The sequence below is a fragment of the Doryrhamphus excisus genome, linkage group LG4 (assembly GCF_037039965.1).
Source record: "Doryrhamphus excisus strain RoL-2023G ecotype Guam linkage group LG4, RoL_Dexc_Guam_v1.1, whole genome shotgun sequence".
NCBI lineage: Eukaryota > Metazoa > Chordata > Actinopteri > Syngnathiformes > Syngnathidae > Doryrhamphus > Doryrhamphus excisus.
The window spans coordinates 1379999-1597129 of record NC_136360.1 but is presented as its reverse complement, the minus strand read 5'-3'; the positions used below and the strand labels follow the sequence as shown (position 1 = coordinate 1597129).

Sequence of the window (217131 nt, the reverse complement as noted above, 5' to 3'; positions counted from 1 at the left end):
GTGTACTTCTTAAGACAGAGCTGTTCTACTTGAATGTCCAAAAATAGCCCACAAAAGGATTGTACTCAACTTCAAGTAGAAGTAAACCAGACTGAAGAAAAAAAGTAAATGATTAAAGCCTACATGTGTATATTGCTTTGGAACATATAGTATTATACATGTACATATATCATCCCATTGTGGGAACAATCACCAATCTTTTTTTTTTAATTATAATATTTGGACTTTATTGTTGTACTGTTATGATATTTTCCCCAACCTAATAGCACACAGGGGTGGGCAAACTTTTTGACTCGCGGGCCGCATTGATATGACAAAATTTACGTGTGGGGGGGGCAGACTATATATTTTACACGTAACAGTCCACCTGGTATTATTGTATCTGTAAAATTGTCATGCAATCTGCTATTATTATTTATTATTTTATATTTATATTTAAATATTTTAAAAATAATAAAATATTATAATAATTACAATAAATTAAAATAATAATTATTATATTATTATTATGTAAAATATGCAAATATAACAATAATATTATATATAATTAATATAATAATTAGCATTAATGTAATAATTATAATAATCATAATAGTTCTAATAATAATTATAATAATCTAATAATAATTATAATAATAATAATAATAACAATAATAATAATAATAACTATAATAATAATTATTAATAATAATAATAATAATAATAATAATAATAATAATAATAATAATAATAATAATAATAATAACAATAATAATAATAATAATTATTATTATTATTATCATTATTATTATTATTATTATTATTATTATTATTATTATTATCATTATTATTATTATTATTATTATTAATAATAATAATAATTCAAACACTTGGCAGGCCTGACGTGGCCCCCGGGCCGTAGTTTGCCCACCCCTGTAATAGCACATATACTTTGTTTTTTTTTTCCTCATGATAGTATAGTACAAATTTCCCCACTGAGGGACGAATAAAGGCATATCTTAATCTTAATCTTAGTATGACTTTTGGAAAAAAACAAACCCTCATTATTATGACTTTTTTCTTGAAAGATGAGCATCTCTTATTACTTAACTTACATTTCCTAATATGTTTACGTTATTCTCATAAAATCACTGCTACTACTAATAATAAAATATTTTGCAATGTTTTTTCATGAAAAATCTTACAAGAAAAAAAACACATTTCCCCCAAACTTTATTTTGTTTAGTTTGTTACATGTTACAATATTTTTTAAAATTCCCAATTTTTTTTTTTTAATTACATTTTTGGTTTATTCTCATAAAATTTAGACTTTTTTTCTTGTTTTTCTCTGAATATTTTGACTTTATTTTCATAATTTTTTTTCTCTGAAGTTTTTTTAAAATGTTCCAACTGTTTCTATCATTGTAATTTTTCTTTACGTATTTTCATAACATTATAATTTTTTCCGCAATCTAATTTTAAGACAATTACAACTTTATTCATCGTTTTCTTTTCTTTTCTTATAATACCAACACTTTTTTTCTTTAATATTTTTATCTTTGTAGTTCCTAGTACGACTTTATTCTCCTAAAACAACAACTTTTTCTCTTAATATTTTGACTTTTCCATTTTTGCTGTTGTTTTTTGTAATATTAGATGTTTAAAAAAAACAGCTGTGGGCCACACTTTCAACATCACTGTAAAAATGTCATTGTTCCATTCATGTGTGTGAGTCAGATGATGATTTTAATCCAGGTTAACACCTTTATGAATGCATCCAGTGCATTAAATTAATGGAAGCTTAATGAAGATAACATGCATGTGTTTTTTTTTACAGTGGGAGGAAGTAAAGGGAGAACATGGGAACTTTGCACACAATGGATTTATCCTGGGACGACTGTGTTCCTAATTTGAATTTTCCAGGAATCCAAGGTATCACTGCCAATTTTTATGACGTTTTAACCTTCCCTTTTTTATAAATTGTTGCCAAAATAATTATCATCCTATTAGTATATTAAATGACAGCTCTTGAGGGTATGAAACCCAAACAAGAGCACAGTGGATCCCCACACTTTCACACAAATTTGCAGATTTTGGGTCCAAAATATATGATCATATAATATTAATAATATTAATATATAAGTCAGTATTAATTTGTAAATATCTGATAATACAGGTAAAATGTACAGCATACACATACCACTGTTTTTATTATTTACATTTTACTGATAATGTTTTTTCATCAAGCATTGAGACCTTGAATGCACCACAGTTGTGTGCTGCGTTTGAGTGCAACTTGACTCCAATTCCATCTGTTCATCAATCATCTTACATATTTTATTTTTTTGTGAGGCATATTTAGGGGCTTAAACCTATCATGAGTAAACAATGGCAATTGAAGAGAGAAATGTAAACCTTTAGTCGCCTAAATAGTCAAGATACAATCTGTAGCTTGTACAAAAAAACCAACAGCCTACCTACTGCACCAAGTGGGCATACAAGAAAATACCGCAAGGCATGCTGGGTAGCATGTGATACTCTTAACATTTTGGACTTTTGCTAGATTGCACAGTATGTTGAGAAGTAAACATACTCTTAATGTGCGATGTTTTATTCATTCATAGTTCATATTGTTGTTGCAGCTGGACTACCCAGCATGCCTTGCGGGTGTTTGGAAATAACAATTTTTTTGTTATGTGTTATATTGATTCATGTGATGCGTTAACCTGCTGTGGATGTGTTGTGATTTGATTTAATTGTGTGGACTTTTTGTTTTCTAACTCAAACTAAACGCTTTGAATGGCTTGGTGATGCACGCTCATGCTCGTCCTATCAGAGTACAGTAAATGCGGCGTCACTGTTGTATTTCACCGTTCCTAAAAGTGAACACAAAATGTGCGCGTAGAGATACCGTATCAAGGTCGTCAGGAAAACTGGAAGTCAGACGCTGTTTTTCTTTCTCTCATTGTGCATTCCAAGTAGATCATAACATTGCTGAAGGGAACAGCGTCAGACAAACTAAAACAGACCGCATTTGTTTTTCCTCCTTCAGAGTCATATCACAGTGTTGTTTTGGAAGATTTCACAAGGCTTTTTATACACTTTTTTTTGGCGGCAATGCAAAGAGACTATTGGATGGATATCTACGCCCACATCAGTTTTAATGCTGTACTTTATTGTGTACTTGTTGTCTTTGTACTCTTTGTACTGAATACAGGTGGCCTTTGACAATGACATGTGATTAATCGAGACTTTGCAATAACTACAATGAGTGTCTGGCGGCGTTGTGGAGGAATTTCGGTCCACTCATTTTTACGGAATTGTTGCAATTCAGCAACACAGACATAGACTTTCTTTATTGTCATTGCACAATAACACTGCAGTGAAATTGCCAACAAAATGTCTTTGCCTGGCTCCCGTGTAATAAAAAATAAAAAATAAAAAATAAAAAATAAAAAATAAAAAATAAAAAATAAAAAATAAAAAATAAAAAATAAAAAATAAAAAATAAAAAATAAAAAATAAAAAATAAAAAATAAAAAATAAATAATAAATAATAAATAATAAATAATAAATAATAAATAATAAATAATAAATAATAAATAATAAATAATAAATAATATAATGTGGAGAATAAATATATTACATCAAATATGAACAATGTACAGCGTAAACAGTAATTTCTACAAATAATTTAAATAATTTAGAATAAATAATAATTTAAAGTTTTGGTTGTGCGTGTGGGCAGGTAGAGGGGCTTATTTGGCATTGAGCAGTCTGATGGCCAGGGGGAAGTAGCTGTCTCTAAACCTGGTTGTTCTACAGCGTAAACAGTAATTTGTACAAATAATTTAGAATAAATAACAATAATTTAAAGTTTTGGCTGTGCGTGTGGGCAGGTAGAGGGGCTTATTTGGCATTGAGCAGTCTGACTTACATATTCTTTGGGTTTTTTTTTTCTTCTCATGACTTTTGGAAAAAAAACAAACCCTCATTATAATGACTTTTTTCTTGAAAGATGACCATCTCTTACTACTTAACTTACATTTACATTTATAGTTATTCTCATAAAATCACTGCTACTACTACTAATAAACTATTTTAGAATGTTTTTTCATGACAAGAATTTTCATACAAGAATCTTACAAGAAAAAAACACATTTCCCCCCAAACTTTATTTTGTTTAGTTTGTTGTACATGTTATAATATTTTTAAATTTTTTTCTTCAATTTTTCTTTTAAAATGACATTTTTTGTTGACATAAAATTGAGACTTTTTTTTTCTTGTTTTTCTCCAAATATTTTGACTTTATTTTCGTAATTTTTTTCTTTGAAGTTTTTTTTTTAAATGTTCCAACTGTTTCTATCATTGTAAATTTTCTTTATGTATTTTCATAACATTATAACTGATGGCCAGGGGGAAGTAGCTATCGCTAAACCTGGTTGTTCTACAGCGGATGCTGCAGAGCCTTCTCCCCCCGACGCCAGGCGAGAAAACTTTCCATGCTGGGGGTGTGTGAAAAAAACAGCAAAACATCCCCAGACCATCACACTACCGCCACCATATTTTACTGTTGGTATGATGTTATTTTTCTGAAATGCAGCATTACGTCACATTACCTTTACCAAAAAGTTCAACTTATTTCTAGCATTTTCCCAAAGGTCTTGGTGATCATCAAGAGGTTTTCTAGCAAAATTGAAACAAACCTTAATTTTTCATCTTGGAACCATACATGTTGTTTTTGCCCGGTGTCTTTCTTATAATGGAGCCATGAACACTGACCTTAACTGAGTTAATTGAGGCCTGCAGCTTCTTGGATGTTGTTGTGGGGTCTTTTGTGACCTATTGAGTCATCGCTGGGCTTTTGGGGTCATTTTGGTCGGCCGGCCATTCCTGAGAAGATTCACCACTGTTCCATGTTTTCCCCATTTGTGGATAATGGCTCTCACTGTGGTTGGCTGGAGCCCCAAAGCTTTAAAAATTGCTTTATAATCTCTGACCTTAAATGAGTTAATTGAGGCCTGCAGCTCTTTGGATGTTGTTGTGGGGTCTTTTGTGACCTATTGGATGAGTCGTTGCTGGGCTTTTGGGGTCATTTTGGTCGGCCGGCCATTCCTGAGAAGATTCACCACTATTCCATGTTTTCCCCATTTGTGGATAATGGCTCTCACTGTGGTTGGCTAGAGCCCCAAAGCTTTAGAAATTGCTTTATAATCTCTGACCTTAATTGAGTTAATTGAGGCCTGCAGCTCTTTGGATGTTGTTGTGGGGTCTTTTGTGACCTATTGGATGAGTCGTTGCTGGGCTTTTGGGGTCATTTTGGTCTGCCGGCCATTCCTGAGAAGATTCACCACTGTTCCATGTTTTGCCCATTTGTGGATAATGGCTCTCACTGTGGTTGGCTGGAGCCCCAAAGCTTTAAAAATTGCTTTATAATCGAACATATGTTGTATTTTGTTCAATATACAGTACAATAGTATCAGTGTTGTCAGAGGTGACATGAAACATATTAGAGCTTATGTGGGATGTTTTTACACTCTTGTGCTTGTCGATGAAAGTACAAAGAGGCACTTTGTTCACATCTCAGTAAAAATATTCAACTCTACACTGGAAGTCTTGGAGTGTCTGCTCAGTATGTGCTGAATAGAAAATGTATGAGTGCCTGCTATGAATTATTCTCTTGATGTGGAGGCCAAGAAGATGATCTGACCAATAAAAGGTCTCTATGTTGACGCCCACATCCCACTGCAGCCTGTCTGCATGCAGGCGCTGTGATGTCACAACTTGTTGACTCCAAAGAGACGTGGAGATCAGCTTGCACTTCCCCTCCTCTTTTCAAGACTTCGTGGAAATCGGTGTAACTTCAGAGGGGTCACAGAGAAGATGTGCCGTGCCTCCCGCCACAGCAGAGATCTGCATGCAAAGGATATTCTGGAAGAGGGGGGAAAAATAAATATAGGAACAAACAACACCGCCGATGAGCTTGAAAAAAAGAGTAGTCTTGTTTATGTTCATTCTTGGTTTCACAAAATGTACTTGCGCTGTCTCACTTTGTTTGAGAACTCACTTTGTTTAGGAGTCCATGATCTCCATGATGGGATCCTAAAGGTTTTACACACTCCGGTTTGGGACCGTCTATGGACGTCCATGTACCTCAGTCCACATGTATTCCTTATGTATGAGGCATCTTCTGTCATTTTGTGCCATGACAGATATAAAAGTGCTGATTCCAAACATACTTACAGGATGTTACCCTCAGTACAGTTATCCCTCGTTTATCGCGGTTAACAGGTCCCAGATCTGACAGTGATAAGTGAATTTCTGCAAAGTAGGATGTCTTCTTTAGAGATGGAATATTTTTTTAAACATCATTAGAGCCCTCAAGACACTAAAGACATAAATAACATCCCTACATCACGGTTAATGGGTTCCAGACCAGACAGTGATAAGTGAATTTCTGCAAAGTAGGATGTCGTCTTTAGAAAATGAATATTTTCATAGTTTTGGCATAAAATTACAATCTTGTAAATATGTTTTTTTTAACATCATTAGAGCCCTCAAGACACTAAAGACATAAATAACACCCCTACATCACAGTTAATGGGATCCAGACCTGACAGTGATAAGTGAATTTCTGCAAAGTAGGACGTCTTCTTTAGAAATTGAATATTTTCATAGTTTTGGCATAAAATTACAATCTTGTAAATATGTTTTTTTTAACATCATTAGAGCCCTCAAGACACTAAAGACATAAATAACACCCCTAAATCACGGTTAATGGGATCCCGACCTGACAGTGATAAGTGAATTTCTGCAAAGTAGGATGTCTTCTTTAGAAAATGAATATTTTTGTAGTTTTGGCATAAAATTACAATCTTGTAAATATGTTTTTTTTAAACATCATTAGAGCCCTCACTAAAGCCATAAATAACACCCATACATCACGGTTAATGGGTTCCAGATCTGACAGTGATAAGTGAATTTCTGCAAAGTAGGATGTCTTCTTTAGAAATTGAATATTTCTGTAGTTTTGGCATAAAATTACAGTCATATAAATATGTTTTTTAAACATCATTAGAGCCCTCAAGACACTAAATAACACCCCTACATCACAGTTAATGGGTTCCTGACCCTGATAAGTGAATTTCTGCAAAGTAGGACGTCTTCTTTAGAAATTGAATATTTTCATAGTTTTGGCATAAAACTACAATCTTGTAAATATGCTTTTTTAACATCATTAGAGCCCTCAAGACACTAAAGACATAAATAACACCCCTACATCACAGTTAATGGGTTCCTGACCCTGATAAGTGAATTTCTGCAAAGTAGGATGTCTTCTTTAGAAAATGAATATTTTTGTAGTTTTGGCATAAAATTACAATCTTGTAAATATGTTTTTTTTTAACATCATTAGAGCCCTCAAGACACTAAAGACATAAATAACACCCCTACATCACGATTAATGGGTTCCAGATCTGACAGTGATAAGTGAATTTCTGCAAAGTAGGATGTCTTCTTTAGAAATTGAATATTTTTGTAGTTTTGGCATAAAATTACAATCTTGTAAATATGTTTTTTTAACATCATTAGAGCCCTCACTAAAGCTATAAATAACACCTCTACATCACGGTTAATGGGTTCCAGATCTGACAGTGATAAGTGAATTTCTGCAAAGTAGGATGTCTTCTTTATAAATTGAATATTTCCGTAGTTTTGGCATAAAATTACAATCTTATAAATGTTTTTTTTTTATAGACAAGATAGAAAGATGGAACTTCAAATATATTTTATATTCTGACTTCCTGTATGACACATCTCAGAGGCATTTATGAAGCCGTAGTAAAATCGCTCAGCAGTGGAAAATGTATTCACTGCCAGTTATTTGCGTAAAAAGCATAATATAGCACATATTATTCCCCCTCCTTTGCACGTGGAGGGGATATTTGGATAGGGCAGCTGGCGGCCTGCCATGTCTGGAAGGAGAAACTCTCTCCATAATGTGACAACCATGAAAGCAGCACGGAGGAATGTATTTTTCTTGGAAAGGCCACAAGATTAGCACGTAGTCCTCAGGCAGCGTCGGAAGAAAACAATAGTGGAGGTAAGCTGATGAGACGAGTACATTTTGACTTGAATGTATTGCTCAATCGCGCTGTTTACCAGAGCAGAAAGAACACTATGTGCCAAAAAGAAAGAAAAAAGGGGGGTGTGTCAATGTAAAACGCCGAGGAGGAGGTTGAAGTCATTTCAACGACTCCTAATATATACTTCCAGGAAAAAAAACATCACTTTACAGAAAACGGGGCAAGTACAGCAGAAAACAAAAGTTCTTAAAGGACTCCAACTTCTGCTTATTCAAGGTCCATAACATACAATATATCTATGTCTTGTATCTCTATACAGTATTAAAGTCCTGTATCGAACAAATACAACAAAGTTCCAGTAATCACAATCCCTTGAGATGAATTTCACCTCTCAGACCTCATCCACTTTATGATGTTCCCTAAGGAAACAGGGCTGGATTATGACGTCAGATTTTATGGGTAAGTAAACAAAGACTAACTGAGGGAAGAGCCCTCATGTAAACAGAGCTGTTTTCTGCAGAGAAAAACAGGACCCACGGTCAAGTTATTTCTTGGTCACGATAAACAAATTAAAAAGCAAAATGACAAAGTCATTCGAGGATGTTGAAAAAAATTGGTATCATGTGTCTGATTCGGGTTTTTTTTTAAATAAAAAGCGAACATCCCGTACTAGCTGGTGTTGCTGAGTACTGCTACAACGTGAAAGGAAATACTGAACATTGATTAGCTTTCACTTGTGTGCACTGCTTGGACTGTAAGTAAACATTCATTCATTCATTTTCTACCGCTTTTTCCTCACGAGGGTCGCGGTGGCTGCTGGAGCCTATCCCAGCTGTCTTTGAGCGAGAGACGCGGGGTACACCCCGGACACAATCACGGGGCACATATAGACAAACAACCATTCACACTCACATTCATACCTATGGACAATTTGGAGTCGCCAATTAACCTAGCATGTTTTTGGAATGTGGGAGGAAACCGGAATACCCGGAGAAAACCCACGCATGCACAGGGAGAACATGCAAACTCCACACAGAGATGGCCGAGGGTGGAATTGAACACTGGTCTCCTAGCTGTGAGGTCTGTGCGCTAACCACTCAACCGCCGTGCCGCCTATAAGTAAACACTGTTGTGTAATTTGGATATGACAAATGATAAGAGTGAAAAGAAGTTCTCCTCCCATTCTGTGTGGAAGTGGTAAGCTCAAACATCAACTACGAGCTTGTGCTTCTACCTGCTAAATGTATATTCATTCATTCATTCATTCATTTTCTACCGCTTTTTCCTCACGAGGGTGCTGGAGCCTATCCCAGCTGTCTTCAGGTGAGAGGCGGGGTACACCCTGGACTGGTCGCCAGCCAATCACAGGGCACATATACTAGACAAACAACCATTCACACTCACATTCATACCTATGGACAATTTGGAGTACCTGGAAAAAACCCACACATGCACAGGGAGAACATGCAAACTCCACACAGAGATGGCCGAGGGTGGAATTGAACCCTGGTCTCCTAGCTGTGAGGTCTGCGCGCTAACCACTCAACCGCCGTGCCGCCTATAAGTAAACACTGTTGTGTAATTTGGGTATGACAAATGATAAGAGTGAAAAGAAGTTCTCCTCCCATTTTGTGTGGAAGTGGTAAGCTCAAACATCAACTACGAGCTTGTGCTTCTACCTGCTAAATGTATATTCATTCATTCATTCATTTTCTACCGCTTTTTCCTCACGAGGGTGCTGGAGCCTATCCCAGCTGTCTTTAGGTGAGAGGCGGGGTACACCCTGGACTGGTCGCCAGCCAATCACAGGGCACATATACTAGACAAACAACCATTCACACTCACATTCATACCTATGGACAATTTGGAGTACCCAGAAAAAACCCACGCATGCACGGGGAGAACATGCAAACTCCACACATAGATGGCCGAGGGTGGAATTGAACCCTGGTCTCCTAGCTGTGAGGTCTGCGCGCTAACCACTTGACCGCCGTGCCGCCTATAAGTAAACACTGTTGTGTAATTTGGGTATGACAAATGATAAGAGTGAAAAGAAGTTCTCCTCCCATTCTGTGTGGAAGTGGTAAGCTCAAACAACAGCTACTAGCTTGTGCTTCTACCTGCTATATGTATATTCATTCATTCATTCATTTTCTACCGCTTTTTCCTCACGAGGGTGCTGGAGCCTATCCCAGCTGTCTTTAGGTGAGAGGCGGGGTACACCCTGGACTGGTCGCCAGCCAATCACAGGGTACATATAGACAAACAACCATTCACACTCACATTCATACCTATGGATAATTTGGAGTACCCGGAAAAAACCCACGCATGCACAGGGAGAACATGCAAACTCCACACAGAGATGGCCGAGGGTGGAATTGAACACTGGTCTCCTAGCTGTGAGGTCTGTGCGCTAACCACTCAACCGCCGTGCCGCCTATAAGTAAACACTGTTGTGTAATTTGGGTATGACAAATGATAAGAGTGAAAAGAAGTTCTCCTCCCATTCTGTGTGGAAGTGGTAAGCTCAAACATCAGCTACGACCTTGTGCTTCTACCTGCTAAATGTATATTCATTCATTCATTCATTTTCTACCGCTTTTTCCTCACGAGGGTGCTGGAGCCTATCCCAGCTGTCTTTAGGTGAGAGGCGGGGTACACCCTGGACTGGTCGCCAGCCAATCACAGGGTACATATAGACAAACAACCATTCACACTCACATTCATACCTATGGATAATTTGGAGTACCCGGAAAAAACCCACGCATGCACGGGGAGAACATGCAAACTCCACACATAGATGGCCGAGGGTGGAATTGAACCCTGGTCTCCTCGCTGTGAGGTCTGCGCGCTAACCACTCGACCGCCGTGCCGCCTATAAGTAAACACTGTTGTGTAATTTGGATATGACAAATGATAAGAGTGAAAAGAAGTTCTCCTCCCATTCTGTGTGGAAGTGGTAAGCTCAAACATCAGCTACTAGCTTGTGCTACTACCTGTTAAATGTATATTATCTAAAATAATTCCTGATTAAAATGTTTCCATTGAGGCTGCATGGCGACCGAGTGGGTAGTCAAATGATGGAAAATGTAATTGTAATTACCAAGCTGTCATTTCGGTGGTAGGATTTCGCAACACCTTCTTCTTCCGAAACAGCTTCCTGTTTACCATGTGTCTAACTAGCCTCTCTCTAGGAAGTCAACATCTCCCTCGACCACACAGGCAACCATGGCATGCGTGGAAACCAGAGAAAGCAGCGCACAAGAGTGTTTACGCCTCTTCTGCCGCCTCATGTGGAGTCAAGCAGTGGAGGTGGGAGCTTCCCTCACTCATGACTCAGTTGTTTAGAGTGCACGTGGAGCTGTGCACGTGGAGCAGAGGTCCAGTCCAGTCAGCTTTACAGTGTCACTGTGAAGTTCAAGGGATGCTGGGCAGGTTCTGCTAACATATAGGTAATGTTGTGGGTTGAATGTTTGTCTGAATGTCAACAATCCGTGTTGTTGACACGTGACGCCGGACTATATAGGCAGAAAACCCAGTGCAGTGTTTATGATATTTACGTATTGGGATTTTTGTAATATACCTTGGTTAGCGTCATTAATCCGTTTCAGAAGGTCCGACTCGAACCAAAACATACTCTAACCGAAAATGTTTTCCCAATGTAACATAATATAAATCTGAAATTTTTAGGAAAAAAGTCCTAAATAAATAAAGTTGTAAATTTATGAGAATAAAGTTAAATAAAGTAAATAAAAAAGTATTGAATTTATGCCAGTTCCATAAATTTACTTATCCGTAAATAAGTTTTAAAACATTGTAATATTTTGACGATAAAGTTGTAAATTTATTTTTATTTTCTTTATGTCAGACAAAAATCATAAGAATAAAGTTATACATTTTTTAAATTTTTTACATTTTAAATTTGTTAAATTTTTACATTTTTTAATTTTTTTGACATTTTTATTTTTTTAAAACTTTTTTTTAACATTTTTTTTACATTTTTTACATGTTTACATTTTTTAAAATTTTTACATTTTTTACATTTTTTACAATGTTTTAAATTTTTTTCATTTTTTACATTTTTACTCATTTTTTACATTTTTTACATTTTTTTACATTTCTTACATTTCTTACATTTCTTACATTTCTTACATTTCTTACATTTTTTAAATTTTTTACATTTTTTACATTTTTTTTTTACATTTTTAACATTTTTTTTACATTTCTTACATTTTTTCCAGTTTTTTACATTTTTCAATTTTTTAAACTTTATAAATTTATAAATTTACAACTTTATTCTCATAATATTGCAACTTTTTTCCCACAAAAAAATCACATTTTTATTCCTGTCAATTTACGAGAAAAAAATATTATAAATTTAAAAACAATAAAAAAAAATCTTAATAAATATAGTATACATTATCTTTAAAACATGCATACAATGACTTCCTGTTCAGTGCAAAATAAGCTTCAAAATTAAAGCATTGCAGTTTAACATGTTTTTTGTGGAAATATTTCATGCATGCATGAAAATCTTATTCAAGACATAATAATTTATCATCCAAATCTCTGCAACGGCTTTGCGTGTGTGCTGATCACATGTGTTGACGACTTTGGTGTATTAAACCAGAGTTTACCATTTCAATATTTAAAGAGCATTTATATGATCACTGTGTCCCGATACTGGTCTGAAATCCATGAAGTCAAATTTACTCAGTGTGGTTTTACAGTGTGTGCCGAGTCGCCGTGGTTGTAAAGCCGACTGGTGTGTGAAATTCAAAGAAGATAGAAGAAGACTGACATGGAGCCTCGAGCACACTTCCACATCTGAATTCAAATAACGTCATTTATCACATTGGAGATATCGAGAGTGGCTTTAAAAATCAGACAAATCAGAGGCTACCGGATTTGCGTGTAGTAGTCTCAGTTTGAAGCAACAAAATGTGACTTAAGTCAATATCAAGTGTGCTGTTGTTAAGTTTGACTTGCTGATGTAAGTTGCTGATGTAAGTGGAAACAGCCTGTGGTTGTTTTGACTGGCAACATACTGCAACACCAAGCAATGGGCTGATATGCTATTTCACCTTCATTTCATAATGCTTTTGCAACAACAGTCTGTATCGCCAATACAGAAGACTACACAGTAAAGACACAAGCGGCCATTTTCTTACCACTAGTCAGGAAGTGGCTGTATGCAGTTTCAGTGTTGTTTGTTCTTTCATTCTTTTGGTATCCTACGTCTTGTCATTAATGTGATGGGTGAGCTGGAGCCTATCCCACATAATAAGTAACCATTCACCCTCACATTCACAAAATTTAGTAAAGTAGGCAGTTTCAATGTTGCTAATGTGACTATGATACAAATAATGTCATTCTATGGTCATATCATCTTGTACTTCGGTATGGGACAAAAAAAATAAAAAAATTAAATAAAAAAAAACAACCCAAAAACCAGTTAACCACAATTAATGAGGGCTAACTGTAATGCCTAAGATGTTTTTCCCCCGTGGGCACGTGCAGACTTGTTGATTCCACCATCAGACCTTTGGCGAGTGGATGTGATTTGGTGGAATCGTGAGTCTCACATCCATCCCAGGCCTCCACCCACCGACTCACAGCACAGTGCTACTTCAGAGGAGCTCCCGCCGCTTCCATGTCAGAGGGTAATAAAACAGGCTTTCCCCTCAGCTGCTGATCCTTCTCTGCATCTCATGCTCTCTCTCCGAAGAGGGGAAGCCGAAACCTGATGGATGTGTTTTTCTCCGTCTCTTGGCCAAGTGCCTGCCTGTAAAGGCCAACTGGGAGTCCTCTTTCAGAAAAACACAAGGAGCACGATTAGATGTTTTCATCTTTCAAACCGGTTTGAGGAAGCTACTTGTTTAAAAGACACAAACACATTCTACTCTGATGACTCCATTTGTTCGTCTGCTGTTGCTTTCAACACAAAGCTATTTATTTGCATTGAAAACAAATACCCCTCTCCCAAGAAGGCATATATCTGTCAAATATTGTTCTTTTATTATTGCACAAATGTGACTTGGGTTGGCCACAATAAAAGGCCACTCAGCGGTAAAATGCTTATATCTATAAAAAATAAAGGGAATTATGTGATGGCTTTCCTTGGAAACGTCCGTTTCTGAAACTGACTGAAACTGACCTTTCTGAAACTATAATAATAATAATAATAATTATTATTATTATTATTATTATTAAACTATTATTATTATAACTAAATTATTATTCATTAATTCATTCATTTTCTACCGCTTTTTTACCGCCTATCCCAGCTGTTTTTGGGTGAGAGGCCGTGTATACCCTGGACTGGTCGCCAGCCAATCACAGGGCACATATAGACAAACAACCATTCACACTCACATTCATACCTATGGACAATTTGGAGTCGCCAATTAACCTAGCATGTTTTTGGAATGTGGGAGGAAACCGGAGTACCCGGAGAAAACCCACGGGGAGAACATGCAAACTCCACACAGAGATGGCAGAGGGTGGAATTGAACCCTGGTCTCCTAGCTGTGCTAGGTCCTAGCTCATTATTATTATTATTATTATTATTATTATTATTATTATTATTATTATTATTATTATTATTATTATTATTATTATTATTATTATTATTATTATTATTATTATTATTATTTATACAGGAGCCAGGCAACGACATTTCATTGGCAATTTTACTGCTGTGTTATTGTGCACTGACAATAAAGGAAGTCTATGTCTATGTCTGACTTGCCATTTACACAACTATCGAGGAATTATAAGATTAATGTTGACATTATTACCGACAGTAATTTGCTAGCAACAAAACAACGATGCAGCCTACCACCACAGATTCAAAACGATCAGAAGCCCAAACCCGCAATGATGACATTTTTTTTAGTATGATCAGAAAGTGTGGAATTCCTGGCATGAGATCAGTATCAGCTGGACTGACAGCTTTTTTGGGAAAAAAAAATTGACCCACCATGGTCCCAAGGGAGACCCCAGGGCGCCCCCCTTTTCTCTTCTCTCTGACTCAATAGCCCAGCTGCAGAAGTCAGAAGGTCACCCAGCTGATTTAATCCCACGTCCAGTCACATAAACACACGCCATTAGGACGGGCCAAATGGAATGGAATGGCCTTTATTGTCATTATACAAGATGTACAACGAGATTGGAGAGCTTCTTGCAGTAGTCAAGTTAAAAAAAAGTATACAAAAAGTCGAAAAATTTAACAAGATATATACAAGATATCCAAAATATACACATAATATTGCACAGGAGCATATGCAGGAGCAGACATATTGCAGATATATTAAATTTTAGTGCAATGATGAATGGGTCTTAGCGCAAATAATGACTGGTGTATACAAATGAGTAAAACCAAAATGGTGTTGGTGTGGATGCAGCGTTGCATCTATGTTGCATTATACATTATACACCTCTGCCACTTATGAGTCAAGTGTACAGAAAAACATATGAAACAGAAAGCGGCCCTGAAAGATTACATAAGACGCTTGAGGTCACGCAACAGTGTAACTTGAGAGAAGCAATGGGGAGATAGTTTGGATGAAGACCAAAGAGTGAGTTATTATGAAACCTATAGCTAACCTAAAGCAAAAACAACCTTGGTATGGCAGGCACCATAGATCCATGTTTAACAAGTAAAAATAACAAGAGAGAATCTGAAGCTGGACCACATTTTGTTTTGTAATTATTGTCAATAAATCACAACAAGGATGTTTTATACCTGAAAGCAGCCCAGGAATGACTCCACCTGCACAGGAGGCCCATTGTGGACTCGAACAAAGCAGGCAAGCAAATTAGACGCTGGCGGTGAGATGGACACATGGAGAAAAGAGGACTAAAACACAATGTTGAAAATATGGGAAATATCAATATTGTTGATATCGAGATTCTGATATCGGCAGCAGCTCTTCTCTCAAACTAATGTCATACACTGTGATGACAAGGGGTGTCTGATGATTATCGGCCAGATATCAGCATAAAGATGCAATATCGGATAATATCGGTATTGGATTTTTTGCCGATCACGAAAAACGATATTTAAAAAATGCTGTATATAACATGTATATGTACACAAAGATCTAAAACTTTGTCTACGTACACAAAATACTGTGTAAAACAAATATTGTTGAAAAATCTGTTAGTCAGCATTCATAATTCATACTCTATCCACCTCACAGGTGTGCTGACTATTGTTCCCAGAGTAATCTCTCAAAGGTATACTATTAAAATTATTTGTACAAATTACTGTTTATGCTGTACATTGTTCATATTTGATGTCATCTATTTATTCTCCACATTATTATTTATTATTATATGGGAGCCAGGCAACGACATTTCGTTGGCCATTTCACTGCTGTGTTATTGTGCAATGATAATAAAGTCTATCTATTTATCTTGAGAGCGAATGGAGAAACTTACACTTTGTACTAATAGTATTGTTTTTCAGATTTACATTGTGTATAGTACAACATACATAGTATGGCAAGCAAGTGTGAACAGCTTTTAAATACCAGACAAGTATTACTTGACTTCCCCCTTTCCTGGTACATATGTACACAGGGGCCGATTTAGCATTTTGCAAACACGGGCAATTGCCTGAGGTCCTAATATTTTCAGGGACCTCCAAGCATCTCCGAAAAACTGATTATTGATTTTTTTCTTTCATTTAAAGTTAATTTTTACTGTTTTAGTCTTAATACGGGTGATTAAAACAACATCAAATGCGAAATCCATTATGATCTTGATGATCCGCCCCCTTCCTTTCTCATGCAGTGGACTAATCCGTATTACTGCGCATGTGCAGATTGATTCAGGAAGACGGACATGAAACAAACATGTCGGCGCGGTTTGGTGGACACAGAGACGGTGTTGACAGGAGCACAGTGGAGGAGAACGCAGTAGAGTTAGGGATGAAGTTGAGCGTAACTGTTTTTATCACATAAATATGTGTATGGAAGCGCATATTAAGTATATATTAATGTTCTTAACTATGGCAATGTAAGTAGCTTAAAGTGACAGGTAACCAACAGATTTCATGAGTATGGAAAAAAGTGGCCTAAATGACATACTCACCTTCTGTAAAAATGAAAATTTACATAAATGATCAAAGTTTTGTCAGTGCAGAACAACAAGGATGTGGAGGACCCCAATGACTGGGTTTGCCTTTGGCCCCCGAATGACTAAGTACGCCCCTGTATGTATACACACACACACACACACACACCACAGACTTCCTTTGTGTAGCTCCAGCTGTGCCAAGGCCCTAGAATTTAAGTGTAATAACATATGCAGGATGTGCGTGCCACTGTGTGTGTGTGTGTGTGTGTTTGACTTAGTGTAAGACTCACAATATTTACAATATTTTTTCTATTTGTCATTGCAGGCATGTATAATTTGATATAATGACAAAGAGAACAAGGACAAACAAGAGTGATATTGGTCTGATAAAGCATAAATGATCAATTATAAATAATGAAGGAAACACAAAGAGACACAATACACACCTTAGTACAGGGGTGGGCAAATATTTTGACTCGTGGGCCGCATTGAGTTAACAAAATTGTCCAGGGGGCCAGAACATGTATTTAACACACACATTTTCCTTGAATGATTTGTCTAATTGTAGCTGTATGTTCTCATGTGGCTTTTTTCAGGAGCACTTTAAACATCAAACTATGTCACTAAATTTTACATTTAAAAAAAAATGACTAAATAAGACATGTTGGCAGTTTGTATGTTAAAAGTTGAAATACTGAAAAAGCAACTGGCGGGCCGGATTCAAACACTTGGTGGGCCGCATGTGGCCCCCGGGCCGTAGTTTGCCCACCCCTGCCTTAGTAGTTTAGATTGTGTAGGTTTTTCTTGGTTGTGTGCATTTGTGCAAACATTCTTTAACAAATAGTGCAAAACAGTAGTTTACTGTCGTACTTTACTTCTAATCTATGTTGTTTTTCTGCTGAAATGTTCTTTTTCAGACTCAAACAACAAAGGGGAAATGAAAGCAAAAACGTGTTTGGCGTGTGTGTGCACGTCTGCTGTGAGACAGCTGGGGAACGTCGACTTTGCTCTCATTGGCTGAGCTGTCGTCAAGCAAAGTTTGAGGACGGACCGGGAAATTTCCCCCTGGCTGCATGCGGGGGTGACGTCACGCTGGGTTTTTTTTAAACAACAGGTAGGAAGGAGACAAAAGCACCACATAAAACACACTTGACTACTTGACAGTTGACCTACTTGCAGGCTTTAGAAAAACATAACAATTAGACTGCGTAACAATCAACCCCTCCAGCCTGTTTGTCTCCCTCTATGTATATTATCTGATTTATAAAAATGTTCGGAAATTTCCATTAGCATTACCTTTTCTTCCAGCGTATAATTATTCACCATTACTACACATTTTCTATGCCTTTCTTCCCCATTACAAAACTGTGATAATATGTCAACATGTAAGTTATTATAAATGTCAAACACAGTCTGATTCTTCCTACTGTTCCTACATGTTAAATTTGTGCATAAAAATTATGTGATTAACTTGTTAAACCATGAAAATGACCACAAAAGTGTAGAGGTAGAGGTTTGTGTATGTCCTTGCAGGAGGGAAATGGTGAGAACTGGGTGAGAGGTCACATCCAAGTAGGTGACTGATCACTACAACAAAGTCTGCAACTTGTTGATGCTTATATTCATATTAATATTCTAATATTGCCTTTGTGGTCTATGTACTGTGAAGTATGTATTTTAGGTTGTGCTTTCTGCAATGATTTACAGCCACACCCATGTGGGAGACAGGCACAGCTTCACCCAGGTTTGATTATCTTTTGTATCTGATAACATTCAGTAACATATCTGACTGTTAGATGCATTGAGCTGTGGTCAAATACGTGCACAAATGGTGATAAAAATCAGTATGGGTATCAAAGTATGGCTTCTTGGTGGATGCTTCTTCATCGCTCATGTTTATCTGCATGGAAAAATGCCTTTTAGCTTTGCCCCACAAAGACACAGAATCAGTCACAATCAGTTTTGGCTAACTTAGTGAAGCGTTAACTAAAAGTTAATTAGCTGCGATGGAAAGTTAATGCTAATGTCCGCTCACACCGTATAGAGTGAATGAAGGCTACCATTTGACATGCTTACAGTGTACGTTTGGTTTGGTGCTGTTCCACTGTTGGTCCTGTAGATGGCAGCAAGGATGCAAATAGACATTATTTTCCAAGTCGAATAATCTGAAGCTGTTTGTTTTCGATGAATAGAGTCATCGGTTAGCCACTAGAACGTGTAAAAAGTGAGGCCTGGGGGCCATTTTTGGTCTGCAGCTTGCTTTTTATTGGCTCGCGGCACATTGTAGAAATACAATTACACTTTAAAAAAAACACTAAAAATGAGAAGAATAGTGCAAAAAGGATAAAATGTTGATACTAATAACTAATATTAAAACACAGCGTTGTCTTTAAATAAATACATTTTTGTAGCCATTTTACAAAATAAAAAATACATAAAATTATTAAAGTATAATATTCAAGTATTAAAATTGTTTAGAATTATTTAAGTAAATTATTATTATTCAAATTATAAAAGTTATTAAAATATTTAATAAAATTATTAAATTAATTATAAAATATGAAAAATGATTAATCGAATAACAAAATCATTGTTGATTAATTGGATAATCGATTAATCATCAATTTATTATTATAGCTTTATTTCAAAGGGTTCCCAAAGGGTTGTTTCATATGAAATGGCACCTTAATTAACTTGATTAATTAAATTCTATATAATTCTCTAACCGAAACAGACATTAATTGAATCAAATGGTCCCATAAGAAGAAAAAAACAAGGTTGCACTGTATGTGTGACGTGTGGTATTGCCACTTCCTCATTATTACCAAGCAAATGAAATACTGTCTAGGTACACAGCATTAAAACATGCACAGTTCAGTGCAAAATAAGCTTTAAGCTTACAAAATTGCTCATAAATTGGTATAAATTGTCAGTTATCATTAAGAACCGGCGAGGAACAATGGTATTATATCTCTCGGCTGCATTGCACATGTGCCTGCAATTGTGCTGTACTTGGGTCCTCTACTTCCAACCGTGCAAAAGGACAGTAAGTGTACCCCACATGGGTGCGAATCTGAACTCTCACACGAGTCAAACACACCGAACTTGAGGTTCGATTCAGAGGTAAAATTCAGAGGAACTGCACAGCAGGCAGGCCATGTTTTATTACACAAAGGCTCCTATTGTACAGTAAGAGGAATGACAAGCAACAAATATCAGGGTCCAAGTCAATGCGTGACCAACACAGGCCTGAAAACCTGACCTAGTAATGAAATATGATGAAACCACATTATCTCTATCAGAAAAGGCAATAAAATGATATGCTTTGTGTCTGGAGAAGTAGTGTGACCGTTTCTGTAATCAGGAACATCAGTTTAACTGGACAAAGAGCTCCCTAGTCAGAAAGACAGTTGTTGAATTGATGCTCTGACATTAGAGCAAATACACACACAATAGCGGGCTCTCATAAGCACGTGCATGTGTGCACATATGGGAGGAAGAAGTAATAGGAAGGAGGAGGCGGCAGGGGCGATGATGTAGCTGCCAGCACTGGCTCACTCCGGTTTATGCTGCTTCTCACTAGCCTGGCCCTGAAGTGAGGGTGCGAGGTTAGAAGGAGGGTACAAGGATTTAGGGCCCAACTGTCCTATGAAGATTAAAGAGCCTTAGCTGGGGCATCACTACCTTAATCGTTGTCCAAATACAGACAGACCATGAGGTCATGGTCCAAAGCCTCTGTCCTAGTAGAAAAACCTTGACCAACCCAACAAAAGTCATCCCAAAGCTTACGATCTGTTTCTCCCAATCATGGCTCCCCTGGTCTCACTGTTGCTACCAATGTTAGTCTTGAGGTTTCCCAGCAGAACAAAGGAATCCTCAAGGGGAGCATTTTCCAGAATCCAACAGGGGGGGTGGTCAGAAGTAAGTCCTGGTGACCGGCATCTGGACGATAGAAAACTAGGTACTGTTCATTTTTGTCTCACTCTCACTTCTTCTTTTTGCATTTTGAAGCTCTACTTTGAAGCTCCTTAACACCCATCAGGGTAAAATGTCAATTCTTGCCATTTTTCAACTGGTCTTAATATTTTCTGACCAAAGTTTGACCAATGCCCCCATGGTCCATCCATGCTCTTATAGCCTTCAGGGATGTAGGAGACCTCCAAGCTCAGCCAAATCTGCCAGGCCAGGCCAACATGAGACAGCAAGGATGGGATTTTTTTGTCAAACACTCTAGCGTGCAGTTACTTCGATTGATTGATCAGTCAGTTGACAAGCTGATGTGGAAGGGGAATTGTCGAGGAACCAAATGCACTGGAGTGACTCGCCCTGGGGATGTTCTCTAATGCCCCAATTCAAATACTCAACAAAAGGATATCAACAAATGGTCTTGAATCTATGGTCTATGATCACGCCTCTTCAATCAACAATCAATCACAGTTGACTGTCCATCTTACCAAGGCATTTTGGACAATTGCATTCCTCCAATTTTGTAGGAACAGATTGGGAATGTCATTGATGTGGAAGAACTTGCACAGGACGACCATCAGTAACATCTAATCTCACAAATGTTCCTTTGGATAATTGGACAAAATACCCTACAGAAAGTCTTCCAAAGTAGAACCGTGGTATTCTACCACTTATCCTATTCAGAATCCTTGGGGGTCTGTGGGGTCTATAGGGTCTAAAGGTGGTGACATTACGGATCGGATCGGTCAGAAGTCAGACTTCCCAAAACTCTGTCATGATTTTGTTTAAAAAGTTCTTGACCAGCAAATTGTCAGCATTTCTGACACTGCCAGGCGTGACAGTATTTTGCATTCATCAGTCAGAGGAAGTCACGTCACCGTTTACGACCATATCCTGACTGCAGTATGAACGATCCAAGACAAATACAACACAGGTGTCTACAAGTCTCGAGTCTTTCAAGGTTCGACGGCAGAAAAACATTTTCTGCTTGACGAGGAGCCAACATACAGTACAACACGAACAGCCATTCATCGTAAAGCAAACGGACGAGGTGTCAGAATGGTTTTCACCCTGATGATGAATTATTCAAATGCAGCAATGGAAAAGTGACTTTTTAAAAAAAACGGACTTTTAACCATGGTAATGGGAGGGACTTTGCCAAAAAAATCATGACTTGGATTAGGAGCTGAGGCGGATTTGGATTAGGAAGAAGGCGCATTCAGGACTTGATAGTCATGACCATTCATCAAGCCAGTCATGTGAGCGTGTTCATATCCATGCACATTTTCTGGTTGAAAAGCGACTAGTTTTTCGCATTGCACAGTTTGGTTAGAAATGTATGTGTTTATCAAGTAATGGACTACTAATTTGGAACATATTACAAATTAAATTACAATCATATTATAATATCTGCAGGGATGAGATTCTCTGAGGAAATGGACTGCACAGTCCCAAAACATGCATGTCAGCTTCAATGGAGACTAAAAATGGTCCAAAAACAATGGTTGGTTGTTTAAATATGTGTTGTGGTTGACCAGTCAAGGTCAACGTCCCGTGCCTTTCACCCAATCTCAGTTGAGGTAGGCTCCAGGTTACCTATTACCCTGAACAGAATATGAAAATGATAGAAAATGTAGAAAGTAAACCAATGAATGTCAAACGCCTATTAAATATCATATTCCATTTATAAATAAGGAATTCTACTTCACCAAGATTCACATCCAGATGTCAGCTCATTTGCACATATACTTCCTCTATTAACTTTTAGTTACATTGTGTGCTGACTATGCTGTTTAGTAAGTAGGATTCATTTTTAATAAATGGAAATTTTACATACTTAAAGCATAAACAGCCTGTAAACATTATAACACCCCTATAGTCCCGTTTAACACTCTCCCCCAGTAGCCAAGTCCAATGACATGCTTTGCTGGGACAAAATACATGATGGGAAGCTGAAAATTTGAGTTTGAGTGGCCTCATAGCTAGGAGACCCGAGTTCAATTCCACCCTTGGCCATCTTTGTGTGGAGTTTGCATGTTCTCCCCATGCATGCTAGGTTAATTGGCGACTCCAAATTGTCCATAGGTATGAATGTGAGTGTGAATGGTTGTTTGTCTATATGTGCCCTGTGATTGGCTGCCGGTCAGTCCAGAGTGAGACAGCTGGGATAGGCTCCAGCACCCCCTGCGACCCTTGTGAGGATAAGCGGTAGAAAATGAATGAATTAAATTTGAACTTGAATTGGTACTTGTATTGTATATTTCTTAGCTACCGTTTCAGTGTTAAGTTGCTGTATGATGAATTTAGTGTTCTTTAGTGTTAAATTGACTTAAGATTGTGTTTGTGTTTATTCAATGTGTTTTGTAGTATATTTTCTTATGGCTTTAGCTTCAAATCTCCTTGATGTGACGGCACTTTCGGGAAAATCACCCGTAACGCTATATTTATACCTTTTGTGTTTGTTCCACCAGCAGGTTCATTAGGCTGGAAGAAGTACAGCCCAACCTGTTGACAGGAACTTACTGTCACCTCTGCTTGCTGTCATGATGAAGATGACTGGAGCCGTAAAACATATTATTAATAGTCGGATCTTGGCGAGAAGTAGAAGAAGGGTTAGTATGAAAATAAGTTTAGGATCTGGCAGCAGGCTGAGTCCACTAATAGCATCATTTCTCATGATGTCTGGGAACAGCAGCCAGCACTAAATGCCCTGGCCAACCTGCTGCTGTTGCCGTTTATTACGTCTCACTGCTCACCACCATCAGCAGCACCCTAAATGGATAATACTGGAATCTCCATCTTTGTGTGGTGTATGAATTGAAATATCCGTGCTTACATTACATTGTTATTATAAGTTTTACGTGGAAGATTCTGTTGATTTATGTAAGTATAGTAAGTAAGCACACTGTCCTGGGTATAATGTGTACTGGGTAATCGATATTTATTAATGAGTACTCTTCCTTATGACACCTTCCCATCACTTCATTTTTTTTTTGAGGGAGGCTGAAAAACGTTTTTTTTTTTTTGCAAACAACTCCTCCTCCTAGCCACACCGTTCGAGCTAGCTTGACATGTTTTGGTAGAAATGTAGGAATTTTAGTCTCTTTTCCAAAAATGTCACTTTTATAGCTGAGAGATGAGCGGATTGCCTTCTGTGGCCCCTTGACGGAACAAATGTCTGAAAATTCTCAGATTCACTCTCATGTTAAAGACGGTGTTGCCTTTTCTTCAATATCTTAAATTTGATATGTTTTTCTACTCGTCCTCATTTCTCAACCGATTTGCAAAACGAGCAGATGTATGCGTAGCCCCAACAACCCTCGGGCCGCTCACGATTGTGTTGTGGTGTCAATATCACAAATCGTTTGGCCATAAGAAGCTTTTGTTCAACGTGAAGTCTTCAGACTTTGATTGTGCGATTCATTCTCTTTTTTTTTTTTTTTTTTGAGTACACCTCCTTATGACACCTTCCCATATCACTTCAAGCCTTTCATAGTCCGGACATACGCCCCCTCCTTCTCCCCCCCCGGCTTTCCCACTTGTTGGAAATGCGTATCCAGATTGTTCCTGGTGACCATCAGCGCATGACGCCGCACTTGAGGAGGAGGAGGCGGCGGGGGCGGGGTGGGGTAGGGGGGACGTAGCCCATGCCGGATCAGACCGGTTCTGCTACCACGAAACCCCCACACCCCCGCACCCCACTCCTCCTCCTCTTTCTTTTCCCTTGTTTATCCTCCTCTTCCTTGTTTCCTGTCTTCATCTCATTGTCTTGGAAGCCAAAGATCAGGAAGTGTTTAGCTATAACTGTTGATATTTCACCTAATCTACAAAGTTTGTTCACACTGAGAAGACACTTAAAAAGTTTTTCCCACCCAGTCAGGCTAGAAGTCAACATTCACGCTAAACAACAAATGTGCATATCAACATTTTGCACATTAACAGGAAGCACCCAAAAAGGGAACTTTCCTCACACTATATCTAAGTGTCGACACTCGGAAATGGATTATGACTCTTTTCTATTCTCACTGCAAGCAGATTCGATCCAAATGCTTTTCCTGGACGTTATTTGTGGGTCCAGGTCGCGTGCACAAACAGGCAGCTCTGGTGTCAGCAGGACATGAAATAGCGCCGCTTTCTAATTAAGGCTTGTTTACAGTCCATGAGAGATAGTGGGCACATTGTGGTGACCAGGAAACACACCTTAGCACAGGGGTCTCAAACATGTGGCCCGCGGGCCAAATGTGGCCCACAGGACACTAGTTTGAGGCCCCCGCCTTGATATGAAAGTTTAATGTCAGTGCGGCCCGCGCAAGTTTGATATGGATGCTGTATGGTATCATGTACCCAGAAAAAATTATTACGTTTGATTAATGTTCATGTTAAAGGTTAAATAACTGTTAATAGTTATCCTCCCTATCCGTGTGGAAGTGGTAAGTTTTTGGCTATTTAAGTTGAAAGGAAATAACTTGAAGGCTACCGTTTAGGTCGCTCGGTCTCTAGTTTGCGAGTTAGCATGTGTCTCAAGACCCTGCAGTTGCGCAATATGTTGTAAATAAAAAGTATAAATGTATAAAAGTATAAATGTGACTATAATCGTGTTTTGTCATGTCTACAGGGCTCTAATAATGCTTTGTTCATTTTAATCTGAAAAAAATAATTTGTCTACCCACCAGCCCAGCCGGCCCAGTCTCACCCAGACCCGAGCTCCAGTGGCCCCCAAGTAAATTGAGTTCGAGACCCCTGCTGTAGCATCTCATTAGTCACTTTTTCATGCAGTCAAACTATCTGCTATTTACTCTTTGCTGTTTCTGTGTTTTAATTGTCAGTAAAAGTGTATCTATTTTTCTCTGCTTCCTCAAGGTCGTAGAAAGTAACTATGCAGTTGGAAGAAGATCTGACTGCAACCAATGCAGCCTGGATGCACGGCTGCCACTGAGCCTCGCACTGCGCAGGATCCAGTTACTGTTGTAAAATGGATCATCCCGCCTGACAGGCAGAACCATGCAAATTATGCGCAGCAGCAGAAGCGCACAGACGGTCATCAAAACATCTCGAGTATCAGCAGGGCAGCGAGAGAAGACACTCGTTGACCTTGTCGGCACAAACGTGTTCACCAAGTGCAACGTAGAAAGGTCACGCATGCACAGTCACGGTGCAACCGGATCACTCTTTTCGTGATAAACAAGCGAGGCTTCAGCAGACTCGCTAAGTCACCATAACTCACATTCTTACCCCTGCAGAGTGGAATGGCAACCATCACACAGCAGCATTTATCTATGCTATACAGTATACAGTATGTGTCTAAACATGGCCGCACTGCGAACATGATCACAGGCCCGGAACATCATGTCCTGATTATACTGCAACAGCCACAAACACACAACACTACAAATGCGGCAATTTGGGAGAAAAGTGGTCCTGAAGAAGCAAAACAGTCCCAGACCATTACACTACCACCACCACATTTTACTGTTGGTATGATGTTCTTTTTCTGGCATTACTTCCACACCAGATGCAATTAACATGAGCCTTAATGTTCACTTATAAAATGTGTATATATAGTTCATTAATAACTGGCAGGAAGTTATATGCACTATACAATACTATAATAATAATATATAATAATAATAATATGTATGTAATAATAATATGTAGGGTTGGGTATTGAGTCTCAAACATCGATGGGAACCGGGACTGACATTGCGATTCCCCCGGATTGTTTATATTTAAAGTTTTGAGTTTCGATGTTTTGAGTTTCACTTTATAATAACATCGACAAAAACACAGTAATTACTGAGGAACTAATTAACAACTTTTTTCTAATTAACAACGAGTGGTTAGCGCGCAGACCTCACAGCTAGGAGACCAGGGTTCAATTCCACCGTCGGCCATCTCTGTGTGGAGTTTGCATGTTCTTCCCGTGCATGCGTGGGTTTTCTCCGGGTACTCCGGTTTCCTCCCACATTCCAAAAACATGCTAGGTTAATTAGCGACTCCAAATTATCCATAGGTATGAATGTGAGTGTGAATGGTTGTTTGTCTATATGTGCCCTGTGATTGGCTGGCCACCAGTCCAGGGTGTACCCCGCCTCTCGCAAAAAGACAGCTGGGATAGGCTCCAGCCCCCCCCTCGCGACCCTTGTGAGGAAAAGCGGTAGAAAATGAATGAATGAATGAATTTGAATTGGTACTTGTATTGTATATTCTTAGCTACCGTTTCAGCGTTAAGTTGCTGTATGATGAATTTAGTGTTCTTTAGTGTTAAATTGACTTATTAGTCAATTTAGTGCGCCCCCCCTCCCTGCGACCCTTGTGAGGAAAAGCGGTAGAAAATGAATGAATGAATGACGAAGGCACATCAATTTAGAGTAGTTATTGAGGAACTAATGAAAAACTGAGTAGGGGTTAAGGTTAGGTTGTCTTGTTCCTCATTAACTACTGTAATTGTGTGTACTTTATACTAGTATAAAGTGTTACCGGTGTCATAAAAAATACCTTACACCATTTTAAATCATGCACATTTACACATCATTTAAATCATGCAAAGTGTTCAGACCCTAAGACGATCAGTCATCGTTTCCACAGACATCGATATTTTCAATTTTAGACAGTATCAAAAGTATCAATATTTTAGCATCGATCCACACATTCCTATCACAAGCACTGGATGGGCTTTTGCTTGCACATGGATCATCTAACACACTGTAGTTTTTAAGTAAATATCATAACTCAGACCAAATAACGGGGCTGAAAACGATACCGAGGGGCGTGGGGTGGGGTGTGGGGGGGGATTCCTCCTTAAACATGGTGACTGCGCGTGGTGGATCTTTGTAATGCATGACTCAGCTGACTCTCTGCTGATGGATGTGCAAACATACCAAAGTCACCAGCCTCAGCAGAGGAGCTGCCGTGTGGATGTGAACTATGACACACAAACAAGTGGGGAGGGGCGGGGACGGGACTGTGAGATGCACAATGCATGGGTAGCGCAGATACTTAATGGGAAGTAATCAGCTGATAGCTGACTTGAAGTGAACATTTCAAACGATTGAAAAGATACTACTAGAAACGTAAAATGTACTATTTTGAGGGTACCGTATGCATATAAATGTCACACAGCGGCAGTGATGAAAGTAGGTCATCAACCATGACTAGATACTTTTTAACTTGACTTCCAATAAGTTTTGGTTAACTCTTAACACATCTTTATGACACAGGAGTGTGTTGACATTTAATCACATTTTGCAGTCCGTGCAAAGAAAAACACTTTTGTCTCTAATATGTTCAATTGCGTGTCAGGACATTCACACACTTCCACTTAAGTAGGAAGTTTGGGATTTTCCAGTTGTGGATCATGAGGTGTTCCAATTGACTTGCTAACTAGTGCAAGTCTTTGTAGGTAAACACGACTCTATGGCTCCCTCTAGTGGTGGTAACACGCAAATGCTCCAATACAGTACTGTACGTCAGTGTTTTTCATTCATTCAATTCATTCATTTTCTACCGCTTTTTCCTCACGAGGGTCGCGGGGGGGATGCTGGAGCCTATTTCAACCTTTTTTTTATTTAAATCACGCGGCACAGCCACTAACCAAAAATGTTACAAAATGTCACCACGACCTGTCACGTGCATCACTAAGTCTATTGGAGGAACGAGGCAATCAGGTACGTGTTGCCACCCGGACCAATAATTACATTGCTCCGCCAGTCTTTACATCACGGACACTCGACAATAACATAATATTTTCAGAAAATTATTAATAAATGTTAATTATAAAAGTGATACGGTTCACGTGACGATATTTACTTTATGATTTATGATGCAAAGAAACAAGAAAGAAAGAAAACAAATCCCAGGGACCGTCTACAAATGTAGTCATTTTCGGTGTTATTACATTAATTCAATGTTTTGATCATTAACATAATATTTGCAGAAAATTATTATTCATTCATTCATTCATTTTCTACCGATTTTTCCTCACGAGGGTCGCGGGAGAAAATGATTAATGAATGTTAATTATAAAAATGATACGGTACACGTGACGATGTTTACTTTATAATTTATGATGCAAACAAACAAGGAGAAAGAAAACAAATCCCAGGGACCGTCCACAAATGTAGTCATTTTCGGTGTTATTACATTAATTCAATGTTTTGATCATTAAATACACATTTCTATTGCTTTGGTTGATTGCTATTAATGCTATTAATTATTTATTTTTGAAAGTGGGGGGAAAAAAATGCTATTACATATATCCACCACAAGAGTGTGTACCACAGTGAGAAATGTAAATGTGAGCCATAATCAACTGTGCTAATTCCAAAAAGTTCTCATACGATGGGAGAACTTTCCGAAATAAAATACTTAAGTTATTTAATTTTGAGTAAATTATAAAAAAAAATTTGAATTAACAATCACGTTTATTTAAAGTTCAAAACTAAACTTGTTTTGTCTCTGCTACACGTTATACGTTTTTTCCTGCAGCATTTAACATCGTATGCAAATGACATGATGACGTCATCTAAGACAGTGATTGCACCCCTAAAGAGACTCAAACCTTCAAAGATGTAGGAGCCATCTTTCCATTTGCAATGGTTTGGAGACAGAGTTCATGTTATTAAATATATATAAAAAAAAAAGTGCACACATGAACAGAATGGCTGACGTTTATTAATGCAGGTCAGACGGTGACTTTCACAGCAAAGTCGCTCGTCGTCTTGCAGGTGTGACAACTAAAGTGAGCAAGACAGTTTTTGTCAAAGTGGACGACAAACTAGCAGCTGCAACAATAATCATCCGTTAAAAAAACAATCGACGCTCTGTGCTTCCTAAAACTGTTAAACCAACCGCTGACATAGTGTTTATCGTTAGTGCGGGTACTGATCGGGGGTACCGGTGGGCGGGTTACGACGCAGAAGGAATGTTGCGGAAATGACACTCGTCGGCTTATCGGCATCGCTTATCTTCCCTCTGGTGTGTGCATTTTGGTCAGATTAAGCTGCATGATGGCCGCCAGCTATAAAGAGACGCTGTGTGCACTAAGGATACTAACAACTGCCGAGTCAGGATCCAACCGGTGATCAGCCAACAGTTCCAGTCGTCAACAAAATGGCAGCCAATTGAAACAATTCAACATATGCACAGTGCAAAAAACACACACACACACACACATGCACACAAACATGGCTTGGTTAGAGTCCAAAGGCTGATACCAGCCTGGATAAAACCGACTTGTTGGCACATCAACTGCAGTAATTGGCCTGCTTACATCCAACAGGCATAATAAAGAAATGCAAATTCAAAAACGAATCAGAACAAATAAAGTTCTTTTTAAATATTTCTTAATAAAAGTTCTTTTATAAAACTTCTTTCGAGACATTTTCCTCTACCTCGACAATAAAAAGATTTATATTGCAATAAACAGCACATAAGGTATATTGGCGGTTCTTCCAAATGTTGGCATGTGAATGGATGACATAATAAAGCTATTTAATATTTCAAACTCAACAGCTTAATATGTAGCGTATATATTTCAGCATCAAACGTGTATCACTGAGATATATTCATTCTGTGATATGAAGGAAAAAGTGTTTCATATCGGATCTACGGACATCAAAAACAACATAAAATACTCGGGAGGCACCAACTGGAAAGATGGCTAACGGATGAAACAAAGAGGGCAAAAGTTCCACGGATTATAATCATAAAGGGTCTGTGTTTCACATTGTTTTGGCTAGTCAGCGTTTGGACTCGACCAGAACAATCACACACTAGATATCAATCATCAATCACCTCTTTAAGAACTGTACAAGGTTATTAAAAAAAAAAACAATAATTAGTTTGTTAGGACATTTTTTAAGTCATAGTTCTATAAAGAAACACAAATGTTGTGTTGTTTTTGGGTTGCAATGCAGTATTCCTTTGCTGCACTCAAAAAATGATCATCACTGATAACAACGTTAAAAATGGGCGATATCCACACGGAAACGTTTTTCAGGTCAAAAACCCAAGTCATCGACTCGTTGCTGTCACATGACCAAAAAGTCAAGCCAACATAATACCTGAATATCATGACTTGTGTATTATTACCCAGTCATTCATTCATTCATTTTCTACCGCTTTTCCTCATGAGGATCGCGGGGGGGGGTGCTGGAGCCTATCCCAGCTGTCTTCAGGCGTGAGGCGGGGTACACCCCGGACTGGTCGCCAGCCAATCACAGGGCACATATAGACAAACAACCATTCACACTCATATTCATACCTATGGACAATTTGGAGTCGCTAATTAACCTAGCATGTTTTTGGAATGTGGGAGGAAACCGGAGTACCCGGAGAAAACCCACGCATGCACTGGGAAGAACATGTAAACTCCACACAGAGATGGCCGAGGGTGGAATTGAACCCTGGTCTCCTAGCTGTGAGGTCTGCGCGCTAACCACTCGACCGCTGTTGCAATTATTTACTAATCAAAAACCCCCATCCCAAAAACGTTCCCGTGTGGACGGGGCCTAAACTTCGAACGATCCGTGTGACTTAAAAACACAAAATTCAATCATTTGAATTCTGCAGTAACAACATTTGGCCACAAGGTTAACGCCATTCAGGTTCTCAGCCTTCATTTCCGTAGTCTTACACAGTCCGGGTGTCCAGAAAAGGAACACTGCATTTCTCCACCTGCTTGTTCCTTTGACTCCTTTTCCTCAACGAGGACTCAAACTCTTAAGCCGGGCCTTCCTTTGGAGAGCACGGTGTTTGCGATGAGGAGTTGGACGATGATGAGGCGGAGCTCTTCAGGGAGCCCAAAGTCTTGCTGAACCAGGAGTTCTTGGCTGCTTGGATCTCGTTCATGAGAACTCCTCGTTGGTGCTCGAGCTCCTGCAGCACCACAAGAAGCAGCTCAGTGTGTTAAGCTAGCCTTTGCCACAGCAGCCATGATGCTAACGTGTGTATACGTATATATTGATGTGTGACTTAGTAAAACGTTCATTCATTTTCTACCGCTTATCCTCACCAGGGTCGCAGGGGGTGCTGGAGCCTATCCCAGCTGTCGAGAGGCGGGGTTCACCCTGAACTGGTGGCCAGCCAATCACAGGGCACATATAGACAAACAACCATTCACACTCACATTTATACCTATGGATAATTTGGAGTCGCTAATTAACCTAGCATGTTTTTGGAATGTGGGAGGAAACCGGAGTACCGGGAGAAAACCCACGCATGCACGGGAAGAACATGCTAACGCCACACAGAGATGGCCGAGAGTGGAATTGAACTCAGGTCTCCTAGCTGTGAGGCCTGCGTGCTAACCACTTGAACACCGTGCAACCAGCAATCCCTAATTTATTGCATGAATTAGTTCCTAACCGGATCATAATAAGTAAGAAGTAGGATTCCTTTTTTATAAATGGAATATTTTCACCGTTATGTCATAGAAAATCAGTTTCATGCAAACTCCACACAGAGATGGCCGAGGGTGGAATTGAACTCGGATCTCCTACATGCTAACCACAGCCTCAATGGAAATAAAAATGAATATGAACATCTAGCGGGCTGCACGGCGGTCGAGTGGTTAGTGCGCAGACCTCACAGCTAGGAGACCCGAGTTCAATGACCAGTCCAGGGTGTACCCCACCTCCCGCCGGAAGACAGCTGGGATAGGCTCCAGCAACCCCCCGCGACCCTGTGAGGATCAGCGGTAGAAAATGAATGAATAACATTTAGCAGGTGAACTTACCACTTCCACACAGAATGGGAAGATGTCATGAAGTGTGCTTTATATTTAACTAACGTGGTAAATAAGTTTTATGGCTTCTATACCTTTGCCTTTTATAAGTAATATATGTATGTATGTTTATGTGTATATGTATAATGTATAAGTATAAAAAACCGTCACTGATGGTGCCGACTTCCTGCTGCTTAACTTCCTGCTGCTCACCTGGATGCGACACTTGGCCTCCACCAGCTGTAGTTTAGTCTGTGCCAGTTCCAGTTCCATCTGCCTGAGCTGTTCCTTCAGTCCATCCTTCTCCTCGTCCAACGGCTCAGAGGACGAATTGCTGCGGCCGGGCGATGACACCTGGAGGGACCCCATGGTGCTGAACAGGTCTCGGCAGTTCTCGCAGCCTGTTACTTTACTCTGGGTGGAAACACACAGATGAGAGGGTGTACTGTAGGTACTGTAGGTACTGCAGGGGGGTGGAAACTACACAGTTATTTCAAGAAATACTAGTACATTGATCCCTGGTTTGTTGTGGTTAATTGGTTTCAGACCTGGCCGTGATTAGGAGGGCTCCTTTTCTATGAATTGAATATTTTTTGTAAACGTTCTAAATATGGTTTTTAACATAATTCCGCCACCTTGACATGAAATAGCACTCCTATATTTAAGCTGGTATGACCCGATGTCGTAGATATAACAAGAGAAAATAAGCCATATAAGACATATAAATAAGACTTGTGCTTATGTGTGTTGCTATAAATGTGTTCCCTAAAGGAAATGACTTGTGGAGCAAACAGGAAGTGATGTATATTTGAGAGAAGTGATGGAATTCAAACTGTGCAGTAGCGATGGAGAACTGTATCTCTCAGGTACTTCAAATAATCAAATTATTCTACGATAGTACGAAAAAGTATCTTGTTAATGGAAAATCAATATCGACTTTTGTGGCCTGTGATTGGCTGGCGACCAGTCCAGGGTGTATCCCCGCCTCTTGCCTGAAGACAGCTGGGATAGGCTCCAGCACCCCTTGTGACCCTCGTGAGGATAAGCAGTAGAAAATGAATGAATGAATGAATGAACTTTGATTTCACTCCATTAATATTGCTTGGATTGGAGATTTTGCAGTGTAGTGCTCCATCCATCCATCCATCCATCCATCCATCCATCCATCCATCCATAGATCCATCCATAGATCCATCCATCCAAAGATCGATCCATCCATCCATAGATCCATCCATACATCCATCCATCCATCCATAGATCCATCCATCCATCCATCCATAGATCCATCCATCCATCCATCCATCCAAAGATCCATCCATCCATCCATAGATCCATCCATCCATCCATAGATCCATCCATCCATCCATCCATCCATAGATCCATCCATCCATCCATCCATCCATCCAAAGATCAATCCATCCATCCATAGATCCATCCATCCATCCATCCATAGATCCATCCATTCATCCATAGATCCATCCATCCATCCAAAGATCCATCGATCCATCCATAGATCCATCCATCCATCCATAGATCTATCCATCCATTCATTCATCCATCCATCCATAGATCCATCCATCCATAGATCCATCCATAGATCCATCCATCCATCCATTCATTCATCCATCCATCCATCCATAGATCCATCCATCCAAATATCCATCCATCCATAGATCCATCCATCCATCCAAAGATCCATCCATAGATCCATCCATCCATCCATAGATCCATCCATCCATAGATCCATCCATCCATCGATCCATCCATAGATCCATAGATCCATCCATCCATCCATCCATAGATCCATCCATCCATAGATCCATCCATCCATCCATCCATAGATCCATCCATCCATAGATCCATCCATCCATCGATCCATCCATAGATCCATAGATCCATCCATCCATCCATCCATAGATCCATCGATCCATCCATAGATCCATCCATCCATCCATCCATCCATCCATCCATCCATAGATCCATCCATCCATCCATAGATCCATCCATCCATCGATCCATCCATAGATCCATAGATCCATCCATAGATCCATCCATCCATAGATCCATCCATCCATCCATCCTCACGAGGGTGTCGTGTTGTTCATATGGGCAGGTCCACCATGTCCTAACGTCCTGGACAAACATCAGATAACTTGCATCTGCTTCCTGATGAATGAATAAAACCTCACCCTCACAATGTCCAGCTCCTCTTTTGTTGCCGCTTGCTGCTTTTCCAGCCTGGTGCTGAGCTGAGAACAGATCTGAAACATCAGACCATGCTGCTTAGATAACATTTCAACTGTAAGATGAAGTGAAGTTCAACGATGGTACTAACGATGGTAATGATGTTTGGTTAAAATGTGTCAAATGTTGTGTTTTTCCCACGTTTTCAGCTGATATAAACATATTCTGACCTGTTTGTACTCGGCTATGATCGCTGTGGTTTTCTTGATCTCCAACTCGGCTTTCTCCAGTTCCCTCCTGAAGACTTCCTTGAGCTGGGAGAGTCAAAAAAAGGATGCTAAGTGACGACCCAAAGTAACAATGCATCTCCTCCTAAAGTTTCACTTTGGCATGTAAGAACTCCACAGTACACTCCATTGACCATTGTCTCTGGGGACACATGAAGACCTCCATTACGCTACAGCGGAACATCAACATTCATTGGCAACAACATTGGCTTGAATGAATGACCTCAGTCAAGCTAAAGGAGGTCACATGTTACCTGAGCGGTTTCCTCCTCCTGTCGTCTCTTGTCCTCTTCCGTCTCCACCAGACGTTGCTTAGTGCTGAGCAGCTCTTTGTTCAAAACGTCAGCCTTGTCTTCCGCCTAAGTGAACGTAAACATTCCCACAATGCATCTTGGAACCCCAACGTATAGAAATAGCAGCCACTAAAGATGAAGTACTGACTTTATACTACATGATTATTACCTGGTCCAGGTCGTTCCGAAGGGCAATCTTACTGGTGACCAGCTCATGGGCCAAGTCGTCATTCTCTTGTTCTAGCCGCATACTGGCTTCTTGAAGACGTCGGTTTTCCCTCTAAAAACACATACACAATTATAATAGTCTAATAGTTCCATAATAATTATTCATTCATTCATTCATTTGGGTCACAGGGGGTGCTGGGGCCTATCCCAGCTGTCTTTGGGCGAGAGGCGGGGTACACACTGGACTGGTGGCCAGCCAATCACAGGGCACATATAGACAAACAACCATTCACACTCACATTCATACCTATGGAAAATTTGGAGTCGCCAATTAACCTAGCATGTTTTTGGAATGTGGGAGGAAACCGGAGTACCCGGAGAAAACCCACGCATGCACGGAGAGAACATGCAAACTACACACAGAGATGCGCGCTAACCACTCGACCGCCGTGCCGCCACCCATAATAATGATTTCAATAATAATTCCATTATTGCAAATGCTGATTCAACATCGGAGGACAATGTCAACATCGAGCTGGCAGAAAGTTTTAGAGGGACAAACACAAGCCGTGAGTGGATTGAGACAAGCTTAAATCATTTATTGAGGTTCATAATATCTTATCAAGCAACCAATCTGGTTTCCGCAAACAACACAGTACATTAACTGCTGCTGTTAAAGTTGTTAAAGCCTTTGACATCTTTTTAAACCAGCTTCCTAACATCTGATACTGCTGTTGGTTGGTTTTAGAACTATTTATCAGGTAGAAATCAGTGTATAAACGTTGCTGGTCGGTCTTCCTCCTTTCTTCCAATAACTAAAGGAGTACCCCAAGGCTCTGTTTTAGGTCCATTGCTGTTGGTTGGTTTTATAACTATTTATCAGGTAGAAATCAGTGTATAAACGTTGCTGGTCGGTCTTTCTCCTTTCTTCCAATAACTAAAGGAATACCCCAAGGCTCTGTTTTAGGTCCATTGCTGTTTTCTATTTATGTGATTGGCTGGAGAGTCAGTTTACCGTTCCTTTTGCAGGGCGGGGCTATCTGCGTGCTGGGGTTAGCTGACTGAAAGACCGAGGCCGAGAGATTGACCGACACTGTCGGTGACCTCGTTCATTCCGTTCACAAAAAAGAACTAGTTCTTTTGACCCGTTCGTTCATGACCGACACACCACTAGTTATCACGTGTTGTGCTGTTGAGTCGGAACGAACGTGAACATGAGTGAACGCACTGACTCGACACGGCTGACCGGGTCTATACACAGGGGGGAGATCACAGCCTAACGACCAATTGACTGAAATTAACGAAATAAATGAAATGAATGGATCTTTTTACTGAATGAACCGGAATGATCCGGTTCACTGAAATGAACGGTTTCAGCCACCACTAGCTAATGTGTGCTGGTACAATATGTATTAAACATAATTAAAGCCCACAATTAATGTACTGAGTCATTTTTTGGTTTCAGGCAGGCCATTGTTGCCCATCATTGGCGTCTCATGACTGGCCATGTTTTCTCACATGACGGCGTTGCCTTAATGAACCAAGACAGTCATCACAGTTAAACAAAGTCACCTGACATCAATAACTTGTCTTCAGCCTCTAATTTACGACTTCCACCTTAACATACTCACACACGCTGACATACGGTTTATTTAATAAACAGTTTCAACAAAATTACAGTGCACTATCTACTAAGACCATCAGTAACAGTTACAGTCTCACTCTTGTGCTACAATTTGCCACTTCCTGTCAACATAAGTTGTCTATTTCAGGCAACCACAGAGAGCGCCACTTAGGTAGGTAGATTCCACTGCTACTGCTGGCCCGCACGATGTTTTTTTTTTATCTTGTCCTCCACAATAGCGTCATATCCCGAGTTAATATCCAACCACAAAGATATGTAATAATATACTTATTAATCTTCTTGTAATGAAATGTGAGAGGGAGCAGAAGCAGCTTACCACGTTTTGCAATCCAGAGTCACAATGTCCTTCTGTCAAGGCTGCCGCGGCACAAACTAAAGTTTAACACATGATCTTGACAGCAGTTTCCCCTCTCACTTGAATACTTAACCCCCCCCCCCCCCCGTATCTCTCTCTCTCTCCTCTCTGTCTCATCCTCATTTTAGTTGCTCTTATGAATCAAGATAAGATGTATGATAAAATGTATGAAGAAAAACAATACAAATTTTGCACAACAGAAATAATCTAAAGTTCTGGTAAAAGTAATGCAAGTCGATACATGAACCCCCCCCCCCCCCCCCCCCAAGAAACACGGTGTATACACAAAAGAACATGTCCTTTCTTCTAGGTCTTAAAAAAACCCCTCTATTGAAGGAAGAGGAAATGACTCTGCTACTACATCTTATCAACAGCAAACACTTCCTGCCTTCTTGGCAGAAGCAGAAGGATATACTGTAGTTTGTACTGTACTTATAGTCATATATTCAACATACACTATGTAAAATGGTTGAATATTTATTATGGGCTTGCTCAGTAATGCAAGCCCATAGACTGCTGCAAAGCAGCCAAGAAGGCAGGAAATGTTTGCTGTTGATAAGATGTGGTAGCAGAGTCATTTCCTCTTCCTTCAATAGAGGGTTTTTTTCAGTGCTAGCATTACAACTGTTAGCATGCTAGCATTTTAGCTAATTTACTCATGTCTAAAGGCAAATACACACATGGCATCATGTAGGGATGTTACAGGACAACCTTGGCACTTTCTAACCTTGAGGGTCTCTAGCTGGGTGCTAGCCTGATGACTGTTAGCATGTTAGCATTTTAGCTAATTTACTCATGTCTAAAGGCAAATACACACATGGCATCATGTAGGGATGTTACAGGACAACCTTGGCACTTTCTAACCTTGAGGGTCTCTAGCTGGGTGCTAGCATGACGACTGTTAGCATGTTAGCATTTTAGCTAATTTACTCATGTCTAAAGGCAAATACACACATGGCATCATGTAGGGATGTTACAGGACAACCTTGGCACTTTCTAACCTTGAGGGTCTCTAGCTGGGTGCTAGCATGATGACTGTTAGCATGTTAGCATTTTAGCTAATTTACTCATGTCTAAAGGCAAATACACACATGGCATCATGTAGGGATGTTACAGGACAACCTTGGCACTTTCTAACCTTGAGGGTCTCTAGCTGGGTGCTAGCAGGATGACTGTTAGCATGTTAGCATTTTAGCTAATTTACTCATGTCTAAAGGCAAATACACACATGGCATCATGTAGGGATGTTACAGGACAACCTTGGCACTTTCTAACCTTAAGGGTCTCTAGCTGGGTGCTAGCATGATGACTGTTAGCATGTTAGCATTTTAGCTAATTTACTCATGTCTAAAGGCAAATACACACATGGCATCATGTAGGGATGTTACAGGACAACCTTGGCACTGTCTAACCTTGAGGGTCTCTAGCTGGGTGCTAGCATGATGACTGTTAGCATGTTAGCATTTTAGCTAATTTACTCATGTCTAAAGGCAAATACACACATGGCATCATGTAGGGATGTTACAGGACAACCTTGGCACTTTCTAACCTTGAGGGTCTCTAGCTGGGTGCTAGCAGGATGACTGTTAGCATGTTAGCATTTTAGCTAATTTACTCATGTCTAAAGGCAAATACATACATGGCATCATGTAGGGATGTTACAGGACAACCTTGGCACTTTCTAACCTTGAGGGTCTCTAGCTGGGTGCTAGCATGATGACTGTTAGCATGTTAGCATTTTAGCTAATTTACTCATGTCTAAAGGCAAACACATGGAATAATGTGGGGACACTATCGGACTGCCTGGACACTTTTGGGACTTGAGGCTGTCTTGCTAGGTGCTAGCATGATGACTATTAGCATGTTAGCATTCTAGCTAATTTACGCATGTCTAAAGGCAAATACACACGTGGCATGATGTGGGGACACTGTGGGACTGCCCCAAACTTTTCGGGACCTGAGGCTGTCTTTCTAGGTGCTAGCATGGTAGCCGTTAGCATGTTAGCATTTAGGCTAATTTACTCACGTCTAAAGGAAAACAGACACATGGCATGATGTGGGGACACTATGGGACTGCATCAACCTTTTCGGTCCTTGAGGCTTTCTTGCTAGGTGCTAGCGCGGTAGCCGTCGGCACACCGGGCCCGAGGTCCACAGCACAGGTGGCAAGCCCATCAAAATTTCCGCGGGAATTTTCTAGTTCCTTTTAAAGTTGATAATACTGTTTAAATGTGTGTTTAAGAAAGCTGAATCCTTCTGTGTTCAGTGTTTACATTTAAATAAATATTTGTTTAAACTTGATACCTGTAATATTTGTTATCATTGTCATGTTTTCATGTAAATTGAGGCAGCAAAAGCAGTATCGGCCACAAATATCGGCCCGAGCAAAATTGGCAATCGGCTAAGGGTGATGGGAAAAAATCGGTATCGGCATCGTCCCAAAAAAAAAACATATTGGTCGATCCCTACTTAGGATGACCAAAATTATATGATTTCAGATGAAAAAATGTTTCTTTTTTCATATAATATCCAAACATTAGTGTTACATGTAAGCACAATTAAGCTACATTTACTAAGTCATGTAAGATTGAGTACAACCGAGTAGCTCAGGTACTGCACAGTTTGAATCTGTAAATAACTCCTGCAGAGGAGTTCTGACAGTACCAAGAATAGACATGATAGTTTAAAAGTGATAAAAGATGGGAGTAGAATTTGAGGGCAGAATAATGTCATAATGTGTACTCAAATATTTCTAATCTTAGCAACAATTCTAATTATAACTTTGAAAAGTAGTGAGGGGGAGGTTTTTTGACTTAATCACTCAATCAGATGACTACAATGGAACAAATAGAAGATATCCGGAACACTCCTAAAAGTATGTATGTTGTACCTGGTATCGGTCAATGGGATCTTCTTGCTGCAGCTGGCTCTCTCTCAGCGTCTGGTACTCTTTCTCAAACTTCTTTAGCTTCTTGGTTGGAACCTACAAGCACAGATGCAGAATTTATCGATAACATTCATTCAAAGTGATCTACTATACAGTTTGCGTACTTTTTCCAGTAAGTGTACAAAATAGCTTGTGTCTTATTGTGTTATTAATACACTGTATGGTTCCAGATGTGTTTTTTTTTTATCCCAAAAACGTCCTTGTCTAGTCTATAAGCTAATAAACCACAACCAGAAGCCAGCTTTGTCGGCCGTCTACAAATTCATCAGAGGTCGACTCTTTGCTGACAAACACAGTTACAAAAAATATATATGTTTTTGTTTGTCTAAATTAAGCATTTTCTAACATAAAAAGTTTAAATGATCTCACAACAGGCACAGTAATAATGATAAAAAACGATAATTCTAATGAGAATAATAACAGGCTACTGTTGTGGACATCACCCAGATAAAACCTAACTCTCAACCACCAATGTCACTTCCTGTTCTCCGCACATCAGCCACATTTACTGCAACATACATATAAGCACAAGTCCTATATATGTCTTAAATGACTTATTAACTCGTATTATGTCTTCTATATTGGTTAATACAAGTGCAAAGGTGAGTATTTGTGTTTAAAAATGTTTTCTATGCAATAAATTTTCTATGCCATAATGGTGAAAATACTCCATTTATAAAGAAGGAATCCTACTTCATGGAAATTCACTTATCATGGTCCGGTTAGGAACTAATTCATGCAATAAATTAGGGATTACTGACTGCACAGTGGAATAGTGGTTAGCACACATGCCTCACAGCTAGGAGACCTGAGTTCAATTCCACTCTCGACACATCTCTATGTGGAGTTTGCATGTTCTCCCCGTGCATGCGTGGGTTTTCTCCGGGTACTCCGGTTTCCTCCCACATTCCAAAAACATGCTAGGTTAATTAGCGACTCCAAATTGTCCATAGGTATGAATGTGAGTGTGAATGGTTGTTTGTCTATATGTGCCCTGTGATTGGCTGGCGACCAGTCCAGAGTGTACCCCGCCTCTCGCCTGAAGACAGCTGGGATAGGCTCCAGCACCCACTTGACCCTTGTGAGGAAAATGAATGAATGAACGAAATGAGGGATTACTGTGACTTTTAAGCTTATTGTCTTAACATTTTGGGCTCACTGCAAAGGACTAAATGGATTTACATGATTTCTTATGGGAAAAAAATAATTTGGTTAGAGTATGTTGTCCATTACAGTACAAGTAGCAATAGTGTGTTAATGCATATATAGCAACACATACGTGAATTTTGGGGAAAAAAGAACTGTTGCTTCAGACAACTCTGTGGTATTGTGGTTTATGCAGCACAGTTTCGAGTCTTCACTCTTGCAAAATTGAGTGCAACATCAATTCAACTAGAGCACGCAAAATGAAACATAACCTAATCTTGATATTTTAATATTATTATTTTATTTCTATTTATATTATTTTGTTTCTTTCTCTAACAAAGTATATAAAAAAGTGATACATTAGGTATTGAGCTCTGCCTGGAAGAAATGAGACAACCCGAAAGACTGACGGATACAGAGCTGTTTCTATGTATATATCTGGTAATTTGATCTCCCCTGTGTGGAAACAACATCACCACAGCAGCGACCGTTACTTCTGGGGATTCCGGTCATGTGATATTTCTCTAAGATGCCAAGTGTGTGCATCTTCTTGATGTTATCCTACATCACTGCAACCTTCAACCCCAAAAAGTGTGGTTAATTAAATAAAACTGTATAATAAGGGATATGGTTGACCAATTCTAGCATACTTTTACTGTCGGTGCAATCACATTGTTCATAAGAACTATTTTCTGAATATTTCAGTATGTAATAGACGTAAGGTTATAGGCTTCGGTTAAGAACGAGTTCTGTTCCAGAAATAAAAACAGGCATAAATCATCGACCATAGACATCTGCCATTTGACGCCCCTGCACAAGCTGAAGCTCTATTGTTCCGCTGAAAGAAAAAACACCCCAGATCATGATGACATCCCTTCCCCTCCACACTTTCTTCTACTTTTCGATGTCCCATGTTTGATTCTTCAAATACATTTTCTCGTCTAATGATTACTAAACTGCACTCCCCAGCAACAACCTTGCTTTGGGCTAAACTATGATCTCGTGTCTTGACAGACAGCCAATCACAAAACTACATTTTTTTTTGCATCGAGTACTTCACTTTTTTTTGTTCCATAACACTCAGGATCTTTCAAACTCTGACTGTTTTACTGCGTTCGACCTCAACGGCAATGATACGCCGCAAAAAGCTTTGCTAATGCTGCTCCACAACCCGACTGCATTCAAAGAAAGGACGCCTTTTTGCCTTTACAATTAAGGGATCACGACAGTGTGAATAGCCATTATAATTGTTTAAGCCAAATAAGTAGTGTCCTATAGCCCCGAATTCATGGTAATATGAATGTGGCACACACTTATAGTTGCCTTATATTTGTATTTTTTTTTTATCATTAAGCCATTGTGATGCTTGCAAATGCTGAATTTAGGCAAAAAATATGTAAAGGGGTGCACAGCGGGATGAGTGGTTAGCACGCAGGCCTAACAGCTAAGAGACCCGAGTTCAATTCCTCCCTCTTGCCATCTCTGTGTGGAGTTTGCATGCGTGGGTTTTCTCCGGGTACTCCGGTTTCCTCCCACATACCAAAAACATGCTAGGTTAATTAGCGACTCCAAATTGTCCATAGGTATGAATGTGAGTGTGAATGGTTGTTTGTCTATATGTGTCATGTGATTGGCTGGCCACCAGTCCAGGGTGTACCCAGACTCTTGCTCGAAGACAGGTGGGATAGGCTCCAGCACCCCTGCAACCCTCCTGAGGATAAGCGGTAGAAAATGAATGAATGAATGAATGAGTTCTCCTCCTATTTTGTGTGGAAGTGGTAACTTTTTGGCTTCTTATTTTGTCTTTCCCCACCCTCGGCCATCTCTGTGTGGAGTTTGCATGTTCTCCCCGTGCATGCGTGGGTTTTCTCCGGGTACTCTATTTTCCTCCCACATTACAAAAACATGCTAGGTTAATTAGCGACTCCAAATTGTCCATAGGTATGAATGTGAGTGTGAATGGTTGTTTGTCTATATGTGTCATGTGATTGGCTGGCCACCAGTCCAGGGTGTACCCAGCCTCTCGCTCGAAGACAGCTGGGATAGGCTCCAGCACCCCTGCAACCCTCCTGAGGATAAGCGGTAGAAAATGAATGAATGAATGAATGAGTTCTCCTCCTATTTTGTGTGGAAGTGGTAACTTTTTGGCTTCTTATTTTGTCTTTCCCCACCCTCGGCCATCTCTGTGTGGAGTTTGCATGTTCTCCCCGTGCATGCGTGGGTTTTCTCCGGGTACTCTATTTTCCTCCCACATTACAAAAACATGCTAGGTTAATTAGCAACTCCAAATTGTCCATCGGTATGAATGTGAGTGTGAATGGTTGTTTGTCTATATGTGTCCTGTGATTGGCTGGACCAGTCCAGGGTGTACCGCTGGACCCTGAAGACAGCTGGAATAGGCTCCAGCAACCCCATGCAACCTTTTTAGAGGATAAGCGGTAGAAAATGAATGAATATGTAACAGCTTAAATTTCCATATGTTTTGACTAATAATAGGCTGTATTCAACCACAAAACAACATTATTTATTAATGTATTTCGGAAAAATTGTGATAGAGTGAAGCAAGTGACTATAACTACTAAAGGTGACTTTACCATGACATTGTAATTTATCCAACACACATTGTCCGAGAAGATAAGAGAATTAAGAGCCTATTCTGTTGTTATCTTTGGGGGAACAAAAGGCAGTTTAGGGCAGGCCAAAAATCATGTCATACATTGTTACCCAGCATGTACCATTATACTGAAATACATGTTGAAAAGCACCAATATATGGCAAAAATGATTTCTCCTTTTTTTTTTTTTTTTCATTCGAATGCATAAAAAGGAGCTGGAGGACATGAATTGCTTCCCATTAATCTTAGTGGCTACAGTAATAAAACCTATTCCGAAAAATATATCATATATAAGTACTTCACCTGGCAGTAAAAGTAATTTTGGAGCTGTGGAAAAACAATTAAACCCATATTAATGCACCTAATCTCTTTTGTGGGATAAATAAGATGGACTTATTTTATGGCTCATGTTTCATAAACGCACTAAGACTCCAGCAGCTTTTTGCATATTTGCCCAACTTGCTGTGGTTTTGTTCAATTAGTTAACACAAACAGGTTTAGTGAGCATGTACAACACAACGATAATAACAAAGGAACGCATAATGTATAATGCATAATGTGTCAGATCAATCTACAGTCAACTCATTGTATGTTAACATTTTATAAACTTCCACATTTTTTTTTTTCTAATTATGACTTTCGGACTTAAAACTCTGCTCTGTTAAGGGCGGCCAACTTGCCTGTCATTCTCTTCTAAAACAATAGCGCCAACATTTCAATAAACCACCCTGCAATTACAGATACTGGTTAGGCATATTTTAAAAGCTGCGAGTTTTTAATGGGATAGGTTGACGGAATATTTTCACTAGTTGTTAGACTGTAAGAATGTCCTCCCATTTCTGTGTTTAACTACACTGTTTATGATTTCGGGCTTACATTTGACTCTTTTTCATGAGTTTCACTTAGGTTTCTGTTGGGTGTTGCCATGCATGGTCTGCTTGTGGTCGCATTGGTGACGTCATAGCATGTGTTTTGGTCGACGTTCACACTTGCCTCACTGCTGGCAGGCGAACCAAGACCCATCTCTCAGGCGGTATCGGTCCACCTGTTTGGTTTAGTCAATTTGGGTCTTGACTAAGCAAACAGACTCTAGTCCGTTTCATCCATCCATCCTCTAGACCAGGGGTCGGCAACCTTTACTATGAAAAGAGCCATTTTACCCAATGCCCACTGAAGAAAAATAGCCTGGAGCCGCAAAACATATAGTATGTTTAAAACAACATTGGAGGGAATTTGGGGGTATCAAAGTAGTTCAGATAAGAAAAGACGAGTTGGAGTACTCTTGCTAGTATTGGAGATAAACTTACATAAATGGATGTGTAAACTACTGTAAACGTAAAAACAAGTTCCCATGCCGCTGTTTTTAAATTATCTCGAATTTATTTTTTAGATTTGTAGGTAAGTATTACTTGTTTTTCTTCATGTACTGAACTGGATAGCAGTCAGAACTCACTCAGGATGCATTCATGGTCTCAGACAAAGTTGGATTTTTTAAAACTCATTACAAAAGACGTGCATTTTCCCCACTCGGGTGTTAAAAATATTCAAGCATCGCAAAGGGAGCCACAATAAAGAGTCTGAAGAGCCACATGCGGCTCTGGAGCCGCAGGTTGCTGACCCCTGCTCTAGACCACTTATCCTCACTCGGGTCTCGAGCATGCTGGAGCCTATCCCAGCTGTCTTTAGGCGAGAGGCAGGGTACACCCTGTACTGGTTGTAGTCTGTTTTTTAATTGCTTGAAATTATATCCCACAATTACAACCCCAGATACATCTAGACACTTCCCACAAATTACTCGATGGTTGTTATATCACATCTCAAACGTCAATCAGGAATATTCTTACAGACCCCAGAAAGCATGCACAGTGTTGCTAAAAACAAATATAATTCCGATTCAAAGCAGCCAATAAATGAAGAGCTTGCAACCAAAAGGCGCTAAATCCATTTTGACTGATTTCGAGAAATCAATTAATTACGCACAAAATCTATTTGGTCATCAAGTCTATATTGCAAATGAAAGAGCTATCAATATAGGTCATAAAAATGCATGCTATAAAAATCCTGCACACACCATGTATTTTATATTTTTTTTTAATATTTTTTTTTTCGAAGTCACCTTTAACTTCTTCAATGGCATTGTTGTAAAATAATGTAAGGTGCTTTAATGTGCTATGCTAATAAAATAATTACAACACAGAAGCCATTCTCAACATACAATACACCCCCCCACCCACACACACACACACACACACACACACACACACACACATGCACTCGTTCACCTTCACACATTACAGAAAAAAATGTTATACCCTACCACTAGTACACTGTTACTGATAAAATTTTGTTAAGATATTAAAGTAAAGTTGGAGGTGTCAAGGTAGAGACATGCCTTTTATGGTGTAAAAAAAACTTCAATGTTACAGAATACTGTAAAAACACAATTTGTGTTCTCCTGAATTGCATAACATACTGTAACTATCATACGTGTACTTAATGTACACAAACAAAACAGGGTGCGCACTGATACTGGCTTTCTGTATGTGCAGTGCCAATTGTATTCTTCTCTCTGATTGGTCAGATTATCAATAGATGGGAAACTTGGGCCAATCAGAATAATGAAAGGGATTTAGCGCCTTTTGATTGAAATCTGAAATGGAAATAGCGCCTTTTGGTTGAAAGCATAAATTTTATATCACTTTTTTTCATATTTTTTAAAATGATTTCAAGACCAAAATATGTGATTTGGATACACATGACAGAGGTCTATTAAACTCATGAAAAACATGCAACTTGGTGAAAATTGGATTTAGCGCCTTTTGGTTGCAAGCTCTTCAAATACACTATGTGCTATATGTATCACTATATTGACACTATATTGACACTATATTGACACTATATTGACTCGTACTTCGGTACGAGGTGCAATGAAAAAAAAAATTAACCTTAAAATGTATTATGGAAAGCAGGAAGTGAACAAATGTAACAGTTACTGATTGTAAAAGTACCAGATGGAGGGTTAGGATTTAATAAGCTTTGCTTCTCCCTACTCCTTTTGGACATGTGGAACTGTGAACTGATTATGTGATGCATTCAATTGTAATCTGATGCATGTTCAAATGAAATAAAACCATTACCATTACCATTACCATTAGTATCAAGACTCGTTCTTGCATTACACAACATTTTCATTTGGTGCTGCAGGAGATGGTACCCGGCAATAACAAACCCCCAGGTGATCACATGCTCTTGTACCATCGTGGGTATTTGTGCACGCACATGCTCGTGTGTACATGGGGATGCGTGATGAGGCCCCGGCGCCATGGTAGTCCACAAGAGTTTGAATATTGAAATAAGGACAAAGGCAACTGGACATCCCAGGAAAACTAGGCCATGGAATTCAATTAGCCACGTGAGGCAAACAAAACCAGCTCCCCACACGCACAAGGTCTCCATTGATTCCAAATTAATATCGGTAATTGAAACAAGCCGACAGCTACGACCTCAGTTTGGAAATGCATCGACTGAACAGCTTTGCCATCACAAAACATCTGATACACTTTCGGTTGGAAAACAAGACACACCTACACATACACAAGAGCTTACAACAACGCTGGGCGGCGTCTCTGTACAAGACTTTAAAAATTAAAAATAAAACTAATTGTCAACTACTAGTTAGAAATGCATAACACGAAATACGACCACAACTGAAGAGACCTACCACGGGTCTAGGAGCTCTGAGAGGTCTGGAGTGTGCGACCAAACGGGCCAGGGTGTCCTCTTCACCTGGCCGCTCAACTACATGGGCATCATATGCCACCATGATGGACACTTCCTGCATCATCTTGACCTGCCACTCACTTATAAGCAGCAACACCGAAGGAGGAAGAGGAGGAGAAACAAACGAAGATGACGAAGAAAGAGTGACCGAGACAGAGAGGATATAGGAGTGCAGCTGACAGCAAACGCTCCTCTCTGATAGGAGAGGAGGAGACCGGCTGCTTTCAACAGTCTCTCAGGAGTTTAGTCCCGCCCACTAAGAAGAAGGGAGGGTGGGGGAAGTGAGCGAACAGTACAACACACCTGTTTGTTTCTCAACCCCCCCCCCCCCCCCCTCTCATGTAACACTAGCAGTGCATGAGAAACGAGGATGATGACTTTGCTTTTTTTCCAAGTCATTTTTTTCTAAATATTTATTTTCTGCATTCACTGCTATACAAAACAGTATTGACAATACTTGCTTACAATACTATACCAATACTACCGGTACATAGCAGGGAAGTTGTCAAGTGCAATCACTTTTTGTTCCTTACTGCACTTTATGTCAACAGTAAAAATGAAGGAAGTGATGCATCATTGCAGTCGGACATGATGCCAAAACAACCTGCTCTCAGAGGAGAAGCCAGCATGCTCCTCCCCCTTTGGCTGATGCACATGAGCGACCTGAGAACAGGTACTGGTATCCATGGCAATGCCTCACCTCATTCCGCTGTTTAAATGATATGATTACATAATGCATAAAAACTTAAAGCATACAGTATCTACACCAAAACTCATAGTCCCCTTAATGCAAACAGGAAATAAAATGTATAAATACACAATAAAATTAACTCTGACCTCATATTTAATGCAGTATATACAATTTAAACTACCCTGAACACTGAAAAATAGCATCCCCCATTCCTAAAATTAGACTTTACTATGAAATATAATTAAAATTCTTCTAAATATTTGTGTTACTCCTTATCCAAATTCATTCATTCATTCATTTTCTACCGCTTATCCTCACATTCTCGAGCCTATCCCAGCTGCCTTCAAGCGAGAGGCGGGGTACACCCTGGACTGGTCGCGAGCCAATCACAGGGCACATATAGACAAACAACCATTCACACTCACATTCATACCTATGGATAATTTGGAGTCGCTAATTAACCTAGCATGTTTTTGGAATGTGGGAGGAAACCGGAGTACACGGAGAAAACCCATGCATGCAAACTCCACACAGAGATGGCCGAGGGTGGAATTGAACTCTGGTCTCCTAGCTGTGTGGCCTGCACGCTAACCCTCGGCCTATAGTAAACATGATAACAGAAAACAACACATTTATTAGTAGAGCCTTCTAGTCATGATCTAACACCCCTACAGTCACGTTTATACTTGTATTACCTGATATAGTAAAAACATTCATTCATTCATTTTCTACCGCTTATCCTCACGAGGGTTGCGGACGTGCTGGAGCCTATCCCAGCTGTATTCGGGCGAGAGGCGGGGTACACCCTGGACTGGTCGCCAGCCAATCACAGGGCACATATAGACAAACAACCATTCACACTCACATTCATACCTATGGACAATTTGGAGTGGCTAATTAACCTAGCATGTTTTTGGAATGTGGGAGGAAACCGGAGTACCCGGAGAAAACCCACGCACGCACGGGGAGAACATGCAAATTCCACACAGAGATGGCCGAGGGTGGGAAAAGACAAAATAAGAAGCCAAAAAGTTACCACTTCCACACAAAATAGGAAGAGAACTCATTCATTCATTCATCCATTTTCTACTGCTTATCCTCACAAGGGTCGCGGGGGGTGCTGGAGCCTATCCCAGCTGACTTCAGGCGAGAGTCGGGGTACACCCTGGACTGGTCGCCAGCCAATCACAGGGCACATATAGACAAACAACCATTCACACTCACATTCATACCTATGGACAATTTGGAGTCGCCAATTAACCTAGCATGTTTTTGGAATGGGGGAGGAAACCGGAGTACCCGGAGAAATCCCACGCATGGGAAGAACATGCTAATTCCACACCGAGATAGCTGAGGGTGGAATCGAACTCGGGTCTGAACGCAGTGCAGCCTATATGGCAAATTTATTTTCTTAAAAAAAACAACCAAAACAACAATTTAGTTAATATTAACACTGTAATCGTGTCCCTGGGTTTTCACTCAGTCCTGTTACCCTAACACACCCCCCTCTCTGAAATAGAATAGTCTATAGTCACATGGTCCACAGGAAGCTGAATTATTCAGATCCTCTGTCGGCCATGGAACAGCCAAAACTAAGTTCATTCATTTATATTTCTGTATATTCAATTATATTTCAACTATGACGTTAATGTGCTATTAGCGTCAATGCCTTTTGACTATATTTCATGTATTTGCTAAGGAAAAAATGTAATGAAGTTGCCCGAGATGACCCAATACACATTGTGAGTAGTTCAATATATGGATTAGCTAATTTAGAGTTGAAAAAAATTACAATCATTCATTTCCAAGAGTACAATAACAAGCAAATGGCACCCATTCAATAGAATGACCCTTTATCTTATTTCTGCCCATATTTGTACACGGCACTGTTGACCAAAAGCACATCCAAACATCAACTTCCTTCTAACTCTAGATGGAATTTGCTTGCGTCAAGACATGGTATGAAAAGGTTAGAAGGTTATGAAAGAAAAGCAGTATCTCAAGTTTGAATTCTTAAGTCCTTTTGCCCCCTCACTCTTTACGAGTAGCCTGGGTCCACAGGATACCTAAGAGGCCGAGAAATTCAAATTCTTCACATAATTCCCAGAAAGACTAAGCCACCCTACTACTAGTGCTTATCAAGCCAAGGTGCCGGGGAATTCTTTCGCTGTTTTAAGCAGCTTACGGAGTTCAGTTGATCCGATTTATACGTTGACTGAGGAAAACATGTATAAGGGGTGGAGAGTGATAAGAGAACAAAATTGCTTGTGAGTGAAATTATTTCCAGGATTGTTCCGACAAAAAGTACACTGAAAACTGTAAAGTCAAACACAATCTGTCTGACACGAGTTAACCATTTTCTGCATATGCAACGAAACTTGAAATAATCCATTCCATTCATCCATTCTATGCCGTTTATTCTCACAAGGGTCGAGGGTGTGCAGGAGCTTATCCCAGCTGTCTTCGTGCGAAAGGTGGGGTACACCCTGGACTAATAATGCAAAACACATTGAATAAACACAAACACAATCTTAAGTCAATTTAACACTAAAGAACACTAAACTCATCATACAGCAACTTAACGCTGAAACAGTAGCTAAGAAATATACCAAAAGTACCAATTCAAGTTCAAATTTCATTAATTCATTTTCTACCGCTTATCCTCACAAGGGTCGCAGGGGGTGCTGGAGCTTATCCCAGCTGTCTTTGTGCGAAAGGTGGGGTACACCCTGGACTAATAATGCAAAACACATTGAATAAACACAAACACAATCTTAAGTCAATTTAACACTAAACTCATCATACAGCAACTTAACGCTGAAACAGTAGCTAATAAATATACCAAAAGTACCAATTCAAGTTCAAATTTCATTCATTCATTTTCTACTGCTTATCCTCACAAGGGTCGCAGGGGGTGCTGGAGCCTATCCCAGCTGTCTCACTCTGGACTGGTCGCCAGCCAATCACAGGGCACATAGGTATAGACAAACAACCATTCACACTCACATTCATACCTATGGACAATTTGGAGTCACCGACTCCAAAAAGCAAACATGTTTTTGGAACGTGGGAGGAAACCAGAGCTGATTTTTCGTCATCCTCTCAATCTGAAAAAAGTTGCTCCATATAACATTGCCCACAAGGAATATTCTATTTTAAAAGTAGAGTGGAGTGAGTTGTCTAAAAGTAGACAGAAGAAGAAAGATGTCCCAAGATGACTGACGCTTGAGAGAATGCAATCCACACAGCAGTATGTTTCATGCGCCAGTCATATTGTCTCAGATATGATGAACGGCCTCCAACATTTTACATTGAATCTAGCAATGTTGGCCTTGGCACACATACCAGCACATTTATGATGGTGTACATCAGGGGTCTCAAACTCAATTTACCTGAGGGCCACCGGAGCTAGGTTCTGGGCCGCATCAGGTTTTCAAAAAAACAAAAAAAACAAAACACATTTATTAAAAACTGGGAAAAAAATCAATAAAAATGCTTCAATGCTTTTTCTTCTGCTATACCCTACACTTTTTCAGTACTTTGGTTCCGGTTTTCCACACCAAAATATTTGATAAAACATTCCACTTTTCTCAAATATCTTAATTTGTATTTTTCTATACACAAAATAAGATAAAAATAAATGAATAAACAAATTAAGAATAAAGACAATAAATCAATCAATCAGTAATAAATAAGTCAAATAATAATAAAACAGCAAATAAGAAAAAACGTAAGAAACCACATACAGTTGGTAGAGAAATTATTTATTTAACAGTTATTTAACCTTTAACATGAACATTAATGAAACTTAATAATTTTTAACCAATTAGCAAGTTAGCATCGTACTCAGTTCCATCTGGGAGCAGCGTCGTAACTTTAACAACATGTTTTTAATGAGATGCTTTATCTTGACGTGTATTTTACGTTTTATTCCAAATCATTTCCTGCATTTATTTGTACGCAGCGTCATATAAGCCTTTAGCTTCATTGCTAATCCAAAGCTAAAACAGAGCAGGGTAACAGGGTAGGGTAACAGTATGGGCGGGGCAAAATTATGTTAATTGTGTCCGGTATGCACACAGCTTTATAAGCTGTCATTTCAACATTAAACTTTGGTATCAAGGTGGGGGCCTCAAACTAGTGTCGCCAAATGCGGCTCGTGGGCCGCGAGTTTGAGACCCCTGGTGTACATAAAGACTAATAATAAAGAAGAAAGAATTAAAGGTTTTTGACATACACAGGTATAAACTAGTATGGTTAAAGTGTATTTTGTTTATCCACTTACTGTGTACATATTTGTCGGGGAGCTGCTTGGGGCCCCAGCCCAGTTGGGGTCCCCTGAGGGCTTAGAACAGGGGTGGGCAAACTACGGCCCGAGGGCCACATCCGGCCCGCCAAGTGTTTGAATACGGCCCGCCCAATCTTTCCAAAGTATTTCATTTAAACTCAACATACAACCTGGCATCATGGCCTGAGCCAACCTTTTGATGGTTTTATCAATTTCCTTTTTTGACATGGTCTGTTGTTTACAAAGTGCTCCTGAAAAAAGGGACACAAGCACATAATAATAATAATAATTACTATTATTATTAGATTATTAGATTATTATAATGATTATTAGAACTATTCTGATTATTATAATTATTATATTAATGCTAATTATTATATTAATTATATATAATATTATTGTTATATTTGCATATTTTACATAGTAATAATATAATAATTATTATTTTAATTTTATTGTAATTATTATAATATTTTATTATTTTTAAAATATTTAAATAAAAATATAAAATAATAAATAATAATAGCAGATTGCATGACAATTTTACAGATACAATAATACCAGGTGGACTGTTACGTGTAAAATATATAGTCTGCCACCCCCCCCCCCCCCTGTAAATTTTGTCATATCAATGCGGCCCGCGAGTCAAAAAGTTTGCCCACCCCTGGCTTAGAATCTTTTATTAAAGCTGATTCAAGGGGGCACCCCAAACTAAACACCCACTCTAAACTTGCCTCTGCATACTGAATGAATGACATAACACACATATAGTCACTCATTCATTAATTTTCTACCGCTTATCCTCACAAGGGCCGCACGGCGTGCTGGAGCCTATCCCAACTGTCTTCAGGTGAGAGGCGGGGTACACCCTGGACTGGTCGCCAGCCAATCACAGGGCACATATAGACAAACAACCATTCACACTCACATTCATACCTATGGACAATTTGGAGTCGCCAATTAACCTAGCATGTTTTTGGAATGTGGGAGGAAACCGGAGTACTCTGAGAAAATCCACTCATGCCGGGGAGAACCTATAGTCACTCAGAACGGGAGTTCAGAGTTTTCAGGCTTCAGGCTGCAACAGTAGGAGTAGTGTTATTATTCTGATTATTACGTTATTATTATTGTGCCAGTTGTGAGATAATTCAAGCCTGCAATAAAAGCCTGTTGTTCGGGCGATCAAGTCTGACACTTGTATGTTTCACCCACTGACACCTGGTGACCAGTGTATATTTCATATCACAATTAGAATGCATCTATTTAGTGCAAATTAATGCTAATTTCCTATTTCAGTACCAATTTTAAGCTTGAAAATGCTTAATTCAGGCAAAAAAATATGTATTATTTCTTCAATATTCATACCTTTTTTCCGCTAACAGGCCGTATTCAACCACAAAACAGCATGATTAATATATATAGTCTTTCCCGACTATAAATGTCAAATATTAACTTCGGAGAAGAGATCTAAAAATCTAAAAAAAGTCTTGTTGAGGAAAAACCAAATTATCTATTCCATCTTTTTCTCCAAAGTCCTTCCTTCCTTTAAAACACACACACACACACACACACACATTCTAGTTTGGGTCTCTGGTGACCTCAGTAAATTCCCTAAATGCCAGCAACCTCATTAAAGTCAACAGAAGGATGATAACGTGTTTGTGTGTGGGCATGTATGGGAATTTCAAATCAACAGCCTGTACCAAAATTGTAACCACCATCCGTGGAAGCCACACTTTATCTGATAAAACTGGAATGAGGTCTACAACAATGAACCGCATTGCACGAAAAAAATAAAAAATAAAAGCCAAAATGAAAAAGTGTGATAATAAATGTTATTGCATTGAGCAGCAGGCAACTAAACGAGTTTTCAAATTGAGTTTTCATGTTAAACTTTCAAAGTGTTAGTGCAAAAGGCGCTGTTGTGAACACTGTCCACATTCAAATCAATACATTCCTATGAAGACGAGTGAATGAAGCGTTAATAGAGGTCCAGACCTTTATGTTGCAGGCCTGTTCCATCAGCCGTCGGGCGTTCTCTGCAGCTCTGTAGCGCTTGGGGAGCTGAACTCTGAAGAATTTGAGAGCTCCTTCAAAGTCTGCTTGCAAGAGATCCTCTTTGGAAGTCTGGAGGACGTAGAAGAAAGGGCACATATTACATTATATAGACACCACAATTTAACAACAACATTGACATTGAGATTATTAATATGTCACATTTTATACAGTATGTGTGAGAGCACGGGTGATTTTTGGAGCAAGGGGTGATAGCGGCAATGTGCTAAATGAAACATCAATACCACCATCTTGTGGGAGAAGGATTTACTGACACAGGAAGTAATGAAAGACTACATGAAATTAACATAGTCACCTTACTTCACGATGTAAGAGCGTCAAAACAATACAGAAATATCATCCGGTATCAACTCCATAAAGACGGACTATCCCAAGTCCGCACTCTCACCGCTAGCAACTTGGGGACAAAGAGTCGATGTCCCATCCCTAGGAGACCCATCACTTTGCAGAAGGAGTCCGCTGAGGCCTGACTGCTTTGGGCCTTTTCCTCTGCCGTTTCCTCTCCATCCTCCACAGCCCTTCGCACTGCTGGAAGTTGCAGAGGAGGTGTCAGGGCCGGCAGAGGAGGAGGAGGAGACGGCAAAGGGGAAGGCGAAGGAGACAATGGTGAGGTAGGAGCAGGCAAAGGAGAAGGGAGATCCCGCTTTGGGGGTAGAGCGGTGTATGACTCCAGCTTGACGACAAAAATGTCCCACTTGGTTCGCCTGGGTTGGAGGACGAGTGGACTCTGGGCAAAGATGTTATCCCCCAGAGGAGTCCAACTGATGGAGTTGCGGTGGAGGAAGAACACCGCGCTACAAGGGCAGAAGATGGCTTGACCACATCCACAGGCAAAGCCAGACAGAAGTCTTCATCTTATAACCGCCGTCAGAGCTCGGAGGTCACCATCACTTTCACCAAAAGTTACAGTCAAATAATCAGAAATGGCTGCTGTTGGTTTCATAACGCTGTCTTCCACCTGCCGGACTGACTTTGACATCCAGTCACTTGATCCACTTGCTGCACCAAACTCTCTGTTGCTAGGTAACAAAGCTGCTCAACACGTGGGCTGCCGCTCCGGTTAAAAAAAAGCAGCAATGGATAGGAACTCCGCCTTTTTCTTATTTTTTACCTTCGTTATTAGACTTCAAAAAGAACCTCGTCAGTAATCATCGCAGAGGATTAAATGCTCATGTGACACACACCAAGGCGGTCAGTGATAACAGTATGAATCCTTTCATCGGAACCTCTGTTGGCAGTATGGCACTTGTTTTTCTACAGGAAAAATTGTAAGCAACGCTGTATGACAAAAAAAAAGAGAGTAGGCAGAACGTCATAAAACTCCCATGTCAGTACGGTTGCTGTAAATAGGTCCAGAAAATGGTCCGGTCCGAGTAACAGATGACCACTCGCAGCAGTAACAGATCCTTTCAATTGAAGACAGCTCCTTCAGACTGAAAGTGACTGTGCCTATCGACAAAAGAGACTCAATGCTTGCATGTTTGAGTCAGTCAGTCGGCTTGTGTCATCGGGAGCAATTGTTCTGGTCAGCAGCTGGGGCGAGGCGAAACAGAAAAAAAAGAAAGAAAACACAGTTTCCAGACCACAGCCCTCCTCGCCATCACTCTCTCTTTGTGATGCTAACTGCTAACAGCTAGCCGTGCAAAAAATAAATATCTAGCAGATGACTAAAAATCGGGAGCGATAGGCTCTGTGTGAAAGCATGGACGCAGAAAAGAAAACTGCAAAGATATGTTCCACGTACGCATCCAGGGTATGTAAATGATGTGAAAAATCAAAATAAAAAAATCCTTTACTTCTTTATGTCCAGATAGAACGCTACACCTTATGTTCCGGTAGTGAAGAGTGATGTCGCTGATGACTGTAAAGCAGGAAAGGGAGGGGGGCTGGGCACAGATGGAGGGAGGAGGATGAGAACCGAGAGGAGCGCATGATGATGGTGGGAGGAGGGGGCCCCGGGGATAGAATGTCGTCATGGCTGGCCAATAGGAGGCTGGTAGTGGAATCCTATTCTACCCACCTCACATGCTGATTCCTTCCCTATCCTCGGTGTTGCATCCACCACGTCCCACTTTTGGGCAAAGAATACATTACTACGAAAATATTGAGCGCTGAAATATTTTTAAAGATAATGAAAAATTTTTTTAGAAAAAAATTGGTTTAGTATTATTACAAAGCCAATTCACAGAGTTGATTATATAATTAGTTTTATCATGCTTTTAAACTGCATGGGTATTTTATGGTACATTTTATTTTTTACACGTTATCTCAAAAATAGCTTAAACCAACGGTTAATACAAATGCATTGCTCAGGAAGAACGGGGAAAATATCATTTAAGGGCAGCAGAAGCTGTGCACGGTGCTCGAGTGGTTTGTGCCCGGCGACCTCACAGCTAGGAAACCGGGGTTCAATTCCAGCAAAATGAATGAATGGTTGAAATGTATTATTAGTTGTAGTATATTTTCGATAAACACTGGACAGGTGGAAATTCATTCATTCATTCATTTTCTACCGCTTATGCTCACGAGGGTCACTCTGGACTGGTCGCCAGCCAATCACAGAGGCACATATAGACAAACAACCATTCACACTCACATTCATACCTATTTTCATTCATTCACTCATTTTCTATGCCGCTTATCCTCATGAGAGTCACAGGGGTGCTGGAGCCTATCCCAGCTGTCTTCGGGCGGGAGGCGGGGTACACCCTGGACTGGTCGCCAGCCAATCACAGAGGCACATATAGACAAACAACCATTCACACTCACAATTTGGAGTCGCCAATTAACCTAGCATGTTTTTGGAATGTGGGAGGAAACCGGAGTACCCGGAGAAAACCCACGCATGCACGGGAAGAACATGCAAACTCCACACAGAGATGGCCGAGGGTGGAATTGAACTCACCTAGTCACCTAGTCACCTAGTCACCTATATATAATATTATTGTTATATTTGCATATTTTACATAATAATAATATAATAATTATTATTTTAATTTTATTGTAATTATTATAATATTTTATTATTTTTAAAATATTTAAATATAAATATAAAATAATAAATAATAATAGCAGATTGCATGACAATTTTACAGATACAATAATACCAGGTGGACTAAAATATATAGTCTGCCCCCCCCGGCCCCCCGTAAAATTTTGTCATATCAATGCGGCCGGCGAGTCAAAAAGTTTGCCCACCCCTGGTATAATGCGTACTTTTAAAAAGTCCTGCCACACATCAATAAAGATAGCAAATGAAGCGTCAATATGCAATATGGCAAAAAGCGCTACAGCGCAAATCGATGCAACCAACCACAAAGAGATCTGGTAACACAACAGACAGGAATTCCATACCACTCTACTTAAACAGCAACACCATAAAGTGGTTGAGAAAATGAGAAAAAACTTTAGATTGTCTTGAAAATTATTTTTTTGGTTTCCTTAAAAGTGTCAGTCAGTCAAAGTTTTGCAACCTGCCAGAGAACCTCAGGACTGCAGAGACTGTTGATATTTTATTAAAAAGATTAAAAAGACACATCTTTTTAATCAGGCTTTTAAATAATATTTTTAAACTTTTCTTATGTTTTTATCTTTTTAGTCCTATTTTATGCTCTTAATCTTCAGCTTTTAACTCCAGTGTTATGTTTTTTATCTTTTTAGTCCTATTTTATGCTCTTAGTCTTCAGCTTTTAACTCCAGAGTTATGTTTTTTATCTTTTTAGTCCTATTTTATGCTCTTAGTCTTCAGCTTTTAACTCCAGAGTTATGTTTTTTATCTTTTTAGTCCTATTTTATGCTCTTAGTCTTCAGCTTTTAACTCCAGAGTTATGTTTTTTATCTTTTTAGTCCTGTTTTATGCTCTTAGTCTTCAGCTTTTAACTCCAGAGTTATGTTTTTTATCTTTTTAGTCATATTTTATGCTCTTAGTCTTCAGCTTTTAACTCCAGAGTTATGTTTTTTTATCTTTTTAGTTCTATTTTATGCTCTTAGTCTTCAGCTTTTAACTCCAGTGTTTTGTTTTTATCTTTTTAGTCCTATTTTATGCTCTTAGTCTTCAGTGTTTCCTCAGGGGGGGTCCTCCACACTGGGGGCTGTGTCGGGTCTGCTGAGGGGGTGCCATCCTTGGGTCCCTTCGACCCGGCCAGCTGGGGGTTCCTCCCTTTAATGTGGGGGTCCGCCCGTCTGTTGGAGTCGGGGGGCCCGGGTGCTGGTCCCCCGATGGCACGGCCTGCAGCTCCTCCCAGTGTGGACGGCCCCCAAAGGTGGCGTTTCCTTGAGATTGTGTGTGTGTGTGTGATTGTGTGATTGTGTGTGTGTGTGTGTGTGTGGGTCTAGTATGGAGGGTGGGAAGGAGGGGCTTTCTTTTGTTTCTTTGTTTTTTCCTTTTAATTGTGGTAATTGTTTTAATTCTGTAAAGCACTTTGTGTTGCATGTCTTTGCAGGAAAAGTGCTATACAAATAAAGTTGATTTGATTTGATATACCGGGGGCAAGGGAGAGTGTCGTCGGTTGCCCTCAACAAGAAACTGATCCCGGTGTCCACCAAATGTAATGTGCCTGTTACATGATGGTGGCGCTCCAACGACATCCGAGATCCTTGGTTGGATAGGGATATTGGAATTGGGATACTGGCCTCATATATAGTCATGTATCAAATATATCACAGTGGAAAATACCAAATGATTTTTGTTCAGGGGTGTCCAAATTTTTTCACCTGAGGGCGGCATACTGAAAAGTCAAAGAGTGCAGTGGAACTTGTTCATTTCCTAAACTAACGTATGTATATATGCAGAGGCATTTTTTCATATTTAAGATAAAAAAAAAACAGTCTGCGTCTCAGCTTTTGTTGTCAAGTGTCGACTATCAATATCGAAGTCAACGGTAAAAACGTCATGTGATCAAGATTTAGTCAAACCATTCTGACTAAATAAGGTGTTGCTGAGCATACATTATTAAAAAGATTGGTTTTGTATTTGTTATAAATAGCCTACTTTGATGCACGGCGGTCGTGTGGTTAGCGCAGAGAACTCACAGCTAGGAGACCTGGGTTCAAATTCCACCCTCGGCCATCTTTGTGTGGAGTTTGCATGTTCTCCCTCGTGCATGCGTGGGTTTTCTTCGGGTACTCCGGTTTCCTCCCACATTCCAAAAACATGCTAGGTTAATTAGCGACTCCAAATTGTCCATAGGTATGAATGTGAGTGTGAATGGTTGTTTGTCTATATGTGCCCTGTGATTGGATGGCGACAGCCTGAAGACAGCTGGGATAGGCTCCAGCACCCACTGCAACCCTCTTGAGGATAAGCGGAAGAAAATGAATGAATGAATGAGCCTATTTTGATACAAAAAAATGCTTGTGTGTTTAACAGAAGACCTCCTTACCCCGCATTAATAAAATCACTAAGTAACTTTTAAAGCCACGGCGTTCCTATTTGATGTCAACTTTTCTGATGTGGTTAGTCCATCTGGCTTTTATTGTCACTAAATAAATGACGATACTGTTATTGGACACCTACTATGTTTATTTGTTCATCTGAGTATTTTCAGCCTGTTTCTTTGAGGTGGAAAAAGTCAAAAATGAGATCTGCTTACGTACATTCAATTAGACCCAGACACACGTATTGGAGCTTGATTAAAAACGGAAGATGTTTGAATAATTGATTTGAGCTACTGACCTTGAGCAGGGCCAGGGCGACGTTGAAGATGATGTTCAGACCCTGGAACACAGAAGAAGGTTTATATACTTGACGTGCATACATACTTATGAGAATACACGTTGCCTCAGTTTAGCAAGGAAAAAAAAAAACATTTTAACAATTCAGTTTATTAAAGTCATAAACTGACCCCGGGCTCACACTGGATTAGTCGTGGCAACCGGAAACATTCCGTAATATTGAAATGGCTGTTGTAGGCTCACACCAGCTCTGTCCGGTGCAGCTCCAGGCAGTTTTTTACTTTTATTCACAGACGCCGGAGTACTCTCCGGTCAATTTAATAACAATAAACATCAAGAAAAGATATGTTTTCGGTACTTACTCATTGTATGAAGTCAAACGCATAAAAAAAACAACAACAAAATCTACGACATAGCGGCTGTGCAGGCAAATACGTCTATTGTTTATAAGAATTCCGTGTATTCAAGGCTAGTTATTATGTCAATGTCTGAAAAGTGATGGACCGAATGCAGCATATTGCTGTATTTGTGCACGGTGACTGTATATAATGCTCAAACGTCCAGTTTGTATATTCAGGTGACACACCAAACTGACACTGACCGGACGCTCGTCCGCAGTGTCTACCGGTTTCAGTGTGGGTGGCACTTTGGCGCAAGACGGATTGGATCAGGATCCAGTGTGAGCCCTGGGTGTCAACACAGCCAGACGCGCTGGAGGACAATGTAATAAAAACAACAACCATACCCACGTGTCATCTCAATAAATTAGAAAATATAATTTCTTTCAGAGAATTCACCACTAGAGAATGACTTTCTGATGAATGTTGATGACGATAACTTAGAATGAATTAGAACCCTGAATTTAGTATTTTATAAATTTGAAAAATCTGCAAAAACCTTTTATTGCCAGTGTCCATCTGTTTGTGTTCAAGATAACTGGAAAAGCTCTGAATGGATTTTCAAGAATATTGATTACATTTTGGGGGTGATCCTGATCACTGTGTGGATCCAGAATTATTATTATTTTTTAAGTATTTTGAGATAGGACCATTTTTGGCATTTGTCTAATACTGAAGATTATTATTTTAGTATGAATGACATTATGATGGGAAAACTATGGCGCTTGGCGGAGGTCTGCTTTGCTAATCTGAGCTGAACTCCTGAAATCTAATAACTTTTGCTAATTTATTTAACAGAAATGTGTCATATCTAAAAAAAAAAATTGCACTGTACACAGACCTACGGCATATTAGAAACCACTTCTAATTCAAATTTGCTGCCACATTGCGAATACAATAATCAAATTCAAAGCAAATTTGATTATGATGTAAATGACTGTTTGTCATGTGATTTTCATTTGTTGATACACAGCATCATGATGCATGTGATTTCAGCAAACAAAGAAAATGTTGAGTTGATGCCAGGGCTGCACAGGAACACCCACCGTCCCCCTTGTTCTCTGGGATGTGTCCACATGGCAACACAGGGCTAAAAATATCCAGGCGGCACTAAAAATAAGGAGGTGTGTGTGTGTGTGTGTGTGTGTGTGTGTGTTGTCTTCACACACTACATAGGCCTCAAGATGGCGCTGCAGTGCTGAGTCAGGATCCAAGAGTTTAATGTTCAGAGAATGTGTGTGAGAGTGAAATGGATTTTTATATGGACAGGGAGGATCCATATAGAGAAAGCGATGTTGTGATTACAGACTGGGAAAGTGGAGGAATAGTACAGTATAGTAATAGTATAGTAATAGTATAATAAGTACAGACTACTCACAAACCTAAAATGTGCCATAACCTTTACAGGTGGCCTTCTCTAAACACACAAACCGTTCAATTTCACTACTTTTTGGACTACTTGCTGGTTGTCAAACAGGGAGGTAAACATTAAAAATCACAACAGGTCATTAAAAATAAAAAAATCACATAAAAGGTATCTCCCAACTTTGCTAATTTTCTGTGGTTGAATGTGGCCTATTATTAGAAATATGTGTTATAATTATATTAAAAAATATGCACATTGAAGCAAATTTTACAGATGTTTTTGCCTAAATTGAGCATTTTCAAGCTAAATGAATACAAATCAAAGGCATTCTGAAGATGCATTCAAAGGCTACGTTGCCAAATTGGGATTAAAAAAATTTTTTTTTTGTTAAAATCTAATTTTTTTGTGGTCGTTCACATTACCAAAAACTGTCCCTCTTGCTGTCTGACATTTTTTTTTATAATTTTGACAGATTTTTCAAGGCACATACAATATTGTGTTCTTGGGATACATAGAGATGGTATATACCAAAAGAAAGATTAGACTATCATCTTTCATCAGAAAACAACTCTTTTTAACTTTTTCTGTTCTTTAGTAATCAGCAGTAGAACACAGGTGAGTTTCAGCAACATATGACAAGAAGAACTTGAGTACTTTTATCCAAGCCTTGCAAGGTCAATATCTGATGTATAGGTCAGATATATGCAAATATGTATATATATATATGCAGCAGTAGCATCGGCTACATATCGGATTTATATTTACATATAAACAAGAAGGCCTGTGTTGCATTTGAAAAAATCGGAAAACACTGACATAAAAAAAAAAAAATTCTGATACAGATCACAAACAACAAACAAACAACAAATCAGAATTGACCTGAGGTTGGAGTCAATGTAATGCATATTTTGACATTTCCACATTCAATAAACTGCTATGTATGGAACGTCGTTTTACAGCCTGGAACGTCGAATGTCCAGCTGAAGCATTTTTCAATGAACATCAGCCAGGTCCTTCAGGTAGCTTAGTTGCTTCCGTATGATGTAACTATAATAAACAAAGGATCATGTGGCTTGACATTGCTGGAAAAGGCAGGGAATTGTCCCGCAATCCTTCTGCAGTACGTCTTCACAAATGCGTGAGGTAGTACTGTCTTACAATACTCGACTGTTACGTCCAGTAGTGTCTTGGATGCTTTAAAACACCCCTTAGGTCCTACAATTTTCAGGTACAGACTTCTCCAAAGTCACACCAAAATTCAAAGTTTAAATATCCCTATAGTTTATGTCTCTAAATTAGAGTTATATGACACTGAACAATGTTAAAAATTTTACTTAAAAGACCGGCCATGCACTTAAAACATATTTTCTGCTGGGAACAAAGTGACCCGAGAAAGAATTATTTCTACTATACAGTCGGAATTGAGCACTGAGAAAGCACAGAAACAGCAAAATTAGAAGTGAAATGAAGAAATGAAGCATGAGGAAAACAGCTGTCAAGAGTAGCAGGAGATGAGAATGAAGGTTTAACGAGCAGATTCTTATCATGCGGCTCATTGGTTGAGAAAAACCTGGGAAGCTTCTTATTGTTCTGCTGGAGGCCAGTGGGAGAGCAGAAAATAGGAAGGACCAGAAGTAGAATAAATGACAATATATAGGAAGGTAGACTGGAAGAACATTTCGGGCAGGCAAGGGAATTGCATGGGCATGTTTCATTTTGGATACTATTGGATCGTGCTTGTTTTATATGTCAGAAAGACCGCCATGTCAAAGTGCTACCTAACAAAGAGGGGGTGCAACCTTTGTTCTTAGTAAGAACAGGTGGGATTCTTGGGATATTCTTGGGATGATACTTTTTAATGAGTGGGATAAGGTGTCTCACTGGAGAATCTAAATCCCCTTTGATAACTCTATGAATAATTTTTAGGCATTAGATGCAATATTAAGGAGCTGTTGAGAATCAGGAGTGATTGGAAGAGTTTGTTTTGATCCCCTAACGCTGATGAGACTGATGAGACACTTTCTGTGTCTGCGAAAATGTTCAGCATGACCGAGTTCATGTTTTTGAAAAGAGCATTGAGTGAAAACGCATTCACGGAAATTTCCTTGAATGGCACATTTTTTTTGTTTTTTTTGACGTGCAATTAATGTGCGCACATCCTGTTTTTAACCATCGGTCCATGTGGATGTCGAGCCACAAGTGGGAACAAATATTGACAGTAAGTGGTGAAAAAAAATGGTATTTTAAATGGTCAGTTTAGCTCCGGTCAGTTTACCGTAGAGAAGTGAGAATGTACAAGAGCACTGCAGGATTTTTTTTTTATTGTCATTTATACAGTGGTACCTTGGCATAGTGTCCCAACTAAAAAGTATATCTGACTTTTTGCTTTGAACTGCGAGCTGCTAGTTACTAGCAGCCATAGCCAAGGAGGCTTGTGTCAATATGATTATGACTATGATTATGATTATGCATGTTAATAGCATTAGCAGCACACTAGCTCGTCACCAGGAAAGATTTCCAACACATCACCAAAACATATGTACATTACAGTCATATAATTGTACTTATATATTGTGTATTGTGTCAAACTAGGACAGGAACAATATAAAATGAAACACGCTAAACGAATACAGAGCCACCATCCACCAGTATGAGCCTGGGGCTTGTGCACCATGCAAATATGCACATTAGCATTTGGGACCAAAGAGCTAATATGGTAATAATAAAGAAAAATAGTAATACAAAAATATGCGTTCTAGTTGTACATCAAATTATTTATACCACAAAGAGATTTTCCTTACTTAATATAGATAAAAACTTATTTTCCATCTGTGATTAAATGTGATTAATTGCAAGTTAACTATGGACAAAATGTGATTAATTGCGAGTTAACTACAGACAAAAAAAATGTGATTAATTTGCAAGTTAACTACAGACAAAAAATGCGATTAATCACGATCAAATATTGCAATCGATTGACGGCCCTAATTTTTTAACAAAACGCTCTGTAATAAACAATTGACTTTCACAGAGCAAATCTTTGTCAAAATGTATTTCAGAACAAGAGTATAAAACGCTAATATATTTAAATCTACAATGTTATCAACCTAAAAGCCTGATAGTTGCATCTTTAACGATTAGACAGCACGGGCAGATCAAATGAAAGTGCAAAGTGCATCCAATATGGATTAGCGCCGACAGTGGTAGAGCTGGGCTTCCTACTGCTTTCTAGCTGGCCACTGACACCTACTGAGCATCATCCGACCAACTCCATCCCTCCTGTCCTTTTTCCTCATATTCATTCCAAACAACTGCACACACTAAGCTCTAACTAACCTCTGCCCATTCTGCCTTAACCTTTCTTGAAACTCTTCTCTCTTTTTCCCCTTACTGTTCACCTTTAGAGAAGAATGACCCTTCCCTTGAACCTCTCCCAGGACTTTCATTATAATATAGTGCAACGCTTTCAACTGTACCTCACAGAGCAGCAGGTCGGTGATGTGGAAAACCATGCAAAGGGGGAACTTGGCCGTGAAGAGGGTGAGGAACCACTGGGAGGCATACATGTGTGCCTCCAGGTTCAGTTCCTGGAAATGGGACCATAGATCGGGTAGCTGTTCCTATAGAAAGTATAAAGACAAAAAAAAAAATAAAAAAAATAGGGTTTTAGTTTTGTATAACTGCTATGATGGCTGAAAATAATATTTTACTTTAAAAAAAAAAAAACAGTTGTTTTAATATCTGCCAAAGCTTGTACTCGAGCTAATAAAAGATTCAATTGGCCAAAGAGCGAAAACAAGCACTGATAACGCTGATCAATAGCTGCAACCTAAACACTATCAATTCGCTGTCAATGCTAACATGTGTACATCCAGGGGAAAAAAAACGACAAAAAAGATAACATTGAATGATTGAAAAAAAATTGAATAATTTTAAATTGTGTGCAAAAACAAACAATAGCTCATTCAGGTGTTCCTGCTTATGAACCTAATTAGGCTAATCAAACGGTAACATGGGTGTCAAAAATATAGAGAAAAATATTACACTTAATGGTAATGGTTTTATTTCATTTGAACATGCATCAGATTACAATTGAATGCATCACATAATCAGTTCACAGTTCCACATGTCCAAAAGGAGTAGGAAGAAGCAAAGCTTATTAAATCCTACCCCTCCATCTGGTACTTTTACAATCAGTAACTGTTACATTTGTTCACTTCCTGCTTTCCATAATACAGTTTAAGTTTTTTTTGTTATTGTTTTGAATAATGTACCACGTACCGAAATACGAGGTGATATGAGCATCCAATGACATAATGGGTACCATAGTAAGTGTCAATATAGTGATATATATAGCACATCATGACTGGTTCAAGACTCTTCATCCTTGTATTTAGCTAATTTATTTTATTTATTAATTTATTTTATTAATTTTTATTAATTTTTTAGGTGTTTTTAAACATTTTTACATTTTTTTTATTTTTTATCCCGTACCAAAGTACTCGGTGATATGAGCATCCAACGCCATAATGTGTACCATAGTAAGTGTCAATATAGTGATATATATAGCACATCATGACTGGTTCAAGACTCTTCATCCTTGTATTTAGCTAATTTATTTTATTTATTAATTTATTTTATTAATTTTTATTAATTTTTTGGGTGTTTTTAAACATTTTTTAAATTTTTTTATTTTTTATCCCGTACAAGACTCCCCCAAGACTCTTCATCCTTGTATTTAGCAAACATCAACTGCTTGTATTGTTTCTTGAATTGGCTCATCGTTGTGCATTGTTTGATTTCCTTACTCAATCCATTCCATAGTTTGATTCCACATACTGAAATGCTATGGCTAGCATAACGTAGTCCTAGCATAGAAGTGTTTCAAATGTACTTCTTCCCTGAGATCATATTTCTCCTCTCTTGTAGAGAAGTATTGGATGACATTTTTAGCTAATTGGTTATTTTTAGCCTTATGTATTATTTTAGCTGTTTGAAGATGAACTATATCAGCAAGTTGAAGTATTAGTGATTTTAGAAATAAGGAGTTAGTATGTTCTCTGTAGGCGGCATTATGAATTATCCTTACTGACCTTTTTTTTTGCAGTACATTTAGCGAGTGAAGATTGCTTTTATAGTTATTAGCCCATATTTCCACACAATAAGTAAGATATGGTAGAACCAGAGAGCAATAAAGAGTGTGGAGTGATTTCTGATTGAGAACAAATTTTGCTTTGTTTAATAATGAAATATTTCTGGCCACCTTAATGTATTTCAAAGAAAAAACAAAAGCAGAGAAGGCATACATCGCCGGAAACTCGTGAAGAATTACGCCACTGTTCTCCAGTGTTTAAGGAATGAGTCCGGCCAGCTCATAAATCACAGGTTAGTCTAGTAAGACGAGTGATTTACCAGGAACACGAGTCATCTAGCCACACGTAACATTCTCCTGAGTTTAGGTTTTCTAGCATCTTGATTGATTATTGGCACATGGGTTGCTAGCCCTTGTACTGAAAGTTGCACAGCACAGTTGAGCAGGGCGGTGGAGGTACATATACATGACCTAGTCTGAAATCAGCATATACATCTCTATTATTATTAAATTATATTATTATAGATGATTAATACGGGCTACCCATTTGAACATATTTGAAAAAAAAAACATATTGCAAACCTGTATGAGTCTCTCAAGCTGATAGAACTTGCAGTGAAGGTCCTCAAAGTTGTTCTTGTACAGAGCTCTGAGGCCGTACTCAAACATGATTTTCACCAACACACAAAAGGCCTGTTCCTCCGGCATCTGAAACAGGAAATAATAGCAATTTTAGAACAAAATAATTCATTTGTCACCCATGGTTTCATTCATTCATTCATTTTCTACCGCTTTTTCCTCACGAGAGCCAATCACAGGGCACATATAGACAAACAACCATTCACACTCACATTCATACCTATGGACATTTTGGAGTTGCTAATTAACCTAGCATGTTTTTTGGAATGTGGGAGGAAAGTGGAGAAAACCCACTCATGCATGGGGAGGACATGCAAACTCCACACAAAGATGGGCGAGGGTGGAATCGAACTCGGGCATATCATCATGCAAAAAGTATTATTACAACAATGGTGATGGTTAAATGCATTAAAATAGTACTTAGTCGCTAATTAACCTAGCATGTTTTTGGAATGTGGGAGGAAACCGGAGTACCCGGAGAAAACCCACGCATGCACGGGGAGAACATGCAAACTCCACACAGAGATAGCCGAGGGTGGAATTGAACCCTGGTCTCCTAGCTGCGGGGTCTGCGCGCTAACCACTCCACCGCCGTCTAAACAAGTATGTGAAAGCCAAACTTGATGTGTCCATGTTGCTTGGATGAAGGTGCAAGTTGTGGGGAGTGTTTATGTGCTATCAAGGTTGGTTTCTCCTCACTCCTGCTAATACACACACATACACACACACACACACACGCATGCGCACACACACATGGACCATGAGGTGGCATTTAATCAGTGACAGTGTGTTTGGGGCTGAATGTGCTCCTGCAGGTGAACCTGAGCTCCAATTAATATTCCTGACATCTCCTCCACAACCTCTCCCTTCTGCTTCTTCCTTCATTTTAACCTGCGTGCCTCCCCCATTCTACAAAACCTCCCTCCTAACTGACGACGTTTGTCTGTATCAGCATTGTTCCCCTTTAGTTGCCCGTTTCGTATAACCTCACATTTTACTGCTCATCTCAATTTTTGTATTGCTTTCATTGCCAGTATGCTTTCAAGGGGGTGTGCTGGAGCCTATCCCAGCTGACTTTGGGCGAGAGGCAGAGTACACCCTGGACTTGTCTCCACCCAATCGCATGGCAGTGATGACTTTATTTCGTCATATTTTGACTTTTTCCGCAACCTAATTTTGCAAAAAATTACAACTGTTTTGTTTTTGTCTCATAATACTGCACCTTCAAAAAACATTATTTAAAATTTCAACTTCATGCAACTTGAATAATGTTATTTTTTCCTCATACTATGACATTATTCTTGTAAATTTTGACTTTTTCTTTTAATATTTTGACTTCATATTTTGACTGTTTCCGCAACCAAATTTTGCAAAAATTACAACTGTTTTGTTTTTGTCTCATAATACTGCATCTTCAAAAAACATTATTTAAAATTTCAACTTCATGCAACTTGAATAATGTTATTTTTTTTCTTATACTATGACATTATTCTCGTAAATTTTGACTTTTTCTTTTAATATTTTGACTTCATATTTTGACTGTTTCCGCAACCTAATTTTGCAAAAATTACAACTGTTTTGTTTTTGTCTCATAATACTGCATCTTCAAAAAACATTATTTAAAATTTCAACTTCATGCAACTTGAATATTATTTTTTCTCATACTATGACATTATTCTCGTAAATTTTGACTTTTTCTTTTAATATTTTGACTTCATATTTTGACTTTTTCCGCAACCTAATTTTGCAAAAATTACAACTGTTTTGTTTTTGTCTCATAATACTGCATCTTCAAAAAACATTATTTAAAATTTCAACTTCATGCAACTTGAATAATGTTATTTTTTTTCTTATACTATGACATTATTCTTGTAAATTTGGACTTTTTCTTTTAATATTTTGACTCTATTTTTAGAACGCGCTGTGGGCCAATAAAAAAAAAAACAACAACCATGAGCCACAAGTGGCCCCTGGGCCACACTTTGCACACCCCGATCTTGAAGCTAATCGATCATTCATTCATTCATTTTCTACCGCATATCCTCACGAGGGTCGCAGGAGGTGCTGGAGCCTATCCCAGCTGTCTTCGAGCTAGAAGCGGGGTACACTCTGGACTGGTGACCAGCCAATCACAGGGCACATATAGACAAACAACCATTCACACTCACATTCATACCTATGGACAATTTGGAGTCGCTAATTAACCTAGCATGTTTTTGGAATGTAGGAGGAAACCGGAGTACCCGGAGAAAACCCACGCGGGGAGAACATGCAAACTCCACACAAAGATGGGCGAGGGTGGAATCGAACTCGGGCATATCATCATGCAAAAGTATTATTACAACACTGGTGATGGTTAAATACATTAAAATAGTACTTACATGCAGCAGCAGAACAGCTGCAAGGAACGACTGACCCTGGCAATAACCAATTTCCTCATCATAGACGGAATAGGCCTTGGAGAGAAACAAAGAGATATACATTTATGAATAACAATTAACATCAAATTATAACATCGGGATAACTCAAAACTTATCCCATGATGATGATCTGCAGAGTAATTGGCTGTATTAGGAGTCAAATATCTTTTCATTAAAGGGGCCAATTCCATTTTTCATGACATTATGAGAAATTAATGTGGACCTCCAGAAGTCCACTCCTGATCATTTTGGCTAATGTGGGGTTTGATGTGAAGGTAATGGAGAGGTCTTGTGGAGCTGTCTGAAGTATAATATCCATGCTGACATGCTTGATTGAGTGTGGTATTCACACATCCCCAACTCAGCGAGGAGACGTGTAGGCTGACAGATGGGTGAGGGAGGTCCTGGTGGGAGAAATCTAAATTTGTTAGAGTGAGCACATAACAGGCTTAGAGGGGTCAAATATTACGGTAGACCTATTTCATTACAATCTTGACACAAAACTGTTTGCACCATGTATTCTACTCCTCCCCTATTCTACTTTTATTTTTTTTTAAAATAACTATACTAATAATACTAGGGATGCTTCGGTCGATCGACTATCGGTCAGTGTCGGACGATTTACATGAAAAAGAAGGTGCCTTCCAATACCTCTCATTATGAGTGATAAATATTCTATTTAAAAAGTAGAACTGGAGGTAGCAGAGATGAGGATGCTGAGGTTCTCACTGAGAGTGACCAGGATGGATAGGATCAGGAGTCTCATTCTCTCATCATGCGTGATAAATATTCTATTTAAAAAGTAGAACTGGAGGTAGCAGAGATGAGGATGCTGAGGTTCTCACTGAGAGTGACCAGGATGGATAGGATCAGGAGTCTCATTCTCTCATCATGCGTGATAAATATTCTATTTAAAAAGTAGAACTGGAGGTAGCAGAGATGAGGATGCTGAGGTTCTCACTGAGAGTGACCAGGATGGATAGGATCAGGAGTCTCATTCTCTCATCATGAGTGATAAATATTCTATTTAAAAAGTAGAACTGGAGGTAGCAGAGATTAGGATGCTGAGGTTCTCACTGAGAGTGACCAGGATGGATAGGATCAGGAGTCTCATTCTCTCATCATGAGTGATAAATATTCTATTTAAAAAGTAAAACTGGAGGTAGCAGAGATGAGGATGCTGAGGTTCTCACTGAGAGTGACCAGGATGGATAGGATCAGGAGCGAGTACATCAGAGGGACATTACATGTGAGATAGAGTATGTGCCCTGTGATTGGTTGGCAACCAGTCCAGGGTGTACCCCGCCTCTTGCCCAAAGACAGCTGGGATAGGCTCCAGCACCCCCCACGACCGTTGTGAAAGTAAATTATACGTGCATTTTCGGCCTGAAATAAGTATTTTGACAAATGTCTCGCTGGTGTAGCATGTTAAAAAAAAAAGCTTTACTTTACAAACAGACCTCAATCAGAAAATGTACTTGGACATGAAAAAATCTCCTTAAAAAACGTGTCTCATCCTCTCATCATGAGTGATAAATATTCTATTTAAAAAGTAAAACTGGAGGTAGCAGAGATGAGGATGCTGAGGTTCTCACTGAGAGTGACCAGGATGGATAGGATCAGGAGCGAGTACATCAGAGGGAAATTACATGTTAGAGACCTATAGAAATACAGTCAGCGAGGCCAGGTTGAGATGGTTCGGACACGTCCAGAAGAGAGATAGTGAATATATTGGTAGAAGGATGCTGCTAGTTGGTGTGAGAGAGAGAGATAGATGCAGAAGACGGGTTTGGATGTGGCGACCCCCCCGAAGGGAATTGCCGAAAGAGAAAGAAGAAGGTGGTAGTTGTAAGTTGTCAGGGGAGGGCGTGAACAGACCTGCCAGCACGTATGAATTTGTTGTACCCGGCATGCAATTTCACTCTTTTTTTATATGCTTGTCAGGGGTCGCTGCTATACATTTTGTTCGATTTTGCTGGTTTCAGTTCTGAGTTCAGTCTGTACAGCGGGGACAGGACATAAAATAATTGAGGAACATCTGACTGCAACTCTATGTGCTCTGTGATTGGATGGTTTTACTTCTTAAAGTCAAAGTTTTGCTTCGGTTTTAAAGGCGTAAGCAGAAGTTTTCACTGTATTTTCATGCAGAAATCAGGTAGGAAAATGAGTGAACAAGTGTGTGTAATTAGGAGTTAATGTATTCCCTCAGTGATCACTTAGACATGCAACATTTGCTTGGTTGATGAGGCACATCTTTTTCCTTACCACTATCGTGATGTTCTGTTTCCATGGAAATGTTGTGAAAAGTAAATCTATCAAGGACTCAAAGGTTTTTAAGTACTTACTCAAGCTGAGAATAAGTGTTGTTCTTCTTTACTCAGCAACTCACTGTCAAAATGTCCGCGAGCGAGGCACTTAACCCCTGATTGCTGCAGGAGGCCTTCTTAATGATCACCATTGGATGCCTTTGCTTCTTACATGTTAGACCAAAGCGGGACCGAATGAAACATGAGCAAAACGGAGGAGGCTGTCAGTAGAAAAGTTCATACATCTCAACTGACCTTTCCGAGAGAATAAAGGTTAGAAAATTAAAGACTCCACAAATATTACTGAGTAGATTCATGTGAGGATGAATATACAATGGGTCCTGGATCCTCTGCGCCTGTAACCCACTCATGCCTCAAGATCCAGCCAACCTTATCAGCAGTAAATCTACATGAATTTGCATATAAATGAAGGCTAGCTCGCCACTGACCTACTTGGGTTCAGACCGGATGTAAACTCATTCTGACAGGTCCTCCCACAGTGCTGATAGTCAAAAACCACACAGGTGAGACGTTCGACTTAAAAAAAAAAAACTACTTGACTTTTATCAATAAGAACATCCTGATACCCATAAGGTGTTTCTTAGTACTCAAAATTCACTCCTTTCAAGCTATTTTTGCTTCAGTAGTACACTTTACAACGACAAGCATCGCTAATCCTGTCGAAGGTTATTAGGTGCATGTATATGATATTAATCAGTCCCACAGAGATCAGCCAACTTGGTGCTTACAGGTACTGCAACTTACAGTTTCCTAAGAACTAGACAACATTTTCAAAAGACAAAAGATAACAAGCAGATCTAGAGGCTTTTCTGGGCAGTACTACAGTGTTTCCCATGAATTCATTTATCTGTGGTGGTCTGCAAAAAATGTATTTATGGCGGTTCTACAATACAAGTGTCAATAATGTTCCATCGTGGCATTAGATTACCGTCACACGGCATTGTAATCAGACATGGCATGTCTGATATGATAGAGTGATAAGAAAAGAAGTGCCATTCTGTGTGGAAGTGGTAATTTTTTTGGCTCCCCCGCCCCACTCGGTTTTAATCCCAATCTCCAGTTTTGAATACAGTCAATAAATTGGACGATAACTAGATAGCTGGTGAGCTTGTGTCCCTGCAGTGATCATCAGACTGCGTATTATGGGCGTCAAACACATGATTCAACGTTATCTGGACTCCATTAATGTTCAATGGAACCCGTGAGACAGGGCGATTAGCGCGAGTCACCATCCAGCCAAGACAAGCGGAATTCATACTACATGTTAAGTTTAGTGCTCGTGAACGTCATTGAGCATCCCAAAAAGTTGAACAAAAATTTCCATCACTGTTACACAAACACGGACCAATCAGCAAGAGATTCATTGATGGACCAATGAGCGGACAGACGCTTATGTAAGTTTATCTTAAATACAAGCAAAAACCCAGTACTATCAAGAGTACTTGATCATGTCGGACATGACGTGGCCGACTCCGTGCATTGTTAAGATAATGTAATGTAAGGTAATGTCTTCAATTAATGTAACATTACTGATGCCGAGTGACCAGAACCAGGGGTGGGCAAACTACGGCCCGGGGGCCACATCCGGCCCGCCAAGTGTTTGAATACGGCCCGCCCAATCTTTCCAAAGTATTTCATTTAAACTCAACATACAACCTGGCATCATGGCCTGAGCCAACCTTTTGATGGTTTTATCAATTTCGTTTTTTGACATGGTCTGTTGTTTACAAAGTGCTCCTGAAAAAGGGACACAAGCACATAATAATAATAATTATTATTATTATTAATAATAATATTATATTATATATATTATTATAATAATTATAATAATAATAATAATTATTAGATTATTATAATTATTATTAGAACTATTATGATTATTATAATTATTATATTAATGCTAATTATTATATTAATTATATATAATATTATTGTTATATTTGCATATTTTACATAATAATAATATAATAATTATTATTTTAATTTTATTGTGATTATTATAATATATTTTTAAAATATTTAAATAGAAATATAAAATAATAAATAATAATAGCAGATTGCATGACAATTTTACAGATACAATTACGTGTAAAATATATAGTCTGCCCCCCCCCCCCCGTAAATTTTGTCATATCAATGCGGGCCGCGAGTCAAAAAGTTTGCCCACCCCTGGACCAGAACACTACATTTAACTTGTCTTTCAATATCTTTTTACTGATGATTGGCCATAGTCAACCACGAAAGAGCGTTCGTTTACTAATTAATTAATTTTCAAAAACCCGCAATAGCGTGAGATAGCGTAGATGTAGAGAGGGATGACTCAAACTAAATAGTGTGATGACCTCTCCAATTTGGTGATTGAAATCGGCTGTAAAGAATTTACCCATCAATTACAATTAGGCTATTTAAGCATTGAAAATATTTGCTCAATTTTGCTAGCTAAAGATCAAAGCTAAAACAAACACATAGTCTCACAAATAAAGACAAAAGTAAAATACTAATACATGCACCCACACAAAAAAAAAGGACTAACATGACAACAGACAGTTAAGGTGAAAACGAGACGCCCAGACGCCTTGATGCCCTTGCGAACAAACGAAAGCAGAAACACCATGAAAGAAGCGGTTCAAGCAAGGGCAGTGGTGAAAGCTGGTTGGTCCAGGACTCCAGCCTCTTACACAATCTTGAGTGTATAAAAGACCGGGCAGGGAAAGGAAGTGTGCTTTTTGCAGCTGCGCTGTAATAAGACCTGCCTACTTGTAGGTATACAGGGACTGCAGATAAGCCCGGATGTCTGTATTAGGTATTGTTGTCAGGAATAAACAATCTGGTTCTCATTCTATGATTTGGTTCTTTAAGATTCCTTTATCCTCTATTCGAAACCCACTGAGAGTCTTCAGGGGGAGGATTTCTACAGCATTCATGTGAAAAGTTGATAAGAAAGAGGCTTTTTAAATAGCCCGGTTTTTATATTTGTATTCATTCTCACCTTGCAAATCTTGTATAGTGAATCCTGTCCATCTCCATCAGAGTCCTTGAAGTAGTCGTGTGCAGGAAAGGTACGGTGGATGTCTCTGGTGATTACACCCTCCTGAGCTGAATCCTGAAATAAGTGCAATAGTTAATTTTCCTGTACAGTGACTTTTCAATACAATAAAAACAAATTATACCTATTCAGTCCAATTTTTCTGATGTAAATTCTGTGTCATTTTGCACCTCCTTCATGTGAACACGATTGTTTCCTCTCGCTGAGGCTTTTTCTTCAACGCAGTTTTATAACTCTGTGTAAGCCGCACATGAACAACCCTGAGCATGACTGGCCTTGATGTGTGTATCAGAGAGAGAGGAGAAAAAAAAATGAAGGCTGAGCATATCAAAAAGAGGGAGAATGCGAGAGAAATGTCATGTCTGTTGCCACTTTACAACAACAACAAAAAAAAATGGCGGAATCATCTTATGCAGAGGCATTGGCAAAAAAAAAAAACGCTGCATTATCCTGCTTGTGATCCTTTTACCTTCATTCCACTTCCCTTATATTGTTTTTTTTTCTTGTGAAGCTGTATCAATGCTCCTTGTTTAAAGTTCAAGGTTCTTGCCACACAATTTTTTTGGCCGCCCATGACTGTTTCATCATAAAATCACAAACCGACTCGATGATGTTGAGGTCGGGTCTCTGCTGGAGCCATACCATCTGTTGCAGGACTCTGTTCTCCTTGTTACTGAAGATATTTATTTATCACTCTGCCTGTACAGTATGTCGGGGGTCATTGATATGCCGCATAATGAATACTAAAAGCCTCCCTCGTGTTACGGCGTGATAGAACACAAGCCGACTGTACTTCTCAGAATCAATTTGCAGAAATAGAGCTTGAAAATGGAAAGGGCTTTAACTTTGAAATATGAGGAGAGACCTTTTTGGCATTGGATAATGCCATGGTGGAAGATGTAAACATCAAAAATGTCATATATATATATATATATAACAGCAAAATAGTTTTGGTTCTGTCTACATTATGTGGGCCTTGTACTGGACTTAGGAGGATAATAAGAGACTACAAAAATGCAGAATAAATTATGTACGGTGACACATGGTTTAGTGATCATCAGTCTTTAGCACCTTCATCCAGATAAGATTCTTATTTTTTACACATCAGCCTTTTTTCATATGCAAGCTGCAGGCAAAATTTAGCGTAACGCTTTAATGAGATTTGTAGCGTGGGAGTGGTCCCTACTTGAGGATGAATGTCCATTGTGTTTCCGCAGACACACAAACAACTGCTTTTCATGAATGAAGGCAATGATGGTACGCATGTGCTGCACTATGGAAATAATATGGGACTATTAAAATGCGGAGAAAATTATTTTCGGTGACAAATGGTTTAGTGATTGATCTTGAGTGCCTTAATACAGATATAAACGTCCTTACGTTTAAATGTCAGTCATTTCCTATATGCAAGCAGGCAAAATTGAGTGTAATACTATGGGGGTGGTCCTTATTGTTAAAGATGAATGCAACAGCAATACAGTGAATTATTATTTTTCTACAGATGCACAAACAACAGCTTTTCATGCATGAAGGCAATGATGGTACGGCTCTTTTTTAACTCATTCAATCCCAGCTATTTTTCAAAAGCCACCATGATACCGGCCATCCATCCATGTATCTTCTATGCCAGAGGTAGGGAACCTATGGCTCGGGAGCCAGGTAGGGCTCTTTTGATGACTGTATCTGGCTCTCAAGCATTTCTTACCACAATAAAAATGTATTTTTGCTAACATTTTAAAGTAAACCATCACAGAAATGACTGTTAAAAATAATATTCAAAATCAACAACTTTCTTATGCATTTTAATTCGTCCATCTATATTCTGCTGCAATACGGCCAACCATATCTATCTTTCCTGATGATATTTTCCAGGTCAAACACCAAAACTTGATTATTACTGGGTAATGCAGTAGTCTACCTCGGTCATTGAGATGTCATAAAAACATGTAAATGTAAACTTTCCTCCTTTAGTCAAATAGCTAAAGCTGCAGAACCAAGCCTTCTGACAAAGATGGCCAAAAGAATGAAATATACTGAGTACGGTGCAAAACTATGCAGCAGCAGAAGTTGTATTAATGGCAACAAGTATTTGATTTATTATTAGACACTGTGCTGCTCACGAAAGTGTGGTGGCCACACCCCATTGGCGTGGGGTAGTGTGCCTGGTCTACGTAATTAGAGCCCATTATCTAAAACTGTTGGTCTTACATAAAAATGCACACATTTTATTGTATTCAATGTTTAAAAAAATGTATATGGCTCTCACAGATACACATTTTAAAATATCTGGCCTTCATGGCTCTTTTCGCCAAAAAGGTTCCCGACCCCTGTTCTATGCCAATCACCCTGATGCTGACTGGTGGCCAGCCAATCACAGGGCACACACAGACAAACAACCATTCACACTCACATTCATACTTATGGACAATTTGGAGTCGCGAATTAACCTAGCATGTTTTTGGAATGTGGGAGGAAACCGGAGTACCCGCAGAAAACCCACGCATGCACGGGGAGAACATGCAAACTCCACACAGAGATGGCCGAGGGTGGAATTGAACCCCGGGTCTCCTAGCTGTGAGTTCTCTGCGCTAACCACACGACCGCCGTGCATCAAAATAGGCTATTTATAACAAATACAAAAGCATTCTTTGTAAAAAAAAATGTATGCTCAGCAACACCTTATTTAGTCAGAATGGTCTGACTAAATTTTGATCACATGACATTTTTACCGTTGACTTCGATATTGATAGTCGACACTTGACAACAAAAGCTTAAACGCAGACTGTTTTTTTTCTTAAATATAAAAAAAATGCCTCTGCATATTTATGTAGGTTAGTTTAGGAAATGAACAAGTTCCCCTGCACTCTTTGACTATGGCAGTGGAATCGAACTCGGGTCTCCACACCGTGCAGCCTATATGGCAAATTTATTTTCTTAAAAAAAAAAGAAAAACCCAACAATTTAGTTAATATTAACACTGTAGATGCCCAAGCAGAGAACCAAACCCAAGTCTTCCAGATCTCCTGACTGTGTGGCCTACATGCTAACCACTCCAATACCGTGCAGCTCGGTACTGGCCATGTTTCATTATTTTGACTGATTTTACAAGGCACATAGAATATATTGGGCTATATAGACATGGTATACACCAAAAGAACAATTAGACTCTCATCAGAGCGTTTTCCGTTCTTTGGTAATCAGCAGTAGAATCTCGGTAAGTTTCAGCAAAATATCAGTTCTCAACAAAAAAAAGGAGAAAAGTCAACTATTAAATGACTAAATATGAACTATTTACAATTTTCATATTTGCAACTGAAATGTGTGTGCGCACACGTTTCCGCACGCATGCGCAAGATTGCGATCCCTTCAATGCGTAATGGGTCCAAGCCTTTTCACTTCCTGGTTGCCACATAGTGCACATAATTCAAACACCTTGTGGCCGTTTTTTCGGCTTCCGTACCAAACATGCTCTCTTCGATTGTAGCGATGCATCATTATCTCTCTGTGCCTCTCGTGCATACGATTACTGATTGACAAATGTGATGCAAAGTTGACACATGTGCCAAAGGTGTTCTTCTTAGTTTCTAAATTGATCATAGGGCTGTAATATGAGGAAACGAACGAAAACTATTTTTGGCTCCCTGGAGTTCCTTGTGGTGGTTTCTTTGTTTTATTGCGCCCTGCATTATTTTCGACAGCAACTTTACTGCGTGTTACAAAAGGCAGTCTCTCCAAGCGTATGACCTTTTGAATGTGCACAAGAACATTGGAGCTTGACTGCTCATGTCACAGTGCCCAAAACATTTAAATAATCTATGAAGTTACACAGTTGAATCACGTACAGAAATGTGCACAGCATATAATAAATATGCATTGTCTTTTAAATAAAACATTTAAAACCCAGCTCTGGACACAGAGTACACAAATTTCAAAGCTACTGTACTTTCCAACCTTTGACTGCGACTGTTTAAATGTCACTGAACCTCATGGTAGAACATCACAAATGAATTGAAATCACAAGAGGGTTGAGTTCTGGTAAACTGAGTGTGAAAATGATGGCTGTAACCTTTAAAACATCAAAATTAACCTTGCAATACCAGTATTAAAAAAAGACCAGTCCGTTGAACAGTTTTAAGCACAACTGTAACTAGCGTTGAGAGATTAATTATGATCTGTAATTAATTGATCAAATTAATCCTCTAACCTAAAAAAATGCTGATAATTCAATTTGAGGTACTGTATTTTAATTTTAATTAATTATTGTGTCAAATCCCAAGATAAAAAGAATGTAACGATTTCATAACGCATAGCTTCAACTCTTACGCATCATCATGGAATGAGTCAGGACCATTTGAAAGAGAGATCTGATGAGTTTTGAATGGCTTCAAACATGGACATGGTGGCGCATTGAACACTTGTAATTAAACCGACAACTCTCAAGTGATCGTCTAATTTCACGTCTCCTCGATACTTACTCACCGCTCCTCACCTTGCCCTCCTAACTTCAATGGAAGCTAATTGGTTAATGCTAAACAAGAGCCAGTTCGCAGCAGAGGGGTGTCTTTGAACTAAGCACCCAAGCTTCATCCCACCTGCCTTCATCCCACCTGCCATTACATTAGTAATGTAAAAACCATAAAAACAAGTTGACAGCGTTTTGCTGAGTCCAATTCAACAAGATATAATAAGAAAATACAATTAAAAAATGCAATTGATTGAATAAATATACTCATAAATGTATTCTTTGGCCAGCAACCTGATAAATGACGAGCATATTTTCTGAAATTCCCATGCAAATATCAATGAGGACTAATAAGAATCTGTTTGACATTGAAAGTCGCAAACACTCTGATTTAATAAACCATGCATGTCCCTGCTAATTAAGAGCCTCATTACTCAAAAAACCCCACAAGGAAGTGAAACTCTTTCTTCCCCTGGACTTAGAAGCTGCTTCGTAGTATTTACTAAAGAATGTCTCTCACTTACAATGTTATCTTATAATTCACAAAAGCCGAAGAAGAAAAAGAAGAATGTGTTTATTCATCTCATACATAAACTTGCCACTTTATTAGGTACAACTTGCGTAGGTGCGTTTGGTATCTTGGTCACTATCACGTCGCTATTCTACAAACCATCAATTACAGGGGTCTCAAACACGCGGCCCGCGGGCCAAATGTGGCCCGCAGGACACTAGTTTGAGGCCCCCGCCTTGATATGAAAGTTTAATACGTTTGATACGGATGCTGTATGGTATCATGTACCCGGAAAAAATTATTACGTTTGATTAATGTTCATGTTAAAGGTTAAATAACTGTTAATAGTTATCCTCCCTATCCGTGTGGAAGTGGTAAGTTTTTGGCTATTTAAGTTGAAAGGAAATAACTTGAAGGCTACCGTTTAGGTCGCTAGCTCTCTAGTTTGCGAGTTAGCATGTGTCTCAAGACCCTGCAGTTGCGCAATATGTTGTAAATAAAAAGAGTATAAATGTGACTATAGTCGTGTTTTGTCATGTCTACAGGGCTCTAATAATGCTTTGTTCATTTTAATCTGAAAAAAATCATTTGTCTACCCACCAACTATATGTGGTTTCTTAAGTTTTTATTATTTGCCGTTTTATTATTATTATTATATTTATTTATTTATGATTGATTTTCTTTATTCTTGATTTGTTTATTTATTTTTCATCTTATTTTGTGTAGAAAAATAAAAAGTAAGATATTTGAGAGCAATGGAATGTTTTATCAGAGCTTTTATTGTAGAAAATTGGAACCAAAGCGAAGTTTTTTTTTATTTTTTGTTTTTAATAAATGTGTTTTTTTTTTTTTTGGTAAACCTGATGCGGCCCAGTCTCACCCAGACCTGAGCTCCAGTGGCCCCCAAGTAAATTGAGTTTGAGACCCCTGAAAAATCATATAGGAAAAAATAATATAACAAGGTGTGGCACTGTAGAAAGCGATGCATATTGCGTATTGAGGATGAAAACGTTTGTCATTATTATTGATCAGTCCCAGTTCTCACCCGATGTCTGTGATAGGCTCCAGCTCAACTATGACCATGAACAGGATATGATGCAGAAAATCAATAAATGATGAATATAACAATAACATTTTCACATAATCTGGCCAGCAGGAAAAATACAATATCAAAAGAACTGTTAATGGAGAGGCCTGTTTCTTAATACACTGAAGACCCAAGCTAATAATTGTATACTCATTCCTGCTAAGTACTATCCAAACACGAGTTCTGTGCTGCTCATTTAGATGAATGTGTCAATGTGAAACATGCAAATGCTGATGCTAGCAGGTCTTTAATCTCTGCAGGGAGGCTGAGGTGTTCAGCAGGAACTGCAGCCTCATCAGCGCCATCAATTTTCTGTCATAGTAGCCCAGTTCCACCTCCCTAATGTGCACTGTTCTACAAACAAAAAACAAATGGAATGGAGAACACATGCATATGACAAGGCTTGATATTTTTTGCCTTGTCATCCATATGCTGTAACGTAAACGCCAACAAAGAGCTGCTGTTTTGAAGTCTGATCTGAAGTGTATACATAAATAAAAATTTGTTCTCAATCACAAATCACTCCACACTCTTTATTGCTCTGTGGTTCTACCATATCTTACTTATTGTGTGGAAATATGGGCTAATAACTATAAAAGCAATCTTCACTCGCTAAATGTACTGCAAAAAAGGCCAGTAAGGATAATTCATAATGCCGCCTACAGAGAACATACTAACTCCTTATTTCTAAAATGACAAATACTTCAACTTGCTGATATAGTTCATGTTCAAACAGCTAAAATAATGCATAAGGCTAAAAATAACCAATTAGCTAAAAATGTCATCCAATACTTCTCTACAAGAGAGGAGAAATATGATCTCAGGGAAGAAGTACATTTGAAACACTTATGTGCTAGGACTACGTTAAAAAGCCATAGCATTTCAGTATGTGGAATCAAACTATGGAATGGATTGAGTAAGGAAATCAAACAATGCACAACGATGAGCCAATTCAAGAAACAATACAAGCAGTTGATGTTTGCTAAATACAAGGATGAAGAGTCTTGAACCAGTCATGATGTGCTATATATATCACTATATTGACACTTACTATGGTACACATTATGTCAATGGATGGTCATATCACCGCGTACTTCGGTACGAGGTGCATTATTTAAAAAAAAAAACTTAAACTGTATTATGGAAAGCAGGAAGTGAACAAATGTAACAGTTACTGATTGTAAAAGTACCAGATGGAGGGGTAGGATTTAATAAGCTTTGCTTCTTCCTACTCCTTTTGGACATGTGGAACTATGAACTGATTATGGGATGCATTCAATTGTAATCTGATGCATGTTCAAATGAAATAAAACCTTAGCATTACCATGACCAAAATAAAGTCTCTTTTTTTTTCGAGTTAGTCGCCACAATAAACAACATACTGGAAGCAATTTTAGCTGTCTTATTTTGTGTTCTGACCGGTGCATGAGATGTCAGCATAAAAATGTAAAAAAAAACATTTTTTAATGTTTGTCTGCAGATAAATGTGTATTATTACAATTTTTTTATGTTATTTATTTTGGGTTGCCCAAATCCTAATGATGCGGTGGTTGGGGGCCTTGTCCTCGTGTATGACAGACATTAGCCTTCATCAGGGTAGCACCAAATTATCTTATAAAGCTTGTTAAAAAGTTTGTTTTGCTTTCTAACAGCAAAACAAACTGTCCCCTGCTGCAAAATTAACGGATGGCATTGAGGTGATGTTATTCTCTGAGGTTTTTGGCCTCAGACGCCGACCCAATTTTTTGGTCTCAGATACAATCCAATCTGAAACAATTGCAGATTAGGGAACTGAAAATGTTTTTAGCGAGCATCTAATCTAATGTCATTAAATGTAGAATTTACTAGTACTGTTGCGTGGCTATTCCGCTTGTATTTCTGTATAAATGACAAGAATAAATGCTCGTTCATAGTGATCTTTACAACCATTCATTGTTTACAACACATTTTGCAACTCTTGCAGGGATTTGAGATGGCCTCTAGCTAGCAAGCTAGAGAGCTACTAAGATAGGAACATACTGAGCTAACCGGTTAGCCTGAAATTTATTTGTTTTAAACTTCGGACAAGCCGTGGCTGACTTCTTGACTTCATGCAGTGTTGTAAGGTAACGTCTCAATGTTTTGGGCAGTCGATACTGCCTCCTAGTGACCAGAATACGACATACCGCTTGTATTTCAATATGTTTTGACTAATAACAGACCATAGTCTGTGATAGTGATCTTTACAACCATTCATTGTTTACAACACATTTTGCAACTCTTGCAGGGATTTGAGATGGCCTCTAGCTAGCAAGCTAGAGAGCTACTAAGCTAGGAACATACTGAGCTAACCGGTTAGCCTCAAATTTATTTGTTTTAAACTTCGGACAAGCCGTGGCTGACTTCATGCAGTGTTGTAAGGTAACGTCTCAATGTTTTGGGCAGTCGATACTGCCTCCTAGTGACCAGAATACGACATACCGCTTGTATTTCAATATGTTTTGACTAATAACAGACCACAGTCTACCACTAAACAGCCATTATTCATTCATTTCTGCAAAACGCGACATTGCAAGGGACGGCTGGAAAGGGATGGATGGATGAATGGATAGCTAGATGACACTGCCGTTTGTTGGTATATATCCATCCATGCAATGGACTCTAAAAAATGCATGAAACATGAAAGGTCAGGGATAAAAATGTATCTGAACAGAAAATGTCAACCTTTATTGGCACACCAAAAAAAGCTCAAGAATAATATACTGTCCATAGATGAGCTGGAATGTTTCACACCAGCCCAGGGTTCTTGGAATAGTTTTTAGATTACATAATACATATGGCGGGATTAATAAAGCATTAGCACCGCAGGACATCCTCTGCAGGTGTGTGTGTGTGTGTGTGTATGAATGTGTGTTATTCCTTTGCACGGTATGCACCCTTCAGGCATATCCCCTGGTGGCTTTTAAACTGACTGACAGAAGGCACAAAACAAGACAGATGGAAATAAGGAGGGGATGAAGGAGGCAAAGAGTGATGGCTTGGGAGAGACATACAGAGAATGGAGAGTGGAGATAACAGAGAGACGGAATGAGAGAGGGAAGTGGAGAAGAAGAGAGCTTTCGAGAAGAGAGAGAGATATGTACACATAGAGGAATCAGAGGCTTCCTCTAATTGTAGCCTGGAGGCATGTTGGGCAGACATACTATTACTCAGACCTCTACGACAGGTAACCTACTTTACACACCCTGCTAAAAATAAAGAACTGCTGATGTGTCCGAGCCTGCTGCCCAACCTTCACATCTTCTATATCAAACACCATTTTATTTAACATAGTGGTCTTGCTGACGCGGCTAAAGGTCCTGCAAGAGTTGATTGGTTCTGCTGCATCGCAAATAGTTTGACTACTTAATTTATATATATATTTTTTTGTAACACTTAAAGGGATAGTTTGTATTTTTGACATGAACAGAGACATGAAATCACATGATCAAGTCATAACATGTCATGCACGGTTATGACTCCATCATTATTTACTGCAGACCAGAAACAGACACCTTAACCGCTTAATCATAATCATTATCATCACATATATAGACTTCAAACATACAGTAGTTTGATTTAAAACAGGGGTCCAAAACCATCGGGCCGCTGAGAACTTTCAGAAGCAATGACTACCAAAAGTACGCATTTTTAATAAAGGTTTTGGAGTAATGTGCAGTGGTCCTTGAACACACCACAGACACTGAAAAATGTGACGTCTCAAGTCCACAACAGTCTTTCAGAAACGTCACTGATCCAGTACTGTTTGCCTCTTGATTAAGGTGATTAAGGACATAAGGTGGCCAGAAATATTTCAGTATTGAACAAAGCGAAATTTGTTCTCAATCAGAAATCACTCCACACTCTTTATTGCTCTCTGGTTCTACCATATCTTACTTATTGTGTGGAAATATGGGATAATAACTATAAAAGCAATCTTCACTCGCTAAATGTACTGCAAAAAAAAAGGCCAGTAAGGATAATTCATAATGCCGCCTACAGAGAACATACTAACTCCTTATTTCTAAAATCACAAATACTTCAACTTGTTGATATAGTTCATCTTCAAACAGCTAAAATAATGCATAAGGCTAAAAATAACCAATTAGATAAAAAATGTCATCCAATACTTCTCTACAAGAGAGGAGAAATATGATCTCAGGGAAGAAGTACATTTGAAACACTTCTATGCTAGGACTACGTTATGCTAGCCATAGCATTTCAGTATGTGGAATCAAACTATGGAATGGATTGAGTAAGGAAATCAAACAATGCACAACGATGAGCCAATTCAAGAAACAATACAAGCAGTTGATGTTTGCTAAATACAAGGATGAAGAGTCTTGAACCAGTCATGATGTGCTATATATATCACTATATTGACACTTACTATGGTACCCATTATGTCATTGGATGCTCATATCACCTCGTACTTCGGTACGAAGTACATTATTTAAAAAAAAAAAAAAAGAAAAAAAATTATTATTATGGAAAGCAGGAAGTGAACAAATGTAACAGTTACTGATTGTACCAGATGGAGGGGTAGGATTTAATAAGCTTTGCTTCTTCCTACTCCTTTTGGACATGTGGAACTGTCAACTGATTATGGGATGCATTCAATTGTAATCTGATGCATGTTCAAATGAAATAAAACCATTACCATTACATTATTAAAAAAAAAAAACGTATTATTATGGAAAGCAGGAAGTGAACAAATGTAACAGTTACTGGTTGTAAAAGTACCAGATGGAGGGGTAGGTTTTAATAAGCTTTGCTTCTTCCTACTCCTTTTGGACATGTGGAACTGTGAACTGATTATGTGATGCATTCAATTGTAATCTGATGCATGTTCAAATGAAATTAAACTATTGGAAGGTGAATGAATGCTCAGAACATGAAAACACAAAGCAAAATTAATCAATCTTCCCTATTGGGATTTATACACAGAAGGCAGTTCTCCGAGTTCCCCTTCTCTTCTGACAATATTACATAACTCCTGGGAGGGGAAGGGGCCCCTGGGAACCGGTTGGTGCGAGTGGCACGCTTTGCTAAACCAACAAGACCCAACTGATAAACACTAGGCCCAGACAGCTGAACACTCAACTCATATCCCACTCTGTCCTTCAGCTTCACCAATCAAAAGGAAACTGCTAACACTAAAACCATGGCAACCGTGACTGCGAGTCAAACTGGATGCACAGAAATACGACTGGAGACAAAATTCAAATGTTGTAAAGGCTCGCTTCAGTCATATACGGACTGGTATTCAGTTTGCTAAGCTTCAGTTTCTGCATCTGACTGCATATTTCTCTCATCTGAGTGGTTATGGTCTAGGACTGTATAATGGCCAAACCCATGTGAGCCAGATGGATCCTGGCATGTTAGATCGAGGCAGAAAGGTAGTCATGTGACCTTTTACATAATATTGTTGAACCTTGACCTGACTAAATGAAGTCAACCCAGACCATAACTCTATCCCCACAGGCATGTGTATGGTAGTCACTCGGCATGATGAGTACCTCTTTTCCCTAATGTGCCCATAATCCCGGAATAAGGCTGTCTACACCAATCAGATCATACAACCTGTTCAATACTTACAGTCCAAGTTCAACCATTATGCATCACAGCCAATACTTAGATCACTGATTTTCAACCACTGTGCCGCGGCACACTAGTGTACCAATTATCCAATATCACTTTATATAATTAACATTGATTAATCATCATTTGCAAATATTATGTCAATAGCCATGAATATATGGACCCAAATATTCCAATTGCATTTGGTATATTGGGATGGAATATTCCTTTCCCCAATCCAATTCAGGTATCTTGTACCCGCTCAAACGGAAAATTTGAGTGCGTGTTCTTCTTTGTGGTGTTTTTCTTCTTCTGTTGTTTATTGGCGGTTGGCAAGCAGCTTTCATGTGCATTAGCGCCATCTGTGGAACAGAATCTAAACCCTTCTATACTTTATTCACAAGTCCAGTTTTATTAAAAAAGAAAATATATATATATCTATATAAAACATGTCCCGAGTTTAATTATAAAATATTAGCAAGATTGAATTTGATCTTTTCCTGGTTAAATTGATCCCGGGTGCGTTCTTTCAGCGCATTGCTCAGATATGACGTAACACGCAGATCCAGACGTTCTTCGGTTTTAAAAATGGAGGCCAGCAATCGGCACTGGACTGCTAAGCAAAGTTTGTTTTTGATTTAAAAACTAAATTTCAAGACTGGACAGATGAAAAACTGACAATACGGAGTTATTCCAACAAGTGAAAGAAAAACTCGAGGAAGCCGGTATCACGTGATGTTGATGTTTACGTTTTACTGGGCATGCCCCATTGACTATTCTGGTTGATTTTCACGGTGCATGTAGACAAGAGATTGGAATAATTCTTTCCATGGATACCATTGTTTCCCGAAAGGCCATTCGGAAAAATGACTGGCATAGCAATGTAATATTGGTCCGTGTGGCAACACCTACCTTGTTCCTCCCATAGACTTATTGATGCACGTGTGAGGTCGTGGTGACATTTTGTAACATTTTTGGTTAGTGGTGTGACACAACATTTTTCCATGCCGTGGCTCAAAAAAGTTTGAAAAACACTGACTTAGATTGTCTATGTTCTGTTCTGCTGTACAATTACTTTTAAGATCATTACGGCTTAAGACTTTTTTTCCACACTAGACATTTTTTTCTGAGGTCCCGCCTTTGACTGGTGACCAAATCCAGGGGATACCCTGCTTCTCTCACTGTGTCAACAAAGCAACTGAAGTGAGAGTAAAAATGTACAGTATACAATGCAGGAAGAAAAATGGCTCCATGCAAAAAAAGTATGTAGGTTAAAGGCATTAGTTTGCAAGGTTTCCTTTTGTTGACTCGTGGAATATTTAGGACACGAAGATGGGTGTTATTAGAATAAACGTGTGTTCAGCAAACCTTGGGAAGTTCAGGTAAACAGAAAGTGCTTTCCAGGCAAGTCAAAGGCCATTTATTCGCAGAGAGTCACCATTTTGCATTACATCAAATTGCAGCTTTACAGTCTTGACGCGTGTAAGAAAAAGAGCACCATTGACGATGCGCTAAACAGCGGCAATGTATGAACAATGTGTATGTGTGAACATATGCCGACGTGTAGATGGATGAGGGTCGATGCCGACACACCGGCCTTACTGAGACTCCCCTCGTTTCTCTTAATTTCACGGAAATTCTTTCGATACTCAGAGTACGGCAGCATGGTAATTAAACAACAGCACTCCTGAGACCTTTACCCTTGGTTGTTGGCAAGGACCCTTCTCGAGGATTCCCTGGAGGGTTTAGAGCGGGTGGCAACATCTGGCCGACTGAGCAGATTGCTAATTCATCTGTCTTTGTAACTGTGCCATGGCATTTTAATGGCCAGGCCGGTTCCACATTTCATTAAGTTATGTTGAAAACAATGTGATCTGAGAGTAATGTTTTCATATTGCTTGGAGGTAATATGCAGGGTACTACAAAAACTGCATTGAAGTAATTATTGGAATGAATGGTTTTGGATAATATCATTTATTTCCTTGTCTTTTTGTAAACTCAATAAAACTCAATAGTACTGTGCTGCAAGATTAAGTGTTTCACATTCTGAAAATAAAACAAAATACTTAACGGAACTTTTTCTCACATACAGAATGATACATAGAGTATATCCGCACCTATTTGTCTTAGCGTATTTTTTTCAGCTTTCTCTGTATTTATTTAAAATGATGGTAACTTTAATAGAAAGTGCTTTGATGGCACTATCTGCATAGGCGAGTGTGCCAGCTACAGCTAGCTCAGGGCTTTTTCTGCCCCGAACAAAGATTTTGCTCGTATCCTACCAAATGATGCATACTGCTACCACTAAACAAACACATATTCAAAATATGCTGCATAAAAACATAATAATAAATGAATTAAATGCAAAGTTCTTTATTTGAACCAGGTGTATTATTTGCAACCGAACTGGGGCAAAACGGCGCTCTTATTTTGAAGAACTGTCACGGAAGTGTGAGCCGTGTTTGTGTGGAGATTGTGTACTTATGATTACAGATGAGCTATGAAAAAAAAAATACTCATCCAGCCTGATTTATGTACACACAACCAAGCTAACCCCCGCTAGCTTCCATTTATGCTCTGAGGAGATTCGGCCAACTTTTGCCGGCGTTTATCGCCAATTCAGCCTGTTTTGCTCGGGAAGGGGATTGTTCAGTGTTTATAACGATTTTGTGCCACGACTGAGCGATCTGCCGAGTAAATACTTCCACGGACAAACATTCCTTCTCCTCACAATGACAGCATTCCATTCATCGTATGTATCCGCCGCGGCATGCAACTCGGCTTGTTTACGTTGATCATTTATACTAGTACAAGTTTAAATACTAATCAAACTGAACCCATAAAATGTCAAAAATCGAAAATATAAACAGTGTGCATGTAAATTGACTGTGACTGAATGTGCTCAGGGCTTTTCTGACCATGTGGCGCTCAACAACGCCATCGAATGTTTATGCCAGAAACCAGCCCTGAGCTAGCCGACATTTGTGTTTGTGATTTTACTGGATGATACCACTTGAATCGGGTGATTGTAGACCCAAGGGATGATGGGTATGAATGTGCAAATTACCGAGAGTTGTTGTTTTCGCTTCTGTCTATGGGAGTATAATTAAATGCCCCACTGACTGGCACCAAATGCTGTGAAGTACATAGCAATTTTGGACTGATATACTGTAGGTTGTCCAAAGGAATGCATAGTCCATTTTTGTTTTTCATGGAGACAATGCAAAAATTAAGTTCTGTCTACACCGAAAAAGCATGTGCACATAGTCAAAGAGTACAACTTGCTAATGACTTAAAAACAAAGCTTTGATTAATGTATCCATCCAGATTAAGTTTGACAAAATTGGCCATCAACTGCCAGCTCCTCCTTGACAAACGGGGAACCATCTCGCTATGCAGAGTATAAACATACCAATTACCATATATATAATAATAATGCGGAAAATATGCAAATGTCAGTGCAGAACGACATTAATTTTCAATCAGCCTCCGGCATGTCTCCATGTGGACTGAATATACTACAAGCTGTATTTTACAATGAGTAAATACGTCGGCAAAGTGCTGATTTCTTTAAAAATTAGAACATATATTGAATCCTGAAATAATGATAAAGGGGCGGCACGGTGGAAGAGTGGTTGGCGCGCAGACCTCACAGCTAAGACACCAGGGTTCAATTCCACTCTCGGCCATCTCTGTGTGGAGTTTGCATGTGCATGCGTGGGTTTTCTCCGGGTACTCCGGTTTCCTCCCACATTCCAAAAACATGCTAGGCTAATTAGCGACTCCAAATTGTCCATAGGAATGGAATGGAATGGAATGGCCTTTACTATGAGATTGGAGAGCTTCTCCTTTCAGTGCAGTGGTCAAGTTAAAAAAAAGTATATAAAAGTAGAGTAAAAAAGACAATTTAACAAGATATATACAAAATATCCAAAATATACACATAGTATTGCACAGGAGCATATGCAGGAGCAGACATATTGCAGATATATTAATTTTAGTGCAATGATAAATGGGTCATAGTGCAAATAATGAATGGTGTATACAGATGAGTAAAGTCACATATGAGTGTATTGTATTGGGTTCTTAAATAAATAAATATGATTGAGGTAGTAACAGAGGCAGTGATGGAAATATTGCACATTTGCATTATGCTAATGACCGGTTACGTTGTATGTCTGAGTTCAGGGTGGTAATGGCTCTTGGGAAGAAGGTATGAATGTGAGTGTGAATGGTTGTTTGTCTATATGTGCCCTCTGATTGGCTGGCCACCAGTCCAGGGCGTACCCTGCCTTTCGCCTGAAAACAGCTGGGATAGGCTCCAGCGCCCCTGTGACCCTCATATGTGGAAGAAAATGAATGAATGAATGATCGATTAGCTTCAAGATCGCGGTGTGCAAAGTGTGGCCCGGAGGCCACTTGTGGCTCATGGTTGTTTTGTTTTTTTTATTGGCCGACAGCGCATTCTAAAAATAGAGTCAAAATATTAAAAGAAAAAGTCAACATTTACAAAAATAATGTCATAGTATGAGAAAAAAATAACATTATTCAAGTTGCATGAAGGCACGGTGGTCTAGGGGTTAGCGCGCAGACCTCAGACCAGGGTTCAATCCCACCCTCGGGCATCTCTGTGTGGAGTTTGCATGTTCTCCCCGTGCATTCGTGGGTTTTCTCCGGGTACTCCGGTTTCCTCCCACATTCCAAAAACATGCTAGGTTAATTAGCGACTCCATATTGTCCATAGGTATGAATGTGAGTGTGAATGGTTGTTTGTCTATATGTGCCCTGTGATTGGCTGGCGACCAGTCTAGGGTGTACCCCGCCTTACGCTTGAAGACAGCTGGGATAGGCTCCAGCACCCACCGCGACCCTTGTGAGTAAAAGCGGTAGAAAATGAGGGAATTAATGTTTGTTGACTAGGCTGCACGGTGATCTAGTGGTTAGCGCGCAGACCTCACAGCTAGGAGACCAGGGTTCAATTTCACCCTCGGCCATCTCTGTGTGGAGTTTGCATGTTCTCCCCGTGCATGCGTGGGTTTTCTACGGGTACTCCGGTTTCCTCCCACATTCCAAAAACATGCTAGGTTAATTAGCGACTCCAAATTGTCCATAGGTATGAATGTGAGTGTGAATGGTTGTTTGTCTATATGTGCCCTGTGATTGGCTGGTGACCAGTCCAACTGTACCCCGCCTCTCGCACCAAGACAGCTGGGATAGGCTCCAGCACCCCTGCAACCCTTGCGAGGAAAAAGCGGTAGAAAAAAATGAATGAATGAATATTGATAAAGGGTAGCATGGGTTGCTTATGTGGTTACCATCTCACAGAAAACAAATGGTTAAGGCACACAACACTAATACAGGCAATACAGCAATCAAACGGACCAATAAATGACATTCATGGAACATTCGCTCCACTGAAGAGCAATTTGCATCTCACACCTGCCTCGGTCTGCTTCACCAGCAATATCTCGCACTCCGAATAGGAAACCATATATATCACCCTCTGTTCATATAGTAACGATGAAATACATTCAATATAAAACTTTTAATTGTTTTCACAAATGTTATAAGCTACAGTAGCATACAGTGCATCCGGAAAGTATTCACAGCGCTTCACTTTTTCTACATTTTGTCATGTTACAGCCTCATTCCAAACTGAATTAAATTCATCTCTTACCTCAAAATTCTACACAAAATACTCCATTATGACAATGTGAAAAAGTTTTTTTTTTTACTTTTTTTGAATTTATTAAAAATAGAAAACAAAAAAAAATCACATTTACATAAGTATTCACAGCCTTTGCCATGAAGCTCAAAATTGCGCTCAGGTGCATCTTTTTTCCACTGATCATCCTTGAGATCTTTCTACAGGTTAATTGGAGTCCACTTGCAGTAAATTCAGTTGATTGGACATGATTTGGAAATATAATAACTGTCTATATAAGGTCCCACAGTTGACTGTGCATGTCAGAGCACAAACACCAAGCATGAAGTCAAAAGAACTGTCTGTAGACCTGCGAGACAGGATTGTCTTGAGGCACAAATCTGGGGAAGGATACAGAAACATTTCTGCTGCTTTGAAGGTCCCAATGAGCACAGTGGCCTCCATTATTGGTAAATGGAAGACGTTTGGAACCACCAGGACTCTTCCTAGAGCTGGCCGGCCTTCTAAACTGAGCGATCGGGGGAAGAAGGGCCTTAGTCAGGGAGGTGACCAAGGCCCCGATGGTCACTCTGTCAGAGCTCCAGCGTTCCTCTGTGGAGAGAGGAGAGCCTTCCAGAAGGACAACCATCTCTGCAGCAATCCACCAATCAGGCCTGTATGGTAGAGTGGCCAGACGAAAGCCACTCCTTAGTAAAAGGAACATGGCAGCCCGTCTGGAATTTGCCAAAAAGCACCTGAATGACTCTCAGACCATGAGAAACAAAATTCTCTGGTCTGATGAGACAAAGATTGAACTCTTTGGTGTGAATGCCAGGCGCCATGTTTGGAGGAAACCAGGCACTGCTCATCACCAGGCCAATACCATCCCTACAGTGAAGCATGGTGGTGGCAGCATCATGCTGTGGGGATGTTTTTCAGCAGCAGGAACTGGCAGACTAGTCAGGACAGAAGGAAAAATGAATGCAGCAATATATAGAGATATCCTGGATGAAAACCTGCTCCAGAGCGCTCTTGACCTCAGTAGACTGGTCATGTACCTTGACCATATAGACAGTAGACATTAGCACACAGCCAAGATCTCAAAAGATTGGCTTCAGAACCACTCCGTGAATGTCCTGGAGTGGCCCAGCCAGAGTCCAGACTTGAATCCGATGGAACATCTCTGGAGAGATCTGAAAATGGCTGTGCACAGACGTCTCCCACCCAACCTGATGGAGCTTGAGACTTATTGCAAAGAAGAATGGGCAAAACTGCCTAAAGATAGGTGTGCTAAACTTGTGGGTTCATATTAAAAAAGACTTGAGGCTGTAATTGCTGCCAAAGGTGGATCAACAAAGTATTAAGCAAAGGCTGTGAATACTTATGTAAATGTGATTTTTTTGTTTTCCATTTTTAATAAATTCAAAACATGTCAAAAAAAAACTTTTTTCACATTGTCATAATGGAGTATTTTGTGTAGAATTTTGAGATAAGAGATTAATTTAATTCAGTTTGGAATGAGGCTGTAACATGACAAAATGTAGAAAAAGTCAAGCGCTGTGAATACTTTCCGGATGCACTGTATACTGTACAACAGGAGTGCTCAGTGTGGCTAACATGCTAACCAAGGCTTTCGATGATAAGAAAATGACTTATACACAGGATGAATCAACAGAAGCAACATTCGTATGGGGAAAGTATTAATTCGGCGGACCGCTAAAATGCATGAGCGTACAAGTAGTGTCGTTGGTGGCTTGGTTGGTCTGGCTGGCATGTGAATATTTTCATATTTTCATTCATGCAGGTAGGTCACTGTGAGAGCATCGATTCGATAGCGACTGGACTGTTCAGGCTGTCTTAGAATAACGTTAACGCCTCTCAGCTGAGCAGACTTGATCAGTATATGCTGGACAGCTCTCGGATCCAAAGTATTTGTTCTTTTGCACTTTGGTGGTACAAAAAAAACGGCAGTCGTTTAGATACAATGGAGCAATGCCTCCGCTCGCCGACGACAGTTGTTTAGGTGGAATCACATCATTAGCACACCATTAACACATCATTCCACGTCACAGATGTTTTTCGAGGGTTTGGTAAAAAAAAAAAAAAAAACTGAGATTTCATGCTCTGCTCAGACAGCTGCTATGGCAACAACTGGCAGCTGCTGCCACTGCGGCAAGTTTCTTTGTTGATGCAGATTTCTTTGACCATGGACTTAGTCTTGGTGGTTGGATAGGCAAATTACCAGGGCTCTACATTAAAAACAAAAATGACTTGCCCATGGGGAATCCTTACGGTGAGAACTACTTGCCCTAACTTGCCCCATGTAAAATGAAAAGACTGCCATAATGATCATTATAGGTTATCACATGGTTTGTCGACCTTCGGTCTCGGGCTGATACTGACATTGATACTATTTAATCAAAAGACCATTTTGTTTCCAGAAAATGTTCAGTTTATTTATAAAATTGCAAAAATACTTCAACAATAATATTTTATCAACAGTCTTATCTTATCAATGTCTGACCAGAGCATAGACCGCTGTGCGTTCACGCTCGTGCGCTGTTCTCTGATTGGTTGTTTCACGGGCACGATACCAGAGCAGCGCGCTCTGAGTGGACAGCTACGGGGGCTGATACCGGACACGGTTAAACTCTATATTTTATCAGTATCACTGCCCTGGGCTTTGACACAGTATCATTTCGGCCCTTTCCCGTATCATTCATGGGCGGTTTCTAGGGTACACGGACAATTAATACTGTAGTATGTGATAATATATCAATATATGCTGATAATTCATCAGATAATAGTACTGACGCATTGTATTTGGAGGAATGTCTGAAAAATTGTGATGTATGTACATCGTAGTCGTAGTAAGCAGTGATATTTATAAGTAGTACACCACAATGAAATATTATTGAATAGACACATTTATGTACTAGTAAAGTGTTTTTAATCCAGAAAAAAATGCTCAATGGTCAAACAATAATTTGTGAATCAAAGGTGAGAAAAATACAACAGAGAAATGGAAGCGCTAGGTTTTGTAGCTTTTGTGTTGGTATTGGATCTAATCGGCGGTGTTTCATTGTGACCACTTCAAATTGTCACAGCAATGTGATTCACTCACCTGTGCCATCATTTGATTTGCTGCCGCTAATAAAATACTTGTTTAGGAGGCACTGTTTCATCACTTTTTGGTGTTTTTCTTCAGAAGTTGTTGAAGAATTAGAGACCATGTTGGCAGGGACGCCATGATAGATGTTTTCCTAGTCAAACCATCGCTGATTGGTTGATCGCGAACAAGAACGGGTGTGAGTAAAACGCAAACTGCGGTCTAAATAAACGATTCTGATTTGTCCATTTCAAGATTTGCAAGGATTGGTTTGCAAATTACCACCGGAATTACACAGTTCGTGTTTTACCAACACCCAACAAGAACCGCTTTAAAAAAAAACTCTTCGCAGTACGGCATGCCAAAGTACACTTACCCAACGGGAACATCACTGATTGGGTTTACTTCCCCCGGGCCATCGGTACATCGTTATTGTCGAGCCCTGATTACATATTGTACCTTGATTAGCACATTTTTACCATGGTAAAAGGTTATAGGATTAAATTGTATAGAACTTGTAAAGGACCTTCATTTCCCAGTTAGTCGATAAGTTGTGCCTGATTTAAAGCCACAGCTGGAGGTAAGGCAGGCTGAAATGCCAAGCATACTAGTTAAAATTCAAGGGCAAAGAATGGGTCTCACCCAATTTTCAATGTTTTATTCAAGATCTTCTTTTTTGTACATATAGTGTTGACAGCTAGTGGGGCTGACTGACAACAATGGCCGGTTCAAGTCTTTCTCAAGTCGGTGTGGGTCTGTGTGTATACATGAACCCTTTGTGAGACAGTATTTTTTTGAGAATGCTAACATCAATCACAACACAGTAACTGGCAGTAATGAAAGTACATGCTGATTTTTACTTTCATACCGATCCAGAATATTGCAATCGAAAGGTTTCCATGTTAGAATATACAGTAAAAACTTGATGCATTCAGGCACAGGATGTGTGCATGAGTGCATACCATATTGATCAATTAATCACGATCAATTAATCAAGGAATTCCAGGCCAAGAATAGTTTGCAACAATGTGATTTACGCTGATGGCGGCACGGTGGTCAAGTGGTTAGCGCGCAGACCTCACAGCTAGAAAACCAGGGTTCAATTCCACCCTCAGTCATCTCTGTGTGGAGTTTGCATGTCCTCCCCGTGCATGCGTGGGTTTTCTCCGGATACTCCGGTTTCCTCCCACATTCCAAAAACATGCTAGGTTAATTGGCGACTCCAAATTGTCCATAGGTATGAATGTGAGTGTGAATGGTTGTTTGTCTCTCGCCCGAAGACAGCCGGGATAGGCCCCAGCACCCCCCGCGACCCTCGTGAGGATAAGCGGTAGAAAATGGATGAATGAATGAGTTCTCCTCCTATTTTGTGTGGAAGTGGTAACTTTTCGGCTTCTTATTTTGTCTTTCCCCACCCTCGGCGATCTCTGTGTGGAGTTTGCATGTTCTCCTCCGGGTTCTCCGGGTACTCCGGTTTCCTCCCACATTCCAAAAACATGCTAGGTTAATTGGCGACTCCAAATTGTCCATAGGTATGAATGTGAGTGTGAATGGTTGTTTGTCTATATGTGAACGGTGATTGGCTGGCGACCAGTCCAGGGTGTACCCCGCCTCTCGCCCGAAGACAGCTGGGATAGGCTCCAGCACCCCCGCGACCCTCGTGAGGAAAAAGCGCTAGAAAATGAATGAATGAATGATTTACACTGTTACATATAAAAAAAAGTCAAACATATTCATTGAGAGTAGCCCTAAATGAACCCACCAAACACCAAGCACACACATGCAGAAGGAAGTGACTTCCCCTCAAACCACGACTTCTCCACTTCAAACAAGGTCAGGTGGTTCTTCCTCAATGAAACCAAAAAGAGGAGGACACGCAGCAGGAAGCACTGCGTGCTCCCATTTGTGGAAATAAAAGAGAATTGCGTATAGTGGAGGGCCATGAATATTGAGCATGCCTCCACTTGGAAGCCGATGTTGGTTTGGCTAACTACTGAGAGCGGAGGAAATGTTTTCTGTAAGGAGCATAAAACACCATCCTTCACTGAATAACCAAATATAAAACAGATCAAAGAGAAAAATCCAAACAATTTTAATAAATACATTTACAGTTTCATGTACAAGACATCTAACCCAAATACAGAATTCTTTCTACTTGCCTTCTTCTACCATCATACCTCACTTTCCTATTATGTGCACCCGCTTGATAAATCTCAAGAACGTTAAACTGCTAAACTGGCCACGATGCTGGTCAACTATAACACATGTTAGATCTTTATCACTAATGAACAATGGCAACTAAAGCGAAACGGAGAGAGGTACTGAACCTGGAGCTAATCAATGCCCTACAACATTTTTATTATGAATGTTAATCTGAAATCGGTGGAAAGGGCTGAAGAAGCATGACTAATTGCCAAGTGGTAACAGATGTGGCTTATCGCTCCGCCAGGAGGAACAGGAAGAGAGAAAAGCGATACGCTTAAGGAAACTATACGTGTAGCATTACTTTCAATTGAGCGGTCAAATAGGTTTGATGGAATACGCTAAGTAGAAACTTAAATGGCTGAAGGTTGCTGACCCCCCGTTCTACACCTGAAGAAGCCTGGGTACACCGTGAGGATCAAGTTCTTTGTGCATTGAACACCATCCAGCCTAGACGTCTGAGAGACAAATGACAGTACCTCTGCAGGGGGATTATGGACTAACTCACAACGCTAAAGGTTTGTCAAGTCAGGTCACTCAAACGACCTCCAGATTGGTGTTTCCCATACATTAATTTATTTGTGGGAGCCTGCCACAAATAAACTTGGACCGCCACAGATAAATTTGGCACTACCTGGTAAGAATCATGGATGTTTATGTGGAGAAGCTTATATTGAAACGTTTTAGAGAAGAAAGTGTCACTTCCATGCCGGGTTTTGCTGGTTTGCTGTTTTTTTCAAAGTCCACATACAGTAAAGTCTCGTTATATACATAGATATTGTTGGGAGTCTGAAAAAATATCGATATAACCGGACTGTCGATATATCCGATCCTGCGCCAAACTGCATTAAAAGTGGGCAATAATGCACTCAACATTGTTCTATAGTATAGAAGAACCAACTGCGTTCGTGGTTTCTCTCGTGTGTATAGAACAGGGGTGGGCAACCTTTTTGACTCGCGGGCCGCATTGATATGACAAAATTTACGGGGGGCAGACTATATATTTTACACCTAACAGTCCACCTGGTATTATTGTATCTGTGAAATTGTCATGCAATCTGCTATTATTATTTATTATTTTATATTCAAATATTTAAAAAATACTAAAATATTAAATTAAAATAATAATTATTATATTATTATTATTATGTAAAATATGCAAATATAACAATATATAATTAATATAATAATTAGCATTAATATAATAATTATAATAATCATAGTAGTTCTAATAATAATTATAATAATCTAATAATCTAATAATAATAATAATAATAATTATTATTATTATTATGTGCTTGTGTCCCTTTTTTCAGGAACACTTTGTAAACAACAGACCATGTCAAAAAACGAAATTGATAAAACCATCAAAAGGTTGGCTCAGGCCATGATGCCAGGTTGTATGTTGAGTTTAAATGAAATACTTTGGAAAGATTGGGCGGGCCGTATTCAAACACTTGGCGGGCCGGATGTGGCCCCCGGGCCGTAGTTTGCCCACCCCTGGTATAGAATCTATACACACAAGAGAAACCACGAACGCCAGCATGTACATATGAAAAACAGTGATTATTGCAAGCGATAAAAAGATATCTGAATACAACACAATTAAATACATGTATTTGTACGCTTGTGTCTTCGTTGGAATAGGTGTGTATGCTATGTCAGTTGGTTCTTCTGTTGCAGGCATGTGTTTGGCCAGCTATGTGGGGCGAGTTGAGCATGACCTGTGAACCAGGAAGTGCGGGAATCGGTGTGTGTGCTGTGCTCTGGTGGTGGAAGTGTGAAAAATAAAGTTGGCTGGAAGCAGCCGTTCGCCGTGTTCTTTTTTGGTATTGAAATCCTTAAGCAAAGATTGATTTAAGCTGCTTTTGTATCAATATAAGCAGACCAAATTGGCTGGCGGGAGATGAAAAGGGCATCGTAGTAACCGGATTATCGTAATAACCGGGTATCGTAGTAACCGGATTATCATAATAACCGGGTATCGTACTAACGGAACTAATTATATCATAAAAGACTAGAAATTTGCCGGGAAATAAAAATAGTATCGTAATAAGCAGTACTTCGATATAACCGATATCGACATAACGAGACTTTACTGTATAATGAATTGTGTTCTTCCAATGTCTTGCATACTGCAAATATACTTTTCTGATCATGTGAGGGGAAAAAAAGATTTTTTTCTGATTTTTTTTTCCATCAAAAACTCAAATCTGTATGTCTCATGACATATACTGCAAAATATATATAATTATTTGGGGATAGAATCATGAATCTGAGCTGAGAAATATCACATGTGAAGTTTTTGTTATTGTCACCTTTATTTTGTCGGTAACAACAAAACCTTTGTCAAAATTTCGGAAATAAAAAAATAGATGTTGTGCTATCAACACATGGCCCTCTATAATCAAAAACATAAGAACCCAATAATTTAACACAATACATTATATATATATATATTGTTTTTTACAACAGGTTTGAAACACACCCACTTTACAGTATACCCATGTACAGAATATTGTGTAAAGACTTACATATAATTTCATTAAATAAATAAAATCATTCATTTTTTTTTCTTACTGCACTTGAAATGAAAACATTTTGTTTAAACATGGTAACATTTTGAATTCCTACCACTTCAGTTTTGGTTCTGGGAATACAGACACTGATTCAATTAAGTCTACATTATGCATTCGATGCCCTTGGAGGTTTGAAACAGTGAGCTGACACAGAAATTCACACGACCATCTATCTAAAAAAAAAAAAAAAAAAAAATCACTCCAAAAGAATAATAAATTGTGCAATTTTTTGACCAAAAATACTGGAAAATTTACTTGGACAATCACATTCAAAAATGTACACTACATGGTAACAACCAAGCTATCAATTGTTAGGACTATTGTTTCTGTGTTGTTACCATATTGTTACACAAAGTCAGGCCTCATGAACTGCATCTACTCCACAGTACTATTTCCCCTTAACAGAGCATTCTATCAATAGAACACATCTCTAGTATTTAGCACAGCTATTCTGTGTTTTCTCATACAAACCAAGTTTTTTTGGATATATACCGTGGAAGGGAATTCACAAAACCTAGTCTAACGTTATTAATTTACAGATACAATGTTGACATCAGTTAGACTAACTGTCATCAATGGAAATGACCAGAAAAAGAAAAAGATTTTTTACGACTGAATTGCTGGCCTGCAAGGATCATTTAAAAGAACCGCAGCTAACTATTCAGTCAGTATGAGGTTGAGCAATATTGACATGATGTAGTGGAGCCACTGGTTAGTAGTTATCACCCCTCAACCAGACTTCTAAGGATAATCAGTCAGCAAAGAATTAACCTTACTGATTTATACAAGACGTCTGAACCAAATATCCAAGACACGGGGGAGCAATGCAATACATATTCATAAAGTGAATTGTTCTCAATGTGCATTCTATTGAATGACAAGAAGAACTGTAGCAATATAGCAATAGTAATCATCATCATCAAGTAATCATCTTCTGCCATATAGATGAGGAATTGCACTAAAGTCTACTTTAAAGAGTAGTACTTGTAGGCGGATAAGCAAAACGTACAGGAATGCAGTCTGGGAATTTAAACACAGCAACTAGTTAATGTGATAACAGAGGCCTGCATCGATTGGTAACTACCAGCAGATGGTGCAATTAATGTTAATGGTAAATTACGCAAGAGTGAAGCAAAGTGGTGGACCTTTCTTTCTTTGCCATCCAGTAGATGTCAAACTCTCTGAGGGCCTGACAATAAATGTTATTTATCAGGATTTTTGAATGATTTTTAGGATATTTTTATGCATATATGACATGCTATAAAATATCTTACAGGTACCAAGCAAAACTTTTCCCCAGTGAATCTGCGTGATGGCATTCTTATCAAACCAAATAAAGGGTCAGTCTTGTTAATGCCTTCAAGTTTGATGTAGAAAATAAGGCAGTGCTGTAAAAGGGGCTTTCAAAAGGGTAATAGACGGTCCTAGATAACCCTAATGCAATATGAAAATGTAATATTCATTTTCAACATGAAAAATTATCGGGCGGCACGGCGCTCGAGTGGTTAGCGCGCAGACCTCACAGCTAGGAGACCAGGGTTCAATTCCACACTCGGCCATCTCTGTGTGGAGTTTGCATGTTCTAATCGTGCATGCGTGGGTTTCCTCCCACATTCCAAAAACATGCTAGGTTAATTGGCGACTCCAAATTGTCCATAGGTATGAATGTGAGTGTGAATGGTTGTTTGTCTATATGTGCCCTGTGATTGGCTGGCGACCAGTCCAGGGTGTACCCAGCCTCTCGCCATAATTCCCCATATTTGGTTCACAGTTTCACACTTCATTGTTGAGTAGAATGGGTCAATGTTTTTGTTTAATAAATAGCCATTTGCAAACTTGACACATATTTGTGGAGCAGAGGTTTTCTGCAGATCATCTTCTTCATCCAACTCCCTCGGCTCCCTCATTTCACTAAACATATATCTTTACATCTGCAGGGAAATCATCATCACCACCATCACCACTAGGCAAATAATGAATGCAGTCACAGGCTGACTATCTCTCATTAAAAAAAAACTGTAAATAAATCACACTTAATGATCTCAAAATTCAGTAAAGCACTGCAGACTGTGGCCGAGGGAATGACAGAGTTGTCACCACAAAGCGTCACTTACAATTTACTGACAATGTATATGAACTGTATGTCTATATTTTAGCGGTCATATAATTAAATGGAGCACGAGTTTGCCCTTTTTCTCGGTTTTGGCTTCCCAAAGTCCCTGTCGTCAGCGGCACAGTGGCTGAAGGAGCAAATTGTCTGTGAGAGCCTACGCATGCCCAAGCGGAACACACTGTTGGACAGGCTGTAGATGACACAGTTGCAAAAACTGTTGCTAATGGCTAGCCAAGTGGTAATGAAGGAGAGAGCGGGGCTGTCCAAGACATGGGAGCTCTCTAACACAAAGTAGATGATGTAGGGCAGCCACAGCATATAGAAAACACTTGTGATGCGGAAGAGCACCATGGCGTAACGCCGATCTGGTCCGTGTCCTCCTTGCTGTCCATCAGCACCTCCTTCGACAGCTTCCATCTCTTGGCTGGGAAAACGTGCTCGTCGTTCACTGATCTCCCTGTTGTGCTGCTGGCAAATGCGAAATATGTGATAGTAGGTAAAACACACCACGAGTGCAGCAGGTGCATAAAGTAAGCACACCACAAAGCCCGTAAAGAGAGCAGAAGTGGGCCACGACTGTGCACACCACTCAAAAATGTCCCCGTGATAGCCGGGCTTGCCCCACCCAAAAAAAGAAGGCAGGAAGACCAAGCTGGAGTAAACCCATATGAGGGTGATGCAGCTTCGTAGCCGGCATGGTGTTACCAGTTGGTTGTAAGATAGCGGTTTCGTTATAGCCAGATAGCGGTCCACACTGATGCAAGCCAAACACGCCATTGAAACACTTTTTAGAACGGAGATGACATAGCTGAAGACTTGACAAGTGATGGGCTCCTGGACACTTGGGTAGTGGAGCAAAGACAATGTGGGTACCAGGCAGCTGAGACCCACCAGAAGGTCAGCGTAGGCCATAGTCTGGATGAAGTAGCTGGTGGTGTAGTGATGCAACAGCGGGGCACAGTGGAATACAAAAATCACTGTCAAGTTCCCGGCGATAATGAGCACAGTCAGTAGTACGACGACGGCGGTCTCCAGGATGCAAGCCTCTAAGCCTTCTTTCAGCCCCCATCCTAAGGGACAGGAGTGGTTGGACGCCGCGGAAAGGACGTCGCCGAGGCTGCTGTTTGCCGCGAGCACTGGGTCCGTTGTTGTTGCTTCGGACAGATTCATCGTTCTGGATTTTTTTATCCTTGTGGGGCCCGGGGGTTGTTTTAGAACTCCAATGAGGCAACAGCACGGAACTTCAAATTGCTTACTCCTCTCCGGGTCCCTGTGGCCAGCTTCAGTTAATACAACTTAACACGCTCTCTTGCTCTCTTTCACATTGATGAGTCTCATTCAAGGACCCGTTAACCTGCCATCTGCTTTTGGATGGGTACGACGGGTAGGCTGTTTTCCATTCGGACAGCATGCTTTGCGGAAAAGCGAAATTACATTTAAGAGTAGCGATGGGGAAAAGCATATTTCTTCAATAAACCCGAAGCGGAGCGAAATTATAGCTGAAGTGAGCATCCGTCCTAGAGGTGAGGTTCCATGCTGCTTTGCTTTGCCAGCCTGTGGCCTTTATCTTTTCTGTTTCAAAAGGGTTACCACCAAGAGGCTGAGGCAATAAGCCGTTTTCCACGAAGACAGAGATGAAAGCCGTTGCAAGGAAAGAAACCTGATGAAGAGCTTAGTGTATTAAACAGAATGCTTTCACAGATTCCCGCAAAAGATTCGCTATGTATGCAACATATTGGCTCCCATTGCAGAACAGGTGATGAGATCAAATTTACTGAGTGGACTTCCATTTAAAATGTATACATTTGCATTCAGAGGGGAAATATCAATTTCTCAAACCTATCTTCAGTAAAATCCAGAATTTGATTCTACTCGGGTTACTGTGTTTATAATTCAGCTGTAAGCCCCCCCCCCCCCCCCCCTTATTTTGGTGGTCCTCTTGTCAGTGTCTGGAGCCCATGTATGCCTAACTATTGTGAGAGTCAAAACACAGACACGAGCTAAATAAACATGGGGATCTCTCCACAGGAGATAATGTCACAGTTCTCTCAACACACACGGGCTCGGTGTGTATTGCCAAGGCATCCATGTGCAGAAACCAACATATTTTTTTTTTTTTTAAAAAGCACATCGAAAGTAGTGCATGAGTGCTGCAAAAATGCTATTTCATATATAAATCCCAGCGTGCAAATTCAGCTATCAAAGTTCTGGACTTTGAGAAGAAAAAAAATAAAAAATGCAACAGTCGTAGTGGCTGATGATGAAGGCATGAAATGTCAGACTCCCATTGGAGGCAGGAGAAAGGACTCTCCAGGAGCTATGAGAGGCCAGCTGAATAACTCAGTGCTCCGCTCACTTGGACTCCTCAGCAATCCTGTAGCACACACACACACACACACACATACTTGGGTACAGTCGGCAAACTACTTTTTCAATCTCATACTCTTTACTTGCATTCTCGTGTTGGTATTCTGAAGCAAGCAGGAGTGGGGACTCATTTCCTTCCGATGCTTAGCGTGACAACAGCTTTTGCCTTTTTAAGCATGCATTCTGTTTAGTTGGAAAGGCGTAAAAGACACGGAGTCCTGTAGAGCCTTCCTTGAACTCCTCTCTCAGTATGTGTGTCGCTCAGAGAAAGGGAGAAAAAAAAAAACACTTGCTGCGCAACAAAAGAGAAATCCGCCCTAGTATACATAAAAAAAAGCTGAGTCCCCTTCAGAATTCTACTGTCCTTTGCAAAATGTCCCCTGTAATTCCGTAACACAGGACAACCCGTTTTCCTAATGAGTAAATCCTTTGGTGCAGGCATAAAAGACAGAGATGGACCAAAAAAGCAGCAAGTAAAAAGCAAAAAAAAAAAAAAAAAGATGACTACGCAGATGGAACTGTGCTAATTCTGCAGTGAGGGACACAATGGGACGAAGAATCCCTCAGCCCTGGTGCAGTACGGAGAGATGCTGTGACTGGCTTACACTTCCCTCCCTCTCCTCACAATCTCTCTACCTCACACACTCAATTGCTCTCTCTCTCTACACACACACACACACACACACACACACACACACACACACTCAGGATCCCTCCCTCTCCCTTGCTCTCTCTGTCAGCGTCTTGCTTACTGTTTGACTCCTCTCCTTCCAACTCCACCTGAGGCTCCAAGCCATTATGCCGTCGATCACATATAGCTTTTTCCTCACATACATTTCTTAAACATATATTAGCAGTATGTTAGTGGCTTTACTACAACCGCCGATCCCTCTTTTTTCTACTTTCATGAAAGTTTCCTACTTATATTTTACTCCTATGTGATAATATACAAATTAGGCATTGAAAGGGTGAACAAAAATACATTTCTGGGGATCACAATAGATGAAAATATGCGCTGGAAACCTCATATTACAAATATACAACATAAAGTGGCCAGAAATATTTCAATATTGAACAAAGCGAAATTTGTTCTCAATCAGAAATCACTCCACACTCTTTATTGCTCTCTGGTTTTACCATATCTTACTTATTGTGTGGAAATATGGGCTAATAACTATAAAAGCAATCTTCACTCGCTAAATGTACTGCAAAAAAAGGTCAGTAAGGATAATTCATAATGCCGCCTACAGAGAACATACTAACTCCTTATTTCTAAAATCACAAATACTTCAACTTGCTGATATAGTTCATCTTCAAACAGCTAAAATAATACATAAGGCTAAAAATAACCAATTAGCTAAAAAATGTCATCCAATACTTCTCTACAAGAGAGAAGAAATATGATCTCAGGGAAGAAGTACATTTGAAACACTTCTATGCTAGGACTACGTTATGCTAGCCATAGCATTTCAGTATGTGGAATCAAACTATGGAATGGATTGAGTAAGGAAATCAAACAATGCACAACGATGAGCCAATTCAAGAAACAATGCAAGCAGTTGATGTTTGCTAAATACAAGGATGAAGAGTCTTGAACCAGTCATGATGTGCTATATATATCACTATATTGACACTTACTATGGTCATATCACCTCGTACTTCGGTACGAGGTACATTATTTAAAAAAAATTATAAAAAAAAACACCTTAAACTGTATTATGGAAAGCAGGAAGTGAACAAATGTAACAGTTACTGATTGTAAAAGTACCAGATGGAGGGGTAGGATTTAATAAGCTTTGCTTCTTCCTACTCCTTTTGGACATGTGGAACTGGGAACTGATTATGTGATGCATTCAATTGTAATCTGATGCATGTTCAAATGAAATAAAACCATTACCATTACCATATAAAACAACTTGATACAAAATGTGTATGTAAGGGGCCGATGCATTGCAGCCATACTACAACATCAGTAAAAAATACACTGACAGTGGGTCAGCAAGTTATGCATTATTAGTACATGGAACAATGAAACACAAGACAAATGCACTTACTTGTTACGTGCAATATTGTACGATAACTGCGACTGCAAAAATGTTCAACAAGAACAGAATCATATCAAAAAACTGTGTGATGATTAAAATATTGTACACCTTTTATGTGCCAGCCTTCGTGGACACCGCTTTTCTAAGATTGGATTAGATTTTTTTCACCCATTTTGAATAATTTGGTCAGTCAGATACAAATGGAACAGCTGTCATGTTGTAAGGAGCTCGTCAATGGAGAGCCGAGCACTCTGCTGTTCACCTTTGGAGGTGGACACTGATGAAAAACATGACCAGAAGGCCACTGTTAATTATTCATTCCACTACCAAACTGAGCCAGCAGGGCCACTAGGAAACAAAAGGTGGCGACTGATTTACATTAAGTGCTTGCCACAATTTAACCGTGCAGCCGCACAACTCTACGATAAAGCCTTATGAACATGGAGTCAAACATGAGTATATGGGAAGTTTACATCAATACAGTTTTAAAGTGCCAATCACTGCCAATCTGTGATTATCACAATGCACAAGATATTTATAAACCGTATGCCATGATATCACAAAACAACATAAATGTATTCCAGTACTGCGTATATACAGTACCATGAAGTGGACTAAGGAAGTAAGAGCTTAAGGTCAAAGACAAGCTGCTTGCTGAAATCACCATCGATCATTTTCCATTTAATCTCACACCGCATGGCGGTGAAGACCTGTCTGACCACTCGGGTTCAGATACTTGTATTCATTATTCTCTCACTCCTGTTGTCCTTGCTGCATGTAGGTCACGATGCATCTCTCATTAATATGTAAAGGTTAGATGTAAATATTTCATAGGAGACAACCAGATGGATTTTTTTGTTTGTCTGTTAAAGGTAGCAATTAGAAATTAAGTTAAGAAGAGGATTGTCTTTTGAAAGCTCTGCAAAATCACTACTAGCGCATGATGTTATTACTATATTCTGCTGAAGTTATGGGTAACAAAAATGCATTCTGGTGGATGTACTGTATATGCATCACTACTGCATGTTTTGGTCTGCTATTTTATTTCATTTAATAAAGAGACGGCTTCACTCGTTCTGCGTGGCTACAGTCTGTACTGGGAAAGAGACACAGAAATGTTGTGATCGGAGCAGATCCTGCAGGCTGGATCTCCTTAATCCTTGCTGTCATATCAGTGTCAGGATGGTTAGGAGGCTATGCTAACACACACACACACACACAGTGTATGAGCATTCATTACAATATGTCAGCAATTATGACTACAACAAAAATAGCAGCAGTATATATAATATATTTTTTTGTTGCCAAATATGTCAAAATCCTCACATTTGATATCCTTAAGGTTGTGAGGGGGGGGGGGGGGGAAAGGTGTCCTTTCAAAGTGCCTGCTGGGTTCATGCAATGGATATGTGAATAGGAGCTCGAGGGCTACATTATGGAGACACACAGAGATGGGAGGGAAGGGGGTGGGTTGTGAATAGAACTATGCTGCAAAAATGTAAAAAAAGGAAAGCATGGCAGTGGTGTGGATGGCCTGTATGGTGGCCATGTAGTGCAGCTGGTCTCTATACACACACGTGGAAGAGCTAGGAGCGTGAGTGTTCTCTTCGAGAGGCTGTGATTGATGAAAATGTATAATTTAGACCATGAAAGAGAGCATGCGGCAAACCGGTGGATTTAAGTCATGTACGGCTGCACAAATAGCTTTCTTTTTAACAGATTCTTAAAAAAATATACAGTGCATATATAAATATATGCACCACAAGGACTTGTGTATTTATCTCTCAGAGCAACAAAACAGTCTCTATCAACACAATCGGTCAGTCTATTAAGTGCAGCATAAAGAATTTCCATTTATACAATTTATAGTAAATGTCACAAAAAAGTGGGCTAATAAATTGACACACAAAGACTGTGGATTTCTGAATATAACAGATGAAATGATACAGCACTCTACAAGAAGCAATAAAGTCTGTAAAATTAAATAATTAAAAATAACAAAAAATCAAAAAATTGTTAACTATAATGATGAAAATGGTAATATTAATGATGATTATAATGATGGTAATAATGATAAATATTATAACAATAATGATAATGACAATGATAATGATGATAATGATAATAATAATAATAATAATAATAACAGGCGGGGTACACCCTGGACTAGTCGCCAGCCAATCACAGGGCACATATAGACAAACAACCATTCACACTCACATTCATACCTATGGACAAATGAATGAATGAATGAATAATAACAGGGGAAAACAAGACAGTGGCATGAACATAATTATATCTTGCAAAAGGGGGTAGGCATTTGTTAGCTTTTGCTTCAGCCTACTCCTTTTGGGCTTGTTATCATATAGTTGAATACAAATGTAAAGTTATATTTTGATTGATGTAAGAAATGCACTGTAATGTTTCATATATTTGCCCAAATAAAGAAAATAATAACAATAAAGACACAAAGTGGAAGGCTAATTTTCACAACATTCCATTGTCATAAAGTTTCTTAGAGAGTAATGATCGTCATGGTGAAATTGTTGTTCCGGGCTTCTGAATCTAGCCGTCACACCATGTTGTCATGGAGAGGTCGTGACCTCTTAATAGACCGGGTGCTCTGTGTGTATGTGTGTGTGATTGGTCTATGGAAAAGCAGGCTGAGGAAAAAGCTGGCCGAGCTTTTTTTTTTTTTTAAGATGTGGGTTCAAGCGTAGTAGCACACCTTGGGCTTGTTCAGCTCAAGGGAGACGAAAAGGTTGTTAAAATGTCACCAGCCAAACCCCAAACCCAACCACAAATATAGTGCTGCGCCAGCTCAGATGAGTTACTTGTAAATGTCTCAGATGTCCTGAGGCTACGGTGTATGTATGTGTGTGTGTGTGTGTGTAGTAAATTGTGCATTTGTGAAAGTGTGTCATGATTGTAATTGTAAACATGACACTTAACGTATGATATCAAACTCGCCAGCCACAAGCCACATGCTGCTAAATGCTCAATAAATTAGCAACTACTAACCGAGAAGTTCTCACCTTGGGAGTTGGTTGCCACAAGAGCTGAAGGATTATTTACGGGGAGGGTCCGACAGCAAGGGGTGGGCAAACTACGGGGGTGGCCACATGCGACTCTCACAAATATATAGTCTGGCCCCCTGGCCAATTTTGTTAACTCAATTCACCCCACAAGTCAAAACGTTTGCCTACCACTGGTAAATATACTTTATTAGCATGTTGGCCACACAGTCAGGAGATCAGGAAAACCTGGGTTCCAGTTTGCATGTTCTCCCCGTTGGTTCTCCAAGTACTCGAGTTTCCTCCCGCATTCCAAAAACACGTTAAACCAGTCCTGGGTGTACCCCGCCTCTCGCCCAAAGACCACTAGGGTAGGCTCCAGCATACCTGTAGCCCTCGTGAGGATAAGCAGCATACAAAATGAATGGAGGGCTGCCAAATGATCAAAAATTGTCATCAGATTAATCAGTTTTGAAATTAATTAATCATGATTAATGATCATTTGCAAGTATTCAGACGATTTTTACTGTGACTTTTAATGACATAACACAATTGTATAGATTTGTGTGTATTAACAGCTCCAAATGAACAGAAATTTTACCACACGTCTGAAAATATAAAAGAAAATGGATGACTGTCTGAAAATCTATTTACATATGGTCTCTTTGATATTAGCATTTTATTGTTTGTTTGTTTTTTTGCGAACTTCAGTCAAGTGATTGAGACAAGCGCATGGACTACACACTGTACTCATTCCCAGCACAAGGGAGTGTGCCATTTATGGCTATACCTGTGGGATTAATTAAAGGTTGACTGAAGGAATTTATTCAGTACTTGTCTCACGGAGAAAACTCGATAAAAAAAAAAAGTCAATCTACATCTCTAGATAAAGCTCCTTGTTTCATTAATATAATATTTTGATGCCGCTTGTCTTAAATAGGGTCGCAAAGGTATGCTGGAACCTATCCCAGCTGACTTTGAGCGATTGGTGGCACACAGCCAATTGGCAAACGGCCATTCAGACTCAAATTCATACCTATTGACAATTTAGAGCAGGGGTGTGCAAAGTACGGCCCGGGGGCCACATCCGGCCCGCCAAGTGTTTGAATGCGGCCCGCCCGGTCTTTCCAAAGTATTTCATTTAAACTCAACATACAAGCTGGCATCATGGCTTGAGTCAACCTTTTGATGGTTGAAGTAGCTGTTTTGTCAATTTGGTTATTTGATGTGGTCTGTTGTTTACAAAGTGCACCTGAATGAAGTGTCACAAGCACATAATAATAATAATAATAATAAGAAGAAGAAGAAGAACAATAACAAGAGGACCCATGGACAGTTAATTTATAACGCACTTTACATCAAATAAATGATGTCAAAGTGCACATATAGCAGATTGTATGACACTTTTACAGATACAATAATTCCAGGTGGACTGTTACGGGTAATTTTGTTCAAATTAAATTTTGTTAAATCAATGCGGCCCGCGACTCAAAAAGTTTGCCCACCCCTGATTTAGAGTATCCGATTAACCTAACATGCACAGTTTTGGAACATAGGGGGGAAAGAAATATTAAGTGATAGATGCCAAACATGGCTCATCAAATGTGAAATAATTACAAACTAAACAACTGTCCAGATATCCTGCTGATAGAAAGCAATTATTTACACTTAAACCCTTTCTATAAGGACGGCAGTTCAATTACTGTCAAAGTCAATTAGCATTAATGTTGTCACAGAGCCCAGACAATACACATTAATATGCTCCACATCATCCTCGCCATCACTGTCATTGTTCCCTCTTTGCCTCTCTCCTTCATATTCCCCCAGTTCCATTCATTTGGTGCAGCTATTAATAGCCCGACCACCCGCCTATCAATACCATACTCCAGCAAGACACAGGAGGTGGGTGTGTACCAGTCAGTGAATTGAGAATAAATCATCTGAAATAAAAAGGCTGGCTTGGCCTTATGTAAGAAGAAGGAGGGGGGGCGGGGGGGTGCAGAGAAAGACTGTGTCATGAAACAAAACGATATAAAGATTGGGATCTTTGTGTGTGTAGAAAAGAAAGTGATAAAATAAGACAGAGCGGTCCAGAGCGAAAAAGAAACAGGAAAGCCAGAAATATCCATGCAATTTAACTAATAAGGTTATAAAAGGAACTAACACATTGAAGGAAGATAAGCACAGAAAATTTACACAGCAGGTGAACCACAACCAAAAAAAAATGTGACTCGGAAAAGAGAGAAATCTGCCAGGCTGCTCGGTGTTTACAAGGATTCCCTCGGTCTAATCCTTCCTTCAATGACAACATCATTTATGGGTCCATATTCTTTGCTCTCTCCATCTTTCTAACCAGACTATCCCCGCCTTCATTCCCTTGTGCTTTTTGATTGTGGTAGGTAGATTTACCCATCTCTCTGCAATCCGGAGAAAGACTATTGTATTTCCCATAAAAGCAAAGATCTTTGTCCTCTTTGTGTGTGTGTGTGTGTGTATCACCTCCTCCCACGGCTGCTGCTACCTCTTGCAACAGGCTTTGTCACTCGGGCCAGCTGATTAACAAATCTCTCCGTCGAATAACACACCTCAGCTGTACACACTTCTATCAAAGACTTGAGCTATGATTAAATCCAAGGACGAAATAAAAATAATTCTCAATAATAGATTGTCAATTTGAAAGAACATCACGGTAATAAATCTTGATATGAGGCTGAAATTCCAAAACATAAACCTGTGAGAACTAGTAGGTGTGAGCATCACAGAGATTTTCCAGGGTGGATTATGCATAAAGTAGCAAGCCAAAATGAACTTTTCAAAAAGGAAATATCGCTTCTCGGTCTGTCATTCATTTACCTTGGTGATGAGGATGCGATAGTGTTCAAGCAAGTCGTGGTTGTCATGGCAACCGGCCAGCAGCTGCCATACTTCAGCTCTCAGAGGCTCAGGAATGCCGCTCCGGACCAATGGGTGCAAACCCTTTGGACGACTGGACAGGTTCCCATGCCTGACACACAGTATATTTAGAAATAGCATTATTAATTTCAGCTGTAAATCTATTGCAAAACAAACTGGATTACCGATTCCGCATAACAATTAATCGTATATGAATATATTGGTACAACTGGATTTACTGGGCGGGCTAATTGGATTAGTGCATATGGTTTCGGTTTGCATGATTGAATTTGAAGGGGAAGTCATATAACTAATCAAAGGAAAGACAAAATTGGAACACTGTAATGCCTTACATTGATTCAAACATTGATACAGTACATGTTTTATGAGCTTTTGCGACAATAAATTGCTTTTTCACCCGTTCTATGTAAAATGAGTCTATTTATCTTTACAAGTGCTTTGCCGAGTAACTTTCATACAAAGCTTAACACAATCAATTGGTCAGTTATGCAACACTTTTAAAAGGTCAACAGCCACCTCCCTGAATTTAAAGAAAAAATGTACTTTTATGGAATTTTGCCCATCATCCATAATCCTTATGTGAGACATGAACAGACGTCTTTCATTCTTCTGTGTTCTAAGTAAGAGAAATGTCTAGCATGAGGAAGCTAACAATACACCAAAAAAAACAAAACTCAAAAATCACCAAAAAAATCTGAATTTACATAAATTAGTCCATATTAACCAAGCTACAGTGACATTGTTATTATAGGGGCATCTCACAGCATCTCAGGCCACGACTGAGAGGTAATGTTAGCTACCGGAGCTATCAGTCAGCATCCCAGTGAGACATTTTAAGTGTTTTATTATGGTCTTATTTTGTCCATGAAACGTTTCGCACTACAGATGCTATGTGAAATTTGTACATATAATACTCGTACATATAAATACAGGCCTCCATCTCCCTGGGACTGCGGTCCACAAATATTAATGTAGCATATATGGCCTGGCATACTACAGCCTGTCCACACAAGTACTAAACTACATATATGGTTATACATAACATGACAGACATGACATCATATACATTTACATTACTGATGGGGCGTTGTACATACGGCTAGCAAGTGTTTTTCTTACATTTTGCTGGTGTCAGGTTTGGGCTAAATGTAAAATAACTCCTATGTGTGTACACATAGTTTTTTTGTTACTTTATGGTTTAATTTTTCCAGTTTTATTTTATATTTTGTTTCTAAAATGTGCCGTTCACAGGCCCGTAAAAAATATGGTCAACACATGGCCCGAAGTCCGGTTTTCATGGCACTATCAGGCAGAGGCTGGCTGCAGGCTTCCACAGCAGTGCACACACATCGGGCTTGTGGCTACAAGCTCCAGTTTCAAGCTTCTTGTGACTGCTTGTTGATGATTAAATGCATGGCATTATATACTATAAACAACTATATATATATATATATATATATATATATATATATAGTTTTAGTTTAATTCACTTTGTATGGACTTGGGCAAAATGGGAATAAAAGGGTTGGAAAAATGCTCTCGTTTTATTTTTTCCCCACAATTTCAAGGTGCATATGCATTTGAAATACTCACACTGCTTTTTTTTCCAAATAGCTTTCTTGGCAGAATAGGTGAATACGCGCGTCATTAGCTATCTCAGGTGATGGGCAATATTCCAAAAAAGTGCAGTTTTTCCCTTTAACACAACCGGCTGCCTATTTAATATTATTATTTCATTCATTTTCTCCCATTTATCCTCACGAGGGTCGCGGAGGGTTCTGGAGCCTATCCCAGCTGTCTTCGGGCGAGAAGCGGGGTACACCAATCACACCAATCGTCAGCCAATCACAGGGCACATATAGACAAACAACCATTCACACTCATACATGCAACACATGCAAACTCCACACAGAGATGGCCGAGGGTGGAATTGAACTCAGGTCTCCTAGCTGTGAGGAGCGTGCTAACCACTTCCACACCGTGGAGCCTTATTTAATATAATTGACCCTTAAAATTATTTTTACAACTATAGAATAATATGGGGCTGCACGGCGGTCGTATAGACCTCACAGCGAGGAGACCAGGGTTCAATTCCACCCTCGGCCATCTCTGTGTGGAGTTTGCATGTTCTCCCCGTGCATGTGTGGGTTTTCTCCGGGTACTCCGAGTTTCCTACCACATTCCAAAAACATGCTAGGTTAATTAGCGACTCCAAATTGTCCATAGGTATGAATGTGAGTGTGAATGGTTGTTTGTCTATATGTGCCCTGTGATTGGCTGGCGACCAGTCCAGGGTGTACCCCGCCTCTCGCCCGAAGACTGCAGGGATAGGCTCCAGCACCCACCGCGACCCTCGTGAGGAAAAAGCGGTAGAAAATGAATGAATGAATGAATAGAATAATATACTCAAACCAAATCACACTATTCTCCAGAAAAGCTACTGGGTGGTGATGCAACAGCAAGTAAATACTACCAGTAATAGTTTTGTATTACCACATCCTTGTGTCACATGTTGTTCAATCAACTGAAGAACTGTGCAAAAATGTGTAACCTTACCATCTGTTGAGGATTCCTCCCCACGACTCAAGGATTTTCTCAGGACAATCTTTAGAAACATCTCCTGTCCCGCTGGAGATTTCACTGTCACTATCTACAGGAAACACACAAGCACGGCGGAACATTTATTCGACATTTGTTTCCAATAGTAGATCTACCTTGATGTCTGTGACGTTTGGCCAAATGAGAACACAAAACTCAATCCAAGACCCTGTGCTATGCATTTAAATTGTGCCTTTGTGTTAACCGCACAATCTAATAGAGGATGGATAGCCTGTACTCGGCCTACACATTCCATTATTGTAATGTTCCTCCATCTGGCAGTTTGCAAGGCAAACAAGAGGCAATCAGCACAGCAAAACACTTGTACATAGAAGCAGCATTAACTGCCTGTCTAGCCTCTACACTGTTGGTGAAGAGACTGATTCCCACACATAAGCCACCCACTGGAACAAACACACACATAGTTTAATGTGGATACTGTATGATCAGCATGTTCGCCTTGACTTGAATAATGCTTAGAAAAACATGCATGCATAGATAATATGCAGAAGAAACATATCAAGAAAAAAAATCATCTATAAATAATCTCTCTTGGCCCATTTATTTGAAATAGAGGTAATCAGCATGTTTGAATAATTAAGAAAGGGGACTTATGCATAATACAGGTTCATACTTAGTAATAGTAATTTTAGGTTCAAGCGAAATGTGTCAGAAATGTAAACCCATTCTGTACAAATGCAGTAAAATTCACAATTCACACCTTTCTGCAAAAACGATGGCCCCAAATATGCCTCAGTTTTCGTACAGTGTCTTGGTTATCATTCAGCTCAAAAGTGCACCAAACAAACTCGTCGAGGGGACAAACAAAGCATCCCCGCATTGGTGACTCAGTCTCTGGACTCTCTGAAGAAGAATGGATACTGGTTCTTTTAAAGCATACTATAAAAAGCACTATAAACAGATTACAGCCAGGGAATCCATTAATCATATTTGTGTGTGTGTGTGTGTGTGTGTGTGTGTGTGGAGAGGGGGGGTGGTTTATTTCTTCATGGAGTGCACACAGAATGATGAACAACTCCGTATCTGTCTCCTTTTGTTCTCATTCAGCAAATAGTGTATTTCTGAATGTCACAGGAATCTGTGTGTGTTTTTTTTTTTTTACATATAATTCAGGACAGCTAGTATAATAAAAAGCTGAGAACCTACTACATTCAAGTAAGGAGTCGTAGCAAACTATCAGGCTCTTTAGTTAACGCAGGTTGCAGGGGGTAGGGATTAACAGTGAAAGAAAGTGAGAAAGTGAGAAGGGTGTGTAATGATGATCGTACCTGTTGTTGGAATACAGCTCTAACCATACATTATTACAAGTTAACAAACTAGAACAATAGTACCTCCGTCTAGGTACTAGACTCTTTCAGCTATTTGGATGCAATATTGACGAAATACCACAGATAATGTGTACTTCAACCAAAACTAATATCCAACTAAATATTGCAATTTTTCGCGACATTGGGATTTCCAATGCCTAATGAGGATAAGCGGTATCAATAATTATCACATACTACAGTATTAATTGCCGCTGTACCCTGGAAACCGCCCATGAATGATACGGGAAAAGGCCGAAATGATACTGTGCAGTGATACTGATAAAATAAAGGAGTTTAACCATGTCCAGTATCAGCCCCCATAGCTGTCCACTCAGAGCGCGCTGCTTTGGTATCGTGCCCGTGAAACAACCAATCAGAGAACAGCGCACGAGCGTGAACATACACTATAAAAATTCCTAGCGCTTCTCCAGTCACCAAAAAACCCAAACTTGATTAATGGAACTTTAATTGTCAGACATTGATAAGATAAGACTGTTGATAAAATATTATTGTTGAAATATTTTTGCAATTATTGTGTTTACACTGTTTAGATATAATACATGTAATAAACTGAACATTTTCTGGAAACAAAATGGTCTTTTGATTAAATAGTACGTGATAATAAGCTCATTATTAAATAGTATGTGATAATAAGATCATCACATGGTTTGTCTGGTATCAGGCCAGGTATCATGCCCCCAAGTGTCTGATACTATCACATACTATTTAATCAAAAGACTATTTTGTTTGGTGACTGGAGAAACACTAGGCACTAAGCACTCGTGTGCTGTTCTCTGATTGGTTGTTTCACGGGCACGATACCAGAGCAGCGCGCTCTGAGTGGACAGCTACGGGGGCTGATACTGGACATGGTTAAACTCTATATTTTATCAGTATCACTGCCCTGGGCTTTGACACAGTATCATTTCGGCCTTTTCCCGTATCATTCATGGGCGGTTTCTCGTAGGGTACAGGGCCAATTAATACTGTAGTATGTGATAAGTGCCAGTATCAGACCTCGACCTTCAGTCTCGGGCTGATACTGACACTTGGGGGCATGATACCTGGCCTGATACCAGACAAACCATGTGATAACCTATAAGTATCAACCAATACTAGGCTTATTCATCTAAGCAGTTCTTGTATTAGCCCATTAGCTTATGGAGGTCTGGTGAGTTATTCATTTTGTTAAGGATCTGGGACTATATTATATTGATAATAAGATCATCACATGGTTTGTCTGGTATTAGGCCCAGTATCATGCCACCCGCGTGCCAGTATCAGCCATGATACTGACACTTGGGGGCATGATACCTGGCCTGATACCAGACAAACCATGTGATAACCTATAATGACGGCTGGATGGTGTTTCCAATGAATTAGAGACTTTAGATATGTGCCTCATGCGGCCATTATCCTCTGCACACTGTGACTTCTATACATCTAAACAGAAACAGCAGGAGCTTTTCAGGGCTTTATACTTGCTCAAGGAACCATTTTAAAGTGTTCAGAACCTGCACAAAGATTCTCTGCTTCTCTGTACAGATTGCTGAGACCATGTGACCGGGAGAGATGGGCATTCACTATACTTTCATTAAGGCTCCTTATGATACTACAGTGACGGGTGTTATGTCATGCTATGTCCATGACAACATCGACATCTGGACGTTGACTGGATTGTGTCATGGATGTAAAACAAACCGCAACATGTTTGTTTGTGTGTGTAGACATTGAAGCCTCTAAGAAGAAAAAAAAAAAAAAGAGATGCATGCGCATATGGAAGCTTCTTTTCTCCGAGGGTATTCATCTTGGTACACAGTAAGTCTGACCTCCAGCTCCATGTCCCTGAGTGTCTATTTTTTTTTTTTTTTTGTCTCGAGGGTAGGAGAGGGGGCGTAAGAAAACAAGCCCACTGAATGGCTCCCACAGTGACAGTGGAAAGCCATCAGCTCCAGCGTTGGGAGGCAGACGTGTGACTTTGGCTGGGTCAATTGTACACAGCAGAGACACCGTTACCCCAACTTCTCTGTTAATACATGTCAGTGCTTCAAGGTGGAACAAAAATGGAGACTGTTCACTATGACATATTCATATTCATATTTATGAGCTGTACACAAACAAATTGTATTTTTGTGACATTTATTCTATTGAAAGAATTGCTTAGGGCTGATGTTTGAATTCCACTTTAGTGCCTGGATTGTTACACGAGGCTATTTAAGGCATGATTATTCCCGTCACACACAACCTAGAACTGCCATTTTTAACATTTGGTAATTATTAGGGATGTCCGATTTTTTGTCTGAATTTCGGACATCGTCATGGGTAACATGGCATATCTCCTGTGGTGGAGTGAACACATGCGTTTTGTGAAATTTGCGTTTTCTGAATCGGGATACCGATATCAACTGGGCCGATAATTATGGTACATTCCTCGTAATTATTGCAAATGTTTATATTTAAAAAACTTTCAGGCATGGGTCACCTGTCTTAATAAACATAAGTATAAACGTTCATAGGGCTGCACGGCGCCGAGTGGTTAGCGCGCAGGCCTCACAGCTAGGACACCCAAGTTCAATTCCACCCTCAGCCATCTCTGTGTAGAGTTTGCGTGTTCTCCCCGTGCATGCGTGGGTTTTCATTCGGGTACTCCGGTTTCCTCCCACATTCCAAAAACATGCTAGGTTAATTAGCGACTCCAAATTGTCCATAGGTATGAATGTGAGTGTGAATGGTTGTTTGTCTATATGTGCCCTGTGATTGGCTGGCGACCAGTCCAGTATGTACCCTGCCTCTCGCCCAAAGACTGCTGGGATAGGCTCCAGCACGGCCGTGACCTCGTGAAGATAAGCGGTAATATACTACTGTAAATTCCGGACTATAAGCCGCTACTTTTTTCCCAAACTTTCAACCCTGCGGCTTATTCAGTGATACGGCCAATTTCTGTAATTTTTCTAACGGCCGCCAGGGGCTCTCCATGAGAAAAGGTAAGATTAAGACCGATGGAATATATATGCGTCGAGGAAGACTGCAACTTCTTGTCTTGTGCATAAATTAAATTAGCGTGAACATACCCTCATCGTGGAAAATGCAAAAAGAAAGGCACATGACGCAGCTTTCAAGCTAAAAGCAATCGAGCTGTCCGATAAAGAAGGAAACAGAGCTGCTAAACTCATCACTCATCGACTTAACACTCAACCAATATGAGCTAAAAAAAATAGATTTCAACTTTACATTTCCGATAAAAAAGGAAACAGAGCTGCTAAACTCATCACTCATCGACTTAACACTCAACCAATACGAGTTAAAAAAAATAGATTTCAACTTTACATTTCCGATAAAGAAGGAAACAGAGCTGCTAAACTCATCACTCATCGACTTAACACTCAACCAATACGAGTTAAAAAAAATAGATTTCAACTTTGCATTTCCGATAAACAAGGAAACAGAGCTGCTAAACTCATCACTCATCGACTTAACACTCAACCAATACGAGTTAAAAAAAATAGATTTCAACTTTGCATTTCCGATAAACAAGGAAACAGAGCTGCTAAACTCATCACTCATCGACTTAACACTCAACCAATACGAGTTTAAAAAAAATAGATTTCAACTTTGCATTTCCGATAAACAAGGAAACAGAGCTGCTAAACTCATCACTCATCGACTGAACACTCAACCAATACGAGTTAAAAAAAATAGATTTCAACTTTGCATTTCCGATAAAGAAGGAAACAGAGCTGCTAAACTCATCACTCATCGACTGAACACTCAACCAATACGAGTTAAAAAAAATAGATTTCAACTTTGCATTTCCGATAAAGAAGGAAACAGAGCTGCTAAACTCATCACTCATCGACTTAACACTCAACTAATACGAGTTTAAAAAATAGATTTCAACTTTGCATTTCCGATAAAGAAGGAAACAGAGCTGCTAAACTCATCACTCATCGACTGAACACTCAACCAATACGAGTTAAAAAAATAGATTTCTACTTTGCATTTCCGATAAAGAAGGAAAAAATGTAAAAATGTAGTGGGTGAGGCTTATTATCAGGTGCGCTCTATAGTCCGGAAATTACGGTATATATGCTTACAAAGATGTGTACTGTACATAACAATTAGTTAAATAGAACTAGCATTACTATGGGTGTTGAATCATTTTAAGTTGGTAGAGTAATTGATAATGCACTTCAATGCGATGGTAATATTAGTGCAGCGAGTGCAATGCCCCACCAGCGTATGTACTTTTATTGCAAATTGAGGAGTTTTAATGTCGCCAGTTGTTTTATGATCATGTTTTATTGAAGCGGTTTTATTTTTTGTTTCCATCTGCTGGTTTGGGTCTATTACTCTGACAAATAAGGAGAGGCTGGAACACTTTGTGAGAATAGCATTAACCTTGAAGGACTTGCACTCTTACACAAAGCAACGGCCACAAAGAAAGTACAGACTGTCCGAGGCGAATGCACTCTGCCTCTTCATGCAGACTACAAGATGCTGCCATCCAGCTGCTAACAGACTTAAGGACCCATTTTGGACCATTGGACTCCCCAACAGCATCATGTGACTTGTTTTGAGTTTAAAGTGTGTGTAGTTGTGTGTGTGTATGCGACTATTTTGTTACTCCTGACTGTACGACATAATGGATTGGTGGATTTTTTTTGGACTTATTTTTGCTACTCGATGAATAGGTCTGTATTGTCAACAGAACATGAAGAAATAAAATCTTCCTGAAGGGGGACATGGCCAATATTCTGTCTCGTGTTCATGTTCTCAATCCCGACCTTAACAGTGTTACAAACTTCATTTCATGGTAAGTTTAGCTAAATATGCGGTACGGCTACTTCACTATCGGGTGACAATGTTAATAGTTTTACCAACGTAACACTCGCACATGCACTAGCACTATGGTTTGTTGTCAGCTAATGATAGCGATTTGGCAAAGTTTAGCTACTGACATCAGCTTTAAATGAATGTACATAATATATAATAACCGCACAATGAGTCCAAATTGTCGGTGGCTTATCTGAGACTGCTTTTGTGTGTGCACACATGCTACGAACATGGAAGTTTCAACTCGTAGTTGTGGTTTTTTTTTTGTACAATCTGTTCTTTTAAACCACTATTAGTAACGTAACGTTATATTTGTTTGGAGTCAGTTGCATACAGTCTTATTAATAATATTAATAATAACATAAAAGGGCCGCACGGCGGTCTAGTGGTTAGCACGCAGACCTCACAGCTAGGAGACCAGAGTTCAATTCCACCCTCGGCCATCTCTGTGTGGAGTTTGCATGTTCTCCCCGTGCTTGCGTGGGTTTTCTCCGGGTACTCCGGTTTCCTCCCACATTCCAAAAACATGCTAGGTTAATTGGCAAATCCAAATTGTTCATAGGTATGAATGTGAGTGTGAATGGTTGTTTGTCTATATGTGCCCTGTGATTGGCTGGCGACAGCTGGGATAGGCTCCAGCACACCCTGCGACCCTCGTGAGGAAAAAGCGGTAGAAAATCAATGAATGAATGAATGAATAAAGGGGCCGCATGATTACAAGTCAGACAGACAAACGGACTAAATACTTTATTAATCCCTTTGGGAGGCGGCACGGCGGTCGAGTGGTTAGCGCGCAGACCTCACAGCTAGGAGACCAGGGTTCAATTCCACCCTCGGCCATCTCTGTGTGGAGTTTGCATGTTCTCCCCCGTGCATGCGTGGGTTTTCTCCGGGTACTCCGGTTTCCTCCCACATTCCAAAAACATGCTAGGTTAATTGGCGACTCCAAATTGTACTAAACATTTGCTATTCCCTTGATTATGCCCTGCTTCAGCAAGACTATAATCGTTATCCTAACATAGTTTCTAATGTTTTGGGATGCCATTTTTTTGAACTCCCACTAAAACATGGTGACAAAAATGCACTGTACACATCTGTGATTTTTACAAAAAATACATTAATAATACATTTTTAGTGATGGCAAGTTATTACAAATTCATCTCCATTTTGCGAAGGGCCGATGTCTATTCCAGAAATTTTGTGTTAGTTGCATCTTCGTTTTTTTGTGTGAAGTGTTGGCTTAATTTATCACACCCTTGGAGACTAAGCAGAGCATCTTTGTAGCATTTCATGGTCATTTGCTTCGCTCTTGTGATCATTAAAGTTTTGCACATTGACTACTCTGCTTTAAATTAATTTCACAAGGGAAATTGCATTTCTATTGTTGTTTGCCAGTAATTATTTATGTTGGTATCCAGACAACATAATTTTTCACTTTAATGGAGATGCGCACACTAAAGAATACCTTTCTAGTTTAAATTTAGCTTTTTGTTATAACACGAAATGAAACTGTGTTTAGTTCCAGCTTGTACAAGCATCCCAGCAAAAATATTTTAGCGTAAACACAATAAAACGGCTTCCATACTACACAGAGATATACACCTCTTCTTCTACTGTGTGTGGACCCAATGCATTTTTCCAAAGTTGTAATATTAACATATTGTAGATGATGGCATTTGCTGCCTTGGAATGGAAGTGAAGCTCATTCACACATTTATGATGCGGCATGCAGAGTTTAGTACCTTGCTGAAGAAAACAGCAGGGGTGGGGGGGGGTGCAACTGGGAACTGAATGTGCAACCTTTTATTTAGGTACTTCAGGTAGGTAAAATTATTCAAGATTAAAACCCTGGCATTGGCCATGTTGTGTATCCTGCTGTGCAGTTATTGTCTATAGTAGGGGTGTCCAAACTTTCTAAAACAAATGAAAATGCTTTGATACCAACATATGTGTCGATATGCTAAGAAGCTATACAGTATATGTTTGAAGAAAAATATGATATAGATGGAAAAGCATATTATTAATATTTATATAGTCTTTATTTAATTTGGAAAAAAAACAGCAATAATTCATTCATTCATTTTCTACTGCTTTTTCCTCACGAGGGTCGCGGGGGTGCTGGAGCCTATCCCGGCTGTCTTCGGGCGAGAGGCGGGGTACACCCTGGACTGGTGGCCAGCCAATCACAGGGCACATATAGACAAACAACCATTCACACTCACATTCATACCTATGGACAATTTGGAGTCGCCAATTAACCTAGCATGTTTTTGGAATGTGGGAGGAAACCGGAGTACCCGGAGAAAACCCACACATGCACGGGGAGAACATGCAAACTCCACACAGATATGACCGAGGGTGGAATTGAACCCTGGTCTCCTAGCTGTGAGGTCTGTGCGCTAACCACTAGACCGCCGTGCCGCCCAACAGCAATAATTGACAATTTTAAATAATCTTAAATCAAAAAAATACATTATTTTGCTGTGTTTGTTTCTCATCGGAATTTTCCCAATATGTCACCTTTATGGCTGCACGGCAGCGCGCAGGCCTCACAGCTAGGAGACCCGAGTTCAATTCCACCCTCAGCTATGTGTGGAGTTTGCATGTTCTCCTCATGCATGCGTGGGTTTTCTACGCGTACTCCGGTTTCCTCCCACATTCCGAAAACTAAATGCTAGGTTAATTAGCGACTCCAAATTGTCCATAGGTATGAATGGGAGTGTGAATGGTTGTTTGTCTATATGTGCCCTGTGATTGGCTGGTCGCCCGAAGACAGCTGGGATAGGCTCCAGCACCCCCGCGACCCTCATGATGAAAAGCGGTAGAAAATGAATTCATTGATGAAATTGAGCTGCACAGCGACCGAGTGGCTAGCACAGAGGACTCACAGCTAGGAGATTCGAGTTCAATTCCACCTTTGGCCAGCTCTGAGTGGAGTTTCCCCGTGCATGCGTGGGTTTTCTCCGGGTACTCCGGTTTCCTCCGACATTCCAAAAACATGCTAGGTTAATTGGCGACTCCAAATTGTCCATAGGTATGAATGTGAGTGTGAATGGTTGTTTGTCTATATGTGCCCTGTGATTGGCTGCCCCCCCCAGCGGCAGAAAATGAATGAATGACTTATTTTCATTCATCCAGGTCATTGTATTATCAGGGCATTGCAACTGGACTATTCAGGTTGTCTTACATCCAATCAGGTTTCAACAGTTCATTAATCATTATGTTACAATGGTATTCTCATAAAATCTCATTTTAACTTTAACTTTTTTTTAAAAAAAATATTTGCAACTTTGCTGTTGCTGTGTTTTTCTTGTTTTTAGTTTTACAATGCGTCACGGGCCATTAAAAATCAGCTGTGGAACGCAAATGGCCCCACCCTGGTCACACATTTAGGACACCCCTCATCCATAGAATGGCATTTAAAAATGTCAATGCATAGTTTCAGGGTCTGTCTGAGTTCAGGTCAGGTGGCAGTGAGTGACTGATGGGTATGGATGGGGTGGGGTTGAATGGCAAAGGCAGTCTCTCGTAACGTATTTGTGTTGGAGTAAGTCAGAGTATACACTGATGATGATGATATGTCTCAGCATGGTGTCAAAGATGGTGTTCTTAGAGAGGCGACTTGCAGAAAACACACACACACGTACTTTATGGTTATTGTCATTATTGTCATGTGTTGCATCGGTGGAGGCGAGTTGTAAAGAAAAGCTACCTGCATGCACATACTCATCCCAAAAGATAGGTAACTTATATGCAACTGACACTGTTAAGCACGGAATGTGTGCTTATGATCTCATATATAGTTGTGGTGCTTAAGCGTGACACATTATCTGCATTACTAATTAGATACTGTATCACGGCAAAACAACTTAAAGTAAGCAAAGTGGCTACTCTTACCATCATTCGCCTCCTCCTCTTCGGCGGGTGAGGCCAGTTGTCCTTCCTTGCTTTTCTCTGCCTCCCTCTGAAGACTCACCACCTCATACACAGCATCACTCTGGCCTGTCCTCTCTGTTCCGTGCTGCACGCACACACACACACACACAACATTTTTTGCAGTGCATTGTACATACATTGTTGTAGAATTAAAACCCAATGTCGACTTCTATGATTTTGACTTTTTATCATAATTTGAATCTCAGTGTTCTACTGGAGGTTAGCACACAGACCTCACTACTCGGAGACCAGGGTTCAATTCCACCCTCGGCCATCTCTGTGTGGAGTTTGCATGTTCTCCCCGTGCATGCGTGGGTTTTCTCCGGGTACTCCGGTTTCCTCCCACATTCCAAAAACATGCTAGGTTAATTGGCGACTCCAAATTGTCCATAGGTATGAATGTGAGTGTGAATGGTTGTTTGTCTATATGTGCCCTGTGATTGGCTGGCGACTAGTCCAGGGTGTACCCTGCCTCTCGCCCGAAGACAGCTGGGATAGGCTCCAGCACCCCCGCGACCCTCGTGAGGAAAAAGCGGTAGAAAATGAATGAATGAATGAATGAATGTTCTAGCTAAACATCCCCCTATTTTCGTATGATTCAGTGTTCGGCAAAACATTTTGCCTTGGTTTTCATACACTGTCTCAGTTTACATACAGCACATAAACATTGCACATAAACTAGTCCATATGCCCTGTACTGTATTGTTCCACGAAATTGCCCAAACAAACCATACTATGTGTTGCTCGCTCACTTTCTGTGCGGTTTTTAATGAGTGTGACTGCTAAATAATCCACCATGCCACCGCCAAAGTTGCATGTAAGTTAAGCCTGCATCAAAAATAAGTCCCATACAGTTGTATGTCATTATTTTGCATGTAAATTCATCAATAATTTCTCTAATATTCATTCATTCATTTTCTACCACTTTTCCTCACAAGGGTCGCAGGGGTGCTGGAGCCTATCCCAGCTGTCTTCGTACGAGAGGCGAGGTACACCCTGGACTGGTCGCCAGCCAATCACAGGGCACATATAGACAAACAACCATTCACACTCACATTCATACCTATGGACAATTTGGAGTCGCTAATTAACCTAGCATGTTTTTGGAATGTGGGAGGAAACCGGAGTACGCGGAGAAAACCCACGCATGCACGGGGAGAACATGCAAACTCCACACAGAGATGCCCGAGGGTGGAATTGAACCCTGGTCTCCTAGCTAACCACTTGACCACCATGCCGCCCTAATTTCTCTAAAATTTAAAACTTTAAAAATGTATATTTTGGGGGGCATCCAGAAAGGATTACATTATGTTTTCATATTTTTCGGTTTTCGTGTTATGTTTTGGAATGAAAACAGAGGTACCACCCAATCTATGATATTTGGAACTTCTATGAAAATATTTTTTTTCTGGGGAAGATAAAGCTGAGGTGAATTTTCAGCTGAATTTGAAATCTCAACATTCAACACACAATGTGAGGTTTTACTTAGGAGTGACTTTAAAGGTAAACTTGTAGTATTTTTCCAACACATTTTATGATTCCGTCCAAGAGCATAATATATTCCATAAGTGCACAGGAAAAGAAATACACAAGCAAACCTGACTATGGGTGTCATAAGCACCTGATGTTTATTCCTAGTCTATTCACTGTAATGCTTTAGCCTCTCTCCTGCACCTGCTAAAGTGGATCAATGAGCTTTGATGCAGTATCGATCTACCCACTCGAGTAACATCTCATTTTTCAAGTCACTGATGAGAACAAAAATTGGAAGACGATAACATATGGCAAGTTTTTAGAATAAATCCAAACAGACAGGGCATGATTTTGCTTTGCTGTGATCTGAATTAACTCAAAAGAAAAAAAAAAGGGACCTAATGGGATGTTGGTCTGATGTAAAATGCAAATACACTTCAAAAATCCTGGAATTCTGTCGCTTTGCAGGGAATTTTTGGTTGTAATATTAACTGTAACTGTACTCTTCTGTGAAAAGATTTGCGATGGAAGTCATTATTAATGTGCTTTCTGCTAAACAGACAATATTGCCAAAGTACAGAAACTTTGGAAATCCAACAGCAATTGTTCCCTTTCGTGTCCTCCGCCATCACGTGTGTTAATTAATGTGACAAGTGCCTTGAACACCTTCCATTTTGTTTCTAACACACACCAAAAGCAAAGCAAGCAGCTAGGCTATATTTATGGGGGAAAATTGTGTATCGATATCTAAAATTGATGTGGTATCCAAACATCATGATTGTTATCAGTGATAAGAAGGTTTTATTTGCCTCTATTTCATTAACTTAATGGTAATGGTTTTATTTCATTTGAACATGCATCAGATTACAATTGAGTGCATCCCATAATCAGTTCCCAGTTCCACATGTCCAAAAGGAGTAGGAAGAAGCAAAGCTTATTAAATCCTACCCCTCCATCTGGTACTTTTACAATCAGTAACTGTTACATTTGTTCACTTCCTGCTTTCCATAATACAGTTTAAGTCATATTTTCATCTATTGTGATCCCGGGAAATTTATTTTTGTTATTTTCTTAACATTGTACAGTTATCTTTTTACAAGATTTTTATATGACATGGGGGTGATTGAACGCTGCAACAACTAAGCATGTTTTGACTTTATCTCAACTTCAGGTTTAAATACCAGTTCATCTGCCTGAAAAAAATAAACAAATCAAATGAGAATGTAAGATATACGCCACATATTTCATGAACAATGTATAGAAATATTTAAATTGTGAATCTTTTCAGGTAAAACGGGACAATAAAATGACGTACTTCATACGCATGTGTCCTGATTGACATCTTCCTCACCACACAATATTATCTTTTAATTAGCTCTTAACCTGTGCACCGGTCTTCCATTTACTAAAGGAGATAACTCCAGAGGCAATCAGGCGTACAAGTCAGACCGCCGCCATTAATTACCAACACGGCAATAATGAGACCGAGCCACTTATTACCTTGCTACAATGTAAAGCTTACCCACACTCCACTGCTTTGCCAGCTCCCCATGGCTCACTAAAGTAGTAGTCTTTTAGTTTTTCCGGTTTTATTTTATTTTTTTTAACTGGATGGTAATGTGTTGGACAATGTGCTTTCATTTCACAGCACATTCTAACCACAGAAGTTGTGAGGAAATCCACATAAATACAGCATATTACTGGGAAGGTGAAGGAAAGATTCAAAATTGACTGCAAATTTGATGTTGAAATACAAACAGCGCCGTAGGAAACAGCAAAAAATCATGACCAAGTGCAAATTGTTCTTAGGACAAATTACCAGTACATGTCAGTCATGGCTATAAAGTCACTCTTATCCGGGAATCAAACAATGATTGCCGTTTCGTTGACTATGACCTGTTATTAGTAGTATTCTGTGTAGTATTCTGGTTACTAGGCACGAGTAATGTTACATTGATGAGGCATTACCTTACATTATACTACCTTAACTTGCAGCCAGGTGTGTAGAGTCGGAAATGACGTGGAGAAAAAAAAAGTATCCTCCCATTCAGTGTGGAAGTGGTATGTTTTTGTCTTCTTACTTTGTCCTTCTTCCCCACTCAGTCTCACAGAGTTGGCCGAGGGTGGGATCGATACTAATAATTAGTGAATGAATAAATAATCTACATTTAATAATCATGCTAGCAATTGAACTTGAAAACTGATGGCTGCATGGCGGTCTAGTGGTTAGCGCGCAGACCTCACAGCTAGGAGACCAGGGTTCAATTCCACCCTCGGCCATCTCTGTGTGGAGTTTGCATGTTCTCCCCGTGCATGTGTGGGTTTTCTCCGGGTACTCCGGTTTCCTCCTACATTCCCAAAAAACATGCTAGGTTAATTGGCGACTCCAAATTGTCCATAGGTATGAATGTGAGTGTGAATGGTTGTTTGTCTATATGTGCCCTGTGATTGGCTGGCCACCAGTCCAGGGTGTACCCCGCCCCCCGGTAGAAAATGAATGAATGAATGAATGAATGAATGAAAACTGATTGTCGGTCACTAAAAACCCATTCACATGACCCCATAGGATCTGTGGACCATTTTATATTATTTTATTTCGGACAGTGACTTGACCAAATGTACTTCATGCAGTCTTACCTGTCTGAGTTTGAGGTAAAAGGTCTCGCTGAAGGTCTTGCGACTGAAGTACCAGAAACGTTCATTTGAGGGATAAACCCTGGCTAAAGTTTCCAGCAAGAAGCGAACTGGCTCCACCACCTCAGTTACAACCAGGTCCACCGCTACGGTCATGTAAACTTGCTTGTCTGTACAGTGGAGGGGAAAAAAAAAGAAGAAAAGCATTGCTAGAGGTGATACATGATTTTAAAAATTTCTCAGGCAATATTAACATTGGTTCAGTCAAGATCTGTGAGTACCAACTATTTATCCGAGGCAGTTTTCAAACAACAGAGTGCATGCGTGTGCAGTGGATTTTGCAATACCTCAAGTAAGAAGGCTTTGACAGACCTGCCATCTCACCTTGAAGTCAAACTCACTGAGTCATCCAGTCAGCAAGTTGCCACGTTCTCTAATTTGTTGGCTTTAATGGATTCAGTGAGGCAATGCAGCCTGGCAGCCATGCTGCGCCAGCCACCAGATCATACTGGGTAAAAATGTTCTCATCATCGACAAAATCTAGTCATTAGAAAACTTAATTTGAAAACATTATGTTTGTGACATAATTTAGAGGATTTATGATGACAGTCATAGCATGAAGGCCCTGGGTCTAACATCCTGTGGTTTCATGTTCTTACGGTGCAACTCTGGGTTGTCTCTACATACCAAAACATGCAAATAAAGTTGATTGGAGACTATTAATTGCTTGTGTGTGTGCATGTATGGATGAGAATAGTTGCTATTTTAACTTTTCTTCTCACCACATCAGCATCACTCAATTTTGCAGATCCGTTTCTATCACCTTTTTCAAAAATGTAGTAAATAATAAATCATACTGGTTGAATACGGCCTATTAGATTTTTTAAAATAGCATATTTTTCAAAAGCCCTCCCCCTCGGTACCAGCCATTTTTGATGATTTTGCCATGTTTTTAAAGGTAAACGAATACTGTGTTCTCGGAATTCATAGACAATGATAGATACCAAAAGAAATATTAGACTCTCATCTTTCATCAAAAAAAAAAAAGTTTGTTTCGACCATTTTCCGGTTTTTAGTAATCAGCAGTAGAACACAGGTTTCAGCAAAGTATTAGCTCTCAACAAAAGATACAATTCAAATTAAATTTTGTCATATATAGAGCCAAAATGTCTAAAAAAAATTATTACACAGCAAAAACAACATAAAAATATGGTCGTAATACATGAAAATATTTTTTTTTTTTACAAATAAAACAACATAAATTATTTACAATTTTCACATTTGCAACTGAACTGAGTGTATGCAGCCGTTAAAAATCTCCCTTCAATGCGTAAACTCCTTCGTGCAACATGGCGAGATGCCTTTTCACTTCCTGGTTGCTATGCAGCATGTATTTCAGTGGCAGAGATGCAGGCCGAGTTCTTAGAAAATGCAATTCTGACACCTTGTGGTCGCTTTTCCGGCTTAAAACTGCTTCAAACATGATCTGTCCTATTGTAGACTGGCATCATCAAAAAAAACTTTTTTTTTTAAGTAAAAGACTCGGGGGGGTTGATGTTTTCTGCAGTTTTCTGCATTAAGCATTTTCAAATTGGTTAAATGAAGTCAATATTACGGCCTAAAATGTGATTTTGAACACTTTGGTTTTCTCAACTTCTTTAACATGAACGAAAAGCATCTAAGACTCTTATTAGATTGAGATATGAATACAATTTAATTAAAATATTTTGATGAACTCATTTTCCCATAAAAGTTTGCTAATAAAGTGGGAAAAAAGCCCAGTTTTCTCACATTATGAAGAGCTCAGTCAGGCAAAACAAAGTCATTAAGCGCAATGTGTATAAAACTCAGTGACCCACATGACAGCACGAATGATGCAAACGCGAAAGTGCAAAGTGAATTAGATTAAAAAAAATAAAATTAAATAATAATCGCCAACTGCTGCATTTAATTCAGTTTCTCACATGAGTGATTATCCACATTTGCTCGACGGTGTGTTCATGCTCGTGTGGGAAAAGGTGCTGCCAAGCTCTGACATGCTATGGGTCACAGGACCTGCCTGACGCAAGACTACATGTTAAGCTGTACAATGAATAGTAACTAACACAATGTGAACACGATCCAAATAAAAACTATGACTGGTGACCTTTAGCACACAAATGATTTCTGCAGCAGGAAACTGATGACTATGACTCTAAAGTACATACTAGCCTTTCTCGGGAATCATATATACAGTAGACTGACAAAACTAACATTTTGGTATCTAAATCATCCTTATAGCGCAGATATTTTTGAAAATCAATTAAAGAGCCTATGAGCTAGTATGAATATTTAAGTATTAATACATCCCTACTCATCATGGACAATGAATGGAGTGGTGAATGAATGAACGTGATGCGGCTTTCAGGTTGAAAGTGATCGATCTCGCGGCTTTTGCCCGAGTCTGTCAATGGATCTTGGCAAAGTGGAGCGGTGCCAGGAGGTCCACTGTCTCCGGCAGCTTTCAGGGGGGCTGGAGGGCTGCACGCTGAGGAGGATAGCACGGCCTTGGGGGCTGAGGGAGGGTATTGAGGGGCTGTTTCATTCCAACACTTGAAGAGGGAGGCTTTTGTGGGTTTACTTCCCGAGAGGAGGACAGCTGTGACTGACTTTTCTGGTAGGTTAATGGTTAACCAGCCGTGCTTACGCAGTTAAAAAAAAAAAAAAAAAAAACTCTGTGTAACACATTTCTATGTATAAATATCCCATGCCACAACACCTGCAGCCTACAGATTGGTATATATATGGTCTATATGAGGGGTCTCAAACTCAATTTAATTGGGGGCCACTGGAGCTAGGGCCTGGGCGAGGCTGGGCCACATCAGGTTTTCCCAAAAAAAAAAAAAAACGCATTTATTAAAAACAGAAAAATTAATAAACTTTGCTTTTGTTCCGATTTTCTACAAGAAAAGCTCTGATAAAACATTCCACTGTTCTCAAATATCTTAATTTTTATTTTTCTACACAAAATAAGATGAAAAATAAATAAACAAATCAAGAATAAAAATCAATCAATCAGTAATAAACAAATATAATAATAATAATAAAACACCAAATAATAAAAACTTAAGAAACCACATATAGTTGGTGGGTAGACAAATTATTTATAAGGATTTATAATTAAAATTAACAAAGTATTATTAGAGCCCTGTAGACATGACAAAACTCTTTTTATTTACAACATATTGCGCAACTGCAGGGTCTTGAGACACATGCTAACTCGCAAACTAGAGAGCTAGCGACCTAAACGGTAGCCTTCAAGTTATTTCCTTTAAACTTAAATAGCCAAAAACTTACCACTTCCACACGGATAGGGAGGATAACTATTAAGAGTTATTTAACCTTTAACATGAACGTTAATCAAACGTAATAATTTTTTCTGGGTACATGATACCATACAGCATCCATATCATTATTAAACTTTCATATCAAGGCGGGGGCCTCAAACTAGTGTCCTGCGGGCCACATTTGGCCCGCGGGCCGCGTGTTTGAGACCCCTGGTCTATATGTATATTTGTTTATTTTTCTCTTTACATGTAGTGGGTGTGGCTTAGATACCAGTGTGTTCTGTAATCTAGAAATGACAGTAAGCGAAAGAAAAACCTTTTGGTGTGTCCTCATTCAGGGGCTGGAAGGCTGCCATATTGGGGTTCCATGTTCCTGTGATCACATACGCTTTTCCATCTGAGCTCTTCCCCATCGACTCCTGAGCAAGTGATGAATATTGACATTGGTTCATTTACTATTAACTCTATTTTTGGTAAATAGTTTACAAGGTTTTATGCAGTCAGGAAGATAAACAAATGAGTTCATACGTCTGCATTTGACAAAGAAGTACATGATGCCTCAGTTCTTACCATGTCGAGCAAATGCATGTCGCTATTGCAAACTTTCTGTCCTGGACTCAGTAGCATTCCAAAACACCTAAAAAGGAAGACACAAACGTAGCATAATTAATTCCTTCAGTATAAAATACATTCTAATGAAGAACAGTGCCACCATCATATGTGCAGTACCGGACAGGCTTTCAAGTCCAGGGTGCCATCTAGTGGTCAGATGGAGGATATCTCAAAAATGTTTTAAAACGCACAACAGAAAAGGGCAGATTGTCTATCGCCCCTGTGATGAAAACCGGAGGTAAGCAACTGGGAAGCGGTGAGGATGACCTAGTTCTTTGGTGCGGGCATGCAGCAAGAATGTGTGGATAAGACTAATGAAACTACAGGAAGTTGAAAGTGGTTTAAGCGCACGTTTAATCAATATTCAGGTGCATCATTTTTGAAGTTATCCTTTTCAATGGTTTTCACTCAATTAGCTACCTTCCACACGTTGGATCATATGGTTGACTCTCACCTCTCAATGCCGAGTTCTTTGTTGCCCATTTGCTGCACTGTAATCACAACTTTCTTCTGAACACTCTGTCGCAGCTTGAAGTATAATTTGTCTCTGTCCTTGGGGACTGGACTGTGAAAAGACAGAAAGAAAGGGCGGTGGTATTAAACGCAAACCTTCTGTCATACAGTATGGTATCCTTCTGTGCTTCCTGAGCAGCTGACAGCTCAGTGGGAATGAATAGAGAGGAGATGATAGTAGAAATGTAAATTCATCACCAGATTTATCATTATTATAAAAAATTAGGGTGCATTTGTAAAAAAAAAAAAAAAAGGTCATCTGTATTTATTTATATGCAGGCTAAGGTAAAACAACTCCATCTATTACTCCTGAAACGATTGTCTTATCATAACAAATCTCTGTTGACCAAGTACCTGAAGTTGCCCTTGCCATCATCTTCCTTAACCTCCAGAGAGACAGCGAATATAAAGAGGTCGCTGTCAGGCGGATTTGTCAGAGGCGTGTCTCTGATATCAGCCGGTCGTGAAGATCGACGAAAGGCTGTCGAGAAACTGTACAAGATTCGACTGACCTACATCGAAAAAGGGGAAGAGAGATTAAGGTTAGGTGAGGTAGATGAGGAAGGGCAAGGACGGAGAGAAAAGAGGAAGATGAGTGGAGGGCAAACAGGATTATGGAGACTTTCACATTAATGATTACATAGAATTAAGTTGGTCAATGAAATGATGTATAAGACAGATAAAACACTGCCCTCAGCTGGCTTGTCAGTGTACCTGCAGGAGGACTGTAATAAAATGCTTAAAAGTGAAATTAAAACAAATTCATAAATTATAGGAAATATCCCATAACTGATGTGATGCTTTAGTTGACTAATATTGATTACCTTAATTCTTTTAATGTTTGAGGAACATCTTCATTAACCACTATGTTAATATTATTCATTCATTCATTCATTCAGAGGCGGGGTACACCCTGGACTGGTTCCCAGCCAATCACAGGGCACATATAGACAAACAACCATTCACACTCACATTCATACCTATGGACAATTTGGATTGAATTAACCTAGCATGTTTTTGGAATGTGGGCGGAAACCGGAGTACCCGGAGAAAACCCACGCATGCACGGGGAGAACATGCAAACTCCACACAGAAATGCCCGAGCGTGGAATTGAACTCGGGTCTCCTAGCTGTGAGGCCTGCACGCTAAACACTCGTCCTCAGCATTATTTATTGTTTTTATAGTATATACAAGTGGCACTATATGTTCACCCTCACTCACAAACTCATTATAATGGGACTGTCTGTGCAACTTGTCATTACAATTGTAAAATGGTAACAGTAGTTGTCATGTGAGGACCTTATTCACAGCCTGGACTAAATGGAATTAGGATCAAAACAACTCCAGCTGGCACTCCAACTTCTAAATGAACATGATGTATTCCGTGAAGTGATACAAACAGCGCGAGCGTGTCGCGGCTGCCGGTGTGATGCCACTTACCGCCTCTTTGATGTGACAGGAGAAGACGTGAATTTGGAAGTCTTCAGAGCTCCGGTAACTCTCGGTGAAGCAAAAGCAGTTGCTTTCCAAAGAACCATCCCGTCCACGAGCACAAAACAAGACCTTGTAAATGGGGAAGGAAGCGATCTCTGTACCCGAGGCCTGGTCCAGAATCCTGGGGAATGACAAATGGTTTCACATATAAGATGTAATAACACATAAGAATTAATAATCAAACTGATTAAGGGAACAATTTAACATTGTCAATTGTCATATAGTGTAAAAAGACATGAATCACTTAATAATACAACATGAAAACACTCTTAACTTCAATGACAATTGACAAAGATGTAACGCAGTGGTCACCAACCATTTGTCGAAAGTTTTTTCTTTATTGTGGGTTGTTGGTGTCAACATATGCATATGTGCCTGGAGAGTGGTGAGGCATGTCTATTATCTTTCCTTTATTGACTGTATGTGATTTAAGTCTTGATGTGCTTCGTGCAGCAACAAAACATTGTGCACCTTTGCCCAATACAGTCATGCCTCGCTACATCAAGGTTCAAACTTCACTCCCAAGTGGTTTTTCAATAATTAATTAATCAATGATCACAGTTTCGTGGTTGACTATCCAGTATTATTAGTTATTAATATTAAAAAATATTTAAAGACAAGTCATATAGAAATATGTAGTATTCTGGTCTCGAGCGGGTCAGTAATGTTACATAAATGAGACATTACAGTATCTTACATGTCCGATATGATAGAATGAAGTGTATAACTTTTTGGGCTCCTTACTTTGTCCTTCACTACTCCCTTTGAAACCATTTTCTAACTTTTGAATAAATAAATTAAGCTGCACGGTGCTCGAGTGGTTAGCGCGCAGGCCTCACAGCTAGAAGACCAGAGTTCAATTCCACCCTCGGCCATCTCTGTGTGGAATTTGCATGTTCTCCCTGTGCATGTGTGGGTTTTCTACAGGTACTCCGGTTTCCTCACACTTTCCAAAAACATGCTAGGTTAATTGGCGACTCCAAATTGTCCATAGGTATGAATGTGAGTGTGAATGGTTGTTTGTCTATATGTGCCCTGTGATTGGCTGGCCACCAGTCCAGGGTCTACCCCGCCTCTCGCCCGAAGACAGTTGGGATAGGCTCCAGCACCCCCGCGACCCTTGTGAGGAAAAAGCGGTAGAAAAAGAATGAATGAATTAAATTAAGCTGCACGGCGATAAAGTGGTTAGCGCGCAGGCCTCACAGCTAGGAGACCCGAGTTCAATTCCACCCTTGGCCATCTCTGTGTGGAGTTTGCATGTTCTTCCCGTGCATGCGTGGGTTTTCTCCGGGTACTCCGGTTTCCTCCCACAATTGGCGACTCCAAATTGTCCATAGGTATGAATGTGAGTGTGAATGGTTGTTTGTCTATATGTGTCCTGTGATTGGCTGGCGACCAGTCCAGGGTGTACCCCGCCTCTCGCCCGAAGACAGCTGGGATAGGCTCCAGCACCCCCGCGACCCTCGTGAGGATAAGCAGTCAAAAATGAATGAATGAAAATGCAGACTAACTAGTTAGCTCGGTAGATTCCTATACGCTATGAGAGGCAGCACATCTCTTATGTCCCTGCAGTCATCATGTCGCCTGCGCATTCTGTGACTTAACTTTGCCAACATTACTCACCTCACAGAGCCATCTGGTCCACAGGGGACATGCAGCGTGATGGGGATTGGGATGGCACTCTCAGCCAGTAAAGTGGCCATTGCTTTCTGAGCTTCAGCTTCATTACGAGGGGCTTTGACCCAGGTGCAGCCCAGATAGGAGAGCTTGTTGAACTGCACGCTATCCTCCTCTTGGTTCATGGGGCTAGTTGGTGCTGGACCGGGTGGTGATGCATCTGTTGGCAGACATAAATTGTTATCATCGTTTTCTTTTTTTACCGTTACATTTATTTGCAAAAGATACCAATAACAATAGGGGGCCAGTTTCTATAATACATTTGTGTGCAGCTGTATATTGCCAAATGGTTAGTTTATTCCTGGTATGTTACCATGGAAACTAGAAGCTACTAGATAGAGAAATGGAAAACAAATAAACCCAAATGACTAGAAATATTAAAATAAAAACAGGCGTGTAACAATATATGTAACACTGTAATACATTTTGGGCTGCGCACAGACCTCACAGCTAGGTGACCCAGGTTCAATTCCACCCTTTTCCATCTCTGTGTGGACTTTGCATGTTCTCCCCCTGCATGCGTGGTACTCCGGTTTCCTCCCACATTCCAAAAACATGCTAGGAATTGTCCATAGGTATGAATGTGAGTGTGAATGGTTGTTTGTCTATATATGCCCTGTGATTGGCTGGCCACCAGTCCAGGGTGTACCCCGCCTCTCGGCCGAATACAGCTGGGATAGGCTCCAGCACCCCCCACGACCCTTGTGATGATAAGCAGTAGAAAATGAATGAATAAATGAATGAATGAATGTAATACATTTTCACATCATTATGTAATAACACCTGCATGCATTTTGTAATAAAATCTAATAACACCTGCATGCATTTTGTAATTAAATCTAATAACACCTGCATGCATTTTGTAATTAAATCCTCCCGCATTTTGTAATAACTTTGCAATATGTAATAACTTATTATAAAATGCGGTGAAATGTATTACATGCATTACTTTAACCGATTATTGCATCTTTATTACATGCAGCGTTACAAGGAGACAGAATGGCACAGGATGCTATGTTCATGCTTCACAAACAGGAAAGAGAACAATGAGCATAGAAGAAGTTCCACTGCAGACTGGCTTACATTTGAACAAATCATTTCCTCCCAGTTCACGAAAGCACCATCATGAGTGATGGTAAATGTTGCAGTTAAGTAAAGCCTGACTAAAATGGATTTCTTGCCTGAGTGGAATTTTGAATTGAATTGAATTGAATTCATGAGACAGCTGCTGCATGTCAACTGCAGCAATGATTATAAATAAGGGCTGATCCAGAACACCACCTGCGGGTTGGAACTCCGGGACTGGGATTTCTGGGTTGCTGTGCTTCTCCATCTTTTCCACGCTGCTTTTCTCCACCTTCACTTCGTCATTATCATCCAACACCTCCTCCATGGCTTTCTCAAGCTGCTCACTCCCGTTCCAAGACATCTGGGGGATGTAAACATTGAAGAAAGGCGGGTAAAAAGAAAAAGGAGCGCTAACACACCATGAAGAGGATGTCAATTAAGATAGAGAAGTGCAGGAAGCTGCTTGGACTGTATGAATAATTGAATAACAATCTATAATAATCTATATTACAGTCATGTCCCTAAATAATAAAACAGAGCTGATGATGTAGCCAGGACTACTACTACAGTCTGTTGTGGTTTTGTGGTTTCTGACCTTGAGTCTTGGTTTGCCCTCCGAGCCTTGAGGTGACCCAGTAGCAGTGGGTTGTACCAGAACAAACTCCTCGCTGGTGACGGTGGCCACGGACTCTGTGGAACTGCTGACTTTCCGAAGAGTGGAGCTGTCATCCATGGTTGACTCTTCTCTCAGGAAGGTCTGGGGAGACCAGCTTTGAATCTCTCCCCTATCTTCGCCAGGTCAGCCAGCTCGGTATCCTACTTGGATAAGATGATAAGACAGAACATGAAGTTATTGATTTGCGGGTGTTTGTTTCATTTCATGGAACTCACTACATTGATGAACATGAGGTGTGTGTTAGTTATAATACCATCTACTGTACAGAATTGTAATGACAAGTTGCACAGACAGCCCCATTATAATGTGTTTGGGGTGAGCGTAAACAGGTAGCGCCACTTCTGTATATAAAAATAATAAATAATGCTGAAGCTATCTGTGGCGGTCCAAATTTATTTGTGGTGGGCAACGACAAGGACTCTTCTAGTGTAGCCTCTTTTTCACATGTGACTCTTCTATCCCTATACCATTGCACACAAGAGGGTGACAATTTGTCAAAACATTGCGACGTTGTATGCGCTATTAATTACATTGGCCCAAAAGTTTGACTTGAAATTTCAAGATTCACCAAAAAAGCATGTCCGTAAAATTTGAGCAAGATGGGTTGAAAAAAAAAAAAGCCCTCCATCAAGCAAAATGTCTGTAGCAAATAATTGACAGTACATGTAACTCATTGACTATTGATCTAATGATTACAAAACTTTGAGAATTACTACATTACCTGTTAGGTAGTGTATATTATATTATGAGCATCAACAATAGCACGCGCCACAAATGTCATTTGCAGTCATACAGTGAAATAAATACAAATACAAATACAAATTGTACATCGTTTGTCACTCGTACAATGCAATATGTCAAGAGCAGTCAGTCCATGCCGGAATTGAAGCAGACTGTGAGGCAGCAGTGCTAAGGAGTACTAACTCCGCCACCATGTTAGCTAATGGGACAATCCCAATGTGAAAAATGTTGTGGGATGGACCAACAGAACAGCTGGATGCTAGCATTTTAGGAATTTGTTGCTTTGGACATAAATGCATTCCAACATCATGCCGTCAACCCACTCAAGCGTGTGTTTTTTTTTTAATTAGTAAATTATCGCTGTTCTGTGGTTGAATACGCCCTATTATTGGTTTAAAAATGCATAAATAATGCATTACATTTGGCCAAAATTAAGCATTTTCAAAAATATATAATAATAATAATGTATTGAGGAATACGACAATAACCAGTTGGTCTACAACCACTTAACCGTGACGACAGAGGGACGACTGTAGTCCCGTGTGAATAAGAGGCCATACATAAAAGGATGCTTTCATTCATCCCAGACACATGATTCCATTTATGCATACTCTGCCAATTAATATTAAAAGAATGGCTAGCAACAGGATCATGTGCTCCAATCACACTTGTTCAATTATAGTGAGTGGCCAGAACAACGCTGGAGAATAATGGTCTATTTACTGAAGGGAACCAAACAGAAACAGCGCTAGCAACAGCAAATGATGTGCACCACAGGATATAGCCTTACATTTCCTGTCTTTCTGCTAGAATCAGCGTGTATCATAGACACACTTCAGGCAAGTGACTAACTTCATAGTAAACATACAGAACACATATGATTATAATGCAGTCATTATGGCTGCATTGCATTTACATACAGTACACTTATGCAGTCCAACATGAAATGAAATGAACTGAACTGAACTTCTTGGTGGAAAAGGGCCTAAATGGAACCCAGTCATTAGAAGCCTAGTCTGCTCCTCCAACGCAGTTGGCAGCCTCGGAAAACAACCACCAACTTTGGAGGAAACACTGAGTTGTAAGTGATTTTGGACCAGCTGCACATCAACCAACATACACTGGGCCAACAAGCTGCATTACATCAGGGAGTGTGTGTGTGTGTATGTGTGTGTGTGTGTGCAAGATGAATGATCCTGTTGTTTCTTGCCAGACATAACAGTACATAAACAATCTCTATCCAACACAAGACACACTTGTATGTAATTTTTATGACTGCTGTAGTAGATAAACAATGAAACACAAAACAAATATGAATTTACTTATTCCCACGGGATCGATAATATTCCATCAAATTTAATCTCATCTGTAATATATTTAGAAATACAAATAATTTATATTCTGTTGCTTCTATTTGTGTTTTATTTTGTCACAGACCACACTGAGCCACCTATGAACACAACACTCACAAGCAATATGTGTCTTTATGTTCAAGCCTCCGCAGGTGTACAATAAAACCAGAAAAAGTGGCTAGAATTTTCGCTAGACAGAATCGAGAGGGGTCTGACTACTTGCTAAACATAGCGAAAAACTCACAAACCTGCCAAACATAGAACCTTCCTGCTACGTCTTCTGATTCTCTGACATATCCACCATCCCTATTTGTAATTTAAATCAGCACTCAACTGTAAACCTTCATAGATTATCACTACTTGCAAATTCTTACAGTATTCAAATAAATGAAAGAAGTCACTAACAAACTGTCACTAGTACTTCAACCGCAGTGTGAATCAGAAGTGAGCATTTTATATTTTTGGATCTGGTTAAAGTGCTTGTTGTAGTGGCCAGCGTGTGTTTGTTTTGTCTGCAAATGCAAAACTATCAACACAACTGCAGCACATTGTTGTGATAAGCAGTATCTGGCACAGAGGCATAACCACTACGCATATCATGCAACAAACCCATGCAGAGAATATGACATTGAATAGTTACTTTCATTAAAACACTACACGAAGAAACTACAAGAATCATCTGCCAGGTTAACCAGTATTGTGCAATTGCAGCTTTCTTTTGTCTGCAGGCCTTTCCCTCAGCATCAGCAGCAGGACAGTTATGTCTTCAAGTGAGTCTCTTTTGTTGTTAAATGAGTATGTAATTAGGGTAAATCTAAATAGGAGACGTGTATTCAGGGCCGATCAAACATACAAGCACAAAGAAGGGGCTCTTCTTAAGTTCATGCAGCAATGCAAAATTAGCTAGCCTGAAGCTAACTTAACTATACCATTACCGTCCGCGATAGTGTCAAATCAATGTAAAAGCAGATGAGCTACAAATGTGCAGTTATTTGACAGAACAGGTGAGCGCAAGCTAAACAGGAAGTGCCAACCAGTGCCAGGCTAGGACCTTGCTAGCTAACGTCAAGCTAACTTTGGCTAACGCTAACCAGCTCGAAGTCCAAAACATTGGATCCTTACAGCAGAGGAGCGACACCGCTACAACACCCAAAACCACCTCGAATTGGGAAATATGTGCAACGAAACGTGATTTCAACATGTCTCATGTGACCAAACGTCACAGAGCCGTTGAAATGAGCACATTTGTTGACAAACAAGCTGTCAACTTACTTGTTTAGAAGCGATGAGGAGTTCCCTGTTAGCTGTCAAAGAGTTCACCGAAGATCGTATTTGTTAACAGGATGCATCACACTCGGCTTCAACTTGCACGTTTTCCGGTTAAGGGCAGAACACGTGCTGTCACGCATGCGTAGCAATTGTATAGTTTGAAGTGACCAGTGACAGTGTTCAGCTCGAGTGTCGAAAGTGCAGCCCGCGAAATAAAATTGAACAAAAAAAAACAGCAAAACTGAGCAATAATCACACAAACGTTCCAATATTTGAAGCAATTACAAACTTTTATTTGTCAAAATGTGTCTCTGTCATAGATTACTGATCATATGCTGAGTTCTGTGTCAACATTTCAAAATATCCTCTCATTCTGTTTACATGAGTAACGAGTAAAGTTACTTTAGAATAGTTCGGCAATACAATAACTAGATGTGACAAAACTTTAATTTACTGATCACTGCAGTATTTTTTATAAACATGTAATATTTTTCACAGTATAAAAATGCTGATTTAATTAATGACTTTATAATAGTGTCCTGTACACTTATTTGCCCTTCCTCATCCAAAGAAAACAACATTTCTGAAGCATTATGAGTGGGATTAAATAAAAGTTCAATAACACGAGCGACTAATAAAGTTGTGTCACTTTCTGCTGAAAATACAATGGAAAAAGACGTGGATGAGCACAAACTCCCAACATTTTAACAGAAGATGCCACTGTACACTATAACCGCAGACCATATTTTTGATCACAAACAATGATAATTCATCTTCGAAATGTGTATCATATCCCAATATTTAGATACATTTAAATAAAAACACAACACGGCTATATTTATTTGAAAGATTCAGAATAAACATGGTAGTATGGTGACAGAAAATGTGTAGGCAAAGTAGAATAAATGACATCATATCACATAATATCCACCCAAAACACACAAATAATGAGTACCGGTCATAGTTTTTATAGTCATTTTAGTTGTAAAACTTTTTGCATCACTGTCAGTAAAGAGGAATGGCCCTTTTATATTGGAATCAGAAGAGATAGGATGACAAATTCCATGACACAAATGCATCACACCATCCATTCACTTTCTATGGTGCTTGTCATCATTAGTGGCATGGGGAAGCTGGAGCCTATCCCAGCTGACTTTGGGTGATTGCTATAGTCAATCACTGGGCACATATAATTGCATCACGTTTTTTTCAATATGTACAGTAAAGTCTCGTTATATCGATATTGTCGGGAGTCTGAAAAAATATCGATATAACTGGACTGTCGATATATCCGATCCTGCGCCGAACTGCATTAAAAGTGGGCAATACTGCACTCGACATTGTTCTATAGTATAGAACAGGGGTCGGCAACCTTTACTATGAAAAGAGCCATTTTACCCAATGCCCACTGAAGAAAAATAGCCTGGAGCCGCAAAACATATAGTATGTTTAAAACAACATTGGAGGGAATTTGGGGGTATCAAAGTAGTTCAGATAAGAAAAGACGAGTTGGAGTACTCTTGCTAGTTTTGGAGATAAACTTACATAAATGTATGTGTAAACTACTGTAAACGTAAAAACAAGTTCCCATGCCGCTGTTTTTAAATTATCTCGAATTTATTTTTTAGATTTGTAGGTAAGTATTACTTGTTTTTCTTCATGTACTGAACTGGATAGCAGTCAGAACTCACTCAGGATGCATTCATGGTCTCAGACAAAGTTGGATTTTTTAAAACTCATTACAAAAGACGTGCATTTTCCCCACTCGGGTGTTAAAAATATTCAAGCATCGCAAAGGGAGCCACAATAAAGAGTCTGAAGAGCCACATGCGGCTCTGGAGCCGCAGGTTGCTGACCCCTGGTATAGAACAATATAGTATAGTATAGAACAATGTCGAGCAGCTTAAATCAATCTTTGCTTAAGGATTTCAATACCAAAAAAGAACACGGCGAACGGCTGCTTCCAGTCAACTTTATTTTTCACACTTCCACCACCAGAGCACAGCACACACACCGATTCCCGCACTTCCTGGTTCACAGGTCATGCTCAACCCGCCCCACATAGCTGGCCAAACACATGCCTGCAACAGAAGAACCAACGAACGCCAGCATGTACATATGAAAAACAGTGATTATTGCAAGCGATAAAAAGATATCTGAATACAACACAATTAAATACATGTATTTGTACGCTTGTGTCTTCGTTGGAATAGGTGTGTATGCTACGTCAGTTGGTTCTTCTCTTGCAGGCATGTGTTTGGCCAGCTATGTGGGGCGGGTTGAGCATGACCTCTGAACCAGGAAGTGCGGGAATCGGTGTGTGTGTGCTGCGCTCTGGTGGTGGAAGTGTGAAAAATAAAGTTGACTGGAAGCAGCCGTTCGCCGTGTTCTTTTTTGGTATTGAAATCCTTAAGCAAAGATTGATTTAAGCTGCTTTTGTATCGATATAAGCAGACCAAATTGGCTGGCGGGAGATGAAAAGGGCATCGTAGTAACCGGATTATCATAATAACCGGGTATCGTACTAACGGAACTAATTATATCATAAAAGACTAGAAATTTGCCGGGAAATGAAAATAGTATCGTAATAAGCAGTAATTCGTTATAACCGATATCGATATAACGAGACTTTACTGTATTTACGTTTTTGGCAGATACTGAAACCAGGATTTACATAGGTAAGATAGCCCTCAGTCTGTAAATACAGTTAACAGTCAATATGTAGTGTACTTTACAAACATACACCCCATGTACAATTAGACAAAAAGGTCAACTCAATTTGAAAACTCCATCTTATCGCATAGATAATCTGCCAAACGAGTAATTTTAGTTTAAAGCGTCCAAAATTGCTTCTGTTCAGCAGCTTCAGTGTCACACTTCTGTGCTGATTGCTCGAGTGTTAGTGTAGAACTCAGGTGGTCTGCTCCGCGGGACCTCCCTCAGCAGGGCGCTTCGGACGGTGGGCAGCGGCATGGCCAGCGCCTGGTTCTCGTAGTGTGTGGGCATGTAAGTGATACGCTCGCCTCCATTTCGCATCTCATCGGCGGTACGGATGAAAAATGGGGAGTCATAGGGGGAGCAGGTGGGGCAGTAACGGCGACGCCCTGCTGAGGCTTTCCTGGGTTTGGAGGTCGCCGGTGGATCTGGTGGTGAAAGTGAGAGTGGCGTGTCCGTGGTGCCATCCAGGCCGGAGACACCGCAGGCGTTGCATTCAAAGTGCTGTAGAGAGTTGGAGCCGCTGTCAGACCCATTCTTCTTACAGCAGTAATACTACGAAGAAAACAAGACAGAACTACGTAAAAACAGGAAGTAGGTCAGTGCTTTCTGAATCTAAACTTCAACCACCGCTGTAATTTGTTGACTGCACCGAATTTCAGAGTAGGAAAACATGTGTATAACTGTCTAAATATGATTTTTACCATTATTAGAGCCCTGTAGACATGAAATAACACCCCTATAGTCACCTCTGCACACCTATTATTATTCTTTGTTTACACCACACTGCGCAACTTTAATACGCAGGCTACAGGATAACAACCGAGCGAACTAGTTAGCTACCAATGTATTTATTTTAAACTTAAAACAGAACAAGTAAAGTGGTGAAGAAGAAAAAAAAGCCAAAATCTTACCACTTCCACACACAATGGGAGGATAACTTTTTTTCACTCGATCACGTCGAACATGCCATGGCTGACTTCCTGCACTGCTAGAGTAACGTAATCTAAGACAATGTCTCATCAGTGTAATTACTGACCCCACCCAGAATGACTAGAATAAGTCATAGGTCATAGTACTGCGATTGGCTGGGGACTAGTCCAGGATGTACCCCAGGATATAAAAAAACAAAATAAGAACAGGCCATAGTCAATCACCAAACAGCCATCATAGACTGTAGACAGGGGAGGTGTAGAAGTTTGAGTAAAATAAAGAAAAATCAAATTTTCAAAGCTACTAAGCTAGCTTAATCAATTAATAAGATGTTTTAGTTCCACACTAAAATATCAGGATCCTTTAGAATGGTACAAGAATGTACATATTTGCACAGTTTTTGTCACTTTCAACACAAGAAGATACACAAAAGTCAATATATGTGGTGTAAAACTACACTGCATGACACCGAGAGTTATATTAGATCATAATAACTCAAACATACCTGGAGTCTACAGTAACAGAGCACAGCTATGATACACAGAAGTATCACCGTGGCCAGGATTCCTCCAGTTATGACAACAGTTCCAGCTGTCATCCGACCAGCTCTCCATCAAACTCTGAAATCAGTACAAGAAATGACAAAATTCAACGTAGGCATCATAAAATCACTTGTGCAAAATGGAGAGCATTGACGCATACAAGAATATTCAAGAGTCGAATTGTATGTTTACTGTACATGTACATCTGTGACAAATACTTTGTTTTTATACTCAGCATAGTTACTCCAGACTCCATTCACTGTGCAATATCACGGCTATAAATACAATATATTAAGTTCTATGTGAAGTATTTCTATAATGCCTCATATTAACTCACTAGCAAGATCTCATAGTGTATAGACTGGTCATATATTTTATCTCGTTTCATATTATCTGCATACTGTATTGTATATAACTCTGGGAAAAACTGTTGATTTGTTCATACTTGGGTTGTTTATATTGTCTTTTTTTATATTGTGTATTTTTGTACTGCTTAACTGACTCTGTACTCTTGCTGCTGTGCAATGCAAATTTCCCCACTAAGGGACAAATAAAGGCATATCTTATCTTATCTTATCTTATGTTTTGGGGGTTTAGTACCCCCAAAAGGGAGAAATATGCAATGTCATATGCAAAGTCATATGCAATGTGCAAGAAAGTAGTCATTTTACAATATATATGCCAAGTGCAACCAATCCCCAGGTACGTACGTTGCATGGTTGTCATAGCAAATGATGATATACTCACTTTTAGCAAAGCTGCTTCACACCTAAAAGAAAACAAATAGAAATGCCTGTTATAAGTGATAGACAGATTGCTTAGCACAGACCTACGTTACTTTGAGCATCTTGAATGCATAAAATGGGTCAAAGCGAGCGGCCCTTGGTGGGGGAAAAAGTCTGGACACCTTTCAGTTAAACAATAAAACCGCCACCAGGTGGCAGTAGGAGACAGAAAATAGGCCACACAGCAAAGAAAAGACAAGTAAGACAAAACAAGAAGGAAAAAAATGATGCAAGATAAAGAAGAAAGATGAAAGTTCTACATGCTTTGGATTCACAGTAATGTTATTATATAATTGTACAAATTTGCACACACATGCAAAGGATTTTGCATCTCCAGTTTGATCCAGCAAACAAAGTAGAACCGAGTTGAACACACCATGAGAAGACTTCAGGCTGGGTGCATTTGCATTATAAACCCAATAAAGTAGGTCATCAGAGAAACTCATTTGAAATGCATATGCTTCTAAATCCTCACGTTGTGGGATCGACCTGTTTGAACCGACAAAACAGGCTTCATACCAATTTGACTTTTCCAATAGGCTTACTGACACGAGGCAGCCTTTAGCCTTGCCTCTCTCAGTTAGTGCACAAGCCCAGCCTACAGTTTTAAGTGCACTCGGTGACTGCTCTAACTTGGTTTTGAACACTTGAACATATTTTCAGTGTGCTTCCAATTGTTGATAAACATTTTCTGTGCTACAGAAATGAATTGGGACATTCTCTGATCAAATACAACAGAGAAACCTGCCGTGAGGCAGCCATGCCACATCTACTACATCTACTACATCTACTACATCTACTACATCTACTACATCTACTACATCTACTACATCTACTACATCTACTACATCTACTACATCTACTACATCTACTACATCTACTACATCTTCACATTTACTGAGACTGGACTCAGCCGTGAGGCAGCCATGCCACATCTACTACATCTACTACATCTACTACATCTACTACATCTACTACATCTTCACATTTACTGAGTCTGGACTCAGCCGTGAGGCAGCCATGCCACATCTACTACATCTACTACATCTACTACATCTACTACATCTACTACATCTACTACATCTTCACATTTACTGAGTCTGGACTCAGCCGTGAGGCAGCCATGCCACATCTACTACATCTACTACATCTTCACATTTACTCATTTACTCAGTAAACTACATCTACTACATCTTCACATTTACTCATTTACTCAGTAAATGTGAAGATGTAGTAGATGTAGTAGATGTAGTAGATGTGGCATGGCTGCCTCACGGCTGAGTCCAGACTCAGTAAATGTGAAGATGGAGTAAATGTAGTAGATGTAGTAGATGTGACATGGCTGCCTCACGGCTGAGTCCAGACTCAGTAAATGTGAAGATGTAGTAGATGTGACATGGCTGCCTCACGGCTGAGTCCAGACTCAGTAAATGTGAAGATGTAGTAGATGTAGTAGATGTAGTAGACGTGACATGGCTGCCTCACAGCTGAGTCCAGACTCAGTAAATGTGAAGATGTAGTAGATGTAGTAGCTGTAGTAGATGTAGTAGATGTAATAGATGTGGCATGGCTGCCTCACAGCTGAGTCCAGACTCAGTAAATGTGAAGATGTAGTAGATGTAGTAGATGTAGTAGATGTAGTAGATGTAGTAGATGTAGTAGATGTGACATGGCTGCCTCACGGCTGAGTCCAGACTCAGTAAATGTGAAGATGTAGTAGATGTAGTAGATGTAGTAGATGTAGTAGGTGTGGCACGGCTGCCTCACGGCTGAGTGTTTTTCCTCTTCTGTTGTTTATTGGCTGTTGGCAAGCAGCTTTCGTGTGCATTAGCGCCATCTGTGGAACAGAATCTAAACCCTTCTATACGCCATTCACAAGTCCAGTTTTATTAAAAAAGAAAATACATATCTATATAAAACATGTCCTGAGTTTAATTATAAAATATTTTATATCTTTTCCTGTTCCCGGGTGCGTTCTTTCAGCGAATGCTGAGATATGACGTAACACGCAGCTCCAGATGGTCTTCGATTTAAAAAAATGGAGGCCAGCAATCGGCATTGGACTGCTAAGGAAAGTTTGTTTTTGATTCAAACTAAATTTCAAGACTGGACGATGGAAAATACAGAGTTATTCCAACAAGTGAAAGAAAAACTCGAGGAAGTCGGTTTCACGTGATGTTGGTGTTTACGCTTTACTGCGCATGCCCCATTGACTATTCTGGTTGATTATAGCGGCGCATGTAGACACGCCATTGGAATATTCCTTTCCATGTATACCATTGTTTTCGGAAAGGTCATTAGGAAAGAGAAAAACTCCTCATGTAAAAACGAGGCTAATGTAAATATTCATCCTATTTAATTTCATGGCAGGTAATGAACTTTAAATGCTGTGGCTTTAGGATGGTTGTCTAATCCTCGCTCTGGATATGATCTACATCACTAAACCACCGTACCATTACGGTATTTGTGTAAAGCAAACAAAAGGCCATCTGGCAGATTCTTCATCATGTGATCCCCGTCACATTTTTGAAAATAAATGCATTTCTGCTTTCTGTGAATTACAACGTACACATTTGTCTTTATGTTCTCAACAGTTCTTAGCACACATATGCACTCGTGGACTGAATGACAGTTGGATCAGTCACCACTGGGTCCAGATTAGGGCAGCCCCCAATCCCCCATATTGCCTGGAAGCTGATAAGACACATGCACATTGTCCGCATACAGAATCCCCGAAACATGCACTCATGTTAAATGAGGGCATCCCAACACGCTTCCAACACTCTGCAGCTCAGTGCAAGATCACCAACAACTATCTCGTGCATATTTGCTTGAAGAATAGTGCAAGCTTTAATTGCTTTTCTTCTTTTCTTTTCTTCTCCTACACATCATTTATTGATGTGAGACACAGTGATTTTTCCAGACAAACCTATTTTTAACTTTTCATGGCATTACAACAAGTTCTGTGGGTTTTCTTAGTTTTTTTCACATGTCCATGTTGATTTTTAATGTGCATTTTGTGCAGGAAATCGGTAGTATTTCAGATTATTAACACAGCACTTCACTTTGTTTTTATAATCACATATTTTCTGGTTATTACGAGAAATGTTATTACAAAAACAGCAAAATACAGCGGAGCCTCGGTTAGCGTGTGTTTGCCGGTTAACATTGAAAATCTTGCCTTGGTTTGTGTACATTTTCCGGTTAGCGTACAATATAAAGTTCACCTTGTGGTGTTATGAATACACAACATTGGTAACTGTCTTCTTAATGTATTACTATCACAAACCATCATGGAAACAGGCGGCACGGTGGTTAGCGCGCAGACCTCACATCTAGGAGACCAGAGTTCAATTCCACCCTCGGCCATCTCTGTGTGGAGTTTGCATGTTCTCCACGTGCATGCGTGGGTTTTCTCCGAGTACTCCGGTTTCCTCCCACATTCCAAAAACATGCTAGGTTAATTGGCGACTCCAAATTGTCCATAGGTATGAATGTGAGTGTGAATGGTTGTTTGTCTATATGTGCCCTGTGATTGGCTGGCCACCAGTCCAGGGTGAACCTCGCCTCTTGCCCAAAGACAGCTGGGATAGGCTCCAGCACCCCCGCAACCCTCATGAGGAAAAAGCAGTCGAAAGTGAATGAATGGATGAAATCTTGGAAACAGGAACAGGAAGTCGACTCTGTCACTCGTCTATGATGTCATCAGTGCTTGACTCAGCAGTTTTTTGCTAACTAACACAGTTAAGTCTCAAAAATGTTGATACAAAACACATTTTTTATAGATTTATCATTATAGTTTTATGGATGAAAATTTCTAAATGAATATAAATGACAAATGAAAGAGATAAATGGACATACCATATCAAAGATCCGCCCACTTTTAATGCAGTTCGGCGCAGGATCGGATATATGGATAGTCCGGTTATATCGATATTTTTTTCCAACTCCCGAGAATATTGATATAACGAGACTTTACTGTACCTTAATTCTTCACATGACTGCTCCCAAAGACACAGACACCACCTTCCGGTTTTGCCATGAGTTATTTCTTGAATTCAATAGTGTTTCTCGCCTCATTAAACCAAAATGAAGCCAAAGACAGTAAGAATGTAAGTGGCAACATTTTGATGAAAGAGGTGAGAAATAACTCATGACAAAACAAGAAGGTGGTGTCCTTTTGAGCGTAAACCGTTGATGGTGATGTAGCTGACTTCCGGTTTTGTTACCAGGCCCCCAGTCAATGTACACGTGAGTTTGACTGCTTTTTTTTATCGATGAAAATGGAGACTGATTGGGACACAAACATTTCTGTTTTGATATTTTAACCGTTTTGCGTGGAATCTCATTGTGCGTGACATTATGTTACGTGACTGAATTGTTTCCAACATACTGTACATACTAGCAAATACATATATTTAACAAATCAGGCTAATGAGAAAACCCTCATCATCTGTCGCTATCTGAGGGAGTGCTCTCGTATGGCGTCTTGGCCATTTGTCCTTTCGCCCGTTTCTTTACTGCAACAAGTTTCCTATGTTTTCATGACATAAACGTGCGTTACATCAAGTCTTGGAGATCATATTCACAGTATGCGTATACATTGTGAGGATAAGAGTTGTTCTCCAGCAGCGCATGGGTAGATTTTTATCAAGTATGCAGAATGTTAATGAGCATAATGAGTTGATGCTGTGCTAGGAAACTTAATACAACGGCACAGGCAAATGAAATTATGGGATCAATATGGGGACTAATTGCATTTTAGGTAATGTGAGTTGGCAATTGCAGTTAGTGGTGGTTATTAAGGGGTGGGCATCGAGTCTCGAGCATCGATGGGAACATTCAGATTCTTCTACGATCGTTCAAATTTTTACATTTTGATTCCTAGTTTCAATGTCATGTCCATATCCATATATACTACTACATCCTGTTTACTTGTGAAAACAAAATATGGGTGCCATAAAAATTAGCTTCCGCCAACATTGAAGCAGCAAACTATATTAGTGCTAGTATGGTAGCTTCAGACTCATAACTCATAGACAACATTTTTCCAAATTCCAAACCATTCACACTCACATTCATACCTATGGACAATTTGGAGTCGCTAATTAACCTAGCATGATAACAGAAAATAACACATTTATTAGTAGAGCCTTCTAGACATGAACTAACACCCCTACAGTCACGTTTACACTTGTATTACCCGATATAGTAACTCAGTCTGGCCTCTCTGACTTTATCTCCAAGGCCTCTAACATGTAATGTCCCTCTGATGTACTTGTCCAAATGTGGCCTGCAGGACACTAGTTTGAGGCCCCCCGCCTTGATATGAAAGTTTAATGTTAGTACTTGCCGTGCAAGTTTGATATGGATGCTGTATGGTATCATGTACCCAGAAAAAATTATTACGTTTGATTCATGTTCATGTTAAAGGTTAAATAACTGTTAATAGTTATCCTCCCTATCCGTGTGGAAGTGGTAAGTTTTTGGCTTTTTTAAGTTGAAAGGAAATAACTTGGAGGCTACCGTTTAGGTGGCTAGCGCTCTAGTTTACGAGTTAGCATGTGTCTCAAGACCCTGCAGTTGCGCAATATGTTGTAAATAAAAAGAGTATAAATGTGACTATAGTCGTGTTTTGTCATGTCTACAGGGATCTAATAATGCTTTGTTTATTTTAATCTGAAAAAAATAATTTGTCTACCCACCAACTATATGTGGTTTCTTAATTTTTAATTATTTGCTGTTTTATTATTATTATATTTATTTATTACTGATTGATTTCCTTTATTCTTGATTTGTTTATTTATTTTTCATCTTATTTTGTGTAGAAAAATAAAAATTAAGATATTTGAGAACAGTGGAATGTTTTATCAGAGCTTTTCTTGTAGAAAATCGGAACCAAAGCAAAGTTTATTAATTTTTCTGTTTTTAATAAATGCGTTTTTTTTGGTTTTTTTTTTTGGAAAACCTGATGCGGCCCAGCCTCGCCCAGACCCGAGCTCCAGTGGCCTCCAGGTAAATTGAGTTTGAGACTTTCCACTTCATGGAAAATGTATAGGAAGTGTTCTTCGCTAAATGAGATGTACCGTAGATTAACGGATAACCTTCAAACGGCACATTGAAGGGCCAAAGACGCTTCCTTCACTTGCTGCTTATAGATCAATCCAGTTTCATTGATTTAATGGAAGTCACTCTGGAGAAAAGAATGCACTGAATGCTAAGAACCACTCACCACGATCATCCTCTTGGGCCAGTAAAGAAAAGCACATGATCGATAGAGGCGTTAAACCAACTCTGTCTGCCAAAGATAGAGAACTGTACACATTATTTATTGTTTTTTTCCCCCATCCAAGCTCCGGCATGCACTGATGCCGATTGGGTACCAAATGGCAGCCATTCACGCTTCCATTACCAAGCCTGCCAGCTCCTGATTCAGCACTTTTACAAACAAGAACTCTGTTCTTATACATCTATGTCATCTGTTCTCCAATAGAAAAAGAAAATGGCACAGGCAACTTCAGTGTCAAGCGAATGTCAGGGGTGGGCAAATATTTTGACTCGTGGTCCACATTGAGTTAACAAAACATATATTTAACACACACAATTTTATGCTAATAATTTTCCTTGAATTATTTGTCTAATTTAATATGTAAAAATGTTATACTATCAGCTCTATGTTCTCATGTCCCTTTTTTCAGAATCACTTTAAACATCAGACCACATCAAACTATGTAATTTAATTTTTTTTTTTTTTTTTTACTAAATAAGACATCCGACTTGCAAGTCATGTCGCCAGTTTGTATGTTAAAAACACTTGAAATACTATCTTAAAAGTTGAAATAAAAAGCAACTGGCGGGCCGGATTCAAACATTCGGCGGGCCGCATGTGGCCCCCGGGGCCGTATTTTGCCCACACCTGCCGTACATTATACTTGAGTCACATCTAGTGGTTCAACTGTGAATTACACCTCCCATGACAATTAATTTAAAAATTGTCTCAAAAAATGTTGTTGATAATTTATATCACAATTATCGTTAGCAAGTAAAACTAAGTTAGCATGTGTGTTTATTTTTGTCTGTTTTTGCATTTTATACTGATTTGTTAAAAGCTTGGAACCAAAAATACTGGCATGCCAAAGATGCCGACGGTTTTGGCTACACCTGTATGCAATACAGTGGCGGCACGGTGGACGAGTGGTTAGCTCGCAGACCTCACATCTGGGAGACCAGGGTTCAATTCCACCCTCGGCCATCTCTGTGTGGAGTTTGCATGTTCTCCCCGTGCATGCGTGGGTTTTCTCCGGGTACTCCGGTTTCCTCCCTCCAAATTGTCCATAGGTATGAATGTGAGTGTGAATGGTTGTTTGTCTATATGTGCCCTGTGATTGGCTGGTGAAGACAGCTGGGATAGGCTCCAGCACCCCTGCAACCCTCGTGACTACAAGCAGTAGAAAATGAAGAATTGAATTGAAAAGAATGAATGTATCGAGTTGTGGACTTTCTAGATCTTCCAGAATCTGCACCTATCCAGCTGTATTTCTTTGGATTTCGTGGTTCCCATGAAAACTGTTTTTATTTATTCCATTATTTATTATTTTTTTATTCCATTGCATGTTCTCCAGCAACCCCCCCCCCGCGACCCTTGTGAGGAAAAAACGGTAGAAAATGGGCTGGGCTAGTATAAACCCACTATAATCAGCATCTTGCTTAGACATTTAGTTCATTTCTCAGCAGTTCAAATAAGATTCCTAGTGAGAACATCATCAGTTCAAATAAGATTCCTAGTGAGAACATCATCAGTTCAAATAAGATTCCTAGTGAGAACATCATAGGCAGAAGAAGGAAATGACATTTAACACGCCTACGACTGTGCGTCACCATGTTTTATGAGGTTTACGGAGGCTCCAGCAGCTTCTCTTCAACACATAGCGGCATTGAACGCACATCCAGAATAGTGACGCTGGCAATTATTGTACCTCCCCCGTTCTGCTGGTCAGCACCATAGCCTCGTAAAGGCAAATGAAATGGTCCAGCTTCTATCTTTGAAGAAGTAATGTACCACTGACACTCCTTCATTAGCATAAATTTGCATGAGTGGCCGGCTTAGTGGCATGACTGTAAACCTTGTTGAGAAAAGAAGATTTTACTGTTGCCATTTTCTTACACTCCACTTACTATCACTGTGCAAATACATCGCTGTCCTATCTAGTCTTTACTCAAGTCCTCAAACGCAAGTATCAAAGGCAACTGGTCTTTCACTGTTCTATCTAGTCTTTGCTAATGTCCTTAAATACTAGTATCAAAGGTCGCTGGTCTTTCGCTGTCCTATCTAGTCTTTGCTCAAGTCCTTAAATACTAGTATCAAAGGTCGCTGGTCTTTCGCTGTCCTATCTAGTCTTTGCTCAAGTCCTCAAACACTAGTATCAAAGGCCGCTGTTCTTTCGCTGTCCTATCTAGTCTTTGCTCAAGTCCCTAAATACTAGTATCAAAGGCAACTGGTCTTTCACTGTCCTATCTAGTCTTTGCTCAAGTCCTCAAACACTAGTATCAAAGGTCGCTGGCCTTTCGCTGTCCTATCTAGTCTTTACTCTAGTCCTCAAACGCAAGTATCAAAGGTCGCTGGTCTTTCGCTGTCCTATCTAGTCTTTACTCTAGTCCTCAAACGCAAGTATCAAAGGCAACTGGTCTTTCACTGTCCTATCTAGTCTTTGCTCAAGTCCTCAAACACTAGTATCAAAGGTCGCTCGTCTTTCGCTGTCCTATCTAGTCTTTACTCAAGTCCTCAAACGCAAGTATCAAAGGCAACTGGTCTTTCACTGTTCTATCTAGTCTTTGTTCAAGTCCTCAAACACTAGTATCAAAGGCCGCTGGTCTTCCGCTGTCCTATCTAGTCTTTGCTCAAGTCCTCAAACACTAGTATCAAAGGCCGCTGGTCTTTCGCTGTCCTATCTAGTCTTTGCTCAAGTCCTCAAACACTAGTATCAAAGGCCGCTGGTCTTTCGCTGTCCTATCTAGTCTTTGCTCATGTCCACAAACACTAGTATCAAAGGTCGCTCGTCTTTCGCTGTCCTATCTAGTCTTTACTCTAGTCCTCAAACGCAAGTATCAAAGGCAACTGGTCTTTCACTGTCCTATCTAGTCTTTGCTCAAGTCCTCAAACACTAGTATCAAAGGTCGCTCGTCTTTCGCTGTCCTATCTAGTCTTTACTCAAGTCCTCAAACGCAAGTATCAAAGGCAACTGGTCTTTCACTGTTCTATCTAGTCTTTGCTCAAGTCCTCAAACACTAGTATCAAAGGCCGCTGGTCTTTCGCTGTCCTATCTAGTCTTTGCTCAAGTCCCTAAATACTAGTATCAAAGGCCGCTGGTCTTCCACTGTCCTATCTAGTCTTTGCTCAAGTCCTCAAACACTAGTATCAAAGGCCGCTGGTCTTTCGCTGTCCTATCTAGTCTTTGCTCATGTCCACAAACACTAGTATCAAAGGTCGCTGGTCTTTCGCTGTCCTATCTAGTCTTTACTCTAGTCCTCAAACGCAAGTATCAAAGGCAACTGGTCTTTCACTGTCCTATCTAGTCTTTGCTCAAGTCCTCAAACACTAGTATCAAAGGCCGCTCGTCTTTCGCTGTCCTATCTAGTCTTTACTCTAGTCCTCAAACGCAAGTATCAAAGGCAACTGGTCTTTCACTGTCCTATCTAGTCTTTGCTCATGTCCACAAACACTAGTATCAAAGGTCGCTGGTCTTTCGCTGTCCTATCTAGTCTTTACTCTAGTCCTCAAACGCAAGTATCAAAGGCAACTGGTCTTTCACTGTCCTATCTAGTCTTTGCTCAAGTCCTCAAACACTAGTATCAAAGGTCGCTCGTCTTTCGCTGTCCTATCTAGTCTTTACTCAAGTCCTCAAACGCAAGTATCAAAGGCAACTGGTCTTTCACTGTTCTATCTAGTCTTTGTTCAAGTCCTCAAACACTAGTATCAAAGGCCGCTGGTCTTTCGCTGTCCTATCTAGTCTTTGCTCAAGTCCCTAAATACTAGTATCAAAGGCCGCTGTTCTTTCGCTGTCCTATCTAGTCTTTGCTCAAGTCCCTAAGTACTAGTATCAAAGGCCGCTGGTCTTCCACTGTCCTATCTAGTCTTTGCTCAAGTCCTCAAACACTAGTATCAAAGGTCGCTGGTCTTTCGCTGTCCTATCTAGTCTTTGCTCATGTCCACAAACACTAGTATCAAAGGTCGCTGGTCTTTCGCTGTCCTATCTAGTCTTTACTCTAGTCCTCAAACGCAAGTATCAAAGGCAACTGGTCTTTCACTGTCCTATCTAGTCTTTGCTCAAGTCCTCAAACACTAGTATCAAAGGTCGCTCGTCTTTCGCTGTCCTATCTAGTCTTTACTCAAGTCCTCAAACGCAAGTATCAAAGGTCGCTGGTCTTTCGTTGTCCTATCTAGTCTTTGCTCAAGTCCCTAAATACTAGTATCAAAGGCCGCTGTTCTTTCGCTGTCCTATCTAGTCTTTGCTCAAGTCCCTAAGTACTAGTATCAAAGGCCGCTGGTCTTCCACTGTCCTATCTAGTCTTTGCTCAAGTCCTCAAACACTAGTATCAAAGGCCGCTGGTCTTTCGCTGTCCTATCTAGTCTTTGCTCATGTCCACAAACACTAGTATCAAAGGTCGCTGGTCTTTCACTGTCCTATCTAGTCTTTGCTCATGTCCTCAAAAATGAGAACAATTCACTTTTTTGGTCTTATTTATGTCTTAAATGGCTCATTTTATCTGATTATATCTAATATATTGGGTAATAGGAGTGTGAATGTGAATATAGGGGTGTTATTTCATGTATAGAGAGCTCTAATTAGGTTTAAAAAAACATATTTACATGGTGGTAAAAAAGGTTTTATATGCTTTATCTGCAATGAACGAGGGATTACCGTACCGTCATTTTCCAAATGAGCATCCTGGTGTCAGCGACAATACCGATCATCATGTTTTATTCAAGTTATAATACACAGTAGGTTTCATAACTTCCTGACTTTTTTCCAAAGATGAGCGGCTGATGAGGGCGCCGAGGCTCCCATTCTGGCAATTAGCAATCCGAAGATGTGCTCACTGTTTATGAGCTTCGAGCAAAACTTGCGTAAGACAGCGAGATCAAGATCAGCGCTGAGTTTGAAGTGATGACGAATAAAATAAAGTTAAAGATGGTGGATTTTTTTATGTATTACAAAATGTAATCGACTCGAAATCATAAGTCCTTAATCTTTGAGCGTCTAGTTGTTTTCTCGTGTGGCTAAGTTTAGAGCAAATGTGTTACGTGACTGAGGATACAGAGGAAAAGTCTCTCTTGCTGTACCCAAAGGCAACAAGTAAATATTTCATGCATTTGTTTTATCTATGACATGTGCGTGTATTTCACTGAAATAACTGAATTTTTCAAATGTATATTATTCTAACACCGGGGAGTCCAAAGTGTGGCCCTGGGGTTATTTGAAGACTGCAGTGTTTCTTTGTTTTTTTAATTTTTAAAGATAAAATGAAACACAGCTTGCATGTTGAAAAAATATGTAAAGACACACTTAAAAGAGAACTGCAGTTTATTTGTTCCCTTGTCAGTGCATTATAACACAAGAAAACGAGTTAATGTGAGCTAGCTAACAATGCAGGTCATCGGGACACACCTAAAAAAAACCTCTAACAAAATTGCATCGTTGCATTAACACATACACTAATGTCATATTTTGATGATTTAAAACACAGAAACGTATTTCCTAGGTATATCGATATAAACATACTTATGCTAGTTCCGTCAACAACAGTAGCATAGATACAGTGACTGACGCTAAACGAGCATCTTGTCTTTGTTGTGAAATTGATAGCTAGGTATCCACTCAGAGACGAGCGCTTAATGAGCTCTTAATTTTTAATAATAATATCACTGTAGTTCCCATTATGTTCATTGTTAGCTAGTTCATATTAACTCGTTTTCTTGCGCTGGAATGCACGAAAAGAGAAAGAAATATGTGTTCGTGTTTCATTGTGAATGATGGAAAAAAAATTATTTAAACAGATTTCGGCTGCATGGCAGACGAGTGGTTTGCAAGCAGGTCTCACAGCTAGGTGACCCGAGTTCAATTCCACTCTAGGCCATCTCTTTGTGGAGTTTGCATGTTCTCCCCGTGCATGCGTGGGTTTTCTCCGGGTACTCCGGTTTCCTCCCACATTCCAAAAACATGCTAGGTTAATTAGCGACTCCAAATTGTCCATAGGTATGAATGTGAGTGTGAATGGTTGTTTGTCTATATGTGCCCTGTGATTGGCTGGCCACCAGTCCAGGGTGTACCCCGCCTCTCGCCCAAAGACAGCTGGGATAGGCTCCAGCACCCCCGCGACCTTTGTGAGGATAAGTGGTAGAAAATGAATGAATGAGTTCTCCTCCTATTTTGTGTGGAAGTGGTAACTTTTTGGCTTCTTATTTTGTCTTTCCCCACCCTCGGCCATCTCTGTGTGGAGTTTGCATGTTCTCCCCGTGCATGCGTGGGTTTTCTCCGGGTACTCCGGTTTCCTCCCACATTCCAAAAACATGCTAGGTTAATTAGCGACTCCAAATTGTCCATAGGTATGAATGTGAGTGTGAATGGTTGTTTGTCTATATGTGCCCTGTGATTGGCTGGCCACCAGTCCAGGGTGATACAAGAGCCTCCTGCAGTGCAGCCGCTTCATGTTTGCAGATAACAGCAGTCTGAGCTCCAAAGACCTTCAGCGATGACAACAGACCTTCCTCTTACCGACCTCCTCCTCACCCTCACTTATAGTTTCCTTCAAAGCAACTCTCACATCCACAGAATGCTGATGATATTCTTGAGTATGAGGGATGAAAACATGTCCAAATTGTGTCCAAAGTGGTGCAGTAGAAGGAAAATATTCATTCTCTACCTGGCGGCGGGCAGCCCCACAAAGCCTTAAAAGCTTTAACTTGTAAACATCAGCAAAAGTCTGTCCGACTGAGGTTGCAAGTCGACACTGTAGATTAGCGTCCCGTCCCTCCAACTGCAGTGCTGTTTGGACATGACACGTTTATTGTGCGACTACAGCGCAGTTGACGTGCAGCAGCATGGCAAGAAAACACCAATCCAGCGACCCTGAAGGCCTCTCAATAATTTACACTGCATCACTCCGACTTGTTTAAAACCCTCTTAGCCCAACCTTAAACAGACACGTGCACACACACGAGGACACAAATGCACACGACAAAAACAGTTTTAAATAAAACTAATGACAGTTGGGGTATGGGAAATATTTACAGCGTTGAAATAGAACAGATGTATGGTCTTTGGTTTGGCCTACAAAGCGTGAGCATCCATTATTGACGAGGTGAGGACTCGGCTCACAACAACGTACCTTTATGTCCCAAAAATAATCGCTGCGACTCTTCAGACTTGTCGGTTTGAATCTCGGTTATCCGCCCCTCAGTTAGCACGTTTTTCAGTGAAAGTCAAAACTTTACACCAACGTACAACAAAATTTGCATACATTTTTTACTGATAATTATCGGTACCGATTTTCCCTGATCATGAAAAACGATATTTTTAAAAATTTGTGTTTATTTAATTTTAATTTTAATTTTAATTTTAATTTTAATTTTAATTTTAATTTTAATTTTAATTTTAATTTTAATTTTAATTTTAATTTTAATTTTAATTTTAAGACATTTTTAGGTAATTGGTTGTTTTTAGCCTTATGCATTATTTTAGCTGTTTGAAGATGAACTATATTAGCAAGTTTAAGTATTTGTGATTTTAGAAATAAGGAGTTAGTATGTTCTCTGTAGGCGGCATTATGAATTATCCTTTTTACAGATAATTATCGGTACCAATTTTCCCAATCATGAAAAACGATATTTTTTTTAAAATGCTGTATTCCACACAAATGTGTTTATTTAATTTTAATTTTAATTTTAATTTTAATTTTAATTTTAATTTTAATTTTAATTTTAATTTTAATTTTAATTTTAATTTTAATTTTAATTTTAATTTTAAGACATTTTTAGGTAATTGGTTGTTTTTAGCCTTATGCATTATTTTAGCTGTTTGAAGATGAACTATATTAGCAAGTTTAAGTATTTGTGATTTTAGAAATAAGGAGTTAGTATGTTCTCTGTAGGCGGCATTATGAATTATCCTTTTTACAGATAATTATCGGTACCAATTTTCCCAATCATGAAAAACGATATTTTTTTTAAAATGCTGTATTCCACACAAATGTGTTTATTTAATTTTAATTTTAATTTTAATTTTAATTTTAATTTTAATTTTAATTTTAATTTTAATTTTAATTTTAATTTTAATTTTAATTTTAATCTTAATTTTAATCTTAATTTTAATTTTAAGACATTTTTAGGTAATTGGTTGTTTTTAGCCTTATGCATTATTTTAGCTGTTTGAAGATGAACTATATCAGCAAGTTGAAGTATTTGTGATTTTAGAAATAAGGAGTTAGTATGTTCTCTGTAGGCGGCATTATGAATTATCCTTTTTACAGATAATTATCGGTACCGATTTTCCCAATCATGAAAAACGATATTTTTAAAAATGCTGTATTCCACACATGTGTTTATTTAATTTTAATTTTAATTTTAATTTTAATTTTAATTTTAATTTTAATTTTAATTTTAATTTTAATTTTAATTTTAATTTTAATTTTAATTTTAATTTTAATTTTAATTTTAATTTTAATTTTAATTTTAATTTTAAGACATTTTTAGGTAATTGGTTGTTTTTAGCCTTATGCACTATTTTAGCTGTTTGAAGATGAACTATATTAGCAAGTTTAAGTATTTGTGATTTTAGAAATAAGGAGTTAGTAGGCGGCATTATGAATTATCCTTTTTACAGATAATTATCGGTACCAATTTTCCCAATCATGAAAAACGATATTTTTTTAAAATGCTGTATTCCACACAAATGTGTTTATTTAATTTTAATTTTAATTTTAATTTTAATTTTAATTTTAATTTTAATTTTAATTTTAATTTTAATTTTAATTTTAATTTTAATTTTAATTTTAAGACATTTTAAGGTAATTGGTTGTTTTTAGCCTTATGCATTATTTTAGCTGTTTGAAGATTAACTATATCAGCAAGTTTAAGTATTTGTGATTTTAGAAATAAGGAGTTAGTAGGCGGCATTATGAATTATCCTTTTTACAGATAATTATCGGTACCGATTTTCCCAATCATGAAAAACGATATTTTTAAAAATGCTGTATTCCACACATATGTATTTATTTAAATTTAAATATTTTAATTTTAATTTTAATTTTAATTTTAATTTTAATTTTAATTTTAATTTTAATTTTAATTTTAATTTTAATTTTAATTTTAATTTTAATTTTAATTTTTTTCTGTAAAGAAAAGTATAATCATAACATTTTTGGTTTTCTGGAAGGGATTAATTGGATTTAAATGATTTTTTATGGGAACATTTATTCGGTTAGCATCTGTTTCGGATAGATTCGGACATTCTGGAATGAACTAATGACGCTAATCAAGGTTCCGCTGTACTATTTGCATACTGCACACCTATAATACAACAAAATATGAATAAAAATCATACCAATTATGCTATGACATCATATTCACCCCACTCAATCCAACACCACAAATACATTGAAATATATTGCTCCATAATACTTCTCTGTGTACATCCAACTGTGGTATTATTATATCCATAAAGGAAGAATTGTTGGATACAGTGTTTGGATGTGATTGTGCAAGTATACCTAATGATGTGTCCTTTGGCCAGAAACCCAAGCACCGAGTCATCATGTCTTTTTCCAAAGTTTTGGTTCAATAAACTACATTTTCTGTGTCGCATGAAGCAGGCCAAGCTGCAGACACCTCTGGGAAATCAGCCCATTTCCTGTTGCATCACATCTACTGGGGCCGGAAGATTTGAATGTGTGTGTGTGTGTGTGTGTGTGTGTTTCTGGGGTGATTGGAGGACAGGTTCCAGAGAGGCTGCTCTGCACCTTCAGTCAGAACAGGACCGGGACATAGGACACATGCTATTGTGTAGTTTTAAATGTTATAATGTCAAGTTGCTGCCGTGCATGTACACACACAGCACAAGACAATGCATATGCAGAGGAGGCCCCCTATTATGGAATAGTGACTTCTTCATTGTGGCATAAAAGTAATGTGTGTCCCTATGAGCACCGCACAGTGCATTATGTTTTTTTTAAAACATCATTAAAAAAATAAAACACCTAAAAACCTCAGCCAACAGCAAATCTGCATTAATTTCCCAAGAATAAAGTCAAAGTATTATGATAAAAAGTTGTAATCTAACAAAAAAAGTCAGAATTTTACAAGAATATTGTTGTAATATTCGAAGGAAAATTATGTAATTTAAGTTTAGACATTGAAGAAAAAACATGCAATTTTTTTCAAGTCACAACAAATCAAATTTTTTAATTGTTGTAATTGTTTAGTTTGTTGTCATTTTTTTAAATCAGGCTGCAGGAAAATTTGTCATGTTACAAGAATAAAGTCAAAATATTCTGGTAGAAACTCATAACTATGAGCAGAAAATGTACAAGAGGACTAATCGGAAAACAATGGACTAAAACAAGTGTAATTTATAAAAATGAAGTCATAATAATAATAATAGTTCTACGAAGAAATTTAATGTCATTTAACTGTCATAATGTTTAAATATTTAAGACATTTTTTGTAGTATTATGAGAAAAACATTTTTTGAAAATTATGTTGCAGGAAAACTTGTTGTTACGAGAACAAACTCAAAATATCATGAGTATGAAGTAGGGATATCCAATAATTATCAGTACCGATTATTATCGGCCTGATATCAGCATAAAAATTTGATATCGGTCGATATCGGTATTGGATTTATTTCCCCTGGCATGAAAACCAGCATTTTAAAATGGTGTATACAACACATATGTGTTCACCACCCAAGGAGTTACACATATCGGTATTGGCTGATATCAGCATCAGAAATTTCGCCAAAAGTTTTTCGCCAAAAAAGCCAATATCAATATCCTTTGTAAAATGTCATAATTCCGAGAACAAAATTTACAGGAGGAATGTTGAAATAATTTGAAAACTAAACAAAACAATGGAACAATGGACAAAAACTGCTGTAATTTTACAAGAGTAAAGTCAAAATACCACCCTCGGCCATCTCGGTGTGGAGTTTGCATGTTCTCCCCGTGCATGCGTGGGTTTTCTCCGGGTACTCCGGTTTCCTCCCACATTCCAAAAAAACATGCTAGGTTAATTAGCGACTCCAAATTGTCCATAGGTATGAATGTGAGTGTGAATGGTTGTTTGTCTATATGTGCCCTGTGATTGGCTGGCCGCCAGTCCAGGGTGTACCCCGCCTCTCGCCCGAAGACAGCTGGGATAGGCTCCAGCACCTCTGCGACCCTCATGAGGATAAGCGGTAGAAAATGGATAAATGAATGAATGAGTTCTCCTCCTACTTTGTGTGGAAGTGGTAACTTTTTGGCTTCTTATTTTGTCTTTCCCCACCCTCGGCCATCTCTGTGGAGTTTGCATGTTCTCCCCGTGCATGCGTGGGTTTTCTCCGGGTACTCCGGTTTCCTCCCACATTCCAAAAAAACATGCTAGGTTAATTAGCGACTCCAAATTGTCCATAGGTATGAATGTGAGTGTGAATGGTTGTTTGTCTATATGTGCCCTGTGATTGGCTGGCCGCCAGTCCAGGGTGTACCCCGCCTCTCGCCCGAAGACAGCTGGGATAGGCTCCAGCACCCCCCTGCGACCCTCATGAGGAAAAAACGGTAGAAAGTGAATGAATGAATGAATGAATGAATAAAGTCAAAATATAAACAGAAAAACTTTTTTCTCATACTCTCACCAGAAAAAGTAATGATTTTACAAGAAGAAAAAAAGTGTAATTTTAGTAGCATATTGTGGAAATATTAAAGAAAAATATGCCCATTTTTAAAAATCATAATATTGGAAAATATTTTTTTAAGCTGTAATTTTTGGTAATGTTGGTTTATGGGAATAAAATGAAAATATTATGAGAGTCCTACGGGAAAAAATATATATTTTTTGCTTTATAAAAGGCAGCAAAAATATGGAATAAGAGTAATGTTCATACAAAGCTGATATAAAAGCTGTTGATACAAACTATCAATGTGACTATTTGCATAATTTCATTTCTGAATATTGTGGTTTAGACACCCCTGGCCTATTTACTCACCAGACAATTCATTAGGTACACTTGCACATTGCAATCCTGTGCAAGAGAACATCTTAGCTTTATGAAAAGTAGGACAGTGGGGTTCTCAAAATGAAAAAAATGCAACGCACGCTGCTGTTATTACATGTATTCAGTAAGAATCATAAGTTGAATTATTCAAAAAGCGTCACCACACATGTAGGTTAAGTGTGAGTTTTTTCCAGTATAGTACCGTAGTATCTGAATGTAAGAAACACACATACCTGACTTGGTTACATGGCGCGCTGATCTTGGTTGGGCTGCAACATCCTCAGCGACAAACCAGCACCGAGCAGACAAGCGAGCCGACTATGCGGTCCGATGGGCCGACTAAAGGTCAGAGAGTGAAAGAGAATTAAACATGGCCGCAGCCCACTGGAGAAAGAAAGGAACCAGTACGAGGAGGAGGAGGAGGAGGAGGAGGAGACGAGGATTCAACACGCGCGCTTTTTACGCACACTTCCCAGGACTCCGAAGGGATGGAAGAGGGGATGGTAGACGAAAACGAAAGCTGCTACGTCACAAGAGAGAGCGAGAGACCAAGGAAGAGAGCTTGGACCAATACAAATATCGATTATTTCGATACCAAGATTCATCTTTTTCACTTTATAGTTTCATATAATGTAAAAGTTGATCACACATTGCCTACAATGTATTATTTATTGTTATCAAAATTATTATCTATTATTTATTTTAAAGGGCGGCACGGCGGACGAGTGGTTAGCGCGCTGACCTCACAGCTAGGAGACTAGGGTTCAATTCCACCCTCGGCCATCTCTGTGTGGAGTTTGCATGTTCTCCCCGTGCATGCGTGGGTTTTCTCCGGGTACTCCGGTTTCCTCCCACATTCCAAAAACATGCTAGGTTAATTAGCGACTCCAAATTGTCCATAGGTATGAATGTGAGTGTGAATGGTTGTTTGTCTATATGTGCCCTGTGATTGGCTGGCCACCAGTCCAAGGTGTACCCCGCCTCTCGCCCGAAGACAGCTGGGATAGGCTCCAGCACCCCCGCGACCCTCGTGAGGAAAAAGCGGTAGAAAATGAATGAATGAATGAATGATTCTCCTCCTATTTTGTGTGGAAGTGGTAACTTTTTGGCTTCTTATTTTGTCTTTCCCCACCCTCGCCATCTCTGTGTGGAGTTTGCATGTTCTCCCCGTGCATGTGTGGGTTTTCTCCGGGTACTCCGGTTTCCTCCCACATTCCAAAAACATGCTAGGTTAATTAGCGACTCCAAATTGTCCATAGGTATGAATGTGAGTGTGAAAGCTGTGAAGTCTAGAAAGCTTTCTGTGCTGGTTACCGTGTGTAGCCGGTCTATAGGAGTTCACAACTCACTACATTCATTCCTTCATTTTCTACTGCTTATAGTCACGAGGGTTGCAGGGGTGCTGGAGCCTATCCCAGCTGTCTTCTCTAGCCAATCACAGGGCACATAGAGACAAACAATAAATTAAAAACAGACCGTTTTCGTGGGAACCACGAAATCTAAAGAAATACAGCTGGATAGGTGCAGATTCTGGAAGATTTAGAAAGCTTTCTGTGCTGGTTACCGTGTGTAGCCGGTCTGTAGGAGTTCACAACTCACTACATTCATTCCTTCATTTTCTACTGCTTATAGTCATGAGGGTTGCAGGGGTGCTGGAGCCTATCCCAGCTGTCTTCTCTAGCCAATCACAGGGCACATATAGACAAACAATAAATTAAAAACAGACCGTTTTCGTGGGAACCACGAAATCTAAAGAAATACAGCTGGATAGGTGCAGATTCTGGAAGATCTAGAAAGCTTTCTGTGCTGGTTACCGTGTGTAGCCGGTCTATAGGAGTCCACAACTCAATACATTCATTCCTTCATTTTCTACTGCTTATAGTCACGAGGGTTGCAGGGGTGCTGGAGCCTATCCCAGCTGTCTTCTCTAGCCAATCACAGGGCACATATAGACAAACAACCATTCACACTCACATTCATACCTATGGACAATTTGGAGTCGCTAATTAACCTAGCATGTTTTTGGAATGTGGGAGGAAACCGGAGTACCCGGAGAAAACCCACACAGAAATGTCAGAGGGTGGAATTGAACTTGGGCCGTCTAGCTGTGAGGCCTGCACGCAAACCCCTCGTCCACCATGCAACAAGGATGTGGATGGCATTCATGGGAGTGTCTACAGAGGACACATGAACACACTGGTAGGTCATTGGGGTTATTGTTCTCGACATGTCATTTCAATGTGATTTGAGACGTGAGTGAGAGAACCCATGTGACAGGAAGACAAACAACCCCCACTTCCTATCCTACCCACAAACCACTGAAGCTACAGTAATTGATTTGCCCTCAATCACTGCTCTCTTAATCTACTTACTGTTACAAGCAAGATATCGACTTGTGGACCTGCCTGACCAAACATGGATGGACCGGGCCTCAAAACACTCTCAAATTGTGTGGTTGAATCTCAGAATAAACCGAGAGAGGATGGAACAAATGAAAGGGAACTTCAATGCTTCAACGCTTAACATGCAAGACAATTGATGAGGAGGACCCAGTAGATCATAGTGGGATCCAGGGGGTCCAAGGACCATGCAACATATTGTAGCTGTGAGCATGTGTAGTAAAGCAGCAGTTTCATTGTTTCATTGTTTTTTCCAGCATCACATAAACTAAATCCCACAGAAAGCTGCATGACTGTGCTGTCTCAATAGCATAGAGAATCCTTGACAGTTGCAACAACTGCCCATTCTACACAATGTATCTACATATAATACATGACGAGAAGCTGCCATGGGTACTACCGTTCCAATCCTCTGTAGTTGTACTTGGACTAGTCAATGTGTCTGCCACTTCCTGTAAGAATAGCTGCAAGTCTGTTCAGGCCTGATATGATGTATGGTCTTTTGTGAGACAATCCTATAATGTCATGCACCAGAGGGGACAGCGTGTATCAGAAAGAACGCTTTATTGAAGGCTGTACACTCACCAGCCACATTAGGAATACCTACATAATCCAATAGAACAATGGACAATGGTTAGCATAGATAAACATACACATATAAACAGATTATAAAAGTTTTGATATTTTTCTATATGCATATATACAATAGCTTTCCTGCTGTATGTGCCTATAAAACCTAAAATATAGGACTGTGACAAGTGTTTTCTACACTGGCTGAAATATAACACTACCTCCATTTAAGAATGCAGAGTGTATAAGCCTTAAACCTTGAACCCTGCAGTTTACACAGTGGTGCGGCTTACCTTTGCTTTAAGGTATACCTAATAAATATACAAAAATATACCAATACGAATAAAAAAATATTTGTTTACATTTTACCATAAGCATTGTGTCTGAGCAACACAACCAATGGGGCACTGCAATGACATCAGCCTCTCTTTGAACTCCTCTCATTGCTGAATCCAATGAAATGTTTTTCTCAGACAAAATGCATTATGGGAAAACCCAAAAAATATTTCTTCATTTTAAACTGTATTAGTACATATTTGTATATTTATTGGGTATACCTTTTGCATGTTAAATTTTTTTTGAATATATATTATTATGGCGAGGAAGTCATGCTGTGAGTGATGGTGGACGTGGTCTCTATTGTGACGACACACTGCAGTGTGATGCATCACACGGCTGAACCAAAGACAATTCTGCGAATGTGGACAGCCCGTCATATTTGCATATCGATTATTTGCGGCTGCTATAAATATGGTTTAATGGAAGTGTCAGGGTGTGCGATTGCATATTAACTGAGGAGGGGGCTCAGCTGCAGCCGGATGCTGCCGGCAAACAACACAAGCCACATCTTCATGCAGTAGAACAGGTACATACTGTATACTTGATGAAGGAAGACCATAGATTTGTCAATTATTTTCCCTTTCAACTGTGTATTCATGTAGTGATGTATTCATCTACTGTTAACAATGCACGATCTGAGCAACGGACAATAATGGAATGACCAACAAACTGAGTCAAATGGTCGATACCGATATATGGGCAGCAGTTCAATTCACTCAAACTTATGTTATGCAATGAAGACATTATGCTTTTACTGTAATGCCACGGCATGCATTTCATTAAAAAAAAACAAAATATTGCAATCATGACCAATAGTCAAATAAAATACTACTAGCGTCAAATCAGTGGTATCACACATTACCATATACTAGGTTAACCTTTGTTTCTCTTGGGGTGATTAACACCCCTATTCAGTTAACTGCCGGGGGCGATGTTTGACGGGGGCGCAGACCTGATGTAGCTTTTATTTGGAGTGTCATGGATGGTCAGCATCAAGGAGCTTCATCTACCTCTGCGTGTGCTTTGAAATCTTGGCTGTGCTAAGTTGTTGGTGTGAAAGGACAGAACAATGCTGATATAACTGTGGGCCAGCTAGCTGGCCCTGAGAGGCAAATCTAAAATCTAATTGGTAAAAAAAAAAGAAAAAAAAAGTGTATGTTACATGGGCCTGCACTCCTGATTCTGAAGGCCCTGGACAGTTTAGAGCAGGGGTCTTAAACTCAATTTACCTGGGGGCCACTGGAGCTCGGGTCTGGGTGAGACTGGGCCGCATCAGGTTTTCCAAAAAAAAAACAACAAATTTATTAAAAACTAAAAAATTAAAAAAACTTCGCTTTGGTACCAATTTTCTACAATAAAAGCTCTGATAAAACATTCCACTGTTCTCAAATATTTTACTTTTTATTTTCCTACACAAAATAAGATGAAAAATAAATAAACAAATCAAGAATAAAGACAATCAATCAATCAGTAATAAATAAATAATAATAATAATAAAACGGCAAATAATAAAAACTTAAGAAAGCACATATAGTTGGTGGGTAGACAAATTATTTTTTTCAGATTAAAATGAACAAAGCATTATTAGAGCCCTGTAGACATGACAAAACACGACTATAGTCACATTTATACTCTTTTTATTTACAACATATTGCGCAACTGCAGGGTCTTGAGACACATGCTAACTCGCAAACTAGAGAGCTAGCCACCTAAACGGTAGCCTTCAAGTTGTTTCCTTTAAACTTAAATAGCCAAAAATTTACCACTTCCACACTGATAGGAGGATAACTATTAACAGTTATTTAACCTTTAACATGAACATTAATCAATTAAATAATTAATTTTTTCTGGGTACATGATACCATACAGCATCCATATCAAACTTGCGCAGGCCGCACTAACATTAAACTTTCATATCAAGGCGGGGGCCTCAAACTAGTGTCCTGCGGGCCACATTTGGCCCGCGGGCCGCGTGTTTGAGACCCCTGGTTTAGAGTGATATGACAACACACACAAACTGAAATCTGATTGGACGCACAAAAAAAAAAAATATCTAACATACACATACTTGACTGGAAGCAGTGCGGTAAAGAGACGCGCTATTAAATGACATTAAATGAGTAATAGATTGTTGTGAATAAATAAAAACAATGTCATATAAAAAAATAGTAGATTTTCAGTCATAAATGTAGATCAATGATTAAGATAGTGTTTAGGCCAGCAGAGAAGGCTGTACTGCACACCATTAGATATTAGACATAACGAAAACAGCACTATCTGTTAATCTGTACTGTCTGGCGATGTTCTTTCTTGGTTGGTTTAAATTGACTCTCTTAGATTTACTCCTCAAGCAACAAAAATCACAAGTGATTGTTCCAAAAAACCTTCTTCACCAGTTTATGAGAGTATAAATCAAAGCCACCGCATCTCTCCGCTCCATTCAGCACACATGCTGCTAATTGGCCTGCAACCGCATTACTTTCCTCCCCTAATAAGTTTATGTGTGTGTCTGTCTGACCAGGCCCATCCTCCAGAAGCACATCCACACACACACAAAAACACAGAGCATCACCAACAAAATGAGAATGTTGCACATTGGTGCTGAAATTTGTATGTATGTGTGTTGTTATTACAGTGGAACACCCCAATGAATCATGTCGACATAATTGGAACAATCTATTGTTTGCTTATTTACTTAAGACATAAATGTTATGGGTGATATTAAAGGATTTTTTCTAATCCACAGAAGTTTTTTCATGTTTCATTTGTACAAATAGATGCATTTTTTTTTAGTTGCAAAGCCTTTTCTGCTGGTCTAACGAATATCAGAAGTACTGATTTCCAGTATTTGTCCAGTAAAATTGCATTAATTAATTCCCAAGAGTCTATTATCATCATTTTGTAGCGTGTCCCTTTGTTGCACTGCTTCCACTAGCTTATGTGTGTTGCAATGTCAATCTAATCTAATCTAATCAGCGCCTTCAAAATCAGCAGTGCTGGCTCGTGTCGCTTAAGCTATCATAAAGAGGGATAGTTCTTTAAACGGGACCTATTGTGTTTTTCCACCTTTTTTTGTGCAGCTACAGATGCAAACCTGCAAGATCAATTTATTCCTACATTGTGTGTTAACCACAGAAAACCAGCTGTAGGTGCTATAAACAAACAAAATGGGTAAAAAAGTCATCAAAACTTTCTGATCAAGTAGCATTGACAGAAGAGGGGAGTAAGAGGGTAAGAGGCCGGGAGTACTGATGCTCTTGTCTCTCGCAAATTGGATGAGAGCGGCGTTGGCATCACTTGTAGCGGTACGCAAACACACAACATTGACGTCAACAGGACAGAGACAGATGAACACAATTCTAGTCAGAGTAAGTAATGACGTCTACTTTGCTGCCTGTGAAAACACGTCAGTACAGCTGATGTTCGGATGCACCAAACCTGGGCTTTTTATTTGCAAACGTGGTTTCATGAGGCAAGGCATTATTTTGGGGAAAAAAGTTTGGACAAAGGCATCTAATCGGGACAACTGTGGCTCAGTCTATTCAGACTTTGAACTAAAATCAACACAATTTGAAAAAAATAGTAGTTGGAATGTTCATCTGCTTTCCGAGCACTGTCGAGGTGCCTGTGAGCAAGGCATTGAGAACACAGACAGGGAATATCAGTCAAGAGAAGGGAGAACCTAATCAATATTAGTAAAACTCAACGCTCTTTCAAACCAGACACCAATGTGCCAATTAGTATTTCGTCTCCTGACACAGGGATCCATCCAAACAGTCCCACCCATGGACCAGTACCGGGCCGTGATGGACAGGGACTGATGTTTCAAAATACAGTGTTCCCTCGTTTATCACAGGGGGATAAAATCCCAAAATAGCCCGCACTAAGTGAAATCTGACGTAGCCAACTTTGTTTACAATTATATGTTTTCAAGCCCTGAAGCCCCTCACCATACACGTTCATACACTTTTCTCAGATTTCTCCTGTTTAAACACTCAGTTCAAACCTAAATTTGAATGTTAATGACTAACCTACAAGGTTTGACATGAGAAATTATTTAATGCACTCCTCTGACCATTCCGCTGTACTGTAGCGTTTTTGTATCCTTGTTATATCACATTACTCCTGTTGTCATATTTTCCCATATATGTGTGTTTTTCTCCTCCTCCTTTCTCCTTCTCTCCTTTTTTTGGTGCCTTTGATGTTGCCGAACGTTTTGTCGACATTGTGTTTGTCTAGGATAATATTTGCAAATATACCGTACTTCAGAGTCACACTGCTAGCAATTGAACATTTATGCACCCTCTAGCAGAACACAATACACGTTCATATTCTGCAAAACAGATTGTCTGTAAAAGGTGAACCGCGACATTTGTGCATACAACTACATCCAGTTCAATGTAAACAAATTCTGATCTCAGAAGTAATGTTTTTTTTTTTATTTGAACAATATACAGTCAAATATATAATAAATGAATTATACTATGATCACTACAGGCAGTTATAGAAATAAAATGAAGAAAACACAGAAACACAACTACCAACCTTTCTCACCGGGTTTGCTAAATACTTCCCAGACCAATGAGGATAACTGGGGCCCAAGAAAGCAAAATTCAATGACGACAACAGCTACTTAAAACATAGTTTTGTCACTCCCAAACATTCTAATCAACCAATGTGATTTCTGATTCAAATTAATATAATCCACCCAGAACTTTCCACAGTAGCATTGAAGCCATTACTGCCATTCCCAACCGATTACTTGTATAAGAACGGCATTTTCAGAGCCGACAACTACTAAAAAAAGACTAAGCAAAATGAACGGTAAAAACACGTTGTGCTTGTCACTCATGCACATCAAACCACGGTAACATCGTCTGCGCTCACACTGACGTAGAGTCAGTATGCATGTTTTGCATCATGCACTTGAACTTCAACTACTTCTTCTAGCATAGTCAAAGCGATTCAACATAGTATTAGTTTATGAACACATAATATTAGAACAAATGCTGTTATCACAACAAGATCCAACAAGACCACTGAAAAATAGTCACAATAAAAAAAACAGCGCATGAACGGGATCTAATCTCCTCTCTCCTCTTCTTCACCTGTTCATGATACCTGTTAACGTACAGTAGGTTATTCATTCCATAGGAGTTGTTTCCGTTTCCATTGGTTGACTTTTTTCCCCCGATTATCACAGCCGCTGTGTGGAAGGCTCTTACCCGTCAGCCCCGTTTTCCATCTTTGCTCTACTTCCATCTCAAGTCAACATGTCGAGGCAGAAGGCTAGCGCCCCAAACCAAACGAGGTTCTTGCTTCAGAAATATTCCTGTTAAAAAGGGAGTTTTGCTTCATTCCTGTCATTGAGTATTTCCTCACAGGGAGTTTTGCTGGTGTTTTCTTAAATCATTCACTACCAAAGACGGGTTTAGACATCTTTTAAGTTGTTTTGCATGAGAGGTGATGATGTAACTCCACAATAGAAAAATGGCTGGGATTGATGTGAAAAGTAGCCAACTACATTCATTCATTTTCTACCGCTTATCCTCACGAGGGTCGCGGGGGTGCTGGAGCCTATCGCGAGATATGCGGAGTACACCCTGGACTGGTCGCCGGCCAATCACAGGGCACATATAGACAAACAACCATTCACACTCACATTCATACCTATGGACAATTTGGAGTCGCCAATTAACCTAGCATGTTTTTGGAATGTGGGAGGAAGCAAACTCCACACAGAGATGGCCAAGGGTGGAATTGAACCCGGGTGTCCTAGCTGTGGGGCAGGCGAGCTAACCACTCCGTGCAACCCCAACTACATTTCAGATAAAAAATATTTTTGAAAGCTTTTTCCAAATAAATCATACTAGAAAGTCAATTGACTGTGTATTCATAAGAAAAATGCTTTACAAAGTCAATTTCAAATAAGTTCTATCCGTTTGGTGAAGACTGACATCATTTCATACCCTCTATTTCTTCAGGCACATTTTTCATGTAAAACCCAACAAAATCATGTTGCATCTCGTAAGATATTTGTTCAAACACGTAAACAGCTTTTTTGCTTGTGTAACCGTACTTGTGCCGACAACGTCAGGATGCACGAGGTGAAATAAACCTGTTGGGTCAAAGAGCTCCGGTTCCCCAGCTCCAATTGAATCTGTGTCAGATTTTTAGTGCAGGTACAGCTGCCACACCGCAGGCAACACAATGAAAATAAAAATGTCCTGTATGTCCTTTGTACCCATCGACCTACTACTCTAATGTCATTTAAGGCTTTGCTCTGTGTCCGGGCCACTGTAAAATTGAATTTCATGAGAAGTGCACTTTTTTTCCCCAATGGAATAAAATGTTAGTGCATATGAAAAATAAACATGACTTGCAGTATTTTAGGCCAGTGCTTCCAACATTTTTTGTAATAGTAAATAGTACCCCCCTCCCTCATAGAGGTTGATCATTCTTCCAAAAATAAAATGCACCACAAGTATTATGATTTTGGTGTAGCTGTGCCACAGGTTATTGTCTCCCTGGGGGAACTAGTTGTAGCACAAACATTCTACTTTATTGTCTGGCTTAAAATTAAATGAGTGCAAATATTGACCTATCAAATGTTTCCACATACCCCCTGCAATTTGCTCACATACTACTAGTAGTACGCATACCAGGTTGGGAATCACTGTATCAGGTGACTGAAGGTTATAATACAAATGATTAATCAGACATAATGCGGGTCAATTGTGTGAAGCGTGTTTGTGTGTGTACCCTGAAAGGTGCAGTCCTGGTGTTGCGCCAGCGTCTTCAGGGCCTGAGGTAGAGAAGGTGTGGATGCTTCTCTGACCGCGAGCGCTTTTTCCTCCTCTTTCTGTGTCAATGAAATGTTCTACGGAAACATTTATATTTTACAAATACTAACATTTGACCAAAGAGTATAATAATTGTGGCTATATAGTGGTTGCCCGTATCTGCCGCCTGTCGATGGACTGAAGGAAGCGGTCGCAGTGAGGCCGGCAGTCATACCTGGATATTGACGCTGAGGCCAATGTCCTCAATAAACTCTAAGGCAGGCGGCTCCTCTGCTTCAAGCTGTAACAGAGAGGATATTTTACTGCAGAGCATTCCATACAATCGTCTATTTAAAAGAATAATAATCATTTGAAATTGGGGGGCGTGAAGCGTGTAGGATTACCTTCGGTGCAGCCATGGATGATTGGTGAGGTTTTTCTGCTGGTTGAAGGCTGCAAGTGGCCTCCTCTTCTACATCAGGCAGGTCAAATGTGCCCTCCCCCAGGTACAGACTAACAGGGGTGACCTGGACGCACAACTGGACAATACATGAGATGTGAGTGCATGGACACCACCAGGTACCACATGCACTATTTCACTCAGTTGGCAGAGGATTGACACACAAGCTGCACAAGCTTTGAGGACTGTTTAAATGACTCACTGCTGCACTGGCTGAGGGGCTGCAGGCCTCCCCATATCCCTGCCTCATGAGGACCTGGTGGACGTAGACGTCTTTGTCGGTGTGGGTGTCACACAGGTAGAGCTGGAGCACATCTCCAGTGTAGCAATTCAGAGCGGCCACTAGGGTGCGATGACTGCAAAGTTTGACAAAGGAAGCGGTGGCCTCTAAAGTCCAAACCCCCTGCAATTGAGAAAACCTCCAGTTGTGAGATACCTGCAGCTTGATACTTTCCATTTATTCCTAAATGCATTGTCAAAACATCCTGCCAGCAAATATAACACTAAAATAACTTTTGGATTGTACCCAATTCAATTAATTTAACAGCTGATGTCTATGAAAGCGAAATGCTAAATGTTTTATGAAAGATGTGACGCTATAAACACTTTTTATTTCTAAAGTCAAATGCTTTCCTAAATGATGTACGGTCAATATATGCAGGAAATTCCAAATCCAATCGTTCAGTGGGATGTAAGCCAGAGACAACATTGTCAGGATGATGACAATGCAAAACCCTGCTTCTATGTATAACTAGAAAAGCTTACAGTTGCTGGTTTAATTCCAGCTAGTGATGACGGGACAGCTTGCGCTGGGACAGCGGAGAAACTTGACCTGAGAGGAAGAGAGGGGGAAAGCTGTAGCTTTGTAACAATAAATGTTTAAACACTTATCTTGTAAACGATGCCAACTTGAGAAACTTCAGGTCGGCCGTGTTCACAGTGATCATACTGCCAATGTCAACGAGGTACACCTCAACCCTGGTGGGGCTGAAAACCTGATGAATCACTCCCCGGTAGAAAAACATGGACTTGGATGACACACAGACGACCTGCCCCCGTCGGACAAATTGCTTTGGGAGGCGGTAGCGATCTGAGATTTCAGGAGAGGAGTAACATCGTCTAGAAGTTAACAAAGAAGACCGGTGCTGAAAATGAAGCTCATCTTTGATTTTGGACTCCCAAATCCTCCACTTACCTCATCTCAACCATCATGTCCTCGAAAGCTTGGACCTCCTCGCTCTCACTGAAATGGATATAGAAAAGCCCTGGAGACTCCACTTGTTCCACACTGACTTCTACCAACACTCGAGTGGCATGCTGAGTCGGCTGTTTAAGGTGTTGACTCTGCAGGGCATCCAGCGGAACAGTAGCGCTGCAGTAAACCTTAACGGCAGGGCACATCTCGGACAGCTAAAAACAAAAGTAAAGAGCAAATAAAGCAGAATGTCTATAATCTTTCCATACAACTATATTTGACCCTATAAAGCAGGGGTGCTCACACTTTTTCAGCATGCGAGCTACTTTTAAAATGACCGAGTCAAAATGATCTACCCACTACAAAAATGCAAAACATCTGTTTATTTTCAAATGTATTGAGGATTATTTGTACGTACAATGTATGTTGATGTACCTTACATAACCAAATGAGCCAATATTGCAAATCACACATAATTAACATTTTTTGTAATTACCTGAGTTTACTTTGATGACTTGCACTGAATTGAATCAGCCAGGGATGCATAGTCCGGACAGTAGCTGCTGATAGCCAGGTTAGCCAGGCAAACGCACTTCGAAAAAGACATTGTGAAAAAAAAAGTCCACCTCCCATTCCGTATGGAAGTGATACGTTTTTGCCTTTTTACTTGGTCCAGCTACTTCACTCATTTTAGTGACCATAAACTTTAGCGAGGGCTTAAAATCTGACGCGATTCGCCGACTAGCTTAGCACTTTGCATCGTTGTTTAAGCATGAGCGGTGACCTAAAGGTCAAAATTCAGTTGTCATCTGACTGGTTGTCCTGTATGTCAATCAAGTAACGGGGATGACGCTAGGATGATATTTTTTTAATGTCACGCCGCGATCGACCAGCGATCGACCAGTACCACCTCCGCGATCGACCGGTAGATCGCGATCGACTTAATGAGCACCCCTGCTATCAAGCATACATTTGCATTACTACATAGTATACTAGCATTGTCTTTGATTGCCTATTTAAGGTACGGCGGTCAAGTGGTTAGCACACAGACCTCACAGCTAGGAGACCAGGGTTCAATTCCACCCTCGGCCATCTCTGTGTGGAGTTTGCATGTTCTCCCCGTGCATGCGTGGGTTTTCTCCGGGTACTCCGGTTTCCTCCCACATTCCAAAAACATAGGTATGAATGTGAGTGTGAATGGTTGTTTGTCTATATGTGCCTTGTGATTGGCTGGCGACCAGTCCAGGGTGTACCTCGCCTCTCCTGGGATAGGACCCTCGTGAGGAAAAAGCGGGAGAAAATGAATGAATGAATGAATAATGTTTACCCTTTCTTGGTTCATAGAATGGTTGCTGGTCAATGGCTTTTTAACCTGGTCCACCGATACAATGTGATGGTCATCTTCCGCTTCGCCTTCCCAAAGAGACTCTCCAAAATGGCACCCATGTGACTGATTTATACCATCAAGCTGTCCTTTGATGAATAGATCGACATGTTTGATTCAAAAAGTGTCGCTTTCAGCTGTCATCTTCCATCAAGGAGAATCATGCATCTACCTGAATGGGAAAGTTCACCGTCCTGAATGTTCTTTACGATCCAGTGGTGTCCACCGTCATTCTCTGCGGGTTGCAGGTGGAAGATGTCGCCCATGGTGTCAACTAGCTCAGTGACACTGACAAAGCCGTGCTCTTTGAGTGGCAGGTCTTCACCAAAAAGCCTCTGAAAAGTAATAAGCGACATGAGACATGCTGAATGAGCTCAGTTTATAATTTCACCATACTTTACAGTTGACTATGTTCTTATACGGATGTTTGTGCCGCATACAAAATGTGCAGCCTTCAAATTTGTATTGTTGGCAAAATATAATTAATTGAAGTGGATTCTTATTTGTGACTTTATAGTGTGAGTGTGGATGGCTGTCTATATGTGCCCTGCAAATGTGGTGTACCCCGCCTATTCTTAATATTATTATTATTTATTGTTTTATTGGGACTGTTTCCTGTGAAACTGTGATTCTTACCTTATATTCTTCAGGTAGATCGTGGACTGATAATCCACAGTCACTTTGGCTGACAACCTAAATCATGAAAAGTTTCATATTAAAGACTAGTACTACTACTACTGCTATGTATTTGATAGGGATGACAGAATCAAAAACAACAAGAAATCCTATTCTGAGCATATTCACTTATCGGGGTCAAGTCTGGAACCAATTAACCGTGATAAATGCGGGCTTACTGTATATTACATTATACACATTACACATAGATGTACAGAATAAAATAAATGAAAAAAATGTCACAGTGGCTAACTGTGATCATAATAAAAGTTATAATAAAAGTGTTCTGAATGAAAAGTGTGGACAAACCTTTAGCAGCTTCTCTTTCAGCTCATGATTTATAGTGCCAGCAATTCCATTCTCAACAATTTGCTGGCGAAAGTCCTCTTCCAGCTAGAATTAGAGAGAGAAGAGTGAAGGGTGAAAGTGCTATGAATAAAAATGACTGCCCAAGACTGATATTGTTCATCAGGTTAGTATGCCAAATTTCACCTTTAGGAAATGTTGATGAAAGAGACTTTCCTGGCAGGGCTTCGATTCCGATTCTTGGTTCTGCTCAATCACTTGCGGATTAGGAATGGAATTTGTTGACTCAGCGTGGGCAGAATTCCCGGTTAAATGTGATGGCACATCCACTAGAAGGAAGCAGAGGTTTTTGTTTGTCGCTTATCAGTCTGATTGTGTTTTTTTCATCTGGCTTTCAGATTAATTAAGTACAGAGTACAGATTAATTCCAGCATTTCCAAAGCAATCTTTCTCACTTTAATACCTTGAGATTTAGTTGAGATCGGGACTCTTGTATTAGCTGTGGGAGTAACCGCCTTGGCTGCGTCAGTGCTGCTCAGTTGGGCATCGTATGTTCTCAGCAGGCGTTTGGGCAGCATTTGGTCTTTCAGGGACAGGATGGAGCCAAACCTGCCGTGCTGGAACAGGACTAGATCGTCAGCAGCTTGCAGCATCTCTCCGGTAGAGTAGAAGCCGTAATCATGGACACGCAGAGGGTAGCCAAAGCATCGCAAAAAGCAATTATCCAGTTCTGACAGCTTTAGAGGACCCTGGAACATCAGAAAGATTGGAGTATTTCTGAGTAGATCTCAGCGTATAGCCTGGTCATATATCTCATCTCGTTTCATATTATCCACATACTGTATTGTATATAACTCGGGGAAAAACTGTTGCTTTTGTTAATACTTGGGTTGTTTATATTGTTTATTTTTCTATATTGTGTATTTTGTACTGCTTAACTGACTCTGTACTGGCATATCTTAATCTCAATCTTAATCTTATTTGTGATGGTGCAATATCTGGATTGATATTCAATTTTGGGTGGGGATACAACTGTGGAAGCACAACTAAATAAATAATAACGCTGTGGTCATACCTGGGAGAGGAGGAGGCGTAATTTTGCCCTCAGCTGGGGAGGGAGCGCCGGAGGAGCACCACCCCGTCTGGGAAGAATCACTGAGGGTGGCTGGTAAGAACTGCGGTGTGAAAAGGACTTTTCTTTTCTTCTCTTATCCGCATTGGATGTACGCTGCTTAGCTACCAGTTGCTCAATATTTCGGGTGGACTCATCACTCACAGCTGTGGAGGCAAAGGAAAGTGTTTCAACAGGACTTGTTGAGGTGTTTAATTTAATTATTCAAAGCATTGCGAAGAGCAAACATATTTAATTTACCCTTCAAGAATATGCTGCTATCCTCTCTGAAGTTGACTGACACCACATCAGGCATGTTGTTTACCATATCCATGACGTTTCTGAAGCCCAGGCGTTTGAGAGGTAGAGGATGACCTAACATGGTGTTGTAGTCCCGTCTGAGTTGGTCAGGGTCCAAACCCATTTTAGATGAAATGAGTAAGGAGCGGACATCCTTCTTAAGATTTGCCAAAATGTTGTCCTGGTTCATCTTGTCTGATGACGTCTGTAGTGTAGCAGGAGACAATATCACCTCGTGGAACCTCGTTTTTCGACATTAATCCATTCAAAAATATTAAACCCAAAACCGTCATCTTCTTTTTCAAAGTTCTGGTGCTTGCAATTTTTTTTTTAGCTGTCCTAAATTTTAAAAAAAAGGACAAATTCACCTGTCACTCAAAAATACGCAGTGCGCCTGAATGCCTCAACAGCACAGGACACAGGGCTTGACTGGAGGAGGGGGGGCAAGGAGACATGCAGAGTTATTTATCATCCTGTGTGTGTTCTGTAAACAAATAAACCACCTACATACACATAAGGATTCCCCTGCAGACTTTCTCTACAAACTATTATTACACTAAAATATGCATATTTAAGCAAATGATACATATTTTTCCCTAAACACCGATAGGTATTATACTACAGTAATGTTACCCTAATGTTTGGGGAGACACAATCAGAGGCTTACAGTAACACTTAAACGGCTTAGTTACACTTTCTATAATGAGTAATATGAGTTTAAAGGTGACTATAGGGATGCTATTTCATGTCTAGAGGGCTCTAACAATGTAACGTATTTAGAAAGTTGTAAACATATTTTCTACTGGGCCTTTGTGCTGGAGGACGCCAAGAAGTGGACTGAAAATATATACTGAAAGTATATATCTGGTCTATTTTCAAATAGCTTTGTTTATTTTTTACTGTTTGTATTCTTAAGCTGTATAAATTACTATCTTTTTCTTAACTGAGCATGACTTATTGCTTGAACAATGTTGACATCCACTTAAAGAGACTTATTGAATACACAATATGTATGAACACAATTCCTCATCATTGGGTGCTATAAGGCTTTGGCTCAGAGTTAAATTAAACAAAATAAACAATCCAATCTATAGGCTGCATAAGATGTCTGAGATGAAAACGTAGACACTGGTAAACAATATAAAAAAGGCACAAAAGAGGACAGAATGGCTTTTATCAAAGTAAACAGGTGATTATCATATATGCTGATTGGAAATGGATCAGGCCTACTTCTAATGTAGCTGAAACTATACGCCAAACGTGACATTTTCATGGAAAAATTACCGCGAAAATAACAACGTTGTTTAAGTAGGCAAAAAAACGTTTTAATGTTCTCTGGGACAGGTAAATATTATGTCGACAACCATTTTTTCATATTATGAAGTCCAAAAGGCCCCCACGAACTATTAGCTTGTAGCTTCACAACTACATAAATATTTGCTACTTGATTCGGTTTCAAAAATATCAATAATTATGTTCCACAATATTTATCAAACTTATTCAAGCGTGCACAAGCGTATCAATAATTGTTTTGTTCGCATGTTCGTCTTCGCCATCGACATGCTAACCTACCTGTCAGTGTGTGTTGAGCAAGGACATTAGACTTAATAGGACCTGCCAATTACACGCAAATGAATGGAACACAGTGTAGTACGCTATGGCGCGGGAAATCCGCCATGATGGTGAGCGCGAGAGGTGGGCGGGGTTAGGCTGACAACAGGGGTCAACGTATTCACTAGCTTTGAGCTAAATAAAGTTACACGCTGTACGTAAACCTTGGTGAAATAGATTAATATTATCTACTGAAGATAAATAATTTCTTTGTAAACATATAACATAAATATGACTATACACGTTAATGTCAATAAAAACCTGACACCATCACTATCTTGGTTGTAGTGTCCTTGTTATATGACGATACGAGTGGATCGATCCACATACCGATAGCATCGATACCAGGGACAACACTGACATCAAGTCACCAAAATAGACCCTGAAACCATTTCATTTGTCAGCAAATGCATGCTGAGATTTGCGGTGCACTTTGATGGTTCTGCTGACTGCGCTGTGTTGTACTTGAGTTTGATTTTCTGTCAAAGATGAGCTCAGCTTTCCAGTGGAGTTACAGCAGCGTCTGGCAACCGAGGCCAAGGCAGACACACAACAACAAACCACATCAGTGGAAGACACCTTCTAAGACTAATACGTGTGGAACTTAGATTACTTAAATACAATTGTTATCTTCCTGCACCCCTTTGAGCATGAATTCAACAATGTACATAGACATAGACAATGTACATACTGCACTGGGGCACTAACTTCCGAATGTGCTGCAAGCATTGAACCCACCATCTTCCTGCTCCATCACTGCAAGCCACGCCCAAAGTAACAGGCATCAGTTATGGTTGTTGTCAGGTAATAATAGCGATTTGGCAAAGTTTAGCTACTAGCATGGATGGAGTGCAGCTCAAATGCTTAGTGTGGGAGCAAGCATGACAAACAAGGAACCAACCAACCCAGCCTTCTCTCATTTGGCTACATTAATATTTATATTGATTTAAGTTGGTAAAATTGCATTCAATTGCAAAAAGAAAGCTAAGTTAAAAATCATGTTTACTTGCATCCTTTGTTCCACCAGACCAGATTAAATGTACTTACGCTTGTGAGATTGTTTATTCACATGTGGCACATCAGACTTGTTTCTACACCCCTACAGATAAAAACTGCAGACGGAGAAAGGACTGCTTGGGAGACTTTCAGGTCATCCTTAAATCTTCTTCTTTATCTTCTTCCACCAGATCTCCTCGATCTAATTCAGCCTGGTATCACATCTCTGTGATCTCTTCAGGAAACAGATTCACCTATGATGTAACCAACTATTTAATCCTTAATATATAATAATGATTAAAATGAGTTAAATTCATTCATTTCACAAGTGAATTTTTTTTTAACTTTAGTTAAACTCTAAAAAAATGATCCCCGAACACTTGAGAATTCATCACTCTTGAAAAGGGACTAATCTGCTTGATTGTTCCATGGATTATTACCGCCCCCTGCTGGACAAGCACATAGACCACAGTCCTCCACTTGTGATTGGCAGATACAACGGACTAAGGGGCGGGTCTTCCGGTACAAGTAGCGTTAAATGAAGTTTTCCTTCCTGTTAGCATGTGTGCCGCAACCTGAAATAAATAACTTGTACACATTGTACAACACAAGACACTCTGTTTCCTCTCTTTCTATGTAAGTTTACCAAAATCTATATCTTCAATTTAAAGCAGATAAGATAAATCCACATATATGTAGGTGTGTATTTTCAATTCGATACATGTTTGTTTATATCTGTAGATGAAATCTGATGGTGCTAATATATGTTAATTCCACCACAGGAGATAATGTCATGTTACATGATATCGGTATCTGAAATTGAGAATTGGACAATATCGGCAAATCGGTTATTGGCAAAAAAAAAAAGAAGCCAATATGGGACATCCCTAATATAAATGTACATACTCTAAAGTATTGTCTGGACTTTACTGCTCTTCTCAACCCCTCCCTTCCTGACTCCTCCTGGCTCCTTTACTTCCTATGTGATGGAGCATCCTGATGGTGCTCCAGTGGAGAGCACAAGTGTGTGTGTGTGTGTGTGTGTGTGTGTGGAGTGGCTCTGGAGTTGACAACACATGAGACCCTGGCAACAGCAGCAGCAGAATCATCAGATATCTCTCTGTAACACTTTTTGGATGAAGACAAGCAGGATGTTTCGGCATCATGATTATGGATATCATTCCTTATTGCAGATTTAAATCACTAGCCTGGGCTGTTCTCATCTCTTCACTGCTTTTGATCAATGGTAAGTGGCCTATTTTCCAAATATTAGCCCCTGAATACTTTCAGCTTTAAGTGGTCAGTGATGCTTTACTTTATGCTGTTTAATGGACGCTACGCTTCAATTCACACTTAATACCACAACAGAAGTAACAGAAGAAAACCTACGTAAAGTCACGTACAGTTTGCCTGCTTCTGTGTGAAATCTGCACGATTAGAATTTCAATTTCAAGACTGTGAGGTGACATCATCGCCAACACTGACATCTCCAAGAAAAGCAATGCTTATGGCTAAAAAGGACTCTGACAAGAGTGTGTGTGTGTGTGTGTTGGGGGGGGGCAGTGCCATGGTCCAAGATGGGGGTTGGTGATGCAGGGACAGAATGCAGACACACTATACTGTATATTCAATCCCACCCCCTAAGTTGTTATCAACGCTGAAACACACACCCCGGCTGACAAGATACATCAGTGTCCAAAGCATCAGCCTGAAAGAGATGTCAGGTGTCCCGCATGTGCCATTCGAGGGTCTCCAGATAGGGTGAAACAAAGACCCTTAGCGGCAATTTACATTTAAAAAGACGACATGTTGTGGGAGGGGATGTGTGGTTGGCTGGAGCTCTATGAATCCAACTCTCTCTCCTCTCTCTAATGAAAGACCAGTTGGCCTGTTGCTGCACCACCTGGCATCATTTTTACTTTGAAATAAATGACTGAATATTACGTGGGGTTGATCGTATCACGTGACTTTAATTGACATTTGTGGCACAACTATAATATGTACTCAAAATACTTGGGAGTACTAAAGAAATTAAAAAAATCCACATTCGAAAGGCTGAAATGAGAGGATATTTACATATTTACATTTCAAAAATTATTAATCATTACCAAAATAGTTGTCAATTAATGGGTAATCAATTAAATGTCGATTAATCGATTCATTGTTTCTTGAAATAAATGACTGAATGTTACGTTGGGGTTGATCCTATCACGTGACTTTAACTGACATTTGTGGCACAACTAATATGTACTCAAAATACTTGGGAATACTAAGAAAATTTTAAAAATCCATATTGGAGAAGCTGAAATTAGAGGATATTTACATATTTACATTTCAAAAATTATTAATCATTACCAAAATAGTAGTCAATTAATGGGTAATTGATTAAATGTCGATTAATCGATTAATTGTTGTTTGAAATAAATGACTGAATGTTACGTTGGGGTTGATCCTATCACGTGACTTTAACTGACATTTGTGGCACAACTAATATGTACTCAAAATACTTGGGAATACTAAGAAAATTTTAAAAATCCATATTGGAGAGGCTGAAATTAGAGGATATTTACATATTTACATTTCAAAAATTATTAATCATTACCAAAATAGTAGTCAATTAATGGGTAATTGATTAAATGTCGATTAATCGATTAATTGTTGTTTGAAATAAATGACTGAATGTTACGTTGGGGTTGATCCTATCACGTGACTTTAATTGACATTTGTGGCACAACTATAATATGTACTCAAAATATTTGCCAATACTAAGGAAATTTTAAAACTTCACATTGGAGAGGCTGAAATTAGAGGATATTTACATATCAAAAATTATTAATCATTACCAAAATAGTTGTCAATTAATGGGTAATTAAATGTCAATTAATCGATTCATTGTTGAAATAAAGCATTTCAAGAATAAAAATGGCTACAGACATTCAGAACGTGTATTCAAGGATGTAATATGTAGTATTATACACTGGCCACTAGGTGTCAGTAATGTTACATTGATGAGACAATAGCCACCGCAGGAAGTACTCTTTAGTAATACTTTGTTTCGTCAATTTAGATGAGTCATTGACATGTAATCCGGCAATAATTCCAGAATAATTCACAAACCCAAAGGCGATATCTTTCTATGCCTACCACACAAATCAAAGCAGATGTAATTTAAACACATATTATAACATTAGGCTGCACGACAGTTGAGTAGTATTAGTGCACAGGCCACACAGCTAGGAGACGCGAGTTCGATTCCACTCTTGGCCATCTCTGTGTGGAGTTTGCATGTTCTCCCTGTGCATGCGTGGGTTTACCCCGGGTACTCCGGTTTCCTCCCACATTCCAAAAACATGCTAGGTTAATTAGCGACTCCAAATTGTCCATAGGTATGAATGTGAGTGTGAATGGTTGTTTGTCTATATGTGCCCTGTGATTGGCTGGCCACCAGTCCAGGGTGTACCCCGCCTCTCGCCTGAAGACAGCTGGGATAGGCTCCAGCACCCCCCGCGACCATCGTGAGGATAAGCAGTAGAAAATGAATGAATTATAACATTACCGACAATAGGAAATAGCTGTAGAAATTTCTATTGTTTGTTACACCGATAACATATAGCTGTAGTACATTAGCATTTATAACCACATAAACACAGACAAAGGTACGGGAAAGGTACCCATCCCTAAGTCTAGACATGGCTGCGCTTAGAGAACATAGAAAACTGTCTTTGAGACTGATTGACCTACACTAATCATGGAGGACAAATGTCTCCTGTAGGATATTACATTTTTACATCTTTAAAATCAGCACTCAGCTTGATTAGACACTCCAGGGATATTATTGCCGTGGGCTCCAGAGCATCATTATGTTGCAATTTTACCGCACTTGTCATGCAAAATCCACTTCACTTCCATGAAATAACCACTCGGTTCCTTTGAAGATTACTCTTGAAGTGTTGATCATCCATGCAAGCAACATTTGCTCATCTGATTGTGCACCTATGCACACTAAGAGCAGTGCTTCTGGGTACTTCCCATGTATTCTGCCTGGATTATGTTGATTTAGTGATTCCTTGATAGAAAACATTTGTAATGGACATGTGAAATAACGTATATAAACACATGAATCATACATAAGACACATATAAACATGCATATAAACACATGAAACACACATAAAACACACATAAACATGCATATAAACACATGAAACATACATAAGACACACATAAACTTGCATATAAAAACATGAAACATACATAAAACACACATAAACATGCATACAAACACATGAAACGTGCATAAAACACACATAAACATGCATATAAACACATGAAACGTACATAAAACACACATAAACATGCATATAAACACATGAAACGTACATAAAACACACATAAACATGCATATAAACACACATAAACATGCATATAAACACACATAAACATGCATATAAACACATGAAACGTACATAAAACACAAATAAACATGCATATAAACACACATAAACATGCATATAAACACATGAAACGTGCATAAAACACACATAAACATGCATATAAACACATGAAACGTACATAAAACACACATAAACATGCATATAAACACATGAAACGTACATAAAACACACATAAACATGCATATAAACACATGAAACGTACATAAAACACACACAAACATGCATATAAACACACATAAACATGCATATAAACACACATAAACATGCATATAAACACATGAAACGTACATAAAACACACATAAACATGCATATAAACACATGAAACATACATAAGACACACATAAACATGCATATAAACACATGAAACGTACATAAAACACACATAAACATGCATATAAACACATGAAACATACATAAGACACACATAAACATGCATATAAACACATAAAACATACATAAGACACACAGAAGCATGCATATAAACACATGAAACATACACAAGACAAACATATAAACATGCATATAAACACATGAAACATACATAAAACACATAAACATGCATATAAACACATGAAACATACATAAAACACACATAAACATGCATATAAACACATAAAACATACATAAAACACACATAAACATGCGTATAAACACATGAAACATACATAAGACACATATAAACATGCATATAAACACATGAAACATACATAAAACACACATAAACATGCATATATACACTTGAAACATACATAAAACACAAATAAACATGCATATAAACACATGAAACATACATAAAACACACATAAGCATGCATATAAACACATGAAACGTACATAAGACACACATAAACATGCATATAAACACTTGAAACGTACATAAGACACACATAAACATGCATATAATCACATGAAACGTACATAAGACACACATAAACATGCATATAATCATATGAAACGTACATAAGACACACATAAACATGCATATAAACACATGAAACGTACATAAAACACACATAAACATGCATATAAACACATGAACCGTACATAAAAAACACATAAACATGCATATAATCATATGAAACGTACATAAGACACACATAAACATGCATATAAACACATGAAATGTACATAAGACACACATAAACATGCATATAAACACATGAAACGTACATAAGACACACATAAACATGCATATAATCATATGAAACGTACATAAAACACACATAAACATGCATATAAACACATGAAACATACATAAGACACACAGAAGCATGCATAAACACATGAGACATGTACATAAAACACACATAAAACATGCATCTAAACACATGAAACATACATAATAATAATAATTGGCTAGAGTTAAAAAAACGACAAATCTTATTTAGTGTGAAAGTGAAGTGAAATGTAACCATAGTTGTATCTGATATTTCCATTGGCTCATTGTATGATCCTCCAATTATTATGCAGAGCAACATTTGAGTTAATTAACGGGCCCCAAACACAACACTCAAACCCTGTCACTAATCTCTCGGAAATGGAAAAAAAACCCAGAAAACCGCAAGTAGTGATGCGGTCACCATGGTAATAAATTGAGGTGTGGAAGCTTGACCGAATACTATTTATCACCCGTAATATAGTTCTCATACTGGTCAACAGGTGTCCACGGTAAGTGAAATACTACTGAACCAACTTGTGATAACTGTACATGTTCAGGTATGTTTTAGTACCTTCATTCTGGGCTTTTTTGTAGGTACATCTCCTTTGGGGAATCCTCCAGCTGTGGACCTGTGCTCACCAAACCCGTGCCAAAACCAGGCCTTGTGTCGAATCCGCGGGGATGGCTATGCGTGCTTCTGCGTGCCGGGCTTCCAGGGTCCTCATTGTCAGATTGATGTCAATGAATGCGTCTCTAAGCCCTGCATGAACGGAGCCACCTGTGTGGACGGAGTTGGACGCTATTCCTGTCTTTGTCCCTCTGGGTTCACTGGTGAGTGAGGAAACACAGTATTGGATCTGTTATGACCTTAGCACGCAATAAGCGAAAGCCGTGAAGTAGCTTGAATTTTATATACTGTATATTTTAAGGTTATAAAACATCTTCATTCATTCATTTTATACCGCTTTTCCTCACAAGGGTCGCGGGGGTGCTGGAGCCTATCCCAGCTGTCTTCGGGCGAGAGGCGGGGTACACCCTGGACTGGTCGCCAGCCAATCACAGGGCACATATAGACAAACAACCATTCACACTCACATTCATACCTATGGACAATTTGGAGTCGCCAATTAACCTAGCATGTTTTTCGGAATGTGGGAGGAAACCGGAGTACTCGGAGAAAACCCACGCATGCACGGGGAGAACATGCAAACTCCACACAGAGATGGCCGAGGGTGGAATTGAACCCTGGTCTCCTAGCTGTGAGGTCTGCGTGCTAACCACTCGACCTATAAAACACCTCATTTTACATTTTCTCACTTTTCTGTCTTGTTTATACACTCAAAAAAGTTCAAACCTTCTCATAGTTTACGCCTTTTTGTCCTGGTGCTGTAGCGTTTTTGTGTCCTGGTTAAAACATTTCTGCAGTACTCCTGTTTAGACTGTTTAAAAATGGTCTACAGCCAATCGGGATGCAAAAACCAATGGACTGTCCAGACAGACAACAGTGTGAAGGGACGCAATGACACTTCCCATAATGCAATTCTTCTTAAAGGGCCGGGCTTTTTTATTTTTTTATCTGTTCACTGCCAGTTATGCAATACCTGTATTTCTGATATATGGAATGGAGGGTATATTATTCTTCTAAAAGGTAAAAAAAATATTTTTTCTTTTCTGTGGACACATTTAAGTGCAGGTAAACAGTACAGTGAAGGTATATACTATACAATAGCGCTTTTTGTTCCAGTAGACAGCTGCTGTGGTATAAAAGCATGCATGATCACAGCTTGTCCACATTAAAGCTCCTCTCATATCTGTCTTGCTTTCATTGTCTCAGGGGCCACTTGTGAGGTCCCGATTGATGAGTGTCAATCACAGCCGTGTTTGAATGGCGGCAGTTGCCACGGCAATGCTGGTGGCTTCATTTGCACCTGCACACCCGGTTTCCAAGGACACCAATGTGAAATCAACATCGATGAGTGCCAAGAAGAACCATGCCAAAACGGAGCTCTGTGTATCGATGGAGTGGACCAGTAAGTAGACCTGGCAGAAGCGTTAAATATAAAATATAATCATCCAGTTAGCAAGATGAAATACAGTATTAGACTAAATTTGGTTACACAAGGGTTAAAGTAATATGTTCAATGTGTCCCAGATACAGCTGTGACTGCTCACACACAGCCTTCACTGGCAGACACTGTGAGGGTCTGAAGCCATCATGCGACTCTGAACCTTGCTTCAACAGCGCCATCTGTAAGGACAGTCAGGGTAATTACACCTGTCAATGCTGGCCAGGTAAATGACACTTTCCATATACAGCAGGGGTCTCAAACTCAATTTACTTGGGGGCCACTGGAGCTCGGGTCTGGGTGAGACTGGGCTGCATCAGGTTTTCAAAAAAAAAAAACGCATTTATTAAAAACAAAAAAAATTAAAAAAACTTTGCTTTGGTTCCAATTTTCTACAAGAAAAGCTCTGATAAAACATTCAACTGTTCTCAAATATCTTACTTTTTATTTTTCCTACACAAAATAAGATGAAAAATAAATAAACAAATCAAGAATAAAGAAAATCAATCAATCAGTAATAAATAAATAAATATAATAATAATAATAAAACGGCAAATAATAAAAACTTAAGAAACCATATATAGTTGGTGGGTAGACAAATGATTTTTTTCAGATTAAAATGAACAAAGCATTATTAGAGCCCTGTAGACATGACAAAACACGACTATAGTCACATTTATACTCTTTTTATTTACAACATATTGCGCAACTTGCAGGGTCTTGAGACACATGCTAACTCGCAAACTAGAGAGCTAGCGACCTAAACGGTAGCCTTCGAGTTATTTCCTTTCAACTTAAAAAAGCCAAAAAACTTACCACTTCCACACGGATAGGGAGGATAACTATTAACAGTTATTCAACCTTTAACATGAACATTAATCAAACGTAATAATTTTTTATCAAAACATATCAAACTTGCGCGGGCCGCACTAACATTAAACTTTCATATCAAGGCGGGGGCCTCAAATTAGTGTCCTGCGGGCCACATTTGGCCCGCGGGCCGCATGTTTGAGTCCCCTGATATACAGTATTGGTAATTGGGATTTTTGCACTGAATATAAGGAAATAAATGATATATGCAGTATATACTTATATATACAGTACTATTACTTTTACTTCTAACAATAATAATAATAATAATAATAATAACATATTTATTTTCAGGATTTGCGGGGCGTCAGTGTGAAATAGACATCAACGAGTGCGGCAGTAACCCTTGTTTGAATGGAGGCCGCTGCATTGAGAAGTCATGGCAGGTCCTTTTTGGCAGTGATCCTCTACTACCCGAGCACTATGACCCGCGGCATGCTGCGGGCTACATCTGCAGCTGCCCTGCAGGAACAACAGGTATGATGGATAAAGTGCAATTATTTCAGCATGTTCTACTGCTGCCTTTCCACAGTGGTAGGTAGCTTCTGAAACTGATTGGGGTATGTTATACTACTTGTATACGCTTTATGAAACACATCACCTTTGCCGTGACCATTATGGACAATAGTGCATGCAGTTTTTTGATAAATACCTACAGGATATTGTTGGCACTCGGAATTATTTACTGCCATGTGCCTTGAATAATACTATTGGCTTACAAAAGCTGATTATTTGTATTCCGTCTTACACAAAACGATTTGGTTTTGCAATGAATTGAGGTAAATCTGTGAACTGCTACTGATGGAGCTATGTTCTAAATTGGACTCCACGTATTGGACTCAGTAAAGTGGCCAAATAGCATTAGTTTAATCCTTAGGATCTGGCTTTACTGGTCCTCAACTATTCAGCCCTGCACGGCTGCAAAGACGCAGACAAGGAGCAGACCTCCTCTGGGACGGCCTGTGCACACTCACACTCAATATGATGCGCTTAAACAAGTTCGGGGGGGCATCTCTGGGGGAAAGAATGACAGCATGATGCGGAGGCACATACCATGGATATGGGTGATTCTATTGCTGGGAACAGGTAACGTCATATTTTATGTAATAACTAAAATATAGTTGCAGGGCTTAAGTCTGAATGTCCTCACGGTGATGTCTATTATTGTTTTACAATAGTGTAAACATTAGAAATGTATATAAACAAGATGTTAAGAGGATTATACAGAATGTGGGCGAGTTAAGCAAGTAACCACGTGGACTAGTCAAGTGGCAATTCTGGATAATACAGACATGCTGTTGTTTTGTATAAGTTAATAATAACTCAAGTGTATATCAGTGATTTTCAACAACTGTGCCGCGGCACACAAATGTGCTGTGAGAAATTATTCAATATCACTTTTTTTTTAATTAACATGTATTAATAATTTTCTGCAAATATTATGTCATTGTCGCGTGTCATTGGTGTAAAGACTGGCAGAGCAATGTAATATTCGTCCATGTGGCAACACGTAGCTGATTGCCTCGTTCCTCTAATAGACTTAGTAATGCACGTGAGAGGTAGTTGGTGACATTTTGTAACATTGTTGGTTAAATTAGTATGCGGATCAAAAGGATCCGTAATCAGGAAAAAGCTGAAAGAAACAAATAATGTTGGTTATTGGTGTGCCGCAAAATTTTTCCAACGTAAAAAAACGTGCCGTGGCTCAAAAAAGGTTAAAAAACACTGTCACTAATAAATAAATACAAGTGTACAGTAGTCCCTCATTTATCACAGTTAATTGCTTCCAGACCCAACTGTGATAAGTGAATCTCCGCAAAGTAGGATTACTTGCTTATACAGTAGTTAGAACATAGAAACATTGCTTTCTAAATACTTTTTTTAAACATTTGGGCTCCCCTATTGTCACCTTTACATTGGTATTACCCAATATAGTAATAATAAAAGTAAGACATTTAAGACTATGAATGCTAGTGTGTCACTATTAATGTATTCCCTAGTGGAGCTGAGTGACGGGCGGACAGGTTGTGATGTTGGAGAGTTTAGAGTTGAGTTTTTGTTGGTATGGGTTACTACAGCAACTGTAGCCCATTTTTTTTTTATTAAGGATTTTTATTAGAAATGATTATGCCTGTACATAATTCCTTAAGAACTGTGTCCACTTCAAAGATACTCATATTCCTGTGATTTAATTCATACAGGTTCCCTCTGCCAAGAAGTCACCGACCACTGTGATCCCAACCCCTGTCACAATGGGGGGAGGTGTGAGAGTCATGAAGGGGGGTACATCTGTCACTGCATGAAAAAGCGTAGCAATGGTTACCTTTATGGAGGTGCAAACTGTGACGTGACGTTAGTGGGTTGTGACGGCCATGAGTGCCAGAACCGAGGCTCCTGCTCTCCATTCCTATTAGACGGGACTCACGGCTACACTTGCTCCTGCTCACCTGGATACACCGGTCCCCTCTGCAAGAACCCCACAACTTTCTCCTTTGAACGAAGCGGGCATTTGTTGCTCCAGAGCCCCCTTGTGGATACCGAGGTCTCATCCAACATCACTCTCAGCTTCAAGACGGCTCTGCCAAATGCGATATTGTTCCAGCGGAGCATCAGGGGTCTTCTGCTAAACCTGGAGCTACAAGATGGGCAGCTTCATCTCAACCTGAGGAGGGAAGCGTCTGACGGCGTCCAAGCAGAGAGTCGAATCGGGGCTTTGGAGCTGTCACACAAAGTCACAGACGGAGAGTGGCACACTGTTGAGGCGGTCCTCACAAACTGGGTGCTGAGTCTGAGACTCCTGGATGATGCTGCAAAATGTGAGCGCCAGTCATGCTACAAGGCGGCCCCGGTCCAGAGCACCATGGCTGGCCTGGTGTCACCTCCTCAGAACACCTTCATCGGAGGAATACTCAAGGACTCACAAAGCCTTGTTAAGGACTTGCCACTTCCTGCATTCATCGGCTGCATGCGGGATGTCTTTGTGGACTGGCAACTGATTGTTCCTGAGGAGTGGCTGACTGACTCCGCTGTGAACGTGTCCCCTGGCTGCAGCCATCGGGACCGATGCTTGGATGTGCCTTGCCGAAACAATGGACAGTGTGTCAACTTGTGGCAGAGCTACCAGTGCCAGTGTCCAAGGCCTTACGAGGGGCAGGACTGCGAAGAGGGTAGGTTTGGAAGCATCGATATACTCATGTTGGACTATCTCATGGAGCTAATATGGTGCAAGTCTGTATAGTTGTACACCACTGCAAAGTAATCTACATGCATAATAACCAGGGATGCTCCAATCAGGGGTTTATGCTGCTGATTCCGATACCGATCATCAATGAGTGAGTTCACCCGATACTGATCACATGGATTAAGTGTACATTTTACAAAAGTGCGGTTTCGGAGTTATACATCTTTTATAGAATGCTCGTTGCCAAGATGTTCAGCCCAACACAGCCCCGAAACTAGGAAGTACAGTAACTACTGTACTGTGTACCCAACTTTCGGGTCACACCCTCACAAAAGCCGTGACATGGATCCCTAATGCAAAGAGTCCACTGGGCCGGCGCCCAATAAGGCGCCTAGTGGCGTGCAGTGGCTCAAACTGCCTCCCAACTGGCTCGTGGTGGCCCGTAACGGCGGCAAAATTTAGTTTGGTGGCACGAAAATTTCATTCATTCATTCATTCATTTTCTACCGCTTTTTCCTCACGAGGGTCGTGGCAGGTGCTGGAGCCTATCCCAGCTGTCTTCAGGCGAGAGGCGGGGTACACCCTGGACTGGTCGCCAGCCAATCACAGGGCACATATAGACAAACAACCATTCACACTCACATTCATACCTATGGACAATTTGGAGTCGCCAATTAACCTAGCATGTTTTTGGAATGTTGGGAGGAAACCGGAGTACCCGGAGAAAACCCACACATGCACGGGGAGAACATGCAAACTCCACACAGAGATGCCCGAGGGTGGAATTGAACCCTGGTCTCCTAGCTGTGAGGTCTGCGCGCTACCCACTAGACCGCCACAAAAATTTAAAAATTTGTAAAATTTTTGTCCACCAAGTGGAACCAAATGTTGCAAACAATCCGACTATTGGAATCCACTGGAATGTAATGGCGCGAGCCAATGGTGGTAAGAGTCCACTGGGCCGGCGACAGTTGGTGCCAGTTCACACCAAAGATTATATGCTTGGTGTGTGATTAGGTGTGATTAGATGATCATGTGATTAATGTTCGCTCGGCATGTTGCCATGTTGCCGTTATTCGGCGCCTATTCCCTATTTCTTTAGTGTCTAAAAGGAGAGTAAATATTGGAGCAATCAAAAGCCACAGTCTTTTAATCTGATTCTCTGGATTAAAGGGGATTGTAGTTTGGAGGGATGGTCAACACATCCGACTGAAAGAAGAATAGGTAAGTTGCTATTATTGTACCCACATGTAAATGTATAAATAGTCAGGTTCTTGCTCGGTGGATATCTATAGCCTCGTAAGTCTTGTAAAGCAGATTAGCGATCACACGCGATGACATGCTCACAAACGCATTCCCACTCTACATGTGGGAAACGCCTTTTTGTCTGCGCGGCTATAGTCTATGAATGTCCTCGAACTTAGCAACCTGTATTGGAAAGTGCTGACTTTGTACAAACGTGCATGCAGGCTGCTGGTTGTAAGGTTTCCTCTTCCTGATTCAGATCTTTCTGCGATATACCGTCAAGATCCAAGATCCTGAATCAGACATTCTGCCTTTACAAAGACTTGACTGACACCGTCAGAGAAGTATTACTGTAGCAATATTGTCATTATTGTGATGGCATATCTACAAAAATGTATGTCCATTTATCCAATTCAAAAAATGAAGGTTGCTGGTTCGATCCCCACTTCCCAAACCTCCATTGCTCCGTATGCTGAATCACATGTGTTTTATTGAATAACTTTCCTTCTATGGCATCATATGTATATGAATAATATGCAAAAGCACAATTCAAGCAAAAACATTGACTGTCTTGTCTTGTACCTCATCTACAGAACATGTGACCGCACGGTTTGGGAACGAGGACTCTCTCAGTTATGCTGCCTTCACCGTCACAGATGACCTGGGTCACAACCTCTCAATTTCTCTCTTCCTGCGAACCCGAAGGCCCAACGGCCTCCTGCTGGCTGTGGCCAACAGCAGCCGCTATTACCTGCACGTGTGGCTGGAGGACGGCGTGGTCACGGCTCAGCTCGGTGACGACGAGATCCTCAAGGGAGAGAGCTTGGTCAATGATGGGGATGTCCACTTAGTGAATGTAGAAGTGGCAAGACGGCAAATGAAGCTACATGTGGGTGCTCACCAACAAGCTGAGGTGGAAGTCAAGACGGGCCGTGTTGAGGCTGGAGATACTGTCTATGTTGGAGGTCTGATGGAAAACGATGCGACTGCGGTGTTTGGTGGATATTTTAAAGGATGCATTCAAGACCTGCGGATAAATGACAGGAGGCTGCAGTTTTTTGGTTTGGATACCTTGGTGAGAACATTCCCTTTGCGACTTATGGAGAATGTAACCGCTGGCTGCACTGGAGACGATACCTGCAGTGTAAGTGGATACTAAAGCCCAATGCAAAGCCTTCCTTAGGCTCCATGCATTTCTCAGTGTTTTCTTACAGCAGATGTAAAGTAGTTCAGACAATTGATGGTTGTGAGCGGCCACTTGATATACTTGATTTTGTACAGGCTCAGGCGGGATCAGACATATTTGTAGGTTAAATAAAAGGCAAATAAAGTAAAGAAACAAATAATTGTTTCTATTTTCGAAAAGTAGCATTCATTCATTTTCTACCGCTTTTTCCTCACAAGGGTCGCAGAGGTTTCTGGAGCCTATCCCAGCTGTCTTCAGGCGAGAGGCGGGGTACACCCTGGACTGGTCGCCAGCCAATCACAGGGCACATATAGACAAACAACCATTCACACTCACATTCATACCTATGGACAATTTGGAGTCGCCAATTAACCTAGCATGTTTTTGGAATGTGGGAGGAAACCGGAGTACCCGGAGAAAACCCACGCATGCAAACTCCACACAGAGATGGCGAGGGTGGAATTGAACCCTGGTCTCCTAGCTGTGAGGTCTGCGCCGTGCTGCCTTTTTTTTAAAAACATAATGACACAAAATGGCATTATATGTACTTTTAAAAAAAAACACTTTTTTTATCTTTACTTTATTTGCGTTTTATTTAATCTACAAATGTGTCAGATCATTTTGCCTGACCCTGTACATTAAAGGTGCTAAAACCAATCCAATACAGGTCAATATATGCTAAGCTATATGCTAGGGTCAGTAAAAAAAAAAATTATTTTTTCATTTTTAATGTCTCTCCTTCAGAGGAACCCTTGTTTAAATGGAGGAATATGTTACTCCATGTGGGACGACTTCACCTGCACCTGCCCACCCAGCACATCGGGGCGGCACTGTGAAGATGTCAGGTGGTGCGACTTGTCTCCATGCCCTGCAGATGCTGAGTGCAAGATGTTGAACCACGGATATGAATGTAAGTGAACATTCATGTGATGCAATGCAAAACCTTGCATGGAGTCAGACTATTAGAACCACGTATCCGTGTGATGTATAGTATAGTTCAGTTATGAAATTATCACATATCTGACATTATCACATACTACAGTATTAATTGGTCCTGTACCCTAGAAACCGCCCATGAATGATACGGGAAAATGCCGAAATGATACTGTGTCAAAGGCCAGGGCAGTGATACTGATAAAATATAGAGTTTAACCATGTCCAGTATCAGCCCCCGTAGCTGTCCACTCAGAGCGCGCTGCTCTGGTATCATGCCTGTGAAACAACCAATCAGAGAACAGCACATGAGTGCTTAGTGCCTAGTGCTTCTCCAGTCACCAAAAAACCCAAACTTGATTAATGGAACTTTAATTGTCAGACATTGGTAAGATAAAGACTGTTTATAAAATATTATTGTTGAAATATTTTTGCAATTATTGTGTTTAAACTGTTTAGATATAATACATGTAATAAACTGAACATTTTCTGGAAACAAAATGGTCTTTTGATTAAATAGTACGTGATAATAAGCTCATGATTAAATAGTATGTGATAATATAATTATAGGTTATCACATGGTTTGTCTGGTATCAGGCCAGGTATCAAGTGTCTGATACTAGCACGCGGGGGCATGATACTGGGCCTGATACCAGACAAACCATGTGATGATCTTATTATCACATACTATTTAATCATGAGCTTATTATCACGTACTATTTAATCAAAAGACCATTTTGTTTGGTGACTGGAGAAGCACTAGGCACTAAGCACTTGTGTGCTGTTCTCTGATTGGTTGTTTCACGGGCACGATACCAGAGTAGCGCGCTCTGAGTGGACAGCTACGGGGGCTGATACTGGACATGGTTAAATTCTATATTTTATCAGTATGGGCTTTGCCACAGTATCATTTCGGCCTTTTCCCGTATCATTCATGGGCGGTTTCTCGTAGGGTACAGGGCCAATTAATACTGTAGTATGTGATAAGTGCCAGTATCAGACCTCGACCTTCAGTCTCGGGCTGATACTGACACTTGGGGGCATGATACCTGGCCTGATACCAGACAAACCATGTGATAACCTATAAGTATCAACCAATACTAGGCTTATTCATCTAAGCAGTTCTTGTATTAGCCCATTAGCTTATGGAGGTCTGGTGAGTTATTCATTTTGTTAAGGATCTGGGACTATATTTTTCGGGTGTGGATCCTATTCTCGCAGATGTTTAGTACTAGTAGACTTTTTTAGTAGACTAAAAAAAATACTATGGACGTTGGGAGTACTTTGAGAAAACTCACATTATGTTACCCAACCTTTGACCTCTTTTCCGGTTTGTGTCGGCCATCATGTAACATTCTTAGCGGCCTCAATCCACTCACAGTCTCTGTGCTCCGTAAAGTAGCTTGAGTACAGTTTTATACTTTAAAAAAAAAAAAAAACAAGGATTATTGATAATTTGTACTTTAAGTATTAAGTGATTAACTCAAACGTTCAGTTTTGGCGGAGGTTGTAGACCACAGAGCTACATTGTAGTACTCTCGTTATTATGGTTGTCATGGCATTGCGGGGGCGGCACGGCGGTAGAGTGGTTAGCGCGCAGACCTCACAGCTACGAGACCAGGGTTCAATTCCACTCTCGGCCATCTCTGTGTGGAGTTTGCATGTTCTCCCCGTGCATGCGTGGGTTTTCTCCGGGTACTCCGGTTTCCTCCCACATTCCAAAAACATGCTAGGTTAATTAGCGACTCCAAATTGTCCATAGGTATGAATGTGAGTGTGAATGGTTGTTTGTCTATATGTGCCCTGTGATTGGCTGGCCACCAGTCCAGGGTGTACCCGGCCCAAAGACAGCTGGGATAGGCTCCAGCACCCCCGCGAAAAAGAATGCTGAGGACGAGTGGTTAGCGTGCAGGCCTCACAGCTAGGAGACCCGAGTTCAATTCCCCCCTCGGGCATTTCTGTGTGGAGTTTCCATGTTCTCCCCTTGCATGCGTGGGTTTTTATCCGGGTACTCCGGTTTCCTCCCACATTCCAAAAACATGCTAGGTTAATTGGCGACTCCAAATTGTCCATAGGTATGAATGTGAGTGTGAATGGTTGTTTGTCTATATGTGCCCTGTGATTGGCTGGCCACCAGTCCAGGGTGTACCCGGCCCGAAGACAGCTGGGATAGGCTCCAGCACCCCCGCGACCCTCGTGAGGAAAAGCGGTAGAAAATGAATGAATGAATGAATGAATGAATGACATTGCGGTTTAAAAGGATGCTAACGTGTGACTTCCTGTCGTCTTAGGTTACTCCAATGCCACTTTTCTGAATGACAGCACCGTGCTAGTCTATCGAGGAAATGGACATATTTCCCGCAATCTAACCAACCTCTCTGTGAACCTCCGCACACGGAAACGAAACGCCGCTATTCTTCACGCGGAGAAGGACTCTGCCTTTGTCACCGTCTCTGTCCAGGACGGCTTCCTCTTCATGGAGCTCCAGAGCACCACCAGAGACACTAAAGAGGAGGAAGACAAGACAAGAGTGTCCACAGTCAGTATCAGCAGCGCAAGGACCGTCAGTGATGGCGAGTGGCACAGCGTCCACTTGTTCATGACTACACCTTGGGCTCAGACGTCTAAGTGGTCTCTGGTGTTGGATGATGAAGTAGATGAAGCCCGTACCTCTAGTGGTCCCGGGGGAAACCTGGACTTTCTCAGGCAGGGAGTGGACATCTTCCTGGGAGGGCTGTCCCCCGACACAGGGTGGTCACTAGCCGGGTGTCTGGGCACAGTGGAGCTGGGCGGCATTGCCCTGCCTTACCTCACTTCATCTCAGGTGAACCTCCCACGTTTGCAGGAGCAGCAGTTCATCCAGACATCACTCAGTCTTCCGCTGGTCGGCTGCAGCGGGGCGCCCGTGTGCGTGCCCAATCCGTGCTTGAATGGAGGGGAGTGCCGGGACTTGTTCAACGCCTTCAACTGCAGCTGTGCCGAGGGCTGGGCGGGGAGACACTGTAGCTTCTTCACCGACACGTGCGCCTCCCGTCCTTGTCTTCATGGCAACTGCAGTGTCAATGGGCTGACCTATAAGTGTACCTGCGAGCTTGGATACACGGGAGTGGACTGTGAGCAGGAAGTGGACGTTTGTGAAAACCACCTGTGTGCACATGGCGGGACCTGCCTGCATGGGCCTGATGGGTATGCCTGTCTGTGCCCTGAGAACTACACTGGACCCCTCTGCAAGTGAGTCCAGGTTACATATACGTATGTTTAATTGCAATATGTATATGTTTACTTTGCAAGATGTTTACTTTACATTCATTCATTCATTCATTTTCTACCGCTTATCCTCACAAGGGTCACGGGGGTCGCTGGAGCCTATCCCAGCTGTCTTCAGGCGAGAGGCGGGGTACACCCTGGACTGGTGGCCAGCCAATCACAGGGCACATATAGACAAACAACCATTCACACTCACATTCATACCTATGGACAATTTGGAGTCGCTAATTAACCTAGCATGTTTTTGGAATGTGGGAGGAAACCGGAGTACCCGGAGAAAACCCACGCATGCACGGGGAGAACATGCAAACTCCACACAGAGATGGCCGAGAGTGGGGAAAGACAAAATAAGAAGCCAAAAAGTTACCACTTCCACACAAAATCGGAGAACTCATTCATTCATTAATTCATTTTCTACTGCTTTTTCCTCACAAGGGTCGCGGGGGGTGCTGGAGCCTATCCCAGCTGTCTTTGGGCGAGAGGCAGGGTACACCCTGGACTGGTGGCCAGCCAATCACAGGGCACATATAGACAAACAACCATTCACACTCACATTCATACCTATGGACAATTTGGAGTCGCTAATTAACCTAGCATGTTTTTGGAATGTGGGAGGAAACCGGAGTACCCGGAGAAAACCCACGCATGCACGGGGAGAACATGCAAACTCCACACAGAGATGACAGAGGGTGGAATCGAACTCGGGTCTCTTAGCTGTGTGGCCTGTGCGCTAACCACTCTAACACCGTGCAGCCCACAAATATTTCAGATTTAACAGATTTTTTCCCTCAAATATTCTGACTTTATGATCATAACATTACAATTTTTTCTTTTAATCTTATTTACTTATACATAACTTTTGACCTACACAATACTGTATAATCAATAAAAAAATGAGCTGCAGCAACAAAAAAAATGAATATAAAAGAAGTATCCATATAAGAAGTACAGAATGTTACTACTGCATGTTAGTTAGTAAACAATAATAAATAATGCTAAATTGCTAAGACGGAGGGGGGTGGGGGGGACCACACCATGACAGCCAAGATGCTACGCTACACGCTAATGCTCCTCCATCTCTGTCAACGCCTGCAGCAAGCCCTTCTGAAGATCCATTTCTATTCTAGTGTCAGCCAGAAAAGGTCTCCGTCTGCTGCGGCGTCTCGCTGGTTCAGCGGCACTTTCTTTCCCTCTCATCTCCTGTTTGCCTCGGAGAAGAGGCAGGGGAACGCCGCCAACCATTTATCCCATAAACACGCAACTCCTTGCATTCTGACTCGATTTTTTTTTTTTTTTTTTTTTCGTGCACTAGAACCTTTTGCTAGCAAACCACGCGTCTCCCTTCACTGGGAACATCCGTGCTGTAAAGTTTTCATCAAACTGACTTTGTTTTGTTTGTGTCTCTTTCTACCTCCCTCCCCCGTCTCTCCCTGTGTTCCTCTCCAGTGAGCAGGTTGAAGAAATTCCTTGGTACATTGTTGTCAGAAATGTGTAAGTTTTGTTTTTTTGTTTCTTGCTTTGACTGGAAAATGTCATGCACAATGTTTTTTTTTTTTGTTGTTTTTCTTTTCTGCGACAAAATGCCAAGCAAAGCTAATATTAACGCTGCCTGTACGGGTGTTTGTTTAAAAAAAAAAAAAAAAAACACATTCCCACAGTCAAACATGACTGACAGCTGTGTTTCAAAAATGATTCTTATGGCACCAAAGTTGCACATTTTGTCAAAACAAGTCGAGAAAAGCGTGCATTTTGTCACTATTTAGGGATGAATTCCAAATAACAAAGCAGCACTGCTCCAGGTAAAAAGCATGAAGGTCATGGAATTTCATGTCCAGCTGCTCAATAGTTGCCAGATTGTTGTAATCTGATTACACTACCTTTCTCGTAAGCTTCTTCTCGTAACAATCAATACAAGTAATGTGTAATTAAGCTTTTTTTTTTTTTTTTTTCTATCCGTCCTCTCCAAGGCGGCCCAAGCTTCCTGTGTCTGTATGTGGAGACAATGTCAGAAACTACACCTGCTTCAATGGAGGCAACTGCACTGAGCGTGAGCTGTCATGTGACTGCCCGCCTGGCTTCACCGGACACCGGTATGATGATGGAGGGAAACGATTTCGTAGAGAACATGCAAACAGAGATGGCCGAGGGGGTGGAATTGAACCCTGGTCTCCTAGCTGTGAGATCTGCGCGCTAACCACTCGACCACTGTGCCGCCCTTTAAAAGAAATAATAGATAAGAATTTTGATCACAAGGCGGCACGGCGGACTAGTGGTTAGCGCGCAGACCTCACAGCTAGGAGACCAGGGTTCAATTCCACCCTCTGTGTGGAGTTTGCATGTTCTCCCCGTGCATGCGTGGGTTTTCTCCGGGTACTCCGGTTTCCTCCCACATTCCAAAAATATGCTAGGTTAATTAGCCACTCCAAATTGTCCATAGGTATGAATGTGAGTGTGAATGGTTGTTTGTCTATATGTGCCCTGTGATTGGCTGGCCACCAGTCCAGGGTGTACCCCGCCTCTCGCCCAAAGACAGCTGGGATAGGCTCCAGCACAGGAGGGAAACGATTTTGTAGTAGGAAGAACTGAACTGCACTAAGTCACTTCAAAGATACTGTTGCATAATTAAGGTGATGAGCCCTCTCGCCAGTTATTAATGATAACAGCTTGTACAAATTGAAACATACGAAACAAATCGACAGGTTGGAAAGTCTTTGTATTGTCCCCTGTCGCACCTCAAGCATAACTTTCACTTTGACGCAAATTTAGCCCATGTCTAAAGAACCGTGATACAACAAAATATGTATTTTCGTGAGCTTGTGCATGCTACAACTTCCTGGTTTCTGTCCAAAAAAAAATGCACTTCATGCACTTTTCATGGCTTAAAACTGCACCAAACATAATCTCTTGTATTGTGCAGTTGCATCATCATTTCTTTTTGCCTCTCGCACAAAAAAAATGAAAAATACATCTTTGGGATTGGATGTTCGGGTTGGAAACAAACATATAGTTTCGTAGCAAATTAGTTAATTTACTATGGTTGCTACACCAACATCACAGTCCGGTATATACTCCGCTTGGGTTCATTTTTAATATACCATATTTTCTGGATGATAAGTTGCACAAGGCCAAAAAAAATGCATAATTCGGTAGAAAAAACATACATATAAGTCGCACTAGATTTTTTTGCGGATAATTTATTTTCCAAACTACTTGACCAAAACAGACATTACGTCCTCTTGTAAGGCAAGTTCTAACAATAATAAAAGAATAGAGAACAGGCTGAATAGATGTAAGATATGCTAACACAATGGTTATTTAGCTACACAAAAAATAAACATGAACAGAAAAGGTGTTCAGTGTTTATGTAAAATAAACAGTTTTTTTTTTTGCTCTGGTGTATAAGTCGCAGGAACAGCCAACCTATGAAAAAAAAGTGTGATTTATAGTCCGAAAAATACGGTAGTTAGGGAACAAAATGCAAACCAAAAAACTGCTTACGTTCTTTGTTAAACAGCAAAAGTCATCTCATAGTCCTTCAGTAGCGTCCGTTTTCAACCATTTTGAGTGATCTTTCAAGGCACACAGATTATTGTGTTCTATGGCTATATAAACGATCAAAAGTATACAATTCGAAAGATTATAATCATGTCTTTTGTCAGAAAAAAAAGTTATTATCTACCTTTTTCTGTTCTTTAGTCATCGGCAGCAGAACATAGGTAAGTTTCGGGAAAATATCAGTTCCCAACCAAAAAGGGTGAAAAGCAGCTTTTCGTGAAAAGATACATTCCAAGCATGACAAATAGTTTGCTTTTCAGACAGCTCAAATATAAATTATTATTAAAATATAATAAAAAAATGTCTAAATAAGTGATCGGTAATGAGTGAGTAAAGATACTGAATGTGTTTTTTTCATAAACCCTAAACTCTAATAATAACAAATCTCCCCCATTCCCGTGTGTGTATGTGCAGGTGTGAACAGGAAGTGGATGAGTGCAAATCCAACCCTTGTCTGAACGGAGGCTACTGTCGGAACCTGGTCAACAGGTTCCACTGCGTGTGCGACATGAGCTTCGCCGGCGACATATGCCAGACGGATGTAAGCGACATTTACTTTTATGTGGCCGTGCTGCTGTGGCAGAACCTCTTTCAGCTGCTCTCCTACCTCATCCTCAGGCTGGATGATGAGCCAGAGGTTGAGTGGGGGGACGTCAACTAAGGGAGGGGGGGCGCTTCTTTCTCTTGCATATTTTTCTGTGCTAGCTTCATCGGCGACTCCAAATTCTCCATAGGTATGAATGTGAGTGTGAATGGTTGTTTGTCTACTATATGTGCCCTGTGATTGGCTGGCGACCAGTCCAGGGTATACCCCGCCTCTTACTCGAAGACAGCTGGGATAGGCTCCAGCACCTCCGCGACTATTGTGAGGATAAGCGGTAGAAAATGAATGAATGTTTTTGTGCCTTCACATCAAGCACCTTATTGAATATAGCAGCTAGTAGTTCCATGCTACCAAGGTAGAGTCCGTGATTGGCACATTTTGTGTCATCGTGATTGGAAGTCAGTGTATTCCTCTTGAGGAAGGAGCCAAAATGTCATGATGCAGTTTGAGCGGACTGACTGGTACACAAGTCGGCAAATTTAATTACGCACAGTAGAAATAAATTGTCATAATTTCCAACCTTAGTGGACATAATGTAGGATGTCTATTCAGTTGTATTGTGGGGAGCCATGAGCAGACGTAGGTGTAAAGGTTTGCTGTTTAAGTCGCAAAAAGGGGTGAAAAAAAAAAAAACATGTGATATCTCACTTTGTCAATTGTCACAACCGATACAGCATCAATGCATGTGTCGTCTCATCCTGCGTCCTGTTTTCTTCTGTCTGTCTCTTTCATCAGCATCTGTACTATAACATCTCTGTCTGTCTTGTCTAATAATTAAAAACAAAACATCTTTCTTATTAGTTTGATTTGTTGTCTGTCCTCATTTCATCATTTCCTTTTCCGTTCCCACCTCAAAGGTATGTGTGTGTCTTTTGTAACCTGCATTCATCACTTCATCTCTTTCTACAATGAATGTATAACGACATGATTTGAAGTAGCCATCACGTGCAGACGTAGGCCTTTTTCCAACACTGAAAGAGTTTGGAGAAACTATGAGAAAAAATTTTTTAATTATGAGATAAGAGGCATAATTATGAGATAAAAAAATTTGAGATTAAAAAGTCAAAAATTACGAGATAATAAGTGTAATTGTGAGATAAGAAACTCAGAACTATGACACAAAAAGTCATCGTTATGAGATGAGGAAGTCATAATTATGAGAATTATGAGATGAGTAGAAATTACGGGATAAAAAAAGTCATATTCATGAGATAAAAAGTATACATTTTGAGATTAAAACGTAAAAACTATGAAAAAATATTAAAAGGGTAATTATCAGATACGAAACTCATAACCATGAGACAAAAAGTCAGTTATGAGATGAGGAAGTCATAATTATGACAATTATGAGATGAGTAGAAATTACGGGATAAAAAAGTCATAATCACAAGACTAAAAGTGTAATTATCAGATCGGAAACTCATAACTATGAGACAAAAGTCATAGTTATGAGATGAGGAAATCATAATTATGATAATTATGAGATAAGTAGAAATTACGGGATAAAAAAAGTCATTATTGTGAGATAAAAAGTAGAAATTTTTAGATTAAAAAAATCAAAATGACAAGATTAAAAGTGTAATTATCAGATAGGAAACTCATAACCATGAGACAAAAGTCATAGTTATGAGATGAGGAAATCATAATTATGATAATTATGAGATAAGTAGAAATTACGGGATAAAAAAAGTCATCATTGTGAGATAAAAAGTAGAAATTTTGAGATTAAAAAATCAAAATTACAAGATTAAAAGTGTAATTATCAGATAGGAAACTCATAACCATGAACCAAAAGTCGTAGTTATGAGATGAGGAAGTCATATTTATGATAATTATGAGATAAGTAGAAATTACGGGATAAAAAAAGTCATAATTGTGAGATAAAAAGTAGAAATTTTGAGATTAAAAAATCAAAATTACAAGATTAAAAGTGTAATTATCAGATAGGAAACTCATAACCATGAACCAAAAGTCGTAGTTATGAGATGAGGAAGTCATATTTATGATAATTATGAGATAAGTAGAAATTACGGGATAAAAAAAGTCATAATTGTGAGATAAAAAGTAGAAATTTTGAGATTAAAAAATCAAAATTACAAGATTAAAAGTGTAATTATCAGATAGGAAACTCATAACCATGAGACAAAAGTCATAGTTATGAGATGAGGAAGTCATAATTATGATAATTATGAGATAAGTAGAAATTACGGGATAAAAAAAAGTCAGAATTGTGAGATAAAAAGTAGAAATTTTGAGATTAAAAAATCAAAATTACAAGATTAAAAGTGTAATTATCAGATAGGAAACTCATAACCATGAGACAAAAGTCATAGTTATGAGATGAGGAAGTCATAATTATGATAATTATGTAGAAATTATGAGATAAAAAGTTATATTTATGAGACACAGGTCATAATTATGAGATAAGAAATTCATAATTATGAGATCAAAAGTATAATTTATGAGATTAAAAAGTACTAAAAGTCCTAAGAAAGACATACTTTGGAGATAAAAAGTCAAAATTGTGAGACAAAGATCATAATTATGAAATAAAAAGTTATATGTTTTGAAATAAAAATGAACTAGCTTAGTTGCTAGTCACCTTTTGTGGAAAACGGAATTTCAAGGATCCGGATACTGCCTGGAATGTCACGTCTTGGCATGTCCAGCTTGCAGGGCAAGGATCTGTCTACAAGGAGCAATAATGACAACGCGTAATTTAAATGAGCAATCGGTGTGACACAGAACAGGGTAAAAAACAGGAAGTACTACAAAATAAGGGCATAAAACACAACGTCTCAAACAAATGGCTAACTCATGCAGCCTGACGTGCATCAATATAGCAACAAAGCTGCAACAAATCTGTTTGTAAATAAATGCAACACTGCATAGGTGTGTGAAAACGAGTGTGTACGGCAGGGGTCTCAAACACGCGGCCCGCGGGCCGGACACTGGCTTGAGGCCCGTGCAAGTTTGATATGGATGCTGTATGGTATCATGTACCCAGAAAAAATTATTACGTTTGATTCATGTTCATGTTAAAGGTTAAATAACTGTTAATAGTTATCCTCCCTATTCGTGTGGAAGTGGTAAGTTTTTGGCTATTTAAGTTTAAAGGAAATAACTTGAAGGCTACCGTTTAGGTCGCTAGCTCTATAATAATAATAATAATAATCTGATAATGTTTTATCAGAGCTTTTCTTGTAGAAAATCGGAACCAAAGCAAAGTTTATTAATTTTTCTGTTTTTAATAAATGCGTTTTTTTTGGAAAACCTAGCCTCGCCCAAACCCTAGCTCCAGTGGCCCGCAGGTAAATTGAGTTTGAGACCCCTGGTGTACGGTATACGTGCTTAGCGTTGACAGGGTTCACCCTCAGGACGCTAAGCGGAATAGAAAATATATGGATGCCCCGAACGAAAGACTAATATTCAGATGTCCACATATCACTTAAGTTCTTCTCCTCCATCATGCATTTTACAAGTCTTTGTTGACTAGTGTGTGAATGTGTGTGTTTCTTCTGAAGACAGGTAATAGGGATGGTGGGGTGTGTGTGTGTGGGGGGGGGGGGGGGGGGGGGTTGTGTTTGCACTGATGTGGCCATCCTTTGAGAGGAAGGAGAAATGTGCTTCGCCTGCGAAAAAGCAGCATCTGGCGCTGAAATGCAGTTTCAGCAGAGAAGCTGGTGGCTTTCACAGAAGTTTGGTCTGCTTCATGGAAACATATGAGGGCAGCTTATCTGGCACACACACACACACCTACACACACACACACACACACACACACACAAAGCAGGTTGATAGTGCTGACAGCATGGAAGCATTGCTGCTGTCTCTGCTTGGAGGCTTCAGGGTGGCCTTACTGCGTACCTCAGAGACTGGTTAGTTAGACATCTCTGTGGCATATGTGTGTGTATGTGTGTGTGTATGTGTGTGTGTGTGTGTGTGGCAGTGGGTGACTGATGGCGGGTCCTGGCTGCCGGCTGCTGCGGCGGCTTGCTTGTTTCACACTCACTCTGACAGCAAACTGTGCCGCAGTGACAGGTAAGCACTTTCACAAAGAACCTGTAGAGAAGAGAAAAAAAATGTCATAGCTGCAAAGTCCATGAGCTAAATATTGCCTCGTTATGTGCACACTTGTATTTTTTTTAATTGCAATCTTGTTGCCAAGTGTTTATTAAGTAGCTTTGATTCTGAAGAGAATGTTACAGCTGCCAATCAGAGCGTTGCAACTATCACACCGACGACAACGACCGATGTAAGTGACATTTTATGTGCTGTAAAGAATGTAAACAATCACTCTCCTGATGCACCGCGTGCTTGATTCCCTCTTGGTTGGGGTTTGCATGCCGGGCGAAAATAGCTAGCCAAGCTCGTTGTGTGTGTTGTCGGGCTGGATGCAAACACGGATCGAAGCAGGAAGTCACTTGATGTAAACATTACTGCTTAAGCTAGCGGTGGAACGGTATGTACCTAAAACGGTCGCGTAAACATTGCAAGATACAAAAATAAAAGTACACAAACACTACAAAACAACTGTATGAAAGAAATGCTGCAAGTTGAAAAAACAAGACAGAAGTTAGCAAGGCTACCTGTGTGATTTAAGAAAGAAAACCAGATTGTTACGGCCAGTTTTTCGACATATCCTACCTACCTGACCATGATAAGTGAATTTCTGCAAAGTCGATCACCTTCTATCCTTGTTAGAGCATAGAAAGCCTCTTTAAGCCATATTCTAAATGCAACTTTTAACTTTATTAGAGCCCTCTAGACATGATATAGCACCCCTATAGTCATCTTGACACTCATATTAGCCAATATAGTAGACACAATAGAAGAAAATAAGCCTAATAATAAGTGACATCGGAGGTTCAGAGTTGAGTTTTAGCCTTTAGTCGTAGTAACAGTAAGCTGTGTTATTGTGGTGATATTAATTATTATTATTATTAATGTGCCTGATCATTTAAACCTGCAATAAAATACAGTTGTTCCAGCAATCAAATCTACTGATTACTGACACCAAGTGACCGATGTACAATACTACACTACAATTTTTATGCATCATTTAGACAAAAATGACATAAATTTTCCTAAAATGTGAATATTCCTTTGATTAATAATATACCATAAAGAGTATGATTTATTCATTCGTAGATATATATTTGAAAAAACATGATAGAGTGAAGCTGCAAACTTCAAACCAGGATATTGGAGAGGGACGAGGGCCTACTAGAGTATCCCCCTAGGGCAGGGGCCTCAAACTAGTGTCCTGCGGGCCACATTTGGCCCGCGGGCCGCATGTTTTAATATTAGTGCGGCCCACGCAGGTTTGATATGGATGCTGTATGGTATCATGTACCCAGAAAAAATTATTACGTTTTGATTCATGTTCATGTTAAAGGTTAAATAACTGTTAATAGTTATCCTCCCTATCCGTGTGGAAGTGGTAAGTTTTTTGGCTATTTAAGTTTAAAGGAAATAACTTGAAGGCTACCGTTTAGGTCGCTAGCTCTCTAGTTTGCGAGTTAGCATGTGTCTCAAGACCCTGCAGTTGCGCAATATGTTGTAAATAAAAAGAGTATAAATGTGACTATAGTCGTGTTTTGTCATGTCTACAGGGCTCTAATAATGCTTTGTTCATTTTAATCTGAAAAAAATCATTTGTCTACCCACCAACTATATGTGCTTTCTTAAGTTTTTATTATTTGCTGTTTTACTATTATTATTATTATTATATTTTTTTATTACTGATTGATTGATTTTCTTTATTGTTGATTTTTTAATTTATTTTTCATCTTATTTTGTGCAGAAAAATAATTTATTGTGGAAAATCGGAACCAAAGCACTGAAAAAGTTTGTATATTTTTCTGTTTTTAATAAATGTGTTTTTTTTTTTTTGGAAAACCTGACCCTAGCTCCAGTGGCCCCCAAGTAAATAGAGTTTGAGACCCCTGCCCTAGGGGGTACTAGTACCCTAAAAACTTCAGATGACAGGTCCATGTACCGTTCCACCCTTAGCGTGGGCTACTAGTGCTGTGCTTTTGGGGTTATTTGCAAAGTGACCACTGATTGGTTCATCAGGTAGCTTCTTGTGTGTGTGTGTGATCCTCACAGATTAAGCGTGCTCCATACGGCTCACGGGTGGCTGCCGTGCTGGCGCCGTGTCTTGTCGGCTTGGCGATAGCGTTGACGCTCACTCTGGCTGCGGCCGTGGCCAAACGGCGAGGGGGAGGCTTGAGTCCGAGGCCACCGGAGGCTTCTGTGGGTTGCAGGCCACCCGCTGAGGCGGGGAACGCATCCATCAGCACTTTGGCGGCACGTGTGGAGCGTCTGGTGTAGCCGAGAGGATTAGGGAAAGGGGGTGGGGGGGTGTAGTGCGAGAGAAGTTGCACAAGTGTGTGAGTTGAGAACCAAACCCAAACGAATCATTCATTAGCAAACTAACTAACTAACTAGCCGACACCTTTTTTTTTTTTTTTTTTAGCTGACCTCTGAAGGCGTCACCTCTGACCTGCTTCTGGCCGTCAGTCTGGTGTCCGTCCTCCTTCTCCTGGTCCTCATCCTGACTTCAGCCGGACTGGTGGTCACACTGAACCGCCGGGCCACCCACGGCACTTACAGCCCGAGCCGGCAGGAGAAGGAGGGATCCCGGGTGGAGATGTGGAGCATCAGCCAACCACCGCCTATGGAGAGACTCATCTGAGGCATCATCAAAACATGCTTTCATGTTATAGTCTCTAGAAAATACTTGCAACACTGATCCCTCCTGCTACGTTTTCTTCTTCTCTTACAGTTACAATGCCATCTACTGTATGCAGTTGAAATGACACGGCTATATTCACAGATAGTGAAGAGAAAATAGCAGAAAACGGTTTGATGGCGCTATCTGCAGGTGAAAAAATGTCCTGCAGCTATGAATCCAGCAGAGGGCGCTGTCCCACAAGTCAATGCACTCAATATTGTTTTTATTTTTATTTTATTTTTTTTAGCACTGGTGTAATTGTGCAAGTACAACACTGTAGGCCTTTAATTGTTTCTTCATGTGTACAACACAATTTTAAATATGATTTAATAAGTATATATATATATTTAAGTATCTGCTGGGGCTAAAAAAAAATTCTATATTATATGTTTGAATATTAGTTATTGCTTCAATTTTTATATGTGTGCTGTTTTTATTTCTATAATGTACCGCGGGCCACACTTTTCATGTTTTTTTTTTTTTTTGCAATACCGCGAATAGTATATAATTAATCATGAATAATAACTAACAATATCAGTGGAGGTCTGTATCTGTATCAACAGCGCCTCTGCTGCTTACAGACCAGTACTGCACTCCATTGTGTCTCAATTACTGTGCTGTCAACAGTCATCGTATGAATAAATTATTAGGAAAAACACGCATTACTTTTTGTACAAAATACTTCCTGACTATTATAGAGTCTGACTTTAGGAATAATGAAATTGTGGTGTCATATTTTGTGTACTTGTGTTTATATACACCGAGTAATGTACTGTATATACAGGATAAAATCTGTCATACTGTCTAATTAGGTGCCAATGACATGATTAGCATTTTTTCCCTCATGTGTTTTATTAAACTGTCCAAGTGCTGACATGTCTGAGTTTGATGCACATAAAAAAATGCTAGTTCTAAAAATACATACATTGCTTTCCTCATACTAAATAAACAACTCTATAAAATGCTAGCCAGGACATAGCAAGTAAGCAAAAACTGAAATTACACAAAAATTATGTGAAAAAAACCTCGCCCTCGATATCGCGACAAAGACTCAAAAAGATGCTTTTTTGCTGCCACCATTTTTTTTTTTTTTTTTACCTGAGGACTGGAGCGCTAACGTCATGTGCTGGAAGATACAGCCATCCTAATGAGAGCGGACATTGTAAATGTTTTCACTGTATTTGCTGCTGTGTATCAACACGCCTAGGAAAGAAGTTTTAAATCATCAAAATACAGCAAAAATACTGCAACTATTACATGTTATCATCAGTATATGTGTTAATGCAGGAGGGTTCGATTCCACCCTCGGCTGTAACTGCTGAAACTTACTGCTGATTACTAAACAACAGAAGAAGGTAGAAAAATACCTTTTTTTTCTGATGAAAGATGACTCTAATCTGATGAGTCAGATTTATTTTCACCCCCCCCCAACCCATTTGAAATACTAGAGAAACTGATATTTATTCATTTACTGTACACACTGAAGTTGAAAATGAAACCAGGTAAAATGGACAAAATGGAGAGCACACAAGCATATTGAAGAGTCAAATTGCATGTTGAGTACTCTAAATTTGTACATGTTGGTAGGTCTGCATTGAAATCAAACGGGCCCGTCCCACTATTTGAGAACACAATAATCTGTGTGCCTTGAAAAATCAAGTGGCTGGTACCGAAAGGGACGGCTTTTGAAAAATGGCTGGGATTTAATGAATTAAAGACAAAAATATGTATTTCTTTAGAAAAGTTGGAATGCTATGAGAATTGAAAAAAAATCAAAGTTGGGAAATTTAAAAAAAAATTAAAAGAAAAATTAAGTTAAAATTAAGATTAAAAGAAAAAATTGTAATGTTATGATCATAAAGTCAGAATATTTGAGGGAAAAAATCTGTTAAATCTGAAATATTTGTGGGCTGCACGGTGGTCTTGTGTTTAGCGCGCAGACCTCACAGCTAGGAAACCAGGGTTCAATTCCACCCTCGGCCATCTCTGTGTGGAGTTTGCATGTTCTCCCCGTGCATGCGTGGGTTTTCTCCGGGTACTCCGGTTTCCTCCCACATTCCAAAAACATGCTAGGTTAATTAGCGACTCCAAATTGTCCATAGGTATGAATGTGAGTGTGAATGGTTGTTTGTCTATATGTGCCCTGTGATTGGCTGGCCACCAGTCCAGGGTGTACCCCGCCTCTCGCCCAAAAGACAGCTGGGATAGGCTCCAGCACCCCCCACGACCTTTGTGAAGATAAGCGGTAGAAAATGTATGAATGAATGAATGAGTTCTCTTCCTATTTTGTGTGGAAGTGGTAACTTTTTGGCTTCTTATTTTGTCTTTCCCCACCCACGGCCATCTCTGTGTGGAGTTTGCATGTTCTCCCCGTGCATGCGTGGGTTTTCTCCGGGTACTCCGGTTTCCTCCCACATTCCAAAAACATGCTAGGTTAATTAGCGACTCCAAATTGTCCATAGGTATGAATGTGAGTGTGAATGGTTGTTTGTCTGTATGTGCCCTGTGATTGGCTGGCCACCAGTCCAGGGTGCAGCTGGGATGGATGAATGAATGAATGAATGAGTTCTCCTCCTATTTTGTGTGGAAGTGGTAACTTTTTGGCTTCTTATTTTGTCTTTCCCCTGAGGACAAGCGGTAGAAAATGAATGAATGAATGTGTTAATGCATGATCACAGCAAGGATATCAAAGCATGCATAGTTGTTAGAGTTTTTTTGTTGTTGTTATTATTTTTAAAAGTGTATTTGTGCACAAAAACCGACGCGTACGTGTTGCATGAAAGAGTATTATTTATTTTCATTTCACAGTGCATACAACATGTTCAGTTGTACCGAGTTTGCCATCAACACCTCATTAGATTGACATTGTTGTTTTCTCCACAACGAGAACATGCAAGTGTGCCACAGTATCAGAACGTACCAAAAACAACTTTGTTATTACAATGTTGAGTCACGTGTGTACTCATACTACATACCGGAGATGTCGATGTATTTTTTTTTTTGACTATTTTGGCTGCAAGGAAAGTGATGTTAAATTACAAGATGATGATCATCACCGCTACATTAGAAGCGCTTCT

The 217131-nt window shown here is 39.7% G+C and overlaps 5 protein-coding genes and 1 long non-coding RNA gene across 12 annotated transcripts; 2 read left to right on the top strand and 4 right to left on the bottom strand.

The window, feature by feature from the left end:
• The first annotated feature begins 16790 nt into the window (after positions 1-16790).
• Positions 16791-26618, top strand: LOC131130162 (uncharacterized). The gene is made up of 3 exons (XR_013627213.1): positions 16791-17273; positions 18065-18891; positions 25974-26618. It is a non-coding gene; the product is annotated as an uncharacterized LOC131130162 (long non-coding RNA).
• Positions 26619-29641: 3023 nt separating this feature from the next.
• rabgap1l (RAB GTPase activating protein 1-like) lies at positions 29642-143597 on the bottom strand. Of its 4 annotated transcripts, none has more exons than XM_078789958.1 (26): positions 143449-143555; positions 140003-140226; positions 139621-139768; positions 138286-138499; positions 136609-136783; positions 135522-135679; positions 135109-135219; positions 134613-134679; positions 134359-134461; positions 130720-130886; positions 126571-126694; positions 116471-116564; positions 113855-114005; positions 76214-76327; positions 70859-70933; positions 68421-68546; positions 66223-66366; positions 60984-61025; positions 55232-55360; positions 40658-40750; positions 35769-35879; positions 35561-35665; positions 35250-35333; positions 35025-35096; positions 33049-33249; positions 29642-31988 (listed from the first exon to the last, which is right to left on the bottom strand). In XM_078789958.1, exons 2-26 carry the CDS (start codon positions 140138-140140, stop codon positions 31833-31835), a joined length of 3102 nt encoding a protein of 1033 aa, XP_078646084.1. In that variant the 5' UTR covers positions 140141-140226; positions 143449-143555; the 3' UTR covers positions 29642-31832. The 4 variants fall into 4 exon arrangements, with proteins under 4 accessions (XP_078646084.1, XP_057930371.2, XP_078646085.1 ...); XM_058074388.2 differs by having other exon boundaries at positions 29643-31988; positions 140003-140223; positions 143449-143597; XM_078789959.1 differs by lacking the exons at positions 60984-61025; positions 66223-66366; positions 68421-68546; ... (13 more) ...; positions 140003-140226; positions 143449-143555 and adding an exon at positions 55698-55888 and having other exon boundaries at positions 29656-31988.
• Positions 101081-106986, bottom strand: LOC131130161 (G-protein coupled receptor 52). Its single transcript, XM_058074390.2, has one exon. It carries the CDS (start codon positions 104743-104745, stop codon positions 103630-103632), a length of 1116 nt encoding a protein of 371 aa, XP_057930373.2. The 5' UTR covers positions 104746-106986; the 3' UTR covers positions 101081-103629.
• Positions 143598-145801: 2204 nt separating the features above from the next.
• LOC131129157 (protein FAM163A-like) lies at positions 145802-167154 on the bottom strand. The gene is made up of 4 exons (XM_058072367.2): positions 166902-167154; positions 148383-148404; positions 147599-147713; positions 145802-146715 (listed from the first exon to the last, which is right to left on the bottom strand). Exons 3-4 carry the CDS (start codon positions 147689-147691, stop codon positions 146317-146319), a joined length of 492 nt encoding a protein of 163 aa, XP_057928350.2. The 5' UTR covers positions 147692-147713; positions 148383-148404; positions 166902-167154; the 3' UTR covers positions 145802-146316.
• A 7714-nt stretch (positions 167155-174868) lies between these two features.
• LOC131129139 (tudor domain-containing protein 5-like) lies at positions 174869-183884 on the bottom strand. Of its 2 annotated transcripts, none has more exons than XM_058072332.2 (18): positions 183762-183884; positions 182151-182394; positions 181854-182056; positions 181242-181527; positions 180965-181107; positions 180782-180865; positions 180434-180490; positions 179970-180132; positions 179741-179886; positions 178414-178628; positions 178128-178337; positions 177984-178050; positions 177421-177621; positions 177163-177297; positions 176994-177059; positions 176739-176856; positions 175202-175308; positions 174869-175097 (listed from the first exon to the last, which is right to left on the bottom strand). In XM_058072332.2, the coding sequence occupies exons 2-17, from the start codon at positions 182377-182379 to the stop codon at positions 175229-175231; spliced, it is 2403 nt and encodes an 800-aa protein (XP_057928315.2). In that variant the 5' UTR covers positions 182380-182394; positions 183762-183884; the 3' UTR covers positions 174869-175097; positions 175202-175228. The 2 variants fall into 2 exon arrangements, with proteins under 2 accessions (XP_057928315.2, XP_057928317.2); XM_058072334.2 differs by having other exon boundaries at positions 176739-176838.
• Positions 183885-185833: 1949 nt separating this feature from the next.
• On the top strand, positions 185834-214913 carry crb1 (crumbs cell polarity complex component 1). Of its 3 annotated transcripts, XM_058072314.2 has the most exons (13): positions 185834-186042; positions 191003-191239; positions 192243-192438; positions 192561-192700; positions 193639-193821; positions 195546-196511; positions 198364-198914; positions 199701-199866; positions 202181-203120; positions 204603-204647; positions 205124-205246; positions 207126-207252; positions 213797-214913. In XM_058072314.2, the coding sequence occupies exons 1-13, from the start codon at positions 185961-185963 to the stop codon at positions 214013-214015; spliced, it is 3975 nt and encodes a 1324-aa protein (XP_057928297.2). In that variant the 5' UTR covers positions 185834-185960; the 3' UTR covers positions 214016-214913. The 3 variants fall into 3 exon arrangements, with proteins under 3 accessions (XP_057928297.2, XP_078646068.1, XP_057928299.2); XM_078789942.1 differs by lacking the exons at positions 185834-186042; positions 191003-191239; positions 192243-192438; ... (1 more) ...; positions 193639-193821; positions 213797-214913 and adding exons at positions 194249-194430; positions 213427-213660; XM_058072316.2 differs by lacking the exons at positions 185834-186042; positions 191003-191239; positions 192243-192438; positions 192561-192700; positions 193639-193821 and adding an exon at positions 194250-194430.
• Positions 214914-217131: the final 2218 nt, after the last annotated feature.

What these genes read in the sequence shown, in the direction of transcription:
- crb1 (XM_058072314.2), top strand. Translation starts at nt 185,961, where the DNA reads ATGATTATGGATATCATTCCTTATTGCAGATTTAAATCACTAGCCTGG. An exon ending in TTCACTGCTTTTGATCAATG is followed by an intron (nt 186,043 to 191,002) that starts GTAAGTGGCCTA and finishes GCTTTTTTGTAG; the next exon opens with GTACATCTCCTTTGGGGAAT. An exon ending in TACACTGGACCCCTCTGCAA is followed by an intron (nt 203,121 to 204,602) that starts GTGAGTCCAGGT and finishes GTTCCTCTCCAG; the next exon opens with TGAGCAGGTTGAAGAAATTC.
- LOC131130161 (XM_058074390.2), bottom strand. Translation starts at nt 104,745, where the DNA reads ATGAATCTGTCCGAAGCAACAACAACGGACCCAGTGCTCGCGGCAAAC.
- LOC131129157 (XM_058072367.2), bottom strand. Translation starts at nt 147,691, where the DNA reads ATGACAGCTGGAACTGTTGTCATAACTGGAGGAATCCTGGCCACGGTG. An exon ending in TCTGTTACTGTAGACTCCAG is followed by an intron (nt 146,716 to 147,598) that starts GTATGTTTGAGT and finishes TTTTCTTCGTAG; the next exon opens with TATTACTGCTGTAAGAAGAA.
- LOC131129139 (XM_058072332.2), bottom strand. Translation starts at nt 182,379, where the DNA reads ATGAACCAGGACAACATTTTGGCAAATCTTAAGAAGGATGTCCGCTCC. An exon ending in GATCTCAACTAAATCTCAAG is followed by an intron (nt 181,108 to 181,241) that starts GTATTAAAGTGA and finishes GCTTCCTTCTAG; the next exon opens with TGGATGTGCCATCACATTTA. An exon ending in CATCCATGGCTGCACCGAAG is followed by an intron (nt 177,060 to 177,162) that starts GTAATCCTACAC and finishes TCTCTGTTACAG; the next exon opens with CTTGAAGCAGAGGAGCCGCC.
- rabgap1l (XM_058074388.2), bottom strand. Translation starts at nt 140,140, where the DNA reads ATGGATGACAGCTCCACTCTTCGGAAAGTCAGCAGTTCCACAGAGTCC. An exon ending in AGGAGGAGGAAACCGCTCAG is followed by an intron (nt 35,334 to 35,560) that starts GTAACATGTGAC and finishes TGACTCTCCCAG; the next exon opens with CTCAAGGAAGTCTTCAGGAG. An exon ending in TCATAGCCGAGTACAAACAG is followed by an intron (nt 35,097 to 35,249) that starts GTCAGAATATGT and finishes CTGATGTTTCAG; the next exon opens with ATCTGTTCTCAGCTCAGCAC.